At 41.7% G+C, this 288,358-nt stretch overlaps 1 protein-coding gene across 1 annotated transcript; it reads right to left on the reverse strand.

Annotated features, from left to right (window-relative positions):
* Window positions 1–29,854: 29,854 nt before the first annotated feature.
* On the reverse strand, window positions 29,855–199,663 carry LOC138774916 (solute carrier family 23 member 1-like). Its single transcript, XM_069955723.1, has 12 exons — window positions 199,585–199,663; window positions 183,453–183,599; window positions 172,689–172,846; window positions 163,360–163,522; window positions 153,884–154,065; window positions 147,487–147,604; window positions 141,946–142,102; window positions 84,712–84,965; window positions 81,940–82,104; window positions 78,443–78,551; window positions 31,750–31,845; window positions 29,855–30,035 (listed from the first exon to the last, which is right to left on the reverse strand). The coding sequence occupies exons 1-12, from the start codon at window positions 199,639–199,641 to the stop codon at window positions 29,860–29,862; spliced, it is 1,782 nt and encodes a 593-aa protein (XP_069811824.1). The 5' UTR covers window positions 199,642–199,663; the 3' UTR covers window positions 29,855–29,859.
* Window positions 199,664–288,358: the final 88,695 nt, after the last annotated feature.

Consider the following 288,358-nt stretch of genomic DNA (forward strand, 5'->3'; position numbering starts at 1 on the left):
CACCACCGTTTAAGATCAACCCCCAAGTCTATTGTATCTCCTGATTCTGTAATGGCACGACCTGGCTGAGAAATGCTCACTCAGCCAATCAGTATCTGAAGCAGGAAACCTCTGCAGTCACTGACTGGCTAAGCAGGTAGTTCCTGTGGGGTCATGATCACACAGGACCAGAAGATACAGGAGACTTAAGGGTGACAATGTCAGGTTTGACAGCTGCACTTAGAGGCTTAATTAGCAGGCTTAATGTGCAGCCGGGCAGTGCCTCTATTAGCCGGTGCGGCTCCCGTTGCTGCGCCAGCTAATAGAGGCACTGCCCAGCTGCACATGTCAGCCGGGATCAGCGCCGGCGGGACCCCGCTCTGAACACCCCCCATGGGTCGCTAAAGGGGTTAACAGTATTTTTTTGCAGCTAGATTGCTTGCTTTTAAGGTGAACTTTGGGTAAATATAAAAAACAAGAGGGGGTGGCGAGAACATAACAATCAGGTGAAACTTACCCATCTTGGTGCCCCCACAGCCACAGCACCACCACTCAGCTGCACTTAGAGGCTTTGATCCGTGCATCCCTGGTGTCTAGTGGGACGGATCTCCCCCCCGCGATGCGATCGCAGGGGGGAGATCCGTTCTTCTGCTGGTGTCGGGCCTCAGCGTCGGAATTACGCTGATCCCGGCTCGGCAATAGATTGTTATGGCCTGCAGCAGGCCATAGCAATCTATCACCAATCTGATCGATCTTTGCTGTGTATATACACAGCATTGATCTCTATGAGAGATCAGTGCTGTGTATATACAAGTCCCCCAGGGGAACTTCTAGTTAAAGTAAAAATAAAAGTACAAATATTTTTTATTAATAAAAAATCCCCTCCCCCTAATAAAAGTCCAAATCACCCCCCTTTTCCCATTTTATAAATATAAATAAATAAATAAACATATTTAGTATTGCCACGAGTGTAATCGCCCGAACTATTAATTAATCACATTCCTGATCTCGCACGGTAAACGGCGTCAGCGCAAAAAAATCCCAAAGTGCAAAATTGCGCATTTTTGGTCACATCAAATCCAGAAAAAATGTAATAAAAAGTGATCAAAAAGTCGCATATGTGCAATCAAGGTACCGATAGAAAGTACATGTCATGCAAAAAATGACACCTCACACAGCCCCATAGACCAAAGGATAAAAGCGCTATAAGCTTGGGAATGGAGTGATTTTAAGGACCATATATTTGTTAACAATGGTTTGAATTTTTTACAAGCCATCAGATAATATAAAAGTTATACATTTTACATATCGTTGTAATCGTAACAACTTGAGGAACATGCATAACAAGTCAGTTTTACCATAGGACGAACAGCGTAAATGCAAAACTCCCCGAAATCAAAACAAATTCCTTTTTTTTTTTCAATTTGACAGCGCAAATGATTTTTTTTCTGGTTTCGCAGCATATGTTATGGAAAAATAATGCCTGTCATTGCAAAGTACAATTGGTTTCACAAAAAATAAGGGCTCATGTGGGTCTCTAGGTGAAAAAATGCAAGCGCTATGGCCTTTTAAACAAAAAGTGGAAAAAGCAAAAGTGCAAAAACGAAAATTAGCTTTGACCTTAAAGGGTTAAAATGCCACAAAAAGTTTCTTAAATTGTAATGATTATCAGTGGAACACAATCTAAGAAAAAATATTAATACACAACACAGTTTTAGAGTCATTACTTCTCAGCTGTGCCTTAAGTGAGTAATTTTTATGTAGGATTTTAGAATTCAGAAATATTTGTAGTCGTAATCGTGAATCAATGTCCTCTAATTTTCAGATGTAATAAAGCTAATTAAACACTTAACTATTTACTGAACAAAAACAAAGCTATATTCAGTCCAAAATGATTACTTACCTACTGTATACAAAAACTGTATACTGTGTGCAAAAAGGTCAGCGGAGCCTCAGTTACGAGTCTCAAAACATGGGACTAGCCAGATATCCCTCCAGGGAAGGACCCAGCAAAGAAATGGCCCCTGTACATTTATGGCTCAGCAGACCTTTTTGCACATTTGTATTTCACAGGGGACAATACACCTAGGACTTTACTGTATTGAGCACTTTAACTAGCAGCTCACAGTGTATTCTTTGGCTGGTCTCCCTAAGATCAGTGATTTGTTTGCTGTATCACCCAATGTATAAAAATATGAATTAGAAAGATTATTTCTGTGGATTACTGGGGAGAGGACATATTGGAAAAAGTAATCTGAGTTAGGCCTCTCTGTGTGCCACCTTATAGTATCGGTAAAATGTTGTGATATTGCATTAAAGTAAAACTCCAGGCAGGACAGCAGTTGAATGCCAGAGCGGGGCTGCCATGTCATGTACCAGGTTTCTTCTCACCACCAGGAAGTGCAGGGGACCAAACCTGTGAACTGCGGGTGTCAGCACTGGAGTCGGCTAGGTAAGTAGTTGTTGTTTCCTCCCATCCCCTCCCGGGCATATTGCAAAAAGTGTCCTGCCCAGAGTTCTCCTTTAAAATAAGCATAGGTGCACATGATCACAACATGGTTTTATAAGAGTTTAAATCCCTTGTTAGACCACATGTGTAACATTATCTACAGTTTGGGGCACATATTAGAGCTTGAGCATGTTAAAAAAAATGGGCAGTCAAAGTAATACATTGAATGGCTTGTAATCTTGTTATCTATTATTTTATAAAGCCTAAACCATACCTAAAACAAATAAATGTATTAAAGAAAGTTCATAAATTCTTTTATATGTTTTTAGGCCCAATTCACACATCTGTAGCTCCGTCCGTAGTTGTTTGTCTGCATATTTCTGTCCATAGCAGCGGACCTGCAACCACAGACAGGACTATGTGCATCCATAACCATCTGCATTTGCACAGATCCAGTCATAAGAGTAGGTGATCCGGATCACAGCCCAAATACTGATCAGTAACATCTATGGATGTGCTGAATAATTCTGAATAATATGGGTCATTATTCCATCTGCATTAAACAGATGTGTGAAAGTGATGGGTTTGACCCTCAATCTAAGGTGTATGTGGCTCTCCTGCCAGTCCACAGAAAATGAGGTCGGTGGAGATAGGGGTCAGGTGTGATGGAAAATTAGGCCTGACTCCTTTAAATCGGGAGAGATAAGCCACAGAGAGATTAACCTTAAGGTCCATTAAACTCAGTAACTAGAAAAAGACAACTTTTTTTCTGACCATCTTCTGAACAATAATCTTTTTGACAAATACTGTCCTTTTTGATTTTTTTTTTTTTAACCAAAGACAAGAAAATAAACTGTGTGGACATAGCTTTAAAGGAGAATTCCAGTGATTTCAATAAAATTTCAAAAGGCTGGGGCAGGAGGAACATAATAAGCAATCACTACATACCTCTTCAGGTGCCTTTGCATCACTAGATTGTCAGTCCAGGACCCTGAACATAGCCTTAAACTGCATTCACATGTCATAACTCAAGACTCAGTTAGACTAATCTAAAGAAAATATACAGATTTTATTTGGAATAAAAAATTTTTAGAAAAATATGAAATAAATTTGTTAACATTTGCAATATTTATAAAACACATTCAAACACAATGGGGGAAATTGATCAAACTGGTGTAAAGTAGGGTGGTTAGCTCAGTTGCCCCTAGCAACCAATCATTCCACTTTTCTTTCCCCACATATTCTTTGGAAAAGGAAAGGTGAAACCTGATTGGTTGCAGGGGCACTTAACACAATTCTACTTTACGCCGGTTTGATAAATCTCTCCCAATAGTTCCAATAATTCGGTTGCAACCTAGAATTTAAAAAGAAATATATGACTTACTATTGTAGATCTATAAATACTGCTATGTTTACAGCCTGTTAGTAATGTTTCTTCAAGGTTTAGAATTTATGCTGGAAATACCATAGCACAGGGTTTATTGCAGTGGGTGATTAGGCACATGGGAAAGTACAAATTTTGGCACTTGTAAAGAAGAAAGATCTTTAAATGTCACAGAGCATGAAATGTAAGACGCATGTTTTTTTTCACATTTCTAAATCAACAAAAATGTCTACCCAGAGAGTGCATAAGAGCTCTTTTAAAGCAAGCATAAAATCAATACCAGGGAATAGCAACTGGAATCATCCTCAGGTGTACATTATGTATAATAAAGATCCATTTGTTTTAAATTTAGCCAAATTATTTGGATTCTGTAATGTTGGAACAAAATAAATGGCTATTTTCCATTGATTAATTCCCTAAGTTAAGGTATGATTTATATGTTCCCTGTGATACTTTCACTGTAAATAAGACAATGTGCATGTCACATACCATCAATTGCTGAGAAGCTAATTCCAGGGTGACAATAGTTAAGAACTTCCTGTTTTATTCTTTGCAAAAATGGTCATTGTAGCAATACAATAATGACAATATCTCTGTAAGTAAATACAATATACTGTAGCTGCCCTACTCTGACCATCACTCTAACATCTTGATTACTAATAAATTGCTTTTTTTTAGATTTTGGGCTGAAATTTTCTTTAGAGAATTAATCAAGCGAGAAGATCCTGTATACAGCAGTCCACATCTCCAACAGCATTTACATTCCCTGTAAAAATGACTTGAAAAGGAGGAAGATGCCTTTAGATGTGATCGTTAATGGAGATGGTTAAACCTGAAGATGTAAACAGATTCCCTCTGTTACCCCCATAGTGTGACTTGAGGAACCAATGGGCTACCATATATTATTATTTTAAAAATATAAATCCACAACAAAAGTTAAATGAGGAAAAAATAAACATAATTAAAAAAATAAACATAAAAATGTAGAATTAAAAAAGAAAACAATTCAATAAAAAATATTTTTCGATCAAGCTTTTCAAGAATAAAGCATGTCATGAATTTTCGAAGTAAAGAAAATTTTCAGCCTATCCAGAACACACAGCAAAGAAATCAAACACAAATGTCTCATGATGGGTAAAACCAATGTGTTCTCTCAAAACCTTTACAAAACATAGTAATATCATTGTTTACAGAAGAATTTCAAAACTAATAAAATTTCCAGTGAACACTGTTGGGTCCCTAATCCGGAAGTGAAAAGAAGAAGAGATGTCCAAGAGCCACGGACCACCTGTGGAGAACTACAAAATAACTTTGAATCAGCAGATACAATAACTTCAAAGAAAATAAGTCTATGCAGTCTATGTCTGCCCCTGTGTTCCCCATCCTCTCCATTACTGTACAGTAACTTATAATATCACATATTCTGCTGTTTCTGAATGTTTGTTTCATTTGTTTTACATGTTATTCAGAATATTAAATCATTATTTTTGGCATGTGGAACCAATTGTCTGCATATCAGTGATTTGCTTTGGTTTAAGAGTGGATTTGGATTACAAGCACAGTCCCGGAACAAATTATGCTCGTACTCCAAGGCACCAAGGTATATATATATTTCCATCAATGAGGATGATAAAAAATAAGGGGGTGGAGGTCCTTTCAGCAACATAAACACACATCCAAGAAACACCCAGCCAAGTTAACTCAATTGGTTTAAGAAAAAAGAAATAAAGCTGGTAGAATTGCCCAGGCAGTCACATGACCTGAACCCAATAGAAAATCTAGAGTATGTAAGGAACTAATGTTCATAGAAGGAGCCCACCGAAACATTAGGAATTGAAGAGTGTTCGTATGGAGAATGGGCCAAAATTATACCTAAGCAAATGCATGCTACTAGTTTATCCAGATGGGATATATCTTAGAGCTGTCAGCATGTTCAATACTTTTTCCTTCTGTCATTTCTGATTATTACATATATCTTCATTTATGGACATCTATGACTTGATTTCTTTGTGTCAATTGAATTGATTTGTACTGACATCTTTAGAAACCTTTAGAAATATATTTACTAAGAAAATTAGTGACATGTTCAACACTTATTTCACCCACTGTATATATCTATTTTTAACTAAAGAAGAAATGGGATAGCTCACTACCACTAACATAGAGACAATGCTGCTCACCTTTCATGCTCCCAATTGGTGAGCCTGGTTTTTGTGCAAGCTGGGGTTTTTGGCACATTAAACAATGACAATTGGTGTTAAACAGTAGAGATGATCGAACTGCGGAAAATCTTAGGTTCTATCGAACTTGAACCTTGCGGAACCTTCTGCATTTGATTCCAGATGCCTTCCCAGTCCATGGGAAAGGAGGAGACAGCCCTGGAATTCCGGAATTCAGTCTAGGTAATAGGCTGTACCCCGGAATTCCAGGCAGTACCCGGGCTGTCTCCTCCTTCCCCATGGACCAGGAAGGCTTTGGGAATCAAATGCGGAAGGTTTGGCAAGGTTCGAGTTCGATAGAACCTAATATTTTCCGCTGTTTGATCATCTCTATTAAACAGTACATAAATATAATGTTACATTTTCAGAAATGTGCTCAGTGACTAACATATACTGCAAAATTTTACATATACTAGAGTTCTCCGATTATATTGTTGAGTATGTATTTTTTTTAAATAAAGTTGATATCAATAGCATGTTTTAGATAAACCAAAATGACAAAATAATGGAATGACACCCAGAAGCAGCATTTGCTTAACAAATGAACTGAAAATTCCTAGCCTAGTATTTCAGCCTTGATAACAATGACACATGTTGAGCTGTTTGCTAGTCCACCCATAAAGACCATGGTAACTTAATGGGCAAAAGTTTAACAGTAAACACAGCTGAAGGCACCATCTGCTAACCAAATTACTTTGGCCTGTCAAAACAAAGAAAAAAAAAATTCATTGGTAAAGTGAATAGAAAACTCATATATCCATTATAATCATTACATTTTGATTTCCAAAAAGTTTAATTAAGTTTTAGTTTTTTTCTGCAAACAATTGCAAATATAAGAACATAGAATGTACATAATTAGCCCATAGTTGGCAATGTATGGCCAAATTTCAAATAAAGAACGTCCAACAGCACGAGTTTGTGTCTATCATTGTATCAATTAACGGCGTAGCATACATCACTCCTTTACTAACCATAGCCCATTGGCAGAACTAAAGGGCAGACCTAAACGTCGTCTGTCTAATTAAACTAATCAGGGGCCCCAGAATCCAACGCCTAGTGGGACCGGGGCCGAGGTAGCAATAGGAAAGAAACAGAAGAGAGGAAGGGAAAAAAGCTAGAAAGAACAAAGATTAAAAAAAATGTAATAGGGAAAGGGGGGGGGGGCGTACAGCAGCAGGGGCGTCCAAGGCCGACAACCCTACGTAGAGGAGGATAGGTAAGAAATCCAGGGCTGCCAGACCCTTTGAAATTTTTCTTCCCTGTCGTGGAGAAGAGCGTGCAGCCGATCGTTGACCATAATCCAGTTGAGTTTAACTCTCACCAACTCCAGGGGGACAACCCCTTTTTTCCAAGAGGTTTTAATTGCTATCTTAGCAGCTAGGAACAGAAATGAGGCTAACTGTTGTACGGCCTTTGATGCCCCCAGAACCTTTACATTTAGCAGGGCATAAGAGGGAGACATTCGCACATTACACTGTGTCAAAGAGAATAATAAATTGAAATTTCTTCTCCAGAACCGTTTGACCCTCGGACAGTCCCACTAAATATGGCTCATGCTACCGACTTCTCCACATTGTCTAAAACAGAGTGGTGAGTAGTAAGGAACCATTTTGGCAATACAAGCTGGGACCAAATACCAACGGAGCAGAACTTTATAGTTGGCCTCCACCAAAGCCATGTTGATGGAAACTTTAGCAGTATTGGATGCTATATCGTGCCATTCCCGAGTAGGAAATAGTTAAATCTCTTTCCCACTGCACCATGTAGCTCAATTTATAAAGGGATGTGGTAAAGTGGGCATACAACAGTGACAGAACATGTTTCCCTAACAGGGAATTAATAGATAAACTTAAAACGTACAAAAAACGTATTCACAGTTACATCTGTACATTTATCTTTCCAGGCAGTTAGAAAATGAACAATCTGATTATATCTAAAATATTCAGCTTCAGATAATTTATGAATCGTAACAAAGAAATCTCTAGGGCGAATGCCCAATCTATAAAAATAAGTTGCCAATTCTGTATAAACCCTTATCAGACCACCATTTAAAGGCAGAGGAGCGTACACCTGGGGCAAATTCAGGGATGGCAAAGAGGGGAGCGGCCGGAGTGTGGTCCGATCTCAAGGCAAAAGAGAGTTTAAGCCGATCCCAAAGAGACAGTGTAGAAGAAAGGAGTGGGCACAAGATCGTCAGGCGTTTCTTCAAAGGAAGCCAAGGCAACAAATCCAACGGGAAGGCCGGACAAGCAAATTGTTCTATGGAAACCCAGCCGGGACGGGCAGAAGTTCGATGCAAAGAGACGATTGGGGCCAGGCGGGCAGCGTAGTAGTATTTAGTTATGTTAGGCAAACCTAAGCCATTTTAATCATTTTATTTTGACAATAGTAAAGTTACAAGTATTATATTTAACCCATAGCTGCACCAGGACGTTACTGAACGTCCTCGTGCCGCTATGGGAGTTCAGAGGGGGGTCGCGCGGCGACCCCTTCTCTGAACTGCCGCAATCCCGGGTGCCGCATGTAGCCCGGGATCGCGGCTATTAGCGGGCACGGTCCGATCGCCGTGCCCGCTAATTAAGTACTTAGAAGCAGCTGTCAAAGTTGACAGCTGCTTCTAAATACTTGCTCATCTCCATCCCTGGTGGTCTAGTGGGGGGATCGCCCCCCTGCGGCGCGATTGCGGGGGGGCAATCCCCGCATCCATCCCGGGCCGGGGTCTGCGCCGTAATGGCGCTGATCCCGGCTCGGCCTTCTATTGCTTTTGGCTGCAGCAGCCAAAAGCAATAGAACACCGATCTCATGGATTCATGCAGTATAACTATACTGCATGGATCTCTATGAGAGATCAAAGTGCATATACTAGAAGTCCCCCAGGGGGGCTTCTAGTATATGTGTAAAGTAAAAGAAAAATGTATTTTTAATAACACAAAATCCCCTCCCCTAATAAAAGTCTGAATCACCCCCCTTTCCCCATTTTATAAATAAAAATAAATAAATAAATAAATAAACAAACATGTTTGCTATCGCTGCGTGCGTAATCGCCCGAACTATTAATTAATCACATTCCTGATCTCACACTGTAAACGGCGTCAGCGCAAAAAAATCCCAAAGTGCAAAATTGCGCATTTTTGGTCGCATCAAATCCAGAATAATTGTAATAAAAAGCGATCAAAAAGTCGTATATGCGCAATCAAGGTACCGATAGAAAGATCACATCATGGCGCAAAAAATGACACCTCACACAGACCCATAGACCAAAGGATAAAAGCGCTATAAGCCTGGGAATGGAGCGATTTTAAGGAACATATATTTTCTTTAAAAGGTTTTAATTTTTTACAAGCCATCAAATCAAATAAAAGTTAAACATGTTACATATCGTTGTAATCGTAACAACTTAAGGAACATATATAATGAGTCAGTTTTACCCCAGGGCGAACGGAGTAAAAACAACCCCCCCCCCCCCCCAAATAAAAAAAAAAACATTTTTTTTTTTCAATTTCACCACACATATAATTTTTTTCTGGTTTCCCGGCACATTTTAGGCAAAAATTACATCTGCCATAGCAAAGTACAATTAGTTGCGCAAAAAATAAGGGCTCATTTGGGTCTCTAGGTGGAAAAATGCAGGCCCTATGGCCTTATATACACGAGGAGGGAAGAAACAAAAACGCAAAAATGAAAACTGGCTGTGTCCCCTAAGGGTTAAACAGAATCTGCCAGCTTTATGTCCATTTGAGAGCTTCAAACTTGGTTGCATATCTGATAGGGAGATTAAGTAAAGATGCCTCATCTCATATTCTCATAGTCAATTGCTGTCTGCTATCGACCCATGTTCTGAAGTCCCCTTTCCATCGACCAATTATCAGGGAAATTCAAAAATAGGTATGTTTTTGCTGGATAACCATTTTATTCTATAATAGGATATGGCCTAATAAGTAATTTATCTTCTTGATATCATTAGCACCAAACAAGCCACCACTATTTAATATTCAAGACATGACTCTAGCTGGCAGTGTGGTGGATGTTAGGGATGAGCGAACCGAACCGTTACGAACCAGATTGGTTACGAACTTTGCAAAAACCGAACCGAACTTTCAAAAAGTTTGTGACGAAGTTCGTTAAAACCGCAACGGCGTCGCAAAACTGTATTGTTTTCACAGAATGGAAGAGGATATAAGGAATTATTACTCCTATAATCCCTTTTATCCTTTTATTATGTGAATATCAAGGTGTGTGATGTCACTACAGGAACAGGAAGTGCCTGAGCGTCCATGCTCTTTCTCATTGTGTGTCTAGACGGCAGAGAGAGAGGAGCTCCGTGCTAGTTAGGGAGGGAAAGCACATAGATAGATAGGCAAACAAATAGATATTTACAGGGAGGTAGAGAGAGGGAGAGATAGGCAGAGATAGGAAGTAAAAAACTTGTGATATCCAGAAAATAGTCAAACACCGATATATCACAAAATATTTTTATTACATGCCCGAAATAGTATAAAGCACAGGATAGTGGTTGAGGGGGGGGGGGGCAGAGGCTGTGTGACCACTAATCACAATCATTTATGACAACAACAACCTTAGTATAAGAGGGAGTGCAGGCCAGATGTTCGTCTCCCTGCCCAGGCTCAACAGGGCCCTCTTGGCCTCTTGGTGGTGGAGTCATGGTGCGTGCCTCCGTCAGATGAGGTTCTTTATTCTCTTCATCCGATGAGGCCTCTGCTGTTTGTTGAGCTTCTTCATCTCTGCTGACAAATGAACAGTGGACAAAATCTGTTATTACAAACATTTTAGCAACGTTGTAAGAATTCTCAAGAACCAATATGCATCCAATGCAGGATTTTACTTAGGCTTTTTGTGTCCTTTTTTATCCAGTATGTCCAATGTGTTAGCCAGGGGCGTAACTACCACTTTAGCAGCCATAGCGGCTGCTATGGGGCCCGCCGCATCAGGGGGCCCCATGGCCTGCTCCTGCAATACACTGGGCCCCCTGAGCCGACATCATTTGCAGCACCGGGTGGCCCTGCTGGTCTCTTGGCTTTTGCAAATGTCCCTTTAACTGCAAGCACTCCTGACCAGAGCTAGCAGTTATGTAGTTATGACTTCACTTGACCGTTTAGTGGTCAGTCGGGGGGGGGGGGGGGCGCCCAATCAAAAGTTTGCTATGGGGCCCAGCCATTTCTAGTTACGCCCCTGGTGTTAGCCTTACCTTTGCGCATAATCTAGACTATTGATCAACATTCTCACACTGCTCCCCAAAAATGATGCTCAGGGAAAATAATGTCTGCAAAGAAATAGTAATTTATTCTCACATCTTGTGCTAATTAGCCCTTGGCTCCCTAAAAATCTCACTTGAGAAATGAGTAGGACATTGTTAGGTCATATGTAATCATTGGGGCACATTTGTCGCCATTTATCCTGTCCGTGCTTTGTAGCTAAATCGAACTCCAGTTAGGTCTTACATCATCGACTTATTAAACAATTTTTAGTATCCAGTTAGGGCTGCATTTATAAAGAATATTGAGTGTACAGCAGGGGGAGCATTATTGTTAGTAACTTTATTATTATCCAGTTGCAGAAATTTATAGGTCCCCCTGCAGGCAGCTCGATGTATATAATCTCTGTCTACGTAACACATGTCTATATGTCTGCACACATAACAGACTGAACTAATACTGACATCATCTGATCCTAGCATGAACAGATGCAATTAAGACACACACTTACTGGCGCCGTCTGCTGGCATTCAAAATGAAACGCAGCATTGGGGCAAAACGCAAAGAGCCGAGTTCTTCTTGTGAGGCCCCACGCCTCATCAGCTGCCGTCGCTCCCTGATGAATCTGTCCCTCACACTGGACCACCTGGTCTCCACATGTTTGGCTGAAAGCAAAAAAACGTACAGACATTAGGAATATATGAGCGTCAGTTTCTTGTTTGACATAGTGGGTAAATAACTTACCAATGATCAACTTCTGTAATCTACTATGCTTGTCCCAACCTGGGTACACAATCCGGGCAACCTCCCTCCATGCGGCACTCCACCTTAGCCGGCTTGTGTACCCAGGCGCAGGGCCGTCCCATAGCAGTGGCCGAGCATGGACCTTAATAAAAAGATAAATAAATAATATAAACCTCTAGCAAACAATGCTCGCTTGGTAAGGTAATAGCTAGTCAAGGCTTTTTCCTTGTTAGAGGCAATGTTGTTGACTAAATATGACGTCACTTATGTGGGTGGGTTATGGAGCTTCCCGTGCTGCTAACTGCCTCCCTCCTCCCTCTCCCTCCATGATGTCTGCTGCCGACCCATAACTTATACACAGTACACAACTACTCCCATCATGTGGTCATAGTGTAAGACTCAAATATTTCAAACATAACGTAATAGTGAATTCGACACCACAATCCGGATGGGGGAGGGGGGAGTGAGTTAGCTGCATGGGCAGCTCGCTAACACAAACCATAAGTCACACCCTCGTTTCTCAGCAACATGTGATCAAACAAAGAAAATTCCTGGAAGAGATATTACACAAACATAGCGAATCAAACATAATTAGCGGCACATTGGCTACAATAGGAAATACATTGCATTATGTTTCACACAGACCCATAGCCTTAGGGTACAAACATACACACCGTATACGCAGCCTATTTACTGCTGCGATACGCAACAAATACGCAGCAAATACGCAGCAGATTAGATCTAAATAACTGAACACAGCATCATATCTGCACCACCAAATCTGCTGCAGATCTGCTGCGTATACGGTGTGTGTGTTTGTACCCTAACAAATATAAATGTATAGTGCGATTTAGAGCTAACCCTTATGGGCAAGCCATAGGAATTACACACATTCGTAGGGACATGAACTACTATCAGCAATGTATGGTGACCAATGTAGTCACACAGGGCAATAGGTGGGGGCAAAAATCCATAATAAACATTTAGCTTTGTCATAAATAAAGATCATTCATGACTAACTTGTAATTGATAAATTAGGAAGGAAAGAGCCTTTAACAACACATATATAAAATGAAGCAATGTAAAGTACCGGGACGAAATGTAAGCATTATTGAGAACAGATATCTGATATATTCGAAGACCAGACCTGTACATTTAATTTTAAAACTAACTCTAAAAAATACATCAAGTGACTGTCACACACATCGCTTCTCAGACTCACAATGATAAGCCAAAAAGCGGTAAGCTGTTAGAACTCCACCTATGTCAACATTTATTAACTCATTAATGGCAAGGCGTTATCAAATACTTACTTGTAAGATTAGTCCATAAACGTCAATGAGTGATTTATCGATAACCATATCTGCCTCCTTCGATTTGCCTTCACAGTTTTAAATAAGTTAATTGAGTGAATTGCTTTCACTCTTCAGATGTGAAAATACAGAAAATGGTAAAATAACCTTGGCATATACACACAGGAACAAAAAAACGATACATTTGTTATTTTGTTTCTCAAAACAATGTGACCCCCTAGATGCAATTGTATCATGGCCAGTGAACCTGCTTCGTAGGAGTAAGTAGATTTAGTTTGTCAGAACTTTGTAAGCCGAGGAACAAAAATAGAAATATAATCATCACTAGCAGTAGTGGACTATAATAGGGGCGTTTTGGGCGGCAGCCCGGGGCCCTGAGCTCCTGGGGGGCCCATGACCACCCAAAAAGACTTATACTTTCAATGGTGTACTGTCTTCTGGCTACACTTCTGCCATGATTTGCAAAAAATCACTGTTTTTTTATGGCAATTTTGCACAAATCAGGACATCATGACATTATCTATCCTGTACTATGAACGCCAGGCTAGTGCTTCCATAGTTATAGTGGGGTGGGGGGGGAGCCAGGCTTGGTGAACAGCCCGGGGCCTATGGTAAAGTTAATCTGCCCCTGATCACTAGTAGTCTGTTTTTGATTATACTGGCCTGTAATCGATCAACTGCTGCCTCCTCCTCAAGTAGCCTCTCCTCAATAATACTGGACTGGAATCAATCAACTGCTGCCTCCTCCTGCTGCTCAACTTGTCTCTTCTCAACAATACTGGCCTGGGTGCAATCAAGTGCTGCCGCATCCTCCTTGTAAACTTTTTTTCCAATATTTTTTTCACTATTTTGGCATTTTTATTCACTATATTTTATTAATTTTATTCCTATTATTATTATAAATTTTTTTTCTCATTATTTTTGGATTTTTTTCCCCACTTTTTTCATTGTAATAGCAACTGCAACTAAACGAAACTATACCCTTTCACACTCCCACTATTGTAGCTGCAATTATTCAGCCATCAGAGCAAGGTCCGTTTTCGGTTCGGACCGATCCGAAATTCACGACAGTTCGCCGGATCGAACCGAACCGAACTTTTCAAAAGTTCGCTCATCCCTAGTGGATGTGTGAGAGTCCCTTATTTTATGGTACACTGATGGTATTTGTGTAAGCTGAGCTAGTGGTTTTATAATCGTGATGCCAGTGCTTGTCCAGCACACTCCAGCACACAGGTGTGATGTTGATACCTGCTTGTTTGTGTGGCTGGCTGTGTTCCCCAAATGGTCGGTAAACTGCCAGGTTGTTGCAGGTCCCTTGGGCTCTTGTCACAGCAGTCCTGAGTGGTGACTGACCCACCCCGACCGCCACCCACAGAAAGGGGAAAAAAAAAACCTAGGTGTGTGGTGCTGTGTATATAGGTCTTGGTGCAAATGGAAGATGACCCGGTAGTAAAAAAAAAAAAAGGAAAAATAGAACTGCTTTACTGTCAGACACGTTTTCACAAAGTGATAAATCTTTACACACTGGAGTGCTTGACCTTTGTGCCTAAAGAGATGCTTGAGAGTAGCAAGAAAGAGAGGTGGTTGTAGTGGGGCTTGCAGAGCATAGTAGAGGAGAAGAGTTGCCCAGAGGAGCCCCAATCCAGTGAAGCAATGTACTCTGACGGAACCTGGAGAGATCTTCAATAGTGAAGTATTACTCATACTTGTGTGTAGACTTTGGTCTGACCACCTTCTGCTCCCTGGTATCTTCGATCCTGTCCCAGTAGGGTAGTACAAGCCCCAGTTAAGGTTATCTGGGTGTAGCTAGGTGTCCGAAGTGTCCCAGTTACCTGCACTGCGCAATAGGATACGTAGGCCTTCTGTACTGGCTGCTTTGTCCTATCAAGGCTAGTTCCTCTGTTATCAGGATACTGCCCTGCTCATTAAAGACGTGTTCCTGGCATGGTTCAGGGTATTCCCTGGTTACCTCTTACTTGAGTGTGCTTAGCACTGCATAATAGGTATAGTAGTAGTGATAAAAGAACTGGTCTCTTGCTGCATCTGTTCACAAAGGTGACTTCCCTTAGCTGTGCATATATGAACATATACTTAAAAGAAGCACTAACATCTAGTGGTAAACCTTAGAATACCTCATTCACCACTTAAAGTGAGAACTTTGTGACAGGTGTATAGGACCAGGACAGTGGGACACCACAGCAGTAATGGTAAGATGTCTGACTAAAATACCATCCAGATACAGAAATGTTATAATTTGTCAAAGTAAAATCTCTAACAGCAACCATATGCACAATAACTTTTTTAGTACTTCTATTTGTATGTTTATCTAACAGAAATATTTCTAAATATTTCTAAATAGGATGAATGAGGAGCATAATACCGACAGATAAATGCTAATTCATGAAAAAAACAAATCCCTGGAACTCTTCAAAAGTGAACTTACATCTAGTTCACAGACAATGCAATCACAAAACATAAAGTACCCTGTCTGTCTGCCTGCCTGTGTGGGGATACATGGAGATATAATGTATTTAATTTGATATTATAGACTGAAGATAACTCAAATGCCAAACATAAGGCCAACTAGATGATTATTATGGGTAGCACATCAGTACCTAATGTACACAAGAAAAAGAAAAAACGGACCATAAACATAAGACCCTTTATAAGGTATAGAAAAAGAAAAGTCATATAGGAAAAGTAAAACATTCCAAGCAACAAAAAATCAATATTAGTATATTACCTAATAAAGGAAATTCAATACTGTACAGTTCTTTTAGGGAAGAGCAGATATTTTTACAGAATCTAACTAGGCAACTAAAGTGTTAAAGCGACTCTGTACCCACAATCTGACCCCCCAAACCGCTTGTACCTTCAGATAGCTGCTTTTATTCCAAGATTTGCCCTGTGGTCCGTTTGGCAGGTGATGCAGTTATTGTCCTAAAAACAACTTTTAAACCTGCAGCCCCGTGCCCTACGGGCATGGCTTAGAATATCTATGCCCTAACTTTTCACCACCCCTCCATCCCTTCTCCCCACTCCCTTCATAATTAGGAATGCCACTGGAACATTTTCTCCATGCTGAACATGCTGCACAGGTGTCTTAACGATCCAGCCCATTAGCCGGGCTGACACAGCTGATGAATAGTAGGCAATTTGCCTGGAGCATTCCTAATGATGAGGAGGGCGGGGAGGAGGGACAGAGAGGTTGTGCCAGCCTAATGCATACACAATCTAGGCCACTCCCATAGGGCACGGGCTGCCAGTTTAAAAGTTGTTTTTTAGGACAATAACTGCATCACATGCCGAATGGACCCCAGGACAGATCTTGGATTAAAAGCAGCTATCTGAAGGTACAAGCGGTTTGGAAGGGGGGGGGGGGGGGGGTCAGATTGTGGGTACAGAGTTGCTTTAAATATCTTTTATCTAGGCTGGTTGAAACTCTAGCCCCGAATGGAAACTGGGCGTACATACTTACTAGGGTGCTAATAAACACACTAAGATAATGGAGTTTATCCTTGTTATATATAACATTTAAAATTGTAGTTAGAAATAAGCAAAACCAGGAGCACAAAGAAAGAATTTCATCAATAATATTATTTATATATAATTTCACAGTTAATTTAGGGATTAGGTCTAGGTACTGAAATCATATAGCGGTCTGTTTACGACTTGATCTGGGGCCTGATTAATTTTGGGTTGGCTTTAGGGCGTGATCACTGTATGTGGAATTATTCAATCTAATAAACTATAACATTCTTGATTCTGCACAGTGAATGATGGAAATGCAAAAAAATACCTGGCTTTGTAATAGCTTCGTAATATGTTATATAGTAAAATAAAGAGTACCAGTAAAAAGTACAACGTTTAAAAAAATAGGCCCCCATATGTCAGCGAACAATAAAAACTTCATAGCTGATTCAATAAATAACTTCAAAGAAGGTCTGGTAGGTTTTCTTAAAAATATATGATACTAGAAAATGTACCCGGCGCTGCCCGGATATAAAGTGTCAGTGTGTATAGGGGGTCCTGTATACCTGTAGTATAGAGTTGGTGGAGGTCTTGTATACCTGAAGTATATAGTTCGGGGGTCCTGTATACCTGTAGTGTATAGTTTGATGGTCCTGTATACCAGTAGTATATAGTTGGTGGAGTTCCTGTATACCTGTAGTGTATAGTTTTGGGGTCCTGAATACCTGTAGTGTATAGTTTGGTGTTCTGTATACCTGTAGTATAGAGTTGGTGGAGGTGCTGTGGCAGTGTTATCCAGTCACAGTATGGTGGTATTTGTCAGGTCTGGTATGGCAGTGTTATCCAGTCACAGTATGGCGGTATTGGTCAGGTCTGGTATGGCAGTGTTATCCAGTCACAGTGTGGCGGTACTGGTCAGGTGTGGTATGGCGGTGTTATCCAGTCACAGTATGGTGGTATTGGTCAGGTCTGGTATGGCAGTATTATCCAGTCACAGTGTGGCGGTATTGGTTAGGTGTGGTATGGCGGTGTTATCCAGTCACAGTATGGTGGTATTGGTCAGGTCTGGTATGGCAGTGTTATCCAGTCACAGTATGGGGGTATTGTTCAGGTCTGGTATGGCAGTGTTATTCAGTCACAGTATGGCGGTATTGGTCAGGTCTGGTATGGCGGTGTTATCCAGTCACAGTATGGTGGTATTGGTCAGGTCTGGTATGGCAGATTCATCCAGTCACAGTATGGCGATATTGGTAAGGTCTGGTATAGCGGTGTTATACAGTCACAGTATGGCGGTATTGGTCAGGTGTGGTAGGGCGGTGTTATCCAGTCACAGTATGGCGGTATTGGTCAGGTCTGGTGTGGCAGTGCTATCCAGTCACAGTTTGGTGGTATTGGTCAGGTCTGGTATGGCAGTGTTATCCAGTCACAGTATGGCGGTATTGGTCAGGTCTGGTATGGAGGTGTTATCCAGTCACAGTATGGTGGAATTAGTCAGGTCTGGTATGGCGTTGTTATCCAGTCACAGTATGGTGGTATTGGTCAGGTCTGGTGTGGCGGTGTTATCCAGTCACAGAATGGTGGTATTGGTCAGGTCTGGTATGGAGGTGTTACCCAGTCACAGTATGGTGGTATTGGTCAGGTCTGATATGGCGGTGTTATCCAGTCACAGTATGGTGGTATTGGTCAGGTCTGGTATGGCGGTGTTACCCAGTCACAGTATGGCGGTATTGGTCAGGTCTGGTATGACAGTGTTATCCAGTCACAGTATGGTGGTATTGGTCAGGTGTGTTATGACAGTGTTATCCAGTCAAAGTATGGCGGTATTGGTCAGGTCTGGTGTGACAGTGTTATCCAGTCACAGTATGGCGGTATTGATCAGGTCTGGTATGGCGGTGTTATCCAGTCACAGTATGGTGGTATTGGTCAAGTCTGGTATGGCGGTGTTATCCAGTCACAGTATGGCGGTATTGGTCAGGTCTGGTGTGGCAGTGTTATCCAGTCACAGTATGGCGGTATTGATCAGGTCTGGTATGGCGGTGTTATCCAGTCACAGTATGGCAGTATTGGTCAGGTCTGGTGTGGCAGTGTTATCCAGTCACAGTATGGCGGTATTGATCAGGTCTGGTATGGCGTGTTATCCAGTCACAGTATGGCGGTATTGGTCAGGTCTGGTATGGCGGTGTTATCCAGTCACAGTATGGCGGTATTGGTCACGTCTGGTGTGGCGGTGTTAAATGTGATGTCTGGAGCTATTACCTACCAATCCTGATGCTAATTGGTGAGTAAGGATGGGGTGTCTGGTGTACTGTATAGATGGAGTAGGGGGTCCTGTATACCTGTAATGTTCTGTATACATGTACTGTATAGATGGAGTAGGGGGTCTACCACTTATTTCTGTGGATCTATTGTGAGGCAGCTGCCCTAGCAACCACAACTCCCTGTGAAAATGAAAGCAGTAATCCTATTGGTTGCTAAGGCTCCCAACTGCCGTTTTCTCTAGGCAGCTGCAGCTAATTATGTGTGTGCAGTGTGGAGATTTTCCAATTCATCTCTATGGGGCGCCGCTCTTTCCCCTCCCCCTCCCCTCCTGTACATCTGGCGGGGACGGGACCTTCGCTAAAACGCTAAAACCCTATGTATCTGTGTGCTTAATCTGGGGTCAAACGGTTCAGGAGTTTGGAAGTCTATATGGGACAGATGGACAGACAGACAGACAGACTTTCATTTTTATGATATAGATTACAAGTTATGGGCACTAGATTACATTTAATAGGACATTGATCCAGGAATATATTCTGATTGCCGTATTGGAGTCGGAGTGAAATTTTCTCCCTGTTATGAGGGAATTCTGCCTCATTACGTTTTTTGCCTTCCTCTGGATCAACGCAGTAGGGTTATACTGTAATTTGAACTTAATGCACTTTAGTCTTTTTTCAACCTTATTAACTATGTAATTATGTAAGGGCTGAAGGAAGAAAACTTAAACCAAAAAGCTAAACTCAGGGGGTCCACAGGGCCCTATAAGGGCTTGTTTTGTTTTAGGAACTACCTTGGAGTAAAATGCACAACGGAACTCCAAAAATATTATTTATGGGGCAAAAATAGGAAGGTAGGTTCCCATACATACACAATGCACTCAGGTAAAACTGACTAGATATCTTTATGCTAAAGGTTAGTCCAAACTTAACGATATGCATGATTACATAGTTTTTTTTTATTACATTTTACTATTTTTTAACAGGAAAACGTTTTTTTCCCCTTACAAATAATATAAATAAAATTGCAGTATTGTTACCCAGAGAAAGTTTTTATTTTTCAACCCACGGGGCTGTTTGGGGCTTAATTTTTTTTTGCACCATGATCTCTTATTTTTATTACCACAATTTGTGTGTAGCTGTAACTTTTTATAATTATTTTGCTGATATATAATGTAACAAAAAGTCACCAATACTAGTGGCTTTTTTTCTCTTACACTACTCACCGTACTGGAACAACAATGTTATATCTTAATAGAACTGACATTAACACATGCTAAGATATGGGAAATGCGGGTGATTTCAATTTTTATTGGGGGAGGGGCTATGGCACATTTTTTATGTAATGTAAGTTTTTTCCACACTTTTTAAGTCCCCCTAGGGATTACATAAACTGATTAATGCCATGCCATGGCATTGATCAGTGTTAGTTTCTATCTTCTAATAAAGCCTGCCTGTGGCTCTATTAGAAGACCGCAGATAAGACTGCACTTAGGTAAGTAGTATACCTCCGGCAGTCAGTGGATTCGATTGGGACCCCCGATTAATAGAGCTGCTGCAGATAATGGCATAAATATATGCCATCCGTCGTTAAGTGACGGACGCGCATACATTTACTTCTTCCGTCATTAAGTGGTTAAATGTACAATGTTGGGTAATTAGCTTAGCAATACCTCTTTGGAAATGATTGGTGGTGAGTAGAGTTGAACCTATTGAATTGTGCTGTTTTGCAAAGCAAATTTCGCGCAATTCATTAACAAATTTGCTCAACATAGCGGCCATGGTGGCAGGCGCATATGTTTCGTTACAGTGCTGTAACTTGGCAGGAACAAGGAATTATCCCTAATCCCTTGCAGTTTTCCAATAAATTGCAAGCCCTAATATGATGTCAGCACCTCCCTCTCACCCTGTATATAATATCAGCAACTTCCTGTAGGCAGGCAGTTGGCTGTGTGTGCAGAGGAGAGAAGAATCGCATCCGGCATTTAGGGTAAGGCAGGAAGAGAAATAGAGAGAGATAGGGAGAGGATAGGAGAGTCCCTTGTGGGTGGGTGTCTATGGGTGCTGTGGGTGGAGTTATCCTAGTGTGTGGAGAAGTGGTCAGTATCCATTGAATCCATTCTGAAGCCATTCAAAGTCCATTCAAAACAGTCTGTATGTGCTATGAAGCCAGTGTGCATTCAAACCAATCTGCGGGTGCTGTAAAGCCAGTGTCCATTTCCACCAGTGTGTGGGTGCTGTAAAGCCAGTGTCCATTCAAACCAGTGTGTGGGTGCTGTAATGCCAGCGTCCATTCAAACCAGTTTGTGGGTGCTGTAAAGCCAGTGTCCATTCAAACCACTCTGTGGGTGCTGTGAAGTCAATATCCAGGGAATCCAATCTGTGGGTGCTGTAAAGCCAGTGTCCATTCAAACCAGTCTGTGGGTGCTGTGAAGCCAGTCTCCAGTGAATCTGGTCTGTGGGTGCTGTAAAGCCAGTGTCCATTCAAACCAGTCTGTGGGTGCTGTGAAGCCAGTGTCCATTCAAACCAGTCTGTGGGTGGTATAAAGCCTCCTTTTATAATTCCAAGCCACAAGAAGAGGTGAGTTAATTAAGTCACTGTGCCTTTAAATCTAGGAAAGATGTGCTGGTCCCCTCTAGTGGTTATATCTATACTGCATGGGCTAGACCCAAAGGACCCAGGCCAAGACAGGGAGCAGGGTGCTAGTGCAGGATGGGGACGCTGCTCATCAAAGATGGGACAATAAAGCTGCAGTGATTTGTATGAGGATGGTGGCTTGGGAGCCCGGCCTCCATTACACATACTGTAGCTATCATACTATAGAAAACATATTTATAAATTAATTAGATAAGTTACATATTAGATGCACATGACTATTTTCCAGATGTATACAATATGGTGCCTGTAAATTAGCATAACTACATAGAGAAATACACAGCCTGGAATTTTTAATGATATGCCTATATGCAGGTATATTTCCTAGAAGCATTGCTTCTAGGAGGGAATGCAGTGGCGCATGAAGCAGGGGCGTAGCTAGGATTCATAGGGCCCCATAGCAAAAAAACTGTATGGCCCCCCCTCCCCTACACACTAATATAATATATAAATATATATATATATATATATATATATATATATATATATATATATATACATACTCGGTGATGTGGCCAAAAAAAAAATTGTCTCCTATGGTTATTATATACATAGGTGCAGGAGCAGACTACCTTTTGCTTTACCCTTTATTTGCAGTGTGTAAGTAACCCAGTGTTCTCTTACATGCTGCAACACAAAAAAGGGTTAATACAAAAGACAATTACCTCTGCTACTCCTGCACTGATAACCCCTGACCTCTGCAGGAACTCAGAGAACAGAGGTCAGAGGTTATCAGAGTAGTCAGGCAGAGAGCTAATTGTCTTCTGTATTAACCCTTTTTTTGTTTTGCAGCATGTTAGAGAACACTGGGTCACTTATACACTGCAGTAAATAAGGGGTTAAGCAAAAGGACTGGGCCCCCTCCATGGGCCCCATAGCAACTGCCTTCCCTGCCTCTATGGTAGCTACGCCACTGGCATGAAGGTTGCAAACAGCACCTTAAAAGTACCTTATTTTACAAAATTCTGATCTATCGACTGCTCGATGTAGAGCAGTGTTTTCAAGCTCAGGCCCTCCAGCTGTTGCAAAGCTACAATTCCCATCATGCTTGGACTGCCAAAGCTTTAGCATATTGCGAATTGTAGTTTTGTAACAGCTGGAGGGCCTGATTGACACCTGTTATATAGAGCACTATGCAACAGAATCATCTTTGGACTGCACAATTTGCGCAACTTAAGGCTATGTTCACACTGCGTATATGTCCGGCCACATATTTTCGCGGCCGGACATATACGTGGTAAACTCTGGCCGGAGATTTACGCTACTTGCGGCTGGCTACGTACGGACCGCGAACTTACGCCCGTAGTCTACTTACGCTTCCCGAGCGCCCTACGTAGCGATCTGACAGCGGTCTTTTACTTGGAAAGCTTCTCCTAGCCCCGGACACCCCACAGAACCTTTTGGATCGACACAAAAAGCTGCAAAAATGAAGAAATCACCACTACGTACGGGACCGCATGTAACGCTACGGGCGTAAGTTACGGCATTTTCTGCCGCAAACAATGGTCTGGTTCGTTTTTTACAGCGCCGCGTTCGATCCGGGTGTAAGTTCGTACGTAGTGTGAACTGTGCAGCCGTACATCGTATACTTTCCATTGTATGCAAACTACGTAAGTCTCCGGCCGCTTATTCACGGAACGCGCTACGACCATAAACTTACGTAGTGTGAACATGGCCTAAGGCTGCATTCACACTACGTATATTTCAGTCAGTATATGTATATTTCAGTCAGTATATTTCAGTCAGTATTGCAACCAAAAATTGCAACCAAAACACAAATAAAAGTAAAATTTTAAACTTCTACGTCCAGGAGTGCCGACTTCAACACTTTCCTTCTTTAGCTAAACTTTGCAACCAAAACCAGGAGTGGATTAAAAACACAGAAAGGATCTGTTCACACAATGTTGAAATTAAGTGGATGGCTGCCATTTAACCCTTAGACGACCCAGGGGGTATAGTTACGCCATGGAAGTCTATCCCCAGACGACCTAGGGCGTAACTGTACGCCCTGGGTGTTTCTCCCGCTATGAAGCGTGCTCCGGAGCGGAGCGCGCTTCATAGGAGGTGGCGGACGGCTGCAGTGAGCAACCGGGACCTCACCGGTAATGACACGCTGCAGCAATCGCGCTGCCGCGTGTCATTAACTCCTTAAACGCCGCGATCGTGCCACGACCGCGACGTTTAAGTGTAAGTGACATGGGGAGTCCCCTGTCATTTACCGATCGGGACCCCCACAGTGTGACTTCCTCCGTGCGGTCCGATCGGCGATCTGCTGCACTAAGCCTGCACAGGCAGGCTCAATGAGCAGATCGCCGATAACACTGATCAATGCTATGCCTATGGCATAGCATTCATCAGTGTAGAAATCAAAGTACTGGATGTAAAAGTCCCCCAAAGGGACTTCAAATGTGTAAAAAAAAAAGTTAAAAACACTATTACACTACCCCAAAACCCCTCCCCCAATAAAAGTTGAAATCACCCCCCTTTCCTATTATATAAATAAAACTTATAAAAATAAATAAACAAATAAACATATAATATACCGTAGCGTGCGTAATTGTCCGATCTATTAAAATATAACAAGCGTCATTGCGAACGGTAAATGGGGTAAACGAAAAGAGGGAAAAAAGTGCGCGTATTACCGATTTTATGTTACATTATATATAAAAAAAAATTAATAAAAAGTGATCAAAACGTCCCATCTTCACAAATATGGTATTAATAAAAACTAGAGATCATGGCGGAAAAAATGACACCCCATACAGCCCTGTAGGTGAAAAAATAAAAACGTTATAAGCATCACAATAGTCCCATTTTATTTATAATTAATTGCCAAAAAAAAGGATTTCATTTAAAAAAAATATATATAACATTAGAGAATCTGTGTAATCGGCATATGGTTGTGTTCGGGCTGACCTATAGAATAATAGTATCATGTCGCTTTTACCATATAGTGCATTACGTAGACACAGGAACCCCCCAAACGTTACCATATTGCATTCTTTTTTTGCGATTTCACCAATTTATATCTTCATAAATAATATATTTGGAATTCCATCATACATGTTATGGTAAAATGAATGACGCCTTTACAAAGTACAACTATTCCTGTAACAAATAAGCCCTTACATGGCCTTGTAGATAAAAAACTGAAAGTGCTAGAGCTCTTAGAAGGGGAGGAGGGAAAAACGGAAACACCCTCAAAGGGTTAATGGCAAATATTTGCTGTTATTTTAGAACAACGGCTGTTATATTGAAATAATGGAAGTTATTTACTGTTATATGGCGGCCATCCACTCAATTTCAACATTGTGTGAACAGATCCTTTCTGTGTTTTTAATCCACTCCTGGTTTTGGTTGCAATACTGACTGAAATATACGTAGTGTATAGTGTATATTTCAGTCAGTATATTTCAGTCAGTATTGCAACCAAAACCAAAATACCATGTGTAATCATCCGATCTATTAAAATAAAACAATATTGTTCCTGCACCGTGAACGGTGTGAATAAAAATACGCATGGATTGCTTTTTTTAAAAGAAATTTTTTTAGATAAATGTCCCCCTGCCATCATCCTCTCCAGCAGCCACAGTCCGCACAGCTCTGGGAGGCGGGTGGTGACATCACCATGTTATCCAGGAAGTGAAGCCTTGATGCAGTAGTAAGTGCAGGGAAAAAAGCACTTTATAAGCAATTCCTGTAATAAGTGTATATTGGTGATTTGTATAACTTTTAGGGGGTAATCCAATACTTTCGCTGGAATTCTCCTTTAAGGGGTTAATTGGAATGTGGGCACATAAAGGTGTGCCCGAACTCTAATTTTCCACAGCCGACAATATTAAGTGCGGCCGGAGTCAGTATTTTGAGCAGCAGCAAAAAATCCCAGTGTATATACTCCGTCAGAGATGCTATTGAGATGAATGCAATGTATTTTTTGCATTCAATAACCGCCGGTGTTGCAAAACGGCTGTTAAATGAAAAAATACAGTGTGTAAACATAGCCAGGGCTGTATTTACCACTAGGCACCCTGTTCCGCTGCCTAGTGCAGCACCTTTCAGGGGGGCAGCACCTGGGACCAGTCGATCGGAGCGGCGGCGGTGGGGGGGGTGTCGATCAGAGCGGCGGCGGGGGTGACGATCAGAGCAGCGGCGGCGATCAGAGCGGCGGCGGCGGGGGTGGCGATCGAGCTGGCGCAGGAGGCTGCGGATGAGCAGGGGGCCGGGCTGCGATCGGGGGGCCGGGCAGCGGGCGGGCTGCGGGCGGCCGGACTATCGCGCGATGACTGTTTACACGGAACAATCGGCGAATTTTTGGCGAACGCGAACGACGATTTGATGACATGTTGAAAGATAAAAATGAACGATTTGTCATTCGTCGTTTGATCGTTTGCTGTGTTTACACGTACGATTATCGTTTGAATTCGATCGTTATCACGCAAATTCGCATGATAATCATTACGTGTAAACGCAGCATGAAGGTGGGGCGTCTTCAGGTTTAGTGCTGCAGCAGCTGTTAATACGGCCCTAAACCGCCAAAAAGTATAAAAAAGAAGAGAAACTACAAAAGTGTGGATGCTAACACTAAATATTTATTTCATGAATGAATTACATTACATTTATTACATAACAGTGATACTTTACAGTGATAGACTAAATGTACCTGTAAAGTAGATAAAAGTTAGACTGTCAACATCATTCTTTGTATTTGATGCTTTCACTTGTTATCCTTTTTTTTTTTTTTTTTTTTCTCGTTTTTTTAAACTAAAATCTGTCTTTATTGCAAAATTTGTAGAGAGTAGCTAAGTTGTGCAATAGTCTTTCACAATAAACTGGTTTACTGGCGGATATTAGGAGAGAGTGGAGTTAAGTGTTTTGTTAAAGGGGTTTTCCTTGCTAATTGAATACTTTTGCATGTGTCTCCCTGTGCACTAAATAAAATGAAAGACAGCCTATTTATCTCCCCTGCAGCTCTGAAATCTTCTGGGCCCCATTGCAGTCCTAATTTTCCTGCTTATGATGATGTTTTTTCCAATGGGAACTGCCACATCAGCCCTGTGATTGGTGGGGCAGGGATTTGCAACATCATTGGAATGAGAAATATTACAACTGCAGCGTAGGCCTGAAAGATCTAACAGCAGCAGGGGAGGGATGTATGCTATGATGTATTTATTTTATGTGCACAAGCAGGAATATTCTAAGGTATTTTATTTAACCCATGAAACCCATTTAACATGAATTACCTTTCTGTATATACAGGAAAGACATGTCCCCCTAATTGAGGTACCTTAACCAAAAAGATATTATTTTGCACAGCACCAATATATGCCACTAGTGTTTCTACAAACTTGGTGATTACTATGAGGTAAGCATAATTAATGGCCATTTAATTGAGAATTCCAGGCAAACTGATTTTTCACCAAAGTCCCAGTGAGGATGAAAAAAATAATGCATTTCCATTCCAGCTCCAGGTGTTTGCTTACTGATGCTTCAGTCCCCCAATCCCTGGCCGCTTCTTGGTTAGAGAGGACCTAGCATGTGACATTCTAGACCCACTTAGCCAGTCAGTGGCAGAGGCGGGACCCTGTTATAGCAGCTGACTGGCTGAGCAAGCCTCTGTTTAACCAGGAAGTGGACGTGGACCAGGGGACTGGAGCATCGGTAAGCATGCACCAGAGTTGGAGCCGGGGAGGTAAGTGGATGTTATTTTTTACATCCTTCCCTTTGGTAAAAAAAAAAAAAAAAAAAAAAAAAAAAAAAACAGTCTGCCAGGAATTCTCCTTTAAGGGATGGGGAAAATACTGTCAGTACCAGGATACGTCAAGCACATCTCTTTAAGGGTGTGTTCTCACTACGGAATTTAAGTTTTGCCTGCCTCATTAACTCAATTTTATTTCTCAATTGCAATCCGTGGATTGACATGGCAGTTCTTTGGATGGATCGTGGATTGCACTTGAGAAATAACATTGAGTCAATAGGACAGGTGGAAATTCAAACGGAGTCTTCAGCGCAAACTCCGCTTGAAATTCCGCACCTTATTCCTCAGTGAGAACATACCATAAGATAGGATGGCCAGACAGCCTTGCATTAAGAACTTCACAAGTATGGAAGGTAAGTATGACTAAAGTACAGGGCGGATCACTCCTGGCCAGCAAGGGGGAGCTCTGGCAGAGAGCTGCACATCTAACTTAGACATAGGAATCTCTAGGTTAGATGTGCTGTGTCTGCCGGAGCGCCCCTTCCGCTGGCTGCCTCCCCTCCTCCCTTGCTGGATGCTTTGGGGCGTTCCTGCAGACAGGCAGCACATCTAGCTTAGAAATTAATACGTCTAAGTGTGATGTGCAGCCAGTAGGGAGGCACTCCCGGGCCGACCGGGCTTACAGAGACCAGCAAATTACTGTTCCGGGTATGTCCCCCTGCAGAAAAGCCCCGCCCCCTGCGCCAACCGCGAGTGGGACACTGAGTGCACAGAGCCTTTATTATCCAGCTTAGGGGCAGCAAGTAAGGGGGGGGGGGAGATACAGAAGGGAGGGGGCAGTGAGAATAGCAAAGGGAGATAGCAGCAGCCACATCCCTCAGTGTGCTGGGAACAGGCTAGTGATCAGCAGCAGCAGCCTTTAGTCAGCACTGATACTACTGCACTATGCTGCCGCCTGGAAGGATTCTTTCCTGGGCTACTAACATTATATGGCATTCGTGATTGGCAATGATTTATTTAGCAATGATTTACCATAGTTAGTATGATGGAGGTCACCCAGATTTCCCAGCATTCTGTATGTCGGTGTAATGGAGGTCACCCAGCTCTCCCAGCATCCTGCATGTCAGTGTAATGGAGGTCACCCAGCTTGCCCAGCATCCTGTATGTCAGTGTAATAGAGGTCACCCAGCTTTCCCAGCATCCTGCATGTCAGTGTAATGGAGGTCACCCAGCTTGCCCAGCATCCTGTATGTCAGTGTAATGGAGGTCACCCAGCTTTCCCAGCATCCTGCATGTCAGTGTAATGGAGGTCACACAGTGCTCCTAGCATCCTGTATGTCAGCATAATGGTGGTCAACCAGCTCTCCCAGCATCATGTATGTCAGTGTAATGGAGGAAACCCAGCTCTCCCAGCATCCTGTATGTCAGTGTATAATGGAGGTCACACAGCTCTCCCAGCATCCTGAATAGTAGACAGTATAATGGCGGTCAAACAGCTTTCCCAGCATCTTGTATAGTAGTCAGTATATGGAGGTCACCCAGCTTTTCTAGCATCTTGTATAGTAGTCAGTATATGGAGGTCACCCAGCTTTCCCAGCATCTTGTATAATAGTCAGTATAATGGAGGTCACCCAGTTTTCTCAGCATCTTGTATAGTAGTCAGTATGATGGAGGTCACCCAGCTTTTCTAGCATCCTGTATAGTAGTCAGTATAATGGAGGTCACCCAGCTAGATAAATAGATAGATAGATAGATAGGCATTGTAACCTGCTTATGTTCCCTATGGGTAACATAATTGGTTGGGGGCCCACTCAGACTCACTTGCCCCTCCCCTAGGCTGAACCCCTAGCTATGCCCCTGTGTACAATTGTCTGCAGGAGCGCAAATCAGGAAGGCCACTGACGGCCGCGGAGGCACCTGTCCCCCTGTGTGCTGGTAAGTACCTTTATCTGAAGTCGGGTGGTTTAGGGGGCTGGTGTTTAGGGGTGGCGCTCGTTGTAGTAGGATTTAGTATATCATATCTAAATCCTTCAGCCTCAGCCTGGTTTGATTGTGGGGGTTGTCTGGAGGGGTGGGAGGCTGTGGGATTTAGTCTATGTCACTATTAGGGTGTATCAAGGGGGGGGGGGGTGCCGAAAGAAAGTTTCGCACAGGGCGCCATATACCCTAAGGCCGGCCCTGTTTACACCTCAACACTGTGCTGTAAAAAGGAACATTTTAATTTAGATTTATTTCACTATATTGTGTGAATCAAATAGTAGTTAGATAGTAGTGCATTTATAATACTAGGTATTAATGGAATAGGCTGGGCTAAAACAAATAGTGTACAAGGAAAGGCAACTAACCTACTGTATTCTAATGAAGAGAAACAAAAACATGTTTTAGCGAAGTTGCAGCAGGGATGATGTTTGCTTGGTCTTGATGAAAGTGAAATCTTGAGCCTTTGGCCTGTAGAAGTAGGTTAGGAAATGAGGAGGGTGGTTAATTCCTCTTCATTTGAAATGTTGGCAAGAATGGAATGTATCGAGCCCATGAAAGCCTTCTGAGGTAGTTTGTGACAAAAGGCAGATCATAACAAGATTGTCCTACACTGCCATTAGTTTTCTCTGCATGCATTTGTTTATGCCAAGCAGAAGTTCCCCTTTCTTCATCTGTACCTAAGCGGAAATAAGAAAAAAAGATCGTTCATTTCTTTGCTGAAGAAATGATTTATTGCACTATGCTGGTTGCTAGCCAAAACATACAAGAAGGTTAGAGAGCAACATCCTGAGATCAGATGCAAGGTTATTGTATACTCATTGCTCAGTAATTCAGGTCACTGAATTATATTCTAAAGACAAGTTACAACCCTAAACTTTCTAAATTTTCTAAATCTATAAAGCAATAACTTGATGACATGTTTAGTTTCCTCCAAGAATTTATAGGAACCTGACACATGTATCTAAACATCACATATCACCTACAGTGGATAAAACATTCTTCATCCTTTTACCCTACCTGCCCTTTAAAAATTCTTTGTTAGGGGGAAAAAAAGGGTTTACTTTTTCAGTAAAAGTGTCAGTCTTGCCCATAGCCTGTGTTACTGGTATTGCTTTACCTATAGGTGACTGCAGAATCTGTTGGCACTAAGCGCTGCAAAATCTGTTGCCGCTATACAAATAAATAACAATATTATTATTATTATTATTATTATTATTATTACTACTAGTACATCAGATCAGATGCAGCCTATGGACAAATGTGAAAATATTTTCATCTCTTTTCAACCACTTGACAATTAAAGGGGTACTCTGGCCATAAAAAATTCTCATATATTGGTTTCCTTGCATAGAATATTATAAAGACTATACTCTTACGTAACCATGGTCCTCCAGGGCCCTCCCGTGGCGTCTTTTGGTCCCCCGTTGGATGCTTTAGCTCCTACTTTCAAGCATCTCGGTAGTGATAGCCCGCTCAGCCAATTACTGGCTTCAGCACTGTCCAGCATCAGTCATGGATTTGTTGAGCAGGTTGTCACTGCCAAGAAGAGTCTGTGTCAGAGGTAGCTATAGGAGTGTTAAGCAGGGGACTTTAAGACCCCTCAGGAGGACCCCAGGGAAGCATGGTTAGGTGTGAACAGGATCTTTATTATGTTTAATGCAAGAGCAGCAAAATATAAAAAGTGGACAGGGTACCCCTTTAAACTTTATTGCATGAAAAGAGAGTGAAGAACATACAAAAAAATGACACTTAGAAAGGGGATGCTTATATGGACAATAGTGATTTTGTACTAATGTATAACACAGATCAAATACTATGCAGAAACCTTCTACACTATGCTGCAAATTTTAAATGTGAAAATCGAGTGGAAGAATTCCAGAATTTCCAGATCATGTGAATTGACCTCTATAGAATATTGATGTATGATGAATATGTTGCAGACATCTTTGCAATAAAAATCTGTTCCATTCATCTGAATGGGGTTGTCTTGGTGCCAGGCCTAGGATTGCTGCAAATTCCTTTCAAAAGAATGAGAAATTTCTTCAAAGTCTGTGTGAATTCTCTCTGAGAAGTAAAGTTGTTTATATTGTACCTGATTAGCAGGATAAGGTATTTGCATTTGCTTAAAAGGATATGAGAAACTCTGATCATCTGCTTTTTGTACACATATTTATTGGTTCTGGACTTTTCTGGTTTTGTCTCTCACTTCAAAGATGTTTGAGGTGTACTTAGGTTTACATCTGATTATGATAAGAGGTTTACATGTGCAACCACTTCTTAAAATTATATTCTTTTAAGTTTTACCTTAGATGCCCATATGGGTTACATGTGTGTCTTATCTTTACAGTGTTGCAACAGGAAGCAGTGAATTCATATATGCAAATAGATTACCTGGAATTGTGTTATCAAGAAGACATCCTAAGAATCCTCCAACAAACATTTTTGTTGTGAGAAGGACGGTTATGGTTTGGTCAAGTTCCTTTACTCCTGTACAAGAAAAAAAAGGACAAGAACCCATCATTTATTCTAATTTAGAAAGTTACACTGATAAATAGTTTTACACCAGATGTCTTTGTATCTGGTAATTTAGTTAAATTTCACTGTCCAGACATTCCACAGATGGAACATGTTATTGAGGATTCCACTTTGACATTTGCAGTATTATAATGCTGTTAACATTACTAATAGTCTAAGCAAGACTCTATACTCAGGCCAGTTTAAGACATTTGTAATGCTTACCTTCTTTATTATAGCGGCAATATCTGAAGCTTCAGTGTTACAACACAACCACTTTTTATAGGGTTCTAAAGTGACATAATTTTAATTCAGCTCAACCAGTGGAGGTATGGGTACTGCAACCATAATACAGATGCAGATAGATAGATAGATAGATAGATAGATAGATAGACTATCCAACGTACAGCTGCATCACCCTTATTACTGATACAGTCAACATAAAATTGGAAAAATAATATAAAAATAAACTTCATTGATCACCAACTGAAATTCCAATTAAAAACATTTAAAGCATACCTGTCATTAGGAATCTTCACCTGTTCTGTATGCAGTGGCTCCTGGAAGATTGGGTAACACACCAGGTGGATTCCGTGCATGAGTCTTATTCTGATTCAATATACTCTTGAATGGAACTCATGCAGTGTTGCCGTATCCATGGTTAGCTGATCTCCCTGTGGCAGGAGTAACTGCATAATGATTGGGTGAAGATTCTAGTTATCATGCTTGTGTTGTACATAGTGGCCTTCATATGCATGCCATCGTTCGCACATCCAAGGATATTATACAATATAAAAATAATTTTAAATATGCAAAATAACGTCCCTACAATTTAATCAGAGATGAGCAAACCAACCAAGATTTGTTTTGAACTTAGCAAATAATTTGGCTTAGTAGAGAATCAAACTTTTTTGCAACATTTGTTAGAACCCAGCCCAAGAGGAAAGCCAGACATTTTATTTTTGCTATACGAAAAATCCCAGGCACAAGGGATTATCAGTGTCTGGCAGCAGAATAATTGTCATTGTGTCAGGTTATGTCAGGTGGCCTGCCCTAAAGCCATTGTCATTGTACGCCATTAATCCACCAATGTCCACTGCTCTTCTAGGGGGAGTTAACCCTCCGAAGAGTGTAGCTTCTGCTACTGTTTCCAATGCCAACTGGCTGTTACATGCCCTACTGGGTAAAAGAGAGTGCTTCTACTGCTACCGATTCCGTCATCAATTGGCTGATCTAGGCCTTACTGAGTCCAAGTAAGTGCTACTGGTGTCCCCACCACCAACTGGCTGTTACATGCCCTACTGGGTAAAAGAGAGTGCTTCTACTGCTACCGATTCCACCATCAACTGGCTGATTTAGGCCTTACTGAGTCCAAGTAAGTACTACTGGTGTCCCCACCACCAACTGGCTGTTCTAGGCCTCTCTCCTTACCTCCCTTTACACAGTAAGGACCATCACCAAGCTGAGGATCACCATTTAGGACAAATTATCTAAGTAGGTGAGGGCAGTGGCTTGGATGAGAGCATCCCTGCACTGATCCATACCTAACATGAGTGAAGTTGAATTGTTTGTGTGCTCTATGTCTAATTGCAAGTTGCTGTATGTGTAATTGTATTAGGCTGTGTAAAAGTTGTTTGTGATCTAAAAGGCTAGGTTTACACACAATAAAATAAAAGATAAATATAGTTGTATATTTGATGAGTGAGTCATGAAAAATGGCTGTATTTTACATAACTAAGTTGTAAATAATAAGCAAGTTCATTATATTTAATTCATTGTAATTAATTGCGGCTATTATTCTACATGGTGTATGTACTGCTGGATAATTTCCAATTGACTTCAATGGAGCACATTTTTATATTAAAGTTTTGGCTGTCCTGGCATGATGGGAGTTGTTGTGCAACAGCTGGGGAGGCCTGGGTTTGACACCACTGATCTACACATATGCTGAGTCAAATGGTCCTCAGCAAGGAACAATACATGACATCTGCTAAACAATTGCATTAGAAAAGAAAACTAAAACAATCAAACATACAGTAGATAAATTACAATTTTTCTTACAACATTCTTCCAAAATTCACAAGGGATGTTCAGTATAAAAAATAAATGTACCAAAAGAATTTCAAAGAGCTCACAGATAGCAGATGGCAAGACCTTTACTACAAGACTCACTAAAGATGAAAGTCATAGTGGAAGAGGTTAACAAGGAAAATGTACGTGTGGAAGTACTCAGAAATGCTACCACAGTAAAAAGAAAAGAACAGGAGTTCTGAGGTTGAACATTCATGAAACAAATCAAGTGATCTTAAAAGAACATTCTTTAGTTGAGACATTGGTAGCAAATAAAGGTCCAAAGATTAGCTTATAAATTTAAGACATATAACTTTATGACATCCTAGCGCTTACTCAGGAAAAAATTCCAAACCCTCAATAAAAGTGTATAGTCATATCTATATAACATAAATAGCTAAAGTAAATTACTACAATATAATGTTTTCCTGTGGAGGAGTAGTAACAGCCGACTGACAAACTGGCAGCTTTAAAGGCAAGTGGTACACACACAGGCTTATCAGTGAAATACACTTATAGCAAATTATTTGGCTAGAAAAATGCTAAAATAGAGGAAATCTAGAGAAAACTATCTTGATGTCATTCATTGCTAAAGGTTTTACGGGATGTTTTTTAGTTACATGCCAGAATTCCAAGTGTGGCTCACCAGTACAATCACCAGTATACTGTGTTACTGATAACATTTGAATAAATGCTGCTAAAAAAACAAACTATTCTTCTGTGGCTTTGCCAAATGAAGCAATATTCTTCTTAACTGATTTTTGGAACCTTTCTACGGAATACAGGGATCTACATTATGACAACTTACAGATGCCATATTAACAAGTAAATGAACTTTCCGACTGCTGATAATAAGGTTGAGAGAGATGTTACACATTACTAAAATATACTGGGAACCCAGCTATTACCCACAGGTTTACAGAGCCAATTGATACCTTCATGTAGCTCTGTGGCTCTCTTTATGTGTATGAAATAGTCCCTTAGGGTATAAACACACACACCGTATACGCAGCGTATTTACTACATATATTTACAGCAAATACTCAACAAATACGCAGCAGATCTAAATAACTGAACACAGCATCAAATCTGCTGCAGATCTGCTGTGTATCTGCTACGTAAACAGTGTGTGTGTTTGTACCCTTGGGCCAGGTTCAGACTATGTAAGTGTGCGGCTGTATTTGCGGCTGTAATTGTGCGGCGGTATTTTTGGTGGTTCATGCGTACGCTGGAAAGTATACGATATACGGCTGCACAGTGCACACTATGTATGAATCTACGGCCCTATCGTAAACGGACCCGTAAAAAATGAACAAGACCATTGTTTGCGGCTGGAAACGCGGCCGTGGATTGACAGGCGGTCCGTACGGAGTACTTCAAAAATAGCCGGCAATGATGCCGAATGCCGATGCCTCTAATAGTTAATATATTAAATTAATAAAACACATTTTCTTTGTAATAAAGTCCCTTTCGTTGTTCAATAATTTAATTCTAACGAATCCATCATTTTGCAATTAAATATACTGTTAAAATAAATATATATATATAAATAAATGTATATTTATATATATATTTATTTTTTGACAGTATATTTAATTGCACAATGATGGATTCGTTAGAATTAAATTATTGAATAACGAAACTGAATTTATTTCAATGAAAATGTGTTTTATTAATTAAATATTAATTAGTACAGGAAGCTCCATAAGCCGTTAATTTATATTGCCGGCAAAAGAGCATTCTGTACTAATCATCACTTTACTTTAATGAAAACATCAAATGTTTCTTCTAATTATGTTATCACAATAGCATTATTAGAAGAAACATTTAGAATTATATGTGCGCTCAGCTGATTGGCTGATCGGCTGAGCGCACATATAATTAGCGGGTCCGCAGCACAGTGACTTCATTGTGCTGCGGACCAGCGAAGAGGACACATCGGGGTGAGTATAGAGCTCTCCCCACCCCCTCCCCAGCACTGCACCCCTCCCAGCAAGGAAGGGGGTTCACTTAACCCCTTCCTTACTGGGATGGGTGCAGTCTGACATCAGTCTGGCCCCCAAGGGGTTAAGGGGGATGCAATACATCCTCCCTTAACCCCTTGGGGGCCAGACTGTAAGCAGCGATCTGCATACTGTAAGGAGCACAACACCGCTCACAATGATGGGTGTTGTGCTCCTGTTTGTGTGTTTTTTGTGTGTTTCTCCCTTTTTGTTTTTCAGATATCGGTATCCTGGGGATTACGTCGGATTCCGTGGACTACGTCGATGACCAGCGTTTTTTTTTTTTTATAAAATGGTCAATGAGGGGTGTGGGGGTGTTTTTATTTGAATTAAAAAAAATTTTAACTTGTGTCTTCTCTTTATTTCTTTACTTTATAGACTTAGTAGTGGAAGCCGTCTAATAGACGGGATCCATTGCTAAGTTGGGGCCTAGTGTTAGCCGGTATAAAATGGCTAACACTAACCCCCCATTATTACCCCAGTACCCATTGCCACCAGGGGTACTGGGAAGAGTCGGGTGCCAGTTGTCCCGGAGCGTCAAAATTGGCGCTCCTGGACCGGGCGGCAGCAGGCTGGTAAGATTTAGGCTGGGGAGGGCCTAAACCAATGGCTCTTCCCACCGTGGTGTTACCAGGCTGCTGTCGTTTGGTTTTTAACCCGGCTGGTTATAAAAATAGGGGGGACCCTATGCGTGTTTTTTTAAATAAATAAATAATTTTTAAAAAACGCATAGGGTCCCCCCTATTTTTATAACCAGCCGGGTTAAAAACCAAACGACAGCAGCCTGGTAACACCAGGGTGGGAAGAGCCATTGGTTTAGGCCCTCCCCAGCCTAAATCTTACCAGCCTGCTGCCTCCCGGTCCAGGAGCGCCAATTTTGACGCTCCGGGACCACTGGCACCCGGCTCTTCCCAGTACCCCTGGTGGCATTGGGTACTAGGGTAATAATGGGGGGTTAGTGTTAGCCATTTTATACCGGCTAATACTAGGCCCCAACTTAGTAATGGATTCCGTCTATTAGACGGCTTCCACTACTAAGTCTATAAAGTAAAGAAATAAAGAGAAGACACAAGTTAAAAAATTTTTTTATTCAAATAAAAACACCCCCACACCCCTCATTGACCATTTTATTAAAAAAAAAGAACAAAAAAACGCTGGTCATCGACGTAGTCCACGGAATCCGACGTAATCCCCAGGATACCGATATCTGAAAAACAAAAAGGGAGAAACACACAAAAAACACACAAACAGGAGCACAACACCCATCATTGTGAGCGGTGTTGTGCTCCTTACAGTATGCAGCATCTTTACAGATCGCTGCTTACAGTCTGGCCCCCAAGGGGTTAAGGGAGGATGTATTGCATCCCCCTTAACCCCTTGGGGGCCAGACTGATGTCAGACTGCACCCATCCCAGTAAGGAAGGGGTTAAGTGACCCCCCTTCCTTGCTGGGAGGGGTGCAGTGCTGGGGAGGGGGTGGGGAGAGCTCTATACTCACCCCGATGTGTCCTCTTCGCTGGTCCGCAGCACAATGAAGTCACTGTGCTGCGGACCCGCTAATTATATGTGCGCTCAGCCGATCAGCCAATCAGCTGAGCGCACATATAATTCTAAATGTTTCTTCTAATAATGCTATTGTGATAACATAATTAAAAGAAACATTTGATGTTTTCATTAAAGTAAAGTGATGATTAGTACAGAATGCTCTTTTGCCGGCAATATGAATTAATGGCTTATGGAGCTTCCTGTACTAATTAATATTTAATTAATAAAACACATTTTCGTTGAAATAAATTCAGTTTCGTTATTCAATAATTTAATTCTAACGAATCCATCATTGTGCAATTAAATATACTGTCAAAAAATAAATATATATATAAATATACATTTATTTATATATATATTTATTTTAACAGTATATTTAATTGCAAAATGATGGATTAGTTTAAATTTAATTATTGAACAATGAAAGGGACTTTATTACAACGAAAATGTGTTTTATTATTTTAATATATTAACCATGAGAGACATCGGCATTACTGCAGAGGATCGCAAACCCCGGTAATAGCAATTCATGTAAACTGTTTCCCTGCTTTCCCAGATGCATCCAGAGGTGTTTGCATCACTTTCTTAAGATTTTATTTGTTATTTTTAGTTGAACCAGATTTCCAAGTAAATGACCGTATGTTTTGAGCCGCATGTCTATTTTTTCCCACGGCCGTAGTTTCATCCGCACATTTACAGCCGCACAGTTACATAGTGTGAACCTAGCCCCAAAGTGTACCTCCACTTTTTTAGTCCAATGCACTTTGCACAGTTTCTTGTAGAGAGAGCTCACGCCAGACGCTTATGTTGCCTAGGCATGCACAAGCCCTATTTTATGCATCTATTTTTATGCATCTCACAAGCTGTGTCTCTCTATACCGAACCGTGAGGAGACTCTGAAGTCGCATAACTGGATGTATACTTTAACCATTTCCATGCTATGACTAATCCAGATGTTGTCCACCTTACCCTATTGAGTTTTCATCATTGTAACTGTAAGAATACAACTGGAACTGGCAGTGGATGTCCCAAGCAGAACCACAAAGAGAATTGTGAAAGCAGCCTAACTCCTTAAAAAGGTATTCTCTAAGCTTTTATTAGGTGATTTAGAATGCGTAGTTCCTTGCCTTTCTTTCACGTACAACCTGTCTTCAAACTTGTAGCTTCTTGTTCTCTTTAACTAATATGCACTTGAATGCTCAGAGCCAATAGTAGGAGGCTGTGAGTAAAAGGTTTTTTTTTAATTGACAAAAGAAAAAAGAGTGATTGCCCCATTTTAAACCCCTATCCATTACGTTAGAATTGTTGCTCTTTTCCCCTGTCTCAGTCTTGTATGCATGAAATCCTTTAAAGGGACTCCGTACCCACAATCTGTCCCCCCAAAACCACTTGTACCTTCAGATAGCTGCTTTTAATCCAAGATCTGTCCTGGGGTCCGTTCGGCAGGGGATGCAGTTATAGTGATAAAAACAACTTTTAATACGGCAGCGCTGTGTCTAACGGCCGGGGCTTACATTTGTATATGCATTAGGCTGGCACACCCTCTCTGTCCTTCCTCCCCACCCTCCTCATTATTAGGAATGCTCCACGCAGATTGCTTACTATTCCCCACCTGTGTGTATATTGAACATGGGCTGGATCGTTAATACACCTGTGCAAAGCTCAAACAGCAGTAAATGTTCCTGGATCATTCCTGACTGATTCATTAAAGGGGCATGGCTGATTCATTAAAGGGATTCTCCAGTAAAAAGCTTTTTCTCATTAATTGAAACACATTACAAAGTTATATAACCTGCCCCCTTTCCTTATCTTTTCCTCCCTCAACTCTTCACCAGGAAGTGAAGTAAACTCATTCTTACCTAATGACTCTTGACCCCAGGATTTTCTGTTGCAGCCAATTTGTGACAATGACATAATCAAGAGGGAGGTGGGTCTAAGCCCTGTTAGGGCAGCTTCCCTTTGTCAGATGACTCAGATTGCTCAGCTCTGATTGGCTGAGCAAGCTGTAAGACATGTAACAGTTTTACAGAGCCAGTTAGACATCACAGGAGACAAAGTGCAACATGGAAAACACCAAACCAGGAAGTGAAGAAAAGATGAAGACACCAACTGGAGCTTCAGGGACCTGCAAACAGCGGGAAATTCAAATGGAGACAGACTCCGGATGCACGGTAAGTGGGAAAACTATTTTTATCATTGATTGATTGTTTTGTTTTGTTTTTTCATCAGTGCGGAGTACTCCTTTTACTATGTGCAAGGAAGGCCTGGATGCTTTTTTTCTCGAAAATATATTATAAGTGATGGGTTCTAGATTTCATGTGAAAGGACATATTCTGGAATATAGTCAGGTCAGGAAGGCACTTCCTGGGATGGGGTTATTGGCATCTGTTGAATGTGGATTTTCGCCTTGCTCTGGATCAACACAGTAGGGTTAGAGGTTAAGCTTGATGGACTCTTGTCCTTTTTCAACTAAATTAACTATGTAACTATTTCCTTGTGGCACATGACTTAAATGGATATCCCCATCTCCTAAATATGATTTTCAAGCCTCTTTCATTCTGTTTGCAGCTTCCAGAGGTGATCGGGAAGCCTAAGAGTCAAATCGCAATGTTTTCAGCCATTGACTGCTTCTGCTTGTTGCACACTATGCAGAACATGCAAGTTCAACATATTTTCAATCTGGTTCATGGGGACCAGGATTTAGCCATAATGAGGGGTGGACTTCAATAGAGAAAGGTGCCCGCCTATCTACTACACACTCTACAGCGCAATGTACTCCCATTGACAGCCTGATCCAGCTGAAGTTACCAAAGATTATACAATGTCAACACACCGTGATAGATACAGGACGTACTAAGGTGTATATGGATGAAGGAAGATGAGGATGAGTAAAGATGGATTATTTAAAAAAGAAAATCTAATCCAGAAATTAGGCTCATGTTAGCAGGTAAAATATAGCTGTTTATTATAGTATTACAGAGTCATTCAACGTTTTGTACCTTGTGAACCACATTCAACTTTGAGAAATGACCAGGAGCCACATTCTACTCAAAAATGGAGGAGAGGCATTTTAAATATGGAGAAACAAGAAAGCATTTGATGATACATATATGAGGGTATAATTTAAATCTAGTATTTTAGTATCCAAACAGGCACTCCTCTTTGGTTGGCATGTGTATGGGATATTATTAGTTTTTGTTATGTCATAACTTAGGCTCCTATGATAACCCACGCGGCAAACAGTTGCAAGTTACATGTGGCTCCCAATCACTTGTTGCGAAATTCTATTGGGTGGTGTAAGTAGCCCACAAAATTCTAAGACAAGGAAATCTGTGATTAGAAAAATTCAGTTGTTTGTTTCCATGTGTTTGAGAAAAGATACATTGAAATTTCTTAGGAATTTAGGTCAAACATTAGATAATTGGTTAACCATTACAGCAAAACATCCCACCAAAAACAGATGCAAAATAAAGTTTCCAAGAACTTAATGGTAACATAAAAGGAGCTACAATCATTTAAAAAAAAATAGTATGCAAGATTTGTTAGAGAGAGATGTAATAAAATATCTAAGAGGGACGCCAGGAAGGAGATTAGCTTAAAAAATAATGCATCAATATTGTATTCACTTTCAAATCAGTACTGGGTTCTGTCTGAGCCAAAAGAGGAGCTGCCTCAGTAATCAGAAGTCACATGTGATTCCAATGAAAAGTTTGAAAAGAGAGGTCTCTGCAATTAATGAGTTGGATCAGATTTTGTTATTTTCAGGACGAAAAAGCTGTGGGGATATTCCTGCAAAGTCAAAGAATGGGGCGTCAATAACTGTAATTAACTTGGAAATATGCGAGAGAGGGGCTAGGCAGAAATTTAGCAAGGCAGACAGGATGTAGAGGGAATGTCTGGAACATATACAATTAAACCTAGAAGAGTCTGAGTAATGTCCATACAATGTCCATATAGATGATTGTGAAGGCTGGCAGGAACATCTTCCCTTCAAAGTATCACTGTCATTTTGCAATACTTTTGACTTGCCAGAGATACATGTCAAAAGTTTGATCAGTCAGGGTCTGAGTGTTTAGACTCGTACTGATGGGAAGAGCAAGCAGGGAGGGGACAGCGTGGCAGAAAAAGAGACATACGCTCCGTAGACTTACATCATGAGGGCGTCTATTTTATTTTATTTAAACACAGAACGAGGAGTGCATGCGCTGCAGCACTTCTTCTCTTAGCTCGCTCTCTTGGACGGTACATGTTTGAACACTCAGACCCAGATCGTTTAAAACGTTTAGCATGTCTCTATGACATGTAAAAAGTTTTGCAAAACGACAGTGACACTTTAAGGGAAGGTTCACAAGTACTGGAATCACAGCGGATCTCACTTTGTGAGTTCTGCAACAATTGCAAAACATGAAAGATGAAAAAGAAAGACAATGGGGGAAACTTATCAAGGGATTTGGGCCTATTTTTAGGTAAATAATTGGATTTTCCAACTACAGTATTTAAGTTCTATCTATGAACCAGTATTCGACAGTTAAATATTGCTTTAGATTTTTGATTTTTTTTTAGTATTCACCCAAAAGTTTGCATAATCCAGGATTAGTGCCCAATTTATCATTTTCGGCTTTTAAAAAATTCACACAAACTGGTGCAGGCCTACATCTGCTCAGTTCCAGGTGAATATGCTTGCAAAGTTTTTTGCTTTTTTGATACTTTTTTGTGACTTTTTTTTGTGACTTTTTACATAGATACATTCACTATGGCAGTGCTACATTTTCTTAAATCAATTTACAAGATATTGGAACAAATTAGACAGCAATCCTCATTTAAAGCAGATTATGCAGGCTGGAGGCACAGCTGTGCCGAAGGTCTAGAACTTTACTGGTGCTGAACGGCAACAGATAGTAGTCACTGTCATTGAACTTGAATTACCCAGGAAATTCAAACACTGAGTTCCCGGTCCCAATACTGAATAAATATTCAGACTCAAGATCCTATTGTTATATCGATCTGACGAAGAGGCCACGCCCGAAACGCGTTATCCATGCAATAAAGTTATTGACTTTTACCCATCACTACGACTCCTATCAGTTCACTAGTGACTACTATCTGTTGCCGTTCAGCACCAGTAAAATCCGGACCTTTGGCACGGCTATGCCTCCAGCCTGCATAGCCTGCTTCTGATTCTCCACTGGGACCCCCCGGCCCCGTGGACTGGCTGCAAGAGGCTTCATGTTTGATCATGAGATCGGCTGTTTCGTGCTCGTAGCAGGACCACCCCAGGTGAGGGGCTCTGAAGCCACTACTATAACCATATTTCCTAGTTTACAGTAATACAACATGTGCGTCCCTGGTGTCTTTTATTTTTTCTAATCCTCATTAGAAGAGTCACACACATTTGACTCCTTGGTAAGTGTCCCCCAATGTACCTATATAATAAATATGTTCATCTGTCAATTTGCCTGTCCTCTATAGACTTCCGAACGCCTGAATCATGTGACCCCAAATATGGCATGCAAACATATTGGGTGACCGCAAAGGTTAGAGCGAAGGTTAGCTTGTCCTTGCCTGATGTACAGAGGAAAAGGGTTATAGTGAAGACCGCCCCATAAAAAAAATCAATGGGAGAATCTTCAGCACACTGCACACACAGATGACATAAGAGCTACGTGTCTCCCCAGAAATGCACAGTTGAGGGTATTAGTGCTCAGCCAGAGCTATAGAGCTATAGAGACAAGAATGTGCAGATCATAATCATAAATATAAGAGCCAGGCCTGTTGGTAGCTCACGGGGAGAGGTCTCCTACCTCCCATTCAGACTTGCCAGTAAATCTGGTGTCTTTTTTGAGGGGAAGGGGGGCTTTGGTGGTATTGGTCAGGTCTAGTATGGCGGTGTTATCCAGTCACAGTATGGCGGTATTGCTCAGGTCAGGTATGGTGGTGTTATCCAGTCACAGTATGGCGGTATTGGTCAGGTCTGGTATGACAGTGTTATCCAGTTACAGTATGGTGGCATTGGTTAGGTCTGGTATGGCGGTTTTATCCAGTCACAGTATGTCAGTATTGTTCAGGTCTGGTGTGGCAGTGTTAAATGTGACACCTGGAGCTATTACCTACCAATCTACCAATCCTGAGAATTCCTTGAGACAATATGCAGACAGCTCTAATCATTGATTCAATATGGAAATTTGTTTATGTTTTAAGCAGTTAAAAACCATGAAAAATGCGATTCAGATAATAGTCATGTGCTGGTATCAGGATTATGGGCCATACGCCTATTGGCTACTGCATGAGGGTCTGGCTTCGGCTGCATGTGGTGACGTACAGTAAATGTGGAAACGTGGCCTAAGGCTGATCAGATATCAATATGATGTTCAGAAACTAGAAAATTATGATGCCAATTGGTGAGTGAAGATGGGGGCGACTTCAGGTTTAGTGCCTAAGGCAGCAGCAGCTGTTAAAACGGCCATGACAATAATGGTAGTTTGGAAGGTATACTTAAAGTGACTGTACCACCAGGCCCAGGCTGAAGCACTGGAGGCAGGCCGACCCACCCTTAGTGGGAGGAAACCCTAGCCCCTCTATGATAGAGTTCCATTGATTGTAATGAAGTCACGTCATGGAGGGGCTGGAGTTTCTTCCCACTAAGGGTGGGTTGGCCCGCCTCCAGTGCTTCAGCTTGGGCATGGTGGTACAGTCACTTTAAGCCTTAGCAACCTGCACTATGCACTATGGTGTCTATGTGTCTGCTAATAATACTGCCAATGTTGTTTATAAATAGGCTCTGTCATAAAGTCTTATCACATGACATCTCAGTTTGGCTATTAGGTATTTAGGATGTTAAAGGTTTTTAGTTTATTTGTAATGTGCATAAGCTGAAATTTACATAAACAGTGCAGAACTGTCGGGTATATATGGGGTATATAGGACTCCTGGTGATTTCCTCATAAACAAAAAAACAAGGCCATAGATTTGACTTCTGCGCACCCTTGGAACAAATCTAATTAATGCACTGACACTTCATACCTGGAAAGCGACGGGTACATTATCAAGTACATCATAAAGATATGTTTTCCCCTCTTTGTTAATACTAGTGCACACAAGCCTGGAGAGTTAGAAGGAAGGGGCTGAATACAGGCTCCATAATTTTGTCTACACAGTGAGCATGGCCATTATCTCGTGACATACAGGTAGCATGAAATAGTTGTGATAACAGTATCAAGAGCAGTGCCAATAGTAACCCCCCACCCCCCCAATATGCATGCCAAAAGAGTATAATACAGGGCCGGACTGGGACTTAAAATCAGCCCTGGCACTCAAACCTCAGCAGCCCACATAATATATGCTCCCCAATATATTATAGACAGCAGTGTGCTATACAGGCTGTAGCGAATTCTGCTCATTACTCACTACTTCATTAAATACATGAACCCTACCATCAACACATAAAAAACAACATAATCTGCTGTGGATTTGATGTTGCATATTTATGTATTTCAGATGCACCAAATCCACAATGGATTAGGTATGTCTGTGCTCTTAAAGGGAATAAGAGTGGTCCATACCACGTACAGTGTTGTAGATCCCGGCATACAGGTGCGAGGGAGATATAAGTGACAAGACCTTTAGTCCTACATAAACTTTTATAATCATTACCATCTGAAGTGTGAGAGGTAGAGCAGAGCCCCAGCTGCACCTCCTGCCCCTGCCTGCTCTGACTGATTTACACTTTAGCTGGTAATAAAAAGGATGATTTAAAAAGGAGTAATTATAATGCAGTTACATCCAGTGACTCACAGGAGGTGTTTTTTGTGCATGAATAGCAAGTGACGTTTTTGCTGAAGTTGTTCTCTTTTTCTTGCTTGGCTATCATGAAGACTTCTCCAGCCATGACACCTCCCTGCAAGATCTACCAGACAAACAATTTAGGATCCTTGCTCCAGCATCATCTTCAAGTGTATTGCTTAACACAGTAACCTTTCTCCCTCTGTGCCCCCTTATAAGCAGTCTGTGCTACTAAATAGTAGTCCAGGCCTTCTGCACCTCTATATAGTATTATAGTATCAGGTCCCCTCTGTATTTCTTACCCGCATCCACACACCACATATGCTATACATACATCACAAACACTCAACACACACTGTGCACACATACATACATACATAAAGACAAACACACACACACTGTGCATGCATACATACATACATACATTCATACATACACACACACACACACACTGTGCACACATACATACTGTGCATGCACACAAATATACATACACACTGTGCACACATACATACACACTGTGCATACATACATACATACATAGACACACACTGTGCACACATACATACATACATACACACTGTGCATACATACATATATGCATACAGACGCACACTGTGCACACATACATACGGTGCATGCATACATACATACATACATACACACACACTGTGCATACATACATATACACATACATACACACTGTGCATACATACATATATATATATACATAAATACATACATACATACACACTGTGCATACATACATACATGTATACATACAGACACACATTGTGCATACATACATACATACATACATACATACATCATAAACACACACTGTGCATGCATACATATGTACACATGTAGCCGGCATTAAACAGATTGTGCTGATGCTACAGTTTGTGTATGGTCACATGTCGGCCCAATTTGTCTACCACAGGCAGTATACACTTTGTGTCGCGCTGTGTACTGCAGATTCCCTTGGGCTGGGCGCACTACAACCAACCCCTGGCATCCCTCTCACAAAGTAGACTATAAACTAGGACAGCATCTCCTCCATGCAAAACATGTGTTTTCATATTCTACCACATTGCATATACAAAATATATATAATACTGTAAGAATAAAAAGACACAATTTTTGCATGAAGTAGATGTGGTCCTTTGTATTTTGTTTAATACATGCACATATGAACACAATCTGTACAAATATACATTATAAAGCCATGTTCCCACTGCGTAGGTTACGTAACAATCATGGCTGTTGTAACAATGGCCATGATTACTATGGAACTTACGTAATGGTACTTTCTAAGGAATCTTGACTGGAGTGTATACACATAGTATACACTCCGGCCGGGATCCCTAGCGGCGCCGCATGAAACTGACATGTCAGTTTTCTGCGGCCACAGAAAACCGAGTCAGTTCACACAATGGCGCGTGCGACTCTGGACGCACGCTCCATTGTGAGCAGAGGGAATTCGGATGCAGACACACACTGATGCGCCTGCATCCGAATTCAGCGGCAGTGAAGATTATCCGTCTGGTACTGCAGTACCGACTGGAATGATCTTCTCTAACACCGTCCACAGAACGGCCGGTATGTTACGCCATGTGAACATGGCCTCTATATGTGTCTACATGCCTCTACATGCCTACTGCACATTCATACATGCATTTATCATAAGCATACTACAGAGGAATGCATACACTATATATATATATATATACACACACACACACACACACACACACATATATATATGTATATATATATATATATATATATATATACTGTAAATACATATATCATATATAAATACACACTATACATACATATAGAAATCCTTTACACACACAATACACATACTGTACACACTACTATATAGATACACAGTTTCACTTTGCACTCACACTATAAGACAAGAAACAATCACTTACTGTTCATAGACAAGCTCCTTCCATCCCAGCTGCTGACAGGTCCTCCTCCCTCACAGCCAGCATGGTGCTCCCCTGCCCCTCCGACAGCAGAGCAGGAAGGAGATGATGATGTCACTGAGTGGGGGGAGGGAAAGTTGGTTGCGTCCTTACACAGGGGGGGAGGGCAGGCTTTGGCTGTAGCTTGGTGAGAAGAACAGGTCTTTAAGAGTCCTTCTTTCTTCTCACCAAGCAGTGCTGTTTGTTCATAGCAGCAAGGGCCCCCTCTGTGTGATTCCTCAGTCGGCAGCAGCCACTCTATGCTGCAGGGGGCAGCAGCTCCGTCTCCCCTGTCCTCCATTAATCAGCTCCCCTGCGGCAGGAAATGACGTCAGCCGACGGTAGCAGACGTGCCTGTGCGGCACCTCTGCTACACATAGAGAAATAACTAAGAGGCAGAGCGGCCCTTGAGTGTTCTGGAGGGGAGGGGGCGGAGGGAGTATGCCGGCTCAGCCCCATTAGAAGAGGCTGAGGGAACAGCGCAGTGGCCGGCAGCGCTGTTCTCTCAACCACTGCAGGGGCCGATATTAGTTTGCAGGGGGACCAGCAGCCCCTCTGATTGGTAATCCTGGCGGCCCGATTAATAGAGGACATTGTTATATATATATTTATATATATATATATATATATATATATATATATATATTCCTTTTTCTGCTTAAGGCTATGTTCACACTACGTATAAGTACAGCGGTTGTTGCCATCATACTTTTAAGAGAGTACTTTATGCGCCTGTGAACACTGCCTATTGATCTATAGGATCCTGGCTGGAGCGTATACACATCGTATACGCTCCAGCCGGGATCCCGTGCGGCGGCGCAAATAACTGACATGTCAGTTTTCTGCGGCCGCAATTCAATGAATTGCGGCTATAGAAAACCCTGTCAGTTCACACAATAAAGCGAGCGGCTCCGGCCGCTTGCTTTATTGGGTGCTGTGGAAGGTTCTTAAGCAGGCGCGCGCTGACGCACCCGCATCAGAACCCTGCAGCCAGAAAGATCATACGGCCGGTACCTAATCATAGAAAGATCATGCAGCCGGGCAGAGACCGACCGTTCCGTGACCTGGATGGTTGTTCACGTAATGTGAACATAGCCTATGTTTGCAGTATACAGTGTTGTTAACCTATCCTTTTTTTCCAGGGCAACTTGACCTAAAATCATGAAAAGACTCTCTTTTTAAGACACCCCCCCAAAGTGCTACAGACTTCAGAATTTAAGGGATTTTTCAGTAGTTAAAAAGTATAAGGCAGCAGAATGGGGAAAAAATCTGAGGTGACTGACACAGGAGCAGTAGTACATTAGTGACTGACATAAGAGTAGCATTACCCTAGTGACTAATATAGGAGCCGGTTTACAGTGAGGTGTCTGACATAAGAGTAATAATACACTTATAGCTTACATAGCTGTAATTGCCGTGGCCTGGGTTGTTGGGACTGGTATTGAACCAGCATGTGGGCTCCAGTGTTTTGGGGGCTACTTGTCACAGTGGCCAGTAGTGGCAACACCCACCCCTGGAAACTCGGCAACCAGTCCTTAGGTAGAACCGATGTGAGATGCAGAGTGTAGGTGCAGGTATAGTGTCAGAGGAGACCCACTTGAAACAGTATTCAACTTTACCAGAATTTATCTTCAGTGCAATACAAAACAATAGTGCCCAAGTGCAAAAAATAAAAAGCAACTCCAGTAGCTTGTAGAAAAGAAGTAGATAGGAAAATAGAACAATAATGGTGTCAGGGACCGGATAAGTGGGCCCTTGCCTAATTGAGTAAGTACTCTGCTGGGATGTGGTGAAGTGTATATAGTGACTTGAAGAACTCCTCGTACTCATGTATAAATAAGTCTTAGTTATGTTAGTTATCTGCGTCTCACTGTTGGGTTTCCATCCTGATTGGTAGTACGAGTCCCAGGCCCTCTGTCTCTAGCTGTAGCTAGCTAGTAGTTTCCTACCTACTTAGCCAAACGAAGTTCAGTAGAGGGCGGTTATCTTGCACTGTGCTATACTGCGGACCAGTATTACTTTCTTCTCCTTCTTTTGCAGTTGACTGTCCTGAGAAAAGGATCCACCCGGGTGTGTAAGAAAACCTGTAGTGGGATACTACATAAGAGTACACTAGTGACTGGCATAGGAGTGATGGCACAGTGACATGATTGACAAAGGAGTAGTATCACAGTAAGGTGCCTGATAATATTAGTAGTACACTGGTGACTAATAGTAGTTGTAGTATACTGGTCATTAGCATAAAAATTAGTACTAGCAATGAATAGTAATTGACATTAACCACAGAGAAAATGCAAGAGTTCCCCCTGCTGCCTATTGACAGATGCACACCTCCGGTGCTCAAGAAATACAGGTTCAACAGGCGCGGCCAACCTGGTTCCTGCGCACATCGCTGGTCTATTGCCAATGGGCGGCCTGTACCCAGTGGGAGGAAACCCCCTTTGCATCTATGATGCAGCTCCATTGATTGATTGTCTGTTTTCCTAATGCTCTTAAAAGCTACTTTCATTTACCCTTCAATAATATTGTGCCTGAAATATTGACAGTGGGACGATTGTCCTGGGCCACACATAGTCTAACAGTGAAACCCTGAATTCGCTACATTTGTTACGAACTTTGCAAAAAGTTCGGTTTGTCACCGAACCGAACTTTGAGAAAGTTTGTTACGAATCTGGTTAAAATTACGATAACAAATAAAATCACAGAATAGACCAGGATACACGGGATTATTACTCCTATAATCCCTTGTATCCTGGCTTTCTGTGAATATCAAGATGTGTGACGACACCCCTGTTAGGGTGAGACCTTAAGTTAGTCTCCTCAGATATACCTGGGTGCTGTCTAATCAAAAATGTAATGTGACAGCTGTCTGTCAGTATTAACAAAGACACATGAAAGCAACTTCAGTGTTCAAGGCGATCTACTTTACTAAAGCTTCAAAAAATAAAATAGGAGAACCCCGTTAAGCTGCATTAAAAAAAAGCAAAAAAAAAAAAAAAAAAGTCCCATCACTGTCCAAGCAAAAAAAGAAAAAAAAAAAGAAAAAAAAAGGGATTCTTGGTGTCCAAGACCCTGCACCCGAGTGCTGATGTCTGGTCCTATAATTATGGGCAAGGGTAGTACATGTCTGTTACTGCCCATTGGGTCAACATCTTCCCAGAAGACCATGAAAAAGTTGGCCCATGCTTGCCACTGTCACCTCCCCGGTGCTTTAGAGGGCCAGTTCTGCACAAGTTCTGCCTCCACCAGCTTGCAACCAGCCACCGCTTTGACTGCAGTCCAATCTGCCTCTGTGTCTTACCAACAATGTACGGCCCAGCGCTCTCATGCTGTCCTCCATTTGGTGAGCTTGGGTGAACGGAGGCACAGTGGGCAGGAGCACCTCCAGACCATCAGGGAGGAGATATATGAATGGTTGAGCCAAGGTCAACTAACGGTGGGAAGTGTTGTAGCCGACAATGGGAGGAACATTGTCTCTGCAGTGCAGCAGTGAGGGCTGAGTCATACATCTTGTATGGCACATGTGATAAACTTCATAGTGCACAGGTTTCTTCGAACATTTCCTGCCAATTGTTGATGCCTTTTGAGGACGCGACTCTGTTTGTTAGCAGGCATGACTATGGGATCAACGACATCATCCCACTCGTCCGTGTTCTGGAAAGTGCGCTGAACAACATCATCGGCGAGGATTCCCAGGCCACCACTCCAAGGCTGAACATCCTCCTCCGTCAATTGTCTGTTCTCAACGATACTGGCCTGGGTGCAATCAGGTACTGCCTCCTCCCCAAATAGTCTGTTCTCAACCATACTGGCCTGGGTGCAATCAAGTGGTGCCGCCTCCTCCAATAGTCTCTTCTCAATCATACTGACCTGGGTGCAATCAAATTCTGCTGCCTCCTCCTCCGTCAATTGTCTGTTCTCAACCATACACGGTCCAATACAGTACTATTACTGCTGCTGGTTCCACTGTCAAATGTCTGTTTTCCACCCTACTGGGTCCAAGGAACTTTGTGTCCTATGTCCCTTGTAATCACTTACACCTTGGCTAATTTTTTTTCACTATTTTTGCACTTTGATTTTTTCCACTTTTTTCATTGTAATAGCAACTGCAACTAAACTAAACTATACCCTATCAGACTCACACTATTGTAGCTGCAATTATTCAGCCATCATAGCAAGGTTCGTACAAATCCGAACTTCACGAAAGGTTGCAGAATCGAACAGAACCAAACTTTTCAAAAGGTCGCTCATCCCTAGATCTTAATAAACCTAGTTTAAGTGTTAAAGATGAAACCAAAATGAACTTCACCCCATTAAGCATTATCCAGAGGAGGTGATCCTTTACAGACACCGCCAGTCTTGTTTTTTTTTTTTGTTTTTTTTTATTACTGACAAGGAGTGACATAAATATTTTACACATGTAGCCTTAATAAAGTACGTATTAAATAGACATTAAATTATGCAGACTGGTAAATAATAAATCGTAATCGTAAAAATAAGTTCACATGTGGACAATGGATAGTAAATGATAAAATCTTGTATACAGTCTATTTCGTTGTCGACAAATTGGAAAGAACATTGCTTCATTTTGATATGAAATGGAATACTAATGTTCAGCAGAACATATGTCTATAGTCACAGTAAAATAATAGTTTGTGGCTATGAATTATCCATGTTAGCAAATATGTTTCATGTTTATTAGATGCATACTGTCATATATATGGTTGTTATTACTTTTTCATTGTAACTGTTCCAAACTGTGTGATATAGAATACACAATGTATAAATTAAAACAAGAATAGTGGCAACCATAGCTTAGTTAAAGTAACAACCTATACACAGGACTGTATTAACAGCTGCTGCTGCTGCCCTAACCGCTAAAACTGCAGACCCCCCCATCTTCACTCACCAACTAGCATCAGGATTTTCTAATTTCTGAACATCATATTGATATCTGATCAGTCTTTGGCCGCGTTCCCACATTTACTGTACATCACCACACGCAGCCGAAACCAGACCCTCATGCGGTAACCAATAGGCGTATGGCCAAAAACAGCACATGACTACTTGGAGCATGGTTTCAGTCACATGCATTACTCTACATGTAGAAACATTGTCTGAATAACATTTTTTCATGTTTTTTAACTGATTAAAACATAAATTGCCACATTGTCTGAAGAAATTCTCACCTCAGGATGCTTGGTTATAGCTTCAGGCGTCACATTTAACACCGCCATACCAGACCTGAACAATGACACCATACTGTGACCGGATAACACCGACATACCAGACCTGACCAATACTGCCTTGCATCTCCACCCCCTCAAAAATACACCAGATTTACTGGAAAGTCTGAATGGGAGGTGGGAGACTAAAAAAATAAAAACAAAAAAAAGTTTTTTCCTTCCCCTTGCGCCCTGGTGCTTCCCTCCTGCAAGGTGCTGCCCTAGGCACCAGACCATGGGTCCTAGTAATGAATACAGCCCTGACAGAGTACCTGTCCCAGTACTAGAGATGAGCGAATTGAACTTCCCAAAATGAAAGGAAAAAACAAATTTTTTAAAAGGTTCGTATGACCCCAGTCGAAAATGGTGGCTGCGTTGTACATTACATTATCAAAAGCCCCAGTGCAAGGGGGTATCTAGAGATGAGAAAGCATGTTCTTTCAAGCACATTATTTGCTCGAGTATCGGGGTAATCGAAAGTGCTCGATACTCAAATGAGTACCATATGGTGCTCAAGTAAAACTGATAGTCTCCTCCCTGCATGTTTGGAAACTTTAATTAGCCAATAAACATAAAGCTACTTGCATAGCAGTGATTGGCTGTTTGCATCAGGTGACCGGGGTGTATATAGACCAAGGTCACCTGATGCTCAGCTTACTTGTGGTCTGGTGGCAGCTGACAGGGAATGCTGCTGAAGCAGGGAGAGAGAAAGTAAAGTGTGCTTAGGTAGGTAGACGATTTGCTTTAAAAAAAAAAACACCCAACAGTCCATCCCATAACTAGTAGTCTGTGATATATTTGCAGTACACAGTAGGAGTATACTCAGTAACCCTCAACTACCCATAAGTTCTTTTAAGCCTAGTGTTATCCCTGTGCAGTGGTGCTTGGTGAGAATTTGTTTTTTGTATGCTGTGCTATAAAGCCCTATATTGCCCTTTCATAGATACAAATTTAAGGATTGATAGTGTCGTTTGAGGGCCTCTTAAGAATACTATATTGTTATTTATTGTCACTAACTCCCCAAATTTTAAAAGGGTCACACAAGGGTCTTGCCCAAAAAGTTTCAGAGGGTCACCATATATATTTTTTTTCTTACAATGTTGCAGGCTATGGCCTGTAATCTTGATGTTAACAGTCCCCAAATAAAAACAATAAGGTTCTATTTAAATTTTATTTTTAACCCTTAGACGACCCAGGGCGTATAGTTACGCCATGGAAGTCTGTCCCCAGACGACCTAGGGCGTAACTGTACGCCCTGGGTGTTTCTCCCGCTATGAAGCGTGCTCCGGAGCGGAGCGCGCTTCATAGCAGGTGGGGGCCGGCTGCAATCAGCAGCCGGGACCTCACCGGCAGTGACACGCTGTCATTAACTCCTTAAACGCCGCGATCGCGGCGCGACCGCGGCGTTTAAGTGTAAGTGACAGGGGGAGTCCCCTGTCACTTACCGATCGGGACCCCCGCAGTGTGACTGCGGGGGTCCCGATCGGTAAAACGGACTGCCGGAGGTCTCTCACCTGCCTCCGTGCGGTCCGATCGGCGATCTGCTACACTGAGCCTGCACAGGCAGGCTCAATGAGCAGAGCGCCGATAACACTGATCAATGCTATGCCTATGGCATAGCATTCATCAGTGTAGAAATCAGACTAATGTATGTACAAGTCCCCCAAAGGGACTTCAAATGTGTAAAAAAAAAAAAGTTAAAAACACTAACACACTACCCCAAAACCCCTCCCCCAATAAAAGTTGAAATCACCCCCCTTTCCCATTATATAAATAAAACATATAAAAATAAATAAACAAATAAACATATAATATACCGTAGCGTGCGTAATTGTCCGATCTATTAAAATATAACAAGCGTCATTGCGAACGGTAAACGGCGTACACGAAAAGAGGGAAAAAAGTGCGCGGATTACCGATTTTATGTTACATTATATATAAAAAAAAATTAATAAAAAGTGATCAAAACGTCCGATCTTCACAAATATGGTATTAATAAAAACTAGAGATCATGGCGGAAAAAATGACACCCCATACAGCCCTGTAGGTGAAAAAATAAAACCGTTATAAGCGTCACAATAGTCCCATTTTATTTATAATTAATTGCCAAAAAAAAGGATTTCATTTAAAAAAAATATATAACATTAGAGAATCTGTGTAACCTGCATATGGTTGTGTTCGGACTGACCTATAGAATAATGGTATCATGTCGCTTTTACCATATAGTGCATTACGTAGACACAGGAACCCCCCAAACGTTACCATATTGCATTCTTTTTTACGATTTCACCTATTTATATCTTCATAAATAATATATTTGGGATTCCGTCATACATGTTATGGTAAAATGAAAGACGCCATTACAAAGTACAACTATTCCTGTAACAAACAAGCACTTACATGCCCTGTAGATAAAAAACTGAAAGTGCTAGAGCTCTTAGAAGGGGAGGAGGGAAAAACGGAAACACTAAGATCAAAATTTGCGCGGTCCACTGGGTCATTTTGGGCCTGGTCCTCAAAGGGTTAAATTCAATTTCAAATTCAATTTCAATTTCAATTGTGAAATATACAGGGCTGCCAGACTTGACCTGTCATAGGTGCTTATTAAAGGATTAAAACTCATTCAAATCCAGGGTCTCTTAAAGTAGTACCCTGGTATCAGAAAATTGTATTAAAAACAAATCACGCCAAGATATATAACTTTCTAATACAGTGTTGTCACCAATAGTACTGGCTTCATCTGCTTTTCCATGTTTTACCTGGAAAATAGAAGAAGTACAACCTCTATATTGATTCCAGCTCCTCCCTCTACCTTTCATCATCCTCTGATGTCACAGGAGGTTTGGCAGAAGTTGCTGATTTGCATAAAGGGCCTGGATGCCCCACTATTGGCTCAGGATCGCCCCGTTGTTGATTGACTTAGCCTCCCCTGACGCAGTGATGATCGGTCCCTGGCTGCATAGCGCTAGTTGTCATTGGGAAGTCAGAGTACTCCCACTGGCACACCAGAGGAGACGGCTGCAGTGCTGGAGTATGATAGGTAAGTTTGGATATGGGAGACAGTGTGGGAGGTGCGTGTCCTTGGTTTCATGCACTTAAACTGAATAACAGATGCACTTTAGCGCTAAAAGAAAACCCTGTAAATGCTATTAGAGTCTCACTATGGACATATCGCATAAATAAGTCAGAAAAGGCTTCTGGAAGACATGAATCATATTCAAAATATGTTTCGGTCTAGTGGTTATACTACCACCTCTGCTTACACTATTTCCTTGTTTCTAGGAGAATAGTAAAATTTGCCACAATGCTAAACTGTCACACATTTCCACTTTCCCCTCTTTCCACCAACCTACTCTTGCTCTTTTGGCAATTGGTTCTTATACTCCCTTATAGCATTCTCTTTGTGTAGCATCAGTCCCTTAGGAAAACATCACCCAAACATAATCGGCGAGCAACATTGTTCCCATTATATCATCACAAACTTCATTCATTGTGTAATATTCATACCTATAAAAGTATTGTAGTAAAACATATCATGTTGGCTTATATATTTTTTGGAGGAATTTACAGTATAGTTGTGGGTTTTTGTGTAAAAACCTATTGCTGAAATAGCTGCTGAAAAATGTGTAACTTGGTAACTGGTCTGCTTTCCAAGTCAAAAATGTCTATCACAGTTTAGATAACTGAAACAATTACCCCCTGATGAACCGTCTATATCTGCCATTGTATGGGGAAACGTGTTGGGTAGTTCCTTTTTAGTATATGGTTTTCAGTTATCTAGTGACAATACTGTTATGAATTTTATGTCAGGTTTTGTGTACATCTAGGGTAAAAGCGTAGAGCCTATCTATTGGTTGCCTTGGGACCCGATTGCACTAGGTCAGTGAATTGATGACTTTTTGGTGCTATATGTATTGTGGCGTTTTTATACTTTTTTTCGGTTTATAATAAAAGTTAGATTTTAGAGTGTAGTACGCCTTTGCAATAGTTGTTTGATTTACACATGTACCTTACGTATGGGCTGGGTATATATCTATACCAACACCACTGTGACATGTCAAGTCAAAAGTGTGTGTGTGTGTGTGTGATATATATATATATATATATATATATATATATACTGTATATAGTCAGTCTTATAGAAAAGTCGTTTATGTGCAACATTCTACTCTTTTTTTGCAAATATTCGGGTAAATCTATGCAGCCTCTGAGCAGCCTTGTTTGTAAGCTTTTAGTGCAACTTTGTGTGGATTTGCATCAATTAATCACACATTCACATATGAAAGATATGCTTAAATAAGGCTGCAGCAATATACACAGAGAGGCTGGAGATATATTTTTCTAGCTGTAGTAAAAGAATTTCAGCCAGAATATTTATAAAACAATGATAGTAATTATTTGACAGCTTAGTGTTCTGACATATTTACTAAAAATGTGCAAAACAATATTTTCAAAATCCTGACAAACCCATCATTTTTGTCCAGAAATATCCAAATGGGCGTGTCGTGAGTGTTTCATCGGTATGTCCTTTAAAAACGACCGATTTATTAGGTAAACTGTCTTTTTTTTTTTTTTTTTTTACAGGTTTTTTATTCTAAAAACCAATCATTTCTAGTGTGGTGGGATGGTTGGGTTTTAGTTTTATCCTTTAAAAACCTTCCAGATTAATGACTTTAACATGAAAAAAGCAGATACCTGTTACCTGTTAGGCTACCGTATTTTCTGGCGTATAAGACGACTTTTTAACCCCGAAAAATCTTGTCAAAATTCAGAGGTCATCTCATACACCAGGGAATGGTTGCTCCATATGGTGGGGGGGGGGGGCTCAAAAATGGCCCGCATCCCCACCGTATGGGGCGACCATTTGAAAAAAACAAACAGTTAACTCACCTGGGCCCGTTCCCGACCTCCGCCCATCTTCTTCTCTGGTCCCGTTTCACGGCGCAGGCAGTGTCACATACACTGGCTGCGCCGGGAATGCCCGAAGCTCTCCCAAGCAGCCGAGCATCTAATTGGAGATGCTCGGCTGCTCAGCAGAGCTTCGGAAAAATGGCAGAGGCTTCGGAAGACTCCGGAAGTACCTGAAGCCTTTGTCATTCTTCCGAAGCTATCCCGAGCAGCTGAGCATCCCCAATTAGGCTCCTTGGGAGGGCTTCGGGCATCCCCGGCGCAGCCAGTGTACGTCACACTGCCTGCGCCGCGGAACGGAACAGGAGAAGAAGACAAGCGGAGGCAGGGAAAGGGCCCAGGTGAGTTAACTGTTTGTTATTTTATTCATTTAGCTGCAGTTAACCCCTGCCTGATCGTAGCAGCGCTGCGGTCAGGCAGGGGTTAACATTTTCTGGTGTATAAGGCGAATCCCTGACAATCTGATTGAAAGTTAGGGGACGTCTTTTACGCCCAGTCGCCTTATACGTTTTTTCAGCTCTGTTTAAAATGACGCCCGTCATTGTGACTCTAAAATAACGGACGTTGTTTAACTGTCTAGCCTTACCTTAGTGCAATGACTGCTATTGGTACATTATTCTAGTTTGGATTACTAATTCCCCTTTGGGTGTGTCTTTATTTAAAATTCCATTGAATTTAATAGTAGAAACTGATAAAAAAGGTTAAAAAAGAAAAACTGTGTGAACAACTAATAAAAAACGTCCGCTATTTGCAAATGACATCCGAAAATAATTATCATGATCATTATTTTGATGTCCGCGGTGATAACGTCCGTTATTCAATACATTGTGTGCATTGGACATCCATCTTTCAATTGACTGCAATGCATTGCATTGCAGTCAGTTAAATTGCGGCAACAACGGACGTTAATTTAATTTTCAAAAGCAGCTGCCTTTTCTCTATTTTTGATGTTGTGTGAACATAGCCCAAGACTGGGTTCGCACTTTTTTTTCCATCTGTTTCACTGTTTCTGTTTCAGTACATTTAATTTTAACATACAAAAAAACGCAATGAACATATTTGAGTACTTAAAGTGTCACTTTCGTTATAATTTTCAAAATCTAAATCACCAGTAGATGTGAAATAAAGCAAGTTTGCAATTTACATTCTTTTTTTTTTTTAGTTCTCATTGAAAACATGGCACTTCCTGGTTTTAAACTGACAAAAAAAAAGTCTAAAAACAGTTAGTCCTGTGTTTCCCAGGTCATCTACCCGCTCACAGAGAAGGCAGTCATTTAATTGATAGACACATTAAACAGTGACTCTATGTATTGGTCAGGACTTCATGGGGGAGATTTATCAAAGCGTGTAAAATTTAGACTGGTGCAAACTACCCACAGCAACCAATCACAGCTCAGCTTTAGGCAGTGCTGAAAGGAAAGCTGAGCTGTGATTGGTTGCTGTGGGCAGTTTGCACCAGTCTAAATTTTACACTCTTTGATAAATCTCCCCCCCATGTGTTTAGTCTCTTTTTTTCAATCAACACAGTGCTAAAAAGCTGCCTTCAGGACTGGACCTGGATTTCTGTAAGTATAGTTTTACAGCATGATAACTAAAAAATAATGAATGTAAATTGCAAACTTTATATTCACAGAGGCCTAATTTCTAAAACATAACTTTTAATATTTCAGTGTAAAAATTTAAAACCGCCACAAACATGCATAAAAATACCCACTGATAACGGGTACTAGACCAATTTTTTACCAGTAAGCCCTTCACAAGCCACTCATACGAATATCCTGTGGCAAAAATACGACTGGGCTTCCATTTTACCAGAGGAACATCAGGTCCAATATCGGGTCCGACCAGAGACCGACTGCCAGTCAGAGGGGACTTAGTAAGGGTCTCAGCTGAGCCACCGTATTGATTTATCTAATTATTTATTCTTTTGTTATCAACTATGTCTCCTCGTGTTGTGATGTACTGTATGTGACTCTGTGGATGTGGGATGGTATGGCTCTATTAGATATAGCGTGGCGTCGCCACCTATTCCAGAACGATTACAATCTAAAGAGTTACTGAACATAATTGACACGCTAGTATTGTACCAAGATTTGTGTTAACATTAAGATACACTACCCTTCAAAAGTTTGGGGTCACATTGAAATGTCCTTATTTTTTAAGGAAAAACACTGTACTTTTCAATGAAGATAACTTTAAACTAGTCCTAACTTTAAACAAATACACTCTATACATTGCTAATGTGGTAAATGACTATTCTAGCTGCAAATGTCTGTAGGTGTATAGAGGCCTATTTCCAGCAAATATCACTCCAGTGTTCTATTGGTACAATGTGTTTGCTAATTGGCTCAGAAGGCTAATTGATGATTAGAAAACCCTTGTGCAATCATGTTCACACATCTGAAAACAGTCTAGCTCGTTACAGAAGCTACAAAACTGACCTTCCTTTGAGCAGATTGTGTTTCTGGAGCATCACATTTGTGGGGTCAATTAAACGCTCAAAATGGCCAGAAAAAGAGAGCTTTCTTTTGAAACTCGACAGTCTCTTTTTGTTCTTAGAAATGAAGGCTATTCCATGCGAGAAATTGCTAAGAAATTGAAGATTTCCTACAACGGTGTGTACTACTCCCTTCAGAGGACAGCACAAACAGGCTCTAACCAGAGTAGAAAAAGAAGTGGGAGGCCGCGTTGCACAACTAAATAAGAAGATAAGCACATTAGAGTCTCTAGTTTGAGAAACAGATGCCTCTCAGGTCCCCAACTGGAATCTTCATTAAATTGTACCCGCAAAACACCAGTGTCAACATCTACAGTGAAGAGGTGGCTGCGGGATTTTGGGCTTCAGGGCAGAGTGGCAAAGAAAAAGCCATATCTGAGACTGGCCAATAAAAGAAAAAGATTAAGATGGGCAAAAGAACACAGAAATTGGACAGAGGAAGACTGGAAAAAAGTGTTGTGGACAGATGAATCCAAGTTTGAGGTGTTTGGATCACAAAGAAGAATGTTTGTGTGACGCAGAACAAATGAAAAGATGCTGGAAGAATGTCTGATGCCATCTGTTAAGCATGGTGAAGGTAATGCGATGGTCTGGGGTTGCTTTGGTGCTGGTAAGGTGAAAGATTTGTACAGGGTAAAAGGGATTCTGAATAAGGAAGGCTATCACTCAATTTTGCAACGCCATGCCATACCCAGTGGACAGCGCTTGATTGGAGCCAATTTCATCCTACAACAGGACAATGACCCTAAACACACCTCCAAATTGTGCAAGAACTATTTACAGCAGAAGCAGGCAGCTGGTATTCTATCGGTAATGGGGTGGCCAGCGCAGTCACCAGATCTGAACCCCATTGAGCTGTTGTGGGAGCAGCTTGACCGTATGGTACGCCAGAAGTGCCCATCCAACCAATCCAACTTGTGGGAGCTGCTTCTAGAAGCGTGGGGTGCAATTTCTCCAGCTTACCTCAACAGATTAATAGCTAGAATGCCAAAGGTGTGCAATGCTGTAATTGCTGCAAAAGGTGGATTCTTTGACGAAAGCAAAGTGTGATGTAAAAACAATTTCAAATACAAATCATTATTTCTAACCTTGTCAATGTCTTGACTCTATTTTCTATTAATTTCACAACGTATGGTGGTGAATAAGTGTGACTTTTCATGGAAAACACAAAATTGTTTGGGTGACCCTCAAACTTTTGAACAGTAGTGTATATCAAATTAACCCCTGATGAACCGTAGTAGACCTACGTTATGCATCATGTCTTTGTTTTTTCTGGGGAGATTGTTCCATCCAGGCACACATTGTTTTGTGCATTGACCCAATAACCCATGATATCAGTCTGGTAGGGACTTTATCCCAGTCATATTTTTGCCACAGGATATTCGTATGAGTGGCTTGTGAAGGGCTTATTGGTAAAAAATTAGTCTAGTACCCGTTATCAGTGGGTATATTTATGCATGTTTGGGGCGGTTTTAAATTTTTACACTGAAATATTAAAAGTTATGTTTTAGAAATTGTGATACGCCTCTGTGAATATAATAATTTACACGTATCCATGCCCTGCTTATTTTTTGTCACTAGTTATTGGGTGACTTGTCAGTGATATTTAAATTGCAAACTTGCTTTATTACACCTCTCCTGTTGGTTTAGATTTTGAAAATTATAACAACAGTGACACTTAAAAAAAAAAACTTATCCATTTTAACCATTTTCTTTTCTATAATGTAAGTCAATGGGAAGTGGATTGCATACAGCATCTGTTTTTACTTTCCTTTTTGAATCCCTTTTCCTCCCTTTTAACATATGTTAAACAGCCTTACTTACATAGCATCAGCATATTCTAAAGTTCTGTACAATGCTTGTTTTTGTTCACATCAGTCCTTGCGCCTAATGTAGCTGCCAATCTGCCAATCTTGGGTCAATTAAAGAGGTTGCCTGGTTAGATTTTCTTTTAATGTGGTTAAGGGTGCTTTCACCACACCGGATCCACAGCATATTTCACGCTACGGATTTGCATCGAAATCCACTGCGGATCCACTGTCAGTGCATAAGAATACATACTCGCAGCGGGATTGACATCCCGCTGCGTGTATGTAAGTTAACCCTCCGCCGGCCGGAGCATACATCACCTCCTCCCCACTCCGGCTCGCTCGGGGTTCTCGGCAGGACGTCCCGCTCAGCCAATCAGTGGCTGTGGCGGGGCAGCGCATTGGCTGATTGGCTGAGTGGGATGAGCAGACGCCGTGAACCGCTGAAGCAAGCAGGAGCAGGGAGGAGGTGATGGATGCTCTGCCCACTGGGGGGTTAACTTACATACATGCAGCAGGATGTCAATCCCACTGCGAGTATGTATTCTCATAGGTATGCACTGCCACTGGATCCTCAGCGGATCCGGCGTGTTTGGTTTAAGAGTGGATTTGGATTACAAGCACAGTCCCGGAACAAATTATGCTCGTAATCTAAGGCACCACTATACGTATATATATATATATATATATATATATATATATATATATATATATACAGGAGCGTAGCTAATGTCTCCTGGGCCCTGGTTCGAGAGGTCAACTCGGGCCCCCCACCCAAGTGATGCTATTGGTAGATAGATAGATAGATAGATGCATACATCACACACCAAGACAGATATTACCAATAACACCAGAATGTAGGAAGAGAAAATATTATCACCATACATATTACCGCCATACTATTACTGACCAAATCCTGTATACTGAGACCAAAAGTATCAATAATACCAGTATATAGGAAGGAAATATTACCACCTCACCACAACCACTACCATCTCCACCATACTGTTACTGACCAAATCCAGTATACTAAGACCAATAAAACAGAGTACCAGATAACAAGTAACAAATAATTCCACCACATGCTGACTAACACCACCACAAACTAATACCACTGCATAGCTTGGTCTACAGCACTGTACTCTGACCCAGGAAGTCTCCCTAACCTTCCAAATCATAGCAGATCCACTTCAGGCTGGGGCTTACATCAGAGGACAGGACTGTGGGGGTAATCTCTTCATAGCTGTAACCCCTCTCTCCCCGGACAGAGAGTACTGCATGTATGTACCCACATCTGTAGTGCTCATTCCTTCATGCTTCCTGCAGTCTCTGTCAGCCCTTGTGTTTCCCATCCTCTCCATTACTGTACAGTAACTTATAATACTGTACATATAATATAATATAGTTTGTTCTTATAGTGTGAAAAAAAAGTTACTGTACTTACATGAGCCATCCAAAATAAAAACACAATATACATACCCTTAGTCTGATTTTAAACCAGAGCTCCATTGTCACAGACAGCTTACCAGTACCACCAATACAATGTACTGCCTATATACACAATATTGTCTCTTTTTTATGTGGTCCCATTATATCAACATAAATGCTAAAAATAAAACGTGATGACTGCATAAACTAGTCTAATTCACATTAGTAAAATAAGAAGGAAGCTGCCTGTTAAATGTCTATTTTCACAAGGTGTTCCCCCAACAATTCAATAACACTGGTTGGCAAGCTTACTTTGTTTGATTCAATGTATTTACAGAACAAAAAAGTAGAATACAAAGGAAAGTGGTTTCATAGCTGCTAAATGGATTGGTAGTGAATTGAGGCAAAGCCAAAGCAAAGAATTTATCTATTCATAAACAGTATTCCATAAATATTAGTGAAAGGAACGTTTATGCCATGTAGGTAATTATTCAAGGACTACTTGCAAGACTAGGTAATACTGACCCAGTCAAATTGCATTTCATGCTTGGGCTGCCGTCCAAGCAAAAGTGTTGCTCCAATTCAGCGCTTGAAATTGTGCAGTTATCCCTTCTCCCTGACAACAGGGAATGTTACTCTGTCTGTTTTTTTAGAACATTAACATTGTGGCCAGTCTAAATTGCTCATTGACATTTTTTTTGTTCTTTCTTGGAGAAAAGCGTTCAATTCTAGTGATAACATTGAACATAGTTGCAACACACAGGAAAACATTAAAAATCAGTTATCACAAACTATAAGGCTTTGTTCACCACAAAAAGGTAAAATACAAATGTAGTTCTGGAGTAAAAATATAGCCATATTTTTAATATAAGGATGGGTTCACACAATGTGAAAACAACGGACGTACTTCATAACAACAGCCGTTATTGCTCAAACAACTGCCATTAATTCACAAATAACGGTCATTGTTTGCAAAACCAACCAAATAATAAAGAAGCTTATAATTTACAGCCTGCTTTTACAAAATATAGTTTACTTCTCTTCCCACATGAATACTTTCCTAAAGCAACGTAAGAAAAATTCTTACCCAGCGGAAAATGAAGAAACATTTGGTTGCTTTATTTTCTTTCACTAATAGGCTATGTTCACACATGGCATAGCATAGATCAGTATATGCAATCTAATGATTGCATGTTTTATTGTGAAATATGTTTTTTTTTAAGTGTAATAAAAAGTTTTTAAAAGTATTAAAAAAAATAATAAAAAAATTATAAAGATAAAAATAAAAAAAAATAATTTAAAAAAATGATATATCGTAGGATGTGGAATTGTCCGATCTATTGAAATATAACATTATTCTTCCCGTAAACGAAAAGGGAAAAAAACACCAGGATTGCTGATTGTTAAAAAAATTATATATCAGACAGGTAGGGTGGTAGAGTGGACACGTCGGCCAGGGTGAGCTTCCGAACATAGCCTGTATCGCACAGGCCAGAAGCTCACAGCTGCAGCAAACTTCTCTCCTGCTTGGCAGCAGCGTGATGACGTCACATGCGCTGCTACCACCGAGCAGGAGAGAAGTTCCGGGACCGCGGCGGCTGCAGCTGTGAGCTTCCGGCTGTGTGCGGAAGCTCACCCAGGCCCATAACGGCACGATGTGGGGGGAGAACTGCTCAGCCTGCCTCCCGGCTGCTCCCTCTCCCCCCCTGCCCCCCAGCTTCTCCCCCTGCCCCCCAGTTGCTCCCACTGCTTCTCCCCCTGCTCCCCCAGATTCTCCCGCTACCTCCCAGCTTCTGCCCCTGCCCCCCCCAGTTGCTCCCCCTGCCCCTTCCCCCCCAGTTGCTTCCCCTGTCCGAGTCACCCCAGCTGTGCCCCCTGTCACCCCAGCTGTGCCCCCTGTCACCCCAGCTGTACCTCCTGTCACCCCAGCTGCTCCCCTGTCACCCCAGCTTCTCCCTCTGTCCCTGTCACCCCAGCTGCACCCCTTGTCACCCCAGCTGCTCCCCCTTTCACCCCAGGTGCTCCCCCTTTCACCCCAGCAACTCCCCCTGTCACCCCAGCTGCTCCCCTGCCCCCCCCCAGCAGCTCCCCCTGTCCCTGTCACCCCCAGCTGCCTCCCTTCCCCAGTCACCCCCAGCTGCCCCTCTGCAGATGAGTTGTGGTCGGTGAAGACTTCATGATGGCTGCGCCAGATGGAAAAGAAGGCAAAAAGTGAGTGACGGCAATGGGAGAATACGTAACCTGTGAGTCATTAGTAACTCCTACAATCCTATGATAACTGCCGCTGTAGACAGATGTATTGCTGAACCCTCAGGGCTGATGGTTGTCACCCACCGGTTGCCTCTGCACACAGTGATTTATTAAAGAGCTGTCCTCTCAGAAACTACAACTCCCAGCATACCCTGAGAGCTGTATAAATGTAGGGTGTCCTGAGAGTTTTAGTTAGACTAAAAATGTTGTTCACAATAGATTTGTCACAGATACAGATGCATCCAGGAAAGGAGCAGGTCAGCCTGTTGCATCTCACTGGTTCTATATTGTTGGGCCCCAAGGATCATTTCCTCTGGTGGGCCCCAGGTACCACAGTCCAACACCGGAACACGGGAGGGGGGGGGGGCTAAGCATTCAAAGTGCCTAGGGCAGCATGAACTCTAAATACAGACCTGCAGATACCTGGTTATTTAAAGGGGTAGTGTGGCGCTAAGAAATTATTCACAGAATAACACACATTACAAAGTTATACAACTTTGTAATGTATGTTATGTCTGTGAATCGCCCCCTTCCCTGTGTCTCCCCACCCCCGCACGTGTACCCGGAAGTGTGGTGCATTATACATACCTGTCACGTGCCGACCCCCTTCCCTGATATTCTGTGCCACGGCCGGCCGAAGCTCTCCGATCAACCCGAGTGCCAGCCGCCCTCTGCCGCGTCATCAGATGCTCAGCCGCGATTGGCTGAGCATAACTGTGCTCAGCCAATCGCGGCTGAGCGGCTGATGACACTTATTATTATTCTGTAAATAATTTCTTAGCGCCGCACTACCCCTTTAATGCAGCCAAACACAAGGTACAACAGCTATGACTAAGGGTGCTTAACACATCTGAAATGCTTGGAGTTATTTGTGGGTGGTATCCCTGTGTGTGCACGTTATTGGTGAAAGAAAATAAAGCTCGAATTGTTCATTTTACGCTGGATTTAAGCCCTTTTCTTACATGGTACAATCAACACAGATTGCAGTATGAGCCGAAAAGGAGATTTGGTAAGCTGGCATACCATTTTTCTTCCATCATGCACTGGATGGGATGACGCTATACCAGGTTTTGGCTCAGGCAGCAGAGAGCCTAGAATCGTCCCTAGCTTCAAATTAACCATTCCCAGTTATTGTAGCATTGTTATGTCAATAACTTTCAAATCACTAGAAATATTGCAAACCTGACTGCAGCAATCGATTTCTGAGACAATTCTGGTCTTCTTACAACCTTCCATTGGAAAAAGCTGTCTTTGAGCTAATAGACTAGCTTTCAAAATGGCACATAGCTTAAAACATAGGTCCCCCTCGCCTATTACTTGCTGGGGTATTTATTTTCTCTTACATCTGAAATTAAAGAGTGTCCTGAGACTTTTGACACAATCTGTATATTTACAGATATAGGCTATGTTCACACTGCGTATGTTTCCAGCCATAGTGCGAACCACGAATATACGCACATAGTTTTGAGGTTGATGCGTTCGCTTGAAAGTATACGATATACGCCCGCACAATGCACACTTTGTATGAACTTACGGCCGGATCGTATGCGGCGCCGTGAAAAATGAACAAGACCATTGTTTGAGGACGGAAATGTTGAAACTCATGGCCGTGGATTTCCATGCGGTCCCGTACAAAGTACTTATTTTAGCCAAATTAAACTTGATTTTTCGATCCAAAAGGTTCTGTGTGGTTTACGGGGCTGGGCGAAGATTTCCAAGTAAATGACCTGTTTCAGATTGCTTCGAAACAAGCTAGGGAAGCATAACTGTACTACAGGCGTATATTCCCCAGTAACAGTTTTAGTCAGGTTCCTGTACAGTGAGGAAGCAAGACAAGACGCAGCTAACAGTTTCTCTTTAACTAACTTTACTAACGCTATGCAGTGTTAAACCCTTCACAGGAGAGGACAAGTCAGAGACTATCTCAACCCATGCCGTGGACTAGGAGATTCACAGTGCAGGACAGTATCCACAAAGCCAAAGAAAGCTCCGGATAGAGCTAAGTTGCTAAGAGCCTAGGAACTCTATCTCGCAGCGCGGTTGTCAGCAGGAAATCTTCAGCATTCTGTTCATCCCAGGTAACAAGGTCTGGGGCTTGTGTCACCCTTTAGGATGGGTCCACCGACACTGGTAGGGCAAAAGGTGGTTAATTCCGACAAGAGTCGATGCATGGGCACAAGTGTTCTATTTTAAGTATTCCTCTATTTCTACCTCATTCTCCAACATCCCGGCAGAGTACAGTACGCTCACGGGACTCACGACATCTTCTTCTCTGCTCCTCTGATTCTTTGTATGTCTCAACACGCAACTCACTCAGCACGACTGTACTATCCGTTACACTCTGATCACTTATCTGGATTCTGTATTGTCCAGTGTCTTATCAAGTCTATTATACTCTGTCAATGCAAAGCTGTATGTTCTGCTGCACCTAAGTACCTTCCGAGTAAACAAGATTTTTTTTTATGGTGAAGAGACTCTGTAATTCTTCGTTCCGCACCAACACATCAGATACACACTCCTTGGGACATTTCCCCTTTCTGTGGGTGGCAGTACCAATAGTCTAGGTGGGTCAATACTCCACTCTGGACCACCGTGATAACATCTCAAGGGATCCCGTAGCAGCCCGGCAGGTCAATGACCACAGGGGAATAAGGTGTAACCGGCCCTTTAAAATAAAAGCAGGTGTGCCACCATACCTGTGTGCCCAACAGGCACTGGCATCACGACACAACACCCTAGGGCCTCGTTACATCTCGGTCAACCACCATAGAGCTGGCATCACGCTTCATAATCTATCAAGTGCCCGGCCATACCTCCGCCATAACACCTCAGGGGGCACACCACAATAATGTTGTCACAGTAATGTCAGCAGTAGAAGTGTTAACTTATTGATCCAAGTTAAAGTGAGGCCCACACCGTTGTGCAAGCCATTGCAATTTATTATCAAAAAAATCCCAGCCATAGCAATACCAAGATAACCAAGGAAAGTTCCCTTTATCTATATAGGCAATGGCAGCCACAGCAGTGTCCAACCAGTAATAACAATAATCATAGCCATAGCAGTATCAAAAAACTGAAAAAATATAAAAAAAATAAAGAAACAATTCCTGCAATATAAATGTTAATGTAATAACTTAATTCCTCATAAATTGTAAGCTCTTGCGAGCAGGACCCTCACTCCTCTTGTTTCATTAACTAAAGGGGTTGTCCGGCGCTAAAAAATTATTCACAGAATAACACACATTACAAAGTTATACAACTTTGTAATGTATGTTATGTCTGTGAATGGCCCCCTTCCCCGTGTCCCACCACCCCCACCCGTGTACCTGGAAGTGTGGTGCACTATACATACCTGTCACGTGCCGACCACGGTCTCCGATCCTCAGCAGTGACGTCTTCTTCGGGCGGCCGCCGGATCTTCCCGAGTGCCGGCCGCCCTCTGCAGCGTCATCCGAAGCTCAGCCGCGATTGGCTGAGCATAACTGTGCTCAGCCAATCGCAGCTGAGCAGCTGATGACGTGGCCGCGATTTAGCGCCGGACAACCCCTTAATTAATGTGTAATTCTGTAATATAAGATTTGTAAGATAAGGCTCTACTCATAATCAATGAGGGATATTTATCATGCAGTCAGAATGTTTCCTGTGACAACCAATCACAGCTCAGCTATCATATATTAATAAGCTTTCGTAAAATGAAAGCTGAGCTCCGAGTGGTAGGCAACAAAGGCAAAAACATTTTAAAGGAGAAGTCCGGCCACTTGGAAAATCCGGCAGTTAGCAGGGGCAGAAATAACAAGTGTGAACTTACCTCTCCCCGTTTGGTGAGCGGTGGGAACAGCCTTGGGGCCAGCGCTGGAAGGCACTTCCCCCAAGTTGTAATCACAACATGTCTGTTCCGGCTGATGGACTGGCCACTCAGCCAATCAGTGACTGGAGCGGCATCTTGCCTCAATCACTGGCTGGCTGAGCGGCCAGTCCATCAGCCGGGTGTTGATGAGTGGAGGAACAGAGATCCTGGAGCCTAGTGGGGGTCTTGAGGCCGGTCTCAATGCTTACCATGGGTAGATGTAAGTTTGTACTTGTTATTTAAATTCTCCAGTGCCCCTGCCGGCTGTTTAAATCATTATACATATGGTCACTAGGTGTCCCCCTTCCTGTCAACCTGAGATCCATGTTCCCTCTGTGCCAATATACTGTACACTAAGCCTATAAGTTAATTGCCGTCAGTTGACATACAACCTGAATGACAAAGAAGTGTCTTTCCTTGTGCAAGCACGCAAAGGACTGAGACTTCCTTTTTTTGGTATCTTTTTTTGAACAGAGAAAAGACTTAATATTGACACAGAGGGAGCATATATAACAATAACTTGTAAAAAAAATGTAAAGAAAAAATAAAGTAAGTTTATCACTCACTTTGTGATCACAGCCCCTGTTGATTTAAAGGGGTATTCCCCCCAAAATTATTTTTGCATTAATACGTTGCCCACCCGTAGCTATCCATCTTTCCAATATCAAGTTATTAAGGATTCTGCACAGTTTTGCTGTTATCTAGATGCGTCCACCCCCAGGGAATGCATAGAATCATCAAACCTCAGTCCAACCTGACACGTCCCTGCTCCTGGCCCCAACCCTCCGAGACGGCATCATGTGTCCTCATGCTGCGTTTACACAAAACGATAATTGGCCCAATCGTACGATTAAGGATGTCAAAGTAACTTTTTTTTTTCATAACGATCAGCGTTTAGACGGTACGATATATCGTACGGAAAATTCGTTTTGCGATTGTTTTGCAATCGCCTAAGCCTATCTCACAAATTGGTTAAATCGGCGAACGACTGTTCACACGGAACGATCTGCAAATTTTTTGCGAAGGATCAACGACGATTTGAGAACATGTTCAAAGATCAAAGTGAACGATTTCTCGCTCGTCGTTTGATCGTTCGCTGCCTTTACATTTCCGATTATCGTTCGAATTCGATCGTTATCGCGCAAATTCCTTTCTGTGCAGCCTCCCCCAGGTCTCCCGGCGGCTGCCAGTGCCCACGTTCTGTAAAACCCCCCGCGCAACTCACCCGGCATCCGCCCACGGCGCTCCTTTCTGTGCAGCCTGTGTCCCCCCGCAGCTCGCTGCTTCTCTCAGTGCAGCCCGTCCCCCCCATGGATGCCCGTAACGCTCCAGAGCGTGCATCTCCCCCCCACACTGTTTGCCCAACCCCTTCTGTCATCCCCCACCCAGCTCACCCGGTGGCAGCCCCTGTGTAACACCCCCCCACACACACACACACACACAAAGACACTCCATGCACCCCACCACCACCAACTGACCCGGTGGCCCCCGCAGCCCCCTCACCCCTGGACGCCCACAGTGCTCCTCTGCTGCATCACCATTGCCATTTCAGCTCTGCTACATCACCATCTCCGCTCTGCTCCATAACCTTTGCCATCTCAGCTCTGCTACATCGCCATCTCCGCTCTGCTACATCGCCATCTCTGTTCTGCTACATTACCATCACCATCTCCGCTATGCTACATCGCCATCTCCGCTCTGTTACATTACCATCACCATCTCCGCTCTGCTACATCGCCATCTCTGCTCTGCTACATTACCATCTCCGCTATGCTACATCGCCATCTCAGCTCTGCTACATCACCATCGCGATCTCCGCTCTGCTAAATCGCCATCTCAGCTCTGCTACATCCCCATCACCATCTCCACTCTGCTACATCACCATCTCAGCTCTGCTACATCACCTTTGCCATCTCAGCTCTGCTACATCACCATCCCCGCTCTGCTACATCGCCATCCCCGCTCTGCTACATCACCATCGCCATCTCCGCTCTGCTTTATCACCATCTCCGCTCTGCTACATCTCCATCACCATCTCCGCTCTGCTACATCTTCATCATCATCAGGCAGAAGCATTGCATAATGGGAAATATAGTTTCCTATCTTGGATATAGACTATCTTTTAGAAAAATGTGTAACTCAGGAACGGCAGCAGCTAGAAAGTTAGGAGAAAGCTCAAAATACTCATGGGGACTTGGGGAGTAAGAGGCATTTAATTTTTTTTAGCTCTTGGGGGGAATACCCCTTTAAAAAAAAATTGGGACAGGTACACTTTATGGCTGGGTTTACACTATGTATATTTCAGTCAGTATTGTGGTCCTCATATTGCAACCAAAACCAGGAGTGGATTGAAAACACAGAAAGGCTCTGTTCACACAATGTTGAAATTGAGTGGATGGCCGCCTTATATCGGTAAAAACCTACCATTATTTCAATACAACAGTCGTTGTTTTAAATTAACAGCAAATATCTGCCATTTGATGACGGCCATCCACTGAAATTTAACATTGTGTGAACAGAGCCTTTCTGTGTTTTCCATCCACTCCTGGTTTTGGTTGCCATATGAGTGACAAAATACTGACTTAAATATACTGTGTGTGAACCCAGCCTAAGGCCATGTTGACATGACGTAAGAGATCGGCCGTTCCATGACCCGGCCGAGTCATGGAGCGACTGGTCTCTGCAAAGATTATGCCAGCCGGTACTGCATTGTGGCCGGATGATCTTTATGGCCTTAGAGTTCTGTTGCGGGCGCATCAGCTTGTGCCCGCATCAGAGCTCCCCATAGCACATTATGAAGCAAGCGGCCGGAGCCGGTTTGCTACGGCTGCTATTCAATGAATAGAGGCCGCAGAAAACTGACATGTCAGATGTTTGCGGCGCCACTTGGAATCCCGGCCAGAGCGTATACAATGTGTATACGCTCCGGACACGATCCCATTGAAGAATATGCAGCGTATCTTTTTGTGCAAATTACGGCCGTTGTTGCCGATTGCAACAACAGCTGTACTTTTACGCTGTGTAAACATAGCCTAAGACTGCTTGATAAATCTCCCCCATTACTATTATTTATTAATAATACCAGACAAAATAGTATACTGCTTTAGGCTATGTTCCCATGACAGGAGCATAGCAGGAAAAGACAGCCAGTTATAATCACGGCCACAAATAATGATAATGATCATAATCAATGATCATTATAACAAGATGGACATATTTCCCCGTGCTTTCGTGGGAACACATCCTTAACCCCTTCGTGCTGCAGCTAGTTTGGGCCTTAACCCCTTAAGGTCAAAGCCAATTTTCGTTTTTGCGCTTTTGCTTATTCCATTTTAAGTTTAAAAGTCAACAGCGCTTGCATTTTTTCACCTAGAGACGTATATGAGCGCTTATTTTTTGCGAAACCAATTGTACTTTGTAATGACAGGCATTATTTTTCCATAACATATGCTGCGAAACCGGAAAAAAATCATTTGCGCTGTCAAATTGAAAAAAAAACTAATTTGTTTTGATTTCGGGGAGTTTTGCATTTACGCCGTTCGTCCTATGGTAAAACTGACTTGTTATGCATGTTCCTCAAGTTGTTACGATTACTATGATATATAACATGTATAACTTTTATTGTATCTGATGGCCTGTAAAAAATTCAAACCGTTGTTAACAAATATACGTTCCTTAAAATCGCTCCATTCCCAGGCTTATAGCGCTTTTATCCTTTGATCTATGGGGCTGTGTGAGGTGTCATTTTTTGCGCCATGATGCGTTCTTTCTATCGGTACCTTGATTGCGCATATACGACTTTTTGATCGTTTTTTATTACATTTTTTCTGGATTTGATGCGACCAAAAATGCGCAATTTTGCACTTTGGAATTTTTTTGCGCTGACGCCGTTTACCGTGCGAGATCAGGAATGTGATTAATTAATAGTTCGGCCGATTACGCGCGCGGCGATACTAAATATGTTTATTTATTTATTTATTTATATTTATAAAATGGGAAAAGGGGGGTGATTTGGACTTTTATTAGGGGAGGGGATTTTTTATTAATAAAAACACTTTTTTACTTTTTTTTTTACTTTAACTAGAAGCCCCCCTGGGGGACTTGTATATAAGCAGCATTGATCTCTCATAGAGATCAATGCTGTGTATATACACAGCAAAGATCGATCAGATCGGTCATAGATTGCTATGGCCTGCTGCAGGCCATAGCAATCTATTGCCGACCCGGGATCAGCGTCATTCCGACGCTGAGGCCCGGCACGGGCAGAAGAACGGATTTCCCCCCCGCGATCCGTCCCACTAGACACCAGGGACACGGAGAGCACAGCATCTAAGTGCAGCTGTCAGGTTTGACAGCTGCACTTAGAGGCTTAATTAGCCGGCGCGGCAACGGGACCCGCGCCGGCTAATAGAGGCACTGCCCGGCTGCACGTGTCAGCCGGGATCAGCGCCATTCAGAGCGGGGTCCCGGCGGGACCCCGCTCTGAACACCCCGAGCGGCACCATGACGTATCAGATACGTCATGGGTCGCTAAGGGGTTAATGACCAGGCTAATTTTTCAAAATCTGACCTGTCTCACTGTATGCTCTTATAGCTCAGTAATGCTTTAACGTATGCTAGCGATTCTGAGATTGTTTTTTCGTCACATATGGCACTTTATGGTAGTGGCAAAATTTAGTCACTACTTTGTGTGTTTTTTGTGAAAAACATCAAAATATAATGAAAAATGTAAAAAATTTGCATTTTATGAACTTTGAAATTCTCTGCTTCTAAAAAAAGAACGTCGTAGCACATAAATTAGTTACTAAGTCACATTACCAATATGTCTTCTTTATTCTGGCATAATTTGGTAAACATATTTTACTTTTTTAGGGTGTTATGGGGCTTAGAAATTTATCAGCAAATTATCACATTTTCGTGAAAGTTTCCAAAACTGATTTTTTTAGGGACCAGTTCTTTTTTTAAATGGATTTAGAAGTCTGGTATCCTGAAAACCCCCATAAGTGACCCCATTTTGGAAACTAAACACCTTAAAGAATTAATCTAGGGGTATAATGAGCATTTTAACCCTACAGGCAGTAAAAAAATGGAAAATTAAAAATTTCCAATAATATATACGTTTAGATTAAAGTTTCTCATTTTCAAAAGGAACATGAGAGAAAAAGCACCCCAAAATTTGTAATGCAGGTTCTCTTGAGTACAACGGTACCCCATATGTGGGCGTAAACCACTGTATGGGCACACAGCGGGGCTCAGAAGGGAAGGAGTGCCAATTAGCTTTTCCAATGCAAATTTTGCTGAAGAAGTTTCTGAGCGTCAGGTGCGTTTGCAGTGCCCCTGTAGTGTCAGCAGAGAGAAAACCCCCCATAAGTCACCCCATTTTGGAAAGTGCACCCCTCAAAGAATTCATCTTGGTGTGTGGTGACCATTTTGACCCCACAGGTATTACAGGAAAGTATTCAAAAGAAGACAGTAAAAATGAAAAACTCTAATTCTTCCATTAATATGTTCGTTTAGTTAGAAATTTCTCAATTTCACGAGGAACAAGAGGAAAAAAGTACCCCGAAATTTGTAACGCAGGTTCTCCTGAGTACAATGGTACCCCATATGTGGGCGTAAACCACTGTATGGGCACACCCTCCGGTGGCGGAGAGCATGGGGCTTTCATTCATTTTAACTTTTCCATCGCTGTGAACAGACATTAGTCGGTTCACAGCGATGGCGGCGGCCATCTTGGAAATGATGGCCGCCGGGGGAGGGGGGTTAGTGATCGCCCTACTAGGGGGGGCTGATCTGAGGTCTCGGGGACACTTATTTTATCTCCCCCCGCCGTAGATTCACGGTGGGGGGAGATGAAAGGCGGTGGCGGCACCGGTAATCCCCTTTACCGACGGCCGCCGCTATAACGTGAATAGCCATCCCGGCCCCGCAGCCTTATTCTCTGCCATCGCCGTAAAAAGCTGATGGCAGCAGAATAAGGACCTTTAGTGACCGCCGTAAAAAGCCGTATTGGCGGTCACTAAGGGGTTAAAGTGTCACTGTCGTTAAATTTTTTTTTTTTAGAAATCGATAGTCCAGGCGATTTTAAGGGTGCCTTCACACCTACCGACTCGCAGCGTTAATAACACCGTGAGTCGGCTAGGTCCTGTCAGATCACTGTCAGTACATACACGCAGCGGTCTGAACGACCGCTGCGTGTATGTAAATCTGCCGGCTGCTTAACCCCTTCTGATGCCGGCCGGCCGCCTCCCGCTCAGCTCTGTATACATTACCTCCTCGCTGCACGGGGTCCCGGCGTCCTGCTCTCGCGCCCGGCCAATCAGTGTTTTGCCCTGCCGCAGCCACTGATTGGCCGGGCGGGAGAGCAGGACGCCGGGACCCCGTGGAGCGAGGAGGTAATGTATACAGAGCTGAGCGGGAGGCGGCCGGCCGGCATCAGAAGGGGTTAAGCAGCCGGCAGATTTACATACACGCAGCGGTCGTTCAGACCGCTGCGTGTATGTACTGACAGTGATCTGCCAGGACCTAGCCGACTTGCAGCGTTATTAACGCTGCGAGTCGGTAGGTGTGAAGGCACCCTAAGAAACTTTGTAATTTGGTTTATTAGCCAAATATGCCATTATCTGCATGTAAAAAGCCTTTTCCCAGGTCCCCCCTCCTCTCCTTTCTGTCATCCACTCCTCAAAATCAGGAAATCTCGACTGTTTTTTCATCTCTTTCATCAGTCGGATCCTGTCTGGTCTATGAAGAGGAGGGGGGTGAGGAGGAAGGAGCGAGATTAGCGGGCAGCTGAGAGCGGAGAACAAAGGATTGCTCAGGGGGGAGGGGAGCTATTCAGATCCCTAATTAGTGGTCAGAGAGGTCAGTGGTGACTTTCACAGGAGAGAGCCTGTGATGTGAATGTAAATTAACTCTTTGTTGTCCTGTTTTTGCTGCCTTTACTTTCTCTCTCCATAGGAAAACCATGAAGACAGGAGGAAGAGCTTAAAACTGCTTTTTTATTATAAAAATTCATTTTCCGGCTAATAAACCCAATTACAAAGTTTCTTAAAATCGCCTGGACTATTGATTTCTGCAATAAAAATTTAAACGACAGTGACTTTAAAATGTATCCTTTTACCTTACAATAGATACATCAGGCTTCTGGTTTTAGGTTTCCCGGGTAGAAAAGCTTTTCTACTCCAGGATCAATGAAAATATGAGCACACAGAATTAGTAGTCATTTGATCTGTTTGATTTGATTTTCTCCCTATTTTCCAGTGGCAACATGACTCTTGTCTACAGCGCTGCAAAACCCAACCCAAACTGGAGACAAGAGTGGTGTTGTCTCTAGAAGAAATTGGCCATGTGTTAGTTCGGTCATGGACAGTGAGCCCTGCTCTGTTTCTGCCCACTGTCCCTGCCTACTTGCCACTGACAGCCCTAGGCAGCTGCTGACAACGATGAGGCTGGTCCCTGCACTGATATAGGTGGTACACGCAACACAGACAGACAAAAAACACAATAATTCCAAGTGGACAATCAAGGTCAGCAACAGCAGGCAGCAAAAGTACAAAATGGGAGGCAGTTGGGTAGTCAATAGGTCAGGCAGAAAGGTCTAGGCAGACAGCAGACAGAAAAAGTCAAAGAACAAAGCCAAAGGTCAGAGATTCACAGACAGATTGCAGAGGAACAAGCTAAAGCAGAGATAGAAAAGACAGCCAGCGGTAAAATGGAGGACTATGGGTGGTATTTAAATAGAATCAGAAGTCTAGTCCAGATTTGATTGGACCAAACCTTATAATAAGCACATCCCACAACTGAGCAAGTAAATCCTGACTGGCAAAACCACTTGTCAGTCAGGGGAAACACAAGCACAGAGAAACCAGCAGCAGAGTTAACCCTGCGGTTGACAGAAACAGGTAAAGCAGGTGGGGCTGTCCAAACCTAAACAAAGATAGACCTGTGTTCAGACACGGTTTAGGACATTGCACAGTAAACACCAAATAAATAAGAAATCAGCGCCTTCTCGGTCACACACCACGAACTAAGGGGCACACAGAGTTCGACAAAAACCCAGTCCTGACACCATGCTGGATACCCCCTTTAAGGAAAAGTATTTTTACATAATACATATTCTCTTTTGTTTAATCTGTTTGTTTTTTAAACTGCCTAAGCAGCAAAAATATTGCAACATCAGATACCAATAGTGAAAATCTTTTTGAAACTTTCTTGTGAAAATGTTGATGAATGGCAGTCCTGCAGTATCTAAGGTATAGTGGCCAGTGGCCAGCAAGTAATTGAAACTCAAACATGTGCGCCAAATCTGTCTCTTTACTTGCTCATGAATAAGAGACATAAAACGTGCGATGAGAAGGACAGAGTCTGCAATAGAGTTAGCACATTAATTTTCATAAATGGGAACATTTTGTGCATGAGAACAATTTCTTGGTAAAGTGAGACCAATAACTTGTCAGCTTCGAGAAAACTAAGTATACTGTTCATGGAAATATACACTGTAATAGAAAAACTGACATTGCTAAACTTTTAGTCCTTTTCTCTCATTTTTTTCTTTTGTAGATTATGTGACAGTGGCGCTAATAGGATACATTTCAGAAATCCCATCAGAGTTGCACATTGTCCCTTACACTTCAGGGATGTGATGCAGTAGAATTTTTAGAATCTACTTACAAATATGTTAATTTAGGATGTTATGTCATCTAAGTTCAGTGGTTATGAGGGTAAGATGACAGATACTGTCTGGGAAATCAACATATGGAAGACTTCATGTGGCTGTACAATTCCTGCTGGAATCTATGATTTTAAAAAATGGACAAGGGTAAACAAATACTAAACCTTGAGCATGAGAATGCAGTGTAGCAGCTACCTAGTCAGTGGTAACCTGCCAATGTTTCAGTACAGTAATGGCCCAGAGCTGTTACTGTCTGGGCCCCTGTCTGTTTTTTTCCACAGCAACCAATAACTGTTCGGGTGTCATCTTACCAGAGCTCATAAGATATAAAACCTCTGTTGTGATTGGTTGCTGTGGGAAGAGCTAGACAGTGTGAGTTTCAAGCAGAGTAATAAATCTAGAGCAATGTGTCAGAAGCATTCATAAGAATAAATTTATAGGCAGACAACTGAGAGGAACTTTTTTAACCAGTTGTTTTAGATACAGATGAAAACTGCACCAAAATGAATCCAACAATATGAATGTGGTCTTTCTTGTGTCATAAGAATAAATTCAACATACCTGTACTTATAGCACCTGGGTTACCTTCTAGCCATGTTGGGATAACAAGACCGCTAAACATAGAAAATCCCAAAACAAAGAGATTCCTTGAGGAGTTCAAATCCACATACTAAAAGAAAAGAAAATTTGTACTTTTGATAAATTATATCCATAGATTCTAAGAGATACAATGCATGGCTATGTTCACATTAATTAAAAAAAGAAAAGGTGTCTGCTTTTTCTTTTTAAAATCACGCCCATTATTATCACCTTTTTATTGGCGTAAATGGAATGATGAACGCTCATTGCATGCAGTATATTAAAGGAGAAGTCAGGCAAAATTTTTATTTAAGTATTGTATTGCCCCCCAAAAGTTATACAAATCCCCAATATACACTTATCACGGGAAATGCACTTAAAGTGCTTTTTTCTCTGCATTTACTGCATCAAGGCTTCACTTCCTGTATAACATGGTGATGTCACAACCTGACTCCCAGAGCTGTGCAAGCTATGGCTGCTGGAAAGGATGATGGCAGAGGGATGTTGAGGGACACAGGGCACTGGAGGGACACTGAGTATCCCTCTGCCATTATCCTCTCCTGCAGCCACAGCCCGCACAGCTCTGGGAGTCGGGTCGTGACATCACCATTTTATCCAGGAAGTGAAGCCTTGATGCAGTAGTAAGTGCAGAGAAAAAACACTTTAAGTGCATTTTGCGTAATAAGTGTATATTGGTGATTTGAATAACTTTTGGGGGCAATAAAATATTTTAATAAAAAATTTTGCCGGACTTCTTTGAATAACTGATGCTGTAGAAGCGGACTTCGAAATACTGATCATGACAATTTATTTTCAGACGTCTTTTGCAAACAGCGACATTACTTTTTATGGTGCACTTACACAGGGAGTTTTATCAGAAAGATTTTTGAAGACAAAGCCAGGAATGGATTTTAAAAGAGGAGAAATCTCAGTCTTTCCTTTATGACCTGTTCTCTGTTTATAGTCTGTTCCTGGCTTTGGCTTCAAAAATCTGTCAGATAAATCTTTCTGCGCAAACGCACCATTAGTTGTTCATACGCAGTTTTTCTTTTTTCGATGGACTTCTTATTAAGACACACCCAAAGAACAATCGCTAGAATGACTTAAAAACAGCCATCATTGTAATGACAGGCATCCAAAATGCAAAATGACTGATGTCATTTTGAACTCAAAATGATAGAGGTAATAAAAAATAAAAAACAGAAGAAAAACGTCATTTGAACATAGCTCATCAGTGATAATCACTTTTAGTGATTGTAATAATAAGGCTATATTAATACATTGTAAATACACACGGATGTTTCTTTGACATTTAATGATGACCGTTTGATAAAAACGGACGTCAGTTTGATGGTGTGTGAACATAGCCTAAAAATTGTCTACTGTGATATATTACCTCTTGTGACCTGTCTTAGTAAATACTTGTAAACACTATTAATAACAATTGCGGAAAATAATTTTCTTATAGTTCTGTGATGTGCCGTTCCTCTGCTATTCTAGGAATGTAAGACTAAATTGTCGACTGGGTGCTAAGAGTTTGCGGTGTTTCCCAACATAGGAATGCTGACGTTGTCATCTCTGATTTAATATCAGACTGTATAGGGACACACACCCACTGGTAACACCCAGCTGGGTATGTAGTCCTACATTTCTAGTAAGGGTAACATAGGAACAGCATGTCAAAGAGCTACAAAAAAAATAGAATTGCTATTTTATGGGGAAAACAAATATTTTTTATACCAGGTAGGTAAGGAGAGCCATATACTGTTGCTGAGAGCCTAATATTTTTCCTAAAACTATGTTCACACTTTGTAAGACACCGACCGTTCCGAGGCCCGTCCGGATCACGGAACGGCCGGTGTCAGAAAAGATCATCCCAGCCGGTACTGCAATACTGGTCGGATGATCTTTAGTGCCGCTGAATTCGGATGCGGGCGCATCCGTGCATGCCCGCATCCCAATTACTCGCTGCACACAATGGAGCGTGCGAACTGTGTGAACTGATAGTGTTCTCTGCGGCCGCTATTCATTGAATAGCGGCCGCAGAAAACTGACATTTCAGTTTCTTGTGGCGCCGCTAGTGATCCCGGCCAGAGTGCATACTACGTGTATACACTCTGGCCGGGATTCCTTAGAAGGCAGCACTACATATGTTCCGTAGAAATCATGGCCGTTGTTTGAACGGCCATGATTACTATGGAACTCATGTAGTGGGAACATGGCCTTATGCATGAAGTCACCATGGTTTAGATTACTAGTTCATTTAAATTTCCACAGAATAGATAGGATCACATCATTAAATACTTATTCAAAAGAAAGGAGTACACTAGAATAATTCATAGGAGTGCAGACAAAAGACTATTCTCAAAGGGGGTGTAATCTATAGTAGCAGTATATGCACTTGCTATGGGTAGGCTATCAAGTTAATAATAATGGAAAGAACGTTGAGGGTGACAAACAAACATCAAGTCCCCTTTCTTCAGATAGGTAGGGGTGTGATAGTGTCAACCAGCAACAGAAGGGGATCCATGTTTGTATTTCGCCAGGGGCCAGTTTTCTTTATTGTGCAGTTCTGTTCCTTTCCTGATCATATACAATAGAATGTTATTGAATAATTTTAAACTGGAGCTGAATGCATAATATGGAAAAAAAAACTGGTTCTCAGTTACCAAAAACTTCATGTGAATAACATAGAAACGTTATTTAATTATAAAAATCCTGAATTGGCAAATTATTCTTAACGGCATAATACACTGCCAATTATGATGGCAAGGCATTAAATCTGCTTTCTGTGTGCCATCTTACTGGAAAACCCTGAGGCTATGTTCATGCAAGGTTATTGCTGTACATCCCAGGTTCACGTCAGGTACATGTCAGTATCCCATTAAAAAAAAGATGGTGCTAAACTTATTCCAGTTTCCCAGGACTGGATCTAGAGACATTCCTAATGATGAAGAGGGTGGGGAGGAGGGACAGAGGGGTGGTGCAAGGTTAGGACACAGATACTCTAAGCCAGGGCCGTTTGATTTAGGGCTGCAAGTTTAAAAGTAGTTTTTTAGGACAATAACTGCATCACCTGCCAAACGGACACCAGGACAGATCTTGGATTAAAAGCAGCTACAGTATTTGAAGGTACAGGCGGTTTGGAAGGAACAGATTGTGGGTACAGAGTCGTTTAAAAGGCAGCCGGCTGATGAGCAGATTGGAGAAATAACGAAGCACTTCACTTAGGTATTACTGTAAATTCGCTCATCTCTACTAATAAGTACATATGGGACTCTTCAAGTTTATTTTCTTGTACTTAAAAGCAGAGTCTGTTTCAGAAAAACAATCCTATCTTTAATAAAAGCCAACATATACCTGAGACGTAAAGCTATAGCAATGTGTGAAGCTAACCTATATAATACTTGAGCCATATTATTATAAAGCATAAAAATTTACAGCACAGATATACTTGAAAACTGTACAGGTATGATTACCTGAAGATTTGAAATGCCCACTGCTGCGATCATACCAAACATCACCATGAACATCCCTCCAATAACCGGCTCTGGAATTGTTATAAAGATAGCACCAAGTTTTCCAAAGAGACCTAATATAATTAAAAGGATACCTGCTGTCTGCATTACTAAGCGACTTCCAACCTGGAAAAAAAAAAGAAAAGATATCTTAGTCTAAATTTTTTTACTCATTTCTATAGATGATTGCTGGGTGTGTTAGCAAGGTACTCTCTGTAATCAAGTTATTGTGAAAGAACCCTTGTTACTGTTTGCAGCCACCCAGAGGTAGGTGTCGCTTCTGTATGCATTACTGCTAAGGGCCCTATTCCACAGGAACGATAATCGGCCGAATCGGCCCCATTCGGCCGATTATCGCTCGGTGGAATAGAGAGAACGATCAGCCGATGATCGTGTCATCAGCTGATCGTTCATTTAGGGCCAGACCTAAAATCATTGTTCCCCCACTGCGCATCGCTTCGGTGGACTAGCAGTGCGCGGCGGGCGACCCACGATTTGAGAAGCACAATACATTACCTGCAGGGCTTCTCCTCCTCTCTGTCTTCCTCCCCGGGTCTCGTGCGCTCTAGCTTCAGAGTGGCCTGTCAGCTGATGGAGCGCTCAGCCACTCACAGGCCGGGACCGCCGCTGCCTGTGATTGGCTGAGTGGCCTGTCGGCTGACAGGCCATTCTGAAGCTAGAGCACGCGTGACCCTGGGAGGAAGACAGAATGGAGGAGAAGCCCTGCTAGGTAACAATGTCCCTGCAGCCCTCGCTCAACGATCATCTGGTCGTGGAATAGGCCCAGTAAACGAGCGGCAATCTAGCAGATCAGCGCTCGTTTACATCATTGATCAGGCCCTGCTTGGCCCGTGGAATAGGGCCCTAACACTCATTTGCTTGGCCAGGAGCACTGTGTCTAGCCAAATACAAGTCTGTGGCCATCAGGAGGTAAGTGGCAATGTTTCATGAATTGCATTTACACTCACTACTGATGAATGTTTAGTAAGCGGTGGAGGTGTAATATGCTGTGTACCTCACCTTCAAGTGTTCCGGAGCAGTCTTTTACCAGGAGCCTCTACTCCTGATTGAATCAGAATCAAGTGAACAGCTGATTTGAGTTAATCCTCCCAAAACACATTTTGTGAGGTTTGCTCATTTGTAATTATCTATGATATGTGAGGGAAAAACAGTCAACAGGTGCTAAATTATCCCACAGTGCTCCCACAGGGAAAACAATGCATTACACAGTGCCAAATCAATTCAGGTATGAGGGTGTGAGGCATAAAACATATCAGGAAAGCGTATCCTAGAGGAAAGAAGGGAATAGGGGGACGTGATCCTTTAAATTTGTTAAAGAACTAAATAAGGTACAAGAGAGAAGTGTTTTTAGAAAAACACTTAACTCGAGTAGAAGGGGACACAATGTAAGGTTAATTGGGGAAAAGATCAGAAGCAACTTGAGAAAATATTTATTTACTGAAAGAGTAGTAGATGCTTGTAACAAACTTCCAGCAGATGTGGTTGGTAAATCTACAATAACAAAATGTAAACCTGCCTGGGATAAACATATATCTATACTAGGATAATAAGAAGGGAGATACTAAAAGAAAAGACTAGATGGACTATTGTATGCCTATAATCTTCTATGTTTCTATGTTTCTAATTAAAAGGGTTGCTTATGTAATGAAGAACATGACAGGTCATTCAGAAAAAGATCTTTGTAAATGCTGTCTGCATAAGCCAAGAGATAAGATTCTTATACAGAGGATCCCCTCTGTTAACCAAGAATTTAATAACATGCTACAAGAAAATTGATTTTCTAAAGTAGATAATCCTATTGCTTTGATAACAAAACTTTTTTTTTAATAGGATGACTCATTTGCATAAATTTTAGATTAGTTTTATTGGTTACATTTAGGCTGGATTTTTGCAATCCGTTTTATGCAAAAAATGAATGAAAAACGGATGAAAAAAACTGGCGCATTAGTGTGCATCAGTTTTTATCAGATTTTCCATTGACTTCCATTATTTAAAAAAAACAATAAAAAGATGATACACAAAAATGTGGTTGACAATTTTTGTGTACACTGAAAAAGAATGCATTTTGATGCAGGTTTTTTTTGTTTTGTTTTTAAATAATGGAAGTCAATAGAAAAACTGATCAAAATGAACCACACAAATGTAGCAGTTTTTTCATTCATATTTCCTCTGGTTTTCACATAAAATGGATAAAAAAAACAGATTGCAAAAAAGCAGTGTGAACTCAGCCCTAGGCTGTGTTCACACTTTGTTTGACAGCATGTTGATTCCTCTGTATCGGCTGCAGGAACATTCTTTTTCTTCAATTGACTTGTGGGCACTGAAAATCAATTAACCATTCACTTCAATGCAAAGGGCGGCCGTCCCCGCACTTTACATTGTGTGAACAGCAATTATTTTAAGAAGCTGTTCATTGAACAGCTTCCTGAAATAATAGGCATGTACATTATTTTAACACCCGTTCTAAAGAATGGGCTTTGAAATAACGATGTGTGAACACAGCGTGCGGCATTGACTTGCATTGCTTTCAATGCAATGCCGTCACTGCAGTAAAGAATGGATGCTGAATCCATTGCAGTCAGCTTCCCTTCTTTACTGAAAAAGAATGTTGTGTTAACATAGCCCTGCAGAAACTAGGGATACAGCATGTGTTCTGTTGATACAGTTCTTGGCTGAACCGATTGACAATCTTGAAAATATGGTGGATTTTACCTTTGTAATCCCCAATGCTGCAATATTTTGACTGAATGAGGTAGTGCCATTTCCTGTACCCCAAATACCAGCTAAAATACATCCTATGCCTTCTATTCCAATTCCACGATTTAAAGCATGTGTTGGGGGGTTTGGAGCTCCTGATAATCTAGCACATGTATAATAATCACCAATTGATTCCACAGTAGAAGAAAGTATTCCTGACATCATCCCCAACACAGAGGAGAGACTTACGGTAGGCCGACCCCACTGACCTGAAAGACAAAATGTGATCCAATAATTTACGAAATTGCTACCATAAGTACTGAGATATTGTCGAAGATTTGGTATACAAGGACCTTAAATTGTTAGGCTAGGTTCACACTACGTAAGTTTCCGGCCGTAGCGCGCTCCGTGAATAAGCGTCCAGAGATTTATGTAGTTTGCGTACAATGGAAAGTGTACGATCTACGGCTGCACAGTTCACACTACGTACGAACTTACGCCCAGATCGTATGTGACGCCGTAAAAAATGAACCAGACCATTGTTTCGGGACGGAAATGCTGTAACTTATGCCCGTAGCGTAACATGCGGTCCCGTACGGAGTGGTGATTTCTTCTTTTTTCCACTTTGATTTGCTGATCCAAAAGGTTTTGTGGGGTGTCCGGGGCTAGCCGAAGATATCCCAGTAAAATACCGCTGTCAGATCGCTACGTACGCCGCTCGGGAAGCGTACATAGCTTAGGGCGTAAGCTCGCGGACCATAGGTAGCCGGCCGCAACTTGCGTAAATCCCGGCCGGAGTTTTACACATATATGTCCGGCCGTGAAAAATATGCGTCCGGACATATACGTAGAGTGAACATAGCCTTAAAGTGTAAAACTTTTAACATGTTGTTGAAACATATGAAAGGTTAAAATCACACTGGGTCCCAGTACTGAGACAGGTGAGCAAACTATTTTTAATTTTTTTTTTGTTTGTTTACAAATGTAATTAAGCTTCCAAAAATTTGCTGTCAACAAAGATAATTTTTGCAAACTTCACTGGATTCACTGCACTCATCCCTAATAATAGACTTTTGACATGTCAGAAATTTTTACATATATCCACAACTGTACAGTGTAAGTACATATACAAAAGTTTCTGCTACCTATATCAGTATACTCTTTGTGACAGATATGTTTAAAGTGATTTGTGTACCCACAATCTGCCCCCTCCTAACCGCTTGTACCTTCGGATAGCTGCTTTTAATTCAAGATCTGTCCGATCGGCAGGTGATGTAGCCCTGTGTCAAATTGGCATGGCCTAGAGTGTCTGTGCCCAGGCTTACACCGCCTCTCCATCCCTCCTCCCCACTCTCTTCACCATTAGGAATGCCCCAGGGCAGGTTTTTTTCTATTTATTACTGAAAGCTGCATGGGTGCCTTAAAGATCCAACACATGTGCCATGTTCTTACAGGTGAACAGGAGAATACCTGCCTGGGGCATTCCTAATAAAGAAGAGGGCGGGGAGGATGGAAGGAGGGCTGGTGCAAGTCTAATGCACAGACACTCTAGGCCACGTCAATTTGACACAGGGCTGCAAGTTTAGTTGTTTTTTAGGACAAAAACTGCAACTGCCGAGCAGATCCCAGGACAGATCTTGGATTAAAAGCAGCTATAAGAGGGTACAAGTGGTCTGTGGCGGGCAGATTGTGGGTACAGAGTCGATTTAAGAACATTTCAAAGCCTAAGCAGAAGTGAATACACGTATTACAAACAGGGGAGTGATCACATGTGTAGATCACATGACCACTGCTATCTTAAGTCTTATGGACATGGAGACTGCTGCGGATCTTAGTTTGCAAAACTTTATCATGGGAAGCTGGAGGCCTAAAACTGTAAAGCTGATTTTAGGAATGAGTGGATTTACAAAGTTATGTGACAGAACATGACAGGCCATGTTCCCATCACATTTTCCCCAAATACTTAGGGTATACGTTGTCAAACTGTCATAAAAGACTGCCAAGTATTAGTGTAGCATATTCCCTATGAACCCATTGAGTTTGATGGATTGATTAAGACTACTGACTTAATTCTGGCAATTTTTCTGAAAACATAAATTCATTTTGCAAGACTCAATAGCAGATCACCAAAATTAACATATACTTTTAAAAAATAGACAGAATGTAGTCACTAGCTGATTATGTGTGTCCGTTAAACTCAATAGTTCTGTCAAGAGTAAACCTCAGTATTTGTCAGCAATCTTACTTGACAGGTTACCAATTTATGCTTTGAGAATACCTGGAAAATGTAGTGAGAAAATAGCTCTTTAGATATGGTACTAGAAAACTGTTAACTCCTAAAAAAAACTACATACCAGTATTTCCTTAATAAATTTAGCAATTTTTTGTGACTACATAAAAACACCACATAAATTACTGTTAGTCTAGTGGAAGTCTAGTCTAGTATTTGCCATCATTATATCAGGACTGTCTGCTGGCAATCCTCGGTTCGAGCTGTGCGACCGAGAAGGCACTGAGTTGATGAGGTTCCATAACCCTGTCTGAACACAGGTGTATATTAGGTTTGTTCAGCCCCCCCTCTTACTTATTATGCCTTGGCATCTTCAGGGTTAACCTGCTGCTTTGCAGGTGAGCTGTGTGGAGGATCAGGGGCAGGTCCAATCAGCTGCTGGACTGAGTTCATGATCCCCCATAAATAGTGTGTAAGCCCAGCAGACAGTGCTGGCTATTAGTGTTCATGCTAGGCTAAGCGAATTCTTGCTGTGACTTGTAGTTCTTCTGACCTTTTTGCTCGTTCTTTGACTTCTCTTTCTGCCACCTGCCTTTACTTTTCTGCTTGACTTTTGACCCTTCCTTTGCGTGACGATTTTGTACCTTTGTTGCCTGCCATTGCCGACCTGGACTGTTGACCCCAAATTATTGTGTTTGTTTGTCTGTGCTTGTTTTGTGTTTTCACTTGTTACAGAGCAGGAACCGCCTTTGTGGTTGTCCACAGCCGCCTAGGGCTGTCCGTGGCAAGTAGGCAGGGACAAAGGGCGGGAACAGCCAGGGCTCTGTCTTACTGCCCTTGCCACCATATATTGTTAACACATTATTTTTTTCTGTTGCAAGCTTCTCTAAGAACAGTTGCAAAGGATTGTGGTCGATCCCATACATACCACTATGTCAAGTTTAGAAAACTACATCCCAAATATTTTAGGAACCTTAGTGACAATTTAGATGTAAATAGAGCAGCACTTCTCAATTCCAGTCCTCAGGCCTCACCAACAGGTCATGTTTTGAGGATTTCCTTAGTATTTCACAGGTGATAAATTTATACTCAGTGCATCAGGTGTTCTTTGTATGGAATATCCTCAAAACATGACCTGTTGGTTAAGGCCGGAGGAGTGGAATAGAGAAGCACTGTAAATGTATTAGATTGATGATAATTATGTATTTTTCATTACATCTGAATACATAAAAACATATGAAACATTCATGCTTTTCAATGCTTTTAATCTAATACTTTCTTCTGTCTTTCCAAATACATAATAAACATCTACTTAATACTAATAAAAAAAAAACATCTTTCATGTGGTTAGCACTGTAGCCTTGCAGCGCTGGGGTCCTGGGTTCATATCCCACCAAGGGCAACATCTGCAAAGAGTTTGTATGTTCTCTCCGTGTTTGCGTGGGTTTCCTCCGGGTACTCCGGTTTCCTGCCACACCCAAAACATACAGATAGGTGAATTTAGATTGTGAGCCCTAATGGGGACAGGGAGCAATAATTGGCATAACTATGTAAAATGCTGCGGAATCTGTGTGCGCTATGCAAATAAAAGCATTATTATTATTATTATTATTATTATTATTATTATTATTATTATTATATGCTTATAGTGGTGGAAATGTTTTCCTAGAGCCGAGATCTATATCTCCTTTTCCTTATATAGCATTAAAGGTGTTATCCAGGCATAGAAAAAGCACAGCACCACCCCTGTCCTCAGGTTTTGTGTAGTACTACAATTCAGCTCAATACACTTCAATGGAACTAAGCTGCAAAACCCAACTCAACCTGAGGACAAGAGTGTTAGTAACTTACCTGAACTCACTTCAGCACCAGTCTCCTTGGCTCGTGGCATGCGGCCAAGACAGTGCTGATGATCATATTTTGTTGTTTATTGGGTAGCCTGTACACTGGCCTATTTCTCTGCTTAGGTTGCCTCTGGCAATTGCAGAGTTAAAGGGGTTGTCCAGAGAAAATCTTTTTCTTTCAAATCAACTGGTGTCAGAAATTTATATAGATTTGTAATTTACTTCTGTTAAAAAAGGATTCCCATAGAAAACCTCTCCTGCTCTGGAAGTTCATGTCTCGGCCAGAGATGTCAGCAGAGAGCACTGTGTCAGACTGAAAATAAAACATTTCCTGCGTGACATACAGCAGCTGATTAGTATGGGAAGACTTGACATTTTAAAAATACAAGTAAATTACAAATCTATATAACTTTCTGACACCAGTTGGTTTGAAAGAAGAAGATTTTTTGCTGGATAACCCCTTTAGGGTGGGTTCACACAGGACGACTCGCAGCGGAAATCTCGTTGCGAGCTTTACAGCGAGATCCGCTACGATGTAAGGTCCTGGCAGGTCCCTGTGCATACATACTCGCAGCGGTCTGAAAGACAGCCTCCCCCTTAACCCTTTCATCGGCTCCCGCTGTTGGTATATATTGCCTGTCTCCTTCCTGCATGGGGTCCCGGCTTCCTGCTCTGCCGCCCAGCCAATCAGTGGCTTCGGCTGGGCAACACACTGATTGGCTTGGCGGCAGAGCAGAAAGCCAGGACCCCGTTCATCAAGGAGACAGGTAATGTATACAGCAGGAGCCGATGAAGGGGTTAAGGATGCGGCTGAATTACATAATATGTATGTATGCACACGGACCTGCCAGGACCTTACCTCGTTTGCCTTGCATCCTGTGACAGGCAGCTTTGCTAATCCTGTCCTGAATCAGAACCATGGTTTCACATTACATCCTCTGTGTCTGCAGTAGTGACTGGCTATTGTGCACTTTTGTCACACAGTATCCCAGCCCTCTGTTTTGCTATCATCTCCTGTTTCTGACATTTTGGCTTGTTTCTGGATCTTCCTTGTTTGCTGCTTGCCCGATCTCCTGCTTGTTTTCAGACCTTGCTTTGGCTTTGTGACTCGGTACCTCTGCTACCTGACAGTGTATGACTCGGATTGCTGACATTTTTTCACATATTGTGTTGGTTTCATTTTTTGTTGTGTTTCACATACTCAGTGTAGGGAACATCTCTAAGTTAACAAAACACAACAATCACTGAACTCAGGGAGAAAAGCGAAAAAATCCAATGGAGTACTCATTTACGAGTCTCCACTGATTGCCCCCTACAAAATTTGAATATGCAAAGAAGGGGTCCATGGAGCCTCAGTTGCGAGTCTCAAAACACGGGAATAGCCAGATATCCCTCTCTCCAGAGAAGGAAGGCCGTTGCCAAGGGGTGCCTCCTAGTGGGGAGAGCACCAAACCACCCTGATACGTAATCCCTCAGGTCCACACTCTAACTCTGTGGCGAGTAAAACGACATAAGACAAGGGTTACCAAGGCTAGGCATCAATCCACAGACTGCAGTTTCGGGGTATTTGCCCCTCATCAGTGTGGAGTAGGATTCTGGCTACCTGAGTTACCCACTGTCAGTTAGAACAGACTGTGGTAAGTAGACATGGAAACGGGATTACTTCCGTTCAGGGCTCATTTGTCTATGTCTCTGCTCTTATACCTGACCAGTCCTTACAAAGAGTGGTGCGGTTTCTGAAAAAAGAGACGTTTCTGCACGTTCCTTTTGGTGGTGTTTAAATGCTAATTGATGATTGACTTTAAGTATTGCTCATGTATAGAAAGGCGCCAGCGCAGGGAAGCTGGTGCCGCATACATTTTTTTGAATCATGGCCCGATTCTCGTGTACGGTGCCATTCTTTTCATTGGGACCTCTATGATTTTCATTGGCTACAATGATTCTAATTGAGCAGCGTCATAGAGGGGCAGAGGTTTCCTCCCACTGGGGACGGGCCAGTCCGCGTCCAGTGCTTCACCCCTGTCCCGATACCTGTGAATAGAATGGCGCCGTTCACGGGAACCGGGCCGTGGTTCAAAAAAAAGGCTTCCTCTCGCCGATGCTATTCTAAACATTGGCAATAGCTAAAGCAAATGTACCTGGTGGTAAGATTTCTTTTTGTCTCATGCAAGCTTCATAAATCAACGTTCAGTATGTTCCCTAGTAGCTGCAAATGTCTAAAATCAGCTTTGTTTGAAAGAAAAAAATGGAGCTTAAGGTTGAATAATGTACTTTAACCCCTTCAAGAAAGAGCCCTTTGAAGCATAAATATCATATTGATGTAGCAGAAAATTTTGTTCGTTTTTTATTATATTTTTTTTTATACACTACCGTTCAAAAGTTTGGGGTCACATTGAAATGTCCTTTTTTTTTAAGGAAAAGCACTGTACTTTTCAATGAATATAACTTTAAACTAACCCTAACTTTAAAGAAATACACTCTATACATTGCTAATGTGGTAAATGACTATTCTAGCTGCAAATGTCTGGTTTTTGGTGCAATATCTACATAGGTGTATAGAGGCCCATTTCCAGCAACTATCATTCCAGTGTTCTAATGGTACAATGTGTTTGCTCATTGGCTCAGAAGGCTAATTGATGATTAGAAAACCCTTGTGCAATCATGTTCACACATCTGAAAACAGTCTAGCTCGTTACAGAAGCTACAAAACTGACCTTTGAGCAGATTGTGTTTCTGGAGCATTACATTTGTGGGGTCAATTAAACCCTTTAAAATGGCCAGAAAAAGAGATCTTTCATCTGAAACTCGACAGTCTATTCTTGTTCTTAAAAATGAAGGCTATTCCATGCGAGAAATTGCTAAGAAATTGAAGATTTCCTACAATGGTTGTGCCACGTTGCACAACTAAGCAAGAAGATAAGCACATTAGAGTCTCTAGTTTGAGAAACAGAAGCCTCACAGGTCCCCAACTGGCATCTTCATTAACCCGCAAAACACCAGTATCAACATCTACAGTGAAGAGGTGGCTGCGGAATTTTGGGCTTCAGGGCAGAGTGGCAAAGAAAAATCCATATCTGAGATTGGCCAATAAAAGAAAAAGATTAAGATGGGCAAAAGAACACAGACATTGGACAGAGGAAGACTGGAAAAAAGTGTTGTGGACAGATGAATCCAAGTTTGAGGTGTTTGGATCACAAAGAAGAACGTTTGTGAGACGCAGAACAAATGAAAAGATGCTGGAAGAATGCCTGACGCCATCTGTTAAGCATGGTGTAGGTAATGTGATGGTCTGGGGTTGCTTTGGTGCTGGTAAGGTGGGAGATTTGTACAGGGTAAAAGGGATTCTGAATAAGAAAGGCTATCACTCAACTTTAAAACGCCATGCCATACCCAGTGGACAGCGCTTGATTGGAGCCAATTTCATCCTACAACAGGACAATGACCCTAAACACACCTCCAAATTGTGCAAGAACTATTTACAGCAGAAGCAGGCAGCTGGTATTCTATCGGTAATGGAGTGGCCAGCGCAGTCACCAGATCTGAACCCCATTGAGCTGTTGTGGGAGCAGCTTGACCGTATGGTACGGCAGAAGTGCCCATCCAACCAATCCAACTTGTGGGAGCTGCTTCTAGAAGCATGGGGTGCAACTTCTCCAGCTTACCTGTTAGGAATATGACTTTTCGCTCCTCGGTCCGTGCCGGGCGGTCGAGGAAGCGCTGAGTTTGTCTGTGTTTTTTTTTTACTCTGTCTGCATTGTCTTGTATTTGCCAGCCACACCCGCTTTTCCTGGCAGACTCCTGGCAGTGCAGGGGTTACTGCTCTGCTTGATCTTCTCAGCTGAACTTGCTGCTGGGATCAGGGCTGGTCCAATCATCTGCTGGACTTAAGTCTCTGATCCAAGATAAAAAGCAGCAAGTTTCTCCCTTCCCTGCTGACTATTAGAGTTCACTCGCCGGTGCAGCTCCCTGAAAAGTATAAGGGAGACAGGAAGCATTTCCGAACATTTAGAGAGGGGTGCAAGTTGTTTTTTCGTTTGTGCCCCCACTCCTCTGGAGATGAGGATCAAAGGGTGGGCATTATTATGTCCCTCTTGCAGGGTCCTCCTCAGGAGTGGGCTTTTTCATTACCCCCTGGATCCATGGAGTTGACCTCCGTGGATCAATTTTTTTCTTCCCTAGGACTCCTGTATGACGATCCAGACCTAGCAGCGGAAGCAGAACGCCAACTGACTTCCATGAAACAGGGAAAGAGACCTGTGGAGGAGTACTGTGCGGAATTCAGACAGTGGTGTGTGTCATCTGGCTGGAATGACCCCGCACTGCGGTGCCAGTTCCGGATGGGGTTGTCGGACCAGCTTAAAGACCTATTAGTGGTATACCCTACCCCCGACACCTTAGAAGAAACAATGACTTTGGCGATTAGGGTTGACAGGCGACTCAGAGACAGACATAGGGAGAAAGGAACTTCTGAGTCTTCTAGTTCTCTTCCTGTTATTGACTGTGTTTCTCAGCCTCCTCCTTCTGTTCCTCTGTCACAAGAAGAACCCATGCAGCTTGGAGCCTCAGATACCAAGACCCGACGAGCCTTCCGCTTGCAACACAACCTCTGCCTATACTGTGGTAAACTCGGTCATCGTGTGAGGTCCTGTCCTGCTAGACCTGACCAGCCGGCTGAAAGACTCCAGCGCCTGAGTGACCATCGAGGGGGTCATTCAGGTGCACAGGTATCCCTTGAACATAAAAACAAAGTATTGGTACCTATCTCACTTTGTTTGGGGCACAAATTGGTCTCGGGTTTTGCTCATGTGGATTCTGGGGCCTCCGCCAATTTGATTAGCTCCAGTTTTTGGTCACGTTTAGAGGCATGTCCGCTTTTGCTCAATAATCCGCTGACCATCACTGGTGCGGATTCTACCCCTTTGGCCAGGGGTAGAATCTGCTATATCACTCCGACTATGAAGGTGCAGGTTGGGTCAATTCACCAAGAAATGCTTGACTTTTTAATCATGGGCAATTTATCTACTGATGTTATTCTGGGTTTACCTTGGTTGAGTAAACATAATCCTGTTTTTGATTGGTCCACTCGTGAATTGGTAAAATGGGGATCTGAGTGCTCTCCTCATTGTATTTCGCTGAATGCCGCAGATGTCTTCCCCAAGGAGGGGGAGATCCCGGAGTTTATTTCCGATTTCTCAGATGTGTTTGACGAGAAGGCTGTTGATGTGCTGCCACCTCATAGGCCATATGATTGCTCCATTGATTTGATCCCTGGTACTAAATACCCTAAAGGTAGAATTTTTAATTTGTCTAGGCCTGAGAGGGAGGCTATGCGAGAGTACATTCAGGAAAGCCTCCGCAAGGGTCACATTCGTCCCTCCAGCTCTCCCATGGGTGCAGGGTTCTTTTTTGTTGGTAAAAAGGATGGTGGTCTTAGACCGTGTATTGATTACCGAGAACTAAATAAGATCACTATCAAAAACCAGCACCCCCTTCCTCTTATTCCAGATCTCTTTAATCAGATTGTGGGTGCTCAGTGGTTCTCCAAGATAGATCTTCGTGGGGCCTACAATCTGATCAGAATAAGGGAGGGGGATGAGTGGAAGACCGCCTTCAATACCCCTGAGGGACATTTCGAGTATCGGGTGATGCCATTTGGTCTAAGTAATGCCCCTGCAGTATTCCAGCATTTTGTTAATGACATATTCAGGGAACATCTGGGGAAATTCTTGGTGGTGTATTTGGATGATATCCTAATTTTTTCGCCGGACTGGTCTTCCCACGTAAACCATGTTCGCACTGTTATGCATTTGCTTAGAAATAATAACTTGTTTGCCAAACTGTCCAAATGCCAATTCGGAATCCAGAAGGTCTCTTTTCTGGGGTACATAATTTCTCCCAACTCTTTTAGTATGGATCCTGTCAAAGTGGCAGCCATTGAGAAATGGGAACGTCCCACTAACCTTAAGGCATTGCAAAGATTCTTGGGATTTGCCAACTATTATAGAAAATTTATTAAGGAATTTTCCATAATTGCTAAACCCCTTACTGACCTGACCAGAAAAGGGGCTGACCTAGATAACTGGACTCCCAAGGCTATAGAGGCATTTGGACAGTTAAAAAGATGTTTCTCCAAGGCACCCGTGCTCATCCAGCCTGATCTGGAGCAACCTTTTGTTATTGAAGTTGATGCTTCAGAGGTGGGGGTTGGTGCGGTTCTTTCTCAGGGCCCTGAGAGTCTCACCAACCTCCGACCTATAGCTTACTTCTCCAGGAAATTTTCCCCAGCAGAAGGAAATTATGATATTGGTAACAGGGAACTGCTTGCCATCAAGTGGGCATTCGACGAATAGAGGCATTTCCTTGAAGGAGCTAAACACAAGGTCAGGGTACTAACTGACCACAAAAACTTATTGTACCTAGACAAGGCCAAACGCCTAACCCCTCGACAGGCGAGGTGGGCGTTGTTCTTTACTCGTTTTGATTTTGAGATAACCTATCGTCCAGGTTCTAAAAATGTCAAAGCTGATGCCCTATCGCGGAGTTTTGATGCCAGTAATGTCCCCAAAGGTGAACCAGAAAATATACTTGCGCCCGGGGTGGTCCTTGCCATCCTCCAACCTGATCTTGTCGCTCAGGTGGTAGAGTCTCAGTCCCTTGCCCCTGAAAATACTCCGGAGGGAAAACTCTTTGTACCCCCCAATCTCCGGCTTAGAGTCTTGGAGGAAACCCATTGTTCTGTTCTGGCTGGTCACCCGGGAATTGCTGGTACCAAGTATCTCCTCTCAAGGCAATATTGGTGGCCTTCTTGGTCCCAAGATGTAAAATTTTTTGTTGAAGCTTGTGAAGTCTGTGCTAGGTCCAAGGTCCCTCGTAGGTTACCAGAGGGCCTCCTCCACCCTCTTCCTATACCTAGGAGACCATGGACCCACCTCGCTATGGACTTCATCACAGATTTGCCATTGTCCAAAGGGAAAACAGTGATCTGGGTGGTGGTGGACAGATTCTCCAAAATGTGCCACCTTATTCCGTTGAAAAAACTCCCCAATGCTTGTACTTTGGCCACTCTGTTCATAAACCATATCCTAAGGTTACATGGGGTTCCTGAAAACATTGTCTCTGATAGGGGAGTGCAATTTGTCTCCAAATTCTGGAGAGAACTATGTGGTCGTTTAGGGATTTCGTTGTCTTTTTCGTCTGCCTTTCACCCCCAGTCTAATGGGCAAACGGAGAGGGTAAACCAATCCTTAGAACAATTTCTTAGATGTTTTGTATCATGTTCTCAGGATAAATGGAAAAACTATTTGCCTCTAGCAGAGTTCGCGCTTAATAATAGAGAGAGTCAGTCTACCAAAATGTCGCCTTTCTTTTGCAATTATGGGTATAATCCCAGGTATTCATCTGCTCACTCTCCAGAGTCTGTAAATCCTTCAGCTGAAGTTATCTATCAAAGACTGTGCACAGTCTGGGCCCAGGCTCTTGCGAGCCTGACTAAGGCCCAGAGGTTGTCTAGCATACAAGCTAATAAAAGACGTATATCTGGCCATGAATATCAGGTAGGGGACAAGGTGTGGCTCTCCACGAGAAATCTTAAGCTCAGAGTCCCTTCTGGAAAATTAGCACCTAAATACATTGGTCCTTATCTAATTACAGAAATCATTAATCCTGTGTCCTTCCGCCTACAGTTACCCAATAATATGAGGATTCACAATGTCTTTCATAAATCATTGTTAAAAAAATATGTAGATCCTGTGCTTCCAGCAGTCCTCCCTGCTCCTCTGGTCATCCAAGGTGAGCTGGAGTTTGTGGTGGACAAGATTTTGGACTCTCGCCAAGTTCAAAATTCCGTCCAATATCTTGTCCAGTGGAAAGGATTTGGTCCCGAGGAAAATACTTGGGTTGCCAGTAAGGACATACATGCCTCACGCCTTATCCGGCAGTTTCATGCCCGTAACCCCTCTAAGCCTGGTCCTTTAAATGAGGGTCCAGTGGCCCCTCATAAGAGGGGGGGTACTGTTAGGAATATGACTTTGCGCTCCTCGGTCCGTGCCGGGCGGTCGAGGAAGCACTGAGTTTGTCTGTGTTTTTTTTTTACTCTGTCTGCATTGTGTTGTATTTGCCAGCCACACCCGCTTTTCCTGGCAGACTCCTGGCAGTGCAGGGGTTACTGCTCTGCTTGATCTTCTCAGCTGAACTTGCTGCTGGGATCAGGGCTGGTCCAATCATCTGCTGGACTTAGTCTCTGATCCAAGATAAAAAGCAGCAAGTTTCTCCCTTCCCTGCTGACTATTAGAGTTCACTCGCCTGCTCAGCTCCCTGTTTAGTTCCTCTGATTTCTGTATTCTGGACCTTCTGCATTTGACCTCGACTATTCTCCTGTTTGCTGTTTTTGTACTTCGCCGCTCGACTGTTGCTGACCTGGTTTGTCTGACACCTCTTATTGTGTTTTGTTTGTCTGTCCGTGCTCTGTGTGTCGCACCTATTCAGTGTAGGGACCGACTCCGTGGTTGTCCGGGCCATTTAGAGCCGTCCGTGGCAATTAGGCAGGGTCAGTGGGTGGGGTCAGCTCAGGGCTCACTGTCCGTGTCTTGTCAGACTGCCTTTGCCATACTGACCATAACATTACCTCAACAGATTAACAGCTAGAATGCAAAGGTGTGCAATGCTGTAATTGCTGCAAAAGGTGGATTAGGTGGATACAGATTAAAGAATTGGTTACACACTCATGGAATTTCGTTAAAAAAAAAAAAAAAAAAAGTGTGTAACCAACGCTGTAATAGATACAAGTGCCCTTGCATAAATATAGAAAGAAGGGGAGGAAAAAAAAAGGGTGTTACGTAAAATAAAGTGATTTATTTTACCATGTGACCTTATGACAGTTAATATGCACTGACACAGGAAAAAGGGATCTCCTTAATAATTTCAAGTAGAGAGACAGGCATGCAGTCTGGCTGTCACCAAGTTGGGGAGAGAGTTCAGGTCTTGGCTAACATCAGTCCAATATACCTCACGTCCATCCTGTAGCCAAAGTGAGGAAGGAATGTAAGTCCAAAGGCTGTACTACTATGTAGCCAAAGTAAAGGACCAATTTCTTTCCTGAGGCTATATTTTTATGGACCCGTATCGGTCTAAAAAAACAATCTCAACATTTGTTTATGACCCATGTCAGCCAGATTAGGCAAAAATGAAACCATATGACATCATACAACCAACATCAATATGCAGTACATCCAATTTCACTGGACTTGTCTGGTTGTCGTCAAACATGTGTTTCACCATCACCTAACCCTACTGTAAGGGAGTCCTGGGGTCCGGGAAGATGGCAGTCTCTTCTCTCGACCCGCAACCCCTATCCCTACCTGCTTGCCCCCCTAGGCTAAACCCTAGGGCAGCAACTGGGCGACAGTCCCTAGCCTAACTAGGGATACGGGGAGGTAACAGAACACACAGACAGGAATATACAAACAGGTCAGGCAGTCCGAGTCGGCAACAGGAGGTCACGTCAAAATCCAAATCAGCAAACAAAGGGTAAACAGAGTCCGGTCCAAGGTCAAGCACAAGAGGTAACACAGTACAGAGGATGAGGCAGAGGCGAAGTCCAAGTCCAAATGTCAAATAGCAAGCAGAACAATAAGATATGCTGGTGTAGCTGGAGACCAAACATACACTGGCAACTACAAGGTGTAAATCTCTAGCTTAAATGCTACCAGAGCTCCCGCCCCAGCCCCTGATAGAAGCAAGGAGTCTGACAGCAGCATGAGACACCAATAGCAGCCAGGGAGCCCTCCCCTGTACTCAGACAAGAGCAAGCCTCAGGAGAATGCAACACCTGAAGGCTTAACCCCATGAGCACCAGAGAGGAGTCAGGAGAAAGGCATGAGACTGGGTGTCGGCTCCCTGGCAGCAGAGCAAGAAGTGTGAACAGGTTAGAAAGAAATCGGGCGTTGGCTGATTCTTCCAGCTGAGTTCACACACACAGACTGAACTCTAACACCTACACATTTCAGTACACCTGTTCCACTGACCTCATGAGGGGTTATAGGTGGTGTGTAAATAGTATCACAGTATTTATCACAACACAAAATAAAAGGGAACTATTTTTACAATGTGATATGAATTGTATAATGAATAACAGCTTTCATGTTTGAAGATGCGTGGACAGTTGTGGAAAAGAGGTACTCACTCTATCCCAGTATAGGGAATCAGGAGTGCGTAGAACTGGCGTAGCAGTGGCTACCACAGAACTACGTCCTGTGTGGTCCCTTAGATAGTGAGTGTAGTGAGTGCTGTGCCTATAATTGTGCCAACAACATGTCATGGAGACTATATGTTCCCGCTTGCCTGCCGTAGCAGGTATGTCATACAGGCTACAAGACATGTTGTTGGCACAATTATAACATAGAGCCACCTGCCCAGCTATTTAAAGTAGGCACAAAAGGTGTACTTATCAAGAGCAGCTGGCCTGTTTAACAGTCTTACCTAAATCCCTGCCCCCATGGCGCATGCCTCTTATTAAATTCAGTTAATCTGAGGCTGCCATGTGGTTCTTAGTACTTTAGTACTATTTAATGTATATGTATGTAGTGCTGTTCTATTTTTTCTTCTTTTACTCTTTGAATCTGTTACTTGTAGTTATGGTAGTGATTTTAATATGCTGTTGAATTTCCAGCTGTGGATTTGAAGTGACCACAAAAAAGATGTCTCATCCTCTTTGAGAATTTTTCCAGTAGATAATCTCTGAGACAGCAGGTGGTATTTTGCAATTATCGGGTTGTATAATTACTAAAATATTTACATGGGTTCCATTAATGTTCATTCACTTATTCTATTGGAATGTATGGACTCTTGGTGAAGTCTTTAAGGGGTTTTATATAACTTAAGCTTAATCACTAAATAATGAAAACTTTAAAACTTGTTAATATACTTTAAATTTCAACTCCCCTCCATAAAAAAAAAATACTTAAGGGTGCCTTCACACGTACCGTATCGCTGTGTATTTATCACTGCGAGTTTCTCGCACATAAATCCACAGTGATACTGATTGCTATCAAGCCAATGTATGTGTATTCTCACAGCGTGTTTGGTACTATTTTTAAATGCGAATTTTGATTTTCATATGATTTTCACAGGCGAGTTTAACACCACAAAAAACGCAGCTACTTTCATGCGCGTTTGATGCAAATTTGATGCGAGTTTTGTGCGAGAAATAAGCAGCGATACGGTACGTGTGAAGGCACCCTTAAGGGGTTTATAACAATACAGGCAATAATTGTGCACATTAGAAGATGTTGTAAGATAAAATAAAAATAAAAGATTGTAACATAGATTGATGTCAAAGGATTTGTATGGAGATTTGCTACTGATCTTGACAGTCCCTGTCATGGACAGAAGTGGCAGCAGAGAGATTTCCCTTTAATACTAGAATCATACTGTATATACTGATTTTGGCAATTTTTTTCATGCATTTTCGAGCCAAAAAATGACTTTAGGATATCCTTTAGGCTAAAATAAAAGTACACATATTTAGTATTGCTGTGTGTGTGCAACAATGCTGGCAATACAATTATCACATGATTTAACCTGAATAGTGAACATAGAAAACCAAGAACAAATGGTAATTTTAAAAAAAATTTAGTGAAATGGGGGCATGTTTCAAAAGAAACTTTTACGTATATTGGCCTATATATAAGTCCAATATGTAACTAAAAACAATCTCATATTACATCAGTTAAAGTATACCAGAGCTACAACAACATAAAGTGAGACAGGTCAGATTTGAAAAATGGTCTAACCAAACCCCCTGCAGTTCCCTCATGTCTCAGACTGTAGTAGAGAGATCTGAGTAAAGCATTGTCACCCTCTGAGACGCGTATTATACTTCTTGTTCTGCCATTTTTGAGCCAAAAACAGAGGGTGGATTCAAAGTAATGGGTAAAATAAAGAAAGCACTTTTATGTCTCATACCTGTTGGTCCCACCATTGGCTTTGGCACAAAAACTGCCATGTGTTAAACCAGCATTAAACCACATAGGACCTCCAGATGCGTAAAAACCCAAAATGGCTACAAAATTTTCTTGCACTGGTACAAAATACCTGACAAAATATCCATCTGCAATAACTCTAATGCTGCTATCTGCTGGAGATATAAGAAAGAAATTAGCTCCTATCTGCACATCTGGTGGCCATACCCAGTACTCCACACTTGGTGGTTTCACATTTCCAACTCTCCAATACAATATGAAAAACCATGATAATTCCATCCCCAGAGGTAGCACCCCTCTCCCTGTTCCCTCAAAAGAAATCTTGTACTCAAATGGATTTAAATTTTTACTAGCGGCTGTTAGACTTATTATCCCCACTCACTGGCTGTCCGCAGAGGGACCAACAATTGACGTGTGGAAATTAAAGTGAATGTATCAGTTCGCTAAATGATTTTTTTGTTTTCACTAACTGGTCGGCACCAGTGAGGAGATCCTGCTCGTCTGGTTCATTTTTTAAAACGCCACCTGGTTTTCCTTGATCAACACTGTTTCATGTGCACTTCGGCCCTATCTATGCACTTGAGGCGAGCCCACAACCCCCAGTAAAATGATATCCCCTCCCCTCTTGGACACGCCTCCATTAGAATTAAATTTTGCTGCATTACCAAGGGGAGGGCGTATTGTTACACTGGGAGGGCTAGAGCCGGCCAAAGTTCACATAAAAAAACTGGCACTGTAGGAACCTGGTGGCATTTGGGAAATGGACTGAGCCACTAGGATCTCTGTGCCAGCACTGACTAGGTATTGGGGGGGGGGGGGGGGGTATTACTAATTAAAATTTGAACTTGAATTTCTCCATCTAGAACAGCTCACACACTAAGAACAAAGATCTAGGAAAACATTCCTACATATTTGGACCTCTTGGGCCCATTATAGAGGTTTCACAATTTAAGATACACACCTGACATTAACACTTTATAATTATATATAATTATATATAATTATAATTCTGTCACTTATACAGGATTTCTTTAATTATCTACATCAGTTAAACCTAATGGTCAACAATTTTCTATGTTTCTAGGTTCTCTATGATGACCTTCTAGTAATCAACAATTGTATGATTTTGGTGTTGTTTACACCAGTTGAATCACTGCAATAATGGACGTTTTTTAAAATATCAAAATTGGCTGCCTTTTCTCTATTTTTGACTTTGTGTGAACAAAGCCTCTCAATGAAAACAGTTTTAAAAAAAAATTGACCCTGGTCATTAGGGCCTGGTTCTGAATGGGTTAATGGCAGGCCCCCTTTACGCAAGACAAGATAACAGAACACAACTAACCTTCTCTCCATCACTGCATGTAAGTGGTAATGTTTTTAATGACATTATATTAGGACAATGCTGTCTGTGAATTCTTCTAATTTAATAAGTAGCTCATTCCTAGTCTCTCTGTGAAGACATTTCTCAATTTTCTAAGAAAACTCTTAACATATTATAACTAGGAATATAAATAGATCAGAACCGTGGTGTAATCATGTTTAATACATGTATATGATACATTATTCAAAAATATTTTTAATGTTAGAAGAGGGAAAATTCCAGTATATTTTAAGACTTTGGTGTATCTATATGAAATTTGACTCTGTTTCTGATCCTCTAGCGATATAATCTTCTTGAAGTCTAGACAGTCAAATCATGTGTACCTGATTAAAAGACAAGTGATATATTTTACATCTCATGTATAGTTTTATTTCTACAAAAATCCTTTTAACACGTAGCATTTTAATCTTCCATATAAAAGCCTATTAAAGTGAATGTATCAGTTATGCTAATTAATTTTTTTTTATATCACCTGGTCAGTGCCAACACGGAGATCCTAGTGGTGCTGTCCATTTTTCATTTTTTTTGAAAAATGGACTGCACAATTGGGATCTCTGTGTTGGCCCTAACTAGGTGATATTTAAAAAAAAAAAAAAAACTGTATCCTTAGTGGTACATTTGCTTTAAACAAGCAGCCAAATGTCTTTTTCCCAAATTTACCCTTCAAGTTTACTCTTTAAGTGTCCACTCTTTAAGTGTACACTGAGGAATAGTTTAGAACTACAAGGAATCACACTTGATTAGTTTTATTACCATTGCTTGTTTTCTTACTAGGCTATTCTTCCTTTGTATAAACTTCTAAAGGGAAATTAGTCTAGTTAGCAATGATTTCGCCCCATGCATGAAAGTATAACTAGACAAAGTTGACATTTAGTAGCATAGGAGATCAAAATGACAACAGTATGTGGATTCTGTTTAAAAACCTGTCCAGCTTTCCATAAATAGTTAATAAACAACTGAATGGAACATTTACCAACTGTTTGTGTGTCACAAATATCTCAATACTTCAAATATGTTGGCATTTAAGCCTTTAGAACACATCATGTTGAACTCAATAAGTTGAAGCTAAATTTCAGATAAGGTACATAATATATTCACTCTGACTCTGATGAAAGAAAAAAAAACTCATCAATGTGCTTCCTTTCCTTGTGATCCCTTAACAGCATCCACATGGCTTGGGTTATGAAATATATGTGCCTTTACACAATTATGAGTCAATTACTTTGAAATACATAAAACAATGATTACCGTGACTCACTGGAAGTAAAGTGGGTAATATATTTATCATGATTACATTTAGTTGCAATGAATGGAAGATTTTGGATAAAAAATTTAACAGGGAGAGACACAGTTTACTTTCCTGTTTTACAATGTCCAACCATATTTTGCAGAATGAACATTATCAGAATCAAAATGATTAAAGTTATAAATTTGGGGATATATATAAACATATATGAAATCCTGGATGTGGCAGAATTGTACTAGCCCAAAAGATTAACACATGGCATTCACCAAATTTTTTATGTATGGTAAATCACTTTTTATACCAACCCTTGCAGAACATTTATCAGAGATATACACCATTTTGGTGTTATGCCTTGTAGCTACAGTATGAGCATATCAGCATAAAGAAAAGTATCTAATTGGCATTGCACAGTGACACAAATTTATCACATAAATCTGTTATGTCCATGCCTGTTCTGCCCGAAGTGCAGTACTTCAAGACTGTGCCTATGGCCATGATTCCATGCCTGGTTTGTATTTGTATGTTCTTTGTACTAGTCTGAACGCTGTCTGATTCTAGTATTTGCTCTGTGGTGATTGACAAGTTCTTCACCACATCACTTGCTCTTGGACTTTGCTGGCAATAGTATCTTGTAGCTTGAGCTGGTGTTTTGTATTGGATTGAATTGCTTGGAATCCTGAACTCTTCACCTGTCCTTCTGACCTCCATTTTTGCCTGCTGTTCTTGTACCGTTCTGCTATCTTTAGTTTGACCTATATCTGCCTGACCATTCTCTATTGTAATTGCCAGTTTTGCCTTATTCTGTGTTTCACTTACCTAGTGAAGGGAACGTTGCCCAGTTGTTGCTGACTGACATAGGTCAGGCTGGCGATAAGGCAGGGACAATCTCAGGGGCCTAGTGCTAGGGCTCACACTGTGTGTATGTCCCTGTCTTCTATCCAGGTCCCAGGTTCCTTTAAATGTTTCTGCAACACTATTAGTAAACCTTGCTTCTCAAAATGGGACCTGACAAAGAGTATGACTCTTTGTCATACAAGTAAGTCCCCTGCAAGTAGACCCATACTCTTGGTGAGTAAAAAATTGCACAAGAACCCCCAAATCATTTTTAAACAGATAACATGTATTATTTCTCGGGAGCAGCACCACACAAGTATGTTGAGGAGGAGGGGTGAAAGGCAAAGGAGGTAGAGAGGTGAGTGGCACGGGAGAGAGAGAGAGGGGTGAGCAGCATGGGAGGGAGACTGATGAGCGACGGGGGAGGGAGAGGGTTGAGCAGCACAGTAGGGAGAGAGGTGAGCAGCACAGGAGGGAGATTGATGAGCAGCATGAGAGGAAGAGGGGTGAGCGGCACGAGAGGGAGAGGTGAACAACATTGGAGGGAGACTGATGAGTGGCACAAGAGGGAGAGAGGTGAGCAGCTTGGGAGAGGGGTGAGCAGCACGGGAGGGAGATTGATGAGCAGCATGAGAGGAAGTTGGGTGAGCGGCACTAGAGGGAGAGGTGAACAACATTGGAGGGAGACTGATGAGTGGCACAAGAGGGAGAGAGGTGAGCAGCTTGGGAGAGGGGTGAGCAGCACGGGAGGGAGATTGATGAGCAGCATGAGAGGAAGTTGGGTGAGCGGCATGGGAGAGAGATGGGTGAGCAGCATGGGGGTAGATGGGTGAGTGGCATGGAAGAAGAGACTGTGAGCAGCAGGGGAGGGAGACTGGTGAGCTGGGGGTGCCTTACTTTGGGCTACCTGCTAGATTTGATGGGATGTCCATGACATCCATGAATAGATTAATAAACACTGGCTATAAAGACGTTTTGTTTGTGCTTGTATTTATTGCTATTAATTTAGTGGTTATTGTGATTAATTGTTTCTGTTGGTATTTTATTTTTTTATTTTTTTTTCAAATAGTTTATGAATAAAGAGAATAACATGTTTTTGCCTTATGTGCCAATGACTACCAATGACTGCTACTCCGTGATAATCATCTTAGATTGCTCAATGTACTGTGTAGTAAAACTTCAGTACTGACACACACTAAGTACTGGTAGGAGGCCAAGCATTACTTATCAATGGATGGATGCTAGTGGCAGATCTTTCATTAAAGTCAACTTGCATTTCAAATTTATTAGTGATTTTAATAAAGCTGGCATATACGGGAATAAGACTGGAACATTACCTTTGTTACTGAATTAGAGCACAGGTTCTATACATCAACTAGACACATATGAGCACCATATGGCTGCAATTATTACTATGTATGTCATGCATCTGAACTTAACTAATCACAGTGCAGCAATAAAGCATGTGTGTTTCATATGAGTCTGACTTTATTTGGCCAACTTTAAAAGCTTTTACACTCTATCAGCTTAAAGAATTTCAGTCTTATCATTTTAAGAGTTTCCATTTCATTAACCTGAAATATATCTTGATCATCCTGATGTACATTGTACACAGGAAAGCCTTATTTAAGCAGAGTCTTAAAACATTGAGGTTTACGCTTACTCTGTGATAGAGGTTGGGGATATGTGTCCCTGAGGCCAAGTATCGGGCACAGGAGTATCAAATTTGCTTAGATGCTTACTTCTGGCCATTTTTCCTACTTTTAACACATGGAATTCAAAAACTGTTCACTTGCCATTACAGTTCTTCAATTCACAGGAATATAACTTACCCTCAAATCTTTTCCATATACATGTACAGTAAGTTGACCTTGAACAAGTACTTTAGAATACAGATTATAACATCTTTAAATGGTTCATGTTGTTTCAAGTCCTATTGGATAAGATTAGATGAGTCCTACCATATTTCTAAACCACTTCATTAAAAAAAAAGTCCTGCCCACTAGGTGCCTCACTTTACTGCAAACTGGTATCTACTGTCTATTGTTAGCCAAGGACTGTCTCTAGCAGTAAAAAAAGACCTAGACAGGCAGACAGATTTGCCTTTCAGACCTCTGTGTCTGAAAGGCAAATCAAGGCTTCAACCTTATCTCTTACTACCCATAACATTTTGGCCAGCTGCCCCTAGTGTACTTGTGTCAGTACCAGGGGTGGCACTTGCACTGGTCATCTGGTACACAAGCTCAGGATTTGTAGTTCAGCCCCAGATCTCCGGGCAACTGCATTCTGTAGACACAGGTAAAGCACCTTGGGGTGCGACCCCTGCATAAACTGGTGCAATAATATGATGTCATCTTGCCTTCCTGTGGATTCTGTTCTAGTATTCTCTTATAGGCTGCAGAACTGAAAAGAGCAAGAAAACTGGTCCACTCATCGAGCCTAAGTCTGGACTAGGTAAGTATTGATATATTTTTCTTTTTTGGCCACAGCAGGCATTATTATTAAGGGGATTATTACTCAAGGGGTACTATTACTATATGGGAGAACAAGGGGAATTTATTAATGTAGGAGGCATAGGGACATTATTACTATATGGGGGCACAGGGACACTATTACTGTAGTGGCGAGGTTGGAGGGAAAGGAGCTTTATTAATGTATGGGGAACTATTACTGTTTGAAAGCTTAGGGGGCATTATTAGTGCTTTGAGGGGGCACTGTGGGCATTTCTGCATGGAGGTTTAGGGGTCATTATTACTAAGGCTCAGGCTCAGGGGTCATTATTACTACATAGGAGCATAGGGGATATTACTGAATGATACCCAGGGGGCACAAGGAAGTATTATTAGTAAATGGGGCACAGTTGGGGCATAATAAGCAAGGACATTATTTAGTAAAAGGAGTAAGTACTATCCTATGACTGTCCAGACAAGTAATTCTGTTGTTCTTAGAACAGATAAGGGCTGTTTATGGCTTGCATACCTGCAACTAGAGATTAGCGAAGCGAATCTGACGAATTCCGATTTGCATCAAATCATGCGTTTCATTTGCCTCATTGCAAATCACGAATTCCACAGATTCACCTCGCAAATTCACTAAAACATGGCAATAGCAATAGCGAATAGCACATGTTAGCTTATACTTACACAGTTGCGTACATTACGCAGTTGGGAAAACTACACAGTTGAGAATATTACTTAGTTGCGAATATTACGCAGTTGCGTTCATCACAAGATAAACGTTCGCATGTTCAAAAATGATTGTTATAACCATTCCGATCATCAAACAAATTGTTCGTATCAGCGAACAATTAGCGGCATGTTAAAACAAACAAACAAACAAACATTTAATTTTTAAAGAAAATAGTTTGTATGCAATTTGTGAATATTCACAAATTCGTGCGAATATTCGCAAACTTCGCAAAACGAATTTCCGAGTGATTCGCTCATCTCTACTTGCAACTTATTATGGTGCATAATAAATTAATAAATGTTTGTCTAATATGTATAGTTGTTAAGATTTGCACGGACATTTTTGCAATAAATAGATAAACTGATAAATTACCCCTGTAGTTTATTACATTTGTAAAAAGAAGTAAAGTCTTTTATCATGTAGTATGGATTCTTAGGAACACCCAAAAAAAAAAAAAAACACTATGAGGTAGAAACTAATTTCTCTTATAATAATAGTAAAAATTTAAATCTGTGGATAGCAGTACATTCTTGAATTAATAACCCTAATGGTCTAATGACAACAGTATAACTAGTATAATATAATATTATTTAGGCCATGTTTACACAACGTAGGTTAAGTATTAATCACGACCGTTGTTGCCGATTTGAAACAGGGCCGTGACTAATACTTAGCTTACATTGTGCTGCAGCTAGAGGGAATCCTGGCCAGAGTGTATACACATAGTATACACTCTGGACAGGATTGCTATCAGCCACACAAAAAAACGTCATGTCATTTTTCTGCGGCCGCTATTCATTCTCCGGCCGCACGCTCCATTGTGTGCAGCTGTGAATTTGGATGCGGGCGCGCACAGGTGCACCCACATCCGAATTCAGCAGAAGTGAAGATCATCCGGCCTGTACTGCAGTCAGGTCACAGAACAGTTTGTGTTTCACTGAGTGTGAACATGGCCTTAAACAAGAAAGAAACCCAGTTCCTCATTGAACTCTCTTAGTGAATTCCCCATAATACACTGCAAGAGACTTCCATAGTCTCATCACAGTTACAGTTAAGAATCCACTTCTATGATGCTGTGAAAACTTTCTTTTAGGTACCATTTTGCTAAAGTTTCCCACTGTGCGAACTGACTAGTGTGGGGATTTGTAAAATAGTATTACTACTGTTTTTGTCATGTAAATCTATTTTATCTCTTTTGATGTATGCACGTATTATATTTGTCTTGCCACTGGTTTCTATAGTTGCTTTTAAAGTCAACTAAAAGTCTATTTAAGTTGAAAAAGCCTTTTTTTTATGACAGCATTACGCAGTGTTTTACCATTTATTATGTAATACTGACATGTATTTTCCATTTACTGGTGCAAATGTTTAACCTCTCTTTACAGTTCAAACCTCCAACTTATCCAAAACTAACTGAACTTTTCCCAGTTTAGTATCATCTGCAAAGAATTTATATTTTACTATTCAGTCTCTAACTTTATCAGGATTAACGGCAGAAAAAGACTACCTGGTCCATCTAGTCCGCCTTTTAGTATTTCTTTACTTATTATTAGAGATAAGGGAAGCTAATCTGACAAATTCCAATTCGCAGTGAATCGAGCACTAAATTAGCTTCACAGCAATTTGCGAATTCGCTAGATTCGCTTTGCAAATTCACTAAACATGGCAGCTGCAATGGCAGACATACATTTTGGCTTATAAAACTGTCACGAATCGAGCCGCGTGCCCGGGTCCCTGCTCTGCTGAAGCGCGCGGCTCAGCTGTGAGAGACGCCGATGGCGTCCCTGGTACAGCTAGGGCCAGTTGCTGGGGGCACGCCAACGGCATCTCTAGTGACCGGCCTGCTGTTCCGGGGCACGGCGCACGCTGATGTCGTCCCTGGTTGTTGCGGGGTGGTTGCTAGGGGCGCGCTTACGGAGTCCCTGGCAACCAGCCTGCTGGTTTTGCACTGCGGCCCTTTTCTTTTATGTAGCTGTGGCCAGGGATTCCCCATCACAATAATTATGACTGACAGCTGACACAGCCAGTTAGCTGTTAGCATTAGGTTCTCAGTCACTATAAGTTCCAGCCCCTGGTGCTATTCCATTGCCTGTGATAGCGCCATGTGCCTTGACCTAGCATTCTCCTGTCTGATTATTGTTGTTGTTCTGACCTTTTGGATTACGTACCCTGACCTTGCTTTCTGGGTTCTGATTTTGTACCTTTGCTGCCCAGCTGTTGCTGACTTAGTTTCCTGACCATTCCGTATTGTTTTTGTTTGTCTTGTTTTGTTTGGTGTTGCACTTATTTCAGTGAAAGGTCTGTCGACCAGTTGTCCGCAGTAAATCTTAGTACTGTTTGTGGCAAGTAGGTGGGGACAGCTGGGGCGGGTGCCAGTCTAGGGCTGCACTTGTCTACGTGTCTTTCCAGTACCCTACCTAAAAAGAACAGTCTTTTGATGGGAGAAAGGAATGCCCTAATGCCTTGCCTCTGTCCAATCAGCTTCAAAGCCCACTGTGATGTCAGCAACCCCCACCCCACCCTCTATATAAGGTGATTTGCTTCCTGGAGGTGGCCAGTCAGCTGTGCATTACAGCAAGATGTGACAGCAGTAGAGACAAAAGCAGCTCCCTGTGAAATTAAATCTTCAAAGGTCACAGAGTGTTTCACATTCTTCTCAAGGGGGCAGACTCTTGTCATCTATGTCCATGGGTCTTGCTGTAAAGCATGTCACTAAAGGCTCTTAAAAACAACTCAAGAGAGCAGCCCCATAATAATGTCTAATAAATAAAATAAAATAAACTTATAGTCAGAATATAGAAACAGATTAGAATAAAAGAACAGTTTTTAGCAGTATCTCACTCTAATCAGTAAAAGAAAATTTCGGTGATACATGCTGTCAGGCTGAAATCCTAAGACACAGGGAAGGTGCCAGTGCAGGGCTTCACCTGTCCTGTGTCTTAGGATCCCAGCTGTCCCTGCCTACGTACCACACTCTTCCCTAGGCGGCAGCAGGCAACTGGGCGACAGTCCCTGACCTGGAGTGGTGAAACACAGAGACGAAGATAGAGCAAACACAATAAACTCAGGGTAAACAAGCCGGGTCGGTAACAATCAGTTTTTTGTTATATGACATCCAACAACTTCAACCAAGTGACACATATACAGTGCTTGGTAGACTAGAGAACTCATATATTGTAAATACATACATACGTACATTCCAATTAGATTGATGAGAACAGGTTTTCTGCCACTTGGCAAAAAAAAAAGATATTTTCTTTACTATTGTAAATTGTTAAAAAATAAAAATTAAAACAGAAGTATTATCAGAAGGTTGACAACATTATATACTAAAAACCATATTTTTATTAGTATATTGGAAGTGTAATTTATTTCTTTATTTACATTGATTTCTTTGTTTACATACTAGTGTATGTTTTATTATGGTTTATGGTTATTTATAATTATGGTTCTTTACTTAATTTAGCAATGCTGGTTGCATTGCCATCACCTTTGTCTACTTGATTGGTTGAACAGTTGCTTTTTTAATGCTTTCCAATTTTTCCATCACCCGAAAGAAAATTCCCCTGTGAGGAATTGTGTATAATTGTTACTTCATTCCGACTGATTGAAGAAAGTTACAGTTTGGGCGGCATGTGCTCTTAGAAGCTGAAATTGTGTGGCTTCCTGTCTGGTTTAAGGGGGAAAGGATCATTGTGGTTACTGTCTTGTGTGGTTATAGGCTTTCATTTACTCCTTATAGAGCAGCCAAAGGGAAGTAGAATACATTCCTAACTGTCTGTTTTGATTTAGGATCATACTGATTTATGAAAAGGGGTTGCTGTGGCCTTTTACGTTTAGGCTGCTGCATATATTATTGCTGTTACGCAACACTGTCTTTGCTGTTGCAGTGTTGTATTTCTTTTTGCTTCAGTTCTAAATGACATACTATCAGATGACAATGTTTTATCTTTTCTTTCTGCATGGTTTGAATGAGCTGAAAAGCCTGTATTATTATTTGTAATAGAAGCTGCAGAGAGAGGCTCCATAATGCATAGGCCCACTCTTTATCTCACTGTCTCTGATTCTCTGCACTTTGCCATCATCATGGAAGCAAGGATGTGTTGCAATTGTAATCTCACAGTACATTGTAATAACACCAGTATAGTAATTTATGGTTGGAGGTACACCTAATATCACTTAAAAACGTTTTTGTTTAAATCAGTTGTAAAATTATAGGATTTCAGACTGCTCTGCTTTTACACCAGTCTACGTCTTTAAATGTTCAGGAATGTTTGGCAGGATATGAAATATTAAGTCTCATTTTTAAGATTATAGCATTGTGGGAATTTGACTCTTACAGGGAAATACCAAAGTAGCTCTTAAAGGTGCATTACATAAGTCGTTCTTAAAAGCATGGTACCAAAGTGACTACTAAAGGGACTGTACCCAAATCACTCTTAAGGGGACGGTACCCAAGTCACTCTTAAAAGGACGGTACCCAAGTCACTCTTAAAGGGATGGTACCCAAGTCGCTTTTAACCGTTTGAGGACCAAGCCCAAAAAGACCCAGTCACTAAGGGGTTAAACATTTTAAGCATTCTATTTAGAGATGAGCGAACCAAACTTCCCGAACTGAGATTTCTTCCAAACTTTGCAAAAAAATTTAATTCAGAAACAAACAAAAAATTTCAAAGGTTTGTGCAAAAGTTCATCCAAAAATAGCGGCCATACATAGTACATTACATTAAAGCAAAAGTTTAGGTGCAAAGGGGTTGTTCATCATGCAGCCCACACACAGTTGGGAGTCTGTTGATATGGAAATGGCAGCCAAAATTATGAAGATACCCTCTCTGGTTCTGGGGGAATGACTACCACTACAGGAGAAGGTGAGATGATGTCTAGTAATTTGGGGACTGCCACTACAAGTTGAGATGGTGTCTGCCAAATTGGAGTATGCCACTAGAGAAGAAGATAAGATAGTGTGTGCCGACTAGAAGTAGAAGGGACTGCCTTAGAAGTAAAAGGGTCTGGAGAGGAGTTCTGCTTATGTGTTAAACATAGACCCTTAAAGGAATTGTCCTACAAAAATCTTTTTCTTTCAATTCAAATGATATCAGAAAGTTATATAGATTTGTAATGGTGCGTTTACACAAAACGATAATTGGCCCGATCGTACGATTAACGATGTCGGAGTAACGATTTTTTTTCATAACCATCAGCGTTTAGACGGTACCATATATCGTACGGAAAAATCGTTTTGTGATCGTTTTGCGATTGCGCGCCCGCAGCCCGGGGTGGTGATCGGAGCGGCGGCGGAGGTGGCGATCAGAGCGGCGGCGGGGGTGGTGATCAAGCCGGCGCAAGGGGCTGTGGATGAGCGGGGGGCCGGGCTGCGAGCGGGGGGCCGGGCGGCAGGAGGGGCTGCGAGCGGGGGGCCGGGAGGCGGGAGGGGCTGCGGGCGGTGGGCGGCCAGACTATCGCAGGACGACTGTTTACAGGGAACGATCGGCGAATTTTTTGCGAACGACGAACGACGATTTGATAACATGTTGAAAGATCAAAATGAATGATTTCTCATTCGTCCTTTGATCGTTCGCTGCGTTTACACGTATGATTATCGTTCGAATTCAATCGTTATCGCACAAATTCGCACGATAATCGTTACGTGTAATTTACTTCTATTAAAAATCTCAAGTCTTCCTATACTTATTAACTACTATATGTCATGCAGGAAATGTTGTTTTATTTTATGTCTTTCACAGTGCTCTCTGCAGACACCTCTGGCCAAGACAGGAACTGTCCTGATCAGTAGAGGTTTTCTATGGGGATTCATAGAAAACCGAGACAGAGTTCCTGTCTGGGCCAGAGATGTCAGAAGAGAGCACTGTGTCAGACTGAAAATAAAGCATTTCCTGCATGACATATAGTAGCTAATAAGTATGGGAAGACTTAAGATGTTTTAATAGAAGTAAATTATAAATCTATATAACTTTCTAATATCAGTCAATTTGAAAGAAAATGATTTTCGCTGGACAACCCCTTTAAGGAGCTTTAGCAGGTCTTGCACAGGTTGTTGTGGCTGTTATTTCTCCTACATTTCCCACACACCGTGAATACCTGGACTCCTAAGCAATGCAATTGTGACAATAAAACTCACTTTTTTGCCACAAAAGAATGCACGTTTTGTACTTACAACTTTGGCTAAGTTTTTGAAGAACAAATTGTAACATTCAAAGTAATCCAAGCCTGATAAAGTCTTCTAATAATTTTAAGATCAGTATTTTCTTCCACACTGAAACAGAGAAATATTGACAGTTCTGAGCCTAAAGTATCTCTTTTTCTATTATTTTGCAATGCTTAGGAGGATCCATGATCCCTGGAAGTTTTAGTTTCAGTCTTGCAGCAATCGCCATTCAGAGTATCAACTAGGGTACTCATAGTGCCTTAGCTGGTTCCTAGAGAGAAAACTGGCAGGGTAAGTTACATATGTGCTGCATATTCTGAACTAACGTATGATTTATATCAAGAAGTAGGATTTTCATTAGGCGGAAAAATACATTAAAGTCATTTAAAGATCATATATTGATATTTTTCTTTTCATCGTTTGAGTAACTAGAGTTGTTTGAACTTTATTTGCTCAACATGCAATATACTGTTAATTAGAATCAGCTAGTCTCCATTATACCACAACTAAAGAGTAAAAAATGAAACACTTATTTAACTAAGTTACTTGCTAAAAAATTCCTAAAAGATTCAATGAACATTTCAACATGACATTTAAATTGCTTAAATGTGATGCTCACACATTTTTATTAAGGGGGTATGCACATTTTTCCCCTACATTTTGCATGCATGTTGGGAAATGACTCCATAGAGGACTGCTGGCAGTTGAAAGTCATAAGAATTATGTTTATTGGCCTCCGTCTCATTGGAATGTAAGTGCATCAGTATTCTACAATTAAACATTAATTCTGGAGTAACAGTAGATTATGGCCCAGGAAGTATGTAAAATAGAAGCTGGTGTAAACTGCCCACAGCAGCCAATCACAGCTCAGTTTTCAGCTCTAGTAATATGAAAGCTGAGATAAGACTGGTTTACACCAGTTTATTTTATACACACTTTAATAAATCTGGGCCTATGTATATGTTAAAATTATGCAAATGTTTTGGCTGAATACCAACAAATTTGCATCAAATACAAAATAATTAAAGAAGTTTTTTGGGACCAAATTTGATCTAATCTCCTGGGATTAACATTTAATACTGTACATACAGTAGCTGTAGTGGCTTCATCATAAAGGCATCTGAGGCTGGCACTGCATCTCTTTTCATTCAAATGAACGGGACAAGTGGTAGTACCAGACATTTTTTAAAACAAAAAAACGGTCCCAGAACCACTTTGCTAAGTAAAAGCATGACAAAGTTATTTCAATATTAAGTCCTCATGTCCACATAGACCTTTGTTATTATGGCTCATCAGGGCTGGCCTTAGATTAGATGGTGCCCTGCGCAGATCTTTATTTTGGCGCCCTTCCCCCCAGGCTGATTGCCAGCCCATCCCCAGCCTAGCTCTTGGAGCCCATGATGATGCAATGGTGAAAGCACGGTAACCTTTCCTAGCTTCTTCAGCTACTTCTGTGTCTCACTATGCAAGATCTCATTTCTTACCTTAGCGCTGTCAATTGTATTGGCCATGCCAGCAACCTCATTTATAGGATGCTAATGTCCTCAGACTGCCAGCCACTTACTACTACTATGTGTCACATACCAAAGAAGTCTCCAGCTTTCCCAATAATAATGACAGCATTAAAGCATTACTGATGCACACTAGAACTGACAATGTGGAAAGAGGAAATGGCAGAACACCAGAGAAGCTGTGAAGAGAAATCGCCAGACAAGCTATGAAGTTTACCACGTGTGTGCCACCATCGCATCTCATAGCACATGGGCTCTAAGAGCTAGGTTCGGTATGGGCTGGGTGGTGTAAAGAAGTTCAAGAGGCCTTTCAGACACATATATACACACATGCATACACATTCAGGTACATATACACATAGATTAAGACACTCATACACACACTGTATATACTGCTTACACAGACAAATAATGTATACACTGCTTACACAGACATACTGTATATACTGCTTAAGCAGACACACAGGCACACACTAAATATATAGTTTACACAGAAAAAAACTGTATATACTACTTACAAATACACAGACACACAATGTATATACTACTTGAACAGACACAAACAGGCACACAGTGTATATACTACTAACACAGACAAACATACAGTCATATATACACATACAAGCAGGTCCACATATACCCTAGAAAGAGAGACACACACAGGCACTTATAGTAAGCCCCCCTCTCCTCCCTGTCTGCAGAGACTGTTGCAGACAGCCTGTGGGTGAGTTTCCGCCTGCAGCCTCCTCTGATCCTGTTTCATTGTGTTATAAGGAAAAGTTACACTGAAAATAGTTCCTGCACTGATTAAAGCGGGATCGGTGGCAGGTAGCGCCCCCACTGCTCACACACCCCTAAGGCCAGTCCTGTGGCCGATATTGACCCAGTCCTAAAAGGGTTAATAACTGTCTATTTATTATATGTACAGATGAGGTCCTCCAGAGTGGGAGCTACTGATATCTTGGGGCTCTCCACTTTGACTTCTAGATGTATTTTGCTCTTATAGGGCATGTGAAAAAAAAACTGTTAAAGATAGTCTTGCTATTTTAGGGACAGTAAAATTAAGTCACTGACATGATCCTTTGAAATGAATCAGAATAAACTTGATTTAATAAAATTTAGTAACTTCAGTGCCTAAAAATAGAACGAGGACTTAAGATCTTACTGAAAGTACCCATTATCCTTTCTGAAAACCATTTGACCTGATTGTATCTTCCAGTGTAGTTCTTGTGATAAGTTTAACACTATAAAAAATATTTAACTTCAGTTACATAATACATGTCTTCTAATCAACAAGAGAATATATTTCTCCTATTTCTGTTACTGTCTCTAAAATCTTATATATAATATTACGTAATCAATTTGTTGTTCCTGCTCTTCCTCCTGCTGTAACATCGTTAAATGGTATAGCCAAAATAACTTTGGTGCAATGACAATAACAAAATCTATCCAGAAAATCTATCCAGGGGTTGGCCATTTTATAGTACAATTGCTCAGTGTACAGTATTAGTAAATTTGCTCATGGTACCCTATGTACCTCTAAGAGCTAAAATAAGGCTCCCCTCCTTTAGGCTGTGATGTCCTGTTCTGTGGTGAGTCTGTCCATAAGATGGCTGAGCATAGAGGAGCATGTGACCATGCCCTGCCCCTCAGTGTCCACTACTGAGCCTGTATATGCTTATGGAGGACATTGGGGGCAGGGCATGATCAAATGCTCCTCCACGCTGGCCATCTAATGGACAGACTCATCACAGAGCATGGTAGCACAGCCTGGAGGATGGGAGCCTGATATTAGCCCTATGAGGTACACAGGGAGTTGCTGTCAGTATATACAGTGAGGACACTTACTAATACTGTACACTGAACAATTTTACTATAAAATGATCAACCTCTTAAGTATATGCACATCTGAGTGATTTGGAAAGCACAACACATTTTTAGAAATTCAGAACACAGAGATGTATGAAATGGTTATAGCTCTGTAGTATTTTATATTAGATTGCATTGAAGTTCTGTGCTGGAGTAGCACTTTTTTCAATGTTTCCTATTATTTAGTTTCACACACATGCACATCTACAATTTATATTCATTGTCCTTGCTCACCACTTCTTCTAATCGGGTTGACTTTATATATTATTGCATTGTATGATTCTCCTCCTATATTCTAATATCTACAGAATATTCACCCATTATTCATTTATCTGATCTAGTAATAATAATGTTAACACTATACTATGTATACTGTACTGAATGTGTGTACTATGAACTGCTTTTCCTGCATGCTCATGACTGCTTAATGAACATATGCAAGAGGCTGGGAGTGATGTCACTGATTCAGCTCTTCAAGAGTTCCTAGAGGACTCAGTTTGGTAATATCTGTACACTTATTCATAATACAGCAAACAGATCTCAGGGAGAACAGCCAAAGACATTGTCGGCTGCTTGTTAAAGCTCTCAATATAGTGAAATCCTAGGTGCAAAAAGGTCTGTACAGTCTCAGTAATGAGTCTCAAAACACAGGACTAGCCAGATATGCCTCCAGGGAGGGACCTAGCAAATGGATGGCTACTGTATGGAGACCACCAAAACCACCATATTAAGTGGCCTCTTTAGGATATATCCAAATGAATTACGAGTCTGATGATATGACCAGGGAAATACCGAAGTCAGGTATCTATCCACAGACAGCTGTTTCGGGTGTTGTCCCTCATCAGTGTGGAGCATGATTCTGGCTAGGTGGGAGCAATGCCTAGTAGATCAATATGGCAAACAGATCACTGATCTCGGGGAGACCAGCCAAAAAAGACACTGTCAGCTGCTGGTTAAAGTGCACAATACAGAGAAATCCTAGGTGCTTTGCCCACTGGGAAACATCAATATGCAAAAAGGTCTGCAAAGCCTCAGTTGCGAGTCTCAAAACATGGGACTAAACAGATATCCCTCCAGGTAAGGACCTAGCAAAGGGGTGGCTCCTGTACGGATACCACCATAACCATCATATTAAGTGGTCCCTTCAGTCAATATCTAACCAATTACAAGACTGATTGTCAGGATTGTGCAGTAACCTAGTGTAAACTGGGCCTGTTTTGCTTTGTGTGACACGCCCGCTTGCTTCTCAGATTCCTGTTAATGCAGGAGTTAAGTTGAGAAGCTGCTAGACTTGATTTTTACAGCTGAGTAGTCTCTTTGATTGATTAGGTTTCTCTGCCTGTCTAGAGCCTGGAGGATCAGAGTGCCGGTCCAATGAGGATCTGACCGGGCCCTTGGTCAGCATAAAACAAAGCTGAGGCAGTGTTTCAGTGCTGGCTATTAGATTTATTCCTGCGATCCCCATCCTAACTCCCTCTGCTTGCTCGACTTTGTTACCTGACCTCTAGGTTGACTTTTTGACTACCCAATTGTTACTTGATACTTGATTCTGTACTGGTTAGACCTTGTGTTTGGTTCTGACCTTGCTTGTTTGACTATGCCATATATTGTTTGTTTGTCTGTCTTGTTCTGTGTGCACGTATCCAGCGCAGGGAGCGTCTTCGTCCACGGCCACCTAGGGCTGATTGAGGCAAGTAGATAGGGACAGTTGGTGGGTTCAGCTTCAGGGCTCACTGTCGTGTCTTGTCCCTGCCTCCCCTGTCCTGACACTGATGATATGACCAGGGAAATACTGAAGCCAGGTTTCTATCCCCAGACAGCTGTTTCAGGGTGTTCCGCTGACCTTTTTGCATATTGCTTATTCATAATATTTAAAGATCTGGTCTGGTCAATACCATTATGCTGGAAGACTGGCAAGGCAAGTGTAGTGCCCACCCTGAGCAATGTCTGATAACTGTATATCTAAAGCCCATATTACACGGGGCGACTAGAGGAGCAAATGAGCGCTGTGAGCTCCTCATTCCCCCCCTATTCCACGGAGCGAAGGCTGCAGATCATTGCTGTATGAGTCATTGCTGTATGTTGAAAGACAAATGACTGCAACGATCAGCCAACATCATCCAGGTAGTTTGTACCATTTGAAATATACATTGCTGAATCATTTAAAGTCATTTCCAGGAATTTGTAAAAAAAAAAAAAGTTTGCGAATGATTTTAGGAGTAGAAAGTAAGATCAGAAGACTGAAGGGACTTCTCAGATGTACTTTAGATTTCAGAAACAGCACAATACTGACAGCTAAGTATTCTCTTAAGTAGTTTTATTAAAACCATATGTGCTCCGCCATTAAATAGAACAGGTTTGAATCAAGGAGAGGAACTAAAGGATGAGCTGAAAAGGTGAACATTGTTTTGCCTTTCCTATAAACCAGTAACTTAACCTACTATTATATAACTTTAAAATGTGAAAAAAGGAATCGATTAGTAGATTTAGAACTTGGAAAAAAAAAGGGTAAAGTGATTAAATCTGCAATCAATAGGCATCGAGTTATTTGGATGAAATACATGGGGAATTATTTCAACTAAACAGTTAGCCAGTTGTGGGATATAAATGTTTAATATGTTTCCACCTTTGAGACCAAAGACATGCCTACAGGATGCATAGTGTGCAACAGCAAACTATTCTGATTATAAAAATCAAGTAAAATATTGTAAGAATATTGTTAGTGTAGTGTAGTGTAAAGTGTCAGAGTAGGGCTATGTTCACACACTGTCAAAATGACAGCTGTTTTTATTAGACTGACGTCATTTAATGCCAAATAACAGCTGTTATATGAATAATGGGTGTTGTTATAAAATAACCACTGTAATATGCCGTTGAATGAAGTCCGTCTTGTAAAAGCAGATGCCATTTTGACGGTGTAGAAACACAGCCTAAAGCTTAATGTATAGTTATTAGTATTAATAAATGCTATTAGAATCAAGCAAACATAACAACAGTCCCAGAATCAAAGGGAAGGGGGCATCATGGGCAGCAAGGAATTTGCTGGGAGAGGGGCAACAGGGACAGTAAAGCAACAGTTGGCTGATTTTGTATTGAAGATTTTTTTTTATTGACACTCATTTCATATCAGCCTAAATTGATTTATGGAACCCACTTGTATAATTTGTTGCACAAACTTCTGTGAGTAAAAAGCTAGAATTCTCAGTGTCTTCCTGGAACTTCTAACCAACCAAATCCCTCCAAAGCAAAAAATGGAAAGTAACAGCAGGTTAAAAGAATCAAAGTTGCTCTTATGTTATTATAGGGCAGGGGACACCGATCACTAATCTACATTTGCTATCTTAAGGCTTCATTTTTGTTAAACTTTACTTTTTATGGATAATTGATATGCTTATTACATCTAGGATGGTACTTTACCCTTTGGTGCACTGATCCACTCATCCGCCCATTGCCTCTTTCATTTTGTGCACCAAAGGAGGGTGAAGCTGTTATTGCTATTATGGTTTCCTAGTATATAACCAATGAACATCTGTATGCGGGAAAGCAGAGAATGTTTGTTGTTGGCACATACACTGTTCTGATACAAAAGACAATCATGCACTAACACATGAAAGCCCATGAATACGTTTATCTTGTTCAGAAATATATTCATGTGCTGTTCATGGTCATTTATTCCCTAGTCCCTGATTATATTGTGGATCAGAACAGCTCCTATGCCAGCAACCAAAGATCTTTGCAAGAACTCGTATACTGTACATATGTACATCAACTCAAATGTATAAGACAGTCACAGAAATGTCTGCAACAAATCTATCACCTGTGAACATAGCATAAGGTCCTGTGCACACGGCAAAGCCAGGGTCTTGTTTTCTGTACAGCAGAATACGAAAGCCATACAGCTCTCAAGTAAAGAGCCAAGTGGCTGTGCATTTCTGTACATCTTTGAATTTTGTATGTACAGACATACTGTATGTACAGAGCAATTGTTATAGGCAAGAATGCCTTTATACATACAATGGGTGAAATGAAGTATTGAACACATCACAAATTTTCTAGGTAAAGATATTTCTGCTAACAACCCATAATGCAAAATGACACAGGGAACAAGTAGTGAACACATGAAGATAGAGAGGTGCAAAAAGCTACAAAAAGTCATGACACCAACTGAAATCTATCTAGAATTAGAATGCAGTTCTCCCATTTAGTGAAAAATGGTGTCAGCTGGTTGAACTAATGGCCTTTGGTATGTTCACACGTACCGACTCACAGCGGAAATCTCACTGTGAGTTTTGCAGCGAGTTCCGCTACGAATTAAGGTCCTTACATGTTGTTGCCTGGGCAACAATTACCAGTTTTCCCATAGGAATAATGGGAATAATTAGCTTTTATTTCTTATTTTAATAGTAACAAATGAATCAAGTGATCGATATATAAAGAGCTATGGGTTAAAAATAGTCGTGTCTATGGATTAACGAGTTCCCAAAATGGAGTAGTGTAGTTGTCTTATACCGCTGTTCACATTGGTACAAAGGAATCCCAACCGAGGTGTCGTGACACTCTGCGTGGTTGGGACTTGTAGTATAGGGGTTGCAAATACCGTCCGGAGTCAATATCAATATGTTATGCTTCGTACCGTCCGGAGTCAATATCAATATGTTATGCTTCGTAATAAATGGCTATACAACATTCTGAGGGCATAAGTGTCCCAATATACTACTAGTCCCAACCACGCAGAGTGCCACGACACCTCAGTTGGGATTCCTTCGTACCAATGTGAACAGCGGTATAAGACAACTACACTACTCCATTTTGGGAACTCGTTAATCCATAGACACGACTATTTTTAACCCATAGCACTGTATATATCAATCACTTGATTCATTCGTTACTATTAAAATAAGAAATAAAAGCTAAGTTTTATTCCTAAGGGAAAACTGGTAATTGTTGACCAGGCAACAACATGTAAGCATCCTTTCATTACCGCCTAATAGGACAGGGATCAACCATCCTTATACGAGTTAAGGTCCTGGCAGACCCCTGGGACTACATACTTGCAGTGGTCTGAAAAACAGCTGTGAGTTTGTCATGCAGCCGCCCCTTTAACCCCTTTGGCTCCCACGCTGTCAGTACATACATTACCTCTCTCCTTGCTGCATGGGGTCCTGGCGTCCTGCTCTCCCGCCTGACCAATCAGTGTGTTGCCCAGACGCAGCCACCGATTGGCTGGGCGGGAGAGCAGGATGCCGGGACCCTGTGCAGCAAGGAGCCAGGTAATGTATATACAGACAGCGGGAGCCAAAGTGGTTAAGGGGGCGGCTGCATTACATACTCACAGTGGTCTTTCAGACCGCTGCGAGTATGTAGTCCCAGGGGTCTGCCAGGACCTTAACTCGTAGCTGATCTTGCTGCAAAACTCGCAGCGAGATTTCCGCTGTGAGTCGGTACATGTGAACGTACCCTAAAAGGTGTTTCATAACCAAGGTTCAACACAAGAATCATCTCATGATGGGTAAAACCAGTGAACTGTCTCAAGACCTTTACAACCTTATTGTTGCCAAACATACTGATGGCATTGGTTACATGTGAACTTTTAACCTACTGAAGGTTCCAGAGTACAAAATCCTGCATACACCCCTGAGAGTATATGTATATTTAAAAAAAAGTTTCCTGTTCCTATATTGTTAAATAATAAATGTAACTGTACATTTAATTGTTATACTTTGACCTATATCATCTATAAAATTCTGTTTTGATTCTCCTACAAAAAGGCATAAATTAAAACATGATTTATGAAAGAGCCTATTAACGTACTACACTTCATAAATTAAATGCTTGTTAGAGTAGCAATAGCTTGCCATTGAAACAGAATATACAGCATCTTGTATTTCATGTGTGGCTCTCTTGAATAAATTGACCTTGTGACATAGAGTTACTGTTAATCTTTTATTTTATGGTACATGAGTTTTATCACTCGTAAAATATGTCTTGTTCAGACTAATTTAATATATTCTTTTGCCTTAAGGAGTTCATGTTACATGACAGCCATTCTACAGTTTAAATGACAAATGCATTTTCTTTAAACCCCCCCCCCCACACACACACACACACACACACACTTTTAACTCACAATGTTACTGTTCTTTAAAGTATTTACACTACCTTTGAAAATTAAAACGTGTCATAAATAAAACTTTTCAGTGAAGGTGGAAGAAAACAGGCACAAAAATGGCTGTCCTTGCTCCATGCTCTAAACCAGGGATAGGGAACCTTCTGCCCTTCAGCTGCTGCAAAACTACAATTCCCATCATGCCTGAACAGCCAGAGCATGATGGGATTTGTAGTTTTGCAACAGCTGGAGGCCCGAAGGTTCCCCATCCCTGCTCTAAACTGTGAGTATTTTCTATATTGCCAAATGTGAACTCCTCAAGACCAGACAGCCAATACCTCTTTTTTACTTTCTTTTGGGAATAGGATATAGTAGATTATATTTTGATCCTTTATAATACATGCTCCTTTCAGATATACGTTCATTAATGCCATATAGTTATTAATATTAATACTGAAAGTTTCAATGTTTCCAGGCTTCTCACTTCCCAAGGCTCATTTGTCTCAATGACCCAATTGTAGTCTACATTCTATAATCATGTTATCCTTGCTGAAACTAAATATCTATGCAGTGATTTCCTGATGAAGTATTAATAGAAAAGTGGTCCATCTAGTATGCATCATGCCTTATTAATGTATTTTTGTAGATGAGTATTACAGATGTGTTCTCACTAAATTTCTATACACAATGGCTTTTGAATTAGGCCCCATTTCCAATTGCCCCACCAGATTCACTAAGAGCTGCATGCCTCTGAGTAAATCCTGCACCTGCTATACAGCGTAAATCATTGTAAATTAGGCGAGGGAGGAAGCCATGCCCCTCCTCGGCATAACCATGCCAGCTCCCCTTGCCCGCCCCCATTGGGCGAGCGGGGGATACGGCAGGCGTAGAATCTGCGCCTTCTCCCTGCCGGGGGTGCAACAATAGTAAATGTCCAACTTAGTTTTCTTTTTATTGTGAAGCAAACAGTAAAAAGGACAAAATAACAGAAAACTTCACTGTGTATAACTAGCCCCGTCCGCAACCCCCCCCCCCCCCAAAGTCAGTACATTGTAGAGCCACCTTTTGCAGCAATTACAGCTGCAAGTCACTTTGAGGCCATGTTCACATGGCGTAAGAGACCGGCCAGGTCACAGAGCGGCCGGTCTCTGAAAAGATCATCCCGGCCGGTACTGCAGTCTTTCGGCCCGCCAAGTTCTGATGCGGGCGCATCCGTGTGCGGCCGCATCAGAACTCCCCACAGTACACAATGAAGCAAACGGCTGGAGCTTCATTGTGTAAACTGACAGGGCTTTCTACAGCCGCTATTCACTGAATAGCGGCCGCAAAAAACTCCCGGCCGGAGCATATACTATGTGTATTGCAACAACGGCCATACTTTTACGAAAAGTTACATTGTGTAAACATAGCCTGAATGAGTATCTATGAGGTTGCCACTGGTATTTTGCCTATTCCTCAAGGCAACACTGCTCCAGGCACCTTCAAGTAACATGGTTAATGCCAGTGAATTTATTCAAGTTTGACCATAGATTCTCAATTGGATTAAGGTCTGAGCTTTCACTAGGCCATTCCAATACATTTACACATTTTGCCTTAAACTACTTGAGTGTTGCTTTAGCAATTTGCTTTGGGCCATTGTCCTGTTGTCCATCCCAGTCAAATCTCTGACAGACCAAAATAATTTTTTTGAAGAATATCCCTGTATTTAGCACCATCCACTCGGACCCGATTCCCAGTCCCTGCTGCTGAAAAACATCCCACATCATGTTACTGCCACCACCATTTTTCACTGTGGGGATGGTGTTTTAGGGGTAATGAGATTTGTTGGTTTTGTGGCAGACATAGCATTTTTCTGGGTGGCTGAAAGTTCAATTTTGGTATTATCTGACAATTTAGATACATTTGGGGGGTCTCCCAAATGGCTTTCGGAAAACTCAAAACGAACCTTCTTATTTTTTTCTGGCCACTCCTCCATAAAGCCCAACTCTACTGAGTGTATGGCTCATTGTGTTCACATGGAAAGATACTCCATTCTCTTCTTAAGAACTCTGCAACACTTTCAGGGTTACCTTTGGCCTCTGTGCTGCCTGTCTGATTAATGTCCTCCTTGCCAGTCTGAGAATTTTAGTGGGTGACCGTTGCTTGACAGTTTTTTTGTGGTACCATGTTCTTTCCACTTGTTGATAATGGATTTGATGGTGCTCCCGGGGATCATCACAGGTTTGGATATTTTTTTAATTACCCAACCCTGATTTGTACTTCTCAACAACTTTGTCCCTGACTTGTTTGGGGATCTCATTGTCTTCTTGGTCTTGTTTGGTTAGTGGCGCCGGTTAGTGGTTAGTTGCAGCATCTGGGGCCTTTTAGAAAAGGTGTGTATTTACTGACAGAACATATGACACACATGTGAACTTCATTTCACTAAGCATGTGACTTCATACTTATGCACATGCCAATTTTCTGCTTCTTATTTTTTTAAAAAGTTTTTTTTTTTATATATATATATATTTTTCTCTACGCCAACATGTATGTGATACAGATGCACCACACACAATTCAGATTAAAAACATTTAAACACAGGTTGAAAAAATAGGTAAAAAGTCCACAGGGTTAATACTTTCACATGTCACTGTAGTAGAATCACAATCTGCCTCTTTCTACTGGTCATACCTCGAGTTAAACAGCAAATTAGTTGAATAGATTTCGCTGCTACCTGACTGCACTGGACTTATTTTGAGGCTGTCAGAAATCCTTTACTTCCGAAGTCTTCACTAATATAGAACTGCCAATACATTACTCAGACAGAGGATTTCTTTACCCCAGTTGCATTATTTTACATTTGGAGGCATTGAGATGGATGGATCAGGTAAAGTACTGGTAATGGTTTGCAGTGCTGCTAACCTTGAACAGTCTTGCTACGAGCTCGGCACTGCAAGTAGCCATTTGCTGCCATTCCACAGTGTCGGTAGACCTGGTTTAGGGAATATGAGAAGCGACTATTTTTTAAAAAGTACTTTTTATAGCTGTAACAGCGATTTTTGCATGATTGGTTCCCTTTGAACAAATTCAATGCTGAAGCTAATGATCAGAGGACAAAAGATTCACAGGGCTTAAATGGCCATGATAATGGGTCAATGTGTTACTCTATACTATTGGAACACTTTCCTTTCAAGGGTAAGGGGTGCTATAACTTTCAATGTTAGGGGATATTCTGACTGGCACTGTTATGGGGCTTTGTAGCTGACTCATATGGAGCATTATGAAGGTGTAGCTAACAGTATGTAGGAGCACTGTTTATGCATTGAACATTTGATGTGTGCAGTGCTTCTTTTGTGTCCCTGGAGACATTTCTGAAATGTAATCATCTGCAACCATACAAGTGCGTGTGATTTCTTCAAATCCTTTTTTGCTCCTGTTTTGTGTATAGTAGTTTCAAGGTATACTCAATTTTTTATTTTTTTTTTTTCATTTTAAATTCAGGCCACGTAGAAAGATTACATTAGTCATAGACATTCTATAAATACACTTAAAAAGAATAACTAAATACAGTAGTAAAATGTATTCTTCAATACAAAGCTCTTACATAGCTCATCCCCGGTAAACCGGATTTTCCTGGTATTGTTCTGTTTTAGGATTTCCTCAGCTTTAAGTCACTTTGCACTCTTACCTAATAGTCTGTCCCAGCTTTCCAGGACTTTTTTTTATAGTAAGCACTACTAAAGTTTTAGATTGTAGGAAAAAGTTTTAGTTATGTATATAGAGATGATGAAATGTAAGTATGTGAGAGCATATGAGAGTGGTTCCAATTTTAAAGAAATAATAGAGAAGAACTTTTATTCTGTACTCTAAATCTAAATAAATCTATAGAACATTGTAAAGATCTCTTCAAACAATACTGGCCATTTTAATCCTGCTTTAGTGGTGTGGGCTTCAAAATGAAGACCATTCTGCCTAATTTTAAACCTGAAGAGTTAACAATTCTTTCTATACTGCTAACCAGATATGAGCAGAGCAAAGTTCACCAATATCAGGGCAGATTTGCAAATGTGCACAAATCGCACGCAAACGAATCTCATTAAATAAGCCAAACTATAATAGCTACAATAGTGGGACTATTACAGAGTAATGTTTCGTTCAACAGCTTTTGTTGTAACAGCATTTTGTTGATCATTTTTAAAAAATCAGCCAGTGAATCATTAAATTTTTGCCCTAGACAGCAGTGGGCGTTGGTGGATCCACATATAGCACAAGAAACACACTCCAACAACGTCTTTTCACTGCTTAATGCTTCATTTCATTTTTTATCAAACATATACATGTTTACAATTGCAGAAATCAAAAGTATATCACCCAGTGGATTTGTAGCAGCAGAGTCTTTTATACGTCCTGATTCAGCTCATGGCTCTTTGGACGCTGGTCACGGAAGGGAGTGTGTTTCTTGTGCTATATGTGGACTATGAAAAAGGCTGTGGAGTGGCCTAATTGAACACACATGAAGACCCAGTAGGTTAAGATCTTATTCACACACTTGTTGTTGAACGGCGTTGGTGGATCCACAGTGTAGTATCAATTTTCTCTCAGTACAGCTGTGGATATTGGTAAATGAGCGGCGTTTGTTTTCTAGGACAGAAGTGAATGTTGGTGAATCAGCAGTGTATACTTACCTTTTTTCCATGGACATCACTGGATGCTGGTGGATCAGTGGCATAAAATGAGACTTTCTAACAAGACAGCAGTAGACATTCTAAAGTGGAAGCCCTTATGAGGGGCAATGAAGGCTCTAGAACAGACACCTGGACTTAGACTTTTTGACACTGAGGGGCCTAGAACAGACATCCGGATTTGGCAGTGGCAGCACTCGGACTCTCTTCGACCCTGTGGGGCCTAGCACAGACAGTTGACGGTGGAAACTGTAGCGGGACTTTAATTTTTTTTTTTTTCAATATATACGTAAAAGAAAGAAATCCTCCAATGAATAGACACACACACAGATTATTTTTTCAAAGGTCAAGTAAAATTACTGCAATCTGAAAGTTGAGCTGAATGGGCCATCCAACTGCCAAAAATTTTAAATGAACACCTAGTCAATACACTTAAATACAGCGGAAAAGCCCACCCAAAAAACCACGTACCATGTGATGGAGAGGGAAATACAGAAAAGCTCAGATTTAAGAAGGCTTTACAATGATTGTATTAAATAAAAGAGTGGCACATTTTCCAACAACCTTAAGAAGATTTTTCACTTTACTGAGATATATATATATATATATATATATATATATATATATATATATATATATATGTAAAGAAAGGGTCTGTGGAGCCTCAGTTATGAGTCTCAAAACACAGGAATAGCCAGATATCCCTCAGGAAGCCTGTTGTCAAGGGGTGCCTCCAAACACCAAACCACCCTGATACGTAGTCCCATAGGTCCTCACTTTGTTGCAAACATTGGGACCTAAATAGGTAAAGACCAGGCCCCTGTAAGTCAAAGTCTAACTCTGTGGCGAGTATAATGACATAAGACAAGGGTTACCAAGGTTAGGCATCCATCCACAGACAGCCGTTTTGGGGTATTTGCCCCTCGTCAGTGTGGAGAAGGATTCTGGCTACTGGGGGCAATGAAAAATAGACCAACAAAACACACCAATGACTAAACTCAGGGAGAACAATGAAAAAAAGCCAATGGAGTACTCATTTAAGAATCTATATTGATTGCCCCCTACAAAATATGAATATGCAAAGAAGAGGTCTCAAAACATGGAAATAGCCAGATATCTCTCTCTCCAGAGAAATAACCCTGTTGCCAAGGCGGGGCCTCCCAGTGGGGAGAACACCAAACTACCTTGATACTCTCTCTCACTCTGTTGCGAGCATTGGGACCTAAATAGGGACCCCTTCTTTACGTATTTAAATGTTGTAGGGGGCAATCAATGGAGACTCTTAAATGAGTACTCCATTGGATTTTTTTCACTGTTCTCCCTGAGTTCAGTGATTGGTGTGTTTTGTTGAAATATATATATATATATATATATATATATATATATATATATATATATATATATATATATATTGTGATATAAGTCACTGGGATCGCCTTTGCTGGGGTCAAAGGACACGTATCTGGTTCATCCAAATCAAGCCAACAGCATACATAGGTGCAATCTGACACGTAGTCAGGTTTATTTAAAAGGTTGCAAGCAGAAAATAAAACAAAACAGCAACGAAAGAAAATCCTTGCCTGTCCGGCACTTACTATACATTCAGGTATCCTGACTATCAGCTGGAGAGCTGCTCCCTGCCAGCTTACCAAACACTTAAGCAACCTTTACTACTCACACCAATCTCTCACACAGACAGGCTTTCTGTGTCCCCAGCCAGAGAGAGCTATCTGCCCTCCTGGCTTCTCTTATATACCCGCCCTCTGAGCAGCTTCATTAATTACCCTGCAGGTGAGAGGCCTGGGCTGTTAGCTGACATAGGAGAGGAACCTAGGAGAAATATACCTCCCTTCCACAACCATTCCTGCATAAGTGTCACATATCCCCCCCCCTCTGCTCAGGCCAGTGGGACTGGGCAACAGTAACCACTAGACAGTGCACACGAGACAATGCATCTGCATTGCCCTGTAGGCTTCCCGGCCTATGCTCTACTGTAAATTTGTATGCCTGAAGAGCTAGGAACCATCTAGTTACTCTGCTATTCCTTTCTTTATTCAGGTTCATCCACTTTAAGGGGGCATGGTCTGTGACTAACCTGAATTTTCTTCCCAGCAGATAATATTTGAGGGATTCTAGAGCCCATTTGATGGCCAAGCATTCTTTTTCAACAATTGCATAGTTTCTCTCATGTTTATTTAACTTTCTGCTTAAATAAAGCACTGGATGTTCCTCTCCATCCCTGACCTGAGACAAGACAGCCCCTATTCCCGCCTCTGAAGCGTCTGTTTGTACCACAAATTCCTTTTTGAAGTCCGGAGTGACCAACACTGGCTGTGAACAAAGAGACGCTTTCAGTGTTCGGAAGGCTCTTTCTGCTTCAGGGTTCCACTTTATCATCACTGACTCTTTTCCCCTGGTGAGATCAGTCAGGGGACCTGCTATGGCTGCAAAATTGGGTATGAAGCGTCTATAATACCCAGTAATTCCCAGAAATGCCCTCACCTGTTTTTTATTAATCGGTTGGGGCCATTTCTGAATCGCTTCAATCTTGTCAACTTGAGGCCTGACTATACCTCTTCCAATTATGTACCCCAAATATCTGGCTTCCTCTAGCCCAATGTGACATTTCTTAGGGTTCGCAGTCAGTCCTGCCTCCTTCAAACTATCAATGACGGCCTGAACTTTTGAAAGGTGTGTTTGCCAGTCAGGGCTATGCACCACTATGTCGTCAAGATAGGCTGAAGCATATTGCCTATGTGGCTTCAGCACTCTATCCATTAACCTCTGAAAGGTCGCTGGAGCACCATGTAGACCAAAAGGCATAGTTACATATTGAAATAGACCATCAGGTGTGGAAAATGCTGTCTTTTCCTTGGCAGACTTCGTCAAAGGAATCTGCCAATACCCTTTTGTCAGATCTAAAGTTCTTATGTACCTAGCTTTGCCAAGTTGGTCTATGAGCTCATCCACTCGTGGCATTGGATAAGCATCAAACTTGGATACGGAGTTTAGCTTTCTAAAGTCATTACAAAATCTTATGGTACCATCTGGTTTTGGTATTAGCACGATAGGGCTGGACCATTCGCTATGAGATTCCTCAATCACTCCCAACTCCAGCATCTCTTTCACTTCCTTTGAGACTGCCTCCCGCCTGGCCTCAGGAATTCTATAGGGCTTTACCTGTACCCTTACTCCAGGTTCAGTTATGATGTCATGTTTTATAAGTGGAGTCTGCCCTGGTTTGTCAGAAAAAAAATCTGTGTTATGAAGGACCAACTGTCTAGCCTCTTTCTTTTGCCCATCAGATAGGGACTCTGCTATCTTCACCTCAGGTATTACTGACTCATTACGGACCGGTGAGTTAAGCTCTGCAGCCAGGGCCTGACGCTCTTTCCAAGGTTTTATCAGATTCACATGGTAAATCTGTTCTGTTTTTCTTTTCCCTGGCTGGTACACTTTATAATTAACGTCCCCTACCTTTTCAATGATCTCAAATGGACCCTGCCATTTGGCCAGGAATCTGCTCTCCACTGTAGGGACAAGAATGAGTACTCTATCTCCTGGAGAAAACGTACGGACCTTAGCACCCCTGTCATAAACCATCTTCTGGGCTCCTTGAGCCCGTTCCATGTGTTCTTTTACAATTGGCATGACTGCTGAAATCCTATCCTGCATCTGTGAAATATGTTCTATCACGCTTCTGTAGGGGGTGACCTGCCCTTCCCAGGTTTCTCTAGCCACATCCAATAAGCCTCTAGGATGTCTACCATACACCAGCTCAAAAGGTGAGAACCCTGTTGATGACTGTGGTACTTCTCTTACAGCAAACAACAGATATGGAAGCAAAAAATCCCAGTTTTTGCCATCCTTGTCCACTACCTTCTTCAACATCTGTTTTAGAGTCTTATTAAATCTCTCAACTAAACCATCTGTCTGGGGATGATAGACTGAGGTACGTAACTGTGACACCTTAAACAGCCTGCAAAGTTCCTTCATTACTTTAGACATAAATGGTGTCCCTTGGTCTGTCAGTATTTCCTTTGGAATGCCCACTCTACTGAATACCTGGACTAACTCCTTTGCAATGGTTTTAGATGCTGTATTGCGTAAAGGAATGGCCTCAGGATAACGTGTAGCATAATCCATTATGACTAGGATGTGCTGGTGACCCCGTGCAGACCTTATTAAGGGACCTACCAAATCCATCCCAATCCTTTCAAAAGGTATTTCAATGATTGGTAAGGGTACTAAGGGGCTACGAAAATGAGGCATAGGCGCAGATACCTGACACTCAGGACATGACTCACAATAACCTTTTATGTCACCATGCATGCCAGGCCAGAAAAACCTCAGCAATATTCTCTCTGTCGTTTTCTGGATCCCCAAGTGGCCACCAACAATGTGTCCATGTGCCAGATCCAGAACTGTCCTCCTGTAGGCCTTAGGAACAACTAATTGCTGTATGGTTTCCTCACCCTTTTTGTCAATTTGATACAGCAATTCATTTTCCAGGACCATGTATGGGAAAGCTAGCCTAGCCCCAGGCTCCACAGCTACCCCGTTCACTACTTTTACATTTTCCCTAGCTCGAGCAAGTGTAGGGTCCGTCAACTGTTCAGTCTGGAAGTCGTCTTTTCTGAACTCTAAGTCAGGCATAGTCTGTTGTGTGGCCCCTTCATTTTCAGTCTCTGAGGATGGCTCCTCTAAGTCCCCTGCCATAACAGAAAATGGGAAGGGAGTGGGCCTTTCTGACGAAACCCCAACTACAGCCTCTTGTGGGGGAACCTCAAATGGTTCTGGGCTTATGGAAGGTGTACTCTCTGTAGTCACCAACTTGCTTTCCCATAATTTCCAAAAATATGGAAAATCCCTTCCCAGAATAACATCATGCATTAAAGTTGGGACTAGCCCAACCTTATGGTACACTGACCCATAGGGAGTTGTAACACAAGCAATTGTAGTTTGGTATTCACATGTATCCCCATGCACACAAGTTACTGTGAAAGTGTCTGACTGACTGACTGGAGGACTGATAAGCTTGGCCTTTACCAGAGTTACCACACTCCCCGAGTCCAGCAATGCAATCACATTTTTACCATCCACTGTCAATTCACACAGATGTTTTTTAGAGTCATCTGAGCATGCAGCAGTACACACCAACTGAGCAAACATTGACATACGTTTTTTCAAAAAGGCAACATCACATTGCATAGGTTCAGTAGTTAAAGGACAGTTCATCGCAATATGACCCAACTCGTGGCAACGGAAACACCTTATAGGACCTTTGCTTAGTCCATAATTAGGCATTTTAGGCTTTGCGGAGCCCACAGTCTCATCATCATCCACACTCAAAGTCTTTACATTCTTCCCAGCGCCCTTAAACCCCGGAACAGTCTTACCAGGAACACCTGGAAATTTCGTCATCCGAGTTGATGAAGGTTGATACTGGGTATCGCTCAGCAGTTCTGCTGACGCCGAATAACGTTCGACAAGGTCCACCAGCTCATCGGCTGTTTTAGGGTCACCATGGCTTACCCACTTCCTCAGTGCTGGGGGTAGTGCCCGTAGATACCGGTCCATGACGATCCGTTGAACCACCTCAGGTGCTGATAACACCTCTGGTTGTAGCCACTTCCTGCTCAGGTGGATGAGGTCAAACATCTGCGAACGTGGAGGTTTGTCCACTCTGTAAGTCCACTGGTGTACTCTCTGGGCTCTGACAGCTAGGGTTACACCCAATCTAGCCAGGATCTCGGCTTTAAGCTTATCAAAGTCCTGGGCTGCCTCTGGTTCCAGATCAAAGTAGGCCTTTTGCGCCTCTCCTGCCAGAAACGGGGCAAGCAGACCAGCCCAGCGTGCTCGGGGCCAGGCTTCTCGCAATGCAGTCCTTTCAAAGGTAGTAATAAAAGCCTCCACGTCATCCTCCGGTGTCATCTTTTGCAAATATTGGCTCACATGAATTGGTCTTTGCTGTGCCTCTGGCGATACCACAGGCAGGCTTGCCACCCGCTGTACCACCTCCTGCAGTGTCTGGCGGTCTTTACTTGTGGTCTCTATTAATGTTCTCAGCTGTTCAGACAGCAAGCGGTTTGCTTCTTGCTGGTTAGCGTTTGTACGCTGTTGTTCTCTGGTTGCCTCCTGCTGGGCTGCAGTAGAACGTAACAAGGCGTTCACCACGTCCTCCATTTTCTCAGATACTTTAACGTGCTGCCCGCATCCGAAGCACCAATTGTGATATAAGTCACTGGGATCGCCTTTGCTGGGGTCAAAGGACACGTATCTGGTTCATCCAAATCAAGCCAACAGCATACATAGGTGCAATCTGACACGTAGTCAGGTTTATTTAAAAGGTTGCAAGCAGAAAATAAAACAAAACAGCAACGAAAGAAAATCCTTGCCTGTCCGGCACTTACTATACATTCAGGTATCCTGACTATCAGCTGGAGAGCTGCTCCCTGCCAGCTTACCAAACACTTAAGCAACCTTTACTACTCACACCAATCTCTCACACAGACAGGCTTTCTGTGTCCCCAGCCAGAGAGAGCTATCTGCCCTCCTGGCTTCTCTTATATACCCGCCCTCTGAGCAGCTTCATTAATTACCCTGCAGGTGAGAGGCCTGGGCTGTTAGCTGACATAGGAGAGGAACCTAGGAGAAATATACCTCCCTTCCACAACCATTCCTGCATAAGTGTCACAATATATATAAAATAATTTGATCAATAACCTAGCTGAATCTCGGCCTCTAACTTTTTTTAAAGACATGCATAAATATCAACACCGGGTTAGTGCGTCCTCCCTTTGGTAACTCCTCAAAAACCTCAGGCGCAGAAACCAAAAAGCAACCATTCACAGATGAATGCACTATAAGTAAGGAAAGGTAACCTGCCTTTCAGCAACAGATAGCTGATACTGGCTGATACTGTACACATTCCCTTTTTTCCTCCTGACCCAAAAACTTTAGATGGGACCTGAGGCTGGCTTGGAGGCAGATTCACAGCTTCATCGCCGATGATGATGCCGAGATTGACATCAGTGGAAAAAGATTCCCTGTGGAGTCTTCATCATCGTAGTCTGGGACAAACTTGTCCTTTGCAAAGCTGTCATCCTTCATATGCTTTTAGTATGATTCCATACTTTTGCCAGAAGCTGCCCCTGCCCTGCCCTCCTTGTTGCTTTGGCGCCTTATAATTCAGAGAGTCTCCTTCCTTCCAATTCTTGCATGTCAGGATATTCTTTTAAAAAATCCTCTAAATACAGTGGCTCAGAGTCTAGGGGGGAGTGCCAGGCTTGCCAGGAGATCTGTTGCTGATGGCCCTCTTACTGAGACACCACAGGAGATGGGGCAGAGGAAATATCCTGGCCTTGGCATGGAATGGTTGTGACACAACTCTGGATCCAGTCAATAATACCGGCCTGGATGGTGTTCACCTGCCCACTAAGTATAACAGGGAGCTGAAACCTGGATCTCCAATCCAGTTGTGATCACCACTCCCAAGAGTCTGTGTTCCACTGGGACCACCTTGTATGCTACCTTGGCCACTGACACTGGCCATACCCTGATAAGGGCCATATTTTGTTTTTTTGTTGTTTGTTTGTTTTTTGCATGCTTGGACATCTTACTTTTATTTGACATCACAATGGGGTTTGCAGGAGATTGGACAGCTGCAAGGAATTTTGAAAAATCCCTTGCTCCCGCCAAGTGATAGTTTTTCAAGCTAACACATGTGGCCACCATGTTTAGCGAATTTTGGAGCGAATCATGCTGTATTCACGTTGCAAAACGAATCGAATTGACAGTGCAATTTGCAGCAAATATAGATTTGCCAGATTCGCTTAACTTATCTCTACTACTAACTTAACAAGCAATTGCTATTGTAAAAAATTAACAACTACCACATTCTAGAGTCTAACCTAAGAAAGCCAGTTGTACCACACAGGCCAGTTTCTAGGTAATGTGGCCAACAGGCAGAATGCTGCCCTGCTCTGTGGTGAGTCTGTTCATAAGATAGCTGACATGGAGGAGCATGTCACCATGCCCCGCCCCCCGTGTCCACCATAGGCATATACAAGCTCAGTGTTGGACACTTGGGGGTAGGGCATGGTCATATCCCCCCCATGTCGGCCATCTCATGGACAGACTCACTACAGAGCAAGGCAGCACAGCCTGGAGGAGGGGAGTCTGATTTTAGCTCTATGAGGTACACAGGTAGCTACTGTCAGTAAGGGCTGTGAGAACAATTACTAATACTGTACACTGAGCAATTGTACTATAACATGGCCAACCCCTTTAAATTGTGTGCAAGTACAGTGCAGCAGTAATCCGAGCACTCACAGTTATAAAGTAATACCTTCATACTGCTTCTAAGCAAAATGCCCTACACACAGAAAGATGATACCATACTTAATGTCTGAACAATGTCTCTATCATTACCATTACAGTCCAAGATTATAGTTATATTCAATGACTCACAGAGGTTTTCTCTGATCGTACACTTTCCATTTTCTTCTTTATCCAACTCAAAAAATTTCTTCCAGATATACCTCGTCTTTGCAATACCAGTAAGATCTTAGTCTTTGCATTCTTCAAGCTTCCTCCTTACAGCTTTTGGAAATAATGTACAGTAAAGTGGATAGGTAAGTGGGTTGAAGCGAGTAGTAGGTGTATGTTGCTCTAGTAGGTGAACAGGTGACCCATGTAGGTAGATTTTCACCAATACGTGGGTCCCCTCATATGTTATTTCCCCAAGTAGTCAGTTCCCACCAAAAGTAATTTTGGCCATTAGAACAGTCTCTTCATAAGTAATTTCCTCAGTTAACCAGGTCCTCCCTGTAGGTAGTCTCCTTAGTCTCCCTGATTAGTAAAGCCTTCCTTGTATGCAGTCTCCACCACTATCAGGATTACTCCTGGAAGGTAGTCTCCCTATTAGCCAGGTCCTCTCTGTTGGCAAATTTTTCAGTAGCAGGTTCCCCTGTAGGTAGTTTTTCCAGAAGCCAGGACCACAACCACCAATAAGTCACCCCCTGTAGGTGATTTCTACAGTAGTCATGTACTCCTGTATGTCGTTTTCCCAGTAGCCAAGTCCTTTCCTGTAGATAGTGTATGCTGTTAGCCAGGTCTACAGGAGCTAGGTCCCCAGTAAGTAATTTCCTCAGTAGCAAGGTACCCTGTAGGTAGTTTCCCAAGTAGTCATGCCCCCCTTCCCCCCCAGTAGTCAAGTCCCCCTACCATTCGCACCTAACATTCTTCTGGATTGTGCACTGTCTTTTCCTTTAGTAACACCACTATGTACATCTCTGTAAGAGCAGGGAAGGTAGAGATGCTCACAGCAATTTTAAACTGCAAGTGGTCGCATTTGAAAAAGACACTTGGGCAGAATAATTTTTTTTTAAATTGTCCTTCTGGCAGGGGTGTCTCTTTTATGTCCCTTCATGGCAGAGGAGCCTTGTCATTTCTATTCCAAGAATGACAGCAGGAAGTGCAACCAATTTTATTGTCACTTTTGAATTAGTTTCTCAGAAATTGCTGAAAGCTTTTATTTTATCAGTATGTTCCAGGAATAACTAATTAAATATATATGCTAAGAAACTAATTTAACTAGTAACTAGAGCTGTTTACCAGTAGAAATGTCTTCATATTTAGATAATATAGTATGTAAGGACCATAGCTAAAGATGGAGGCAAACATTTTCATATACATCTAATTGACTGATGGATCATTTTGCCTGGCAATTATGCAATATATTTTTATGACACATGATTTATGTTACTCTCAGTGGTTGTACTATATGATGTATGGAGACTACAGAAGTAGCTTTTAGGGCTTTGCTTTTATCAGGTAGAGAAAACATTTTATTGGCCTTTTCACATGGGCAACTAAATTGGCCGTATTGATTGCTGATCAGCAGTAAAGGAAGCTCATTGGCAATTATTACTTCCATTTTACACTTGCCAATTATTAGGTAGCAGCTAAATGAATGATTGTCCTTGTGATCCCTCGAACCTCTCTTCTCAATGACAATACATTGTTTGTCGAAAGTATATTTCCTGTTTACACAGGATGTGCTGCCAACAATGATTTTAATGTACACATAAAGATGTGATCATATGACAGGGGAATATTTGCTGGCAGATCAATGGCATGCTTACATTCTGTAATGTTTGTGACTTTATAATTGTAGGGACATCCATTTTCCTGACCATCTGCACATATAAAAGGGCCTTTATGTGTTCTTATACTTTCAAAACGACACTAGATGAGCGTATTTCTTTATTCTTATGTACTCAATAAGCAAACAGACCTTTCATACAAAACACATGTTGACTTGGCTTTAAACACATCTAAAGCCCACTTAGTCAAACAACAACAAATATAATGAATTTCAGCGATGAAGTTATGGACTAAAGATTAAATATTTCCTTTCACTGAACTGCATTTTAGAAGGGGAACCTTATTTTATTTATTTTCTGTGTTATTGCACATGTTGCTAACATCACTGCACTGACCTTAGTGAAAACCCCTCTGATCTCTACTAGCAACCACCATACAAGGAAAGGATTAAAGATGTATAATGGGTGCTTGGAATGCTACTTTCCCTGAAGCAAATCTTAAAAAGTCAGTCTGTTTTATTTTAAAAGCAGATGCTCAAGAAAAAGGAACAGTAAATGTGTGTAATAAGCAAGCTACCGTCCTATGACAATGTCTCTTTGAGCTTCTGCCAACATCAGTTCTGTAACCTCCTCCCTACAGAAATAATAATACATCTAAGTAATGCTAAAACACAGCAACTAATAGCAAGCCATAGAAATTAATACAAAGTGCTGGGCTAATGTATTACTTATTATATGAATGCATTATGATTATTGTACACTTTGCTGTTTTTCATGCCAGTATCTCCATTTCATATTATTATTCTGCAGCATGCTAAGTATGAACAATTTTAGATTAGAAACATGTTCTATATCTTAATCTGATATTGACTGCTATTAAAAAATGACTTATTCAGATTAACCCATTAGTAAACGCTGATACATTTTACAATTACATTTTTTTTTTTACGGTGGTTACTAATGTGCCTTATTCTGATCTTGTCAGCTTTTTACAGTATAGGACAAGAATAGGGATCTGCAGCGCTCTTGCACCTGCATTGTGGGGGATCAGCTGTCAGTATGTATCTGTGGGTAGTTTACCACTCTGGGTAGTTTAACCCATTAGATGCTGCTGTCAAATAATGACAGCAGCATGTAATGGGTTCCGATCGAGTAAACAGGGTATACTTATTTGGCAACAGTTTTTGTCATTTTTTCAGGAAGATAAAATAAACTATAATTTATTATCTTATTTTTACAGCCCTCTGAATAGCGTAGGTTTAATATTTAAAAAGAAAAATGATATTTTTTCAATTTTCATGATATTTTTCATAAACATATTTGCCAGTAATATAAAGTACAATGTGTTACAAAAAAAAGGAATCCCAGAATCGCTAGCATGGGTTAAAACATCTTAGAGCTATAACGGCATGAAGTCAGATTTTGAAAATTGAGCCTGGTCTTTCAGGCCCAAACTAGCTGCAGCATGAAGGGGTTAAAGATTGGAAAGATTGTTCAATCATGGCTGAGAACAATCTCTAGATCATGACCAGCAGGATGGAGGCACAGTTAAGTTTTTTGTCTGACATTTGTTGTCATTCCTACTGGATTACATTAGGTAGTGAATGAAAATGGAATGTCTCCAGATGGTAGAATATTCTCTATAAACTGCCACCCGTAGTGTTTACCTTGCACATCAATGGCCTGCACCACAAGGAATTTCAAAACATAACTAGTAACTTTTTCAAACTGCTGTCCCAGAGCATGAGATCTAAGAAACTAAGACTTAACTAAGAAAAGTAAAATAATTTGAGGCAATACTCCCTGGAAATACAACTTAGACTGAACTTTAGCATTTTTTTTATCTATTCTTTATTTTCATTTTCGAATATGGACTTTTGAACTTGCTGAGGTCAGTGTTTGATGAAAACTACATTCCCCTCAAATAATAAAAGGTAATGATTGTATTTAAATGCATTACAACTTCAAGAGCAGTTTTAAGTTAAATTAAATATTGTAGTGTTTCATAATGATCAGATAATAAGAAAATAAGCGAGGGGTATAATTACTAGTTGGGGAGTAATACATTAAGAAACTTTCTTTATGACAAAAAAAAATTAACCCATAGGCTTATCCTAAATTTATTAGGTTTTTCTATGATTTGATTATATATTTCATTTTGATAATGCATAGGGGGTACACACATCTACCCTTAAACTTATTTACAGCTTAAACTATAAATGGAAAAGAAAGAATACATGTAACCAGTCACATTAAAATTGCATTCCAATCTTTCAGCATCATGTTATAGTACAGGAGGAGCTGAGCAGATTGATATATCATTTGTGGGAAATGTTAGTTATTTATTTGTGCTGATGATTCTGGCCTTAGTATTCAAGTAGTTGGTCCTGCACAGTAACTGACAGCTATCTGTATATGATCATACATACAGAGAGAGTTTTTTGCGGGGTGACTGGTCCTGCTCAGGATGCTGAGAATGAGCAAAGATTTACACAAACAAATGACAAGTTATCCTAGAAATTTTCCCACAAAATTATCTATCAGTCTGTTAAGCCCCTCCTGCTCTATAACATGTTGCCTTCAGTCTGTATCGCATTTTCAATGTGACAGATTCCTTTTAAAACTATCTACTCTGCTGCCATCTTTGGAAAACCCATTGGTAAACTCTATGTGAATAGTTGACTAAACATTCTGCAGATAGAATATATAATTGTTAGGATCAGTCGCACAGAACACACACAGAAGGACAGAGGCTTTGTATTCCAGGTTGTCCTAGTCAGCAGCAGGTAACTGGGTGACTGTCCCTGACATGGACAAGTGTGACACAAAATGCAGACAAACACAATACAGAAGAGTCGATGGTCCAAGGTCACAACAAACGGTCAGTGAAGTACAAAAACAGGATCCAAATACATAGTCAAAGTCCAAGCAAGAGATTAGGGCAAGCAGATAACAAGGAAAGTCATAATACAGAGCAACAGGGTCAGTAATAGCAAGGTAACAGGAACAAATGCACTTAGCTGAAAGTACAGCCAGCAAGTCTCTGAGTTACTCAGAACAACTAAAAAGGAACCAGGAGTTCGACCCAGCAGCCCATTTGACCAGTCTCCTGATCCCACAATGAAGTACAGCTGAATAAAAGGGAACTGACTGGCAAGGATATCAGTCAGTCACAGAGAAAAAAAAAAAACAAGACCAGTTTGATTGTGAGATAACCAGAGGGAACATGTAGTGCAGATAGGTGTGGTGAGAAAATACATCACTGAGGCAGATGGAGTAGGAAAGTGTACAGACAACTACAAAGCAATCCCAACACCCTATCAGAGCAGTCTCGATCATACCCCACAAGCCGAGGGTAGTGCCCAGCTCAAGACAGGTACAGACATGACAATAATACTGCTAAGAACAGGAGTTTAATTTTTTGTGCTTTTTTTTTTTTTTTTTTTTTACACCACTCTTGCTACTTTCAAAAATATAGGTTGGGTTTAAAAAGAGAAGGTGGTTCATGGTTACTACTATATTTTCTATTCATTTTTATCTGGTGTACATTTAACTTTGAATAGTCTGAGGCCACATGTTCACATGGTGTAAAACACCGGCCGTTCTGTGACCTGGCCGTTCTCTGACTCCGTGACAAGGCCGGTGTCAGAGAAAATCATCCTGGCCGAAACTGCAGTACCGTCCAGATGATCTTCTCTGCCGCTAAATTCGGTTTCAGGCGCATCAGTGTGCACTGTGCACACAATGAAAAGCAGCTGCAGAAAACTGACATGTCAGCTTTTTGAGGATCCGGCTAGGGATCCCGGCCGGAGAGTTGCTAATCGGCAACAACGGCCGTGATTATTATGTAACTTACGTAGTGTGAACGTGTGAATGTGTGGGAGAAAATTTAGGACTTAAAAATGAGATATGAAACTTCTCTTCTAAGTAAAGATAACTTCCCCACCCTCCTTCCCATTTTTGATTAAGAAAAAAATTTAGAATTGCCAAGCAGCATGAAATTTAATTTTTTAGGTTATCCATATAAACTCTCCTTACCTCTGTGCCAACTCATGCTTCATTCCTTTCCTCCATTGATTTTTACTACACTTTTTAATATATACATCAAAAAAGATTCTACCATACCTGGGTATGGAATGTGAAACCAGGGGGAATTCCCAATTGCATCAATATTAATATCAGTCCGGGCAGCGAATCCATAGCTTGCTGGGCTACTTGGAAACACACCGAAGTGTGTACACATGTAACAGATCAGCCAGGATAAACACATTCCCAATAATACCTTAAAAAGAGTAAAAGAAAAAAACAATAATATGTTCTTTATGGATATGATACGCTTTCTGGCTGACCTGTTTGAGACTTGAAGTATACAGAATTAGTAAATTGAGAAAGTTTGGATATGTTGCCAGGTCAGACAAGGGTAAAGTGAATCTATCGGCTGCAATTCAGGTTCCCAACTGCAGTGTTAGATAACTTCTAGGAAAATAAGACATGTGGTAACATGCTTTCATTCTCCTGAGCAAAGTGTCAGAGGCTTTCCCAAGCCCCTGAAGTCCAGTGGGCACGAATACCTCCTCACTCCCCCTCCCATTTCTGTCTCTGCTTGATTGACAGTCAAGTTCAGCTTCAGCTGACTCACAAGAAAGCAGAGATATGGATGGAAAGGGTGCAATGAGATCTGAATAAAACTAAATAAACCGTGTGTTCTACCGTAACTTAAAAGACACATTTGCAGACAACCAACATAAAAATTTGGTATGTAGACCATGCTGTGTGTATATATTTGTGATAAGGAAAAAAACACTGCAGAACTACTTTAGCAATAATGATAAAAAAAATAGTAAGTAATCTGAACATTTAATTTCATAAAATAGGGCAGCTACAGTCTGTACATAACTGCTGCATGAGACTTTGGCAAATTAGGAGAAAAGTAATTGCAGTGCCCCAGAGTGGATGTCCCACTGCTGTATTGTATGTGTGTAGGTCGGTATTACTAGGCATATGTATTCTGGGCTGAAGGCATATTCTGCACTCCCACCACTAGATGTCTCACACAGCTGAAGGAAGGTTTATCAAGGGTTAAGTGCCTATGTGGCCAAAGTCACATATTTTCTGTGTTATGCCACTGTCTGCCACTACCTCACAGTAGGCCCCCACTTAGCTCCTGCATCAGAGGTTTGATTTGATGTCTCCTAATTTATTTACCTCCCATCAGATAGCTCCCTGAAGCCTTTATATAATGTGGTAGAGAGGATGTGGTGTCTAGTGTCCTGGTTTAGAGAGAGATAGCACAAGGTGTTCCTACTGACTCTACTTTCCAGGGCCTGGCCTGGAGGAAAATATAACAATAGAAATAGAAAGTTTATTATCCTGCATAGCAACTATTGCTTTTCATGGTTATGGATCAATAAAACTTAAAATGCACAATTTTTAAAATTCACATCTGAGTGCTGTGAATGTGAATGCATGTGAATCCATGATCAAGGTGAAGACAATGAGGAAAAAGGTTGTAATTTGAGAAGCTTTATTCACATGAAAATTAATGTGTCTCTAAAGTAAAAGTGAAGAATAGGAGATTCCATAGCCTTAAACGAATTATGGTTTAGAAAATGCCCTTTGTGGTATTGGTTATGTTTGTTACAACAATACAAGCTTAAAGTAACCATAAATAAGTTTTCATCTTTACTTGGCCACTTAGAGGAGCTAGGAAATACTCATAAGGTCCCCATACACCTTATAATTTAGTCATCTATACCTGCCACTCAGTTTAAGGTACAGTATATGGGGCTCTCCCAACTGACCACTGACGGATAATGTCTGTAGAGATAAGGGTCAGGTGTGATGGAAAATCACCACACAACCCTTTGTTCTCAGAGAAATAAGCTGCAGAGTTCTGCCTTCCCCAAAGAGAACACATGGATGCTTGGCCATGCCAAACATTTCTATGTATGGGGAGGACAGATGCCGAATGGGAATGATAACTGGCAACTTTATACTTTACAGTGTGGGAAAAGAGAGAATTAAAGTAAATAAACTGTTTAAATTGAGATGGGCCAACATCCAAATTGTACAATAGCATAAATTAAAAAAAATAAATAAAAAAAAAGAACCATATACATCAAAATAAAGTTGTATGTATTAAAACATATATGCATCAAAGCAAGGATTAGGTTAAAAAAAAAAAAAAGCACACATTCATAATCAATAGTGCATATGCCTACGAGGGGCTACTGTGTAGTTATTATACTCATTGGGGGAGATTTATCAAACTGGTGTAAAATAGAATTGTCTTAGTTTCCCCTAGAAACCAAGCAGATTCCACTTTCATTCGTAACAGGTCCTTTGGAAAATGAAAGGTGGAATCTGATTGGTTGCTAGGGGGCAACTAAGACAATTCTACTTTTACACCAGTTTGATAAATCTCCCCCATTGACTTTAATGCATGCTTAGGTATCCACTTTAATAGATTTAGGCAGATATAAAAATGATAATTCACCTAGACCCTTGGTGATCCACTGTGGTCTGTGTTCTGCAACTCTATAGTCACCAAAAATGTCCTGGAAAGCCACATAGAATTAGGAGGGTAAGTGATATGGGCTACTACCTGCCTCTTGTCCTGGTGTCGTCTCTATTCTTCTTTTGTAAATGTACAATAACTTCTTTCAGTATTTGGTACATGGTGGAATTAGTGCATTATATCGGAGGGACTGTCCTACCCAGTGGAACCTTACAGAGAGAACTGCTCATGCTGTGATGGGGTAAGTAATGTCACTACAGAATCATGTGCAGATCAAAGTGCCTTCTGAGAAGATAAGTCATGAGATAATTGATGAGTTGGTGCTACTTGTGCACATGGTTCTGTTTTTTTTTAAGTGAATGGACCAACTTAATCTGCATAATAAGCTTTTCATATGACCTTATGGCCCTTTTCATGTCCAGCCCGGTATGAACTTGAGACAGACTGGGAGCGTTTGAAAAGAACTGCTGGCCACATCAAGATCAGAGTGCAAAGCCAGGTTGGACTGAACATGAAAAGGAAGGCGGGACTGATATAACAGACAAGGCTTGCGTCACTGGGGGGAGGACATAATGGTGCACTGGAGGCTGTGGGTCTGCTTCCAGTGCACCAAGCTAGCTCATTTTCATATATATGAAACGGCAAAGATCTTAGAAACTGGGCGGCAGATTTGAAAAACGACCACACCAGAGCAATCAGCGCAGTGGCACCCATAAGGTTGTATGAAAAGGTTAATATGTAGATTGAAGTGATACATGTTGATACAACTGATGAATGTTGGATATCTCAATCCATGGCCTTATTATTTGATTCCGTCTTCTCAACAAAACACTCAGCATTGCATAACTATGAGACCAAATTTTACAGTATTGTATGTGGCTTTGTTGTTCTTTCCTTTTTTTTTTTCCTCAAAAAAGGTTTGAGCACAAATGAACCAATTATGAATATCCATAAACATATAAACATCCTGGCAGACTACATTAGGTAATTTACTCCAATTACTAATGCAAGTAAGTGCATTGTTCAAAATTTTTGGAACAATCAGTGTGTATTGGTCTATCCATGACAAATCATTGTAAGCTTAGTCACCATGAAGTTCTGTCCCATGTTGACAACCTGGCACACTCTAAATGATACTTTCCAAACTTGTACACATATAATAAATGTTTCCTATCTTTAAAATGAACAGTTGAGTTGATTTGTACAAAGAACCAGATGGTACAGGATACAGACTCAATATTGGCAGATGTTCTTCTATATGACAATGTTTATGAAAAATATTTTTAACTCACTTCAATGGCCATATGTGTTCCATTAGTAGAAACTGTAAATGTTTTTTTAATAATTAATATAGGTTCATAAGCTGAAATGTGTACATATTTTACTGTAATATAGGGTGAGATTTATCAAACATGGCCTCAGTTTCCCCTAGCAACCAATCAGATTCCACTTTTCATTTCTCACAGACTCTTTGGAAAATAAAAGGTGGAATCTGATTGGTTGCTAGGGGCAACTGAGCCAGTTTCACCTTACACCATGTGTACACCACTTTACACCACCACTCCCCCAAAGTGTTTATATTATTGTTTCTTTTTGCACTCCAATCTAATCACACTGTAGGTTTTGCATTGTATTTCCTGGCAGACTGGGAAGAACGCATACAATGTATGTCTCCTGATCAGCTTAACTTGGGCCTGTTCAGGAACAGAAACCTTCTACTTTCTGAGCTGAAAACCCCTTTTAGTGCAGGGACATCCATGCTCTATTCAGCACTATTTATTGCATGGTCCATGATGGGGTATTGTCCTCACCTAAACTTTTGTTAGGTCATATGAAATGTAAAAGAAAGCAATTTTGCTAATTGTTTTCTTTCAAAGTTTGGACCCTTGGTGTCCCTGTAGTGTTGACATTGCTTGGCTAGCTTCCAAACTATCTCTCTCAGCTCTGGGAGCATTGGCCAGACCATGATGCACTTGGATGCCAAGGATCCTAGGGAGTGGTAAGTATAGTTTTACTCCCTCTCTCCCTCTAAGCTAACACGTGTTCAGGGCTTGGATTTTCCCTAGAGACGTGTAAACTCTGGGAGTGGAGCTGAGCTGATTCATCTCAGCACTGCTGTGTCCCATCCTCACTCCCCACATACTGAACCAGGACAACCCTGTTTGCTGCTAGTTTTGTTGCCGAAACAATAGCCTGTTTGTTATTTTCTTACCATGGGCAGCAACATGTTAAAGCTTATGTCTGAGTGGAATACCCCTTTGAGCTATGTTCTGAGACAGTATTTTTGCTCATTATTTTGCAACCAAAACCAGGGGTGGATTAAAAACACAGAAAGGTTATGTGTACACACTGTCGAAATTGAGTAGATGACCGTCATTTAATGGCAAATAAAGGCCCTTATTTCAAAGCAATAACCATTAGTTTAAAATAACAGCCATTATTTGCCATTATATGGCGGCCATCCACTTAATTTCAACAGTGTGTGAACATAGCCTTGCTGTGTTTTCAATCCAATCCTGGTTTTGGTTGCAAAATATTGACTAAAATTCTGAGCAAAAATACTATGTGTGAACATAGCTGTATTTATTAAGATTCTCTTTGCTACCCATAGAAACAGCTGAGCTTTCTGTTTACCAAAGCAATAGAGAAATGAAAGCGTACTCGCTTTAAGCCTATGTTCACACACACACACAGTATTTTTGCTCACTATTTTGGTCAGTATTTTGCAATCCAAACCAGGAGTGGATTGAAAACACAGAAAGGCTATGTTCACACACTGTTAAAATTGCGTGGATGGCAGCCATTTAATGGCAAATAACATCCATTAATGTCAATACAAGGGCCGTTGTTTCAAAATAATGTCAATTATTTACCATTTAATGGCGGCCATTCACTAAACTTCAACAGTGTGTCACCATAGCCTTTTTGTGTTTTCAATCCACTCCTGGTTTTGGTTGCAAAATACTGAGCAAAAATACAATGTGGGAACATAGCCTAAAAAAGTCAATATAACTGATGTGCTGTCCCTAGAAGTAACTGTAGATTTTATTGAATAGATCATTTCTGAAATACTTTTGTATGTCCTACATATGTGATTATAATTGGACATAGTTAAATCATAATTCTATTGTATTCAAGTAATAACTTACTGGAAATAACTTGAAAACAGGATACTTGCTGATTTTCCATTTTCCTTTTTTGTATGATAGAATTGGCACCTCTATATGTATTATATACTGTGAGAAAATTATAATCAAGACAATGGTTCTGCAAAAAAAATTTAATAAATTAATTGTTATTTCCATTTCTTTCTCCATTCTTAGGCCCAGATTTATCAAACCGTGTACAATAGAAGCTGGTGTAACTGCACAAAGCAACCAATCCCAGCCCAGCTGTCATTTTACCAGAGCTGATAACTGAGCTGTGATTGGTTGCTGTGAATAGTTTAAACCAGCTTTTATACACTTTGATAAAGCTGGGACATAGTTCTATTCAAACACTATAGGAGTAACAAAATGCCAAAAATACTGTACAAAACAAAAATTAGGGACAGGGAGGAAACCAAGTGTTTTTATATACTTGAAGTCTTAAAGGGCTTGCTGCCGCCACCAAATTGTCTGACTAGGACTGCAATCATTTTAATCTAGTTAGCACCAAAAGGCAACAATTTGTGTAATATCATACTGTATTCAAATAATGCTAAATAAAGCCAGTAGAGTCATCTAGGACATATATATATACCTAGAATTAGTCAGGACGACATTCTTGGCAAGTTGTCTGCTGAAAAAAGTGGGGAAATTTGCGGATCTGGCAGGGACAGTACACCATAAACCAACTTGGATGAAAACAATTAAAAAGATTTATTGTAGCTTTGAGCTTTAATCTAGGGATGGTCCGAACCTGCCGAGGTTCGGGTTCGTATGAACCCGAACGCTCGGCAGCAGATTCTCGCTGTCTGCCCGCTCCGTGGAGTGGGCGGATACAGCGGGAGGAACGCCTGGAAAACTGGGATACAGCCTATGGCTATGGCTGTATCCCAGTTTTCCAGGCGGTCCTTCTGCTGGATCCGCCCGCTGCATGGAGCGTGTAGACAGCGGGAATCATTACCGAGGGTTCGGGTTTGTACGAACCCGAACCGAACTCGGTTCCGACCATCACTACTTTAATCACCTCATCAGGTTCAAGTGATGGCTAAACCTTGAAATGCATTGTCCTTGTCATATACTGCAATAAACCCTTTCTAATGTTTTCATTTAAGTCCGTGTACTGTATTGGTCCAACCCCACAATTGTACACATTGTTACACCAACATATTCCACTACTACAAGAAACTGAGGTTGCTCTTTAGTGACTATTGAAGACAACCCCTAGCCTGTAGCTCAATAAGCTTATATATTAGGCTTCATTACCTGTCTTTTAATATAGTAACTATAAGAGTCACATATATTTCACATGCAGCTGTCTTGTTACAGCTATTTCTGAAATTTTTTTTAGTTAATCTAAATGGGCCACAAAGGCAAACCCATTTAGATGAATGGAATTTTTTAAGTCACCAAACATTTTGCAAAAATCCACCCTGTGTGAATTTCCCCTAACAATTAATATCATTTTTAGGTGGCCTGAATCATTTTACTTTCTAGGTTGCACCTCGACAGCTAATGATGGATCCTGTTATTCGGGATACAGTGTGACTAGACTTTGAGACCCCAGTGGGGTGGAGTGAGCATAGAACTTACTTACTGTAAATTACTTCAATTGTGTTGTCAGAAGGGGGAAAGAGAAGAAAGAAAGACTTAAAATCCCTAAGTTATTTCACATAGCTCAGTTTCTGAGAATCGAAGCTGGAATTGATATTTAAGGTCTCTTTGCTTGTAAATTAATATCATTTTAGGATGCAGTTTGGAAGTTCCTTCAAATACATTTCAGTATGAGGGTACATTTATACAGTATGAGGGTATAACTCAAAAATAAATTCTATAATAGCTTATGAAAGTATCTCCATACCATTGGTAACCTTTAATCATAGCTCCATATATTTTATAGCATAGTCCCTAGAAATAGATAGCAATGTATATTGTATAATTAATGTGATAAATCATAAGTGTCAGAGTTACTGTACAATAACAAATGAAAGAGAAAAGTGAAAGCAATGCTAGTTGATATATGTATGCATGTGCAAAATATATATGCTTCCCTACTGCTTTGGAGATTTGACTATACCATGCACTTTATATCATGTATTCTTAAATGAATAATGTGTCTGAATGTGGCTTCTATAACTCCCCCTTAGTATTATGTCTGGCCATGATTTTATCACAACTGTGTTCCTTCTTGGAGATTCTAGCATTTGTAGTAAGGGCTTATTTGTTCTAGTTCTAGACTAGTTAAATGCGCCTGAGAAGGTTTAGCATGACTTGATTATGTTTCTAAGAGAAAAGTTTATTTTCTGTGGTATTTTCTGTTCTATACAGTCTGAATATTTTCTATAGTAGTGTAAACAGTAGTGCTATCCACTAATGGTAGCTGTGAATTTTCAATAACTATCTGCCAAATAATTATCTCTCCCATTCTCCCCATACACATAAATTTTCAACAAAAAATTCCTGTCATCTATGATGAAGGGAGGGGAAGGCCACATCCAGACAGCTCTGGCTGCGTGTCATGTCTCTGAGAACAAAGGGTTTTGGCATTGAAATTCCGTCGTGTTCAACCCCTTTCTCCACCAACATCATCTGTCAATAGATTCTCGGGAGATCCCCATACACTTTATACTGAAGGCTGAACCCATCAGTAAGAAGTGTGTAGGGACCTTAAAGTGACACTGTCACCCCCTTTCTGCATTTTGACTGCTCTCCACAGGTGTAAAGGGTAAATGTTACAGCTTTCATTATTATTTTATATCCCACCTCATGGTGCTTGTTCTGGTAAAAAGTCCTTTTTATCACCTGTGGATTGGTATATGTGGACGGGGCCTCGCAGCCTATGTGCCACATCCCTCTGCCCCTAGTGCCACTTAGCCCCGCCCCCACCCGTGACATCATCGCCACATAGGCCCCATCCCCTCAGCAGCCATTGGAAGGACCAGCCTAAAGCTCTAGGCCCCACCCCCTAGATTTTCCACGCCAATGGCCACTGAGGGGGCAGGGTCTATACAGCGATTATGCCATGGATGTGGCGGAGCGATGTGGCACATAGGCCACGAGGCCCCTCCCACATATAACAATCCACAGGTGATAAAAATGACTTTTTACCAGAACAAGCACCATGAGGTGGGATATAAAATAAGTAATGAAAGCTGTAACATTTACCCTTTACACCTGTGGAGAGCAGTCAAAATGCAAAAAGGGGGTGACAGTGTCACTTACAGTGTTACAGCCCAATCCCAATAAAACTCATGGGGGAGATTTATTAAGGTTGCGTCCCTGGCGTACACCAGGGTGAAGGCACTGATTTTTTATTTCTTCCTGGCCTACGCCAGCCATGTCCTTACTTGAGGCGGGGGGGGGGGGGGGGGGGCAAAGCAAGGCGTAAACAAGGCAAAAATCTACACCTGCTCCAAAGCAGGTGTAGGTTGTTGTGTAGTGCCTGAGCCCAGTGCAGAGATGGCCAGCTGTATGAAGAGGCTTACGCCTCTTAGTAAATCCAGGTTGGGAGAGGGGGCGAGGATTTATTTAAGACTGGCGTACTTGTACACTAGTCTTGATGAATGTCCCCCCAAGTGTTTAAAAATGAATCTTAGGCTATGTTCACACTATTGTCTTAGTTATGTTCAGTGTCGGACTGGGGTACCTGGGGCCCAACAGAGGAAATGATCCTTGGGGCCCACCAAAGAAGAATTGGTAAAAAGTGACATACTGACCCGGCCCTATCCTGGATTCATCTGGATCTGTGATAACTCCCTTGTGAATGACATGTTTTCAGTCAAACTATAACTCTCAGAATACCCTACAATTATGAAGCTTTAATGAAGGGTATGTTGGGAGTTGTAGTTTAAGACAGAACAAACCTTTAATAATTGATTGTTGTGCAGAAGCTTCTGGTGGCCGTAATCTGTTACAACCATCAGCCCTAAAGGTCCAGCACTATATCTCTCTACTGTGGAAGCTCATATGTACTACAACTCCAAGCATATCTTGAGGGATGAAGACTATCAGTAAATGCTAGGAGTTGTAATGCTTGCAGCTGTTGTACCTGGAGGATTCTTGGTGTATTGTATACTGGAGGCTTTGTGGGAAATCAGAATACAGAGTTATGTGGGGGCTCAGTGTGTGGAAGTGACCCCAGAACAGCACTAAGATATATATTATCACCATACTGTACCTCTCAACATACTATCACACTGTTGCTGACCAAATCATCCATCATCATACTACTACCCCTCTCATCCTCCTGCACCTCCATCATCATACTACTACTCCTTCATCCTCCTGCACCTCCATCATCATACTACTACCTCCTTCATCATACTACTGCCCCTCTCATCCTCCTGCTCCTCCATCATCATACTACTACTCCTTCATCCTCCTGCACCTCCATCATCATACTATTACCTCCTTCCTCATCCTCCTGCACCTCCATCATCATAGTACTACCCCTCTCATCCTCTTGCTCCTCCATCATCATACTACTACCCCTCTCATCCTCCTGCTCCTCCATCATCATACTACTACCTCCTTCATCATCCTCCTGCACCTCCAAGATCATACTACTACCCCTTTAGCCTCCTGCCCCTCCATCATATTACTACCCATCCATCATCCTCCTACCCCATCATACTACTACCCCCTTCATCCTCCTGCCCTACCATCATATTACTACCCCTCCATCATCCTCCTACCCTATCATACTACTACCCCTTCATCCTCCTGCCCTTCCATCATCATAGTAGTACCCCCCTCATCCTCCTGCCCTTCCATCATCAAAGTAGTACCCCCCTCATCCTCCTGCCCTTCCATCATCATAGTAGTACCCCTCTCATCCTCCTGTTCCTCCATCATATTACTACCCATCCATCATCCTCCTACCCCATCATACTACTACCCCCTTCATCCTCCTGCCCCTCCATCATCATAGTAGTACCCCCTCACCCTCCTGCCCTTCCATCATCATAGTAGTACCCCTCTCATCCTCCTGCTCCTCCATCATATATCTACCCATCCATCATCCTCCTACCCCATCATACTACTACCCCCTTCATCCTCATGCCCCTCCATCATCATAGTTGTACCCCCTCACCCTCCTGCCCTTCCATCATCATAGTAGTACCCTCTCATCCTTTTGCCCCTCATCAGCATACCAGTACCTCCCTCATCATTCTCCAGCCACTCCATCTGTATTTAAAACAACAAACAGATATACTTACCTCACCTGTAAGGTTCCTCTTGTGCCACAGCGACTCCTCTACCCACTCTGCTTGAGTGATAACGAACGCCGGAGGAGGCGGGGCTTCCCGCGGTTGGGGTGGAGCTTCCTGGGACTACCCAGGACATGGTTTTTCCGGGGCTGTCTCCTCAGAGTCAGGCAGACCAGGCAAAACCATGTATTTATCCTGCTGCAGCTGGGGCCCACTGAGGACAGGCAGCATCATCTTATGGCTGTCTGGGGGCCCCAGCTGCTGGACAGGCAGTGGGAGTGGGGGAGGGGCCCACCGGAGGATCCTCTGGTGGCCCAGTCCCACACTGGTTATGTTGTAGTTTTGTTGTAGCATCCTGTCCTATTCTTGCTGTCAAATTGATGTACACCACTGTGGAACAAGGAGCATACAATTTTACGTCAATGGAGTCCATTAGCGACTGTTAGTAACCGTCCACTGGAGGATCTAGAATTAAAGGGAACCTGTCACCCCCCGTGCCGGGGTGACAGGCTCCCGACCCCCGTTAGAGCCCCATATACTTACCTAATCCCGCCGGGTCCCGCTTCTGGAGGTGGTCGGGTGACGGAGATCTCAGCCGCTGCAGCCCGGCGCGCGCGCTGAGAGATGAGTCCAACACCCATAGAGAATGACGGAGAGTCCAGCGCTCCGTCATTCTCTATGAGTGTTGGACTCATCTCTCAGCGCGCGCGCCGGGCTGCAGCGGCTGAGATCTCCGTCACCCGACCACCTCCAGAAGCGGGACCCGGCGGGATTAGGTAAGTATATGGGGCTCTAACGGGGGGTCGGGAGCCTGTCACCCCGGCACCGGGGGTGACAGGTTCCCTTTAACTTTATGGTTTCCATTATAACAGACACAATGATGATTTTGTGAACAGAGCCTTACTGGACAATGCATACATACATAATCAATTTTAGTTGTATGTTTTTGTGAAAACAGCTAAACATGACTATTCATTCTATTAATTTCTATGGGAAAACTGTATGTGAATGCATTTAAAACACATGTAAAAAGTACCTGTAATAAGCCAGAAAAAGCTTAATTAAATACTAACATTTAAGTGTTATATTTCTGCCTAAAATGGATAAATAAATAAGCAAATAATAAAATATGATCTGTTTACATTTTAATAAAAAAATACACATAATAACTATTGTATTGTTGCTGAACGTACATTGCAGATATCCCCCAGTGAGTGCCACACTTCTTGCCTGCCTCACCGAACAAAGAGAGTCCTATAAGTGAAATGGTTGGTGTGATAGACAGAGGTCCAATTAATCTTAATAAAAGTCCAATTAGTCCAGAGAAGCCCAAGAAAACTTGAAAAAAGGAGGCAACAATAATGGCGCCTTGAATCTGGAAAAAAAAATAAAATTCTGATTCAATTTTGTACTTTTATTAAATGGTTTCTTATATTATCAGATGGTGTAATTAATGAATAATTATATACTGTATCATAAAATATGAACAGGTACATTATAATTAAAAACATGATGTTCATGACTGTATAACGGGTCTATGTTCTGCAAAAGCCTAAAAGATCATCCATAGAAAGAGAACAAGTTAAAATGGAAAAAAGATTAACGTTCGCCTTAAACTTTGTGATTAAACTTTTTTGTTACTCTATTTTAGGCCTCTTTAAGGCCTTGTTTGTAAAAAAAAAAATATTTAAAAATTTTTTTGAATAAAAATATAAAGTAAAAAAAAAAAAAAAAAAAAAAGGTCATCCATAGAGCTGCATGGTGCCTTACTGTTCCTCCAAACTACCTTCAATCTCATATCCAGCATAATCCATGAAGCTAATTCTTACTAAAACTATTGACTTAAAGGAGAACTCTGGCTAAAATCATTTTTTTAATATGTTATTACATAAGCAAAGTTAGACAAAATATCTGGGACCTAAGGCATTAGGCAAAAATTCAGCTTGGGGGGGGGGGGAATGTTTGCACTTGAGGGATCCTGTCAGGGCGGGGAGAGGTTGGAAGGAGGGGGCACAGTAGCTGAATTTTGTGCCTAATACACAGGAAAGGCCCCAGTTATTTTTACCATGTAATCTTTACATATACTGTGCCCCCTACTGGATACTAAAGGCATATGCACCCAGGTTGTGACGTGACATCACCTTTTTTTTTTTTTTTTTTGAGAAATTAAAGCCTGCCTGAACTACTAAATTGAGGGAAATAGCACTATATGTGCATTTCCCATAATTAATGTAAATTAGGAATTTGTCTAACTTTGCTTAGGAAATAACATATAAAAAAATAAATTTTGTCCGGAGTTCTCTTTTAAAGGGACAACATCTCTGGCACCGGAATAAGCGCCTTTGTATAGAGTACATTAAATTAGGATACACAGATATGTATTCAAGAACATCCCTTAGTGAAGAGCACTAGTAAATGGGTAACTTGCTGAACACAGGAGCAGTAAAATACATAGAGCAATTATCGAATGCGATACAACTTTTGCTAGTGGTCTAGGGCCTGATGTGGATATTAAATTCATAATGTTATTGTGGTATTTCAATTGCTGACCTATGCAAAATGTTATTTATAACTATGAAACATTTTTAAACAAAATCTGTCAAATAGAGTTTCATCTTTATGCTAATTAGGTGTTTTGGTAAATTGGGTGTGCGGCCACCACCCCCAGTGTACCAATCTGGCCTGCTCAAGGCACTGATATTAATTATAAGGTGTAGGCCATCTGGGAGCGGATAAGAGCCCTGGGGGTGTTAGTCCCACCCCTAGTGCACCATAATGCCTATTTAGTATAAAGAATAAACTCCAAATAGCACTGAAACAGTGCTGAGGATGAAGATAAGAAACCTTCATTTAAGCACCCCGTGCACAATAGGGAGATATCAGCACGTTACATTTTTCTAACATAGAGATCTACAGTACTATCTTATAACACAAAAATGTGGCTTCTATATATATTTGTAGTCTTGGAGGATAACCGTCTTCCTTTTTCTACTTTCACAGCAATCCATTGCTCTACTTCTTTCTGACTTTTTTTAGCTGACATCAGCCATTTGCTTAGGAAAACCCTAGCCAAATGACATTTTTTCAGGCATATTAAAGGGCTTATCCAGCACTACAAAAACATGGCCACTTTCTTTCAGAGACAGCACCACTGTTGTCTCCAGGTCAGGTGTGGTTTGCAATTAAGCTCCATTCACTTCAACTGAGTTACCACTGAACTGAGTTATAAAACCCCACCCAAACTAGAGATGAGTGGTTCTGCCTCTGGAAAATGGCCATTGTAGCATTGGATAACCCCTTTCAACGTATGGTTAACACCTTCAGTGCTGGTCTAGTTGCTGACAAATGGAGAGCACTCCCTTTATCACCTGCTTACCAAACCAGATATCAGGGTTGCGAGATCTGATGGTTTTATGTGGATAACCCAGGGCCCAGTTAAGGCATCCGGGGCTGTCCAGAAAAAATGTCTGTTTGGGCATATCTTTGACTTCCTGCATATTTCATATGTTGTATTGTATAAAATAATAATAAATATATTATAGTAGAATTGTTGTTTTTCTATTTAGCTGCAGAGCAAAATAAAAGTCATGAATTTATACATACCCCAAAAAGGATTGAAAAATACAATTTATCATGCAGAAAATAAAACCTTCACATACTTATATTAATAGAAAAAGAAAAGGCCTGAGGCCCAAATTGTCTCAGTCCTTATAATTCCTTAAATTTAAGTTCTTAAATAAATAAATTATGTTTGGAAATAAATGATAATTGATAAGCAAGCTCATGAGTGTAAAGTAAGCAGAGTAACCATCTAATGCTGCTATTATGTGGCTTATACCCTCCTCTGGGTGATCTGCAGAACTGTAAATCAATGTAACAGTAAAAGAAAAAAAGCTACTATTGACTATCCACTATCTGGGAATGATTTCTAGCAGTAAATAAAGTCTGCAAGTAAAAAAAACTGCAATTGTCATGTTAATATACAGCTTAACTCTGGCCTTCACCAGTAAGTAAAGGGATTTAAGAAAGTCTTCTGAAGATTTAACTTGACCCCTCTGTAACACTGGCAATGACCTACAGCAATAAACCCAGCAGTGAAAGCATTCATTGTTCCATTTAAACTTAGGATGGAAGAATGCCAGCAAGCTTTTTATGCAAATTGCTCATAGACAGGTCAGGCAAAACAGTCATATATTTTCTCATTGTAGCTCCCATATAATTGAAATAGAGGTTCTAATGGATGTCAATGAGTCTACAGGCTCTAAAACTCATGCCATATGTGATTCTAGTTCCATTGAGATTGTTAAACAACACTTAAAGGGGTTGTCCGGCGAAAAAAAATTATTCACAGAATAACACACATTACAAAGTTATACAACTTTGTAATGTATGTTATGTCTGTGAATGGCCCCCTTCCCCGTGTTTCCCCCCACCCACGCTAGACCCGGAAGTGTGGTGCATTATACTCACCGCATGTCGTGTCGTCCACGGTCTCCGATCGTCAGCAGTGACGTCTTCTTCGGGAGCTTGGCGGATCTTCCCGAGTGCCGGCCACCCTCACAGCGTCATCCGAAGCTCAGCCGCGATTGGCTGAGCATAACTGTGCTCAGCCAATCGCGGCTGAGCGGCTGATGACGCGGCCACGTCATCAGCTGCTCAGCCGCGATTGGCTGAGCACAGTTATGCTCAGCCAATCGCGGCTGAGCTTCGGATGACACTGCAGAGGGCGGCCGGCACTCGGGAAGATCCGCCAAGCTCCCGAAGAAGACGTCACTGCTGACGATCGGAGACCGTGGTCGGCACGCGACAGGTAATGTATAGCGCACCACACTTCCGGGTACACGGGTGGGGGTGGTGGGACACGGGGAAGGGGGCCATTCACAGACATAACATACATTACAAAGTTGTATAACTTTGTAATGTGTGTTATTCTGTGAATAATTTTTTTTCGCCGGACAACCCCTTTAAAGCAAAACTGTTTAAATACAAAATAATACTACTACTACTGATAATAATAATATATTTTCCAATCAACCAGAAGTCCTGGAAATCATAAAACATATGGAATGCAGAACTAAAGACTGAATTCTCTGTATGTCTACCAGAAGGTCAAATGGAAGAAATAACATGTCTGTCATGACTTGCCTTGACTCCTTTTTGCTGATTTGTTACTTTCTCTTATCAGGAGAGAATTTGTGTCTCTTGTTAGGCCTGTCTACAAAGAAATGTTGGTTCATTGCTCTCAACCCACCCAAACAACACAATGGAGCAAGCTTAACCCCTTCCCCCAATATGACTTCCAGGGACGTCATGAAAAGCAGTGGCAGAACGCATCATGACGTCCCTGGAAGTCATGGCTTCCCTGCCTCCCCCCACTGGGCAGTTAACCCCATAAACGCAGCGGTCAATGCGACCGCAGCGTCTATGGGGAGATTCCGTGTCCTCCCGCTAATCGGGCGGCGGGGGGAGGCTGCACTAACAGTGTGTCCCCCGGCCACCTCCCCTCGTCCTTCGATACCGGCGGATCGCCGCTATTACCGTTATAGTAGTGATCTGCCGGTATCGGGCATTACTGGCGCCGCCTTACATCTCCCCCCACCGTGAATCCACGGTGGGGGGACATGAAAATGTATCCCCCAGACCCCAGATCAGACCCCCTAGTGGGCAATCACTATCCCTCCCCGGGCGGCCATCACATCCAAGATGGCCGCCCCCATCCCTGCGAACAAACAATGTTTGTTCGCAGGGATGGAAATGAATAAATGATCAAAGCCCCATGCTCTCCGCCACCGGAGGTAGCGGAGAGCATGGGGCAGTGATCGGGGACCCCCCCGTGTGGTCCCGGAGCAGGCGATCAGCGGTATATACTTTATACCGCTGATCGCCTGTTCCCAGTGCAAAAAAGCACTTTTTATCCCCTGTCACCATAAATCATTGGTGACAGGGGATAAAAAATGATACAGTGTCGCCCCCCACCGCCCCTGTCACCCCCATCCCCCAGTCACCCCCCCTTCCCCATATACGTTACCTAATCCTGGAGCTCCGTCCTTCTCGGCGTCCAGGCTGATTCTGAAGTGCGCATGTGCTCCAGAATCAGTTATCTCGGAAAATTTTAAGTGACAGAGACCAATTTGGTCTCTGTCACTGAACTATGATTACTGTGATAGAAAATATCACAGTAATCATAGTAATACAGTGAAAATGAATGTGTAAAGTACAAAAAGTGAACAACATACAAAAAAATAAAAAACACTTTTTATTATAGTAATAATTGCAGTTTACTCCCAAATTACCCCTAACCCCCCCAGGTTGCCCATAACCACCGCAGGTTGCCCGTATCCGCCCCAGGTTGCCCGTAATCACGCCAGATCGCACATAATCACCGCACGTTGCCCATAACCACTGCACGTTGCCCATAACCACCGCATGTTGCCCATAACCACCGCACGCTGCTCATAACCACCGCACATTGCCCATAACCACCGCACGTTGCCCATAACCACCGCAAGTTGCTCCCTTCCTTCTGAGTCCTGCTGTGTGCCCATACAGTGGTTTATGCCCACGTATGGGGTACCGTTTTACTCAGAAGAAGCTGCGTTACAGATTTTAGGGTATGTTTTTTCTCTTATTCCTCGTGAAATTGAGAAATTTGAAACTAAACGAACATATTATTGGAACAATTCGAGTTTTTCATTTTTACTGTCTTATTTTGAATACTTTCCTCTAATACCTGTGGGGTCAAACCGCTTACTGCACCCCAAGATGAGTTCTTTGAGGGGTGTTCTTTCCTAAATGGGGTGACTTTTGGGTGGGTTCTATTCTGCTGACACTACAGGGGCGCTGCAAACGCTCATGGCGCTCAGAAACTTCTTCGGAAAAATCTGCCCTGAAAATGCTAATTGGCGCTCCTTCCCTTCTGAGCCTCACTGTGTGCCCATACCGTAGTTTATGCCCACATATGGGGAACCGTTCTACTCAGGAGAACCTTTGTTACAGATTTTGGTATGCAGCTTCTCCCCTGTTCCTAGTGAAATTGAGAAATTTAAAACTAAACAAACATATTATTGGAAAAATTCGAGTTTTTCAATTTTACTGTCTTATTTTGAATACTTTCCTCTAATACCTGTAGGGTCAAAATGGTCACAACACTCCAAGATGAATTCTTTGAGGGGTGTACTTTCCAAAATGGGGTGACTTTAGGGGGGGTTCTATTCTGCGGACACTACAGGGGCTCTGCAAACGCACCTGGCGCTCAGAAACTACTTCAGCAAAATCTGAACTGAAAATGCTAATTGCCGCTCCCTTCCTTCTGAGACCGGCTGTGTGCCCATACAGTGGTTTATGCCCACATATGGGGTACCGTTGTACTCAGGAGAACCTGCGTTACAAATTTTGGGGTGCAGATTCTCTCATGTTCCTTGTGAAATTGAGAAATTTCAAACTAAACGAACATATTATTGGAAAAATTTGAGTTTTTCATTTTTACTGTCTAATTTTAAATACTTTCCTCTAATACCTGTGGGGTCAAAATGGTCACCACACCCCAAGATGCATTCTTTGAGGGGAATACTTTCCAAAATGGGGTGACTTTTGGGGGGGTTCTCTTCTGCGGACACTACAGGGGCGCTGCAAACGCACCTGGCGCTCAGAAACTTCTCCAGCAAAATCTGCATTAAAAAAGCTAATTGGCGCTCCTTTTCTTCTGAGCCCTGCTGTGTGCCCATACAGTGGTTTATGCCCACATATGAGGTACCGTTGTATTCAGGAGAACCTGCGTTACAAATTTTGCAGTACTTTTTTTCTCTTGTTCCTCGTGTAATTGAGAAATTTTAAACTAAACGAACATATTATTGGAAAAATTCGTGTTTTTCATTTTTACTGTCTAATTTTGAATACTTACTCTAATACCTGTGGGGTCAAAATGCTCATCCTACCCAAAGATGAATTCTTTGAGGGGTGTACTTTCGAAAATGGGGTGACTTTTGGGGGGATTCTGTTCTGCGGACACTACAGGGGCTCTGCAAATGCACCTGGCGCTCAGAAATTTCTTCAGCAAAATCTGCATTAAAAAAGCTAATTGGCACTCTTTCCCTTCTGAGTCTGGCTGTGTGCCCATACAGTGGTTTACGCCCACATATGGGGTACCATTGTATTCAGGAGAACCTGCGTTACAGATTTTGGCATGCTTTTTTTCTCATGTTCCTTTTGAAAATGAGAAACTTTAATCTAAACGTATATATTATTGGAAAATTTTCATGTTCGATTTTTTTACAACCTAATTGTGAATACTTTCCTCCAGCCCCTGTAGAGTTAAAATGCTCATTATAACCCTGGATTAATTCTTTAAGGTGTCTATTTTCCTAAATGGGGTCACTTATGGGGGTTTTCAGGATACCAGACTTCTAAATCCATTTAAAAAAAGAACTGGTCCCTAAAAAAATCAGTTCTGGAAACTTTCACAAAATGTGATAATTTGCTAATAAATTTCTAAGCCCCATAACACCCTAAAAAAGTAAAATATGTTTCCCAAATTATGCCAGAATAAAGAGGACATATTGGTAATGTGATTTAGTAACTAATTGATGTGCTATGACTTCCTTTTTTAGAAGCAGAGAATTTCAGAAGTTCATAAAATCTCAGAATCGCTAGCATACATTAAAGCATCACTGAGCTATAAGCGCATAAAGTGAGACAGGTCAGATTTTGAAAAATGAGCCTGGTCATTAAGGACAAAACAGGCTGCGGAGGCAAGGGGTTAAATATTGTGAAAAACTCAAAAAAGATCTAAGAGCATAATGTGACCCGATTGAGACAGAAGGCAGTAGGATAGCATGTCAGAAATGCAAGTAGAGGAAGCAGTGATGATGCGCTTTAGATGAATGCAGGAAAAGGGTGGAGTGTATTAAATTGCTGGACATAACATACAGCAGGACCAAAGACTGAGTCACTTTCCTGACCTTAATAATAGCAAAACAGAATGAAACGCCACACGATATTCATTAGTATTTCACACCAACAATGAAAACATATTAACACTATCCTAAACATAAACCCTGCTTTTGGTTTTGAAGCAGGTCAGTTTCTAATTTACTTATCTAATGTATTAAAGATAACTTAAAACAATATCAGATTACAAAAACTAAAAATACCCAGTAAAGAGTGATTTCAAGGTCAGAGTCTTTGTTATAACAGGAAAAGTATGTTCCTTTAATTCTTAGACAAGGCCCTTGCTAGCAGCAGGAAGTTCTACCGTCTGCTACGTTTACCCATACATGTTTTCTTTTGTTCCAAAAATATTCAAGACCTTATTGAAGTGGTGCAGAAGGTTTCAATTAGCATGAAACAATAACAAGATTAACTTTATATAGCAAAGTTGTCATATAAATAATCTAAAGTCTCCATATTGTAATGATAATTCATTTTGCTTCTGTTTTAATACTAAATTATATGAACTGCATTGCATGGATATCAATACTAATAATAATAGTAGTAACAATACCAATAATAAAAGAAAATTAGTAAAGAAATATAATGTCCAGCAGTACTCACCATAAAATCTTTATTCAATATCCAAAAGACATACAAAGAGGAACATGAAAAAACCTCTCCTCAAAACCTCAACCAACAGCCATATCTTGCTTCCCAGCGCTTTCTTAAGGCATGCCATTGTGGTATTCCCTGACATATTGGATAACTTATCCAACATGTCAGAGAATACCAAAAAGGTAATACTGATTACCTAAAGTTCACAAGGCTGAAGTAAGTAAATGGCAGAGCAGGACAGAATAGTAATAAAAAGAGTCCCGGCTAATTCCCAAACTACACTGTCACTGTTACTTCCCTTTTAGAGTATCCAGACCAATACTTACCCTAACTACCTTGACTTTAAAATAAACAGCACATAAACTGATAATAAACATTACAGTTCAAGTTAAGAACATACGATTATATATAAATCAAAAGTACTCAGACAATGCCCAGGTAAATAGTACCACACTATGTCATGCAGTACCATATGATATTCAGATAATGCCTAAAATAACATCATACACTCCCAAGATCTAGCAGTGTTCCCGGGACTGTGTGGTGGTGATGGTATTGTTCTTTTGTGCTACAATAAGAATGCACAAATGCATACAGATGATTTTCTAAGTATACAATAACTCCCCTGTGGTACTGATCCCATCACTATCACATAGAGTAGATAGCAAAAAATAAATGCATACCTAGTACTTTCTTACTTAAAGGGGTTACCCAGTGCTTGCACTTTTTGTACATCTTGCTACCATATAAGAATACATAACAAATATTACATGCTTACCTCTCTATGCTTCCCTGGTATATTTGCCGTTACTTCCAACAAGCTCTTCTTGGGAGTGACAACCTGCTCAGCCAATCACAGGCTGCGCCACTGTCCCATTCCAGTCACATTGGTTGAGCAGGCTTTCACTCCCGAGAAGAGCGTGTATCAGAAGTAATGGCAACTATAGACAGCGCAGGACACCACAAAAAGATGTAGAAAATGTACAAAGGGCAGGATAACCCCTTTAAAGGGAACATTTCATCAGAAAATGACCTATTTTTTAAATCAAATTTTTATGAAACATGTTTTGATCATACAAGCTTTGACAGATATATGATTTGTAAGAAAGAAAAGACATAACATTACTTCTCTCATTCGAGACTGCCAGGATTCTGTGTTGTTAATAGAAAAGTTTCCAGTTCCATTGAATATGAGCACTTCAGAATTTTGACATTTCCACTGAGGCAGAGACAGTATTGCTAGTGTGGGTGTGATTAAACTGAATGTCCCTCCTTGTAGAATAGGTAATCTGTGGATCACAATAAAATTATCAGTTTCATTTGATTTGTTACCTAATTGTCCAAAAATCTAGTTAACACATTTACAACAAAAACTGGAATCAATAATACAAGGTAAGAAAAATCTGCACTATATACATGATCTTTCAGATTTCTGCCTCTTCTAGCTCCTCTGCCTCTTCCAAAAGCCTACTAAACTCAACAATTATCAGCCTCTCTTGGACGATTGATGGCCGTTCAGGTCGATAATCATTTAGTGTAATAGCTCATATTAAAAGGCAACGTTCGTCCATCATACACAATGTCAGCTGTTTGTTGTCTTTTAAATTGCTAAGATTATGTTCACACTATGTAAAAACAATGGCTATATTTCATTACAACAGCCGTTGTTATGAAATACAGCGGTTGTTTTTACATAGTGTGATCACAGCCTAAAAGATCACAATTACTGTACATCAGTGACGGTCTGCTGTACATTGCTTTGTATAATAGGTTTCAATGGGCCCTACAATCTACAGCCCTCCTGTTCCTCCCCACTCACTGTCTGTGCATGTAATAGCACAGGCAGTGAGCGAGTAATGAGGGCAAAGTGCTCTCTTCCCCTGGAACACCATGCCATGGTAAAAAGGGCTGGTAGTAGATTAAAATGCCTTTCTCCAGTTTGTCTAATTTTTTTAATTTATTTATATATAAAATACACATTCTGTTATTTTGCGCCCTTGAAGAAATGCTACTGCTTGCTGGGAAGTATCGTAGTTGAGCCATTGATGCACCTTTCAGCAACTATCTTGCTCTGGCCCCATGAAATTGAATGGTAGCCATGCATGACGCTTGCTGGTTGTCATATTTACATGGCCACCTATTGTGTGGAGAGAATTTAAGCAAAAGGTATACTTTTTAAAAAGTTGTGTATAGTAAAGGTGGCTAAATTCTCATTTCACTTAACCCCTAGACGACCCTGGACGTAGGGTTACATCATGGAAGTCTGTCCCCAGACGACCCATGACGTAACTCTACGTCCTGGGTGTTTCTCCCGCTATGAAGCGCGCTGCCGCGTGTCATTAACCCCTTGAACGCCGCAATCGCGGCACGACCGCTGCTTTTAAGTGTAAGTGACAGGGGGAGTCCCCTGTCACTTACCGATCGGGACACACGCAGTGTGACTGCGGGGGTCCCGATCGTTGAAACGGACCGCCGGAGGTCTCTCACCTGCCTCCGTGCGGTCCGATCGGCGATCTGCTACACTGAGCCTGCACAGGCAAGCTCAATGAGCAGATCGCCGATAACACTGATCAATGCTATGCCTATGGCAAAGCAATGGTCAGTGTAGAAATCAAACTAGTGTATGTACAAGTCCCCCAAAGGGACTTTAAATGTGTAAAAAATAAAAAGTTCAAAACACTATTACACTATCCCAAAACCCCTCCCCCAATAAAAGTTGAAATAACCCCCCTATCCTATTATATAAATAAAACATATAAAAATAAATAAAAAGATAAACATATATTATACTGTAGCGTGCGTAATTGTCCGATCTATTAAAATATAACAAGCGTCATTGCGAACGGTAAACGGCGTACACGAAAAGAGGGAAAAAAGTGCGTGGATTACCGATTTTATGTTACATTATATATTTAAAAAAATCAATAAAAAGTGATCAAAACGTCCGATCTTCACAAATATGGTATTAATAAAAACTAGAGATCATGGCGGAAAAAATGACACTCCATACAGCCCCGTAGGTGAAAAAATAAAACCGTTATAAGCGTCACAATATGCCCATTTTATTAATATTTAATTGCCAAAAAAAAGGATTTCATAAAAAAAATACATATATAACATTAGAGAATCTGTGTAACCTGCATATGGTTGTGTTCGGGCTGGCCTATAGAATAATAGTATCATGTCGCTTTTACCATATAGTGTATTACGTAGACACAGGAACCCCCCAAACGTTACCATATTGCATTCTTTTTTACGATTTCACCTATTTATATCTTCATAAATAATATATTTGGAATTCCATCATACATGTTATGGTAAAATGAAAGACGCCATTACAAAGTACAACTATTCCTGTAAAAAACAAGCACTTACATGGCCCTGTAGATAGAAAACTGAAAGTGCTGGAACTCTTAGAAAGGGGGGAGGGAAAAACGAAAACACTAAGATCAAAATTTGCGCGGTCCACTGGGTCATTTTGGGCCTGGTCCTCAAAGGGTTAAACTACACCCCTTTTATGCAGAAAAAATGCCCCTTTAGCAGAGAAGATGCAGATTTCTAAACACAGAAGACAGGCAGCAGTACCAGAGGCAGATTCTGCTAAATCCAATAGCAGCAGGATTATTCTAAAGACAGACATGTGCTGTAGTTGTTTAAACGTTTTTAGTGCTAATGTACTGTACAACCACTTTAAGAAATGTCAATGCATAGTCACATGGAGCCACCTTGAGTCTTTTTTGGAATAAAAGCTATAGGCATAGCTTCAGTCTACTTCTACAAGGGTCACTGTGTAAATTTGGATATAATGTAGATATCCTGTGTCATGAACAAAAACTTTGTTCACAATAATAAGCAAAGATAGACAGATACATCATTGGCTGTAGTCAACCAACAAACATACCCAGAATGAAAATGTAATTATCCAGATGGATAACTTGGGAATTTTAAACAAAAATGTAACTAGGTGTCTAGCCCCAATAAAATCAACCACCAAAATGGTAGTGTTCCTGTGCTACGGGTGAGTACATATGTTTTATTGAGATCTCTCCAAGTAGTTTACAGTTTATACCCCTGTGTCTCTGTAATCTGTCTTTTCAGCAGATTTTACAAGTATTCTCAGAATTCAGTCACTGGAATGAGAGCATCCACCATGAAATTAGCCTCCCGCTGGGCTCACACACTGGTATTACTTCATAATAGCTGTAGAAGAAGCCTTCCACCAACCACATCCTGGTATGTTTTAATCACTTTACCATAGATGCAGTGTGTAATTATTTTATCATGTATACAGTTTTATTTTTCCCTCTTGCCCTTTTTACAGTATTGATTGACAGTAAACTTCTGGCATAACTATTTCTTTTAATGGCCTTCTTAACCTGTGCCTGCTATTACATTAAAGAGTACCTGTCACCAAAAATAACTTTTCACATGTCATTAGACATATCAAAAGTTATTGATCACGGCGAGTGTCACTGCTGACACTCACTTTTATCAGGAGAAAGCTGGGGAGAGACCGCAGCAGTCAGCACATTTACTCCCTGGCTCTATCTCCGATACTGCTCTGTCAATTAATGGAAGTTTATGAAATAGAGCAGGTAGCCGGGGAGTGGATTGTGCTGCCGCCGTAGTCTCTCCCCAGCTACATCTGTCGATCCCAATGGGTCTCACTAGTGAGACCCGGTGGGATCAATAACTTTTGAAATGTCTGGTGATATGTCAAAAGTTATTTTTAGCGACAAGAAGGGCTGTATTTACCACTAGGCACCTGTGGTCCAGTGCCTAGGGCAGCACCTTGCAGGGGGGCAGCACCAGGGAGCAGGGGGAAGAAAACTTTTTTTTTTAGTCTCCCACCTCCCAATCAGATTTGCCAGTATATCTGGTGTCTTTTCGAGTAGAGGGGGAAGATATGGTGGTATTGGTCAGGTCTGGTGTGGTGGGGTTATCCAGTAACAGTATGTCGGTATTGTTAAGGTATGGTATGGCGGTGTTATCCAGTCACAGTATCTCAGTCTTGGTCAGGTCTGGTATAGCGGTGTCATCCAATCACAGTATGGTGGTATTGTTCAGTTCAGGTGTGGCAGTGGTAAATGTGATGCCTGGAGCTATTACCTACCAATCTACTAATCCTGAGGTGAGAATACTGTCAGACAATATGCAGGCTGCTCTAATCATTGATTCAATGTGGAAATTTGTTTAAGTTTTAAACAGTTAAAAACAATAAAAAACGCGATTCAGACAATGTTTTTACATAGAGAATTGCATGTGGCTTAAACCAGGCTCCCATTTCTTCCCCAGTAGTCATCTGCTGTTACCAGGATTATTGTCAATACGCTTATTGGTTACCACATGAGGGTTTGGTTTAACCTGAATGCGATGACGTACAGTAAATGTGGGAACGCGGCCTAAGGCTAATCGGATATTAATCATAGAAAACTTGCATACAAACAAAATTTTTGTTAACCCTTTGAGGACCAGGCACTAAATGACCCAGTGGACCGCGCAAATTTTGTTCTTTGCGTTTCGTTTTTCCTCCTCCCCTTCTAAGAGCTCTAGCACTTTCAGTTTTCTGTCTACAAGGCCATGTAATGGTTTGTTTGTTACAGGAATAGTTGTACTTTGTAATGGCATCTTTCATTCTACCATAACATGTATGATGGAATCCCCAAATTATTATTTATGAAGATATAAATTGGTGAAATCATAAAAAAGAATGCAATATGGTAACTTTTGGGGGGTTCCTGTGTCTACGTAATGCACTATATGGTAAAAGCGACATGATACTATTATTCTATAGGTCAGTCCGAACACAACCATATGCAGGTTCACACAGATTTTCTATTGGTAAATATATATTTTTTTATGAAATCCTTTTTTTGGCAATTAATTATTAATAAAATGGGCCTATTGTGATGCTTATAGCACTTTTATTTTTACACCTATGGGGCTGTATGGGGAGTAATTTCCCCCCCCCCATGATCTCTAGTTTTTATTAATACCATATTTGTGAAGATCGGATGTTTTGATAACTTTTTATTGATTTTTTTATATATATAATGTAACATAAAATCGGTAATCCGCACACATTTTTCCCTCTTTTCGTGTACGCCGTTCACTGTTCGCAATGACACTTGTTATATTTTAATAGATCGGACAATTACGCACGCTACGGCATATTATATGTTTATTTATTTTTATATGTTTTATTTATATAATGGGGAAGGGGGGTGATTTCAGCTTTTATTGGGGGAGGGGCTTTGGGGTAGTGTATTAGAGATTTACATTTTTTTGTTTTACACATTTGAAGATCCTTTTGGGGGACTTGTACATACAATACTTTGACTTTTACACTGATTATTGCTATGCCACTGTTGATCAGTGACCAGAGCGCCGATCAGACCGCACGGAGGCAGGTGAGAGACCTCCGGCGGTCCGTTTAAACGATCCTGTGTGACTGCAGGGGTCCCGATCGGTAAGTCCCAGGGAGTCCCCTGTCACTTACACTTAAACGCTGCGGCCGCGCCACGATCACGGCGTTTAAGGAGTTAATGGCACGCTGCAGCGCGATCGCTGCAGCCTGTCATTAACTGTGAGGTGCCGGCTGCTTATTGCAGCCGGCCCCCACCTGCTATGAAGCGCGCTCCACTCCGGAGCGCGCTTCATAACTCAGGACGTACCGGTACATCCTTGGTCGTCTGGGCACAGACTTCCAGGACGTACCGGTACGTCCTAAGTCGTCTAGGGGTTAAAACAGGCAAACTATAGTAGATACAATAGTTTACAGAGTAGCAATTTTTTCAACAGCTGTTGCTGTTAGTGTCAAAATTGGAAAATGTCAAATTTTTTTTAAATCTCAGTCAGCCTGTCAACCATTCAATTTCCGCCTTGGACAGTAGTGGAATTTGGTGGATCAGCGGCATAATACCAATTTTCTCCCAGAACAGCAGTGGACATTGGGAAATGAGCACCCAGTGTTTTATTAAGATGGACACTGTGTTCACTGTGACTTCCTATAATGCACCCAGGGACTTGGTATAATTAACAACAGTCAACCAGTTACTTTGTATAATGGACAATGGCTTCACTGCTCCCACAGAAACCCACCCACAATCCACCCTTCTCTCTTCTCTGTCCCTATGTCTGTATTTCTCTCCCTGCTCTAACTGGCTGCTGCAACCTGCTCTCCACTATACAGAGCCGACTGGCCACCTCCAGGAAGCCAATCACCTTATATAGAGGATGAGGTGCTGACATCACAGTGGGGTTTGCAGCTGATTGGACGGGCACTAGGGATTATTGATAATCCCTTGTTCCCCCTATAAGACAGTTCTGTAAGCAAACATGTGAAGCGAATGTGGCGAATTTGCAAACTGCTACAAAGGAAAGTTAATACCCAATTTTTGCTGCAAATCAGAATTCATCAGCTTTGCTTTGCTCATCTCTAGTAAATACACAGTAAGTTAATATATAAACCTGCCTGGTATACACATATATCTATCCTAAGATAATAAAAAAGGAAATAATAAAAGTGCAAACTAATTAGACCAGGTGGTCTTTTTCTGCCGACAATCTTCTATGTTTCTTTTTCCTACCAAAAATCCTTTTGCAGAACACATATGATGTACTATAATTGATGGTCACTTATTAATATATTAGGTATATATATATATATATATATATATATATATATATATATATATACTTTCTATATTACCTTATAGGCCAGGTTCAGACTATGTAACTGTGCGGCTGTATTTGCGGCTGTAATTGTGCGGCGGTATTTTTGGTGGTTCATGCGTACGCTGGAAAGTATAGGATATACGGCTGCACAGTGCACACTATGTCTGAATCTACGGCCCGATCGTAAACGGACCCGTAAAAAATGAACAAGACCATTGTTTGCAGCTGGAAACGCGGCCGTGGATTGACAGGTGGTCCGTACGGAGTACTTCAAAAATAGCCGGCAATGATGCCGAATGCCGATGCCTCTAATAGTTAATATATTAAATTAATAAAACAGATTTTCTTTGTAATAAAGTCCCTTTCGTTGGTCAATAATTTAATTCTAACGAATCCATCATTTTGCAATTAAATATACTGTTAAAATAAATATATATATAAATAAATGTATATTTATATATATATTTATTTTTTGACAGTATATTTAATTGCACAATGATGGATTCGTTAGAATTAAATTATTGAACAACGAAACTGAATTTATTTCATCGAAAATGTGTTTTATTAATTAAATATTAATTAGTACAGGAAGCTCCATAAGCCGTTAATTCATATTGCCGGCAATAGAGCTTTCTGTACTAATCATGACTTTACTTTAATGAAAAGATCAAATGTTTCTTCTAATTATGTTATCACAATAGCATTATTAGAAGAAACATTTAGAATTATATGTGCGCTCAGCTGATTGGCTGATCGGCTGAGCGCACATATAATTAGCGGGTCCGCAGCACAGTGACTTCATTGTGCTGCGGACCAGCGAAGAGACAACATCGGGGTGAGTATAGAGCTCTCCCCACCCCCTCCCCAGCACTGCACCCCTCCCAGCAAGGAAGGGGGGGGTCAGTTAACCCCTTTCTTGCTGGGATGGGTGCAGTCTGACATCAGTCTGGCCCCCAAGGGGTTAAGGGGGATGCAATACATCCTCCCTTAACCCCTTGGGGGCCAGACTGTAAGCAGCGATCTGTTTTTCAGATATCGGTATCCTGGGGATTACGTCGGATTCCGTGGACTACGTCGATGACCAGCGTTTTTTGTTTTTTTTATAAAATGGTCAATGAGGGCTGTGGGGGTGTTTTTATTTGAATAAAAACATTTTTGAACTTGTGTCTTGTCTTTATTTCTTTACTTTATAGACTTAGTAGTGGAAGCCGTCTAATAGACGGAATCCATTACTAAGTTGGGGCCTTAGTAATAATAAATAATTTAAAAAAAACGCATAGGGTCCCCCCTATTTTTATAACCAGCCGGGTTAAAAACCAAACGACAGCAGCCTGGTAACACCAGGGTGGGAAGAGCCATTGGTTTAGGCCTTCCCCAGCCTAAATCTTACCAGCCTGCTGCCGCCCGGTCCAGGAGCGCCAATTTTGACGCTCCGGGACCACTGGCACCCGGCTCTTCCCAGTACCCCTGGTGGCATTGGGTACTGGGGTAATAATAGGGGGTTAGTGTTAGCCATTTTATACCGGCTAACACTAGGCCCCAACTTAGTAATGGATTCCGTCTATTAGACGGCTTCCACTACTAAGTCTATAAAGTAAAGAAATAAAGACAAGACACAAGTTAAAAAAAATTTTTATTCAAATAAAAACACCCCCACACCCCTCATTGACCATTTTATTAAAAAAATAAATAAAAAAACGCTGGTCATCGACGTAGTCCACGGAATCCGACGTAATCCCCAGGATACCGATATCTGAAAAACAGATCGCTGCTTACAGTCTGGCCCCCAAGGGGTTAAGGGAGGATGTATTGCATCCCCCTTAACCCCTTGGGGGCCAGACTGATGTCAGACTACACCCATCCCAGCAAGGAAGGGGTTAACTGCCCCCCCCCTTCCTTGCTGGGAGGGGTGCAGTGTTGGGGAGGGGGTGGGGAGAGCTCTATACTCACCCCGATGTGTACTCTTCGCTGGTCCGCAGCACAATGAAGTCATTGTACTGCGGACCGGCTCTTTATATGTGCGATCAGCCAATCAGCTGAGCGCACATATAATTCTAAATGTTTCTTCTAATAATGCTATTGTGATAACATAATTAGAAGAAACATTTGATCTTTTCATTAAAGTAAAGTGATGATTAGTACAGAATGCTCTATTACCGGGAATATGAATTAACGGCTTATGGAGCTTCCTGTACTAATTAATATTTAATTAATAAAACACATTTTTGATTAAATAAATTCAGTTTCGTTGTTCAATAATTTAATTCTAACGAATCCATCATTGTGCAATTCAATATACTGTCAAAAAATAAATATATATATATAAATATACATTTATTTATATATATATTTATTTTAACAGTATATTTAATTGCAAAATGATGGATTAGTTTAAATTTAATTATTGAACAACGAAAGGCACTTTATTACAACGAAAATGTGTTTTATTATTTTAATAGATTAACCATGAGAGACATCGGCATTAGTGCAGAGGATCGCAAACCCCGGTAATAGCAATTCATGTAAACTGTGTTCCCTGCTTTCCCAGATGCATCCAGAGGTGTTTGCATCACTTTCTTAAGATTTTATTTGTTATTTTTAGTTGAACCAGATTTCCAAGTAAATGACCGTATGTTTTCAGCCGCATGTCTATTTTTTCCCACGGCCGTAGTTTCATCCGCACATTTACAGCCGCATAAAAAATACAGCCGCACAGTTACATAGTGTGAACCTAGCCTCAGATAGTATATTACCTAGATAAAGGTATTCCTTTCTTACCTTGTTCCAATTGTTGTTTGAAGAAGTGTACATATCCCAGACACAAAAAATATGGTGCACATCAGCTGGCTTTTCACTGTATTATCATGCTTCACACATAGAGGCTCCGCTAGAATCAATGGGATGGCAATAATTCCTCCAAAGGCCAGAATATAATGCTGCAAAAAATTTGAAAATGTACATTTTAAGCCACCATTCTACACCATTTTACCATTCTACACCATTACACCATTACTAAACAGTCCTTTTTAATAAATAAATAAATTCTGTATATTATATAGAATATAATACCTGTAAAGTTAAAAATTGGAGCACCTGCATTTTCTTAAAAACTTCCATCCTCTTTCATCAGCTATGCAAGGTTGATTAGTATTAAATGGGTACTCTTGAGGGTTTTTATATTTTTAATACATTGCTTTAATAAAGTTACCTTAATTACTTTGTAATATAACCTCATTAAAATAAATGTATTCTATTTTTTCTACTACCCAACTTCTGTTGGGTGGCAGCAGTAAGGTGTAACACGGGCCCCTCTGCTGCCACCAATGTTCATGTCAGAAACTGCAGCTACACATCTATCGCTCTCTCTCAGATGCTCGGCTACCCACAGCTGCTAATGTGCACATCATACAATACTGTGCATGCTCACCTGAATATGGTCCAAAGCCACTAGCTGCCTTACACAATTCCAATTCTCTGACAGACAGGGGTAGAATCTCTTTAAAGGAACCACTCAAGGTAACAGAAAATGATGAAGCAGTAGCAGTTGCATGTACGCAATACTATATGGCTGCAGAATAAACTATATTATATACTGGAGAAGGTTATGCAGGAGGTGGGACAACATTTTAATACTTTAACACTTGGCTTATCACTATCTTTCTTATCCTTGATGGTCCACTCCCTCTGGATATAAAACCAGGCCTCAGGGCAGACAGTATTTCACAATCCTCTGATCTCCTTGTCTCCTGCTTAAACCCACCACTTTGTCTCATGGTGGCTCCACCCAGCCCTTGCTGCACCATATTACTTCACATCTCTTTTCTACCAGTTGCAGCTCACATATAAGGTGATGGCACTGTGGCCTACTTGATAAAACCCCCAAAGCAGCCATTCATTGTGGTTATTCTGCATACTCTGCCAACTGGTACTGAATTCTGCCTTTTGCTAATTTCCCTGCTCTGAGCCAGTGTTGCAATGCAATCCTAAACACCACTGCACTCTACAATAGCTCAGCATCACTCAGTTTTACTGGTGCCTAGCACGCTGGCAGGTTATGGCATTGTTGTCTACTAGCCAGTAATTACACCGAGCACTGCCGCACATGGCTTACATGGAAATACATGAAAAGGGCAACAATATATTTTAAAGGGAAACATACTATTTTAAGGGGCCATTAATAAACATCCCTAACTAAAGCCTGGAGTTATTCTCTAGATTATTGAAAATATGCTAATACAGCATTAGTGATACAGAAGACAGGTACTCTGGAGAAAGAGAAACAGTAGGAAAAAACTTTTGTATTTGTCAACAAATAAATAAATAATAGTTCACCGATTTCCCCCCCAGTCTGATTGAAGGTCTCAACTAAACTAAACTAAAACATTATAGATCAGTGGATGAACTGACCCATGGTCAGGCTGGCAGAGTCTTGAGGTGTATCCTTTTAAGTTCTGCAGTTGGGTGTCCCTCTGGTATTTAAAGGCTTTTATACTAATTTGCACTATTTGTATAATGTGTATTCTATTATGCAATTGCAAATGTTATGTATTGGGTAAAGTTGAGACCATTTTAAGGATTAATCTACATACTAACAGCTAGGAACCTTTAAGAAGGCATGAACCTTTAAGAGTCTGCTCTAGCCTCTCAAAACAGAGGAAGAGAAAGCAAGCATTTACATCAGGCTCTTTATGGAAAGGAAGTCTAAAGCATCATATCTGCAAAAGGATTGCCTGCTACTGCTTGCTCCTGCTCCTCTATAAAGTGGGGTCATAATCTCCCTCTTCCTACTGGTTATACCTCTAGCTATACAACCGATTACGATTTGCTTTTTGGTTGCCCTGGGGACTCATTTTAAGACTGTCAGAAATCACTACCCCTAAACCCTTCTCTTCTGAAGTCTTTTCCAACACAGAACTGTCAATGTGATACTCAGATAGAGGATTTTCTCCAAGTGAATTTTTTTACATTTGGAAATACTGAACTGCAGTTTCCGTTATTTTGACCAATTATCTAGCAAAGCTAAATCATTTTTCATATTATTGACACCTCCAGGAATATCAACTCTATTGCACATCAGCAAACAGACACACCTTACCTACCTTACCTTTTCCTATGTCACTTACAAACATATTAAAAAGAATAGGACCCAGAACATTTGTAACTAGTCTCTGCTCAGAAGATATATCATTAACAACACCCTCTGATATCTATCCTTCAGCCAACAACAAATCCATTGAACTGAGAGATTAAGTAATTTTTTTCAGCTCTTTAGGGGGAACTGTATCAGCACAGCCCAACATTCATTGAGCAATTGTGTGACATAATCAAAGAAATCAATGAGATTAGTGTGACATGATCTACCTGCAGTAAAGCCATGCTGGTTTGGATCCATAGTAACATGGTTGATAAGGTTGAAAAAAAAACAGTCCATTTAGTTCAACCTACAGAAGCCACACTGTGTTGATCCAGAGTAAGAAAAAAACCCTTATGACGCTGATGCCAAATGACAATGAAAATAAATCCCTGGATCAGCGTCCTATCACATAAAATCTATTGGCCATAATTTGTAATATTAATTTTTTCAAGAAAAGCATCCAGACCTCCCTTGAACTTATTTAATGAATCAGTTGTGACATCATCATGTGGTAGAGAGTTATATAGTCTCACTGCTCTTACAATAAAGAATCTGCACTCATGGTGAAACCGTCTTTCCTCTAGATGTAGAGGATGCCCTCTTGTCATTGTTACAGGCTTAGGTGTAAAAAGATCTCTAGAAAGATCTCTGTACTGTTCCTTCATATATTTGTACATTACAATCAGATCGCCCCTAAGACATCTTTTTAACTTAAACTAAATAGATAGCCTTTCTTAGTACTGTAACCCACCCATTCCCTTAATGACATTGGTCACCCTCCTCTGCACCCGCTCCAGTTCAGTTGGGTCTTTCTTATATACCAGGGCCCAAAACTGTACACAGTATTCCATATGTGGTCTGACCAGTGTTCTCATCTTTAGTATCTATGCTTTTTTGACGCATCTCATGATTTTATTAGACTTGGCAGCTGCTGCCTGGCCCTGGTAACTTAACCCCCTCCCGCCGCCGCACTGTTAATTAACGTTACTGCAGCCTATGCCCAATGCTGCAGTGACGATCTAGGATGACACAAGCGCCGGAGCTGCGCCTATGTCATCCGCAACTGTGCTCCGGTGCTGAGAGTTAACCCTATAGATACGACCGCAGCATCTACAGGGCTCCAGATAGAGAATTCTCCCTCTACAGAGGGAGAATTCTCTCTCCGGTGTCCATCGGGGCTCTGCAAAGTGATCGCAGAGCCGCGATGGTAGCCATGGAAACCTGAAGCCTCAGGCTTCTGGTTTCCAGGCTACGGAAGCCGGCAGGGGTTAGGAGGGAAGGCTGGGCGAGTGGCCATATGCTGATGTCCAAACACCACCTGGGCCTTGAGGCATCAATGACCCCAGGTCGTGAAAGGGTTAAGTTAAATTTACTTAAAACGCAGTGGGAACCTAGCCTTATACCATAACTATTGGTCATTCTAAGATTATGCAATATACCAGTTGATGATGCAATACTGATAATGCAAACTTTTCCTTGTATTGTATCACAGGCTGTAAGAAGTATAGAAAGTACGTCTATATCTTGAAAATTAGAGGCAATTTCAAAATTTGAACATCATTTTTCGATCTCAGCACCCCAAAATTAGTTAAGTTCAACTGTTTTCATGTCGGAACCTTATTGGCTGTTGACCAGTGTCATCGGCTGAATCGGCCCTATCTGGCCGATTATCATTCCATGTAATAAACACAATGATCATGGGCTGATCGCCGAAATAGGTTTGGACCTATAATTGTCGGCCACCGACCGTGCACCGCTACATGTAAGAGCAGTAGGTGGCCGGCAGCTGACGATTTGCAAAGTAAATACATTACCTATCTATGTTCCAGGGCTCCTTCTGCGCTCTGCTTCTCCCCGGGTCTCGCAGCTTCAGAGCAGCCTGTCTTAGCTAACAGGCCACTCAGCCAATCACAGGCGGGGACCGCCACAGCCAGTAATTGGCTGACTAGCCTTTCAGTTAAGATATGCCGCTCTGAAGCAGGACCCGGGGAAAAGCGGAACGCAAGAGGAGCCTTGGACCATGGATAGGTATGAATGCAAGTTTAGCAAGGGCTGCAAGGACATTGGTAACAATGTCCATGCAGCCCTTGTTAAACGATTATCGGGCCGTGTAATAGGCACAGTAAACGTGCCCTTTCTTTTTGCTAACTTCTTTTACATGTAGTCTAGTTGCCTTTAATATGGCATTTTTTTATTCTGCCCACTGAGCCTTCACTCCCAATGTCTTATCCCATTGTTTTATTCCTTTTAATTCATTATCTAAATACTCCCCCATTTTCCTTAAATCAAATACTCTTTTTGTAGTATGGGATTGCACGCAGTCAGTTTGTATGACAAACCATAAACACTGGTGGACACCTACATTTTCTTCCACTCTAACTTCAGACACCCGAACCCCTATTAGTAAAAAAACTAAAGCTAGAATGTTCTCTCCTCTGGTGACTTCACAAGCTGTTTTAGAAATGGCCCTGTAAGAGCCTCTCTTACATTCTTGCTTTGAATTGTAAATGCACAAGGGATAATCCAATCCACATCGAGCATGTTGGATTGACCCATAATTACAATGTCCCCCTTTAATAACATTTTAGTCATTTCATCCATCAGCATGTTATCATAGTCCTCAGTTTGCCCCTGAGGCCTGTAGATAACACCTATCCTAATAACAGATCCCTGTTCGGACTGTATACAAACCCAGAAAGTCTCTATCTCTTTATATGTATTTTAGATGACTGGCGATTTAAGACTATCCCTAACATAAATGGCTACCCCGTCTCTCCTATGTTCTTTCTTGTACAAAATATATCCCAGTATAGATATTTCCTAACCATTAGAGTCTTTGAACCAGTTCTCTGTTACAGCAACTAGGTCCAAATGATCCCTAGACATAATAGCCGTCAGCACACAGATCTTGCTGCCTAAGCTGCGAGCATTTTTACACAAATGTAAGTTGTTGTGAGTTGCACCAGTTTTTAGCTTCCTTTTCACACATAACCATTTAGGGCACCATTAGGCATGTTACTGTAAGCATCCCTGTTATCACTCCGGCTTTTTATGGTATGCCGCTCCAGCCCCCGCATTCCATTGTCACATATTTGTGAGATGATGAAACAACCAGAGAGATGTAACTTTGTATAATAATGATATATGGTTTTAAACTGAAATTCTGCTTTTGGCCACAAGATGTCCCTGTTTTGCAGTAAACAGCCTGTGTTGTTAAGGCTGTGCTGTTGTCAAGGGGATGAACCTGACAGTTGGAAGATGTGACCTGAGGGAATAAGAAGGAGGAGCTGAGGGAAGTCAGGAGCAGCCATTTCGAGAGGGATGGCTGTAGTAGATGCAGACCGAGACCTGATGCCAACTACGTGAAGCACATATCTTCTGGGACCCCCCAACTGCTGTGGAATGCAGCTATACTTCTCTGTGACTGGGTCCTGTTGAGAGATTCGCTGAGACAGCATAGCAACTGTGTCAAATCCAGTTGTGAAGAGAATCAATCGCCATCTTTGCTACAGAACTTTGGCGAGAGGGGCCCCCCTCACTCAGTAACCATCTAAAGGAGACCCGGGTCAGTAAGCGTTAACTCTTGTTACACTGTTATTCGTGGTTTAAGAAACAGTGTAAATAGTTTTTAAGATTGTGAGCTGCTGTGCTACACCGCAAACGCCTATGAGATGCACCCCAATATATTGTTTCCTGTTTATTCAGGGGATAAGTAGGTATATGGCGTCCGGCCGGTCTGAAATTGCTAATAGGTAAAGTTAGGGTCCTATTCCACGGGCCGAGCAGGGCCCGATCAATTATGTAAACGAGCGCTGATCTGCTATATTGGCGCTCGTTAACTGGGCCTATTCCACGGCCCGATGATCGTTGAGCGAGGGCTGCAGGGACAATGTACCGATGTCCTTGCAGCCCTTGCACCATACATTACCTGGCAGGGCTTCTCCTTCGCTCCGTCTTCCTCCCCGGGTCTCGCGGCGCAGCATCAACTCTGGTGCGGCCTGTCTGAGCCGTCAGACCACTCAGCCAATCACTGCCCGTGGCAGTCCTGGCTTGTGATTGGCTGAGCGGTCTGACAGCTCAGTCAGGCCGCTCTGGAGCTGCTGATGCTGTGCCGCGGAACCCGGGGAGGAAGACGGAGTAGAGGAGAAGTCCTGCCAGGTAATGTATGGTGCTTCTAAAATGGCCGGTCACCCACCGCGCACCGCTATTCCACCGTAACGATGCGCGGTGGGGGACCGATGATTTTAGGTCTGGCCCTAAATAAACGATCAGACGATGACACGATCATCGGCTGATCATTCTCTCTATTCCACCGAGCGATAATCGGCCGAATCGGGCCGATTCGGCCGATTATCGCTCCCGTGGAATAGGCCCCTTACTGTGTGTTTATTCATACAGCATATTTCCAGGTGACATGCTGTGTAGCACAGGGGCCTCGGCTTAAGCCTCATTGTATATAATTTTGTTATATCTCAGTTGCTGGTACCTTAAGTACATTTGCATGTTTCAATAAAGTGTAGTTTTGTTTAAACTGGCGTTGCTTTCCTTGTTCGTGACTTTGCTGTGTCCTGGGGAGCCCACCCCCGTACACGGGTTACATATTCGCTCACTCTGGGCTGCCACAGAAGGATCTTTAGGACAGATCATAATCATAAGTATGGGAGGAGTATTTTTTCTAGTAACTAATTATATTTATTTAGGTTCTGAAATCTCTATCTTGGCAACCTTGCATTTCCTATAGAGCAATATATGAGACAAGGCCTCTTACGTATACACTGTGGTCTTAATAGCTTTTACAATGACATGCATGCAGGTTGAGCATGGTCTGTTTCCAGGATCCACAATGAATATAACATATGGTAAACTTTTGTTGCTGTGTTCATGGTCACATATTTAATCATGCAAATGTAACTATAATAAAAATAGATGAAGGAGGGATTTACTAAAACTGGCATTTCATATGTCAATCGCAAAGTGATACTGTCCCCCCAGTTTTCCTGTATGTATTTATCATTGTTGGACAGTGTCACTAAGACGGGGCTTGGAGTCTGCGAAACCCTCTCTCCCTGCCTCGGTCTATTGCTGTTATCCACGCTCCACCTGTGATGAGGAGGGGAGAGGAGGTTCAATAGACGCAAAGCCCTGCCTTAGTGATGCTGTACAACAATAGTACAGTGATATTGTCTCCCCAGTATTCCTGTAAACCCCCATCCATGTACTGCCACATCAGAGTTGGCATAAATTTAGCATGAGGGGGTGGAAATGTTCTCTTTGTGTAAAGCTAAGTGAGTGGTGAACAGTAAGAAGTCTCACGTTACTTGTGCAAGCCAGCAACTTCTTACTGATCTGCACCAGGCCCTGACTTTAGTTAATCCCCTTCCCATGACTTTTATTCTATGGTACATGAAATGACTTATGGTCTCATTGCATCCTGTTCAATGTCTGTCCTACAGTAGCTTTAAAACTCAACCTTATGTAACTGCATGTTCATGTGCAACGCATTAGAATCTAAACAGGAAGCGTGTGTTCATGATACTAAAAACACATCAATAGTGCCAGAAATTAAGAGTGTTGTACAATAGTAAAATGTAAATTCTAAAAATCTGTAGCCAGTGTCTGCAGTAAATTGCTTGCTGAACCATGTTAATGTAACATTATTAGCTCTATCATATCTTATGAAATTGTCTTATACAAACAATTTCTACCCCTCAAATTATGTCCTGCAGCAGGTGGGGAGGTTCAGAGAGGGGCTGCGCTGCAGCTTGAGACCTCAGCTATTAGCGGGTGCGGCCGATCGCCACACCCGCTAATAAGGACAGTTAAATGCAGCTGTCAAACATGACAGCTGCATTTAAAAGTCCTTTAGAGCCCCTCTCCCTGGTGTCTAATGGGCGCATCTACCTCGCGGCAACCGCAGAGGGAAAATCCATTGTACTGGCCGGGCCTCAGCAATTCATTGATCTGGTCTGCTGTAGACTAGAATAATAGTATAGTATAGCAATATACTTGTAGGTTATCCTTATAGAATTTAATCACATATGTTTTTGCATCACTCATTTGTTTTTTTCTGATATGTGATGTTCACTATTTATCATTTTGTTTGTATGTGGGTCACATCTTGCACTACACGAGTGTTGCACCTTTTTTTGCACTTTGCACTTTATCACTTATTGTATTTTTCATCATTATATATATTATATATTTTGATTTTTGATTTTTGGATCGCTCATATCTGTATTTATCGTTATTCCGCATTTGTATGTCTGGGTTCACAATCATGCTCTTTTATGTAGATTTTCTTTATCCCTTCCTTTTCTTCTTCTTCTTTTTCATTTTCTCTTTCTTTTTCCTTTTCTCTTTTTCACTCTTTTCTTCTTCCTTTTTTCTTTTATATATCTTCTGCTTATCAGCTCTTTTTGTCAATCATGTTGTGCATTTATTTATTAATTTTATTGTGGCCAGCGAGGTTATATTTATATTCATATCAATATAAGGTGTAGGGTTCGTGATTCACTTATCTATTTATTTATTTTCCATTTTTTTATTATTTTTCATTCATTAATCTTGTCCACTTATTCATCATTATTACTCTTATCTATTTAACATGTATACTCACATTACCACTTATATTCGTGTTTTGATTCACCATTGTACTTTTATTCTTTTAGTGACTACTATCATTGATTATTGTGTTTATTGACTATCATTCATTATTATTTATATGTCTTTTTACTTATTTTTATTATATGCAATCGTCCGTAAGTACAGTTAAATTAAGTTATACAAAGATTGTTTATCATTCATATACATCTATAGATGGCTCATGGGTATGTTCGATATTACATTGGTTTTATATTACATTTCATTATATTATCTTGTACCGGCTATGTATGTCTGTCTCGCCAGTAGATGGCAGCAGACTCTTTTCATGTTATCCTTATCTGCGTGACGCGCATGCGCGTGGTTACGTTGTTTGTGCGCATCACGTGACCGGCGCGCGTCCACGTCACGCAGGTATCACATGTGACCTGCGTGTACCATGTGACCAGTTACTTGGACGTCATCACGTCGCGTCGCTAGCACCGACGTTAGTTATACCCGGAAGTAATGTTCCGGCATAGCAGGTAATCACACTTTATTTGATACGCTACATGTGTGGAGCGGGTGGGTGATTGGTCAATCTAGCAGCATCTTAGGTATTTATAGCGTGACCCTCCAACAGATAGGTACCCCTTGAAAAAGGCTATGCCGAAACGTGCGTTGGGGTGGGGGCCGCCGGTGGACACTCTGACTTCTATCACTTGGTGATATGACACTTTAGTAGTTTTATATTAGTTGAGATCTATGAATTCATTATAGCACTTTTTCTGCTTGTTTACCTGAAATAATTATTTATTCATAGTTCTTTGTATCATATCTAGCACTTTAGTCTACCATTCATTTATTTATTTATTCATTTGTGTCCATCTGCAGCAGTCCCCTCATTGTATGTTCGTTGTTTTTAACATTCTGTCAGCCATGGTTCATTGTGTATTTATTTACTATTTGGTCATTGTATTGTAATTTTAATAATAAAATTTATACATGTTGAAATATATTAGAGGTTCAGTTGTTTCTTTATTGGTGCTTAGAATAATAGAGCACTGATCTCATGGATCAGTGCTCTATTATATACACAGTATTGATCTTAATGGGAGATCAGTGCTGTGTGTATAGAAGTCCCCCAGGGGGCTTCTAATTAAGTTGAGTGAAAGAAAGCTGTTTTTATTAATCCCCTCCCCTAAAAAAGTCTGATTTACCCCTCTTTTCTCCTTTTATAAATAAAAATAAGTAAAAAAAAAAAAAAACCATATTTGGCATTGCCATGTGTGTAATTGCCCAAACTATTAAATGATCACATTCCTGATCTCGCACAGTAAATAGCATAAGAGCCAAAAAATTCCTAAAGTGCAAAATTGCGCATTTTTGGTTGCATCAAATCCAGAAAAGTAGAGATAAAAAGCAATCAAAAAGTCGCATAGACGCAAGTAAGGTACCAATAGAAAGTAAAGACCATGGCGCAAAAAATGACTCCTCACAAAGCCCCATAGACCAAAGGACATGAGTATCATAAGGATGGTAATAGAGCAATTTTAAGGAACATTTAGTTGTTTTTAAAGGTTTAAATTTTTTAAAAGCCATCAAATAAAATAAAAGTCATGCAAGTTGCATATTGTTGTAATTTTACCAACTTGAGGAACATAGATAATATGGCTCATGTGGGTCTTTAGGTGAAAAAATGCAAGTGCTATTATCTTTTAAACACAAGGAGGAAAAAACAAAAACCCAAAAACGAAAATTGGCCCGTGAGGGAAGGGGTTAAGCTTTTGTGTTTTTATTATGTCCTTTAAATAAATGTTTATACCAACCTGAAATGCCAGTAGTATACACAAATACCAGGGTGGCTTATCATTAATTGCATAAATTAACTGTTGATGTGGTCTCTTGTAGTCTTCTGTATGAACTTGATCAGATTTGTTCAGGTTTCCTAATTCAGTGTTGTTGTCAAACAAATTCTGTTGGGAAAAAAAAAATGATAATTTTGAAGGAATTATATATGGGGAGCAAGAACATCATTTATTTTAATTGGAATGTGGGCCATCAGAGCGGCCACACATTGTGTAAATAAAGCGGGAACAACGGCCGTTGTTTGCACTCTAGCAGGCGGAAATAATTGACATGTCAAATTTCCATTGCTGTATTTGAACAACGACCATTGAATACAGTGTGTGAACAACGGCCATTGTTCCCATTGAGTTCAATACAGTGCATTATTTTAAGGTAAGAACAGACTTTGTTTTAATCGCCATCAACGGCCGTTTTTGTCTTAAAAAATACACTGTGTGAACAGTGGGGTTGTGTGGTTTAAAAAAACTAATTTGTTATAACTTATTAGGACATTTTAGGGTGTTTAGGATGTTCACACAGTGTAATAACAACGGCCATTGTTTTGCTGCGTCAAACAACGACTGCTGTTTGATATGTTCACTTGGCCGATAATGCAGTATTGGCAGGATGAACATAATGTTCTTTTATTTGGATTGTGGGCACTTTTGGGTGTGCCTGCAATCCAAATTGCCATTGAAATCATTACAATGTATGGCTGTGAGAATGGCCAAAAATTGCATAAACAGACTGTGAACAACAGCTATTTTTTTTAGATGTTATGCTCACTTGTATGCTTTATGAAATAAACTATTTACCAAAAAAAGAAGCGCTTAAGATTGCACTGTATTACTTTAGAAAAAAAATAAATAAATCAGGCATTTAACAGTGTATTGTAGTTATGTAAAGCTTGTACATAAAATTATATTATATTTTCTTATTTTATCTCCACTGTTCAGAGTTTTATATCATGACCCTTAAAATCGAATGAGAAAATCAGTCAGAACGTGAAATCAAATTTCTATGTGAAGTAATGAAATTACCTTCAAGAATTTAAGGCATCTGTTTAACTAAACACCTTTGCCAAACTCTTATGGTCAGGTGCTGCCATCTATTGCTTTGTATAGCTTACTGCATATACTTGTGTTAAAAATCCCAACTACCAAATTTTAGGTATAATTGGCATTTTTTTAGGTTTTTATTTATTCAAAACTAATCATTTTAAAGACTGCAAATAAAATTAAAGAATAATCATGTCAATCAAGACCTAACTAAATGTTTAGATTCTATTATGTTTTTGTTTAGTTTTATGCTCACACATAGTATTTCTGTCAGTATTTTGGTCAGTATTCTTTCAACCAAAACCAAGAGTAGGTCAAAAACACAAAAATTGTGCAAATCTTTTTATTCAATTTTTTTTCTGTCGATTCCACTCCTGATTTTGACTACAAACACTGACCAAAATACTGACATAAATACTGACCAAAAACAATGTATTATTATAGCCTCACACTTGGTACTTTTTCAGGGGAAAAAAAAGATTGTTCTTGTTGGGTAACATTAACCATTTGAGGACAAAGCCCGAAATGACCCAGTGGACGGTGCAAATTTTCGTTTTTGTGTTTTCGTTTTTACCTCCTCCCCTTCTAAGAGCTCTAGCTCTAACTTTAATTTTTCTATCTACAGGGCCATGTGGGGGCTTGTTTTTACAGGAATAGTTGTACTTTGTAATGGTGTCTTTTATTCTATGATAACATGTATGATGGAACCCCAAAAATATTATTTATAAAGATATAAATTGGTGTAATCGTAAAAATAGAATGGTGACTTTTGGGGGGTTCCTGTGTCTACGTAATGTACTATATGGTTAAAGCGACATGATACCATTATTCTATAGGTCAGCCCGAACACAACCATATGCGGTTTACACAGATTCTCTAATGTTATATATATATATATATATATATATATATTTTTTTTTTTTTTTTTTTTTTTTTAATGAAATCCTTTTTTTATCAATTAATTATGAATAAAATGGGCCTATTGTGACTCTCATAACGTATGTGATTAGACACAATTGCTAAATGCTGGACATAACACATGACTACTAGTGTGCACAATGCATATCAGACAGATGAGAGAAACATGAAAAAAAAAACACATTTAAAAAAACAAGAAAAAAAAACAAAAAAAAACACCGCTCTGAGACATCACCTAGCGAAATATAGCAACTATGGTGAGTCCCTGAAAGAATACATCATCCTCATTACAGAGTTTTTATTATCACACAATTTTTTCAAGTTTGGGGACAGGTTTTATTTACAGCTAGTCGGTTGTCCTATGGGTGCCAAGTTCTCCCCTTCACTAGCAAATCTCTACATGGCATATTGGGAGGAGATCATCATGTACAACTCTTCTAACCCCTACCAGAACCACATTTTATGGTATGGGAGGTACATTGATGATCTCCTCCTAATATGGACGGGGGGTCCGACCCTGGCCAGGGAGTTTGTAGACTACGTGAATAATAATAGCCTCAACATTAAGTTCATTATTCTATAGGTCAGCCCGAACACAACCATATGCGGTTTACACAGATTCTCTAATGTTATATATATATATATATATATATATTTTTTTTTTTTTTTTATTTATTTTTTTTTTAATGAAATCCTTTTTTTATCAATTAATTATGAATAAAATGGGCCTATTGTGACTCTCATAACGTATGTGATTAGACACAATTGCTAAATGCTGGACATAACACATGACTACTAGTGTGCACAATGCATATCAGACAGATGAGAGAAACATGAAAAAAAAAACACGTTTAAAAAAACAAGGAAAAAAAAACAAACAAAAACACACAAAAAAACAAAAAAACAAAAACAAAAAAAACACCGCTCTGAGACATTACCTAGCGAAATATAGCAACTATGGTGAGTCCCTGAAAGAATACATCATCCTCATTACAGAGTTTTTATTATCACACAATTTTTTCAAGTTTGGGGACAGGTTTTATTTACAGCTAGTCGGTTGTCCTATGGGTGCCAAGTTCTCCCCTTCACTAGCAAATCTCTACATGGCATATTGGGAGGAGATCATCATGTACAACTCTTCTAACCCCAACCAGAACCACATTTTATGGTATGGGAGGTACATTGATGATCTCCTCCTAATATGGACGGGGGGTCCGAACCTGGCCAGGGAGTTTGTAGACTACGTGAATAATAATAGCCTCAACATTAAGTTCACATACCAGTTCGAACCGTCACAAATTTATTTTTTGGATATCTCTTTATGTTTCCAACATGGCAGAATTGAGACTGGTCTATATAGGAAACCGTCCGCTGGTAATGGACTGCTACATGCACGTAGTCACCATCCGTCACACGTCATTCGCAATCTCCCTATTGGTGAGTTCATTAGAGTTAGAAGGGCCTGCTCAAATGCAACCACATATGAACTCGCATGCACTGACCTAATCGCACGTTTATCCTCTAGGGGTTACCCCATGCACACCATCCAAAGGGCAAAAAGGATAGCGGAAAGCAAGAACAGAACCTATCATCTCAGAGACCGAAATACCCCAAGTACGTCTCCATCACCGGTAACCCCTGCTCCCCTAACCTTTTCCACACCCTATAGCTCACAGTTCAGACAAATAGAGCATACACTACGTAAATACATTCCCCTATTATTCCAGGATGGAAAATGTGAAGCCATTCTATCTGCAGGGGTTCGATGTGTGGCCAGGAGGGGCAGGACAATAGGGAACATTCTTTCACCCACAGTTGTCCATGAACACGAAGTACGAAAGGAAAACTGGTTGACTGTTCGAGGATCCCATAAGTGCTCCATGCCCAGATGCAGATTGTGCGGTCATATCCAGAAGAGTCTCACGTTCCAGTCGGTAAGCACAGGCCAAGTTTTCAACATATCTTCTTTTCTCAACTGCAACACCTCTTATGTTGTTTATCTTGCCTGGTGCTCTGATTGCAACATACAATATGTTGGCAGCACAAAAAGGAAACTAAAACAAAGGATTGCTGAGCATATTGCTGATGCATCAGCCGCATCACGTTTTAACTCCCGCAAAGCCATGTCAGGGTTAACTTGACACTTTTTTGATGTCCACCAGGGAGAGTGCTGCTCTCTTCGAGTCATCCCTATAGAACGAGTGTTTAAACCAAAACAAGGAGGAGATTGGGTCCGCCTCCTACGCAAGCGAGAGGCTTTTTGGATTCTCCGCTTAGAAACCAGGACACCCAAAGGTTTAAACTTCAAAACGGACCTATCATATCTATACTGATGATTGATGTTCTGGTTTTTTTTTGTTTGTTTTTTGTTTTTTGTTTTTTTTTTGTGTGTTTCTGTTTGTTAGTTTTTTTTTGTTTTTTTTCCGGTTTTTTTGTTTGTTTGTTTTTTTTGTTTTTTTTTGGTTTTTTTATCGTGTTTTTTTTTTTTTTTTTTTCATGTTTCTCTCATCTGTCTGATATGCATTGTGCACACTAGTAGTCATGTGTTATGTCCAGCATTTAGCAATTGTGTCTAATCACATACGTAAACACACCCACCCACGGGGCGTTCCCTTCCCCACTGCATCTAAATGTTTGGCATATATACCTGTGATTCTGTGAAAGTCTGTACTGCCGTGATCAAGGGGGTGTGTTTCCCCGAAACATGTAGGCCTACGTTTTTATCTTTTGTAACTTTTTATATGCCTCATAATAAAGACAACAAAACTTTTTTTGGACGCTGTGGATCTTCTCCTCCTTCTTACTATTCTGCTCATTGAGCCTGCCTGTGGCAGGCTCACCATAGCTTCTGTCTCCAACATGAATATTATGTAATGCTATGGTGCTAGGTTTCACTATGATGCTGATTATGTCGGCCTATGTATAAACTGTTCTGGCTATGAAGGCCATTAATTGCGATTAGCCAATAATCTGACAACAAACAGATAGCAACAAGAGCTTACCATCCTCTTGTCACGTCTCTCGAGCTTTAGTTTATTGACCTGCTGTAAATAGCAGACCCTGTGTATATTGCATTTTGTTATTATTAAAGTTTCTAAAATCCTTTGATGATCTCTGTCTAGTGTGTATATAAGTCTGTGATTTTTTCAGTTTTGTATAACATCGTGTCTAATGAAGGGAGCTAGACTCCTGAAAGCTTACAATCAAATATACTCAGTTAGCCTCCAAAAGGTATACCCAGGTTTCCACAGAGAGATATAAGGTAGTCATGTTGGCTGATAATTTTGAGTGAGCCTTCCAAAGTGAAAGATACTGTAGGCCAATGGGAAAAAGATAACAATGTGGAATCTTTTTGTATCTAAGGATGTCAGTGATTGGTTTAAGGGCTAAAAAAATGGTGGAAAGGGCGCCATAGGGTGATAACGTAAAAAACAGATTGTAGGTCGAACAAGTTGATAATAAAACTGCTCACCTGATGGTGTTGTGCTAAGAACACAACACCTGTATGTATCAGTGAAGAGAGAGGTAGTAGCCGTAGCAGCCAGGCTCCAAGGGTAGATGCCGAGATCCCAAGCCAGGAGATCAGGAAATGGAAAATGGTAGATGAAGTGTCGGATCCTCGGGGTAGGCGGGGACGACAGGAGCCAGAATGATGGCGCTTCACGGCTTCAGGTTTAATGAAGGAAAACGATGAATTTTAATGGTCTCATAAACAACTATGTCTCTCCTACTTGACAAAGGGGCAATTTATGCCTTGAAACGCGTTGTTTATGATACCATTAAAATTCATCGTTTTACTTCATTAAACCTGAAGCCGTGAAGCGCCGTCATTCTGGCTCCTGTGGTCCCCACCTACTCCGAGGATCCGACACTTCATCTACTAGTGATTGGTTTAAGTCAGGGGTGGGGAACCTTTTCTCTGTCGAGGGCCATTTGGAAATATACAAAATGGTTTTAGGGTAAAACAAAATTACCAACAATTACCAAAAAATGTAAACTAACTCACCCTTTTCAAAAGTTTGTTCCGACCGGACTTCCGAATTTCGGATTTCTTAGAATTTCATAGTTTAAAGCATCTATATGATACGGGGGTAGTGTATTTGGTTGAATTTAGGGCTCTACATGTCAGTAACATCATTATCTTTTCAATATCTCAGAGTTCTTTTTTTTTTTAGACTTCAATATTCACCATTACAGGGTCTATGCAGGAAATTCACCATTACAGGGTCTATGTAGGAAAAAGGGTCCAACTATAGTACTTGTATATCTGTACTGCACTTTTTTTTTAGAGTTTTATTCTACACACATGCACAAAGTATAGATTTGTGCCTCAGGAAAACACCTATGTCATATACACTCTCTCAAGGGTGACAGTAAAGTACTTGGATATCTGTATAGCACTTTTTTGTTTTGTGCACCCTTTGCTCTCCTATGCCTAATCTATCTACTGATCTATCTTTCGCCCTCTCTATTTTTCTTTCTCAATCACTATATGTTTCTCCTCTCCGCTTTCCTAATAATCTTTTTGTCTTTGCTTTGTAGAATATCTTCTCAGTACAGCAGCGTGCAGCAGCAGCATTTTGTCACTGACGAGCTCTGTGCACTGCTAACAGTCTCCTTCCTCTCTCCTGCCTCATGCGGTCCGCTCATCTTAAAGCAATACCGACGTCACACAGGGGGTGGGCTAGTGCAACATCCCTGCTGATTGGATGTGAACCGGGCATCATGGAATAGCGCTTTTCCCACCCAGAACAGTTCCTGCTTTCTCAAATGGCGGCTGCCAAATTTGGAGCGGACTTCCAAAAATCCGAATCCGACCGGACTCGGTCATCTCTAGTAGTTATGATGTTGCTACTCGCAACTGGTTTTATAGGTTTGCATCAGTCAGTCTGGTACGCAGGCAACTCTTTGCAACTGTGAGCTTTAAAAAGAACTGCTCACATGTGGCAGCATTATATCCAAGGGCACAGCATGTGGCAGCATTACAGTTAGGAGCATGGAGTATGGCAGCCCACATGCCATGCCCCTAATGGTGCCACACGCTGTGTCCCTAATTCTGCCATATTCCCGGCCCCTGACTAATGCTGTCACACGCCAGGCCCCTGACCAATGCTGCCACACGCCATGCCCCTAATGCTGCCACAGCTGTGCCCCTGATTACCCCACACTCCTGCTCCTAAAAGCCCCCCAATCATCAAACTCGAGCCCCCGGGACCTATAACTACAGAACTCTGTTGGCATACGCACCTAATCAGGAGGGACAGCCAGCGGTATGTGACAGCAGCGGTGTGTGCCCGCCCACCTCCACACCACTCTTCCTGACTGCTAAGGAGCACGCTTAAGAAGTGAGCAGGCGCACTTTATTAGCTGGTTGGCTGGGAGCCAGACTGGAGGACCTTGCGGGCCAGACGTTCCCCATCCCTGGTTTAAGTTATCGAAGTTTGTTGAGTGTTACTAATAAAACATCCTTGAAGATAGAGATCTTGTGGAATTTCTCTTGTTTTCTTTAGAATTTCATCCCGATGAGAGGAGTTGAGATGTTTACAGATTAGTTCTCTTGGAGGATCAATGTTTCTGAGTTTAGGGCACAAGGCCCTGTGGGCTCTTTTTACCACTAAGGATGTCCTTGTGTCTTGAAGCAGTAGTGGTTGAAGAGTGGAGATGTTGGGGTCTATAATTTGTATTGTAGAGACTGATTCCAAAAACTCCCTGTATACTTAGATTGTTATGTCTTCCTCTGTAGGTTAGTTAGCTGTTGAGATGATCTGGACAAGCATGGAGGGAAGATGAAGTAGCTGAGCCAAATTCAATGAGGGTTTGTTGGTGCCTATGTGCCTGACATTTGTTTTAATGGTGGAGAGTTTGGACATAACTAGCTGTAAGATATTATTTATGATCTTTTGCATGAGTTTCTGGGGGAGATGAATAGTTGTGGACAATTCTACTTGATCCCCTACTGCACAGCATCTGCCATCTGACGAGTCAGGTTGTTCCAGTGAAAATGTTTGTGAGCTGGTTAATCTTTGTGATCATGTACCTGCAGAGGAATGTTTTTAAGGAACTTCTACATTTCCACTGTGGGTTTTTATGTTTAGGAGTAAAGTATGAGCCTGATTTTCCTATTTTTCCCATGTTGAGATTAAGTTTTGAGACTTGTAGGGGAGGAGTTGCTGTATAAAGTCATTGAGACGTTGATTGAATCTGCTGTCCCCTTGGCCTCTTAATGCGCAAGTCATAGGCTTGGAGGGGTGATGACAGTTATAGAAGAAAGGTATAGTCTAAGATAGTGAAGGGTGGGGGTCACAACGGTTGATGTGTGGTCCCACAAGGCTTGAAAGTTAAAAGCTTTGTAACAGTTCTGCTTTAATGATTGACTGATTGTCATGGTTGAGTATGTGGCACTTCTGTGCTATGATGATTGTTTCGTTAAATCGCTTTGTATATAGGGCTTATTATTATACATTGTGTAGGTACTGGTTGTCAGCCAACAGCACCAGTTGATTGGAAAGTAATAAGAAGGACCACTGGGTGGTGCCAGATGGTTAGTAATAATGTTTTCCAATGGAAAAAATCTGAAAATAGGTAATATTTCTTTTCCAGATAGGAGCTAGTAATGTATTCTTTCTTGTTTGAAATCTATGGTGATAAGAGACCAACAGTTTAAGTTATATAGCAGTCCTTGGGGTGGCAAAAGGTGGATTTTTGCCGGATGGTTGCAGGAGTTGAGGATCAAGTGGGTTTTATGATCAGGGAATAATATGTGGTCTCTGGCTGATGGTGAACCTTATTTCCCTCCCAAAAGGTGACCAGGTTGTAGTTAGGGATTGGGCTGATGAGTGCAGTGTTCCTGGTCTGCAGAACTTTCTGTGCTCAGAACTTCTGCAGTGCCCAGAACTCCTGCTGGGGTTTGGTGGAGAAGAGGGCTGGGGGGAGGGAAATGGCAGGGAGGAAAATTGCTGGATGGTGTCACCTCCTGTCCTCCAGCTCAAGTTACCACTACCGGGTTGTGTGAGGAAGTGATTTGCATCGGGGACCATGCATGGCCTGGTACCTAGGTGGTGAAGTTGGTCCAGACTCTGAATGAGGAAAAGCCTTTTTTTCTCCAGTGCTTTTGCAGAAGCAGTTCCCCATTCGTCCACTCTCCTTGGCTACTAGCTCTGCCCCCACCCTCCCTATTATTTCTCAAACTTCATGTAGCATGCCTCCCTACCCAACACCACTGATTCCAAAAACTCAAAAATATCTTTAAATCCCAAAACTATTTCATCTACCACTTTTAAAAGATAACCAACTACCTTCTATTTCATTAAAAATTGCAACTGGGAATCCAAAACCTACAGTACAACCTAAAATGAGATACCACTAACTTCTAATTCCCTCTAATTTTTTTAGCTAATTTTTCCAATTTTGTTCTCGGTTTCCAACCTCCCTAGATGAGGCCCCTTAAGCTGCTTTCACACGTCTGCAACTTTGCAGACCTTATGGATGGGAAAGGCAGGTAATGGATTTGTTCCCCACCCGTGATGATGTGTAAATATTATGCCGGCAGCAGGGAAACTCTTTGAATTGCAGCAGCATTGTAGACTGGGGAAGGCTGGGATGGGCGAATGGGCAATAGGCAAACAGATTGGTGAGAAGGAAACAACTCTTGCCAGTGTCTGATCAAGCTTGATGCTAGACTGAGAACCTTATGGTGCTCAGGACAAAGTGCATCTCTCCTCCCCATATGTTTAGCAGCTTTAATTAGCCAATAAACATGCAGGTAAGGCCTGGCAGGCATAGTACCGCATATTGATTCTGAAAATGTCATCTTTCATGCTCTAATCTTCTATTTTTTCCATAGTAGCCTTTCCATAGTAGCATAGTAGCATTTTTTCCATAGTAGCCTTTGGAAAATTTTCTGCGATAGGTGAAAAATAAGATACAATGTATTCGTTTTTATCCCACACCACTCTAAGAGGCAGCCATTGATTCTAATTGGCAAGGAAAGCGTTCATTGTAATTTATTGTATTAATGAACTTAGCAGTTGTGGACCTGGCTTCTCAATAAAACTCTATCACTGCTAAATGGTTATCCCTGTCATGTCCTAATTAACAATTAACAAATTGTTACTATTTTTTATTGTTTTTAATTTTTTCGTTTCACCTTACTGCACAGACCCCTCCTATAGCAGTGATGTCACAGACAGATGCAGTCTTAATGTATATGCTGAACGTCTTATCACTAATCACTGATCACTGACTAGCTGTTTAGCCATAAGGCAGTATGGGCTGCTCCGGTAGCATGCTGTTTCCTTCGGAAATGGAAGCTCAGCACCCCTTTAAGGTTTTTAACGCACATGTAACGCACAGATTATCTGACAGATTTTTGAAGCCAAAGCCAGGAATGGATTTGAAAAGAGCATAAATCTCTGTATTTCCTTTATGACCTGTTCCCTGTTTATAGTGTGTTCCTGGCTTTGGCTTCAAAAATCTGTCAGATAATCTATCAGATATCAGTGTGTGTGTGAAAGGACCCTAAGAGGTTAATTATAGTGAAGCAGAGGAGTAAACATTTTCGTTTGGTATGAATTCCAATAGATGTCAATTGTATGCAACTTTCCAGCAACTTTCCACCCCATTGGATGAATATTTTGTATAATGTATGACGTATATTTGTACCCCTTCATGTAGTACATTTTTTGGCTAAAAGTAAAGGGCCTGAACATTGTTTTAAATTATATCAATGAAATGGGGTATACAACTATTGGAGTATAAATGACTGCTTCCTTTATACCCAAGATTTCTGGGAATCTGAATTTTCGAGATGAGCGAATAGTGAAATATTAGATTCGATTGGATTCGATTCGAATAGCTCCCGATACTCAACTATTCGATCGAATATTGAATTCCATGGGAGAAAAATCCTATGGGAGAAAAATCCTTGGGACCTGGAAATCAAGATTCGACGAATTGGAAGTCACCAAGTCCAAGACATCTTTAGAAAGTGATGCAGACACCTCTGGAATGCATCTGGGAAAGCAGGGAAGCAGTATTACAGGGCACGGTATTACCGAGGTTTGCAGTCCCCGGCAATAATGCCGATCCCTGTAATAGTTAATATTTAATTAATAAAACAAAGTTTCCTTCTAAAAAGTTATTTTCGTTGTTCAATAGCTTAATTAAAATGAATCCATGCTTTTGCAATTAAATATACTCTTAGTAAAAAAAACAAATATATAAATAAATATGTATATTTATTTACAGTATATTTATATGCAAAAGTATGTATTCGTTTTAATTAAGCTATTGCATATTGCCGGTAATACAGCTGAATGTACTAATTAATATTTTACTTTGATTAAAAAAAAAAAATGTTTCTTCTAATGATGTTATTTTTTTATCACAATGGCAACATTAGAAGAAACATTTAGATTTATATGTCCGCCCAGCTGATTGGCTGAGCAGACATATAAAGAGCCGGTCTCTTTACACTAAGCTCAGTGTGACGGGGACTGTCGAAGAGAGAAGATAGAAGACAGAAGATAGAAGACATCGGAGGGTGAGTAGAAAGCTTCCCCCCCCCCCCCCCGCACTACATCCATCCCAGCGCAAGGAAGGGGGGGGTCTCTTAACCCCTTCCTTGCTGGTATGGGTGCAGTCTGACATCAGTCTGGCCCCCAAGGGGTTAAGTGGGGACCCTTACTTAACCCCCTGGGGGCCAGATTGTTCAGTATGGCACCCAAAGGGTTAAGGGGGATACAATGCGTCATCCTTTAACCCCTTGGGTGCCACACTGTAAGCAGCGATCTGTAAAGATGTTGCCTACTGTAAGGTGCACAACACCACTTACAATGATGGGTGTTGTGCTCCTGTTTGTGTGTTTTTTTTTGTGTGTTTCTCCCTTTTTGTTTTTCAGATATCGGTAGCCTGTGGATGACGGCGGATTCGATGGACTACATCGATGACCAGCGATTGTTGGGATTTTTTTTTTAAATAAAATGGTCAACAAGGGTTGTGGGGGTGTTTTTATTTGAATAAAAAATATTTTTCACTTGTGTCGTGTCTTTATTTCTTAACTATATAGACTTAGTAGTGGAAGCCGTCTAATAGATGGAATCCATTACTAAGTCACGGCTTAATGTTAGCTGGTATAAAATGGCTAACACTAACCCCCCCATTATTACCCCAGTACCCAATGCCACCAGAGGTACTGGGAAGAGCTGGGTGCCAGTGGTCCCTGAGAGTCAAAATTGGCGCTCCTGGACTGGGCGGCAGTAGGCTGGTAATATTAGGCCGGGGAGGGCCAAAAACAAATGGCCCTTCCCACCCTAGTGTTACTAGGCTGCTGTTGCTTGGTTTTTAACCTGGCTGGTTATGAAAATAGGGGGAACCCTACACATTTTTTTTTTAATTATTTACTTAAAAAAAAAACGTCTAGGATTCCCCCTATTTTCATAACCAGCTGGGTTAAAAACCAAGCAATAGCAGCCTAGTAACACCAGGTTGGGAAGGGCCATTGTTTTTGGCCCTCCCCAGCCTTAATATTACCAGCTTGCTGCCGCCCAGTCCAGTAGCACCAATTTTGATGCTCCAGGACCACTGGCACCCGGCTCTTCCCAGTACCCCTGGTGCCATCGGATACTCGGGTAATAATGGGGTGTTAGTGTTAGCCATTTTATACCGGCTAACACTAAACCCTGACTTAGTAATGGATTCCGTCTATTAGACGGCTTCCACTACTAAGTCTATATAGTGAAGAAATAAAGACAAGACACAAGTGAAAAAGATTTTTATTCAAATAAAAACACCCCCACACCCCCTGTTGACTATTTTACAAAAAAAAATCCCAACAACCGCTTGTCATCGATGTAGTCCATCGAATCCACCGTAATCCACAGGATACCGATATCTGAAAAACAAAAAGGGAGAAACACACAAAAAAACACACAAACAGGAGCACAACACCCATCATTGTAAGTTGTGTTGTGCACCTTACAGTATGCAGCATCTTTACAGATCGCTGCTTACAGTGTGGCACCCAAGGGGTTAAAGGAGGATGCATTGCATCCCCCTTAACCCTTTGGGTGCCATACTAAACAATATGGCCCCCAGGGGGTTAAGTAAGGGTCCCCACTTAACCCCTTGGGGGCCAGACTAATGTCAGACTGCACCCATACCAGCAAGGAAGGGGTTAAGTGGCCCCCCTTCCTTGCTGGGATGGGTGTAGTGCAGGGCGGAAGAGCTTTTTACTCACCCTCCGATGTGATCTTCTCTCTTCTATCTTCTCTCTTCGCCGCCCCCAGCACATTGAGCTCAGTGTGAAGGGATCAGCTCTTTATATGTCTGCTCAGCCAATCAGCTGAGCGGACATATAAATCTAAATGTTTTTTCTAATGTTGCTATTGTGATAAAAAAAATAGCATCATTAGAAGAAACATTTGCTGTTTTAATTAAAGTAAAATATTAATTAGGACATTCATCTGTATTGCCGGCAATAGAGCTTCCTGTAGCAGTTAATATTTAATTAATAAAACACATTTTCATTTTAATAAAATTATTTTCGTTGTTCAATAGCTTAATTAAACGAATACATACTTTTTCAATTAAATATACTGTAAATAAATAAATATATATATATACATTTATTTATATATTTTTTTTATTAACAGTATATTTAGTTTCAAAAGCATGGATTTGCTTTAATTAAGCTATTGAACAACGAAAATAACCTTTTTAGAACAAAACTTTGTTTTATTAATTAAATATTAACTATTACAGGGATTGGCATTACTGCCGGGGATCGCTAACCCCGGTAATACCGTGCCCTGTAATACTGATTCCCTGCTTTCCCAGGGAGCAGTACACTTTATTAAAACAGCTAAATAATTGTTTAGCTGTTTTAGTAAAGTTAAAGCGCAACTATAATTTCAGTAGCCAAAAAATGAAATTCCTCAAATAAAAAGCCCACGTGTTACCTTTTAAAAAGAGCCCTAAACTGCGTTGATAGCTTCTGCGCTCACTGAGATATCCCCAGTTGTTTGGCTCAGAGGAATAAATGAATTTTTCTTCTGGCTGACTGAATGTGGGCGTGGCCTATCCCTCATCTCCCTGGCTGCGTCCCTCCATTCACTGAGCAGCACCTTAGCAGATGTATCACACATAGCAGGATCAGATACAGCCCCAACATACAGTATCACAATGTAAGATTAGATACAGAGCCCCAGCAGATGGTATCACACACAGTGGGATTAGATACAGTCATCTGCTCTCATAACACTGTAGGATAATGTCAGCCAGACAGGGGGAGGACAGGGGGACTCACCCACTCTCCCTCATGCAGCACATTGGAGTCATGGTGGCATGTGCCCCCTGGGTGAAGCACTGGAAACACTTGTCCCTCCATCCAGCTCTTCCCCTGCGCTGCTCCTCACACACAACACCCTCAGCTCTGCTTAGTCACCTCTGTGAGGGGAGGGGGGAGAATGTGCTGCTAGGAGGTGAGGGGAGGGGGGGAGGAGGTTTTGTTTATGTGTGTCAGGACTGTTATCTGATCCCCCCTTCACAGTCCGTACACTCAGGACGGATCTGCAGGGAGGGGGCGTGTCCAGCAGGAATGCAGAAATAAGTCAGAGCCAGACAGAGCTGTAAGGGCATAGTCAGCCTTATGTATTTAAAAAACTGTTCATTTTAGGTTATTAATGTGTATTGCAAAAAGTCTTATCATGACCTAAGCTAAGTAAAACTGAATGGTCAAAATATTTTATAGTTGCGCTTTAATTTAGATTCGAATATTCGATCAAATATTCGATCAAACTCGAATCTTTCAAAAACTGCTGCATTCGATCGAATAGCTATTCGATCGAATACTATTTGCTCATCTCTACTGAATTTACTTTATGAAAGCCAAATTTTGACAGAGCGCTGAACCAAACAATACATAATATAATTAAAGTATATTTTGAAATCACAAATTGTGACTAGGTAACATAACATCTCTTGACACTATACCTGGCAACAGAGATAAACAGATGTGCTGGGATTTAATTTACAGATTGCTTCTTTCATTTTTTTTTTCTTTTTTATTTAACAAATGAGAAAAAGAGAGCTTGAATTTTTGGCAATGAAAATGAGAAATGTTGAAATAAAATGTGAACCTGTCCAAAATGGCTCACTCATTGCTAAAATAATATAAACAGCTCTCTTACAGATGAACAAAGTGTTTGGGTAAATTTCTATTTTCTTCTTATTCTGAATGTTTTCTAACCAGAAAATCTGTCCTTAATGTCACAAATATAAAAAGCATATTATCTGTCTAGCTATCCTCAGGTCGCAGTTGAGTGCGGGTGCCAGCAGCAACACCTCGATAGGTGAATGCTATACAATCCTAAAATTAGCCGCACTGGGATGCAAAAAAAAGCTGGTAGTTTTAGGGTCCTATTCCACGGGCCGACCAATAATGATTGGCTGAGCGGCCTGTCAGCTAAGACAGGCCGCACCAAAGCTGCTGCTGCGCGCTGGACCAAGAGGAAGAGTAGCGCAGTTGAACATCTGCAACATGCTTAGGTAATGTATTGTGCTTGTAGAATCATCGCTCGTCCACCGTGCATCAATATTCCACGCAACAATGTGCGGTGGGTGCCCGATGATTTTAGGTTTGACCCTAAATAAACGATCAGCCGATGACACGATCATCGGCTGATTGTTGTCTCTATTCCATGAAGCAATTCGCTCCGTGGAATAAGTCCCTTTTTGACCCATAGAAAACAGTGACATTTCAATCCAAACTATGTGGACTTTCCTCAAGCAAGGTGCTTGAAGAAAGTCCACATAGTGGGGATTGAAATGTCTTTTAGAAAGGCCACCTTTTAGAAAGTCCATATAGTGTGGATTGAAACGTCACTGTTTCCTAGGGGTCAATACAACTACCACCTTTTTGAGGATTATATATCTTTCCATCTGCCTATGTCATTTATTTAACAACAATCTAGTGGTTTAAATATGACAATCCACAGTGACAGAAATGTGTTTGAGTAAAAAAAAATAATTATAATAGATAGACATCCATGTGCAACTCTATTAAGACATTGTTATATTTTAGCCATCTACACATGGGTTATATGGGTTCCGTGTTTGAAATTAGTTTTCATGAACTTACCTCAGTCTGGCCTTTAATTTCTTCATTAACAAACATATTCTCTTTATCAGAAGTCATCTTCCAGGTGTTGACCACAACAATCTACAGTCAATCTCCATCTGTAGACCTGACATGCATATTGCAAACAGTGAGAACAAAGCCTAGATGCAGCCTAATATTCTTAATCATTGACATGTTTTGCTCTTTTCTTCTCTCCACATAATTGCTTTTGATCACTGGGTTTATTGTTCTAGCTAATGTTTATCTTTAACTGAGTTAAATCACAGTAGACAGTCAGGATATCATTGAATAAAAATTAATCATTATAGAGAACAAAAGTAGTTAGGCTGTATTTAATTGAAAAGTCAATAATTAAATACCAAATTGTATCATCAAGGCTTTGTTTGAGATAGACTCTTTGGGGGTTGACACACTGCACATCAATTATTGAATTTAGGTTCAGTTTTTCAACTTTGCTAGAGTGCTGAGACTTTTGTCAGTTTGTGTAAATTATACAGGGATCCACAAACCAGCTGTTCCATCTTTGTGAATATGATTTTTTTTTTCCTTATATTTTAAATACCATATATACTGTTGAGAGAAACCTCCTCTGGAGATCACAGAATAACCCTTACAATCAGAGCTCCATCAAGTCAAGGTGACAGCTTGTTCAAGGCACATTACAGCAGAGATCCCAAACCAGTGAGTCTCAGCTGATGCTAAACTTTTCATAGAAACAAAGAAGATTGTCGGCAGAAAAAGACCTCTGGATCCATCTGGCCTTTTAGCTTTTCCCTTCTTATTATCTTAGAATTGATATATGTTTATCCCAGGCATGTTTAAATTCTGTTATTGTAGATTTACCAACCACATCTGCTGGAAGTTTGTTCCAAGCATCTACTACTCTTTCAGTAAAGTAATATTTTCTCACGTTGTCTCTGATCTTTCCCCCAACTAACCTCTCACTGTGTCCTCTTGTTCTTAAGTTCAGTTTTCTACTAAAACACTTCCCTCCTTAAGCTTATTTAGTTCTTTAACATACTTAAAGTTTTTGATCATGTTCTCTCCTTTCCTTTCTTTCCTCCAGACTATACAGATTCAAATCCTTAAGTCTTTCCTAATATGGTTTATGCCTGACACCTCCACCATTTTTGTAGCCCGTCTTTGGACCCATTCTATTTTTATTAATATCCTTTTTTACGTGAGGTCTCCAGAACTGGACACAGTATTCCAGATGTGGCCTCACCAGAGCTCTATACACAATCTCTCTCTTCCTACTGGTTATACATCTAGCTATACACCCCAGCATACAATTTGCTTTCCCATCGCCTGGTTGCACTGGTGACTCATTTTAAGGCTGTCAGAAATCACTACCCCTAAATCCTTCTCTTCTGCAGTCTTTATCAAAACAGAACTGCAAATATGATACTTGGATAGAGGATTTCTCCTCCCCAAGTGCATTATTTTACATTTGGAAACATGGAACTGCAGTTTCTATTGTTTGGGCCACTTATCTAGCAACGCTAAATCATTTTCCATATTACTGACACCTCCAGGAATATCCACCCTATTGCACCCTATTGCACTTTTGTGTCGTCAGCAATCAGACAACCCTTACCTACCAAACCTTCTTCTATGTCACTTACAAACATATTAAAAAGAACTGAACCCAGAACAGACGCTTGTGGCACACCACTTATAACCAGTCTCTGCTCGGAATATACACCATAAAACAACAACCCTCTAATATCCTTCAGCCAACAACAAATCCACTGAACTATCCAGGGATTAAGTCCAATTTTCTCCAACTTCTCTATCAGCTTTTTATGTGGACCTGTATCAAAGGCTTTGCTGAAGCCCAGATAGGCGATATCAACAGCACCACCTTCATCCAGCACCTTTGTGGAATAATCAAAGAAAAAACAATAAGGTTAGTCTGACATGATCTGCCCATAGTAAAGCCATGCTGGTTTGGATCCATCAAATTATTGATTCTTAGGTGATCCATTATTCCAAATATTTTCTGATTTACTTCAGGTGTAACCACATACAAGAACAGCGACTTCTGTCAAAGGCGGAATATCCTCCTCCAGTACACCAGGGTTTCTCAACCTATAGTACGCGTACCCCAAAGGGTAAGTGGATCAGGTTGAGGGGGTACGCAGGAGCAGGGCTGGGAGAAGTCTGGGAGTAGGTGCGGAGGGCGGCAGTGAAGGAGCTGAAGGCGCACATGTCTGTGCACTGTGCCTGAGCTCATTTGTCTGCTGCAGCAGTGCGGAGCTGGTGGTGGTGGAAGAGGAAGCTGTGTGGTGCGGTGGCTGCAGCAGCTTCTTGTGGACCCCGATCACAGTGCAATACATGTACTGCGGGCTCTGTCAGTAGGGGAGCCGAGGAGGCACTGCCGCCTGCAGAAGCATCCAGCCAACAAGTGTCTCCCTGGGAAGAGGTGGCTGATTCTGGACCTGGTAGAGCTGCTGGAGGCCAAAAAGCACCACTAATGATGTAGGTAGTGTGATTTTGGGGGTTGCTCAAAGACTGGGGGCCCACTGATAGAGGTTTTACTTGTTCCCCGATATGTCCCGATAAACCCTGCCCCCTGAAAGAAAGCCCCGCCCCCGGTGCCAGCCGCGGGTGGTGTGTTAACTCTCACTGCAAGTTAGAGGTCACCCAGCTATCCAATATATTGTATAAGTGAGGTCACCCAGCTATTCAGCATCTTATACTAAGCATGATGTGGTCACTCAGCTTTCCCAGTATCCTGTTCTCAGTATAATGTGGTCACCCAGCTTTCCCAGTATCCTGTTCTCAGTATGATGTGGTCACCCAGCTTTCCCAGTATCCTGTTCTCAGTATATGGTCACCCAGCTTTCCCAGTATCCTGTTCTCAGTATAATGTGGTCACACAGCTTTCCCAGTATCCTGTTCTCAGTATAATGTGGTCACACAGCTTTCCCAGTGTCCTGTTCTCAGAATGATGGAGGTCACCCAGCTTTCCCAGTGTCCTGTTCTCAGTATGTTGGGGGTTACCCAGCTTTCCCAGCATCTTGTACTCAGTATGCCAATGTCCTGACCTGGTAATGCTGGCTGGTGTGAAACAACTCCCAGCATGCCCAGACAGATGGAAGTTTTCCCCACCTGCAGAGTCCCAGGAAAGGTGATGCACTAACATTTACACTTGGGCGTTATTGTTGCGTTTCGTCTTGATTCTAAATAGGAGACATGAGAGTTCCTCAAGCAAGACGAACAAAAAAAACACATGTTAAAATACAAAAAGTACAGCCTCACTTTACTTTATGTAGGAAAGCTGTGTGATCAATAGTAGCTGCTTCTCACCAGGCTTTCTAAGGCTCCTGCATGGCTATCCTATTTGATAAGTATTGTACCCTGGATGTAGTGAAAGGAGGGGTGACTGTACCCTGGGTGTAGTAACAGGAGGGATGGCTGTACCCTGGATGTAGTGAAAGGAGGGGTGACTGTACCCTGGATGCAGTGACAGGAGGGGTGACTGTACCCTGAGTGTAGTGACAGAAGGGGGGACTGTACCCTGGGCGTAGTGATAGGGGGGTGACTGTACCCCAGGTGTAGTGACAGGAGGGGTGACTGTACCCCGGTGTAGTGACAGGAGGGGTGACTGTACCCTGGGTGTAGTGACAGGAGGGATGGCTGTACCCTGGATGTAGTGAAAGGAAGGGTGACTGTACCCTGAACGCAGTGACAGGAGGGGTGACTGTACCCCGGGTGTAGTGACAGGAGGGGTGACTGTACCCTGGGTGTAGTGACAGGAGGGATGGCTGTACCCTGGATGTAGTGAAAGGAAGGGTGACTGTACCCTGGATGCAGTGACAGGAGGGGTGACTGTACCCTGGGTGCAGTGACAGGAGGGGGGACTGTACCCTGGGCGTAGTGATAGGGGGGGTGACTGTACCCCGGGTGTAGTGACAGGAGGGGTGACTGTACCCTGGGTGTAGTGACAGGAGGGGTGACTGTACCCTGGGTGTAGAGACAGGAGGGGTGACTGTACCCTGGATTCAGTGACAGAAGGGGTGACTGTACCCTGGGGGTAGTGACAGGAGGGGAGACTGTACCCTGGGGGTAGTGACAGGAGGGGTGACTGTACCTTGGGTGTAGTGACAGGAGGCATGACTGTACCCTGGGTGTAGTGACAGGAGGGTGACTGTATCCTGGGTGTAGTGACAGGGGGGGTGACTGTACCCTGGATTCAGTGACAGGAGGGGTGACTGTACCCTGAATTCAGTGACAGGAGGGGTGACTGTACCCCGGGTGTAGTGACAGGAGGGGTGACTGTACCCTGGGTGTAGTGACAGGAGGGGTGACTGTACCCTGGGTGTAGAGACAGGAGGGGTGACTGTACCCTGGATTCAGTGACAAGAGGGGTGACTGTACCCTGGGTGCAGTGACAGGAGGAGCCATCCCAGCTTTAGTGCAATGAACCAAGAAAAAAAATATCAAACAAAATTTTGGGGCCAGGACATTGCCATCATTCAGCAATACCCTAACCAAACACCTTCTGTCTCAAGAACAGACTCCTTAGGGCAGGGCTTGGTGATGCTGATCATCACTGATTGATCCTCAGTGACTGCTGAGCCCACCTTCCCCCAACTCCGCCCACTAGCCTTGTCCTGGCACAGTTCCCTATGCAGAGAGGCTGAACGCAGAGGATGGAACTAGCTGCATGAGAGGACCATACCTGGCTATATGAGGCAGGGCCGGCGTCAGCACAGGGCTTACCTGGGCAAGTGCCAGGGCCCACTGCATCTCTAGGGGCCAAGAGAGGGAGAGGGGCACGGTTTTCTGATGTTGGGCCCGCTCACTGTGGTGCAGGTTGAGAAGTAAACATCAGAAGACACAGGAGATGGAGCAGGACCGACACAGAGAGAGAAAAGGGTGAAGGACCTGATCACATGACCTTAAGGTCCTCAACCTCACAGTGTGGAAGAGGGAGAAGACTGAGCTGTAACTGCTGTGTGTCAGTGTCTGAGTGTGTCAGTGTCAGTCAGTCAGTATCTATGTCAATAATGTATGTTTGTACATGTTAGTGGTGTCTCACGTTATTGTGCATAGTGTGTAAATGAGGGGCCCGCTGAGGCTCGGTCACCCAAGGGCCCAAAAAAACCTGCAGTCAGCCCTGATATGAGGGCATACCTGGCTACATGGGGGAGGTATCTGCCTACATGGGGGAGATATCTGACTACATGGGGGCGGTATCTGACTACATGGGGGCGGTATCTGACTACATGAGAGAGGTATCTGACTACCTGAGGAGGTAGCTGACTACATGGGGAGGTATCTGGCTACATGGGGTATGTATCTGACTACATGAGGGAGGTATCTGACTACATGGGGAGGTATCTGACTACATAAGGAGGTATCTGACTACATGGGGGAGGTATCTGACGACATAGTGAGGTATCTGGCTACATGAGGAGGTATCGGACTACATGAGGGCAGGTATCTGACTACATGGGGAAGGTATCTGACTACATGGGGGAGATATCTGACTACATGGGGGGAGGTATCTGACTACATGGGGGGAGGTATCTGACTACATGGTGAGGTATCTGACTACATGGGGGAGGTATCGGACTACATGAGGGCAGGTATCTGACTACATGGGGGAGGCATCTGACTACATGGGGGGAGGTATCTGACTACAATGGGGGAGGTATCTGACTACATGGGGAAGTATCTGACTACATAGAGGGAGGTATCTGGCTACATGGGGAGGTATCTGGCTACATGGGGAGGTATCTGGCTACATGGGGGAGGTATCTAACTACATAGGGGGAGGTATCTGACTACATGGGGGGAAGTATCTGACTACATGGAGGGAGGTATCTGGCTACATGGGGGAGGTATCTGGCTACATGGGGGAGGTATCTGGCTACATGTGGAGGAGGTATCTAACTACATGGGGGAGGTATCTGACTACATGGGGGAGGTATCTGACTACATGAGGGGAGGTATCTGACAACATGGGGCAAGTATCTGATTACATGTATCTGTCTTCATTTTTTAGCCATTTTTCTGATAGAAAATTTGTATTACCCTTAAGAGAAATGCCCTTGAGAGTGCACTAGAAAATGGGCCAAAGTGACATCAGTTGCCCAAAGTCATATTTTTCATATTTTCAACTTGATGCCCACTTTTATGCCAACCATTAGTTTGGACCATGTTCTACTGCATTCCCTTCAGGGCACCTCACTTAGGGGTAAATTATGATTAAATTTCTGTTATTAAAAAAGGCTAAACAATCCTGTGAATAAGAAACCAACTTCACCATCTTACAGATTAGTCAGTCTGGGACTGCTGATAGCAGGAGCGTAACTAGAAATGGCTGGGCCCCATAGCAAACTTTTGATTGGGCCCCCCTACCCCGAATCCAACCCCACCCCCAACCGAACACTACGCCATCAACACACCCAGATCTACACAAACTCTGTACTCCACATAAATTACAGTGCAGTTATGTTAAGTGACTCACAGGGGACATCTTCTCTCATCAGAGTTGTTTCCTTTTTCATCATCTTCTCCATCTGCCCTGGGTCATCATGAGAACTTCTCGGAGCCATGAATCCACAGAATCTGCCAGAGAAACATATTAGGCTCCTCACTCTGGCACCATCCTCATCTCTCTACAAACTGCACATCTGTTTTGGCCCCTTTGTGCCCTCTTTCAGTGGGTAGCCCTGACTCGTTGTAGTATATAAATGTATCTATCCTTTATAGTAGATGCCCCCCTCTGTGTAGACACCTTATAGATGGTCCCTTGTTCAGTCCTCCATATAGATGGCCCCATGTGCATCTACTATAGTAGAGATCCCCCTCTGTGTAATGCCTTTATAGTAGATGACAACCTCTGTGCATCCTCTACACCAGGGCTAGGGAAACTTGGCTCTCCAGCTGTTGCAAAACTACAACTCCCATCAAGCCTAGACAGCTAAAGCTGTAGTTTTGCAACAGCTGGAGAGCCAAGATTACCTCTGTGTAGTCCCCTTATATATGACCCCTTATGTTGTCCATTCCCTCATATAGCCCCTTATATTGTCCATTCCCCAATATAGCCCCTTATGTTGTCCATTCCCCATATAGCCCCCTTATGTCGTCCATCTCCAGCCCCTATATAGCCCCCTTATGTTGTCCAGCTCCCCCATATAGCCCCTTATGTTGTCCAGCTCCCCCATATAGCCCCTTATGTTGTCCAGCTTCCCCATATAGCCCCTTATGTTGTCCAGCCCCCCTCCATATAGCCCCCTTATGTTGTCCAGCTCCCCCATATAGCCCCTTATGTTGTCCAGCCCCCCCATATAGCCCCCTTATGTTGTCCAGCCCCCCCATATAGCCCCATTATGTTGTCCAGCCGCCCGATATAGCCCCCTTATGTTGTCCAGCCCCCACATATAGCCCCTTTATGTTGTCCAGCCGCCCCATATAGCCCCCTTATGTTATCCAGCTCCCCCATATTGCCCCACTATGTTGTCCAGCTCCACCATATAGCCCCCTTATGTTGTCCAGCTACACCATATAGCCCTCTTATGATGTCCAGCTCCCCCATATAGCCCCCTTATGATGTCAAGCTCCCCCATAAAGCCCCCTTATGATATCCAGCTCCCCCATATAGCCCCCTTATGTTGTCCAGCCCCCCCTATATAGCTCCCTTATGTTGTCCAGCCCCCCCATATAGCCCCCTTATGTTGTCCAGCTCCCCCATATAGCCCCCTTATGATATCAAGCTCCCTCATATAGCCTCCTTATGATGTCCAGCCCCCTCATATAGCTCCCTTATGTTGTCCAGCTCCCCCATATAGCCCCCGTATGATGTCCAGCTCCCCCATATAGCCCCCTTATGTTGTACAGCTCCCCCATATAGCCCTCTTATGTTGTCCAGCCCCCCTTATGTTGTCCATCCCCCCAATATAGCCCCGTTATGTTGTCCAGCAACCCCCCATTTAGCCTCCTTATGTTGTCCAGCTCCCCCATATAGACCTTTATGATGTCCAGCTCCCCCATATACCCCCTTATGTTGTCCAGCCCCCCATATAGCCCCCTTACGATGTCCAGCTCCCCCATATAGCCCCTTTTGATGTCCAGCTCCCATATATAGCCCCCTTATGTTGTCCAGCCCCCAATAGAGCCCCCTTATATTGTTTAGCCCCCCATATAGCTCCCTTATGTTGCCCAGCCCCCCCTTATAGCCCACTTATTGTCCCAGACCCCCCATATAGCCCCCTTATGTTGTCCAGCCCCCCATATAGCCCCATTATGTTGTCCAGCTCCCCCATATAGCCCCCTTATGTTGTCTAGCTCCCCCATATAACCCATTATGATGTCCAGCTCCCCCATATAGCCCCCTTATGTTGTTCAGCCCCCCATATAGCCCCCTTATGTTGCCTTGCCCCCCATAAAGCTCCCTTATGTTGTCCAGCCCCCCATATAGCCCCCTTATGTTGTCCAGCCCCCCCAATATAGCCCCCTTATGTTGTCCAGCCCCCCCAATATAGCCCCCTTATGTTGTCCAGCCCCCCCTTATAGCCCCCTTATGTTGGCCAGCTCCCCCATATAGCCCCCTTATGTTGTCCAGCTCCCCCATATAGCCCCCTTATGTTGTCCAGCCTCCCATATAGCCCCCTTATGTTGTCTAGCCCCCCCATAGAGCTCCCTTATGTTCTCCAGCCCCCCATATAGCCCACTTATGTGTTCCAGCCCCCCCAATATAGCCCCCTTTTGTTGTCCAGCTCCCCCATATAGCCCCCTTATGATGTCCAGCTCCCCCATATAGCCCCCTTATGTGTTCCAGACCCCCCCATATAGCCCCCTTATGTTGTCCAGCCCCCCATATACCCCCTTATGTTGTCTAGCCCCCCATATAGCTCCCTTATGTTGTCCAGCCCCCCATATAGCCCCCTTATGTGTTCCAGCCCCCCCTCATATAGCCCCCTAATGTTTTCCAGCCCCCCGATATAGCCCCTTATGTTGTCCAGCCCCCCATATAGCCCCCTTATGTTGTCTAGCCCCCCCATATAGCGCCCTTATGTTGTATAGCCCCCCGTATAGCCCCCTATGTGTTCCAGCCCCCACCGTATAGCCCCCTTTTGTTGTCCAGCTCCCCCATATAGCCCCCTTATGATGTCCAGCCCCCCATAAAGCCCCCTTATGTTGTCAAGCTCCCCCATATAGCCCACTTATGATGTTCAGCCCCCCATATAGCCCCTTATGTTGTCTAGTCCCCCATATAGCCCCCTTATATTGTCCATCTCCTGCATATAGCCCCCTCTTTTCCAGCTTCCCCATATAGCCCCCTTATAATTTCTAGCCCCCCATATAGCCCCCTTATGTTGTCTAGCCCTCCCTGTATAGCCCCCTTTTGTTGTCCAGCTCCCCCATATAGCCCCCTTATGTGTTTAAGCCCCCCCATATAGCCCCCTTATGTTGTCCAGCTCCCCCATATAGCCCCTTATGATGTCCAGCCCCCTTATGATGTTCAGCCCCCCATATAGCCCCCTTATGTTGTCCAGCTCCCCCATATAGCCCCCTTATGTTGTCCAGCTCCCCCATATAGCCCTTTATGATGCCCAGCTCCCCATATAGCCCCCTTATGTTGTTCAGCTCCCCCATATAGCCCCCTTATGTTGTCCGGCCCCCATATAGCCTCCTTATATTGTCTACCCCCCCCCCCCCATATAGCTCCCTTACATTCTCCAGCCCCCCATTAAGCCCCTTATGTGTTCCAGCCCCCCCAATATAGCCCCCTTTTGTTGTCCAGCCCCCCCCATATAGCCCCCTTAAAATGTCCTTCTTCCCCATATAGCCCCCTCTTATTGTCCAGCTCCCCCATATAGCCCCCTTATGATGTCCAGCTCCCCCCATATTGCCCCTTATGATGTCCAGCTCCCCCATATAGCCCCCTTATGTTGTCCAGCCCTCCATATAGCCCCCTTATGTTGTTTAGCCCCCCATATAGCTCCCTTATGTTGTCCAGCCCCCCATGTAGACCTTTTATGTGTTCCAGCCCCTCCCCCATTTAGCCCCTTTATGTTGTCCAGCCCCCTCATATAGCCCCCTTATGTTGTCCAGCCCCCATATAGCCCTCTTATGTTGTCTAGCCCCCCCATATAGCCCCTTATGTGTTCCAGCGCCCCCATATAGCCTGCTTTTGTTGTCCAGCCCCCCCCATATAGCCCCCTTATGATGTCCTTCTCCCCCATATAGCCCTTTTTTATTGTCCAGCTCCCCCATATAGCCCCCTTATGATGTCCAACTCCCCCATATTGCCCCTTATGATGTCCACCTCCCCCATATAGCCCCCTTATGTTGTCCAGCCCCCCATAAAGCCCCCTTTTATTGTCCAGCTCTGCCATATAGCCCCCTTATGTGTTCCAGCCCCCCATATAGCCCTCTTATGTTGTCTAGCCCCCCCATATAGCGCCCTTATGTTGTCCAGCCCCCCATATAGCCCACTTATGTGTTCCAGCCCCCACCATATAGCCCCCTTTTGTTGTCCAGCCCCCCATATAGGCCCCTTATGATGTCCAACTCCCCCTTATTTTGACCTGCTCTCCCATATATCCCCCTCATGTTTTCCAGCTCCCCCATATAGCCCCCTTATGATTTCTAGCCCCCCATATAGCTCCCTTATGTTGTCTAGCCCCCCCATATAGCCCCCTTTTGTTGTCAAGCTCCCCCATATAGCCCTTTTATGTGTTCCAGCCCCCACATATAGCCCCCTTATGTTGTCCAGCTCCCCCATATAGCCTCCTTATGATGTCCAGCCCCCCATATAGCCCCTGTATGATGTCCAGCCCACCATATAGCCCCCTTATGATTTCCAGCTCCCCCATATAGCCACCTTATGTTGTCCAGCTCCCCCATATAGCCCCTTTATGATGTCCAGCTCCCCCATATAGCCCCCTTTTGTTGTCCAGCTCCCCCATATATCCCCCTTTTGTTGTCCAGCTCCCCCATATAGCCCCCTTATGATGTCCAGCCCCCCATATAGCCCCCTTATGTTGTCCAGCTCCCCCATATAGCCCGTTTATGATGTCCAGCCCCCCAAATAGCCCCCTTATGTTGTCTAGCCCCCCATATAGCCCCCTTATGTTGTCCAGCTCCCCCATATAGCCCCCTTATGATGTCCAGCCCTCCAAATAGCCCCCTTATGTTGTCTAGCCCCCCATATAGCCCCTTTTTGTTGTCCAGTTCCCCCATATAGCCCCCTTATGTGTTCCAGCCCCCCCATATAGCCTCCTTATGTTGTCCAGCTCCCCATATAGCCCCCTTATGATGTCCAGCCCCCCCATATAGCCCCCTTATAATGTCCAGCTCCCCCCATATAGCCCCCTTATAATGTCCAGCTCCCCCATATAGCCCCCTTTAATGTCCAGCTCCCCATATAGCCCCCTTATGATGTCAAGCCCCCCCATATAGCCCCCTTATGATGTCCCCCTCTGATAAAAAATAAACAAAACACAACTCACCTAACCACACACTCCCCCCGTCGGTCACCGGTCTCCTCTTCTCTCTTCCTCCGCCCGATATGCAGCTCTCTGGTGAAGTCCCGGGCAGCGCCATCACTGAGCTCAGTGTGCGCGGTGGCTCGGACTTCTGGTACAGGGAATGCAAAGCGGAAGTCCCAGCCGCCGCGGCGCACACTGAGCAGGGAGCTGCTCATCGGACGGGGAGCGGGCAGAAACTTTTGTGATCGCAAGCAAAACACTGCTTGCAGTCACAAGAGTGAATGACAGCCCGGGAAGCCTATGGTTTCTCGCGCTGTCAATCACAACACTGAACACCCGGGAGGCCCGCTCGGCCCCCAGGTGCTTCAGGCAGTCAGCTCTGGGGGGGTCCAGGCCACGGGCCCCCTGGTGCCAGGGGCCCCGTAGCGGCCGCTACGGCGGTGGGTCCACCCCTGGCTGACAGAGACTTCATACAGAACCTATCACTGCAGTATGATCAGTATTGCCTTATTAAGGCAATGTTTATAATCGATCGCATTCTTGGGGGAACTTGTATTCTTGGGGGTATTTGTATAAGTGAAGATCCCAAACAGCAAACTCTTTGGACACATCTATCTTTCCACTTATCTATTTTTTCTCTGAAGAAATGTACTATGCAATTTTTAGGTGACTTAAAGTTATTAATTAAACTACTTTTAACACTCAGTACTTTTCAGTACTACAGTTGGGTAATGTATAACCACTATAACTACAAAATTAGCAATATTAAATTAATATGAATATGGGTGTCCAAATGGCTTACTTATAAATGGCCGGATGACCCTAATCTCCTATTTTTGTTCCTATACCAATGGAACCTCTCTCCTTGAAGTTCTTGATGGTGCGCCAGATTGTTGACTGAGGTGCAATTTTTCTAGCTGCGATACTCTTCCCTGTTAGGCCATTTTTGTGCAGTGCAATGATGACTACATGTGTTTCTTTAGAGATAACCATGGTTAACAGAAGAGAAACAATGATGCCAAGCACCAGCCTCCTTTTGAAGTGTCCAGTGGTGTCATTCTTACTTAATCATGACAGATTGATCTCCAGCCCTGTCCTCATCAACACCCACATCTGTGTTAATGGAACAATCACTGAAACGATGTAAGCTGGTCCTTTTAAGGCAGGGCTGCAATGATTTTAAAATATGTTTTGGGGGATAAAGTTCATTTTCTAGGCAAATATTGACTTTGCAAGTAATTGCTGTTAAGCTGATCACTCTTTATAACATTCTGGAGTATATGCAAATTGGCATTTTAAAAACTGAAGCAGTAGACTTTGTAAAAATTTATATTTGTATCATTCTCAAACCTTTTGGCCATGACTGTATACCTTTAGTGTATTGGTTGGGGGTCCTGTATACCTGTAGTGTAGAGTTGTTAGGGTCCTGTACACCTGTACTGTATAGTTTGGGGGTCCTGTATACCTGTAGTATATAGTTGGTGGAGGATCTGTATACATGTAGTGTATAGTTGGTGGAGGTCTTGTATACCTGTAGTGTATCCTGTAGTGTATAGTTTTGGAGTCCTGTATACCTATAGTGTATAGTTTTGGAGTCCTGTATACCTGTAGTGTATAGTTTGGGGCCCTGTATACCTGTAGTATAGAGTTGGTGGAGGTCCTGTTTACCTGTAGTATATAGTTGGTGGAGGTCCTTTATACCTGTAGTGTATAGCTTGGGGGTCCTGTATACCTGTAGTATAGAGTTGATGGGGGTGCTGTATACCTGTAGTATAGAGTTTTGGGGGTCCTGTATACCTGTATTGTATAGTTTTGGGGTCCTGTACACCTGTAGTGTATAGTTTTGGGTCCTGTATACCTGTAGTGTAAAGTTGGTGGAAGTCCTGTATACCTGTAGTGTATAGTTTTGGGGGTCCTGTACACCTGTAGTGTTTAGTTTCCTGGTCCTGTACACCTGTAGTGTATAATTTTCTGGTCCTGTATACCTGTAGTGTATAGTTTGGGGGTCCTGTATACCTGTAGTGTATAGTTTGGGGGTCATGTATACCTGTAATTTAGAGTTAGTGGAGGTGCTGTATGTCTTTAGTATAGAGTTTTGGGGGTCCTGTATACCTGTAGTATATAGTTGGTGGAGGTCCTGTACACTTGTAGTGTATAGTTTGGGGTCATGTATACCTGTAGTATATAGTTGGTGGAGGTCCTGTATACCTGTAATGTATATTTTTGGGGTTCCTGTACACCTGTAGTGTTTAGTTTTATGGTCCTGTATACCTGTAGTGTATAGTTTTATGGTCCTGTATACCTAGAGTGTATAGTTTTAGGGTCCTGAATACCTGTAGTGTATAGTTTGGGGGTCCTTTATACCTGTAGTATATAGTTGGTGGAGGTCCTGTATACTTGTAGTGTATAGTTTTGGGGTCATGTATACCTCTAGTGTCCTGTATACCCATACCTCCCAAGTGTTCCTCTTTTGGAGGGACAGTCCCTACTTTTGACCCACGTTCCTCTGTCCCTCTTTTTCAATTACATGTCCCTCTTTTTGACCTAGGAATTAGATTTGCATTGATAAACCTTTAATGTTGCTCTAGAAAGTGTCTGGTTTCTTACTGTATAATAGACCCAAACTTGCATATTATTCTATCATATGGTGCAAGCTGGATCCTAAAAATTGTTATATTCACATGAATGATGTGACATTATGGCCGTTGTCACACATGCAGACTCATTGAGTTATATGGCCCCATACACACATCTGTAGCTGTTTCTGATCCATTTGGGAACATGATCCATGCTGCAACAAAACGATGAAGCCATTGTGCGTCTGTGTCACCTACATGACAGTGGGTACCTGCAAATGCGGACAGGAACTGAAACACATTTGTAATCCTGTCCGCAATTTTGGGTCCGCAATTACATACAGGGTTACTGATGTGTGAATGGGACCTAAGGATGCAGTCACACATACAGGATCTGCTGCAGATTTTCAGATATCGATGTAACTAAATGCATCAATCTGCAGCATATCCTGGATGTGTAAATGCATCCTTAAATTAAAAAGAAATGTCTGTAAAATTTTCCTTGCATGAACCACAACTGTCTTTGGCAGTCCAAAATGTTAAGAGATATGTATACCTGTAGTGTATAGTTTTTGGGTCCTGTATACCTGTAGTTTCCTGTATACCTGTACTGTATAGTTGGAGTAGGGGGTCTACCAGTTATTTCTGTGGGTATGTTGTGAGGCAGCCTCCCTAGCAACCAGAGCTTCCTGTGAAAATGAAAGTAGTAATCCTATTGGTTGCTAAGGCTTCCAACTGCCGTTATTGCTAGAGAGCTGCAGCTAATTATATCACCTGTGTGTGCAGTGTGGAGATTCTCCCATTCATTTCTATGGGGCGCTCTTCCCCCTCAGGACAGGACCTTCGCTCTAACCTGCCTAGGCACCCAATGTATCTGTGTGCCAAATTTGAGGTCAAATGGTTCAGGCGTTTGGACGTCTATAGGGGACAAACGGACAGACAGACAGACATTTTTATGATATAGATGACATGTAAGACATGTAAGATGGGTCTTTAAAAAAAAAAGGAAGAAAGAAAACCGTGAACCGTGAATTAGCCAGAGATATATAAAGTCTACTGAATTGTTGAATCCCCAACATGTTGTCATTAAGACTGGATTGTGTCTGCTCCAGTAAGACTGATACAGAGTCCCAAGCAGGGCCGTATTTACCATTAGGCACCCGTGGTCCAGTGCCTAGGGCAGCACCTTGCAGGGGGGCAGCACCAGGGAGCAGGGGGACAGAAAAAACAATTTTTTTTGTTTTTAGTTTTTTAGTTTCCCTCCTCCCGTTCAGACTTCCAAGTAAATCTGGTGTCTTTTTCAGGGGGGTGGGGGTATGGTGGTATTGGTCAGGACTGGTATCACCAATAGGTGCGTGAAGATGGGGCGTCTTCAGGTTTAGTGCCTAGGGCAGCAGCAGCTGTTAACACAGCCCTGGTCCCAAGACCATAGTAATCCTTCCCCTGTGAAAGCTTTGTATACACAACATGGTATAGTAAACAAGACACTTATGCAGTCCCAGGAATTACTCAAAGTAGAGCATGTTGTAGTGTGGGAGTAACCACACTTTTCAACCCATAGTGGAACAAAAGATTAAGTCCAAAGGTTTTAACCATCTAGAGGGTACAACTGGACCTGAGTCCTTAAGAAACTGTTAGCAACAGTTTTTGTTTTAATATTACAAGGTTCTTACATGGTTCCTTATTTGGCATGCTTTTAAGACTATACATATATATCATAATAACCACAGCATAAATAAAATAAAACAAATAATAACATATTTAAGTATACATATGCACTTTAGTTACAATGATATGGTCATAGTTACCAGTTGTCTTTTCCTGTGAATGTGTGAGATGTATCTTCTTCTATAGATAACTCCCAAATGCATACCATTGACTTTAATGTGGTCTTTCCTGATTGGTCATAGTATGTTTGTTCATTTTCTGCAGAAATGTGTTGTGTACATCCAAATAAGGAAAGTTAGAAAATGTCATTACTCCATTATTCTCAATATTATAGCTGTCCCTAGGCTACTAACAGGTGTAATACGAGTTTTTGCAACATACGCAGGGAAACTGGTTTTGTGGGTGACAATCATCATATTACTGTATGTTCCACCATAACTGCCTGACATCCAGCACTACACCTTACAGTACATGTGTTCTAAATACTGAATATAATAAACCAATGCCCATGTCAATGCCCATGACATAAGCAATATTTATATAGCTTATTTGCTGAAAATTAATGCTATTATTGTAATACCCCATACCAGTATTTCTTGACTAAAGAAACATCCTGGGGCAAACACAGAAATGTCCCAAGAATTTGCTAAGGTGTGGCAGACCTACAAGAACCAAACAAGTACTATCCAGTTGACCACTCATACATAAAGCTTTGAAGTTACTGTTTAATTCTCAAAATAAATACCGTAAATAAACAATTATCCATTTGGTAACATGTATGAAGACAAGCTCAGTTATTTTCAATGTGACTTTGTCAGTTTGGTCAATTTCTCATCTGTAAGGTATGATCTAAGAACAGCAACATCTCATCTACAAAGCTGTAAACGACATAAAATCCCAAAGCAGGGCCTGTCTGATCTGAAGTGTATGGAATTTATAATACCTTATCCTCTCTTGTATTACTCACTGCAGATTCCAAACTGCATCTGGTAGGAACACCAGCACAAGAACTCAGGAGTAGAGATGAGCCCCAAAACACGTAGCGTCCAGGCAGACATTTTATGCCTCAACACTCTAACATTTGCTGTGTCCTGGACAGATCCATGACTTTAACCCCACTAAATACATTTTGGGTGAACTGGAATGTTCATTCATAAGAGTGGCCTCAAATTCCAAGTTTAAAGCATTTCTAGAAGATTGGAAAACCCCAACTTTGTGGAAATGCCCATTCTTTTGGTCATATATCATATAGTAAATATGATTGTTTTATTTTTATATAGGAGTATATTTGTTGTTGTTTTTTTTACACAATTCTAGGTTTTTTGTAGTAAGTAAAATGTTAAAAAAACCACTTGGCATAAGAGAACCAGTACAGAGAGGAGTTTACTATTATATAAAATAACATGTTAGCCTCCAGAGGGCATTATTGTACTAATTATATTCTCAGTAACACTAAGCAAAGCAACTACTTTTACACAGTCATGCATGTGTACACCTATCTGTTTTGGTTGGTTGATTGGTTGATTGTTTGTTCATATACTTATCATGATCTGAAATTCATAATCATTTTTGTCTTGCTAAATAAACCAAACCTGTTAATTTTATCATAGTGAACTACAGTATAGCTGTGCTATATCACCACACATCATCAATGATGGCATACTTTCCAAGTTCAGGATCCTGTGGAGCAGACTGTATAGGGTGCTGTAACTTATTTGCGAACATTGTGGCTGATGCCAGGTGGATTGTGCCTAATAATACCTGCAATTGAGCTGACTTAGAGGATATGGTTGGCATTGTTGATGGCAGTGCAAGGACACCTTGGGACTACAGCATACAGTATAGTGTTCCTGGAGCGGAGTAATTGCCCATAGCAATGGGACTACTTTCATTTTTGTAAAGACTACTGAAAAATTAAAATGAAAGTCTCCGCCTTGATGCATTCCCTTTGCCCACCCATTTAGATAGAGTTTTGATGTATCTGTGTTTTGATTGCATCTTCCCAGGTATGGTGAACAAAAGAGTAAAAAAGTACTTTAACAGTATAAAGAGTACACATAACATAACGCAAGCTATCAAAGTGGGGGGCCGAAATGAAGCCTCAGATGCCCACTGACTATTAGCTGAAGGGAATGTTGCCTATATACACCTCCAGGGGTACAACAAATGTTTAATTTTGGAAACTACACCCCTAGAGAATTCATCTAAGTGTAAAATAAGCATTTAGACCCCAGGTAAGTTTTGTCATGATAAAAAACATAATTTGTTACCTTGATTCATGGCCAGAAGACGGTAACATGGCCGGAGCTGAAAAGAGAAAAAGGTGAACAACTCTGATCAGAGAAGACACCTCCTGTGAGTCACTGGATGCAACTGCTCTCTCCTATAGGGTCTGCAGTGGTAGTGGTCATATTTTTCTTGTGGTATCAGACACAAGTTCTTAGACCAAAATAATATAAATGCTTATGTATAGAACCTATCACCCCTCCCCCTTCCCTGTAGCCATGCCCTCCTTGGGTGAACTTGATGAACATGTGTATTGGATTTTTTTTAACCGTATTAAAGGAGAGGTCTGGCCAAAATTATTTTTTTATATGTTATTACTTATGGAAAGTTATACAATTTTCTAATGTACATTAATTATGGGAAATGCTCATATACTGCTATTTCCCTTAATTTAGTGTATCAGGAAGTGTTAGAATTCTCTCAGAACCAGTGACGTCACGACGAAGGGTGTAATTCCTATGGAGTGTCCAGCAGGGGGCGCTCTCTAGATAGAAGTCAATGAGTACCATTGACTTCTATATATAGTGCGCCCCTGCTGGACACTCCATAGGAATTACAGTGTATATAATGTAATGTTATGCACTGTACTTTTGTGACTTCATGAATACATTTATGGAATACTTTGGGGAGCAAGTGTCCTTGCTCCCCAAAGTATTCCATAAATGTATTCAATGAATACATTTGCTGGGTACCGAGCAGGGAGGCAGAGAAGTGCTATCTACCTCTCCCCTCCCTGCTCGGTGCTGGGAACATATACAAAGTACTACTCCCCCATTATCTCCAGATAATGGGGGAGTAGTACTTTTTGCTATCCCTATCACCGCCCGCTCCGCAGTCGCTCACACAGGGGCTGCTTTTCATGCCCCCCCCCCCCCCGCCACTCCCCCTCCTCCTCCCGGCTTCAAACTTACTATCGCGCCGCTGATTCCCCGCTGCTCGCGCCGCTCCTCACTACCCGGCCGGCCGCTGACTCCCTCCCGCACGCCCTGTTCCTACGCCACGTTCCTCACACTATCTGGCTGCCGCTCTCTGCTCTTGCATGCCCGCCCCCACCCCGGCCGGGAGCACAGCGCTTCCTGGCGTCCCTGGCCGGGGTGGGGGCGGGCATGCAAGAGCAGAGAGCGGCGGCCAGATAGTGTGAGGAATGGGGCGTAGGAACGGGGCGGGCGTGCAGGTGGGAGTCAGCGGCCGGCCGGGTAGTGAGGAGCGGCGCAAGCAGCGGGGAATCAGCGGCGCGATAGTAAGTTTGAAGCCGGGAGGAGGAGGGGGAGTGGCGGGGGGCATGAAAAGCAGCCCCTGTGTGAGCAGCGGTCGCGGCGGCACGGGCGGTGATAGGGATAGCAAAAGGTACTACTCCCCCATTATCTGCAGATAATGGGGGAGTATTACTTTGTATATGTTCCCAGCACTGAGCAGGGAGGGAGGGGAGAGGTAGATAGCACTTCTCTCCCTCCCTGCTCGGTACCCAGCAAATGTATTCATTGAATACATTTATGGGATACTTTGGGGAGCAAGGACACTTGCTCCCCAAAGTATTCCATAAATGTATTCATGAAGTCACAAAAGTACAGTGCATAACATTACATACACTGTAATTCCTATGAAGTGTCCAGCAGGGGCGCACTATATATAGAAGTCAATGGTACTCATTGACTTCTATCTAGAGAGCGCCCCCTGCTGGACACTCCATAGGAATTACACCCTTCGTCGTGACGTCACTGGTACTGAGAGAATTCTAACACTTCCTGATACACTAAATTAAGGGAAATAGCAGTATATGAGCATTTTCCATAATTAATGTACATTAGAAAATTGTATAACTTTCCATAAGTAATAACATATAAAAAATATTTTTGGCCGGACTTCTCCTTTAACTATGTAATTATGTAATATGTGACTTTTTGATTACTTTCTATTATTTTTTTTTTGTGGATGTGATGTGGCCAAAAATCAGCAATTTTGTGCTTTGGCAAGTTTTTGTGGTTACAAAGTATACCGTCCGAGATCAGGAATGTGATAATTTAATAGTTTGGGCAATTTCACATGCAGCAATAGCAAATATGTTTATTATTTTATTTATTTACTATTTATAAAATGGAAAAAGGGGGTGATTTACACTTTTATAACCCATATAGGATTTTTTAATTATGAAAAAAAATCTATGCTCGATTGCCTGAAACAATCGCCAAGCTGGGGTCAGTGCCTGGAGCCGGATGGGGGACCCGTGATGTACGTATGACGGATTAGCTTGCTGAGATCGCATCACGAATACCTGAATGCAGGGGGTGCATATCTGGCTACAAGGGGGGACATATCTGGACTAAAGGTGAGTCCCATCTGCTGAAGAGAGGGCATATCTGGCTGATGAGGGAACAAATCTGGCTGCAGGGGGCATATCTGGCTACAAGGGGGATATTTGGCTGAAGGGGGGGGCATATTTTCCCAAAAGAGGGGGCATATCTTCTGTACGGGGGCATATCTGAATGTAGGGGGGAATATCTGGCAGAACGGGGCACATCTGTCTACAAAAAGGGGATACTGCTGTCTACTGCTGGGGATACTTTGCTACAAGAGGGCCATATCTGGCTGAATAAACTGATGTATTGAAGCAGCTTCTATTATTTATGTAGCGACAAATTCTTTTGCTCTGCCCCATTAGGGCTTACAATGTGAGGCTATGTTCCCACTACGTATGAGTCTGGCCGTAGTTCGTACGCAGCCGTACAGGTGCGGCTGAAAGTATGACCATGGGAAAAATAGACATGCAGCCGGATTGCGAACATGCGGGCGAACCGCAAACATACGCCCGTAGTAGAGTTATGCTTCCCTAGCTTGTTTCGAAGCGATCTGAAACAGGTCATTTACTTGGAAATCTTCGCCCAGCCCAATAAACCACACAGAACTTTTGGATCTAAAAACAAGTTCAGTTTGGCAGAAATAAGTACTTCGTACGGGACCGCATGGAAATCCACGGCCGTGAGTTGGAACATTTCCGTCCTCAAACAATGGTCTTGTTCATTTTTCAGTCTTTTCAGCCCTGCTATATATGTTATCTTATTTCCTTTGAGATTATGTGTCTGACTTAATGTTTACAGGAAAATATTAGCAGGGTTTGGGGCACTCTATATTGTACATACAATATTACTACAAAGTTGTTACAAAGTCGCAGATAGGGAATTGTTTATATCTGTCTCGGAAGGGAGAGGGGGAGGAGGGGGAGACGTATAGAAAAGCTCACACATTTTTTTTTTGTGTCTTCAGCAGAAAGCCGCAGTTCAGAACTAGAGGAAGGAGACTGAATAGATAATAACAAGAATGGATTTGTTAGTCTCACCATGGGCAGCAAAGTTATGTTTGAGCAGAATACCCCTTTAACCCCTAGACTACCCTAGACGTAAATGTACATCCTGGAAGTCTGTCACCAGCCGACCCTGGACGCACCTGGGTCTCTAGTGAGCTATGAAGCGCTCTCTGGAGCGGAGCGCGCTTCATAGCAGGTAGGGGCTGGCTGCAGTGAGCAGCTGGGCCCTCACCGTTAATGACAGACTGCAGCGATCGCGCTGCAGCCTGTCATTAACCCCTTAAACACTGTGTAAGTCACAGGGGGCTCTCCTGTCACTTACGGATCGGGACCCCCGCAGTGTGACTACTGGGGTCCCAAATGTCTCGTACCTTCCTCCGTATGGTCCGATCGGCGCTCTGCTGATTGAGTCTGCCACAGGCAGGCTCAATCAGCAGAACGCCTATTACACTGATCAATGCTCTGACTATGGCATAGCAATGATCAGTTTGTGTAATCTAATAATTATATGTAAAAGTCCCCCAAGGGGACCTAAAAAGTGTTAAAGAAAAATGTAAAAATGTTTTTTTTTACAATACCCCAAAGCCACTCCCCCAATAAAAGTTTAATCACCCCCCTTTCCCATTTGATAAATAAAACATATAAAAATAATTAACATATTATATACCTTAGCGTGCGTAATTGTCAGAGCTATTAAAATATAACAATCGTCATTCCGAACTGCGTAAAGGAGAGGAAAAAGAGACAGGATTACCAATTTTTTGTTACATTATATATAAGAAAAAATGTAATAAAAACTGATCAAAACATCCTATCTACAAAAATAGGGTATTTATAAAAAGAAGAGATCATGGTACAAAAAATGACACCCCATACAGCCCAGTAGGTGAAAAACTAAAACCGCTATAAGAATCACAAAAGGGACATTATATTAATAACTAATTGCAAAAAAGAAAAAAAAGGATTTCAATTAAAAAAAAAACAATCAGAAAATCTGTGTAAACCTGCATATGGTTGTGTGCAGACTGACCTATAGAATAATGGTATCATGTCGCTTTTACTGTATAGTGCATTGCATAGATATAGGAACCCCCCAAAGTTACCGTATTGCATTCTTTTTTCTATTTTCACCAATTTATACTTTCATAAATAATTAAATAATATATTTGGGATTCTGTCATACATGGTATGATTATGGTAGAATGAAAGATGCCATTACAAAGTACACCTATTCCTGGAAAAAAAACAAGCCCTTACATGGCCCTGTAGATAAAAATATGAAAGTGCTAGAGCTCTTAGAATAGGAGGAGGAAAAAACGAAACAGCAAAAATGAAAATTGGCGTGGTCCATTGGGTCATTTTTGGCTTGGTCTTCAAAGGGTTAAATTCCTGGGCCCTGAATCTTCTTCTCCAGCGACGTCACAACTTGGCTGATAGATTGCCCACTGAGCCAGTCAGTGACTGGCACGGGAGTTGTGATGACATCAAAATTTGGGGAAAAATTAATTCCGGTGGGGGTCCTGGAACCTCTATGAAAGTGCTTTGGGGGAGCACTTGTTTATTATGCTTTCCACAAACACCCCACCCCTCCACGCACGCAGCTGCCTGCTGTAAAATTTTAATTATCCCCAGACTTCTCCTTTAAGAAACCTATGTGGCACACTGTGCTGTGTGCTATGTGGTGCCACTGAAACAATTGTATGAGTGACTGGCAATCTATATGCATCACTGGTCATTATGCTACTAAATTAAAAGATATGGCGCTGGTTACATCTGTGTATGTAGGGTGGGCCCCTAGAATCAAATTCCCTGGTGTGCCCAAGGTACCCCAGTCCGACACTGTTTATAATCTATGATGCAAGAAGGGATAAAAGACTTTATCTTGTAAATAAATTAAAGGATAGATCTGGAAATACAAAGGCTCCAGTAATGTGCAGGTACTGAAAAATCTTCTGTCCTTTTCACAAATGCTTCCGCTGCTATTTTTAACTCATGTCTTTGATGCTTCTATGTGTGGGTGTTTCTGTCTGAGCTACAAGAAACAGTTTTCAACTGCAAAGAAACTGTGGATTATGAGTTTTATATTTCCCTATTTTGGAAGTGATCTGAAAGGCAGATTATATATTATGTGTGATGACAAGAACATCTTAGAAAATAAATTATCTTATGTGATAATAACAACATAAATTGCTAAGAATTGTATACCTCTGTTTTAATGCAATAAATGGCCATGTTCCTGGTGTTTTCATCCTGTCGACATAGGAAAAAGCAGTCAGAGTAAAGCCAGTTTTAGACTACGATCTGACTACGTAAAAGTGACAGTCGTCTTTCTGAATGGCCGGCATTTTAGCGCCAAACGATGGCCGTTCATGATCCTGACAGACGGCTGTCATTTAGCACTAAAAGGACTGCCTTTTTTTTTTTTACATAGTGGAAACACAACTTTAGGCTACCATAAAGCGGATGTATTTTCGAATCTGTATCACAGCCATGATTCCTGCACGAGCGTGAGTGTAATCAGGCAAACTGGAAGAATTGTATCCTGGGAATTGTTGTGTCACCGATTGTCAATGCAGAACTTATAAGTGACCACATAATTGATGGGACACGGAATATGCGATTGTATCAGGGACTCACATGTCATGTCTTCTTTATAGTCTACAACCTCTCTCGACACCCAGAATTCGACACCCAGACATCATTGGTTCCTTACTAGACATGAGCTCAACTTGAGCATGCTTGCGCCCAATTGTTTTGCGTATGAATACTTGTGGCTGTATCCATGTTTTCTTAGACTCCATCTGGTTGACCTGCGAAACATGCAGGGTTTAACCATCCACATTTAACCCATTGAATCTGTGCCCCAACTTAAAAGAAAGCTGGTTTATTTTATCTCGTTATTGCTATGGGGTTTTCTGGCCAAGAGCAGAAGGTATGCCAGAAATTAGTACATATTCCCTGTATATGGCATTGGCTAGAAACACAGATTCCTTGGGTCGGATACAGAGCACTTAGCCCAGGCAATTAATACACGGGACTGCAATTTTAAAATGAGTCTAGTACTGCCTGGCAGTACCAGTTAAAATGATTTTTAAAAAGCTGCTCTGATACACAAATATATATGTCTATGAGGAAAAACCGTAATGCACTCTCCTGCCTATAGATTTCAGTGACAGTGATTGGGGATTCCTCAGTCCCTTAGTACTGTAAAGTAGAAAACACAGCACGCAGGTTTAGATTCAGTGAAACATAACATTGTATTCCAATAATCCTTCAAACAAATCCAGCCAGAGAAAATGGTAAGTAGAAGAAATGTAAAGTTATATTGCTACTTGGTGACGTCTCAGTAGGACCCCCCTACATATTTTCAGAACTCTGTAGCCTAGTATATGCTCAGTAGAAAGTATGGTGTCTGCTGGCTGGAAAGGCCCTCAAGCTGTGTGCGTGGAACAGTCCCAGAGAGGCCCTCAAGCTGTTGCATGCAGCAATCCCAGAGAGACCATCAAGCTGCCCTGCACTAGCACCATCGCATTCTACTCCACTTTGAACTATCATAGATGGTTTGCACAGAGGAAAGAGTGGGAGTGAGATATGAGGAGATGTTAGGAGCACTCGGACCCAGATGAATTATGTCCTCAATGTAGGAAGGTAACCTTGAAGGAGTTCAACAAATCACGGAAGTGGAATGCATGTACCGGAGTCCCCCCGTGGCCGGACAGCATCTGTAATTAGATGCTGGGAGCGGGGGAGACTGTATTCATAAGCGCCGCGCTGTAATGAATCAGCCGCGTGGTGCTGTTACTACAGCCACGCGGCGCTTATGAATACAGTCTTCCCCGCTCCCAGCATCTAATTACAGATGCTGTCCGGGCACGGGGGGACTCCGGTACATGCATTCCACGTCCGTGATCCGTCAGGATCACGGAACGTGGGAATGCAGCCTTAGGCTTTGTGAAAGACCTAGTACATGGCCATACAATGTTTAACTGGGTTCACACTACGTATATTTCAGTCAGTATTGTGGTCCTCAAATTGCAACCAAAACCAGGAGTGGATTAAAAACACAGAAAGGCTCTGTTCACACAATGTTGAAATTGAGTGGATGGCCGCCATTTAATGGCAAATATTTGCTGTTATTTTAAAACAACGACTGTTATATTGAAATAATAGCAGTTATTTACCATTATATGTCGGCCATCCACTCAGTTTCAACATTGTGTGAACAGATCCTTTCTGTGTTTTCAATCCACTCCTGGTTTTGGTTGCTATGAGGACCTGACAAGAGGACCAAATACTGCCTGAAATGTACGTAGTGTGAACCCAGCCTAATTATACTGTATGGATGCTGTGTAAAAGTTAAAGGGGTACTTTGTACCATTATGAACACTGATTGTAATGACAGGGGGTGCTGGCACACTAATTGACACGTCAGGAGTAGTGATGAGCGAGTACTAAAATGCTTGGGTGCTCGTTACTCGAGACGAATATCTCCCAATACTCGAGTGCTCATTTCGAGTAAGGAACCCCATTGAAGTCAATGGGAGACTTGAGCATTTTTGCAGGGGACCCAAGTTCGGTAGGGGGAAGGTCGTGTGAAAACCTGTGAACCTCAGAAAATGATGGAAACACCACGGAAATGGAGCAGGGGCAGCATGTATGCATAATTTCCCAAAATCACGTATAAAATCTAACTTTTATTAGATATTCATTAAAAGTAAAAAATCTATTAAAACAAGTGTTCTACACATATGAAATAGACACTTCACAACAGATCTAGGGTGTTGACCCTCTGATAGACTGGTATACTTAGGGATAGATTAGCCCAGATGTATAAAGATGAAACCAGATTTCAGAAAAAATTGCCATAAACAAGTATCTCTGTCTCAATCCAAGTCTCTACGCATTTCACCCAGAGATATCCCTGGGATCATCAGGAGACCTTCACAAAACACAGTGGTTACTGTTTAGAGATTATATAGAATTGTTATGTTTAGGGTAGGAGACAAGTGGGGGTATATATAGTGTGTGTACTCTGTGTGGCGGTCGGGTGTTCACCCTGGCCCGGCCTCCGATAAGCACTTGGAGCGACAGGTCAGGATAACCCCAAGACACAGACAAACCACACACAATCAGGAGTACACTTTTATGGCTGCAGTATTACATGTCAGAAAATGTATGTATGACAAATACAGTCCTTTGGGGTTCAGGTTAGATACCAGTATCCTATGATGTCACAAGCCACATGCAAATATGATAACATACATAACCTCTATGATAATCTATGGCAACCATGCATATACTAGCTATGTCTGTCAAGTACTAGAGGAACATCCAATCCTGGAAGATGAAAAAGTCTCATACAGCAGGTACAATCACAGAAACTGGCAAGTGCATGAAGCATATATACTGACAGTGTTTGCCAAGACAGCCATCATGATAGAAAGTCACAGTGCAGATATGGTGCACTCATCCCCACAGGGATTACTCACTACCCCCAGCGTGCCCAGGATGATGGTGATTCTGGTGCCGTATGTATGCATGCCTCTGAGGCTGCCTAATGGCACCATTATGCCTAATTCTGTGCAACAGCCTGGTTAAAACAGAGGTAGGCATATGGACCACCCAAAAACTCAGCCTGACACAGCATGACAGTGAGAACACAGGGAACCATTAAAACAGAGGTAGCATAGCATGAACCAGCTAAAAATTTCAGCCTGACACAGCATGGCGGTGAGGACAGAGTGAACAAGGTAGAAGCAGTAGCCAGTCAGCCTTCCAAAAATTATACCAGACCTAGCATGGCAGTGAGCTCACAGAGAACCAATAAAAGTGAGTGAGGACGCAAGTGAGCTTCAGTAACCAACGCTAAATCCTACGCTGACGCTCTCCCTGAGAAGCAGCAGCTCTGTCCCTAATCTCTCACAGCATGCGTCTGAAGCGAGTACTGCCGGCTGTGCGTTTTATATGGCAGGGTCAACTGATCTGGCCAACCAATCGCTGCTATTGACATGTATGGGTCCCACGTAATCGCAGGATGTACCAAAGAGTCTCCTGCATGTTTATTGGCTGAGAAATAGCACCCAAACTTACAGGAAACGGATAATGAGATATTCTCGAGTATCACGAGATGCTCGTCCGAGTAACGAGTACCATCGAGTACCCTAATACTCGATCGAGTACCAAGCTTGGACGAGCATGCTCGCTCATCACTAGTCAGGAGCTATTTCACAGCTACACAGCTTGCACTACTACCCTCACACTATTGCTCCATGTGTCTCTGATACCTACTCAACATTCAAGAACCCTCTCTATGCCTGCCTCTCTAACCCTACCTTTAACTATTGCTCTTTCAAACTATGCCAGGATGGTTTGAGAGGAAGGGGAGTTCCAGTGCAAAGGTGCGTAGCTAAGTTTCTCGAATTTAGATGGAGCTCTGTGGTGGAAAGCCACAAAAGCATGAGCCACACAACCTGAGTTGTGGGGAGAGAATGTATGGCTGCCATTTCGGACGAACTTTGGAAAAATTTGGTTTGTTCTCAAAGTTAAACTGTTTGGAAAGTCCAGAATGAATCTCGGTTCATCAGGATGCATTCAAGGAGGTTTGGACTTTGCTGCTAGGAAATTTTCATATCATGGTTTCCAGAAGAGTCTCTAAGGGTGCGTTCACACCTACAGGATCTGCAGCAGATCTGCAGCAGATTTGCAGCAGATTTGATGCTGTGTTCAGTTATTTAAATGAAATCTGCTGCAGAAAATCAGCTGCAGATCCTGTAGGTGTGAACGCACCATTAATGTGTGGAAATTAATGACAGCAAGATGTTAATTGTAGACCTACATGTATCTAGGGCTGTGCCTGTCTCAGGACCCGTTGCTGGATAATTATAGCCTTTTATGGAGTGTGGGGTCACTGTTGTAACCAGACAGCAGACCAGTAGAGAAGCTAAAATACACACAAAAAATTACTTGAAGTATTGATAGACAGAGGTATATATCTGAATAGAATTACATGCCTGTTTTTAAATTATTTTACAAGTTCTATAATGAACATATGATGTAATTACATTTGTCTGTAACTGGTTAAATTATACATTAGACAGATCTTCATTTACATCTGTCTTTTGACATTTGACTTTCACCCTGCCACATTCAGTGTAACTTTCCTAAATACACTTAATACAATATGTTCCGTCCATGGCAGTCAATAAAGCATGCAGAAAATTACAAATCAATCAGAAAACAATTTGCACACCAGCAGCTGCCAGCATTTCAAATGTTCGATTCAGAGTGACATTGTTTGCTAACAGATTAACACTGTGTTTCTTGTTTCATTTATTTCTGTAATGAACTCAAAATGTACTGAATCTGAAAACCTTAAATATGCATGTAAACCATGGCAAAAATGATGTAATCAATCACACTTAAAGGAAGATCACCCACAATTTACAGATATAACACAAAACTATGTCCAAAAGCGAAACATATCTCAAACAAATGAAAGTAAACTAATTACATTAGCGATGTATGATTTTTATAGGTCAAATAGGAGAAAAATGTGAAATCATTCAATTTTGAGGAAAAAGTTAGTAAGTAATTTTATAATTTGCAATTATAAAACAAATACCAACAAGTCTAAAATGCATATTAGTCTGCAGTTAACATATTAATCTGCCAATGAAAAGTACATTATGAGCTGTGAATTTGACAAAAATAAAACATGGCCCAAACAAGAGAATTGTCATCTAAACAATAGAAAACTCATTTCAGACTGGATTCCTGCAAAGTAGGCAAAAAAGATATTGGTTTTAGAAATGGAAACTGCATCAGCCTTTGTCCAAAAGTAATCCACATGGACTTGTAATTTTGGCTTAAAAGATATTGGTTGTGGTGTAAAGGCCCTTTTGCACTGGATCATTATGGGTAATGAGAATTCCTAATGATAATCAGCCATGTAAAGGGCCAGCGATCATGCCAACAAGTGAGCAATGGCTGATTAAACATTTTGTGCTGCCAGTAAAACCATTGCTATCGGTCACACAGCTCTCTATCTAAACAGGGCATGAGCACCCAATAACAAAGCATTTATCGATCGGTACAGTACAAAGCTGCACATGGCCGCAAATCGGGCTGTGGAAAAGGAGCCTAAGAGATTTGCTGAATAAAATTGGATTTACATATCCTATAGAAAACAAAATGTAAGCCATAACAAAAAAAAGGTCAGGAATAGAACCAGAGTAGATGGCAATCATTACCTCAGCAGTCTCTGCAAAGATGTACTGTAGACATAAGCATTTTAAACACTTTCTCATTCCATTTTTCATTTAGGAAAATAATTCATCTTGTCACATATTAAAGAGAGTTTAAACTGTCTTTCAGAAAAGGCCTATCAACCCAATGACATTGTAGGCAACCAGTCTGGGTCTTAATAAAATTTATAGTAAAAATTGAAACATTGGTCTATGGCAAAGCTTAGCCCTAAAAAAAAATTGTTTGGTAGCCAACTTTGGGAAAGTCCATGCCCTAGAAAATTCAGTATTAATTTGGATTTTTAGTTAATAATTTCATCTTTTGCTCCCTTCATTACTTCACCATTTAACTAAAATGATTTACATTATTTTTCATTTTATGAGACCCACTTTTTAGCAAGACAATATCTTGCTAAAAAAAAAAATGCCTGCGTATTATATTAAGGAAACATGATGGCCCGACACTATCAGACCGCCCTGACTGAAAGCTGTACAGTTCTCTCCCTTCTCCTGCCAGATACTGATCAGTAATATCAATGCTTTACATATGCATCACCTCCATATCCCTGCATGTAAAAACCCCTGGGGACCCAGAACTGCAGGACCTTCAGTGATGCCACAGTCATGCTGTAAAAAAAAAAAAGTACAATCTGTATTAAAATATGTGTGCCTGTGTGTTTGTCTGTGTTTGTGTGTGTATGTATGTAGCAAAGCTGTTTGTGTATGGTGATGTAACAGACAGTGGCCTAGCTACCATAGAGGCAGGGTAGGCGGTTGCTATGGGGCCCGTGTAGGAGGGGGGCCCAGGGGAGAAGATAAGAGCCTTCTGTGTCCTTCTGCTTAACCCCTTATGTACTGCAGTTTTTAAAGTCACACTGCCGCCCCCTATTTGCATTTTGACTGCTCTCCACAGGTGTAAAGGGTAAATGTTACAGCTTTCATTACTTATTTTATATCACACCTCATGGTGCTTGTTCTGGTAAAAAGTCGTTTTTATCACCTGTGGATAGGTATATGTGGGTGGGGCCTTGTGGCCTTTGTGCCACATTGCTCCACCCCTAGCGCCACTTAGCTCCGCCCCACTCGTGACATCATCGCTGGATAGGCCCCACCCCCTCATCAGCCACTGGAAGGGCCAGCCTAAAGCTCTATGCAGTGATGACGTCACTGGTGGGGGCGGGGCTAAATGGCGCTGGGGGCGGAGGATGTGGCAGAATGGAAGCGAGGCTCGCCCACATATACCAATCCACAGGTGATAAAAACGACTTTTTACCAGATCAGGCACCATGAGGTGTAATATAAAATAAAAAGGGGTATACCAAAGGGGCAGTATCTCCGCCTTAGGAGAAATTGCTCAAGGGACAGTGATTTCAAGACACATGCCAACGACCTACGACATAGGTTTCTCACAAGAGGCTACCCTGACTATACACTTAGAAAGGCCTATCAAACCTCCATATCTCACCAGCGGGAGGAGTTATTGACACCTAGGCCTAGAAGTGATACCCAAGGACCGATTCAGATTATCGGGACCTTTGAACAAGCATCTCAGGAGGTCAGGGAAATTCTTTCCAAACACTGGGGGGTACTCAGACTGGACCCAGACTTAAAAGATGTGATCAGTGACTATCCCCTAATTACCTACCGTAAGGGCTGGAGTATAGATGACGTGGTCACACACAGTCACTTGACCCCCCTCCCTACCCCAGGCACGTGGTTAAAATCCTTACAGGGTAGGGGTGTTTATAGTTGTGGTTATAGTTATTACAGAAAGAGACCCGATGGATGTACATGTTAGACACGATTGCTCCAAGGGGTCTCAATGAAATTCTGAATTTTGCATGTTTCATCTGATGGTGCTACCAGTAGCATGCTGGCCGATGTAGGTAGGTAGGAATGGCCCTAGTGGGCCGGTTTATGAACTAGTGATGGCTGGCTTGGTTAGTATAGGGGATAACCGGGTTAAACAGGTTAGGCTCCAGAGTGGGACCGTCCTTTTTAGGACGACCACCCCACCTAGGTGAGGGCTTTAGTCTAGGCCTATATAGGGGTTACTAGGTCCTAGAACACTTTCTACTCCCTATGGTGTATCCTATATTTGGTAGCCTGTCTGTATGACATTTTTGCCCTGTACACTGTGACCCTTTTTTTTACCAATCACTCCATACAACTCGCAACTTGTATCCCCCTACAGCCTACCTCAACTATCCTTCTTGCAACAGATACCCAAATATATTTATTGTAATTCTGGGTTTATGTGTCCCGCAATGCTAATACTGGTGGGACTTGGTTCACCTTTTCATTTACTAACGTCTCACTGATATATTAGGACCGATACTTAATACCAAAATAATTCTACTTTGGGATGACTCCATACTGTACTTTTGTCTATACATAGTATCTTTCACATATAGACTAGATTCACTTACCATTGAGCCTAGTGTATGCAAGGACGCTGGTTGACCTCAGGGAGATCAACCAAAACACCGCAGAGACACCATCACGTGTCTCAACGTCAGTGTATTCTAGAACATTGCCCCCTGGGAAATCGAATATGCAAAAGAACACTGCAGAGACACCATCACATGTCTCGACGTCAGTGAACTAGCCAGACCTTCCCTCCGGGAAGGAACAACCAAGCCAAAGCGTTCTCCAGTCAAGGAAACCACCTCAGCAAGGTATCCATCCACAGACAGCTGTTTCGGGGTTTTTGCCCCTCATCAGTGTGGAGTAGGTTTCTGGCTAGTGGGAGCAATGACTAGTAAGTGCATGCAAAAGGACGCTGGTTGACCTCAGGGAGATCAACCAAAACACCGCAGAGACACCATCACGTGTCTCAACGTCAGTGTATTCTAGAACATTGCCCCCTGGGAAATCGAATATGCAAAAGAACACTGCAGAGACACCATCACATGTCTCGACGTCAGTGAACTAGCCAGACCTTCCCTCCGGGAAGGAACAACCAAGCCAAAGCGTTCTCCAGTCAAGGAAACCACCTCAGCAAGGTATCCATCCACAGACAGCTGTTTCGGGGTTTTTGCCCCTCATCAGTGTGGAGTAGGTTTCTGGCTAGTGGGAGCAATGACTAGTAAGTGCATGCAAAAGGACGCTGGTTGACCTCAGGGAGATCAACCAAAACACCGCAGAGACACCATCACGTGTCTCAACGTCAGTGTATTCTAGAACATTGCCCCCTGGGAAATCGAATATGCAAAAGAACACTGCAGAGACACCATCACATGTCTCGACGTCAGTGAACTAGCCAGACCTTCCCTCCGGGAAGGAACAACCAAGCCAAAGCGTTCTCCAGTCAAGGAAACCACCTCAGCAAGGTATCCATCCACAGACAGCTGTTTCGGGGTTTTTGCCCCTCATCAGTGTGGAGTAGGTTTCTGGCTAGTGGGAGCAATGACTAGTAAGTGCATGCAAAAGGACGCTGGTTGACCTCAGGGAGATCAACCAAAACACCGCAGAGACACCATCACGTGTCTCAACGTCAGTGTATTCTAGAACATTGCCCCCTGGGAAATCGAATATGCAAAAGAACACTGCAGAGACACCATCACATGTCTCGACGTCAGTGAACTAGCCAGACCTTCCCTCCGGGAAGGAACAACCAAGCCAAAGCGTTCTCCAGTCAAGGAAACCACCTCAGCAAGGTATCCATCCACAGACAGCTGTTTCGGGGTTTTTGCCCCTCATCAGTGTGGAGTAGGTTTCTGGCTAGTGGGAGCAATGACTAGTAAGTGCATGCAAAAGGACGCTGGTTGACCTCAGGGAGATCAACCAAAACACCGCAGAGACACCATCACGTGTCTCAACGTCAGTGTATTCTAGAACATTGCCCCCTGAGAAATCGAATATGCAAAAGAACACTGCAGAGACACCATCACATGTCTCGACGTCAGTGAACTAGCCAGACCTTCCCTCCGGGAAGGAACAACCAAGCCAAAGCGTTCTCCAGTCAAGGAAACCACCTCAGCAAGGTATCCATCCACAGACAGCTGTTTCGGGGTTTTTGCCCCTCATCAGTGTGGAGTAGGTTTCTGGCTAGTGGGAGCAATGACTAGTAAGTGCATGCACTTAGTGGCTAGTGGGAGCAATGACTAGTAAGTGCATGCAGTGTAGCCAGAAACCTACTCCACACTGATGAGGGGCAAAAACCCCGAAACAGCTGTCTGTGGATGGATACCTTGCTGAGGTGGTTTCCTTGACTGGAGAACGCTTTGGCTTGGTTGTTCCTTCCCGGAGGGAAGGTCTGGCTAGTTCACTGACGTCGAGACATGTGATGGTGTCTCTGCAGTGTTCTTTTGCATATTCGATTTCCCAGGGGGCAATGTTCTAGAATACACTGACGTTGAGACACGTGATGGTGTCTCTGCGGTGTTTTGGTTGATCTCCCTGAGGTCAACCAGCGTCCTTTTGCATGCACTTACTAGTCATTGCTCCCACTAGCCAGAAACCTACTCCACACTGATGAGGGGCTAAAACCCCGAAACAGCTGTCTGTGGATGGATACCTTGCTGAGGTGGTTTCCTTGACTGGAGAACGCTTTGGCTTGGTTGTTCCTTCCCGGAGGGAAGGTCTGGCTAGTTCACTGACGTCGAGACATGTGATGGTGTCTCTGCAGTGTTCTTTTGCATATTCGATTTCCCAGGGGGCAATGTTCTAGAATACACTGACGTTGAGACACGTGATGGTGTCTCTGCGGTGTTTTGGTTGATCTCCCTGAGGTCAACCAGCGTCCTTTTGCATGCACTTACTAGTCATTGCTCCCACTAGCCAGAAACCTACTCCACACTGATAAAGGGGCAAAAACCCCGAAACAGCTGTCTGTGGATGGATACCTTGCTGAGGTGGTTTCCTTGACTGGAGAACGCTTTGGCTTGGTTGTTCCTTCCCGGAGGGAAGGTCTGGCTAGTTCACTGACGTCGAGACATGTGATGGTGTCTCTGCAGTGTTCTTTTGCATATTCGATTTCCCAGGGGGCAATGTTCTAGAATACACTGACGTTGAGACACGTGATGGTGTCTCTGCGGTGTTTTGGTTGATCTCCCTGAGGTCAACCAGTGTCCTTTTGCATGCACTTACTAGTCATTGCTCCCACTAGCCAGAAACCTACTCCACACTGATGAGGGGCAAAAACCCCGAAACAGCTGTCTGTGGATGGATACCTTGCTGAGGTGGTTTCCTTGACTGGAGAACGCTTTGGCTTGGTTGTTCCTTCCCGGAGGGAAGGTCTGGCTAGTTCACTGACGTCGAGACATGTGATGGTGTCTCTGCAGTGTTCTTTTGCATAGTGTATGCAAGGAACATGATGTGCATCTGTATCATGTTCCTTCAATCACTGACATCCTGGAGCGCCGTTCTCATAGCCAGTGCCCCTCTCCGATTGTTTACGAGTGTGGGTGACTCCCACAGGGGGCGTGTCTTGGAGAGAGGCATTTGAATCTGGCGCGCTCTAGGCTAGTCCGTGATGTCAGACACGCCCGAGCTCGCGCTCCCGTTACTAATATGGGACCACGGCTAGCACTCCCGGCATTCTGCCACTGCAGGATCAGGGGATGACATCTCCGGGCAGAGGACCTTATATGTAAGTAGCTACCTTCATACTATGTGATAGTCTTTCCTTTAGCTATTAGATCACCGCAGCTAACATGGTTAACCCTTGCTCTCACAGGTAGGCATACAGTTCTGGCATTTCTCACAAACATACCTATAGCACAACGTGGATAGAGTAAGTATTTAATCTCCACTATATTCTACATAAACTTTGGGAGATGTTCATGGGAAACTAATATCCTGCTCTTGCTTATCTAGTGTCCTGTGTCAGTCACTGCCAACATAGGAACTTCTATCTGCAATCGCTATACATACAGGTTCAGTGAGTACCCAGCCACTGTGGTCCATGCGAATTATCATCCTTTTTATGCTTTTTTGTGTTGTGTCATGTAAATATTACACTACACATTGAATCTTCACTTGCATATTTGTATATGCTCACCTATCCAGCCCCTGATGATTTCACCATACTGGTGATTGAAACGCGTAGGTCTAGGTGTTGGGATCTACATATGAGACTCGGGCATCACGTATAGCCGGGCTACAGGGCCAGACTCATTGGCAATTGTTTGTGACGTTCTTGTCCCTCTAATGTGGAGATTGGTCTAATATAGCCGCACCGTTACCTGCATCCCAATCTGGGCATATAGCAGTGGTACCATTGGGCTTTAGGACACCGTATTCGCCATATATTCATGATATGACTGCACACAATACTTACTCGACAGACAGAGACGTGTGGTGACAATACAATCATGAGGTTTGCCTAGTCTCGGTAGTCAGAGTTTCCCATAATGATAATGATGGGATGTTATCTGTGACAGTATCTGTTTATGGAGATATTTGTTGTTTTCTGTATATATTTTTGAATCTTTTTTGTCTTGGATACCTATTTTATTGAGTAAAATTAAAAGTTATATTTTAAGCTTATCCGCTTATCCTTCTTTGATTTACACAGTGATATAAAATAAGTAATGAAAGCTGTAACATTTACCCTTTACACCTGTGGAGAGCAGTAAAAATGCAAATAGGGGGTGACAGTGTCACTTTAAGTGACCCAATGTTTACTTACATGCTGCAACACAAAAAAGGTTTACAGGCAGAGACAAAAAAAACTTTGCTTCCCTGCACTGATAACCCCTGACCTCTGTTCTCACTGCGTGCTGTTCAGAGGTCAGGGGTTATAAGTGCAACAGCAGTAGAGCAAAGATTTCCTTGTTTTCTGAACATTTGGTCACAAACACTGGAGTACATAAGGGGTTAAGCAAAAGGTAGTCTGCTTCTGCAGATCTGTGCAGATCTTTGTGTTGTGCATAGGGGGGGCTTACAGTTTTTTGCTATGGAGGCCCCATGAATCCTAGCTACGCCCCTGGTAACAGAGGTGTGTGTGTGTGTGTCTGTATATTGTTACTGTACTGTGTATGTCTGTTTATTTAACAGAGCTGTGTGTGTATGATGTAGAACAGCTGGGTGTGTATGATGTAGCCTTAGCAGTCATCCAGATCCATCAGTATGAGGCACAGATTTGCAGGGACAACAAGGAATGCAAGTGAGTAGAAAGGTAAAACATTAAGGTTTAAATTCTGTGTCTTTCAGCCTATTTACTGATTAATGTAGGTAACCGCTGCATTTAAATGGCCTTTACATACTTCATTGGTGGTTGAATGGTGTGGATTGGCTTCCCATGACTAGGTCATGGGGAGCCGATCTGTTGTCAGTGCAGCCCAAGGCCTCTGTCAAGTCTACCTCCAGCAGACTGAAGCAATAGAATGTCAAGTTAATCAATCAAGGTACATATGTACTGCATTGATCTCTATGAGCAATCAAGTTATTGCTCATAGAAGCCCTCTAGGGCGACTACAAAAGAGCGGAAAAAGTATTTTAAAAATGTAAGTAAATCCATCCCATAATAAAAGTTTAAATCAACATCTTTTACTCATTTTTCAAATAAAAGAATGCAGAAAATAATAAATTAAAATAAATAAATGAACATATTTGGTAGAAAAAAATGCCAAAGTCCGCAATTGCTGATGTTGCATAATATCCCAGAAAAAAATATAATAAAAGGTGATCAAAAATTCACATATAAGCAAACATGATCTCACAAAAAATAAGCCCTTATATGATTCTGTACATGGAAAAATAAAAGCATTCTGGCTTTCCAAAGGTAACAAGAAGAAACAAAAGCCCAAAAATGAAACATGTCTGTGTCCTTAAGGGGTTAAGGCAATAAAGTTATTGAGTTATAGTTAGCTAAATGCTAAATAAAATGAACTAGAAGCTATTGTGTGTATTAGATCTAGCTAGCATATTGTTTCCTCAGAATGTGACAAGAAACACGAAGCCTATTAATAAGACAAAGATAAAAAGGGATGTGCGTGGGTAGCAGCTACTATGTAAGGACTATAATAGACAATGCTTTTTAACTCACGAATTACTGTTTAAAACTTTAATTGATGTACTGCTAAAATCAGTTGCTATGAACTATGTATGAATATGAAAGGTAAAGACTTAATTGTTCTTTTTTTGCTGTGAAAAGTAACTCTATATGTTTTTAGTGGTCGGAAGCCTATTCAGATAAAGTACTGTATACATCCAATTTTCAACCATTTAGATAAAGAATTTCAGCATGCAGTTGGCCTATCCTTCTTTATCACAGATAAATTATTATACAAAATGTTTTATAAAAGAAACTGCAAATTCCAGAATTTTCTTTGAGATCTTCTATATATGATTACCAAAGATATATCATAACAAAATCAATACAACAAAGTGGGATAGCCTCCTCTATCTATACATGTGATACATCCACCATAAAATAGGAAAATTATACAACTTTATTGATCACCAACTGATATTACAAATAAAAACATTTAAGACCAAACATGTAAAGAAAGGAAGGCAAACCACTAGGACTGCTACCAATTGAAGTACAGTAATGAGGATTGCCACAGGATAAGTGAACAGCATTGGGGTGTATTGAAGTAGATTTTACTCATGGTGAAGGTTGCTGCATGGTCTCACATAACACCAGCTTTAGGCTATATTCACACACTGCGTACGAGTCCGGCCGCATTTCGTACGCCGTGCGGCTGAAACTACGGGCGTGGGAAAAATAGACATGTGGCCGGATGCGTACGAACCGCGAACATATGCCCGTAGTACAGTTATGCTTCCCTAGCTTGTTTTGAAGCGATCTGAGGCAGGTCATTTACTTGGAAATCTTCGGCCAGCCCCGTAAACCACACAGAACCTTTTGGATCGAAAAATCAAGTTCAATTTGGCTGAAATAAGTACTCCGTATGGGACCGCATGGAAATTCACGGCTGTGAGTTTCAACATTTCCGTCCTCAAACAATGGTCTTGTTCATTTTTCACGGCGCCGTATACGATCCGGCCGTCCGCTCATACATAGTGTGCATTGTGCGGGCGTATATCGTATACTTTCAAGCGAACGCATCAACCTCAAAACTACGTGCGTATATTCGCGGTTCACACTACGGCCGGAAACATAGTGTGAACAATATGTGTATTCATTAATTACTAACTCTGCCATAAGCCACCAAAGAGTTAAAAGGGTATTTGCTAAGGTTAAATACATGTTGAGTCATCCCCCCTCCCCTATACTTGAAATTATCTTTTCAGTCTCCTTCCCCAGTTCTGAGCCTGCTGCTCTCTGATGAAAACACATAAAACTGTGTCTCAGCTGTTCACTCTGTCTCCTTGCTGAACATCCTCCCTCCCTTCTGGGAGAGCTCATGTAAACAGCTTCCCTGGCCGGTTGTCTCTGCACTCTGTAATGCAGAAAGGGTTAATAACAGTGAGGTCACCAGCAACTTGACCTCAGATTAACCCTCCTGATATTACAGAGTACAGAAACAGCCAGTCAGGGACACTGTTTACTTGAGCCTTCTTAAGAGGGAGAGGGAGGAGGCGGAGGAGGGGGAGATGAAGAGAAAAGTTAATGTACTGTTTTTTTGTGTCTTCAGCAAAAAAAAGAAAAAAAAACAGTAAGCAGAGAACTGGGGCAGATGACTGAAAAGATAATAATAATAATAAGTATTGAAAGAATTGTTAGTCTTCAGGAGGGGGGATGATTTAACATGTATTGTACTTAAGCGGAATATCCTTTTAAGGAACATAACAGAGTCATTGAGGAACTGTTACCTCCCTTGACTATGCCAAGTTTTCCTGTCTGGATAAGTAACAGATGGTTGAGTAGAACATCTCTTTCTGGGTTGACTGTAGACAAGCTTAGATGAAACCTCCTGACTCCACATTGTGTTGATTTCACCAGTGATTTTACCATGTACCCACATCTGTCTTTATGCAAAGGTGACAAGTGGAACTGGTAGTAGGGTAATACTGCCGTTTAATTACTTGCTTTAGCAGGTTTACAGGGAACTGAAACTAAGTTTCTAAAAGTCTAAAATTTAGTGTGAGGCCTAGAAAACTGGAGGAGACATGTTTAGGAACTACAAAAACCAAAAATGCAACAGATCACCGCTAATGCAAGACACAAACCCAATACAGTAATAAAAATCGCTAAAAGCAGCCCCCCAAGCTACTAAAAAAATTTAAATAAAAATAATGAGACTCTTGGCATACCGTTTGCGAATAGTATGAACCAGCCGGCCTCATGCCCAGGATGGACCCTACAATGTACTTTGGCTTTTCCATGGCTAATAGGCCAATGCTCTGGGCATGCAGGATCCAACTTATACTGGCAAAAGTAACCACTTGAGTGGGATGGGTGGATTGCACGACCACTCCCCCATCTGCATCACATGATTACCGAGAATGATTACCGAGGGTTCGGGTTCGTACGAACCCGAACCGAACTTGGTTCGGACCATCCCTAGTATCTGCAATTGGAGTCATAGCAATGTGCTCCTGTCTAGTGTGAATGGTGCTGTAGGAGAGCTGACCAAATTTCTCTTTTTGCATATGTATAGGAACTAGAGATGAGTGAACTAAACCCAGCGAATCCAGGTTCGATTCGAACTTCGTCTACCGTTCGGTTTGTTAACCTTTAATAAAATGGCAGTGTAAAACTTTGTCAGGTGTTTTAGGAAAATGACTTGAGCAAGGGATTATCCCTTATACCTTTTATAAGAATAATTTCTGCTTAAAGTTTCCCTGTAGCAGGGAACAGAAACTCATCATTCAGTTGCTGGAGTCAGACAGAGAAGCATCTGGATAGAGTAGTGATGGACAGAGAGAGAGAAAAGGAGATTGTAGATTCAGGTGGGGCACTTTAGAGTTGGTTACAGTGAGGCAGGACTGCTTTAGTGAAGAAACTCAATGTGTCACTTGACCCATTGTGGCACTTGCAAGTTACACCAGTTCCCTGTCTTAGTGTGTGGCACTGTGCTAATTGTGTCACTGTTCCCAACAACATTTTTGCTGACTATCTTGGGTGACTTTAACCCACTTAGAGGTTAAAAGTAGCATACTATGCCAATTCCCTGTTTGGATATATCTTGGCACTGACATAAGTGTTTTATTTACAAATAATGTCCTTTTGGCCATCTTGGGAGGCACGTGTCATATTACATTCATTCCCTGTTTGGATATATTTTGGCACTTTCATAGGTGTCTTATTAACAAATAAAATCCTTTCTTTCCATCTTGGGTGAGAGTAAGCCACAGAGGCACGTGGCAAATTACATCAATTTTCTGTCTAGGATATCACCAATAACAACATCACGTCTAAGCAGCAAAAGTCTGGTCCTCTCTGTAGTATGGCCATTGGCAGCAGCAGAAGTGGCAGTCAGGCTGGAAAAAATGGTGGAACAAGTGATCATGGTGGTGCTAATAGCAACAGTAGTGGCAACAGCTCGCAGCATTACATAGCAAAGGCAGTCTCTCTCCTTGGCCCCTTTTCCTGTCTTGACTATGCCACACACCTTTGGAGCAAATTTCTGTTAAGCCTAGTGCTACGTTTGGAGTTTCAACCTCTGTTTCTGGATGAGAAAGAGGAATGTCCAGATAGTCAGCGTTTGGAAGGCAGTGTTGAGATTTCCGCCATTGAAAGCCCTCAAGGCAGGAGACCCTGAGGCACCTTCTGGATCATACTGCAAGACACCAGAGGATGACAGAATTATCGAGGAAACATTCATCCCTGATTACGAAGATGATTATGTTGCAGACCATGATTGGCATCTGGGTCCACAGGCAGAATCATTGTCATTATCAGGGGATGAATGTATGGTTGTACCAGCAATCAAGTGTTAGGAAGTGGTGGACCGCCACGAAAGAAAGGGCAAAAAGGGGTAGGTGTACACCCTCAGCTAGTCAGACGACTAGCAGTCAGGAATACCCAGCAAAGCGATGGGTACCCGTAGGCAGTGGCAGCAGTCAACAGCTACTACGCACTCCACCTGCTACTAAGAGTTGCCAATACCATTCCAAAGTTTGGCAATTTTTTGTGATAGTAGCAAGTAGTAGGTTTTTGGGCCTAGCCACATTCGGTTCGCTCATCTCTAGTCCTCTTTCTTCCTCCCTTGATGCAGTATTGATTCGGCCACTAGAGGGGGTGCACACACACCCTTCCTAGATTTAAAGTTTAGATTTAAAGGCACAGTGCCTTAGGTGCCACAGGTCCTTTTGGTCCTGCAAAGGTGTTCCTGTGTTTGTGCTGAAAAAGCATTGCTTAGTTCCTTCATCTGTATATACCCGTGTTCCCACTGTGGTGTTTCCATAAATCTGTGTTCTGCTGTCTAGTTCTCCCGTGTTTCTTTGTGTTTATGCCCTTAAGTGTGATCCTGACCCAACCAGTGCTAACAATAGCACTGATTGAGCTTCACAGTGTGACCTTCACCTGTGTCTTTGTTTCTTCATCCATCACTTGCATTTGTTACCTTTATCTGGTGTACTCTGTGTCTACTTATTTGCCTGTACTGTCTGTTTGGGTGGTTACCACCTTTGCCATCTTGTCTGCCCGGACCAGCTGTCATGTGTTCCATTTGTTTCAAGAGGTAGCAACCTGGCATATCCCCTGAGAAAGCCTATCTCCCCACAGGGGCAGAGACACAGCTCCACGGGGGTGGAAACACATATATTAAAATGCAGCTTTATAGTGGCAATAAGCAGGCTTTTCTGGCTCCGGTTTTTATGTTTTTTTTCTGTGGGGGATTATGCCGCAAAATTGCAAGTAGTAACACTCGAAACAGTCACTTCACCTATAAAAAAAGAAATGTGACATAAAAAAAACACTTTTTTTCATGCGAAAGAATGCCTGCAAGAAAAACCCAATAATCCTGCTAGTTTAGCTGCTATAGTTTAGCTGCTTTAGTGCAGTTTATTTAAAGGGGGACTCCAGGTAAAGGTAAAAAAAAGAACCTTCTGCAGAAGCAAATAGCACTACTTACCTATCTATCCCAGTTTTGAAACTACCAAAAATCCATGTGTTTTTTTTGTTTTTTGTTGTTGTTTTTTTTTTTTGGGGGGGGGGAATGGGTTGTTCTGTATTGTGTGGTTGTACTTCCTAATTGAGCAGTTGTACACAGTACTACAGGTTCCAGAATGCATTGCTTTCCCTCAGCTGTTCATGACAGTCCTCCTCACAAAGCCCTAATTTCAAGGCAGAGTTTTGCACAACCAGTGAAGTTGCAGCACCTGCTTCTGGCTGATCAGAGGTGGAATATACAATTTATTAGATATGCAGTAAAAGGTAAAATTTACAATAGGTAATTCTCCGATATCAAAAAAGCATGAGTATTGTGTCAGTACGTCTTGTCATGTCGTGTCCAGGAATCATCTATGTACTAGTCACAGATCTCGATTCCACCATTCAAAACACCTCCAAGGTACGCTGACTACTCAAAAAGAACCGTGACAATTCACGAAAACCAATAAAGAAGTTGCTCCTATTCAACCAAAACCATAATTCTTCAGTAGAGGTCAGGAGGTTATTCGACCATCAAGTCCCTTTAAACCAATAATGCCCAACGCGTTTCAGTAACACAGTACGTTACGTCATCAGGGGCCGTAGGGTGCGGGTAGGTCAGTATAGGTCAGGGTACATAGGTTAAGTCACAAACGTCACATTCTATTTAGAGGCTATTTATGCCATAAAGTGATGTGACCAGACAATGATGCGTTGCCACATACTGTACTCACTGTGTCCCCTTAGTGCGACCCTCAGGAGGATGTCCCACCTGTCACGTTTGTACACGTGGACACTATATAATGTAGAGAGGGGGCGGTATAAGCATATACAGGCATAAACAAATGTACCATATCGTATGTGTGTTGCCATTACTTACTGAATCCCCTGTTAGGGTCTATCATGGGGCAAGGCAGTATGTGCCGGCGTATGTGAGCGTGTTACCTAAGGTAAAAACCATACACCAAAATAAGATATGCACAGTAGGGTCCTTAGTTTGTAAAAAACTCAAGGAGAGGCCAACACTAGATCAAGGGGGAGTGGTCCCTTTACTGACTGTAGACCCAAAAGCACGAAATTCCCACCGGTGGGGGATATATCATGTATTGAGGTCTTCCAAGACCTAGTTATGAGGGATCTCCAGAATTTGACACAAGGGGAACATTTCCACAACCTCAGCCATAGTGAACACTTAGCACTTAAGGGTCTGCAAAATAATCCCCAACTTATCATTAAATCTGCGGACAAAGGGGGGAACATTGTATTATTGGACAGAAAAGACTATGTTGAGATGTGTCACAGACTGCTAAAGGATCGCAATACATATGAGACCCTTAGCACAAACCCCACCAAGACCTACACTGACGAATTAAAAGGAATCTTACGACGAGCTAGGGAGCAAGACCTCATAGACGACAATGAATTCCTTTTTCTATTACCTAGGGCACCCACGACCCCAACCTTTTATGCGTTGCCTAAAATTCACAAGGGCACAACACCACTTAAGGGGAGACCAATAGTCTCGGGAATTGGGAGCATTACGCACAGTTTGGGTATTTATGTCGACAAAATTTTGAGGGAATTTGTTATAGCACTCCCCTCGTATATCAGGGACACTATGGATCTACTTAAGAACATTGAAAATCTCATAGTGGAACCCGACACTCTACTGGCAAGTATTGATGTGGAGGCTCTGTATTCCTCTATCCCACACGAATGGGGCTTGAAAGCGGTCAGTTATTTTTTATCAACACGGGGCACTCACATGCAAGCACATAATGAGTTTGTACTTAGCCTTATGAAATTCATCCTCACCAGAAACTTCTTTATGTTTGATGGTCAGTACTACCACCAACTCAGGGGTACAGCGATGGGGAGCCCTTGTGCCCCCACTTACGCTAACCTACTCCTGGGTTGGTGGGAGTCCAACATAGTGTTTAGTGACGAAAGAGAGGCGTTCGGGACCATGGCCATATACTGGTCACGCTTCATTGATGACATTTTCATCTTATGGGAAGGGACCAGAGTAGACTTTACTCGCTTCATTGACCTACTTAACAACAATGAAATAGGTCTAGGCTTCACGTATGAGATTGACGAACTTTCCCTGACGTTTTTGGACGTAAAAATCACTAAAAATGCACTGGGATACTTGGACACAACCATCTTCAGGAAAAAGACAGCGACTAACAGTCTCCTTCGATGGGAAAGTTGCCATCCAGTCCCCCTTAAGAGGGGTATCCCAAGGGGACAGTATCTCCGGATTAAAAGAAACTGCTCAGCGGAGGAAGACTTCCTCAAACAGGCTAAAGATCTAAGGGAGAGATTCAGGGAAAGGGGGTACCCGGATTACACGCTGAGGGATGCTTTTCATAAAGCCCAGAATAAACAGAGGGAAGAATTACTGAACCCTAAGCAGAAAGAGACATCACAGGGTCTGATGCGGATCATAGGCACCTATGACAATGAGTCTGGACCAGTTAGGGAGATCTTTAAAAGACACTGGAGCATACTTAGGATGGACCCGGACCTCAAGGAGGTTATAGGGGAATATCCCCTGATGACATATAGGAAGGGACAGAGTCTCGGTGACAGAGTAACACAGAGCCACCTTCCACCGCTCCAGAAACCTCCGACCTGGCTACACACACAACAGGGAGCAGGGACTTACCGGTGCGGACACTGCAGGGCATGCCCTGCGGTTTGTAAGACTAAAACCTTTAGGAGTAACCAGACGTCTAGGACTTATGAAATCAGATCCTTCATCAACTGCAGCTCCAAAGCTGTAATCTACCTGGCTACATGTGTGTGTGGTAAACAATACGTGGGGAAGACCATAAGGGAGTGGAGAAAAAGGATTCTGGAACATTTAGGGGATATTAGGAATAAGCGGGATACGCCTTTGGCCCTACATACACGTGAACAACATGGAGGGAATCAGGGAACATTTACATTTACGGCAATTGAATGCTTGAGACCATCTCCCCGAGGAGGAGATTTGGACAAGACATTGCTCCAGAAAGAAACAAGGTGGATCTATACACTACAAACTACAACACCTTTAGGCCTCAATGAGGCTCTTAACTTTGCCTGCTTTATCTAGCATATCCAGTAAACCCTAAATATTCCCCTACATCCCCTCACAGTCATTACACACTATTCCACCCCTGGACAATTACCCACGCTCGCACAGATCCGTATATACCCATGTAATATTATGCCTTTACCGCCATCTATATCCACATAGATTAGGATGCTGGTTTAACAGGTAGTGAGGGAAGGTCTTAGTTGACCTATCCAAGTTAGGAACCAGCTGGTGTGTAGTGGTGAACTAGGGCTTAACAGCTTTAGGATATAAGTGGGACCGCCCTTATTAGGACGACCACCCCACCTAGGCATAGGGACTAAGAGGAGGGATGAACTAGGGCATTAATTAGGCCCTCCGCCCCCCCCACTACCTTGTCATGATCCTGTATAGCCTATGAATTTGCCTTTTATCCAGCTATATAACCGTAGTATTCATCTCCCTGACATAAATACACTATATATGCCACTCATGGAAATCCACAATCAATGCAGTCTGTTCCACCCCGCTGTAACTATAATTGACTACCTCTGTACCACATCTACATTGTCTAACAGTATCAGCTGCGCTTATGTACCAGTTTTCAATAGAACACACATTACCCCGCTAATTAGATTCAGTGTGGTTCACACTTCACTGAACTGGACATTACAGCACCATGGACAGCTCCCAGTGCCGGAGCCGCGGCTCTCTCGATCACATTCAGAGGCCGAACACACCCCCGGGGCGTGCAGGGGGCGTGACCGAGTTTTGGCGCGCGTCCATGATGTCTGTGACGTCAGACGCGCCGGGCCGCGCGGCGGCTACAAATTCTAGCTTACGGCGGCACTCCCGGCACTCTGCCAACGCAGATGTCAGGGACTTTTCTCCGGAATGCACACAAACTGTAAGTAATAGGCCCTGGCCTCTCCTTGAGTTTTTTACAAACTAAGGACCCTACTGTGCATATCTTATTTTGGTGTATGGTTTTTACCTTAGGTAACACGCTCACATACGCCGGCACATACTGCCTTGCCCCATGATAGACCCTAACAGGGGATTCAGTAAGTAATGGCAACACACATACGATATGGTACATTTGTTTATGCCTGTATATGCTTATACCGCCCCCTCTCTACATTATATAGTGTCCACGTGTACAAACGTGACAGGTGGGACATCCTCCTGAGGGTCGCACTAAGGGGACACAGTGAGTACAGTATGTGGCAACGCATCATTGTCTGGTCACATCACTTTATGGCATAAATAGCCTCTAAATAGAATGTGACGTTTGTGACTTAACCTATGTACCCTGACCTATACTGACCTACCCGCACCCTACGGCCCCTGATGACGTAACGTACTGTGTTACTGAAACGCGTTGGGCATTATTGGTTTAAAGGGACTTGATGGTCGAATAACCTCCTGACCTCTACTGAAGAATTATGGTTTTGGTTGAATAGGAGCAACTTCTTTATTGGTTTTCGTGAATTGTCACGGTTCTTTTTGAGTAGTCAGCGTACCTTGGAGGTGTTTTGAATGGTGGAATCGAGATCTGTGACTAGTACATAGATGATTCCTGGACACGACATGACAAGACGTACTGACACAATACTCATGCTTTTTTGATATCGGAGAATTACCTATTGTAAATTTTACCTTTTACTGCATATCTAATAAATTGTATATTTTATCTACATGCGCATCCTTTCTTTTTGTTAGTTTATAGACGCAAGGATATTGTCAACAATTTTTTGGCCTTTGTACCATTATTTACACTACTTGTGATATATTTCTTTGATCAGAGGTGGGGAATCACTCATGGGATTGAGGGATCCAGACAGGCCTCCTGTGACATAACTGCCTGCCCCCTGTCTGCCTCATCAGCCTGTGCCTAGCAAACACACACAATGTGAGACAGAGGCATGTAATCTTTGTCTACTTAGGTGGGAGAGCAGTGGACACAGGAGACAATGTGGATTGGCACAGAGGCACATATATGGTAATACATTGTATATCCACAATGAAGATGGAGACCGCACTTCCAAAAGAATTCACACTTTATTCACACCAGATGCAACGTTTCGGCTCAATGTGTAGCCTTTCTCAAGCACTGCTTGAGAAAGGCTACACATTGAGCCGAAACGTTGCATCTGATGTGAATAAAGTGTGAATTCTTTTGGAAGTCCGGTCTCCATCTTCATTGTATATATCTGATACAAACCTGGGTTCGGATTGGTGAGACGTGCACCCGCATACTGTATTTTTTCTAGTGCTGCTGAACATATTTTTGGATTGGTAATACATTGTATAGACACATCTATATAACTTTTAATGTACTTTTAATAAAAAACAAGTTTTCCCTATGTGGATTTCCCCTTTAAGATTCGGATAAAACTAATTCAAATTTGATGCCAAAATTCAGCAAACATGCCAAACCAAACTTTTGTAAAGTTTGGTCCTCAACTAGGGAACCCTCGGTAATGATTCCCGTTGTCTGCTCGCTCCGTGGAGCGGAAGGATCCAGCGGGAGGACCGCCTGGAAAACTGGGATACAGCCATAGCCATAGGCTGTATCCCAGTTTTCCAGGCGTTACTCCCGCTGTATCCGCCCGCTCTACGGAGCGGGCAGACAGCGGGAATCTTCTGCCGAGCGTTCGGGTTCATACGAACCCAAACCTCGGCAGGTTCGGACCATCCCTATCCTTAACGCTAAAAGTGTCCGTGGAGTAAAGGGATTAATGTTAACCAATATTTTGGTGAAACAATTTCTTCACATGAACTACAACTGATAAAATCTTTCAAGTAGCCCTGAGTAGGGTTTAAAGGGGTATTCCCCCAAAAATCTTTTTACACTATGTAAAAGCCCACCCACAGCTTTGCATATGTGCCAATACAAGTTATTTTGTGTTCTGTGTCCTTTTGCTGGTTTTCCTGCCTACTCACCCCCCTTGCATGCAGAGAATGAGCTCAGTCCAGTCCACCCGGACACACTCCCTCCTCCTGGCCCCCACCCTCGGAGTCGGGGTCAGGTGTCCTCCCTCTCTTCAATAGGCCGAAGTGAGGACACCTGACAGACACTGCTGCCATCCACCTTACATTCATTCACCTTACTGTCATTCACAGTGTTTCTGTGTGAAGCCCGGGACTCAGTGTTAGCTGTCAGGGATCGGACTGCAGGAGACTGGAGGGAGACAGTGATAAGCCTGGGTCGGGGTGGAGTTGTTCACTGTCATGGACCAGGCTACACAGCTCAAACAGCGATCCTGCAGCAGGGCTGGGAAGGGTGTCAGCTGTCAGAGAGACCTGACCAGGAGCTGCTGCAGATCAGTCTCCCTCTGTGACTGCTGTATGCAATGACATCTAGCCCCCCATTCCACCACTACCAAGGATATTTCGACTATAGTCAATGTTCATCTTCCTCATCTTTTTATCTTCAAAAATAAAATCCTTCTAATCCCTAAAATGAAGTTGAAGTTGTAGTTTTAGGATGTTGTTTAACCAAACGAGAAGGAGGGGGATCTCACAGATTTCAGCGTGGTGTGGACGCTGTAGGCTAGTCATGTATGTAATGAGCGGCTTAGATTAATGTTTAAAAAGCAGCTGTGTGCTCCTCTTGCAGAAAATAAAGTGATACTGTCACCCATGATTGCAAAGAGACATTTACAGCAGTAACCGCAACAGCGGCACATTACAACTACCTATTATAACTACCTTTGTTAGAGAGGTCTAGGTTTTAATCCTTGGGGCCACAACCTTTTTTTCTGGAAAAGAAGCTCCAAACCTGCAGAACAAAGGTAAATCTGGAATGTACAGTAGCCGCTGTAGCAGTCACAGGTGAGAGTATAACTTTAAACAATGCTGTAAATAAATGTAGTATCTTTTATCTGTTCTGTAAATATTGGTGGGAAGTAAGGAAAACTTTCACAAGATTTGCATTTGGCTGATTCACTGCCTATTTAGATCCATTGTTGAATTAATGCACTGGGTTTGTCAGTAACTCATTTATCCAATTGTCTTATATTAACCATTGGTTGCATTTTTATGCATGCACAAACTAGGTGGTTTCTGCCTATAACGCTTTCTCTGTTTCTGCCTATAACGAATTCTCCGCTGCGGAATGCCGCTAGCCTCCCTGACATAATGACAGTCTCTGGGAGGCTCGCGCGCCTCCTCTCTGCACTGAAGAATGAACATGTTCATTCTTCAGCGCGGAGAGAGGAGTTGCGTATTATGACAGGGTGGCTGGCAGGATTCTGCGACGGAGAATTCGGCCACGGAATCCCGACAGCCTCCCTGTCATAATTCAGACACTTTTGCTCCGTGTGCACGTAGCCTAAGGCTACATTTATACATATTTGTACTCGAATCAAATAACTAAGCAAAATGCACAACCCGTTATATTACGTGCCATTGCTCTCTGAGAAGAAAAAAAGTAGAATTTGAATTTATTGAACTCATGTTTGAACTTAAACATTCGGATTAGCACTCAAGTAATTTATATACAAAGCATTGCATTTAAAGTGTCACTGTCATTTTTTTTATTTTTGCAGAAATCAATAGTACAGGCGATTTCAAGAAACTTTGGGTTTATTAGGCAAATATGCCATTATATGCATTCAAAAAGACTTTTCCCAGTCCCCCCCCCCTCTCTGATTCACTGATCATTATCAGGAAATCTCAACTCAAATCAGTCTAACCTATGGAGAGGAGAGGGAGGAGGTGGGAGGAGGGAGATTAGTCGCCAGCAGAGAACAGAGGATTATACAGTGGGAGCTGTGAGAAAGCCGGTATTTAGAGGTCAGAGAGGTTAGTGCTTACTTCAGAGGAGATAGCCCGGTGATGTAGCTGTAAATTAACTCTTTGTTGTCCTGTTTTGGTGCCTCATCCCCCTCCACCCCTCCCCTCTCCATAGAAAACTATGAAGACAGGGGAGAGCGCTTTAAACTGCTTTTTCATGATAAAAATGCTTTTTTCAGCTAATAAACCCAATTACAAAGTTTCTTTAAATCGCCTGTAATATTGATTTCTGCAAAAAAAAAAAATTTAAACAACAGTGACACTTTAACATTTCTTTTCAATATATGATATAAAAACTAAAATGCTATTAAAAAAAAGTAATGGTATGCTGTAAGAATTGCTTATTTTCTGATTAAATTGAAACTTTTTACCCCTTTAAGCTGTAGTTAAAAAATCATTACCTTGCTGCCTCAGCAATAACAACGCCAAAACATTTCTTGGTTAAATAAAGCAAGTTTTACTTTTTCAATTATTTACAAAGCTGCCCACATTGTAGAAATTTATGTTAATAGATTAGCGTTTTTTCATTGTGCCAAGGAATAAAAATTGTCAAGAAGGTATTTAAAAGGAATTCATTCAATGCTTGTTAAACTGGGTTATTATGACTTAGATGTCTTGCTATAAAAGACAAAGCCAGAAGTGGTTAAAGCAGGAAGAAGCAGTATAAGTCCTTCCATTATACCTAAAATTGCTGAATCCACTGCTGATTTTGGCTCAAAGAAATGAATAAACAAATGCTACAAAAACTGCAGCTTAAAAAAACAGTGTGTGCCATGAGCATTTAACCCTTAGGGGACACAGCCAGTTTTCATTTTTGCGTTTTCGTTTTTCCCTCCTCGTGTATATAAGGCCATAGCGCCTGCATTTTTCCACCTAGAGACCCAAGTGAGCCCTTATTTTTTGCGCAACTAATTGTACTTTGCTATGGCAGATGTAATTTTTGCCTAAAATGTGCCGGGAAACCAGAAAAAAATTCAAAGTGTGGTGAAATTGAAAAAAAAAACGCATTTCTTTTATTTGGGGGAAATGTGTTTTTACGCCATTCACCCTGGGGTAAAACTGACTTGTTATGCATGTTCCTCAAGTTGTTACGATTAAAATGATATGTAACATGTATAACTTATATTGTATCTGATGGCCTGTAAAAAATTCAAACCGTTGTTAACAAATATACGTCACTTAAAATGGCTCCATTCCCAGGCTTATAGCGCTTTTATCCTTTGGTCTCTGGGTCTGTGTGAGGTGTCATTTTTTGTGCCATGATGTGATCTTTCTATCGGTACCTTGATTGCGCATATATGACTTTTTGATCGCTTTTTATTACAATTATTCTGGATTTGATGCGACAGAAATTGCGCAATTTTGCACTTTGGGATTTTTTTTGCGCTGACGCCGTTTACCGTGTGAGATCAGGAATGTGATTAATTAATAGTTTGGGCTATTACGTACGCGGCGATAGCAAACATGTTTGTTTATTAATTAATTAATTTATTTTTATTTATAAAATGGGGAAAGGGGGGTGATTCAGACTTTTATTAGGGGAGGGGGTTTTGTGTTATTAAAAATACATTTTTCTTTTACTTTACACATATACTAGAAGCCCCCCTGGGGGACTTCTAGTATATGTACTCTGATCTCTCATAGAGATCCATGCAGTATAGTTATACTGCATGAATCCATGAGATCGGTGTTCTATTACTTTTGGCTGCTGCAGCCAAAAGCAATAGAATGCCGAGCCGGGATCAGCGCCATTACGGAGCAGACCCCGGCCCGGGATGGATGCAGGGATCGCCCCCCCGCAATCGCGCCGCAGGGGGGCGATCCCCCCACTAGACCACCAGGTATGAATAAAAGCAAGTATTTAGAAGCAGCTGTCAACTTTGACAGCTGCTTCTAAGTACTTAATTAGCGGGCACGGCGATCGGACCGTGCCCGCTAATAGCCGCGAGCCCGGGCTACACGCGGCACCCGGGATCGCGGCAGTTCAGAGGGTGGTCGCCGCGCGACCACCCTCTGAACTCCCATAGCGGCACGAGGACGTTCAATAACGTCCTGGTGCAGCTATGGGTTAAAGAAAGAAAAGAGCAAAAAGTGCTTACATGTGTCGTTACCAAAAATAGGTATAAAAGACCAGGTGAAAAAAACAGAGTCTGCTCACCTGACAAAGTCATGCAGTAGGCACAACTCCTAATATAGTCCAATAGTACTTTTTCCTGGGGAGCAGCTTCCACCAGCAGACACTGTGCAGGCATCGGGTGAGAATTTGAATGTAAGAGGGTAAAAAACAATGGTAAACTGAAGCGCTCATACCCAACATGGATGTTCTTCTTGACAGCTGGATTAGACCAACCAGCCGACACCAGGAATACGAGGGGCTGCTGATAAGTCTTTGGCTTTACCCAGAAAGACACGAGATAAGATGTAACTTAATATTTATTGCACATACTCTCCACTGATGTCAACACACTTCTAACATTGGTATTTCAAGTACTGTAAGCCTTGCAAAAAGAAGAATTTCTGTTGTGCCCCAAACCAGTTACCTGTCGTAGCCATGTTTCCACAAATGGTGTGAAATTTGGTGTTTCTTGAGGTTTGGAAACAGATGATAGTCGGAGGGAGCTAGATCTGGTGAATAGAGTGGGTCATCAACCAGATGGAAGCCTAGTTCCACCAGTTTTGCCATGGTTGCTTGTGCAGTGTGAGCAGAGGCATTGTCTTGCAGGAACAAGGTTCCTTTGGTCAGCTTGCCGCGCCTTTTGGCCATCAAGAGCTGCCTTCAAATAGTCTAAAAGTTCAATGTAATACCTTGCATTGATGGTGGAACTATTTTGAAGGTAGTCCACTAGCAGCACACCCTCCTTATCCCAGAACACAGACGCCATCACCTTAGTGGCTGATTTTTGCATCCTAAAATTCTTTGGACCAGGAGAATCACTGTGCCTCCACTCTTTTGACTGATCCTTGGTTTCAGGGTCATACAAATAAATAAAAATGTGTAATTGTCAGCTCACCGGCCAAGAATTCTCTGGTGCCCCGGATTCACATCTGGCAAATGCGTGGTACTACAGTTCAGGGAAAGAAGTCGGTAATCCAGCACTTAAAGCAGAGACCGCTGTGGGGTCACTGCACTTAGGTGTTGTTTGTACATTTGGCATTTGGAAAAATAAAAAGAATCTCTCTGCTTTAAGTGCTGGATTACCGACTTCTTTTCCTGAACTCATACAAATAAATCCAGGTCTCATCCACAGTGATCAGTCAATCCAGGAAGTTCTTATCAGTCCAGAAATGCTGACAAATGCACAGGGAAGTTTGGGCACCCACTTTGCAGATAGCTTCTTCATGTTCAAATGTTCATGGATAATGACACAAATACGTTCACGAGAAATTCCCATGAAGTCTGCTATTAGCTGAAATTTGCCGATTCTCAAGTATGAGATTGTGCACAGCATCGACGGTCTCTGGAACAGCAACCACTCTCGGTCGTCCAGGACGTCCCTCATCATTGATGCTGAAGCAGCCTGTTTTATATTTGGCAGCCCAGTTCATAACCGTAGAAGATGAAGAGCATTGATCCCCCTATGTCTTCTTTGTGGATCCTCCATGCAGAAACAAGAATTTTATCACTCCTCTGCTTTCATTTTGCTGTGAATATCACCTTAGACTCAGCCATATTGTTTTCCCGCGTGCTTAGAATACTGTTTTCATAAGCTACATACACAAAATTTTGAAAACATATATAAGACACATAAGGCTTTTATGTGATGTAACATTTGTTTCCATAGAAACAAAAAAGAACAAAAAGCCAAAGACTTATTGCAGCCCCTTGTATAATTGAATGAAGCTTTATTACAGGATAATGTATTTTGAACATTAGCATGTCTTCTTCATCCTAGTATATACACCTTGTGAACTTTTATATCATACAGGTAAATTTGGACACTACGGGAATCGGAGGCCAGGCAACACTTTCATCAAAATCATTAGAAAATGTCCATATGTATAATCCATATGTATAATTATAAATTAGTTTGAACTGATATTAAAATTAATTTTACAGATCTTAAAACTAAGAGCTTACCGGAGCGCAAGGCAACACTCCTGCTTTCAGGTGACCACAGCTGTGTAGGTGAACGGCTGTGGCGCACAGACGCAACCAATGAGGGACAAGGCTGCCGGGTGACGTCGGGCAGGGAATCCAGCGGTATGTGGGGATGCCGGGGATCTGTGATGTGTGGTGGGGCCATTACTGCTGCTGTCATTTTAGCTAAGTTAAACTTAACTAAAATGACAGCGGTGAAGATGTTGCCGCCCCCTGCAGGGGCACAGGATCTGCCGCCTGAGGCGGAATAGTCATTCCGCCTCATGGCAGAAGCGGAGGTGAAGAAAAACTAAGTAAGATCAGTTTAAAAACCAATGTCTGTGTCTGTGTCTCTAAATAGTTTACTTTCACTATAATCATTTTTTTTATTTTTATACTTGATCTTTGTTGAGACTATATAAAAACAATTAAGATAGTTTCACAGATACAAAATAAAAACAAATTTTTCCATTAATGCTTGTTTCTCACATCATAAAAATGAAAGCCTGTCTGTCTGTCCCATATAGACTTTCAAACGCCTGAACCGTTTGACCCCAAATTTGGCAGGCAGATACATTGGGTGCCCGGGAAGGTTATAGCGAAGGTCCCGTCCTTGCCAGATGTACAGGAGAGGAGGGGGATGCAGAAGAGCGCCCCATAGAGATGAATGGGAAAATCTCCACACTGCACACACAGGTGACATAATTAGCTGCAGCGTTGCCCAGCAGTAATCGTTAGTTGGGACCCTAAGCAACCAATAGGATTACTGCTTTCATTTTCACGGGAGCAATTGTTGCTAGGGCAGCTGCCTCACAATATCCACAGTAATAACTGGTAGACCCCCTACTCCATCTATACAGTACATGTATATACAGGGCACTACAGGTATACAGGACCCCCTACTTCATCTATACGGTACATGTATACAGGACCCCCTACTTCATCTATACAGTACATGTATACAGGACCCCCTACTCCATCTATACAGTACATGTATATACAGGGCACTACAGGTATACAGGACCCCCTTATTCATCTATACAGTACATGTATACAGGACCCCCTACTCCATCTATACAGTACATGTATACAAGGCAGTATTACCAGCTGCTGCTGCCCTAAGCACTAAACCTGAGGACGCCCCATCCTCACTCACCAATTAGCATCATGATAGATTGGTAGATATCAGACCTGACCAATACTGCCATACCAGACCTGACCAATACCGCCACACTGTGACTGGATAACACAACCATACCAGACCTGAGCAATACCGCCACACTGTGACTGGATAACACCACCATACAAGACCTGACCAATACCGCGACACTGTGACTGTATAACTGCGATACCAGACCTGACCAATACCGCCACACTGTGACTGGATAACACTGCCATACCAGACCTGACCAATACCACCATACTGTGACTGGATAACACTGCTATACCAGACCTGACCAATACCGCTATACCAGACCTGACCAATACGGCCACACTGTGACTGGATAACACTGCCATACCAGACCTGACCAATACCGCCATACTGTGACTGGATAACACTGCCATACCAGACCTGACCAATACCGCCATACTGTGACTGAATAACACCGCCATACCACACCTGACCAATACCGCCACACTGTGACTGGATAACACTTCCACACCAGACCTAACCAATACTACCATACCCCCCTTCGAAAAGACTACATTTTCTGGTAAGTCTGAACAGGAGGTGGAAGACTAGAAAAAAAATAAATAAATAAAAGTTGTTTCCTTCCCGCTGCTCCCTAGCAAGGTGCTGCCCTAGGCAGACCACGAGTGCCTAATGGTAAATACGACCCTGCAGGTATACAGGACACTACAGGTATACAGGACCCAAAACTATACACTACAGGCATACAGGAACCCAAAACTATACACTACAGGTGCACGGGACCTACACCAACTATATACGACAGGTATACAGGACCCCAAACTATATACGACAGGTATACAAGACCTCCATCAACTATATACTACAGGTATACAGGACCCCAAACTATACACTACAGGTATACAGAACCTCCACCAACTATATACTACAGGTATACAGCATCCCCACCAACTCTATACTACAATTATACAGGACCCAAAACTATACACTACAGGTATACAGGAACTTCACCAACCATATACAACAGGTACACAGGACCCCAAACTATACATTACAGATATACAGCACCTCCACCAACTCTATACTACAGGTATACAGGACCATCAAACTATATACTACAGAACACTACAGGTATAGAGGACCCCAAAAGTATACACTACAGGTATACAGGACCTCCACCAACTATACACTACAGGTATAGAGGACCCCAAAAGTATACACTACAGGTATACAGGACCTCCATCAACTATATACTACAGGTATACAGGACCCAAAACTATACACTACAGGTATACAGGAACCCAAAACTATACACTATAGGTATACAGCGCCCCAACCAACTCTATACTACAGGTATACATGACCCCAAACTATACACTACAGGTATACAGGACCCCAAAACTATACACTACAGGAATACAGGAACTCCACCAACTATATACTACAGGTATACAGGACCATCAAACTATACACAACAGGTATACAAGACCCCGGAACTATATACTTCAGGTATATAAGATCTCCACCAACTCTATACTACAGGTATACAGGACCCCCACCAACTCTATACTACAGGTTTAAAGGATCCCAAAATATACACTACGGGTATACAGGACCTCCATCAACTATATACTACAGGTATACAAGACCCCAAAACTATACACTACAGGTATACAGGACCCCCAAACTTTACACTACAGGTATACAAGACCTCTACCAACCATAAACTGCAGGTACACAGGACCCCCAAACTATACACTACAGGTATACAGGACCCCCGAACTATATACTACAGGTATACAAGACCTCCACCAACTATACACTACAGGTATCCAGGACCCTCAAACTATAAACTACAGGTATAGAAGACCTCCACCAACTATACATTACAGGTGTACAGCACCTTCACCAACTATATAGTACAGGTATGCAAGACCCCCAACTATACAGTACAGGTATACAGGACCTCTACCAGCTATACACTGCAGGTATACAGTACTTCCCAAACTATACAGTACAGGTACACAACCCACCCCACCCCTCCAATTATACACTACTGGTAAACAGGACAACCCTCAACTATACACTACACGTATACAACCCCCCCCCCAATTACACACTACAGGTATACAGGACCCCCTCAACTATACACTACAGATATACAGCCCCCCCCAGTTCCACCCCAACTATACACTACAGGTATACAGGATGGATGTTTGAAGTTTTTAGTTTATTTCTAATGTGCATAAGCTACAATTTACATAAACAGTGCAGAATTGTCGGGTATATAGGGGCATATAGGGCTACTGGCGATTTCCCCTTAAACAAAAAAAACAAGGACATAGATTGGCCTCCCAGGCACCTTAGAATAAATCTAATTAACACACTGAAACTTTATACCCGGGCAGCGCCAGGTACATTTTCTAGTTTCACATAAAAATCAACATTTCTCTTTAACCAAATAAAACCCCAACTACCACCTCGCCCCCAATGGTAGGGAAAGAAAAGCAGAAATAAAAAATGACAAGAATCCCACACCTCTATTCCGGACTATTACCAATCTTGCATAGAAAACCAAACACGAAATGATCTTAGATTTTCCCCTAGTGACACTCTTAACCCCTTGCCTCTTCAGCCTGTTTTGGCCTTAATGCCCAAGGCCTATTTTTCAAATCTGACCGGTCTCTCTTTATGTAGTGATGTAGATGTGTAATCGGCTGATTACAGGACCAGAAATCGAATCCACACCAGAGTGTAGTGAGCGCAGAAGTATATAAATTTGCACACAGCGGTGCAGCCAGGAATCATCCAGAAGTAGATGGCATAATAGGCATATGTTCTTTATTGTTATTGCGACGCGTTTCGGCCCTATTTCATCTAACATGGGCCTTTATCAAGCTTGATGCTTGGTGTTGTTTGCAATTAAGCTCCATTTACTTCAATGGAACTGAGTTTGAAACCCCACCCAATCTGGAGACAAGAGAGGGGAAAAGTGGCCATGTTTTTGTAGCGCTGGATAACCCCTTTAACTATCGCGGTTATTCTGAGACTGTTTTTTCGTGACATATTCCTCTTTATGTTTGTGGTATATTTTGGTTGATACACTCAGTAGTTTTTTGTAAAAAAAAAAAAAAAAAAAAAAAAACAACATTTGTGCAAAAATTTGAAAAATTTATATTTCTTTATATTCAAAACTCTCTTTTCCTAAGAAAGATAGTTATATCACATAAACTAATTACTAGTGCAACATCTACAACATGTCTACTTTATGGTGATATCCTTTGGTGAATGTCCTTTTACTTGTTAGGATGTTAGAGGGCTTCGAAATTTTGCAGCGATTTTTAAAATTTTCATGAAAATTTCAGCTCTGATTTTATTAGGAACCAGTTCAGTTCTGAAGTGGATTTGTGGGGCCTGTATGTTAGTTACTTCTATAAATCCCTCCACTGTAAAAAAAAAAAACTGCACCCCTTAAAGTACTCAAAGTAACACTTTTTTCAGGTGTTTTGCAGAAATTTAAGCAAGTTGGAGGGGAAATTTAACATTTTCATTTTTTTGGCAGATATTCTATTTTAATAAATAGTTTACTCTTACACAGCAAATACTAACTGAGAAATACCACTCACTATTTATTCCTCTTATTCCAGTGTTTCTAGAAATCCCCCATATGTGGCCGCAGTGCGTCACCTGACTTAACCACAGGCCACAGACATGACAGAGACCTGGTGAATTTTGGGGCCTTTTTTTATTTCAGGTTTTTTTTTAGCCATTATACCATGTCACAGAGGCTTTGCAGTGCCAAAATATTTGTGTAAGACGAGTTGATGTTTCCATTAGTACCATTCTGGGGGACATGTGACACCCTAATCCTTTTTTATAACATTTTCTATGAGGTGTTATAAATAAAAAACACAATTTAGCGGCTGTTTTTCATCATTTTTTTGTACGCTGTTCACTATATGTTACATATGACATGTTATCGTTACTCGTCAGGTCGGTACGATTACAGTGATATCCATTTTATATAGCTTTTGTTACAGCTTATGGCATTTATGCTATAAATACTGTTTTTGTCTTGCATATTGTAAGAGCAGTAATATTTTTATTTTTTCCCAATGAAGTGATGTGAGGACTTTTTATTTGCAGCATAAGCTGACTCTTTTAGTGGTGCACCTTTTGGGTACATGTGACATTTTGATAGCTTTTATCTTTATTTTTTAGGGGGCGGAATGAACAAAAATTTTTTATTTTGATTAGTTTTATACAAAAAAATTTTGCAGCGTTAACTGGGCGGGATAATTAATGTAATGGGTTAATAGATGGGTCATTACAGACGCAGCGATACCAAATATATGTATTTTATTTATAGAGGATCATTTATAAAGGCGGATGGGGAATGTGTATATTTATTTATTTTTTTATTTTATTAATTTTTTTTATGTATTTATTTATTTGTGTATGTATTTGTGTGTGTGCGCTTTCACTTTTACAGGTCCATCTATAATACATTACAGCACATGATCAGTGCTGTAATGTATTATAGTATAAATGAGCTGTCAGAAGCTGACAGCTCATTTATATGATCAGGTCCCTGCCTGATCAGCCCAGACGCAGGAAGCACGAGTGTTCGCGTGGCTCCGGGGGGATGAAGGGGGGGTCGGAGGGAGCGTGACTCCCCTCCAGGCAGGGGCAGCGGGAGGAGGCTGTGTGACACAGCCTCCTCCCGCTGCCCAATCGTAGTTAGGGACAGAGGGGGGAGGCAGGGAGAGAATGACATTCCGGGAATGTCATTTTGCAGGAACTACCTGCATTACATGACGTTACGAGAATGTCATTTTGCGGCAAGGGGTTAATTGCAAAGGCTTGTGTACTCAGGATTACAAATCCAGTTCTGGATACAATTCGATTGAACACTTGGCTCCAAAAATGTGTAATTCCCCACATGTTCAGATCATATGCATAAACCCTGCATCCTCACTTCCACCCTGAGGACAGCTGTCATTTAGCCTTTTAATAATTTTTAATGGAAAACTTGTGTATAATACATTCTATGTGTAAAATTAAATAATTTGGTGGTCACCAGATATTGGAGCACCCTTCATATTTTGATATGTCTTCAGCTATAATCATGAACTTGCATGAAACCCAATGGTCTAGAGCTTTACCATACAGACCTTTACCCCTTCTCCCCCCATTAATACCAATAGACATTGTGGACCCGTAGATACCTCAGAATCACTAGTTTGCATTCTTGCTATCCTTATATTTAAGTACTTACTTCAATTACCAGTTACCAGTTAATCATCATTAAATGGAACCAATCATCCTAATTTGGCTGAAATTGTTCCCTGGAGCTCTGTATACAACTCCTGAGCAGCCCACGACACGTCCTGGCCGTGACTGCAGCAGAAGCTGTATACCGGAGAAAACAAGGTTTTATTACCTGGGTGAGAAGCAGGCAGAGGCCTGTTATTGGCCTCTCTGCCTGTCAATTATCACCAACAAGTAGAGAGCGGTGATTACAGTGCTTCAGAGAACCAGATCAGCCCAATTGGGCGGATTGGTTCCCTTTAAACTATTCATTTGCAGGGTGCAACTAAATATTTTTGAATCAAATACAAGTATAAGTAAGTCACATGCTTATGTGACAAAATATTGGTGTTTCATTTATACTTGGCAATGTGTGGGCTGGAGCCAAATAGTTCATATTGTCTAGTTTCCGGAAGAAATGCTGTTTTACCATGGAACTAGAAGAGTGTTTTCACCTGTTTGATATGTTGATTATACCGTGAGGTTATGCTGCGTGACCAACATACCAGGTGTTCTCCATCATAATTTTAGATCTCTTCTTTTTAAATAATAGTTATTTAAAACGGAAGCTGTTAACTATAAAAGATACGTTCATTCAGCCTGGCTGTTGAAAATCAATTCATGTTGAGTTTAATTCTCTATTGTTCCCGTTCTCTGTTAAGTTATCTTAAATTGAGTTTTCCTAAATGTTTAGAAAGTTGCTAATAGCTGAACTGAGAGTGGGTTGACTGTATTCAAAGGCAGAAAAGTTTTCCTTTGAATTATATATGTTAGCAATTGCACACTTTATTACAACTTATAAAATGATAATTTATAATAAATTTATGAGAGCTACTTTGTAAATAAATTGCATTAATTACCTTGTTTTAATCCTAAATTATAGTCTATGTTATATTTCAGAGCTGCATTTACAATTTAGCTTAAAGAGGTTGGCTACTCTATAGTAAAATTGCTCAGTGTACAGTATAAGTGTACTCACTGCACTTAATGACAGCAGCTCCCTGTGTACCTCATAGAGCTAAAATCACACACCCCTCCTCCAGACTGTGCTGCCCTGCTCTGTGAAGAGTCTATCCCTAAGATGGCCGACATGGAGGAACATGTGACCATGCCCCACCCCCCCAGTGTCCTCCATAGGCATATACAGGCTCAGTGGTGGACACTGGGGGGCTGGGCATGGTGACATGCTCCTCCATGTCAGCAATCTTATGGACCAAAACACCACAGAGCAGGAGGACACAGCCTGGAGGAAGAAAGTCTTATTTTACCTCTATGAGGTACACAGGGGGCTGCTGTCAGTATATACAGTGAGTACAGTTACTAATACTGTATACTGAACAATTTTACTATAAAGTGGCCAACCCATTTAATGTATTTAGGTGATAAGTTTGATGGGTAGATAGTTTTAGTGTTTAAATTAATGGAGAAGCAATCCAAAACCAAACTATACATTTATAGTTTTCCAGTATGTTCTCCAGTACGTCAGTCCAGTATGTCCTCTAGAAAGTGGTGGATTCTTTTCAGTCTGACACAGTACTGTCTGCTGACATCTCTGTCCAAGACAGGAACTGTCCAGAGTAATAGCAACTCCCCATTGAAAACCTCTCTTGTTCTGGACAGTTCCTGTTTCAAACAGAGATGTCAGCAGAGAGCACTGTGTTAGACTGGAAGGAAAACACCACTTCTGTATGACACACAGCAGCTGTAAGTATGGGAAAACTTGAGATTTTTAAATAGAAGAAAATTACAAATCTATATAACTTTCAACATTTAACATTTAATTTAAAAGAAAAATATTTGGGCCAGATAACCCCTTTACGTTCAGCATTGCCTGGAGCTAAGAGGTAATTTGTAATGAATGTTTGAACACTTGTTTGAGTTGTCACATAAATAATATTTAGAGATGTGACATTTTAGACAGATGAGCTGAGGTTTATTCTGCTCTGGTATCTTGATAGTTAGCATTCTTAATTTGCAGCCCAGAAATGAGCTGACCTTTGTTAATATACTAGTTGATGTGAAAGACATTTCAGTACAGAAGCCTAATGCTTGACACAAACATTTACACTCTACTGTCTGTCTGGTTTTTCCATTTTTCTGATGGCACTTGAAAGTACATTTAATTCTATTATTAGTTTAGTGTCCTAAATCTTCAAAAGGTACTGGTATCATTTTATTTATATTAAAGAGCAGTGCAATACTTGTAAATCAATTAGAACTACTTGCCCTTTTAGATGCATTGATTGGCTGCTTGTTGTGAACCATCACAAGTGTTTTACCAGTTTTTATGGGCATACTCATGGGCAGGCTCTTTAACCCCTCTTTGTGGCATAGCATGTTAAATTTAATGCACTGTCTGGCAGCCACCGTTAGAACGCTTCCTCATCAATATTTATGTCCTTCCTGTGCTGCGACATCAGATTCAGCATTCATACACCAATGCTGTCCTCTCCGTTGTATAGCAAATGATGTAGCCGCATATGAACTAGCGATCTTACTGAGTTTCTGAAGTGCTGAATCCAATGTCACATCACAGGGAGGGCATAAATACTAATGAGGAAGTGTTCTAATGGTGGAAATAGCAGTGTTCCAGTACAACAAAACAACTAATTAGCATATCTAGTTGTTGCTACATCTCCAAACCAGTGCAAGTGACTTCTAAAAGAAGAATATTGTCACCAAGAATATTGTCACCACAGTCATCAGGGCTATCCCTACATACCCCGTAGATGGGTATCATGGGCAGGGTTGGCATTGGATTCCTTTAAAGGCAATAACTACCCACTACCGCTACCCACTAATCATCCTGGCTAGGTATCTCAAGACTAATACTAAGCTTTATGCATGGATGTCAGTGCATCGTTACTTACTTGTTCTGATGATGTCCTGCTTAGTATAGGGACAGCCCACTGCACTTGGAACTAAGGGGAAGCCCATATCAGGGGGGTTCCAGCAACAAGCTCAGGCAGGGACATTGTAGATAACTTGTACATATGTGTAAATAAATCTTTCTGATTTGTATGTTTATCGATTTTGCAAATAATACAATTCTTCAGCACTGGATGAAGAAGGGTTATACAGTGTGTCTTTGCTCTATGTTCTTGTACGATATTGTTTATACACTGTAAACCCATATCAATATCAAGATATTGGTCACGGTCTGACCAAACTTTTGCTGTCAATTTTAAATTTCAGGTGAAAATCATTACTCTATATTTTCAAGACCATATTTACCATAAGGTTAGTTGTCCCTGTCCTCCATTTTTGTGGTTGTTGTGAACCTTTACGGGCACCCCTTCCTTCACAGACACAAGGACAACAGCAAGCATAAAAGCTGAGCTTTATATCTTTCTCTCCAGTAATAGAAATTGAAGGCAAGCCATGTTTTTCTTTCCAAGCATTAAAGTGTTATGCATTAATTTTGAATTTTGCATCAGTGTTTTACCTCCTATTTGTATTACTCTAAACATGTCCCAGGTATATACAGGGCATATTTTATGATGCAGAATACCACTTCTATACACATACATACATTGTGAAGCATTACACGATATTATTTATATATGCTGTTCAACTATAATGAATAATTCCAAAGAAATGATTGTGGGAGCTGCAAATCTTAAAATATCTCCAAGTAGCACAAACACATCATATTCTTTTCTGTGGACAATACAATGCGATATGCAGACTGTTGATTAATTTTACTGTAAAGCATTGACAGCAGATGACATGAATCAGAGAACAAAAATGCTATAGTCAGTGTCACCTACCAGTACGTAGGAGTTTTGTGTGGTATTTCAATGTGGGTTTTTCATTGTAAAAGAACACACAATTTTCCTATGTACTTAATGAGAGACTACATGTCCACCTATGCATCATTATAGTCTCTGTCAATTAGTTCTCTTATATGAATATAGCACCATCTTCAAAGTATTCATGCCATTTTTCAGTTTGGAATGACTTTACAGGGGCTTAAAAAATTGATGGGTTATTCTCAAGCAATCAATATTAGATTGTCAAGGGTCAAACTTCCAGCACCCCTGCCGATCAAAACTTTCAGTCCAGTGAAAATGGGATGAGCCTGCAGTAAGTTGCACCATCGCAATAAATAGCACAGTATTTTCAGGTATAACTAGTGATAAGCGAATACTGTTTGATCGAATAGATATTCGATCGAATAGTAAGGTATTTGATCTATCAAATATTATCAAATAGTTCTGCAATTATTCGATAAATATACGATAAATAATCAAATCCCCCAGCTTCCGGTTTTTACCTCCAAGTATTTAAAGAGATGTTTTTCAATAATCGAATACTTGTTCCCATAGACTTTAATGGGATCGAATATTCGGGAGATATTACTCTTAATAGAGTAATAGAGTTAATAGAGATAATACCATTCACTCATCACTAGGTAGAACCTGTTGTGCAGCCAATGTAAACAATGAAAAGGATGCAGTGCTTGCACAAGCACCACACCCTTTTTAAACAGCTGAATGTTCATGTGTCATGAATTTGACCTCTGCTAATATCATTTTGGCCATATTGTGGAATTGTATCATTCAACCCTTTCCAAGCAGGAGCAATGCAGCAATAAATCTGAATTAAGACGGATTGTTCAGACTTTATGTATGAGATCCAACGTGGGGGCGGAGAAGGCAGACAAAGAGTCAGAAGAGTTTCCTGTAGACAGGGGGTTTGCAGAGTGTAGAAGGTTTAGCAGTGGTAGATATTGGGACATTCTGACCCCAGCCTTGGTGACATTGGCGCTAAGATGTTCTTCATAAATATAGAGGTGGAGCTGCAGTGACATCAGCCGTGCACCGAGTGATTATTCATAAGGAGGGGTCTGCCCCTAGTGCACCAAACCGCCTCAATTGCATATTGAATAAAGTAAATATTTCCCAAAAAGGGCACTGAGCATGTCCCTTTAAATACTTATTGAAATACTGTAGCCATGGCTTCCCTTTGAGTTCAAGTAGTTCACATATATTAATAAATAAAATCAGTGGTATTCTATTATTGCACAAAATGAAATTATTTCAAAATCCAAAATATGGTACAGACTAATGAAAGACATAATAGTGCTTATAGGGTTAAATGTGTTGTCATATACCTTCAGGTTGCATTACAGTATGAGCAATGACTACACTGCATGATCAGATAAAATTTCAAGCAGCTCCGTATACATACTGATATCAAGTTCCCTTTTATTTAGAATACTACAAACGCTTTAAGAAGGAGTAGAGTAGGGATTTAGTATTGTAACCACATGAAATATATTGTAAGCAGAGTCTCAGATGTAAACAATGGACAGTAATAGGAGAAAGGATTCTATTTCATTATTACCAGTTCTAAGACTGAAGGACTAATAGCTACATATTGTCAAAAGTATGATACACACTACACAACCATCACATGACACTTATTATCAACTTCAAAGCTTCTCAATCTCTATGGCTTTTGTATTAAACTGAAACTATCAGCTCTTTCATGCATGCCTGCAGTTTGCTCATGGCATGAATAATTTACTTTAAGAAAAAGTACATGAAGGTTAACTAAAAAAGAATTAACTAGGTCAAAACCCTACCTTTTACCATTAAAGATATTCATAATCGTACTAAAAACATATCTGTAGAGCCAATCGTATGCAAGGTAAGACATCTCAAAGTTCACAGCTGGCGAACCTGTCTGTAGAGCCAAGATCACATATTATGCATTGCATTGTTTTAAGATTTGTAAAAATTTTGAATGTTTAATATACAGATATACAGTTGGTTCCATATGTATTTAGATGGTAATACAATATTCATCATTTATTCTCTGTACACCACTCCAGTGGTTCTGAAACAAGCTGACTGAAACTTTTTAGTTCAAGGAGTTTAACAAAAAATAATGCAATAACCAATTAGGAAATAGAGATATTTTTTTGCATAGTCTCTCCAGCTTCACTTGTGCAAAACTAACTGAACAATTGTCAGTTTCATTGTCCTGTGACTAATCTTAGCTTATTATTTTATCTAAAAAAAAAAAAAAACTATAAAAAGTCTAAGAGACTTTAACCCCTTAGCGACCCATGACGTATCTAATACGTCATGGCGCCGCGGGGGGTGTTCAGAGCGGGGTCCCGCCGGGACCCCGCTCTGAACGGCGCTGATCCCGGCTGACACGCGCAGCCGGGCAGTGCCTCTGTTAGCCGGCGCGGGTCCCGTTGCCGCGCCGGCTAATTAAGCACTTCAATGCAGCTGTCAAACCTGACAGCTGCATTGAAGGGCTTTAGACATCACATCCCTGGTGTCTAGTGGGTCGGATCTCCCCCCCACGATGCGATCGCGGGGGGGAGATCCGTTCTTCTGGCCGTGCCGGGCCTCAGCGTCGGAATGACGCTGATCCCGGCTCGGCAATAGATTGCTATGGCCTGCAGCAGGCCATAGTAATCTATGACCGATCTCATGGATCTTTGCTGTGTATATACACAGCATTGATCTCTATGAGAGATCATTGCTGTGTATATACAAGCCCCCCAGGGGGGCTTCTAGTCCATGTAAAAAAAAAAGTAAAAAAGTGTTTTTATTAATAAAAAATCCCCTCCCCTAATAAAAGTCCAAATCACCCCCCTTTTCCCATTTTATAAATATAAATTAATAAATAAATAAATAAATAAACATATTTAGTATCGCCGCGCGCGTAATCGCCCGAACTATTAATTAATCACATTCCTGATCTCGCACGGTAAACGGCATAAGCGCAAAAAAAATCCAAAGTGCAAAATTGCGCATTTTTGGTCGCATCAAATCCAGAAAAAATGTAATAAAAAGCGATCAAAAAGTCGTATATGCGCAATCAAGGTACCGGTAGAAAGAACGCATCATGGCGCAAAAACTGACACCTCACACAGCCCCATAGACCAAAGGATAAAAGCGCTATAAGCCTGGGAATGGAGCGATTTTAAGTGACATATATTTGTTAACAATGGTTTGAATTTTTTACAGGCCATCCGATACAATATAAGTTATACATGTTATATATCATAGTAATCGTAACGACTTGAGGAACATGCATAACAAGTCAGTTTTACCATAGGGCAAACGGCGTAAATGCAAATCTCCCGGAAATCAAAACAAATTCGTTTTTTTTTTCAATTTGACAGCGCAAATGATTTTTTTCCGGTTTCACAACATATTTTATGGAAAAATTATGCCTGTAATTGCAAAGTACAATTGGTTTCGCAAAAAATAAGCACTCATATAAGTCTCTAGGTGAAAAAATGCAAGCGCTATGGACTTTTAAACATAAAATGGAAAAAGCAAAAGCGCAAAAACGAAAATTGGCTTGGACCTTAAGGGGTTAAAGAGAACCATTCATGGCCGAAATTCAAAAAATTTTTTTGCTAATTAGCTGTAAATTTACATTTTATTAATATTTGCAAATACACTTAATTATTTTTATAGCTGTGTTTTTGAGATATACACACTTTACTTTCCTGTTTCGCGCCGGCTATTTTCAAAAGAGTCGGCGCGAGACAGGAAGCTCTCGTCATGCAGAGCGGCAGCAATGCCGGGTGCGCCGCCATATTGATGACGTCACTTTGCGTTCCACTGCAAATGCAGTCTGTATCTTCATAAATAGACTTCATAAAGATACAGACTGCATTTGCAGTCTGTATCTTATACTTTACCTACTCCTTTGTTCCGGTGCAGTAATGCCGGCCACCGCCATCTTGATGACGGCACGCTGGAACGCACGTGCGTTCCAGCGTGACGCCATCAAGATGGTGGCGCCCCGGCATTGCTGCACCGAAGAAGAGGATTAGGTAAAGAACAAGATACAGACTGCAAAGGCAGTCTGTATCTTCAGGAATAGACTTAGGGAGGGAGGACCTTTAATAATAGGGACAGTGATTTTTAGGTAATATGTTCTCTTTAAGAAAAGTTAAATTGTAATGAGTAAATGACGGTGTCATGACACCCCTACAGGACAAAGTAAGCCCCCCCCCCAAAAAAAAGTAGCCCCCTACCCTAAATTAGGGCACCCCCAAAAGTAAGGCGCCCCCCGAAAGTAAGGCCGCCCACCACCACCCACCGCCTCTCAGGACTAACATAATCCACTCGCGGATGTCCAGTGCCGGCACTGCATGCAGTTTAGTCCATGGCCCCTCAACGACTGCCACGTGTCTCGACACACAACGCTGCCGGCGCATGTCTCGACGCACAAGTCCACACATTCCATGTCCCAAAGCACAACGCTGCAGCACAAATATGCCTACATTTGGTATAAAGCATCGCTGGGCTGCAAAACAAGTGAAGTGCTGCTAACCCAGGGAAGACATTGCACTAGAGTGCACTATGGAAAGTAGGAAAGCCAGTGTAGGCAGTGTGAAGCTCTATGCAATAAGATAAGAAACCTTGGGTCCTGACATGTGGATTTTTTTCAACATGTACTAAATACATAAACATTGTTGTAAAACAAATATACTCCCTAATGACAATGGTATTCCCATATGGCAATAGCTCTCTTCATCCGGATAAAGCAACACCTGTATTTCTGCATAAAACTAACTTCTATACGAACTTCTACTGCTTAATTTTAACCTGCTTTTTTTCTCTTTATTTTCAGTCCTGACAAAATTAAACAATTACCAGGTTAAAAAAATATGTTTATATATATATATATATATATATATATATATATATAATAAATAAAATATGCCACTTTGGGATGATATTACCCTTTTAGCCATTAGTGCAATGCCATTATGTTAAAACAATTTCAGATATAATAGCATACAAGTGTTCTTGAAACAAATTAATTTTAAGTATCACACATAATGGACTCATTTTCAGTCTTAAAGAGCATGGACCAATGCCTAATTAAACCTCACTCTAGCTAATAGACCCATATTTCATTTTTCAAGGGAATAATTGAATGGGTCCATATCTATCTGCATTTATAACACTAAAGTAAAAGTTTTTTTTACCCATTTAATTGAAGGAAACTTTTAATACTATGGCAGTCTTCTATGCCTGCCTTAATTATTACTAACAATGTATTTCATTATACATCTTTATAATCTAATGATCTTATTTCTAACATTTTTTTCTTATTAAATTATGTGCTTACATGAAGCTGGCTTGATATCCACTGTGTAAGGAGTCTGGCAGCAGCTTTCCCCCCTACTCAATCAAGAACACATTAACACTCAGCAAAGTCGAAAGTGCATGTGTACAGAATGATTGAGAAAGATACATGTTGGTAGAATTAGCATTAGCCCAGCAGCTACCTTATGTGTATGGGTAACATATGTGTGTGCATACAGTGTAGAGCTGAGTGTGTACGCATACAGTGCTTCTACCTAATGGAGGGGAATTACCTACTAACAGAGGACATCTACCTAATGGAGGGATTATCTACCTACTGGAGGAATCTACTTAATTGGGAGGATCAGGCACTTTGAGGTACATTTATCTAATGAGAGGTTACCTACTGGGATAATTTACCGAAATGGGGGACTATTAACACAATAAATAACACTATAAATGGGGGACTATATACACACTATAGAGCTAAGTGTGTATTCATACAGTGCGTCCACCTAATGGAGGAGAATTACGTACCTCTTGGGGGCTTCTACATAATGGTAGGACTATCTACCTGTTGGTGTAACCTACCTTAATGGGGATTTTCTATGTACTGGAGGCATTTACTTTACTTTATGAGGTGTTACCTACCTACTAGGGGCATCTATTGGGGATTATGTACCTACCGGGACCCTAATTGGGGGGGTATCTACTTACTGGGGCATTTACCTAATTATAGAGTTATGTATTTACCTAATTAGGTGAAAGTTCCCACCTACTAGGGGCATCTAAATATAGGCAGGATTACCTATCTACTATAGACATAAGAGAATTACCTACCTACTAAAGACATTTACATATTGGGGGATTAATCTACTTCCTATTAGGTTTACTATATATTATTGTACCACATATTTTCGCAATTGCATTTTCTTTTTTTAATTTTGCCCTACATATCATTTTTTGTGACTTGTAATAAATTATGTTGCTTAATAAAGAGTGTCAGTAAAAATTACAACTTTTTCCTCCAAAAATAATACAATTAAAACCTTTATAGGTCCTAGAAGCTTTGGAAAAAGGAAATGTAAGTTATAATTAAAATTTGCATGGATGTATGGTGTTGGGAGAGATGGGAGCAGGTTTGGCGACAGCATGTACGTGCCGGTGGCCATTTCCTTTCTTGTTTGTTTTCATGAATACTATCATGCAAAGGGACCGCCCTATACCAGGTCCCCTCCTCATTACTCTCTAATGAAGCAGGAGCAAAACAGCATTGGAGTGTGAGGTGGGGGCCATTATTCTGGGTCACCAGGTTTGATATCACTTCACTAGTTTTTGTGTATCTATATATATAATATGGATATAGTATGATTTGTTCAGCATACTGATAACATGATATTTTTTTGCACTTGCACTTTATCACATGCATTTATGCTGCAGGAATGAATTTGTTAACCTGTAATGATGCTCTAGCACTTTATATTGACAGGATCTGTCCCAGTAACATGGCCTCCCGCCTCCCCAAGTCTTATTTTATGTTGTTTGTTGTGATAGTATTTAATAAAGATTTTCATATTTTTTACTTTTGGTAGTAAATTTGTCATAATTCTTTTTGGGCACAGGTATTCATTGTAGGTGTAGTAGTTTAGAAGGGAATATCTTGCATCTGAATAGTGTATAAATGGTCACAGTTCTCAGGTGTATAGGTGTTTAATTTTTATCATTAAAATCTGGGTTGGGAAGGGGTTACAAAAAGCTAAATATCCTATTAAATCATGAGTGTGCATTTGATTACTTTATAGTAGTCTTTAGGCTCTGTTAAAGTCTTGTTTAAAATATGTTCTAGATTTAATATGTTTCCAAAATAACAAAGAAAACAACAACACATAATGATCAATGGGGTAGGGGAGGAAGGAAGGGTGAGGGAGGGAAGGGGGAAAGGGTAGAAGGGGAGATGCAGGTAGGGGAGCGTGGCAAAGGTTGCCAAAAAGTTGGTACAGCAATCAACCTAGTAGAGTTCCACAGCACATAGTTACTAGTTATCAGCAGTACAATGTAAGAAATGCAATCCAGTCCTCGAAATGTATAAGGAATATAGAGAACTACGATGAACAAGGTCACTTTATGAGGATAGCTTGTTGTGACAATTTCTCTGCCACACCTGTAAAGGCGAACATAAACCCGAATAAACTAGTAACAGAACAAAAACGTAGAAAAACAAATTACGTTCAGGCAGAGCAGTGCGGGAGCAATTAGGGTGATAATAAGAGATGGAGGTGTTTAATAGAAGCAATGAAGCACCAATCAACTTAGTTTCTGTTGGATTCTAGTGGGCATAAATTTGAATGAAGGAATGGAAAAAATTTAAAAAAAAATTAAAAAAAAGTTTTGACCTTGGATTCTTTATGTAAGGTGGCTTCCACCCAGTCCATTCTAAAAAGAAAAGTAATTTTTTACAAAAAGGTATATGGATGGGGAGGGGGGGGGGGGTCAGGGAGAGCCACTCCTGCAATATCGATATTCTAGCAGCAGCAGATATCATAAAAAGAAGCTTTTTGGCCTCTTTTGAGCAGTGATGGGCAGTATAGCCAAAGATGGCCCATTCAGGAGTTAAGGGTACATAGTTCAACAGGTTCCTGCAAGTGAAATCTTTGATTCTTTTCCAGAAGACCTGGATCTCAGAACAGTCCCAAAAACAATGGTATAGGTCAGCGTTTGAAGCCTGACATCTGGGTTCGCAGACGGTTAGTGGCATTTTTAACAAAATGGAAATACATTTTTCCTGTGGTCCTCTACGAAACTTTAAAAATGCCCAGAAAAATTTGTATAGAAATTTAAAAACCACTAAAATGCAGTAAATAATACATTAAACTATTAAGCTATTTTACAGCAAGTTAAATAAGATAAAAAGGCCTAGCAGTGCAGCAGACTGACCTAAGTAAGAATATTACAAAATAGATGGAACAGGTTGGCTGGTTAGATAAAAGGATTAAAAAAATGGTAATAAGATACAGATAAAAAAAAATAAAAAAAAAGTATAAAAACATACATTCAATAATCTGGATTAACAATAACAATTCCACAAACCTATGCAATAAAATGTGTAATAATAATACAAATACAGCAAGTGTTACTGTATTTAACTGGAAGAACAGCAAGGATCATATAGTTATAACAGTGTGTCATCTGTCCTTATTATATTTTAAGCTAAAAGGGTGAAGGTGACCAGTTATATGTTAGGGTGACAGTGACTTAACTGCTGTTTCCTGATAACATTATCACATTAACTTCATCCTTAACACATTTATATAAAATCTGTTTACAAGAATCATTTGAGCTTGAGATAGCACTGAGCGGCTGTTGCTAGGAAACACTGCTTTTAGAAGAACAGATGCTCTGATTTTCTTATATAATGTTAATGTCAGACATGACAGTGTAATTATGACACCAGTGCAGAAACAGATGTTGCAAGAATGTGCTTGCTGTTCACTCTATGTACTTCTTAGATGTCAGACAAAGAATACCAGGGATGGCCAGAGGCCAGTGCTCCAGACATTATAAGACATGATCTTCAGAGCCCCTGCTATGATTGGCACTTAGCAGAATACACAGTTATGATCAAAAACAACATTTTTACTTTTGATACCATTTTATTGCATAGTGGCCAAAACTGTTCCGGTTATTAAGAGACAGTCCTGGCACTCTCGAGCAAGCATATTTTACATTCCATAGTTTGGGTGCAGCATGTCCAGCCCACTGAGTGTAAGGAGTTAAATGGTGATGCAATAGCATCACCACTTACCACGTAGGAAAGTGCTGTAAGCAGTACATAACTCACTGCTGCTTACTGTAACAGAGCCTGGACTCACGTCATAATGCTTCTACTCCAGAGCAGGCCCCTTGCTGTACAGTGGCCAGTCTCAGGCTATACTTTACCATGGCATGTGATTGACCAGAAGTACAGAGGCTGGCTTTAAAACAGACATATATATAGGGAAGCAACAGACAAAAATAGTCTGTTACACTACAAAAGTACCCATCCTATTCCAATAAAGAAAGCCATCCTCAAATCACAATCTTAGAGAGTGAGGAGACAAAAAATGTGAGATTACAAGAGATACGCCATAGACTACAAGCACGGGGTGACTAATAAGGTCGATGTTGGAAAACACATTCCCTTTATACATTCCCTTTATACAAGTTGCACCCACTTGTTCCACATGTAGATAGCATAGTAGAAAAACACTGGCATATCTTAGAGAAGGCTTATCCAAAGGTGGATTCACAATCCTTTATTTGTAACAAAAGAGCCCCCAATATAAACAATACTGTAGTGAAGGCAGGAATTGGGAGTACAACCAAACTCCTACAGCAAACTTTACTTGCTTCAAAAAGTGTGGCACATTCCCCTGTTTCTGTTTGCAGAATTTTTATGGTGCCATTTGATGCTCTGCTCCCGGCACTACATGGTTACTTCATCTCCATGGTTACCTGTTGACATGTCTGTCATCATGTTTCGCCGCCACCAGCACGCTCCAGATGTCACATTGTTGCGCCGTTGGAAATATATAGTTAGTTAGTTGTGCAGTGTGTTAGGCAGCTGAAGAAGACATTACCTAAAACACATCCTCTGTATAACCACATGATGTAAATAAGCTTTACCTTATTTTGTAAGGCTGTTGAGTGCAAGGACCTTTTGTATATACATAAGTGTTGGATTGTCCAAGAGCACCAAGCATACAGGGTGTCGACACCTAATGTTCACCTGCAGTTCACAACAAGATGGTACATACCACCTAATTGAAGTAGAAAAGATAAGTGAATGTAGCTATGGCCTCATCCTGTGAATGTAGCTATGGATTAGTGAATGTAGCTATAGCCAGATTTATCCTGTGAATGTCTTTTACAACCCTAGTAAGTCAGGCTGTTAATATTTAGTCAATTAGTGCAGGGCAGCACACTGATTGGCTGAACAGGACACCATGGCCAGGTAATGTGTTAGCCAGGCAACACTGGGTTAAGTGGGAAGGGGCTTTACCTTAATAGAAAATGACAGTACCGGAAGCGCACGGATTTCGCTGCAGAACTCGCAGCATGAAATCCACTACAATCCGGAACGTATGAAGCTACCCTAAGGCTGTATTTCCACATTTGTGTTTTTACTGCAATTCTTTCTTGACATAATCAGTGCCTAATTGATTATGTGGGCCCAACAATTCAGACTAAAGTGACTGTGTTGGCTTTGCCATGTGATTAAGATTACCAGGCTTATTCTGGTGGATAACAAGAAAAACATCTCTCATTAAACACATACTGTAGCAACACAATCTAAGTTTCTGTTCAGATTGTAGTGACATGTCCCACTGCTGTATATGAGATAAAGCAGGTTGTTTTACATTCTTCATATTAATATTCTATTGGCAAAGACTGCAACATTCTAAAACCACATTTGAAACTGTATTACTAATTTCCAATTGTATTTTTCCAAACAACTAAAATAATAAACTCCATACATCTCCATACTTGATACATATACCATGATGAGGGCATAATTTTATTCAATATCAAGCTGGATTTAGTTGTGAATTTCTTACCATCTTCTACTATAACAAAAAAATATCTATAAATTCTACACGTACAATTGAAACCATGCCCCCTTGGCTTCTCCCAGGTCTGTGCTGTGTTGCCAAAAATCCCATTGCATGCATGTGGGAACATAGCCTCTGGGAAAAGAAGATGGAGATACTGTGAAAATAGAGCTAGGAAGCAACAGTGCCATTGAGTCACCGAAATCTCTTTTCACCTTCCAATTCCAAAACTTTAATCCCAGAAAGTGACCAATTTAATGTAATACAGTATTTGTTTTATACACATATATTTAGTTTTGCTAATTCGGCTCCAAAGGCTTGGGGGGGGGGGGGGGGGGGAGGTTTCTAAAAAAAAATTTAAAAGATAAAAAATTGGTTGCTAAGAGCAACTTCTCCACTGTTCTTTTGCACATGGTTTGATTAACCTCTTCACGTCAGCCACATGACAATATACGTTCCTGCTGCACATACCCTGTGCAGGAGGAACATATATAAACATTCCTGGCTGTGAAGGGGTTTTAAAGTGTGCAGTTTCAATGCACTCATTAAAGCCTTCAGGCCAGGGAATGGGTCCAGCAGCTGCCTATCCTTAACCCTGTTAAACGCCGCGATGCACAGCGATTGCAGCATTTAAGGTAGTCAGTGACAGGACAAGGATCACATGTGCTTACAGTCGAGGGTAAGCCACTTACCTCTATCCTGTTGGATCTTCAATCTGTTCATAGAGTCTGCTCTCAAGCAGACTCTATGTACAGATCACGAAAATACTGATGAATGCTATGCTATGGCATAGAATTCATCAGTAGAGTGGTACCTTGGTTTAAGAGTAACTTGGATTAAGAACGTTTTGGTTTAAGAGCTCACAGTTTTTCAAAATTGTGACTTGGTTTAAGAGCTCCCTGTACTGGGTGGAAGGGTGAGTGGGGGAGGGGCATGGTCTGCATAGCGGGGTCTACAGCACTGTACTCTTACCCAGGAAGTCTCACCTCACCTTCCAAATCATGGCAGATCCACTTCAGGCTGGGGCTTGCATTAGGGGACAGGACAGTGGAGGTAATCTCTTCTTAGCTGTAACCCCTCTCTTCCCGTACAGAGAGCGCTGCTATACAGTGCCCACATCTGCCCTGCTCATTCCTTCATGCTCCCTGCAGTCTTTGTCAGTCCTTGTGTTTCCCATCCTCGCCATTATAGGGATCTGCAATTCCATCCTGTATCTACAAATTGCTGCTGTTTTTCAGGTTTATATTCTTACTATACATTATACACCACATGCTGATTGCTATACTGTACAGTAACATATAATATCACATATCCAGCTGTTTCTAAATGTTTGTTTCATTTGTTTTACATGTTAGTCAGAATAAAAAAAATCATTATTTTCGGGTGTGGAACCAATTGTCTGCATTTAAGTGATTTCTTATGGGACAATTTGCTTTGGTTAAAGAGTGGATCTGGATTACAAGCACAGTCCCGGAACAAATTATGCTCGTAATCCAAGGCACCACTGTATTTGCAATCAGAGCCCCAATAAAGATTTATATTACCCCTTTTTCCCATTATACAAATAAAATACACAAATATTACATATCGTAGCATGTGGAATTGTCCGATCTATTAAACTTTAAAATTATTGTTCCCGCACAGGGAACAAAGTAAATGAAAAGCAGGGGAAAAAACACCAGGATTGCAAATTTCTTAAAATTATATGTTAGAAAAAAATTCATCCAGCCCTTGTGGTAGAAAAATAAAAGCGCTATGGCTCTTAGAAGGCGGGGAGGAACATTGCTTCAATGTGACCAAGACATCTAAGCATCATTGACCTCGGTCATGAAGGGGTTAAACTCCACTATAGCTTTTAAAAATCTTGTTCTACCACACTTTTTTACAAAGTTAAAAAGGTATGTTGGCCAGAAAGTATATTGGCCAGAACAGACATTTGCCACATGTTATAACTGAACAAATAAAGACAGTTGATTTTGACAGCGTAAAACCCATCTATAATTACACACTAAGTAATCACACCATCAGTATTTCTAAATGCAAAGCTTGTAGACATTGTGCCATGTGCTTCCAGAGCATGCTGCTAAGGTACAAACTAGATAGATAGATAGATAGATAGATAAATAGATAGATAGATAGGAGATAGATAGATAGATAGATAGATAGATAGATAGATAGATAGATAGATCAAATCTCCTTCTTTAAAGGAATATCACAGTAAGATTAATTTACTTTTATCACAGCCGTGTAAGAGAAATGTGTCAAAAAATAATTAGCATTAACCATGGGACAAATTTTCTAACACCCCATAAAAGTCTTGTCAAGTATAAACTTGTTTAAGGCGGCTTGTGTTCCTAGCACATAATAAGTCAAATCCTAAAATGGCTAATGGGCCACATTACATTCAGAACACATGTCTGGGCTCATGAGTGCATTGATTTAATTTGGCTTAAAGACTAAAGTCCCTGTTAAATTTAGATTATCAAAAGTTAGAACTTCAATCAGGAACAGACATGCCCTGGAGTGCAAAAGGATTTTCTCTTCAAAGTAATATATGGTCCTGAAACCTGCTTGTAATCAAGTAAAACATGCTACTAGGGGCTGTTTAAGTGAATGTGATTTCATATATTAACCATGTGTTTTCAAGTTAACAAGAGAAAAAAATACAAACTAAAATAAAGGATCAGTTACTTGATACAAAAATCGATCAGTTAAACTTTTTTGTCAGTCCTACATTGTGGGATTTATGGATTTAAATGTTAACAAGTTAGGATCCCTCTTTATTACTATTTTATTTATTTATTTATTTATTTATTTCTAGCTAGCGGTCCATAATTGCAGAAAATAAATAGGAAAAAGCTGTCTACAAAAGTAAGACATACTCTAAATGTTACGCCTATCGCAGCCCGATACTACCATATGAAATACTTTTTCATCATTGTTTTCCTTATATACAGGTTGTCCTCTTAAGACGATCTCTATTTGTTGAATGGATACAAAGTGAGATGTTTGGGCATGGTGGGATATAGGTTCCGCATGGACCGTGCCGCAGATGTTGTAGCTGGGCCTATATATCCTGCACACCATAAATACTCAATTGGCGATAAATTTGGCGACCAAGTAGGCCAATAAGGTCTTGCAATCTGGCTGTGACATTCCTGGCAAACCATTGCTGTGTGTGGATCAGCATTATCCTGATGAAAAACGCCAGTTGGAAGCCATAAGTAGTAACACAGGTGGCCGCAGGATGTTCTGCACATATCTAGAAACATAGAAGATTGTCGGCAGAAAAAGAATACCATCTAGTCTGCCCTTTCAGTATTTCTATTCTTATTATTTTAGGATAGATATATGTTTATCCCAGGCATGTTTACATTCTGTTATTGTAGGTTTACCAACCACATCTGCTGGAAGTTTGTTCCAAGTATCTCTGAGCTGTTTGTGCCCCCCTTAACACTAAGGATGTTGTATGTGATGAATCCCCAGATCATTATGCGAGCAGTTGGAGCAGTGTGTTGCTCCACAGTAAAGATAGTATTAAAGCACCCACTATGTGGCCTCCATAGTGTCACGGCCGCGGCGGCGTCCCGTGTTCCGGGCCGCCGCCGCGACCTCCTCCTGCCCCATGCAGCCGCCGGGCTCCTTGTGCAGGGACCCGGCGCTGCTGCTAGTTCGGCCCCTGGGGGCGCCTCACCTCTCCTCCGCTCCTGTCTCTCACTGTGCCGGCCGGCGCGCGCGTCCGCGCCTCCTAGGGCGCGCGCGCGCCGGCTGTCTCAGATTTAAAGGGCCAGTCCGCCCCTAATTGGTGTATGCACACAATCACTCCCTATAAATTCCAGCCCTGCCCCACTACAGGTGTTGGAGCCTCTACATGCTTCCCATAGCGTTTGGCCCAGCTCCCTGTTGTTCCTGACCTTAGTCCTTGTTCCTTGTTCCTGTCTTCAGTCCTTGTCCCTAGTCCTTGTCCGCTGCCTTCCCATTGTGATCCCACCTGCGATCACGTCTACAGTCCTCTGCCTGCACTATCTCCTGCCTACTGATCCTGCCACGCCTCGCCTGCCGTCACTAGCAACCAAGCCAGGGGTAGCGACCTGGGGGTCGCCTGCCGCAGCAAGTCCATCCCGCCTTGCGGCGGGCTCTGGTGAAAACCAGCGGCCCCTTAGACTCCGCTCCCTGGTGAGGTTAGTGCTATCGCTAGTGACAGTCCAGTGGATCCACTACTCCAGGCGTTACACATAGTTAAACCCAACCATCATCCGCATTAGCTGCCTCTAAAGCTTTTAAACCCATCTCCAAAGTACCAGGCCACTCAGCCAATCACTTGCCGTGGCCTGTCACTTCAGGGACTGCTGTAGAAGCTTCAGCAGCGCTTCCTATTCTAGTAACATCAGGCTACTAAAACAGCATGAGCCTGACCTTACTATGGTGGAAAATTCCCATTTATTTTAGCCTTCCCCAGCCAAATAATGCAAGCCTGTTAATTTTGAAGGTCTGTGCCTGATGGTACCTTCCTCTTCCAAGTACCCCTTTGGAGGTTGGTACTGAGGTAATAGAGGGGGGTTTACATTAGCCATTTACAGGCTAGCACCAACTCCAGCATAGAAATGGATGCCGTCACTTACAGGTTTACAAAAAAAACTTTATTGAAATAACACCCCACACACACACACACACACACACACACATCAGAGGCCCCTTTGTTGAGCCTTTTTCGACTTCTTGAATGAGTCTAGGTCTTCATCTGTAAAAAAGAAAGAAAAAAGTTATAAAAAAAAAATAAAAATGGGAACAAAATAAAATAGAAACAGGGGGAGATTTATTAAGCTGGTGTAAAGTAGAGTTGCCCTACACTACACTGCACTACACTGTACCAATATATACACAATGTGTATGGAGCTATGTACTGTTCCCATTTAAACATATCACACCTACTATACAGCAAAATGTTTAGTATGGGCTGCATTTGTCTGTTTGCTTGAGACTGGTGCCCCAGATTCCCCAAGGGATCTCTCTAGTTAATTTAAGATTAATAAAAAAAAAAAAAAACTAAATATTTTAAAACAGTCACCAATGTATTTATATTAGTAAAATAGGGTTAGGAAATGCTAAAGAAATAGAACCCCTAATTTGTTTTACATGTAGATTGCAGCGAGTTTTACTTTAGCCCTTCTATAATTCACATTTTATTAAAGAATTAATGATTTTTGAGCTGAAGAGTATTATGACTTATCTTTTCTACTATTGACAGTTGCATCTCTTAAATACATTAACAAGACACTGAGAACATTATTTATTGTGCTCATGTTCCATTCTATACACCCTGGTGCTTTAAAGTTCAGTGGATTTCAGTAGTGATCTGACTTTACCATGTAGGTCATGTTTTAAAGTTACATGAGGTTGCAAGTCAGAATGTGTTACATCAGATTGTGCTTGATATTATATAATCATAAATCCCTACTTACAGCAAATGCATGCCTTTTCTACCAGGGTATTCTTCACTCACACACACACAGTAAAATTGAACCCCATTAATTATATATTGTATAGACTAATTCTGAATAAAAAAAAATGTTTTCACAATTATTATTAATGAAGTCAAGTTAATTTATTGGAGGTTATCAAGGAGTTTTGAGGGAAAAATACTTAAAAAATGTTCTGTGATGTGTGCTGAGTTTATCCAGCAGGGAGGGAGAGAATTGGGGTTCTCAGTCAAGCTTAAAGGGGTTGGCCACGTTATAGTAAAATAGTTCAGTGTACAGTATTAGTAAGTGAACTCATTGCACTGACAGCAGCTCCCTGTATACCTCATATGGCTAAAATCAGACACCCCTTCTTCAGGTTTGGCTGCCCTGCTTTTTGGTGAGCCTTTCCATAAGATGGCTGACATGGAGGAGCAAGTAACCATGCCCCGCCCTCAAGTGTCCAACACTGAGCCTGTATATGCCTTTGGTGAACACTGGTGTGGGGCATGGTCACATGCTCCTCCATGCCAGCCATCGTATGGAAAGACTCACCACAGAGCAGGGCATCACAGCCTGGAGGAGGGGAGTCTTATTTTAGCTGTATGAGGTACACAGGGAGCTGCTGTCAGTATATACAGTGAGTACACTTACTAATACTGTACACTAAACTATTTTACTATAAAAAGGCCAAACACTTCAAGGTGCTCGGGTAAAGGTGGTCATACACCTTCAATAACTGACAGCTGAACCGTTATACCCATTAATATTTTTTTCTAATTTATGTATATTTCATCCCTTGAAGGGAAGTCTAAACAAAAAAAGTAATAGGTTTCTGTAAGACACATTGGAACTTGGATCGCCATGTATCAGGGGAATATTAGGAATGAATTAGTCATACACGCCCCTTAATGTAAAACATTTACACCCCAACTGTATATTAGGAATGAATTAGTCATACACGCCCCTTAACATAAAACATTTACACCCCAACTGTATATTAGGAATGAATTAGTCATACACGCCCCTTAATGTAAAACATTTACACCCCAACTGTATATTAGGAATGAATTAGTCATACACGCCCCTTAACATAAAACATTTACACCCCAACTGTATATTAGGAATGAATTAGTCATACACGCCCCTTAACGTAAAACATTTACACCCCAACTGTATAATCAAAAACATGCTTTGCATGAGCATAATTTGTTCCCGACCACTGCTCCCAGCTCTGAGAGTGGTGGCTGGGCTGAGTCGCCAGTCTGGTGGTTGGAACCTCAGAGAGCGGTAAGGGCCCTATTCCACAGTAACAATAATCGGTCGGATCGGCCCCATTTGGCCGATTATCGTTTGGTGAAATAGAGAGAGCGATCAGCCGATGATCGTGTCATCGGCTGATCGTTCATTTAGGGCCAGACCTAAAATCATTGTTCCCCCACCTGCGCATCGCTACCATACAACAAGCCAAGGTCAGAAACCAAGACAAAAGCTAAACGTCAGGTACACAGATGTCACAAGGGAACAAAACACTACTGTGGATGAGCAAACCACAAACTATCACTGGCAGACAGATGTAGTCTTGCTTGGGCATTGTATAGTCAGGATTTACTTGTGCAGTCTTATGCTGAGGAATCTCAGAATGTAGAAAAGCTGCAATTAACAGCTCCATTTACAGTATCTCCTTTGTTTTCAAATTCCTATTCGCATATTATGAGTATGAAAGCCTTTCACACAAAGGATTTTAGAGGGAACGGAGAGCAGAATAAAGGTTTTAAGAGGTTAATACTAATGACTCATAAGACTGAGAAACAGACAGTCTCAGGAAATTTATGTTAGCATTCTACTTGCTTAGACTGATTCATACCTTCCTACATTCAGTCAAACTGAGAGAGCTGCCACTGAATATGTGAGTGTAGTTTTTATTCAAAGGATAATGGCTGTATACAGAATATTTTTAGAACAAGTGTCCTAGAAAAAAAAGAAGAAATGTTCTTTAGTTATTCAACAAAACAAAGGGGGGGAAAAAGCTAACTCTGACTAATCTTGCAACTTCTCCTGAGCTATAAACTGCAGTACTTGTATGATACCCTTGTGAACAGATGGTAAGTCCACTTAATACATTAGACCCATGGATGAACTGACCATAAATTAAATTGGTTAACACACAGCAAAATAAAAGCAAAATATTGCCCAGAAATAAGGAAAAATATGGATTTTTTTAATCTAATAATATGCTACATTAAAGGGGTTTTCCGACTCTTCTTTCTTCTTGGCTTTAAAGAGTCACTGTCGTATTTTTTTTGTTTGCAGAAATCAATAGTGCAGGCGATTTTAAGAAACTTTGTAATTGGGTTTATTAGCCAAATATGCCATTATCTGCATTTAAAAAGCCTTTTCCCAGGTTCCCCCCCCCCCCTCCTCTTTTCCACTGCAATAAATCAGGAAATTGTAATTTGTTGCATCAGACATACCCAGTCTGGTATATAGAGAGGGGAGGGGGGAAGAGGAAGGAGGGAGTTAGCCGACAGCAGAAAGCTGAGAACAAAGGATTACAGCATGGGTCTCCAAACTGCGGCCCTCCAGCTGTTGCGAAACTACAACTCCCATTATGCCTGGACAGCTAAACCTTTGGAATTGGCTGTCCAGGCATGATGGGAAATGTAGTTTTGCAACAGCTGGTGGGCTGCAGTTTGGAGACCCATGTATTTCAGGCAATGAGCTGGATGAACGCTGTAATCAGAGCTCAGTGAGGTCAGTGCTGACTGTCAGAGGAGATAAAGGGTGAGGTATTTGTAGATTATCTCTTTGTATCTGGTTTTGGTTATTTATTTAGCTCTCTCCATAGAGAACAATTAAGACAGGGGGGAGAGCTTCAAACTGCTTTTTCATGATAAAAATGCATTTTTCGGCTAATAAACCCAATTACAAAGTTTCCTTAAATCACCTGGACTATTGATTTCTGGGAAAAAAAAAAACATTCACAACGGTGACACTTTAAACTTACTATAGTAGATGGTTTATTGGTCAGTTTACCGTTATTAAAAGTTTCCTACCATTTTGGAGCTGCAAAAAACAGTCAAGAGATCTCCAGAGCAGTCTTTTGGTTCATCAGGTGCCATCATCCATCCATCACATGATCTGGGTCATTATGCTGACCCAATGTACATGATGTCAGTGTCTTCTTTCCTGTTAGCCCCCCTTCCCCCCCCACAGTCCTCTTCAGCCCTCACACAGCCTTGCCATGGTCTGTACCCTCATTGTTTCATGTCCTCCCACCCATTGGCCTCTTCATACCAGTGCATTTGCTATTATGAAACAGACAGTGATGTGGGCTGCCAAGCCTGTGCTTGTGGCACGTTGAATACTCACAGCTCTCTGCATACCAAAGCATACTGCTGCACATGTAGCACCTTACTTCTACTGCAACTTCGTTGAATGGGGCAATTTTGCCATAATTTGTGAAATTGTAAATTTATAATTAAGGAATGTTTAACAGTAATATTACAAAATCAAGGTAAAAATGCAATGCTACTGCAACAGTATCCAGAGAAAGGTGTAATGATGTATCCAGAGAATGGTGTAAAGATGAGGCACTCACCACTTTGTGAACTTCAAATAGCAAACAATTTATTCAGGCAACAAGGACACAGACAGCCTGTTTCTCATGCTGGCATGTGTGCTTCCTCTTGGCCGTGAGGGCCGAGAGGAAGAACGGCCACCATTGCGTGAAACAGCCTGTCACCTGTTCACCTGTTCACTCGTCCACATCCTTGCTACCTGCTATGATTGTGTTCCTACACAATGAGCAAGGGCACTGTATTTAACTCTTTCTTATGTGGGGGCACATTATATAATTTATCCTTATGTGGGGGTGCAGTATATATTTATCCATGTGTGGAGGCACAGTATACAATTAATTCCTGTGTGAATAGGGTTTAGTCAGATCTCTTAAGATTCACTTGCATTGTAACATACTTAGTAATCAGCTTTCATTTTCTAAACTGCACTGGAAAATATGAGAGGTTGTGTGCTATGGAGGAAAAAGACACTTTTAAATCTTTTTTTGTATTATTGCTTGGTGCAATTAGAATGCAAGAGCTAGAGGTTAGAAAGTTTGGATATTTGCAGGAGGGTAGTTATAAAGGGTCTAGAAGTAACAGACACATTGGTGCCTAAGGGGCTACAAACACCCTTGCCACATACGATGACAGTGAGAGACCTGTTACAGATTTTGCATTGGGTTACAAGTCTTTTTTGACATTAGGCGTCCTGCCTCAGCCGCTGATCGGTTCGTTGTAGAAAAGAAACAAAAAAAAGAAGTCCACCATGCTGGGAGCCTGCAACAGTGAGTATACCCCCCCCCCCCCCAAACAGGGCACATTCAGGCCCTCAGGGGGTTAAATTAACCCCCTGGGGGCCAGACTCTCACTTTCAGGTTAACCAGGTACCCTCTGCTCCGCTCAGCCAAGTGGGGGGCACCTCTTTAAATTCTCCAGTCTCCCATAATGGGGCTTGTCTCTCAAGTCAAGCACTTGAGAATTGAAAAATGCTAAACTCGAGTAACAGGATATTTTAGTGCTCTCCCAATTCTAGCAATAATAATATTTGATCCCTTCCCCCAACATACATTCTGGATATTAAAGAAATGTTACTTGCCCAAGTAACTTTTTTCATTTTATCCATGTCGCCATCTAAGTGCTGTAACTCTTTATTTTCCATTGACATAGCCATATGAGGGCTTTTTTTGCAAGACAATTAGCAAATGGTTTTATTTTTTGTTATACATTTTTTTTTTTTCGTTTAACTAATATGGCACAAAAGAAACACAAAATTATTTTCTTCACATTGCTATGTAGTAACCCAGGGTGCTAGGTGGATTTTGCATCGGCAGGTGTTGCAGTACCACTGTGCCACTTGTCACTGGGCACACGCCTGTTTGAGGCACATGCCTGTTAAAGTTGAAGGTGTAGTTTCTGGTGTCCCTTGTTGTGTTGAGCGTCTTAGTAAGCACATAGTCAAGGTTTTTAAACACTTGAGTAACTCTACTTAAAAGTTCTTTAAGAGACAGTACAGATTAGGCACGTTTGGCTACAGTGACTTGATTAAATTTGATTGCCAGAGGTTCTTTTAGGTACTAGTGATGTGGTAACCAAAGGTTAATAGGTGGATCTTGCAAGGGCAGGTGTTAGTGTACCAATAAGCATTTGTCACTGGCCTAAGTGGAATATGCCCTCGCTGGGTGCCAAACAGACGCTCCTTAAAAGGGTTGTAGGTGTAGTGTAGTGAACCACAGAGTCCAGGCAAACTTAACCACTTTAATACTTTGTAAGCGATTTTGCACTTTAGTGATATGGCCTATTCCCTTATTTGGAAGGCAGTTTGGGGTATGTTGGACTTGAATGAGGATAGTCTCTTTACGAGGCTTTTAAGTAGAAAGTTTTGTAACTTTACATACAAAAATAAACGCAGCCACAGAAGTTGACGCATTTCGGTCTCTCAACTTTACTCATAGCTTACTCAACTATGTGTGCCAACCACAAATCCACTGAACCATCCAGTGAGTAAGTCCAATTTTCTCCAACTTTTCTATCAGCTTTTTATGGGTAACTGTATCAAAGACCTAAAGTCCAGATATGTGACCTTCATCCATCTTTTTTACAGGAAAAGTCATGTTTTTTATTGGCAATCATTTTGAAATATATGTAACTTGTGTTGTCTTCTGTTTTTGGGAAGCAGATTAACAAAATAAAGTGTTTTTTCCTTACAGTATTCACTGTGCAGAATAAAAAATATAAATACTTTTATTGTTCAGGTCATTATAAAAGTGACAAAACCAAATGGGTTTTTTAACCGTGTAAAAAAGGGAAATGCAAAGGGATTTTTTTTTTGTGGTGGTGGTGGTGGTGGGTTTCTATTACACTTTATTTTATTAGTCCCATAGTTCCCACAAACCCTGCATAGGTGACCCGCGTTGACCACTGTAAAAATCCAGGATGTCAGAAGAGAATGATTGTAACTGACACCCAGTTCAGACCTATTAAGGCCAGAAGAAGCAGGAAGCTTTACCCACAAAACAGTTTGTAGCCTGTGTGCAAAACACCAGGATTTTTCTGTCTCTCCCTACCCCAATGCAACACTCCTCTAAGATGCTACAATAATAGCTGCAAGTGATAAATTCTGGTGAGCGTCGCTTCTACATTTTTCCTGTTCTTGTTCTTTGGCTTGTGCAATTTTTGGAATAAACTGTATTCTTATTGCTGTGCACCACCAACCAGCTTGCTCCATCAGACAACATATCTGTTGCTCTACGTTAATGACTGCAAATATAAGGTTTATTCCCAGTTGACTGTTCAGGATACAGATTGTGCTGACTGTTTTCTCTATTGCTTGTGAGTGCATTATTACTGTATGTTCGCACAGGGAGCATAGTTACTGTATGGGGTACTATTTCTTTTATTATTTATATTATTTTTCACAATGTTCAATACTTTCCAATAATCTTTCTTAAGTTATAATTTATTCAACCCCTTTTTTGTAACAAGGGGGAGCTGACCACCCATCCCCTATGTACTGCCATCTGCTATCATAAACTATCGACTCAAGCTCTTATACCCACTTCTCCTCCAATAAGAACAGCCTGGTTCCCGCATCTTTCCATACTACCATTCACCCCTCTCTGTACCCATTCATTTGACTTTTTCACTCTCTCTGCCCCTATATGGTAGTTAAGTCCCTCTTTTTTCATATAGTAAGAAAGCTAATCTGTGTCCCATATAGTAGTAATCCCCCTGTAGGTAATTCCCCTGGTAGTTCCACCCCCCCCCCCCCCTTAGACAAACCCCTGTAGGTATATCCCCTGATAGTTAGCTCCCAGTAGATAGTATCCCCCAATTGAGTTGTTGAGGTATACCTCACCATAGAGAATCCCCTGGTAGTTAACACCTCCCCAGTATGTAATATCCTCCAAAATAGGAGACATCCCACTGTAGGTAATGCATCTCTTAGTAACGACCCCCCATGTTAGGCATCTCTCCTAGTAGTTTTTCCCACTTTTAGGCATCTCCCCTAGAATTTAGCCTCCCCATGTATGAACTCTTTGTTAGTTAAACTCACCCCATACAGGCATCCCCCTGTTAGTTAACCCCAACCCCCCCCCAGTAGGCATCCCCACTGTGAGTTAAGCCCCTTGTGTAGGCATTTACCCTGGTAGTTACTCCCTTCTCCCTTATATAGGCATCCTTCCTGTTATTTAGACCCCCTCCCACCTATTTAGGCATCTCCGCTTGTAGTTACCCACTCGCCCTATGTGGACGTCTTCCCTGTTATTTAGCCCCCCTCTTACATACAGTGGCGGTCTTTGGCACCAAGCATCCCAAGCGATCGCTTGGGGCCCCCAACATCCAGGGGGGCCCCCACGCCCCACTCTTATACTCAAGACCGCTGGACAGGGCCGCTGCCCCGCTCGCTGCTGCCATCTGAACTGTAACTATGAGCACTCGTAATGAGCGCTCATAGTTACATGCAGCAGCACTGACAGGGCGGGAGACATTGGCTCCCTTCCTGTCAGTCACTCTTGTGGCCGCAGGAAGGGTTTTCCCTGCGGTCACAAGTGGCAGCTTTGTCCTTGTGGTGCCGGCGCTCCAGTGACATCACTGGAGCATCGGCGCCAGGACAAGGGGAGTGCGACCTATTGTGATCGCAGGGAAAACTCTTCCTGCGGCCACAAGAGTGAAGAGAAGAGGAGACGCCCGGACCCAGGTGAGTAT

Source organism: Dendropsophus ebraccatus, chromosome 1 (assembly GCF_027789765.1).
Source record: "Dendropsophus ebraccatus isolate aDenEbr1 chromosome 1, aDenEbr1.pat, whole genome shotgun sequence".
Lineage (NCBI taxonomy): Eukaryota > Metazoa > Chordata > Amphibia > Anura > Hylidae > Dendropsophus > Dendropsophus ebraccatus.

Bases quoted from the DNA above. Each gene is read 5' to 3' on its own strand.
- LOC138774916 (XM_069955723.1), bottom strand. From the start codon at position 199,641: ATGACTTCTGATAAAGAGAATATGTTTGTTAATGAAGAAATTAAAGGC. The intron at 142,103-147,486 runs GTAAGTTATTAC...ACTCTTTTTAAG, and splicing joins CTGTTTTCAAGTTATTTCCA to GTATTATTGGGAATGTGTTT. The intron at 30,036-31,749 runs GTAATCTATTTG...ATTTCCGCTTAG, and splicing joins TCTTGATAACACAATTCCAG to GTACAGATGAAGAAAGGGGA.